This window comes from Falco peregrinus, chromosome 6, assembly GCF_023634155.1.
Source record: "Falco peregrinus isolate bFalPer1 chromosome 6, bFalPer1.pri, whole genome shotgun sequence".
NCBI classification, from domain to species: domain Eukaryota; kingdom Metazoa; phylum Chordata; class Aves; order Falconiformes; family Falconidae; genus Falco; species Falco peregrinus.
The window spans coordinates 59,142,718-59,384,305 of record NC_073726.1 but is presented as its reverse complement, the minus strand read 5'-3'; the positions used below and the strand labels follow the sequence as shown (position 1 = coordinate 59,384,305).

The window sequence follows — 241,588 nt, the reverse complement described above, 5'->3', positions numbered from 1 at the left end:
AAGGAACCACCAAAACCGGATACCTCCCCCCACCCTCACCCCCAAACCCCAGAAAGCAATCTACCCGTCACATCTTCGTTTTACACAGAAAGATGCAGGAGCTGAATGGATGCAGACTGAAATCTATCGCTGCTTAAGTTCCCTGTGTCAGACACAACCTGATAGTACCGGGAACATATACAAAATTGTGCAATACTGACATCTAAGTATGTCATAATACTCTCTCTCTTCCTCAGCAGTATCATTACACCAGGTTAATTACATTAGTCACCTCCCGGTTCTATACATGTAGCTGCTCATTAATGCAACAACCATAAAGAAAAGAAATAATCTAATTCTTGATGCTAGTGATTTTGTTTCTCTCTGATCACATTCATTGTTTGGTGAAAAAGAGACCAGAAGAGCTGCTTGAGGTTCACTGCTGCTCTGTGCGGGGGAGCAGGGAGCAGGGTGGAGGGAAGGGGGTGCTGGCAAGTTGAACCACTTGGAAGGCTTCAGCCACGTTGCAATTTTGTAACTATTTCTCTCTCCTCCCTCTCAGGGAGCACACCGGGACTGCCCTTTCAGGACAAGCTGCCCCAGGACTGTTGAACATGAAGGGCTCTATAGTAAGCGGCAGGGGGGCCACTGGCTGCCCTACAGACCACCAATCATTTCCCCCATTTGTAGGGCACAGACCAGGCTTCCCTCACAGCTGAGACCAAGGCAGAGGTGTTTACCAGCAAGCGCTCATGGTGCCTGGCAAAAACCATATGCATGCAGATCACCACTAGCAGACGGGAAAGGCCCTAGGGGAGGCAGGAGAAGGGATGAAGGGAGGGGTGGTAGGAGACAGTGCAGGCTGGGACAACTGACACATTTCTGGGGGACAAACACAGTCCCTAGCCTCCCCTGGGGGAATCCTGGCCCTGCCCTCTGCCACAGGATCTGGCGGTCTCTTTCTGCACTTGTGGAGCTGCCAAACGGCTGAGGATGGGCAAGGGGGGAGGTGGCCCCAATACACCTTTAGCGCTCTGAGTACAGCCTGATGCAAGAGTGTGGAGGATGGTAGCTCTGGACAGGCTCTCTGAACTGTTGTACTGAATTCAAAGGAATCTGAGAGACAGAGATTTAGAGAAGACCCCTAAGCTGGCAGGAGATTATGGCTCTATAGGGATGGCCTGTGTTGAGAAGGAGGCTCTGTGAGGCTTTTAGTTGGGGAAGCTAAAGAAGATCACCTGAGGACCTCTCCTCTCCTTCTGAGATGTTTCCACCAAAGGAAGGAAGGAGCATTGATGAGGGAAGGCGTAAGGGAGTAGTAATTGTTGGGACTCCAAGCCATTTTCTTTTTGTGTTGGTGGCCGTTCCTCCTCAACCCCAAACCTGTGTTCATGTCTTCTCATTCTTCAAAGGAGGGTAGAAAAGCTGGGTCAGGAGTCTGAAAGACTCTGAAGAGGAAAAAACTTCAGCTGGTTACTCTGACACTCAGATCCATCAGGCACCATCACATGTGTGGATGGGAAAGGCACTCTGGAAATTCATGGAGCTCATAGCTCCAAGGAAGGTGGGATCCTCAGTTACTCTGTACTCCCAAAAGAGTGTAGCACAGCTCTTGTAGCAATGCCACACAAGCAACCTGGCTGGAGTGAGTGGAAGCAAAAAGGGCTTAGACCCTCTGAAAGCTCACCCATCCTTACATGCCAGGGTAATTCAAAGAGCAGAGGGAGAGAAGGGCTGATACTGTGTGTTTTCTCTTAGGGCTCACCTGTATCACCCATGTGATTGTGTGTTTATTTTACTGTTACAAATGGTAGTGCTGCTTTGGGTTCAGCATAAGCTGGGCTGCACAGACAGGGGGTTGGCTCTGGGCTGAGGAGCTTGCTTCTGTTTGTATCTGTGCCTAGTGAGACTAGGAGTGTGAGCAAGCAGTCATTGCGGTGGTTGTGGATTTGGGCTTGCAGAGGACCCCAACACTGTGAGGAATCACAGCTTTCATCTATAACAAGAAACATAGGATTACATATCTTTATATTTAACGAATCCGGTGAGATCCAGAGGATGATGCAGCAGCTGGGCCAAAACAGAGACCCACAAACCGATCCAGAACTGTTGACTTTATCATGTATTTCTACAGCTTTGACAAGTTTGGTTTCAAGTGCCATGGCAACAGGAGAAGGGCACATTCTCCCCAAAGAAACTGCTAGTGTAAGAAGGGCAGTTTTGCAGGGTGGTGAGCTTTTTCATCTCTGGCTAAGAGTGCAGCCTGTGAGGGCTCATGTCATCTCAGGATCAGGACTAAACACGGCTTCCTGCCTCACACTTCCCAATTTCCAGAAATAATTCTCTTCCTGCTACCCTACTTATATACTCTTAGACTATTCACAATAATCCCTCTACAGTTCTAAATGCCACAGAGGAAGAATGGAACAAAGGCAATGCAAATGCCAGAATGTCCTGTGTGACTGCTTGTGCTGTGCCTAGATGCTGTGCTGAGATTTCATCTTTCCTACAAAGAATCATTAAAAATGGTAATACAAAACAAGCATACAGAATAAAACCACTGTGGCAGGTTTTTACAACAGGCGCATCTTACTGAACAGCGCAACACAGAATGACATCTACAGAAGAGTAAGGAGAGAGAAATTAATAGTCTGGAGGAAATAGAGAGATTTTAAATTACATTTTAAATTACTTGAAATGAGAAGCTGATGAGACAGGGAGCTGCAGGAAGTCTGCTTCCAATGGCAAACCAAGAGTGCTGCTATTTGTGGAGAGAAGGGGCAGTGCTGTAGGAAAAGAAGGGGTACAAGAAAGATGCAGGAAGGGAGATGAAGGGCACAAAGTCGGAAGCAACTCCATGGGATGGTAATGGAACTGAATAGAGTGTTTGTGGTTTGAGTGCTGCAGTGGAGCTTTTCGGTCCATAGGAGAAAATCAGACCACGATAGTGTACGAAAACTGGTATCTGGGAATCTTCATCCAGGGGAGACCACCTCAGAAGGAGCTGCTGTAATGAGATGTAAAAGAGATGGAGTTCGTGCAGCTGTATTCACAGGCAGAGCAGAGGTGTTAATAGGCAGATGCACCAGCAGAGGAGATGTTAGGAAAAATAAATTGAGGTTAGGGTGATGATTATAGAACTGGAAGACAACGGGGCAGAGAAGATAGAAGTGAGATATGATGCAGAAAGAGAAATCAAAGTTAAGAGATTTCACTGGAGAAAGTTGGAAAAGTCGCATAACTATGGTTAGACAATGAGAGGGTGTGATCAGAGCAGTAATCACTGGCATCCAAAGCTGAGGGTCCCAAAGCACTTTAGAAACATTATTCACATAATATCTGCATGCTGCTGGTTTTCTAAGATCAACTTACAAACTAAACTAGAAAATTAAGGAAAGAAGATTTCTGGTTTTGCCAGAGAACTTCAGGTGGAGATGATAGAGATGGAGATGAGATAGAGATAGGGAGATAAATACAGATGGAAAAAGCCTCAATGGTCCTCTCTTCTTATCTTCAGGTTCATATAACTTAAAGATCAACATAAAAGACAGTTTAAGCATTGAATATTCAAATATTACAGAAGAGTCATCTCTAATATAACACTGTGACCAAAAATGAAGAAAGAAGAAGGGAGATACAGGTAACAGAGGTCTAACAATTAAAATTAGTAGGTTTCCATGCAAAAGTGGTGCTGGTGCTGCCCTGAATGCATAAAAAAATCCTGTGTCAGGCAGGAGTGGAACTCTGGCAGGGACCAAATATGAGGTTATAAGGCTCCAACAGTTAACTCCCTCAGTTTCTGACCTATATCCTCTTCCAAGCTAAATGTTGTGCAAACAATTCATTTAGCCTCATAACACTCTTATAAAGTAACACGGTCATTAGTTTGCAAAGGCAATAAGGCACTGAAAAATTCAGAACATGATCACAAAGCCCCCCGAAGTGAAAGTTTTTGCACTGATTTTAGTGGGATCTGGGTGCTGTTATAAATGAGTTGGTTACTCATGGATACCAAAGAAATCTGTTCCAGATCAAGTCTTGAAGCTAGAACTCCTGTGCTCTCCATGCAAGACTCCTTTTTTCTTATGCAACCTTTTCTTCCATTGAATGGTAACCTTTGAAATGTTTGTTACTTGAAGACGGTTGGGAAAAAAAAGTGTCATCTCATGAGCCTTACGGGTTGTTTACTTCAAAAAGGGAAAGGCTTCCTTCTTTACCTGAAAGAGATAGTGGGAGAAGACTGGGATTCCCAGGATGAATTTTCCACCATGATGAATTTCTGGGATGTGAACTGTTTTGCCTCCCTTTCTCTTTCCATGCTGTGCTGAGGTTTGTATGTACAGCAGCCTCCTAATCAATAGGAATAGAAAAAAAAAAAATCAATGCCTGAAACCCATTAGCTCTAACGGAGGGCAGGCTGCTAACAAGCCACTCTAGCTGGAATTCCAGTATTTGGTAAAATATCCTCAGTGAGAATATATGCATACATATACATGCAAACTTACTGAATAAGACTAGCAGAGAAAATAAGTTGTAAGAACACGCTCCTCCCACCAGCATGTCTATCCCCACATATTTGCCTAGCTATGGTAAAGACACTATGCCCACCCACACACCCCCAGATACCATCCTTCATACTTCCCCACTCCTGAACACACATTTTTCTGCACTTGATCTATAACCTCAGGCTACCTTCATGCTGGATCATCTTCAGTATAAATAAATACTTGCCTCTACACACCCTTACCCCTACACAAACTATACACCTTAGAAATTCAATTTGAGACCCACTTACTCACAAGCATACAGCCATTCCTTCTCCTTTGCTATATCCCCACATCCTTCATGGAAATCATCTTTTTAGTTCCCATTCATATCCAAAACCCGGCACAGATAGTTCCCACTGATACCCACATGCTCCCAACCCTGGAAGCGTAATCCAGGAAACAAAAAGTTGGTGAAAAGATTATGGCACAGGTTTTGCAATCAGAATCTGCTCTAAGGTCAAGGCATGGGGAAAGGGTCTCCAGAATGGATCAAGGAAGCAATGGGTCTCACTGCCCATTGTGTATGAAACACGAGCACAACTAACTGTCTTGCTCCCAATAAAGCCTTTGTCCATCCATCCACTGACTGTAACTAGAATAGATTCTCACTCCTGATCTGCCTCTCATGGAATGGATGGTCTCTCCTGGTCAACTTCAGGATCCATGAGTTAAAAAAGCCAGAATTTCTTGACAAACTGGTGTATGAAACTCCTGTGAGGAAATGTGCATTGGCTGTGGTTTGGTTCTTAAAGAAGAAAAAAGCCTATTTTCATGTAAACATAGCAGTAATCAGAGAACTGGAAAGAATAAAGCAAGAAAGAGGAAAGCCTTGGTTTTTTTCTGAACTAGAAGGTTTTCAGAATCTTCCGGAAGCATTGGTACAATGATAAATGCTGAAGGAAAGGTGAGGCCTACAGTGAGGATGGATTATGTTGACACCGATTGATATTCCATGATATCAGGCTTTCTTCCAGTGTAAAGGGCACAGATGGGGACAGAGAAGAAGATCCTGTGCAGCCTTATCTATTCAGTATCATCATCTAAAGCCAAAATCCAGCCCAAACATGAGCTTTTGCCATCTGGCCCTCAGCAGCCACAGAAGCATCACTGGGGCTTCGTGTCTGGGGCAGAATTACTCTCCTAGGTCTGGTGGTACTGACACAGGTAACCCTTCGGAAAGCCAGCTAGCCATACACACTTTTGTCTTCTTTAAGACATCCCTAGCTCTTCTCTCAGACTGTTTAGGGTATCAGGGGAGAAATATTGCACTTCTAATTTCTCTGATGCTTGGTAACAAATCAGGGTTAAAAGAGACTTTTGAAGGAACATCCTGAGAAAAACAAGAGAAAGGGCTACTCTCTGGGATAGGTTATTTAGTCCTACTGACTTTGCAGAGGGACAAATGAAGAAAAGAACGTATCCCAACACCTATTCAGGAGTTCAGTGAGTGGGAAATCTTAGAAAATTCAAAATCACCAAGTCCCACTGATGTCAGTAACAGACTACCAATTTTAATGTGAGAAGGGTTTGTTTCTGTAGTCTCACATAATCAGGGAGGCATCCCATGAGATGTACATGTACTTTAGACACTGTTTCAGAGAAAGCCAGCTGGTATATTGTGTCCACAGAGCTATTATATTAATTCCTAGGATTTGGTTTTACATTACCATTGTAATGGTTTAGGATCCCCAATGTGAATTCTTATAGAGGAAGTAGGTTAAACACCTCAGATTAAGGCAGTCATATGCTAGACTGGAGCATTATGGTGATGCACAGAAGAGTATACCATCGATAGAAATTGTAGAGAGGTGATATTCTCTGCCTTGGTAATAGAGGCCTATTTTAACAAGAAAGCAAAACACATATGTCTATTTAGGCTTCTAACTCCATATTTAGACATCGAAGAACTGCCCTGGTTTTCAGTTGTGCTGAGCAGTCAGCATCTCACATTGATTTTGCAGAAGTGTAGAGGCTCCAAATACCTCTGAAAATCTGAATGTCTGTTTTGATATCTTAATGTCAATTTAGCAGATTAACTATGACCTCATATAACAACAAAATTTTTAGTAGAAACAAAATCAAAAGTCCCAAGGCCAAATGCTGGGCTCATCAGGATTTGCCACTTCCAGTCATTCGCTGCAGCTACTGACCACTTGTGAAAATTTCTGGGAACAGTCTGAAAGCAGAATTTACTCATACAGTGGCAAATCGTGGGCAGTGAGGAGTCTACTGCAGAGCAAAGCAATTCCCAGCAGTACTTGGCTCGTGCAGCTCCACCAGTCCAAGCTCAGGGCCTTGATGATGCCTCTCTGCTGGCCACGTGGGTCTCCTTGGCAGCACCGACCTCAGCAGAGGCTGGCCAACACTCCAGGCCATCCTCCAAGGGTGTGGGGTTATGGCTTTCCTTTGTGGTTCTCTAATTTTTTGCTCTGTTGTTGTCTGCTCTGACACAGTGAGCAAGTCTGGCAGGGGGCATGGGCAAGCGTATCTCAGCCATGCTCCCCACTACATGTCAGGGGCACAGGAACATGCACGGGAGAAGACAGCTCAGAGCAGGAAAAGGGAATCTCAGGCTGGTTATTCCCTGGGTTAGGGGGTGGCTGGGAGATGAGCAGTCCCCTGTGCAGAACTGGTCCTCCTCCCACGCTCACTACTACTGCACTCTTTGACAGGACACATTTCCAGGTTGCTTGTGTCTGTTAGATAAAACTATTCCATTGCCATCTTCCCAGTAGCCAGTCTGAAGCGACAAAGCACTTCTCTATTTCACAGACCATTGGGACTCTTCTCTGCAACTGACCTATATTAGTTATAAGCTTCATTCGTTCTGGCCTGCACTCCTCTCTCTTCTCCCACATGGAGCACATGCACTGCTCCTCCCCCTCAAACAAACACCTTTACACATCCAAGGACATTGTAAAAATAAAATGATCACAACCTGGCCCTCCGGGAACCTCGGTTTTACAGTTTGTCCCGCTCTGATGCCAACAGAATTCACAACCCAGTTCAAGAGAGACAGACAGTGAGTGAGAGAAAGCAGGCAGACGGGCACAGACAGAAGGAGACAGAGGAATCAGGGAGAGATAAAAAGGAGCAGAAGAAAGGGAACCGGACAACTGGAAGGAATAAGCTGCAACAACAAGGGAAGGCGTGTAAACTGGGAGTCTAGAACACAACAGAGAAAGGGGGCTGGGGTTACAGGAAAGGCTAACAATTTAAAATGATAGAAAGTTGAAGGAAGAGAGAAAGGAGGAGATGACAAAAAGGCAGAGGAAAGAACGGAAGAGAAAAATGTTCAGAGGGGAGGGGGGGATGTTGAGTCAGGCAGCAAAGCAAGGTGGTGTCTATGACACAAGGCAGAAGAATTAAGAAGGTGCCTGTGAATTTGGGCACTTCTGTTTCATGTCTCCTTTTCCACTGAGGATACGCTGTGAAGAAAAGGGCAAGAGGAGGGGGGAGAAAAGGATAAATAAATGCCTGAGCTGCCATCTTAAACAGCTCCTAGCAGTCAAGCAGGTACCCTGGAAACAGGCGGTCCACAGGTTGCAAATGCTCAGGTACACATCGCAGTTCAGCAGGCAGGAAACAGTCTGCGTTAGCATGGTGGCATTTACACTCCCAGGTCTGCTGGGTTTCTCCGGGCACTGGCAATGAGCCCTGCATACATAAAAATGCTTCTGTCTAGTATGGGGAAATCGTGCTCTGATCTCTGCCCTGCGCCCTCTCTCCGGTCCCCATAAGAAAACCTCAGCCCCAGACACATGGGCGCTGTTAGTCTCCCTTCTCCTCATACGAATCCCCTGCCAGCCCCCTGCCTGATCCCAGTTCTTGTCTGCACTCCAGGGGCTGCCTTCCCTTCCCGTGCCTCTCTTTTCACCATGGTTCATCTCCAGCCTTGCTATTTTGTTCCTCTGCTTTATCTCTCTCCTCTTTCCCTTTGGCTCTTCTTCCTCGCTGTCATTCGTTCACCTCCCCCTTACATACCCCCCTACATACACCCCTCCCCCTGCCCCATTTACCTATCTGTAGTTATCCACTTACCTATTACTGTAGTACCTAGCTGACACACATCTCTCTCCCACAATCCATCCATTTCCACATCACACACCTGCCAAATCTGCCTCTTTCCTTCCTTTTCAGCCCTTCTCTCACTGTCCCACACCCAGTCCATTTCTTTGTCTCCCCCCACCCCAGTTCTTCTGTCTGTCTTTCCCTCTCCACAGTCCATTCCTCTTTCCTTCTCCCCCACTCTGCCCATCTGTCTGCCTGTTCCTCCTTCCCACAGTTGTCTCCAGCTGATACAAATGTACCCCAGTTGCTCCTTCTCTCCTTCTCCCCCCCCTCCACACATTTCATCTCTTTGTGTCTCCTCCACACCCAGGTCCACACTTGTTCTCTCTCCCATACTGAGAGGAGGCGGAGGCAAAGAATTTGCTGCTGACCGCTGCATTGCTAGGAGGCAAACACATGGCCGGCCTTGTGCAGGCCAGTTTCTGCCTGAGTGCCCCAAGTCACATATCCCCAGCATCATCTCCGGCACTGGGAAAACAGATGGTATAATAAATGAGTGCAGTCTGATAAAAGGAGGAAAGAGTGCCTGCCTTGGATGCCCCTCACCCGTGCAGAGACACACATCCAACATGGGCACAGCTCTCTCACTCCTGTACCCACCCAGTTTTGGTGCCAGAAGTAGCCAGCCAAACAAGGCACAAGCTCTGGGAGAGGAGAGGGGTAGGAGAGGGTGGTAGTGCATAGAAAGACCAATGGGGTTTTTCTGACAGCAGTTTATAGTCCCAGCAAGAAAAGTACATGGGGGGATCTTAAGGTAATGAGGAGGGCTGTTAGCATGGAGAGGTGTAGCAGAATTGTGGGGACGTATAGTTACAAGATGTCCCTGTGCAGAGACAGTTAGGAAGAAAAAGGCAAGAGGTGTGGACAGTGTAAAGGAACCAGATATCAAAATGGTTGGGGACTGAGATGGCATCCAGTGATCACTTCTGCCTTGGTGAAGAGGGAAAGCCACCCTCCTGGCAGTCTTAGCTGGGAGGGCCATCAAGGGCAACTGACTTACTCCACATGAGGGAAATATCCCCAGGTCTCAATAGGTGCAGAAACTAGAGGATAGGGTCTGCATTACTCTGCTTTTGCTCTTACCAGAACTGTCCTCCTGCCTTTACCCAGTTTCATGACATTGCCCAAGAATACTCATTTACCTCCTCCACCACCTCTCCAGACATCTGCATCCAGAGACTTGCAGAATCCTTTCCTCTGCATTTACCTCAGTTACAAGAAACCCACACTTGTTACCCATTTCCAAACGCACCAGCATTCCTTCCCCAACTAACATTTTCACATTCACTGCAGCCTGATCTCTCTCTGCTGACAGCAGCACTGAAACACATTATCTTAACCCTATAAGACGTCTTTCCTGGATACTCTGTTCTGCTGTCCTTACAAGCTGATTTTATGCCTGATGCTTCAACTGCAGCCTGAATTTCAGAACTTCCAGTTTCACAGTCCCCAGACTGAAACCACCCAACCTCACAAAACCACAGTCCTAGAAATAGCACACACTGGCCACGCACAACTCTTAGACTGAGAGAAAGTGATGCTCCACAAAAATCAAAATAAATTAGCACAAGCAGAGAAGGGAAACCAACACATAAAAGAGATTCCTCCCATGCACAGCGAAAAGCATTTTTTATTGTAGGTAATTTTATTCATGAACAGAGTGATTTCTATCTGTTTTACAATGACCTCACACAATAGTGTTTTTCTGTTTTTTGAGGTTAAATACTGATACCCTGAGGAGACCTTCTGCTGTATGAACTGATTGTGAAGTTTTTGTTGTGAGATGTTAATGCTCAAATTGTAGAGGGCACTTCTGCTTGGTCAGGTGAGGTGCAGGTTCTGTGTCCATTCCCTGCATAGATGAACATAATATACTCGGGATGCTGCAGCACAATTAGGCATAAATTTATGCATTGCCCCCTCCCCTCACCAAAGGAAAAAAAAAAAAAAAGAGTTTTAAGCAAATAGATCACCCCACTTTCTGGCAAAAGAAAACAGAGATAGTGCTGGAACTAATTTGTGTTTTAAATGATACAAATACATGTGGGTAACAACTGTAGGCGTCTATTTCCCTCCACTCAGAAATCCCCTCGGACGAACTGTACTTGATCTGAATTTCCAACACCTCTTCACACTCTTCCACTGGTAGTGTCCTTAGCTTACCTACTCCATCTTTTTCTGGTCTCACCTGCTCCAGCCACTGCTCCTCACAGCATCACAGCTTGCTGTTATTATCTCTCCACACTACTCCTAGGCTTATCATTCTGGATTCTCGTAGTTGCCCTATCAAATCCCAGTGTCAACCCTGTCATGCAGACTTCAATTCATTCTGCCTTGTTCTAATGCAAGCCCTATGTCTTGAACCTAACCCAATGGCTACCACTGACCTTACTCATCATGGCTCTGAACTCCCCAAACCGACCTTGGCCCGACATCTTGGCCCTGAAGATCTCGGTTCAGTTATTTATTCTTACCACCTGCCCTCCCACCTGCAGTGTCATCCAGCTCTACCCTATCCTCATTTTCCCTCAATGGCTCATGCAAAAATTACTCGTCCTCCCACTTTATTTCCATACATCATTCTACAAGCCAGGAAAAGCCTTAGGTCTTCCCACCCCTAATTCCCACCCTCCCACTCTGCCTCAGCAAATCCTTTGGGCTCTTCCTGAAGAGGTGTAGACCCCACTCTTTTCCTACATATTCCTATTCCCCTACTGCTCCTGCGTGTCCCATTTGGGACACAGCAGCCAACCATTTCTGCCTTTGTACCTTTCTGCTCACTGTCCCTAACATGAAGCCCTCATATCGCATATTTTTCCAGTACTTGTGCAGAAAGATTACAGGCTCCACATTTCTCCAATTGATGCATATCTGGCTGGAGGGAAACTCATCAAACTGACCCCAGCCCTGACCCCAGCCTGACATGTAGGGTCTGTCACATTTCCCTTTTAAACATTGCCAGATTTGGATTTGATCTCAGAGACCAAGAAAGAGAACAATTCCAGGCTTCTCTTGACAAACAGCTCCAGGGGAGGAAATATGTGAAGCTGTGACAGAAGAATGAGAGAAAGACCCCCAAGGAGTAAAACAAAACAAAACAAAAAATAACAACTCCAAGTCAGAATAAGAACAGCCAGTGTCTGTGAAAGTTACACTGCGGCAAGCTCTGAGGAGCCAAGACGAGGCTGCCAGGTCTCAGCGGGGGGTCTCCTGCCAGGAAATTGTGCTCTAGACTGAGCAACATCCCCGTCTCTCAGGTGGCTTCGACAGGGAGTCACAACAGCTAAAGAGCCCTGAAAAGACTTGAGATTGTGTAGCGCTCTTCTTTCTCCCTCCCCCAAGCATTGCTGTTCCGGGTCAACAAAGCGAAGGGCAACTGGCACAGAAGACATTGTTCTCAAGGCAAGATGACAGCAGGAGGAGGAAATAGGATGCGAGAAGCAGAGAGATGATGTGCCCTTAGGCAAAGAGAGACATTGCAGGGCCCAATGTGGCCCTTGAAGAGATCCTGTTCAGACTCCACCTCTGCTGCAGAAGGTCCTAGAAGTCCCTTAGCCACAGCTTCCATGGAGTACCGTCTGCAAGATGGAAAAATTACTTGCTTAGAACAAGCAGAGGTGGATATTCTCCATCAAGAAGTGGATATGAGATAGGAAAAGAAGGACTGAGAAGGCATGGGGAGAGAGGAGTCCCATCATGCAGGTGTCAAGAACAGGAACGTCCTGCTACTAGCAGATAATCTGCCATCACACTGCTGGCTTTATACAGGCAGATGAGACAACAACCGCAAGCAGCTGCCACCTGAACATCATAGATACAGTAGTTATTACAAGCAGAGCACAGTGTCGACCAGGGTATGGACCCCCGTGGATCTGTGTAAGCACCAGTAGAAAGCAGTTGCTGCCTCCAGAACAGAAATGCAGTGTTTTCCCTGCTGTCAGCACCTGCGTCAGGCTCCTGGTTTCTCTTGAGATACAGCTCTTAATTGGGATAGATTGTACGTTTTCTGCTGTAGCCCAGCCCAGCTCCCAGTTTAATTGCTAGTTTATGACTTAGCCTGTTTTGTGCTTTCCACGCTACTTCTTTCCCCACTTAATCTAATAGAATTATAGAAAGTATTGCTGGGAGGACCTCAGGATGCCACACAGTTTATCCTTCTGCCCCAGGGCAGTATTTCATTTTCAACAACATCATGTGTCTTTTGCTATCAGGTCAGATTGGTCCAAGATGTATAGTGGGTAAAGAAATGAAGCTTACCCAGGGGAGCCAGTTGGCATAGAAGACTAAATCCGGCCCTTTAAGTCACTGAAATTATATTAGAAATAACCCTGGTCCAAATGGTGTCATGTATCAGATCAGTTTTCTGAAAGATGTCCTTTCTTAAGTTTTAATTCTCTAAAATGAACAAATCTCCAGAAGAAACTGTTCTGACAGCCCCATTTCAGTATATTTAATGCTTTATTATGAACAGCAGTGACCACTCCATTATTAAGACTTATCATTGTTAGCAGATCTTATCACAGTATGATCACCTTTGAAACTATTAACTCCCACAATAAAACCTGATCTTTCTGGAATTTTACATTCTGCATTTCACTCTGCAGTAGAATATGTCTGGCAAGACAAAACAAAACCATTAAAGCATCTTTAATATGACAACTTTACACAAACAAATTTCCAGTAAAATTTGTGAATGTCAGAAACTGTTCTTAAGGTTCTTTCTTCCAAGACAATTTGACTAAAAATTCCACTTTTGTTTTCTTTCATCTATTAATCTCTCTAAGAAGAAATGTCTTGCAGCCTTGGGAATAGATAATGCAGAAATTAGAAGGATAAAAAAAATCAGCTGGTGATGTATCAAGCTAAGTAAAGCAGGGCACAAGTATAACAGGGATTCTGTGCAGTAGAACCATGAGGACCAAAGGAAAGGTAAGAAGGAGGGACTCCCAAGGAGGAAAGAATGTTTTTGTCTCATCAAACAAGCAAACAGGAAAAAGAAGGACCATGTATATTTTAAAAACAGTTAAAGGCCCGTTTGTTTCCTCCCCCTTCTTTTGAAATTTCAGTTCTGGTTGAGCTGGGTCTCTTCTGGGTTGTAAACACCCATGCTGAGCACCTGCAGCACTGCACAGCTGGACAAAGTAAGGGAGCTGTCAGAAGACAACAAGCTTCCCGGTCAGCAGACAGGCTTTCTGCCTTCCTCCCACTGTTCTCCACAGTGTCTGTAATTCAGAGTAATGCTAAGGCTGTAAGCAGCAAACATGCATCCTCACCCTACAGCTGTGACCACAACAGTTACTGAACACAGTAAGAGAAACAATAATGGCTTCAGATTCTTACTCATCCTGCTTGTCCAGCTCACCTACTCACCACCCTAAACTCATTCACACATACACAAAACTATTTTCCACAACCTTCCCTTATCTGGCTCCCATGTTCTCTATCTACTCTTCACTACTAGCCTCTACCACCAAGGTCACAAATAAGCTAGGAAAATGGCAACAAGCATCACCTGCCTCATTCTGGTACTATATAGCACATTAGCCAGTAAGGACAATACAGTGTGCTTTTAAAACACATTCAGAAGGACTGAGATGGTTATTGTCAAACATACCATTTTGAAGGACATTAAATTGTGTCTACATTAGTGCTTGAAATAGTCCTCTAAAAAGCAAATTGGACAACATGCTTTAGACACAACCTCTTTTCTAATTCTAGTCATGGCCTGTGGAAAGAGGGAAAGGGGCAGTGGGTGAATCCCTACTGCTAGCTAATTAGATCATACATTTCCTCTCTCAGGCAATATATCTTTCCCTGCATGGGATGCATTTTTCTTCACTAACCTCTCAAAAGCAGCTTCCCCATAAATCACAGATCACCACTGCAAGCATTCCCTTAATGAGATCCTCCAGCTTTTGCATTCATTTAATAAAAAAGTGTTCACCAGTCTTCATCTTACTGGTGCATTTAAACTGTTTATTTGAAGGTGAGGTCCTTCTGGTGCAGAGATTGAACTCCCTGGTTAAAGATTGCACAGAATTCATTTTATTGCCCATTCCCGAGGCGTACATCCCCTCTATATACATCACAGGTGGCATACACACCTGGCATGCTATTTTCAATATGAAAAAATATCTGTCTTGTGTTGGAATCACATCATGAATAGAACTATGGGGAAATGAGCTACCAAATCAAAACAAACCTTCTTTAGTTCTTTAACTAGATCAGCACAGCATCCAAAATAACTTTTATTCTTCATAGTCAGAGGTACTAGCACCTGCAGGCAAGAACTCTACCCAGCCCCTGTGAATCAATAGACACTTGCCAGGATTAACAAGACAACCCTTGTAAAGACACAAATGCCAGTAATGCTAATCCAGTTCAAAAGAGTGAGTTTTCTAGTTACCCTAAGCCCACAGAGGAGTCCTTCCTTCTCTGGAGGAAGCAAGAGCCTTCCCAGTTCTTCTGTCATTTTTTTGAGGTGGCTTCTAGCAAAAGAACCTATTGCTTTGCTTTTCTTGTGGGCTGAGCTCCTACTTAACCTCTTTAGCTTCTGTTCATGCTCCCTGGCTAATTCCCTATCAACACACTGTTGCCAGTGAAATGAGCCCAGCTGCTTCTCCAGATTCTTGAAGTGCTTCATAAAATCTGCTACAACATCTGCAGCCATATTTCTTACGTTCAATCCGATGCACTTTTCCTAGCATTGGGCATAAAAATGGTTATAAAACACACATATAAAAGTCTTGAAACACAGATTCTTGAAAAGCCTGCCTGAAAAATCACTCAGTGCTTACACTCCAAAAAATTCAGCTTTCCCTGCCCAAAGGAGGTTAACAAAATCTGGGAGAAGAGAAAGGTTACAGTTTTGAACTTCTTGGTGTTGCACTCAGTAACAAGGCAGTACCTTACCGTGGATGCTTTCACATAATGCATTAGCAGATAGACTCTTACACATGCAGCATCAGTACTCCACACAAAAGAGCAGTTCTCTCTAGGCTTTTACCCTTTCTGATATGAAACTTCTAGCCAGACACAGCTGAGTCAGAGTAACTTAGCCAAGCTGTCTTTTATTTCCTTAGTCCTGTTTCCACTAGCAACATCAGAATTGTGGTCTTCAATATGAAATGCAAGGACAAACAGGGAAAGTTTAACAAGAAGGAGGACTCTGATTCTAGTAAGGGACTGAGAATTGAACCTAATGAGAACATAGTATTGCCAAGTTCAGCTGACAAAAAGAAAATTGACATAAAACCACCTAAGATGACAAAGACACGAAGAAGGAAAGATAATTTGTTTTAAAATTTGGACTCATGTTTAGAATAAGAGAGGTATCTTACTATCTGACCCCATTTTGCAGATAAGCCAATTTGGATGTGCCTGTAGGAAGTCCTGCTTGCTTCAAGAGGTAGCTTCTTGAGAAATCTTGTGACCTGGGACCAGCAGAGGGCACTGCATTACCAAGTGACAACAGTACAGTCGCCAGACAGTTCCCACCGGGCAGTGAAAGTGAGCCACATTGAAGAAAAGAACCAGATTCTAGAAGTCAGAAACATGTATTAGTCATCAGCATATCAGTCCTACAACTGATAAGGGTAACACTGTTAAAAAAGGTCTAAAACTCTGGACACTCCTAGAAACACACCTAAATCCAGCTTGGTCCTTGCACAACTGAGTCTCCACACGTTGATTTTTGGGCACAGGCCTCCTACAGAAAATGCTTTTCTAGCAGCAAGGCCAAATCGGTCCTGCCCTGCAACATATGTATCAAGGTTGGGTTGCTTAAGTTGAAAAACATTCTGTCAGCTTCCTCTCACCTTCTCCAAACCTCTAAGTACTTGCTTGTAGCAGCAGGAAGTCTGCTCAGACAAGAGACAAGACAATATCAAAGCAAAAAGCTGGCAGTTTCCATTCTGCCCACCCCTTTTACTCCCTGCCTCCTCCAACCTAGCAGACTTCCAGTGAGCAGAGAACCAAGTTAGAGGACATGAAAGGAATGCTGAGGTAGCAACTTCAGAAGAGTCTTTCCACTTGCTTATTTCTAGTTAATTTTGAATTATCAGAAGATGACCATGAAGAAGTAAATAGCTCATCTTTTTTCTTCTCACTGTATTCCATCCTGCAGGATTCTGGGCACCTGAAGAAGCTTAGAAGATAAATAACTCATGCCAGTCACAGCCCTCAAGCTAGTGAGTGAAAAGTTTCCACTTTCTCTTTGTACAGTTGCTGGAATGACTTTGCCAGGATGTGGAAAGGGGCCTCAAAATTTTTCATCTCCTTCTGTAAAGAAACAAGAAAGTTGTGAATGACAGATGGAATAAGTATTTGACTATTTCTGCTCTAACTGCTTCACAAAAGACAGATTACAACTGAGGGCGAGTTAGATGACAGACAAGTGGAAGGGAGCCCCCAGTTATCTTTCTCTACCTGAAAGAGAAGATAACTTCACAAACACCCACTTCCACAGATGGTGAAAGGAGCAGACACTCACCACTGACATCTCACAGTATTCCAGGCCATGTTTCTCAGCCCACTCCTGTGCTTGTTTCTGCTCCACAACTCGACGACCAACTAGGTCTGTTTTATTCCCCACTAAGACACCTACAGAAAAAAACATAGGAAACAAATGGAAAACAAAAACGTTTTGATTTTCCTTGATTGAAACAAAGGAAAAACAACAACCCAGAAATGCTGACTTGTTAGCAATAAATGCTGGAACATTTGTAAAAGTAGCTGAAAAAGTTGGAGGCATGGAGAACAGTCTACAACTACCTAGAAAAGGTTCCACAAAGGAAACATACTCATGCCTTATCTGCTTTGTGATAAAAGCAAATGAGTTGGAAGAAGCCATGCCTGCCCCTGGCTTAAAAGAAATGCTCTATGCCACATCTTAAGGGGAACAACTGCTGTCATACAAGAGAAGAGCAGATAACAAGAATCTCACCTATTTCTTACCTGGGATGTGCATTCCAACTGCGTGAGCCCTCAGCTTGTCCAACCACTTGGCACAGTTGTTGAAAGATTGCTCATTAGTGACATCATACACAAGGCACAGGACGTTGGGTTGCTCCCACTGCACAGCAAGAAAGGAACATTGTCAGCTCTAATGAAACTGATGTGGTCAACAGCCAGTCTGTAAACAAGGCATACACAGATGCTAAGACAAAAATAAAAAGCCTAACACACAGGAATCCTGTGCCCTGGCTGAGGTCTCACATTTCAGTTGAGCTGACTAAACGGGTAGCTGGCACTGTGAGAGGTGGTCTTGTTCTCTTTCCCCATTCCTGTCTGTACAGTCCTGCTCCTTTACTTGCACTGGCTCTGGCAATCATCTGATCCCTGGGGAAGCTGATTCTTCATGCTGAATCAGCACAAAATTAATCCTAGAGAAAAAAGTAGGAAGATTTTCTTCCAGTTTGAGCCAGTTTCTAGAGGGGCCCCTTGCAAATCAGACCTAGTGCAAGGACAGAAGTGGTATTGCCTCTTGTGGAGCAGTGAACCATTAGGTTGACTTAGCCATCTGTGGTGGGTTGACCTTGGCTGGACACCAGGTGCCCACTAAGCTGCTCTATCACTCCCCTCCTCAGCAGAACAGGAAGGGAGGGAAAAAATAAGATGAAAAAATATAACTTGTGGGTCAAGATAAAGGCAGTTTAATGAAGCAACAGCAAAGGTTGTGGGCACGGAAGAAAAGGAAAACAAAATACATTAATTCTCTACTTCCCATCAGCAGGTGATGTTTGGCCACTTCCCAGGAAGCAGGGCTTCAGTACACGCAGCAGTTGCTCCGAAAGACAAATGTTGTAAATAACGAATGCCCCCAGTTCCTCCTCCTTTCTCTTAGCTTTTATATCTGAGCAGATGTCATATGGTATGGAATATCCCTTTGGTCAGTTTAGGTCAGCTGTCCTGGCTATGTTCCCTTCCAGGATCTTGCCCACCCCCAGCCTACTGGTGAGGGGAGTGGGAATGTTGGAGAGACAGCCCTGATGCTGTGTAAGCACTGCTCAGCAGTGGCCAAAATGCCACCTTTCTAGCTACCAATACAAAGCACAGCACTATAAGGGATGCTGTGGGGCTCAGCCAGACCCAATACACCATCTTAAAAAATTTCATGTCAATTAATTGATTCTACCTCTCAAAATGAGATAACACAATGGAGAATTGTACAGGCAAGGACACAAATGTGTGAAGGAAAAAAACAAGGGCAGTATTATGCTCAAGGACAAGAACGAATCCTGTTGGATCAAACACATCACTATAACACAAAAAAAACCCACTGTTGGAGTAGCAGCAAAATAGCTGTTTTTCTAAGGAATAAAAATAACTTTAACCGACAGTAGACAGCAATTCTCAGTTAAACATCACCATTTCTACTGTAAGAAAACTGAATGACTATCTGCTTTTCTTCCTCTAGAAAGTAGTTCTAGTACTTGTACAAGTTTTAGAAAGATAGAACAGGATGCATTGGCAACTGAGGTAATTGCTCCCATTTACACTAAAGACAAAGTATGCTACATCTGCCAGACTGGGGAGTTCAGATCTTCAAAGCAAAAGCACTTATTTGGAGGAAGAGGACTGTTACATAAGACTTACCAGTTTCTCTAGCATTTCAGAAAATAGATCTTTTCCTGCAGAGTCAAAAATGAAGAATTCCTGAAAGTGGAAGCAGAAAGAATGCTCTTGCCGTAAAAATGCAGTGTAGGGCAAGATTTTGTAAGTAAATACTGGAACTTGTAACTCCTATATTTTGTTCAGTACAGCAGTGTTGCATCACTAAGGGGCAAGCTCCCTGCACTGAGAATACTCCAATTCAGATCGTATGAGAAAAGAAATAGGTATTTTCATGTATACCCAATAAAAGGGTTACCTCCAAAGCCCCAGGTTTGGTTTCCATCCCTGCTGGAAACAGAATACGTGGAGCAGGACAGTAACCTGCACTATCTATACAACATTATACATATGGTCTACATTCCACTACTGAGAGTATAGGGCATTAAGGAAAAATAGCATGTAAGTTCCAGCTTCTGTAGTTCTAAGAAACATGAACTAAACCTGAGTGCCCTAAAGGACAAAACAGAATCTGAAAAGCTGGCAACAGCTTTTGTTTAAGACATCGTGTTGGATACAAGTATGTAAAACTTATATTTTTAAAATTAAACTAACCCTGGAGTATCAGTGATTGTACATGATCAGCCTCATTTCCTTCATGCAACTTAATGGCCTGATGAACATGCACAGCAATCTTCCACCAGAATGAGACTAAAATGAGGTTTGAGCTCTGGATATCTCTTTCTGACCCAGTTTATGTCACAGAAAAACTCACCACACTATCACTTGTCTCTGGAACCGATACAGCCTTCACCAACAGTTCTATGCCCGTTGTCTGTCAAGAGGAATCAGGAAAACAAGGATCAGAAGAGTTTTTAAGAGCCTGTCTGACTGCATACCAACTGTGCATTGGATTGAGGCAATTCTTGTGAATCATTACAATCCCATCAAACATAAGACTGCTGGGAACTCTGCAGTCCTCCTCATAGTTCTGGTAACATACTCCCACCTACATGTCAAAGCCACGTAGATTTGCTCAGAGCAGGGAAAAAGACAGAAAAGAACCAATGTCCATCGGTTTGCTTATATACAGCTAATACTCTTAGCTGATATCTGCAGGGCTATGTTCACTATCACGCTGCTCTAAAGTACGCCTTAGAATGTTTAGCACCAGCCATGTGATCAACTAACATATGGGGCTGAAGTTATTTGTGCCTCTTCCACCTTTTATCTCATTCTGCTTTGTAGCTTGTTTGTTTGTTCTATTTCTATCCTTAACTTCTGGTTTCCATCTTTATTTCAATGAATAAACATATTTTAGGGTTTTTTTCTCCACACTCATATTTTCCTTTTTTTACTTTACTTATATTTACTTTTATTTTTATCCTGCTTCTGATTAGTCATCACCATTGATTCTCACACTGAAAGACTGCAAACTGTATCCTCTTCATCTGGGAACAGTTTCTGTAGATTATAATTATCTTGGGGCTCTGCAGCACATCTTCGTGTTTGCATAGTGATAAGCGCACTGTCCACACGCACATTTAATAGTTGGAATTAAAAGCTTTCTCCTTCAGCAATGCTTTTTCACAGAGCACTCCCTAAAGGAGGAAGCTCTCTAACACCACAAAACCTTGTGAAAACATTGGTTCAGCAGGAAAACTACAAAATTAACTAAATTACTCTGCATTAAATTTCAAAACCAGCACCCACATAATATAAAGACTTACAGAATGTTAAATGGCTTCTATTCAGAATCTAGGGTGTAAGAGAAAGAAAACCCTGTAAGACTCCACCTTGAATGCCTCAACTTAAAATCGTAGTATTTATTTTGTTCTAGACTTTCTTAGTTTTCTCATGCACACTAGAAAAATGTTGGATACCAGTTTGAGGCTGTTGTATGCTTACCAGTGTGTAGTTCTTCTGAAAATGAGCCCCATCATTGCGGAACATCTGGGCTAGAGCACTCTTCCCCACAGCTGGATCTCCTGCAAAACCAAGAACATAAAAGATTTTTGTTTCATCTTAGAGAATCTTATTTTCCCTCAGTTCTTTTACTTCATGCCATAAGAGCTCGAATGCTCGAACTCTGAATACAGGCAAGATAACTGTCACAAGAAGCACAAAACAATCTAAAATCCATGTGAGGAAATTAATACTGCCATTATGACATCAGATTTCTGCTCTGTGAACAACAGTGAAGGCCTCCCAGATCAGAGTGGAACTGCTGTTAGCTCTAAAATCTATCTCTACTCTATAGCCTTTAACTAAAAATTAAAAAATCCCAGATATGTTATCATGTAGAGAAAAACGCAATGTGATAGGGAGACTGGGCTACATAGGAAGCTATTTCCTCTCAGATTACTCGTTTCCCCAGATTTAAATCCTTGTTACATACTGAGTTTAGGGAAGAGACAGGTAATTTATTTACTACAAAGCTGCTTAAGTTGGTAACATTCCTCGATGAACTCTTCTTGCTGACCCTGCTAAGAGAGTAACTCTTGCTGACTCAGAGCTGCTGGTGGCTCATTAGTTGCATCCTAGGCAAAACAGAAGCAAATGTCATTTAGCTGGAGAAAAAGAGCCTGCTGATTCATCCCTATATGGAAGGAGAACCAAGGGGCTTTACTTTTTGCTCTTCTACAGCCAAGGCTTTCTGGTACGGCTTGCACAACACTTTGGGCAAACCTGGCAGCTGCCTGGTTTGGCCTACTGTTACAAAACTCCATCACATCCAAAGCAATGGCAGAGAACTGCAGAACTCACATATGCCCACATTACTCCAAGGAATAACATCATAATTCTTGCAAAACAAAGACTTAATGTTCTCCAAGGGCTTACTCTCTCTTCACATACTGTCTCACTACCCTGGATAGTTCAAAGGACAGGAACCAGGAATTAAATACTGCAGCGGTTCTAGCTTTACCCTTAAAGGAACACTGCTGGCAGCTAAGCTTGGAATACAAGTCTTTTACATTATGTTGTTAATAAATAAACCCAGAGAGAAGTACATTGACCCTATTACAGCTTTCTAGATGTTGTTTTGAAGGAAATTGGTGAAGCTATCTGCTCACATAATATTATAGAGGAGGAAGGGTGTTTTGGATAGTGACAATTGCTTCTAGATGCATTAACCAAATGTAGCTCTTGTTTAAACATTTTCAGCATGCTTGCTTACTTTGAGCTGAGCTGGGCTCATAATATTTAGACAGGAAAATCTGGTAAGCCAGCTTGTTTGTTCCCTGATCAGTTCAACTTGTGCTGAAGACAACAGTCTGTTCTGAGTGGAAGCTATTCTGTACTTCAATAGACAATTAGATCTGTCTTTGTAAAATGAGACAGAGAAGCATACATGCTCTAAACTGTGAACGCATCATCCAGTGCAAATTCTTAACTAATGTGTTGCCGTTCTTCAATTTGACAGCCCCAGTTGTTCTTGCCTTCTTATTATTCTTTGCCATCCTCTTAGCCCATTAGATCACTACACTTTCTCAAAATAAGTTTCCTTGCCCTTTTCATTTAGCTTGGTCTCATCTGCCAGTACTCCCACAGTATTTACTCCATCCATATTTCTGTTATCCTGCCAGAATCTGTAGTGTGTCTAAAATGCCTGCTACTGCCAACTGTCTTTCTACACCAAAAACCTTTTCATAGTGTCTCCATAGTAAGTTCAAACAACAATATCTTCTGTGTGTCTGTAAATTACCCTTGAGATAACACAGCAATCGCTTTCTATTGTCAAGTTAATAGTCTCTCTTTTGCTAATAAAAGCCCTTTTCCCCTGTTGTTCTCTTTGACCTTTGTGTAGCTCCTGTGAGCCACTCTGTTCTTCATAACCGTTTCCTTAGGTACACAAGAATTCCCTATTCTATTTCTGATGTTTTTCTCCTACCTATGTAATTGCATTTTCTTGTTCCCTTTAGGTTGTTGTGGTTACTCATCCCTTATGTCTCTTTCACAATATTGGTCTCTTCTGCAAGAAAGAAGGTATTTTGCGTGGTCTGCTTCATTGATTTATTATTTTTAATAATACATGGATATTATTGTAGCACTTAGGAGAACTACATATGGGACAGGACCTTCTTGTTGGTTGTGTTGCAAACAGAACTGAAAAGGCAGCTCCAGACCCAATTAGGATTAAGCACATAACTAGGTCACCCAGAGAAAATCTATGTGAATTTAGAACAGTCATGGAATTGGCCTTCCCTAACACTAAACTGCAAAACTGGAAAGATCTAAGCAAAGCCTGTGTATTGGGACCTGAAAACGTTGAAACTGGAAACCATGTGTAAGTTTCAGATCTGGAGGACAGGCAAGATACTCATGCTGTCCACGATAGCTGTCAACAGAGGCACGAGGGAGATTCATTCTGGCGCATTTGCCAAAGACCACACTGGCTTTGTGCAAGTTATCTGCTTCTGAGGTTAAAAAAAAAAAAAAGGCAAACATTTTATTCTGGATGAAAGAAAAGAGGATTGCAACAGAGTTAAACCTGGGAGTTGTCTGCCCAGAAAGGTTTTATGGATTTGTGCTTCTAGCTGAGGCTGCACAGAGCTTCAATATAGACAGAGGGAGGAAAAAAAGAAAAGTTTTCTTCCCCTAGTGTTAACAGTCAGCTGTACTTATGCTCAGCACCTCCATAATTCATCCTGACTAAACAGCCTGTGTCTTCACCTCACTTTTTTTTTCCAGGTTAACCTTCAGTTTGCTTGGGGAAAAAGATGCCTCTGTGAAGTGCACACGCTTCACCCTTCTATTCTTTGCTAAAGCTCTACCTTTCCATCACACTCTCAGAATCACCCCAGCCTCTGACGTGATTTTTTCTTCTAGCACAAAGGGAGCCTCCTGTCTGAGGCAGGCCTCGGCTGTCCATCCTGCTGTCTTCACACTTCTCCCATGTTATGCCCACCTTTCCACACTGGAGAAACACTCTTTCCTTTCTTTCTGCCTTCCTTTCAGATCCTGTCCTTGCATTTCAGCCGGTCCAGCCCCACTTCATGCCCTCCCTCCACGCAGCTCGTGATTCTCCACATGTGGTGGGAGGGGAACGACACAGGGTAGCTAACAACAAGCACTATGTCCACCGTTCCCGAGGGAGCCGAGGTCCCCACCTCTCTCCTGTCGCCTCTTCCCCCACCTCTTCTCCGTCGGGGCGACTCCTCGACGCGGGGCCGAGCGCAGCCAGGCCGCCTCCCGGCCGCCACCACCCGCCGCTCCCCCCGTCGCTGACGGGGCCCCCAGCGCCGCCCCGCTGCCGGCCTCGTCTCACCCCACGGAGCCCGCTCAGGGCCCCCGCGGCCAGCGGGGCCGATGGCACCGCCCGGGCCGCACTCACCTGCCAGGAGGCACTTGGCAGCCAGCTTCACCATCGCCCCGGCCCGGGGAAGGCGCCAGCGCGACAGGAGGGCAGCGGCTGCCGTCGCCGCGCTCTGCCGCGGCCTTAGCAACAGCGCGGCCCTAGCAACCGAGCGCCCCGCCTCCTTGGGGAGGCGACCGCCCGCCCAGCTCGGTTGGCTGTTAGCTCTGCTCATCAATGCTACCCGGAGTTGTTATTGGGTCACTTGACTTTTCCCGCCCACCAAACGTGCTGTCATTCAAACCCGACCCCCCGGCCCTTCGGGTAGCCGAGGTGGGCAGCGCGCTCAGCGGGTGGGGCCGTGGTGTTACGGGGACAACGGTGTCGTTTCCGCGCAGCAACTAAGTACGCTGTCAGGGGCCGGCTTGTCATTGGGCAGAACGCAGGGGACCGTGCCACGGGGCGCATTAACCCACCGGGGACAGGGCAGAAAATAGTAAAGTTACGGGCAAAGAGCTACGTGATAGGGGTGCGGCAGCACCAAGGCGGGAAAAGACAAGTGAGCGCGAGGGAGAGCAGCCGCCATTTCCCGCCTGTGCCCCCGCGGAGTCCGACCTTCCGTTCGCAGCGCCCCTCCGCCGGCACGGCTGGGCGCCTTCCTGCGCATGCGCGCGATGCCACGTTCAGCTGTGTCGTCCCCCTCCCCCCACCCCCGGCCGGCGGGGACGCGCGGATCGGCGCGTGCGCCGGCCGTTAACGGCGGGGGAGTTGCGCGTGCTTCGGCCCGTTGCCGGCGGGTGGGTGTCGGTCACGCAGCGGCGGGGGCGCCCGCAAAGGGGGAAGGTGCCGGCCGAGGCCTGTCACCGTCTGCAGCGCCGCGCGTTTGGGGTCGCTTTTCCCTCAGGGCTCAGGCGGGAACGGCGCCCCGCTTTGTGCTTCGCTGCGGCTGCTTCTGAGCCAGCCCCGCAATCCCCGTGTGCTTGTAACTCGGGCACCGACCCCGTGTCGGTCGGGTCCGCTCGGTTAAAGCAGCCGGCTGAGGAGGCCTGCGTGTCCAGTGTGGACGCTGAGCAACGTTTCCTCTCGGCCTGAGCCAACGCTTGCTCTGTTGACCTTTCTCCCAGTTCGTACTTTGTCTTGCTTTTGACTATGTTACTGATCTCCTGGGGAGAGGGTTCCTTGCTCACCTGTGTCTTAGTTGCTTTCTTAGTATCTCAGAATTTTATTCCTCCTTTCCCACTGTTATTTTTGTAGTCTTTCACACAGCAGTAGGTTGGTTCCTTCAATTATTTGTCTTCTTTTTTTTCAAATACTTTTCCTGATATCTGCCTTGACTTCTCTTAAACTATTTCTATGCCCTGTTCTTAATCTTCATACTGATCTTCTGTCTTCCTTAAGCAGTTCGAGGCAAACTTAATGCGTTTGGGTTAGAGCTGAAAAAGCTGACTGCAACTTCCTGGGTCTTCCCCTCCTTCCAATCTCTTCGAAAGATCTTATGCTGTTAGAAAGTATGCCGTTAATAATAAACAATACTTTTTCAGGGTATAAACTTTGCTTGGCTACACCTTAGTTTGTTTACTGTGGAGCACAGAATCTGCTTACTGTGAAAGGCAGTAAGTAAGCTTGGGAAGAAGAGAATAATCAATTATGCATCAATGTTTGGGTTATACGATTGGATGTTGCGAGAGTACAGTACATTGAAAATAATGTTTTCTAAGTTTTATTTTAATCTCAAGGTAGTCCCTGCTGCTTTTTTTTTTTGCTTTTTTTTTTTTTTTTTTCCTAGTATGAGTGACCCATTTCACATGTTTGGGACTACATGTCGTATCTGCCAGACATCTGACCAGGCAAGCAAATAACATAAAAATAATAAGTACCTATAGCAAAATCAAAGGAGTCTTTTATATGCAGATAAAAGCATTGTTTCTGTGATTAAAAAAAATGAAAGGGACTTCTGTAGCCTGAGTGGGCAGTGGCTTTAATTGTAGATGATGACTGTAGTGAAATAGAGTGGTGGAGACACTACTAGGGGTACCATTAAAAAGGAAAAGAAAAATTAATCCCATGTCTCATTATTGCTTTTACTGTTTTCTCTTCCATTCCTGAATCCTCTATCACCTAAAACAGGTGTGCGGTTATTGATGTTCTCCATCACTTACATCTAAATAGCTTACCTCCTTTTTCATCTTTTCTGCCTTCCACTCCACTCCATCCTCCAAGAAATTCACCTGTCTCTGTGTTGTTCCATTTTTGCAATCTTTGCATTATCCTTTGTTGTCTATTTGTAATATTGTCCCAGTTTACTGACAGGTCTATATAGGAAGGCTTTGAGGTTCCATTATGATGTACTTGAGATTTATTGATCATAGCTGTAATGTGGTAGTATCCATCAGCATTTTCTGAGGTTGCAGTTCTCTACCATTTTACACTGGGATCAGTGTAATAGAAGGAATAGATTATGTTGGAAGTGAGATTTTCATTGCTATTGAAAAATTCTGCTTGGAATTTGGCTATCTCCTTTGTTACATTCCTATTAGCACCCTGGTCCTTCATTCCCTCATCTGCATGCACTTGCACATAGAGCTCTTAATGGAGCTCTTGTGTCCTCTCTTATTTCAGCTGTCCTTTTGCTCCATGCTTTCCCCACCCCCAGTCTCAGTCTTTTCCTCTTCCTGACTTCTCATAGGTAAAAGTTGTTCCCTTACTGGCATTGGCAGTGATAGATTAAGGATGGAATTACTTATCTACACCTTGTAATCCAAGCAGAATTGCAGTCTGCTCTTAGCAGTCCACAGGGGTTGCTGCTGAATAAATTGGAATACTGGTAGCTGTGCTCACTGACGCTTGTCTCATCTTGAATACGTGGGAAAGCAAGGGGAAGAGAAACCCTGTGGATTTAAACAAAAAAAAACAACAGAGGATGTTGTCCTTACCCTAGAGAAGTGTTTATGAGCTTAAATCCTGTGTTTACCAGCTAAGGAGAAATAGAGTATTCTTTTTATTCACTCATTTCATTTCGTCCTCCAATGAAGCAAGATTCCTATGAGTGGGAAGCACCCCTTCTCTTATGTGAGCAGGGTAAATTGCCCCAACAGCCACAAGATCCTGAAATTTCAAGTCATGTTCCTCTAGCAGTGGTCACAAACAGCAGATAAACTGCACGTGTCTGTGTGCGGCTTGCATTTCATCGGGCTACAGGAGGCAGCGATGGTGGAACTGCAGCCCCAGTAGGAGTGGCAATGAATTTCAGGAGCAAGGTAAGGCTTTACAATAAGGGTTAAACTGAGCTCATACAGTCTTTTAGATTGATGTATGGCTTGTGCTTCAGATTCTGTTGGGCACTGTGCAGATCATTTAGTTCTCTCCTTCACAACATATACCTGTTAAAAAGTGATTTTTGTGAGGCAGAATTCACTAATATTCCTAGGACTTGTTTTTATAGTTACTTGTGTATAGATGCAAATGTTCTGGATATGTTCAGAGTTGAGCAGGTTACAACCTGTAACTTGAACATGCTGCTAATAAAAGCTACTTTCTCTGTAATAAGAGCTACTTTCTCTGGAGTAAGCAGTGCTTCGCAGGAGAGCATTAACGTTGAGGAAAGGAAACAGATCTTTCTGTAAAAAAAAATCTCTTAAATACAAAGTGTTTCATCAGTTCTTTTTTAAATCTTACATTACTAAAAGGAAACAGTGACAACATCAGAAGTATCTTGCAAATGGATGAATATTCAAAGTTCATGCCACTTTTAAATCTGTATAGATTCTTACAGAATTGACTGAGTGTTTACTGATATGTCTGGAGAGCTTTGAAAACTGCAAGAACGGATGTGTAAATTTTATTGTAGATTTCCGTTCCTTATGCTTTCGCCAAGCAGTAGAATAAATAGAGACTTCATATATTTTGAGGGCTACTTCACTTGGCATCCCCCAAAATAGCCTTTTGTTTCTCTTCAGAGTGGGGCTATTAGCACAGAAGTATGAATTTGGATGCTTTCTATATCACTGTTGATAATGGCATTATAGTTCCAGGTCTTCAGATTTTGCTCTTTTGTGGTAGGCACTGAGACACAGATATGAAGGCTTTTTGGCTGAGACTTGGTGCACTGAAATGTAAGATGATTATGAAATGGTTGAATCAGCCAAAGGATTTGTTGGCAGTTACAACAGCACTTCTGACTGATCTGGCATATCTGTCGACTATGGCATTGGGAAAGTAGAAGTTAGAAATGAATGATGGTTGTGGGATCAATGAAAAGTGATAAATTATTAGATGTAGGGTAGGTACCTCTACAAGGCTGTAAACTTTGAGTATGCTAATTGTAACTGTAATTGTCCTCTCTTCCGATGAGTATGATATGAGGGGCAGGTTTCTCAAGGATGCATTCGAATCCGCAAGGATAAAGATAAAGAGAATTTCGGGGGAAAAATTATTCTGCACATGTCTGAAAAAATTCCAGCTTGAATCTTTATTTGTTTGTTCCTGTACGTGTAAGCTAGGAAGAGCACCGGGAACAAAACCTAAATCTTTATTTAGTTTTTAATAATATATCCCAAAGCATTAGACATGGAGAGTTGATCAGGGATCTGGAACTTCGTACAGAAGGTCTTTCTGTTGTATAGATCTTTCCATGAGGGAATATCTATGACAGACTGAGGACTTGCTGTGGCCTTGTGTGTGGCCTGAAGCTTTCTTAGCTGTGAGTATGCTATTATTGGAGCACTCATTGTCACGCTGTTTTGCACAGTCCCGTGCATAGGGAGATTAGATGCTGGTAAGTGAGCGTTGAGTATGCTTCTGCATCATGGGGAAGGGGTTAATCTGTTGAATATAGAATGTACAAATCCATGACATCTTTAAATAAGCTACCCATAATTCCAGCATGTCAGTCATTATGTGGTGATGATGACTATGATAGCAGCTGGGAATCTTTTTTTGGATCTCTAGCTGCTGTCTGCTTAGAAAGCAGCTGCTAGGTTTAAGCTAATGCTGTATCTTATGTTAAGAACTGTAAGACTGACTACATTCAAATCATGAGGCTTACTACAAAATAAAAGACTATGTTTTGGTTTATATTCTGTTTATGGTTTTAGTGTTTGAATGTTCAAGGTTTTCTCTGCAGGCAGGACAGCTAGATTTTTTTTCCCCTTGCTGAAAACTGAGTCAGGCATGTGACTCCAGGACCTGGAGGTTTAATGGAGGAAGGAGAGGAGAAATATTTCAGGCTTCTAATTAAATTTTTGAGAGTTTACAACACTCTGGTTTCTATCATGCTTACTTGTCTAACGTTAATTTTTAGGCATAAACTTTTCCACATTATTAATGTCCTTTCTTTTCAAGGTCAATTTATTATAATGTATTTATATTATAATAAACCCTCCTCTGCTCTAGCTTTTCAAATCCTACCTCTAATCATTTCCCATTCTTCCTGCTCTGGCTTTCCTTTTCCCCAAGTCCCAGACCCTAGATTTCTGTGTTGTTCACCCTCTGGCCTCTGTCTCAGAGCTCGCTGTCTGTGTATTGCTGTTCTCTCCTACTTCAAAAGCAAGACTCCCTTTCCTGTGCTCCCAGTAGCTGTTACACCAGTTAATTCCCTCCCATTTACTGCTGAGCCTTGTTGGTCAGAGGCTTTGTGGCTTTGTTCCTGTAGACATAGGGCCTTGGTTCCTGCTTCTGATGAAGTCTTAAACATCTGGCCTACATACTGAACTTATAAAAATTCTGAATGAGAAGGATCCTGAGCTTGTAAAAAGAGGATACACCCAGGAAAAAAATTACATGGGAATTCCTCATTGTTATGTGTTCTGTGTTTTGTATTCAATAGACTAGATTAAATTTCAGGTTAATTTTGACCTATCAGGCTGCCTTTGGTGAGAAATAATTTCAGTTCTATTGTATCAGTTATCTTCCTTTGAAGCACTGAAAACAAAGATACATTTGAACATGCTAGGATCCTAAACAGGCCAAACAAGAATGTAGACTTATTAAATATATGGGCAAGTATCTCTTAAGACTCCTTTGCTTTGCTAAGAAGGCTGTCACGTGTGAACAAGAAAGTTAATACATGCAAGGAGGAACAGAAAAACACTGGCTCTGGTAATGGAGATTGTTACAGAACATAATTGAACACTGACTGCAGCAAAGCTAAAAGGAGACTTGCATTACAATGACAAAAAATCTTTATTTTTTCCCCTAACCTCTGATTTCAGCTGTCTGACTAAGAGCAGGTGCTGGGCAATAGCTCAATTTCAACAACCCATTGCAGCTGAAAGTAGATGCAATTGTGCTGTATCCAGCAAAACTGAAAATTACTTTAAGGGGGGAGAGGGGGAATGCAAATGTTTTAAGACTGAAAATCTTCATTCATCTGCAGAAGGAAGCATAAAATTAGCACAGCCACATAGTTCTTATTCCTCTTTATATTAAAGCACTAATAAATGCTTGATAATTTGCTATTACCTGTATGTTTTAGTATCTTTCTAGTGCTACATTTTTTTTAAACTGCATTGCATTGTGGAAATACAGGAAGTGGAGTTTGTTAACAATTAAAATGTTAGAATTAAAAAATCCTTCCAAGCAATGTTTCCAAAACCTGAAAATATCTCTGAGCCATTTGGCTTTTCCATAACCCATTGACCTTCCCTCCAGTAATCAATGGTTGAGCATTTGACTTCTGGTCCTGTGCTTCTTATGACCTGTCTAGAAGCTCTAGTGGCAAAGTTGGGATTAATAGTTACGTGTTCTTACCACCTGAAGGCCTGAGTATCCATTTGGTAATGCCAGTGTCACGCCACTGTAACATGAGTGAAACCAACTGTATTTTTTGTACATAAACATTAATTGCTCAGATAAGCATCTCCTAGAATTAAAAACTCTAGTTGCAATAAGAGTTGGACATTCTGATTCAGGCACTTAAAAGATTCTTTTACTTAGATTTTCTGAGGTGGAAGACCAAATGAGTTTATGAAAAAAATGACTTTTCTAATTGCATGTTCCATAGGCTTATTAAATATCTTCCAGTATTTTTATTTGGATCTTCTAATCCATTTATTGTTGTAGCTCATGCAGTGCCTTCTGTTTCTCTGGTGGGTGGAGGAAAGTATTTGTATTTATATTAACTTCTATCTTTAAAACTGTATCAACCTTTGTTAAACTTTGTTACTTTATTGACCAGAGGAGCACTAACCAGAAACATACTTCCTCCACCGTGAAGTCCAGAAACATACTTCCTCCACTGTGAAGTAACTATCCTGCATTAGGAGATCCTACAGTCTGGGCAAGTTTTGATGGTTGATCTCACATGCACAGCTAACCCGCTGTAGACACATTTGGCTTCACACTCTCTTGTTTAGGAGAAAAGTTGTTTTAAATGTTGGAGCTCTAGAGAGTGTTGGGATTTGTGTCTCTTTGGAAAAGAAAATTGTCAAAAATACTGGCTCAGAATGAAGGTGCAGCAGTTCAGGTTCAAGCAGAGATTAGCAATGAGAGAGTCCAGGACCTAGAGGAGGTGTTTTAATTACTGGCATGTGCTAGAGCCTGTGCTCTTGTGTCTGTTACCAGTGATTCCTGGGTGGTGTTAGAAGAACATCAGCATGGACTCTAATCACAGCTGAATTTTGGGGTGTTAATGCATGCCATATAATTTCTCTTTAATTTGCAATTGATTTATAAATAAAAGAATATGTTCTCTGTCCACTGACCACTTAAATCTCAATCTGTGATTTTAGAGTCAAATGAAGTTCTTCTGTGCTCTATGCTCATTAATAAAAATGTTGTGGGCCAATTTGTGTCTTCACTTAACTTTGTATAAATTCATAATCTTTAATGTTATCTTGTTGAGGCAGAACTTGTTGCAAAAACTGTGCCATGCTGCAGTTTTTAATTCCATAACAATATTAACTCTCCTTTGGACAGAATATTGTTAATGTTTAGATACTACAGCACAGAGGCTTTGATAAAACTTTGTGTGTGTTGCTGGAAGGGAGAACATGAACTGGATTTCCAGCCTTTGAAAGTACTTAGAAACTAGGGAAAAGTGTCCTTACTTCCCCCACAAAGATGCCAAGTCAGAAAAGGCAAAAGAAGCAAACAAGCAAGCTTTGCTTTGATGAAGTGAATAAAGTGTGGAAGCAATCATATGACATTAGGCAGTGTTGAACTCAGGACTGGTGGATAGACTGTAAATATAAATCCTAGCTCAGCTTCTGCAAAGTGAACAGGTGTTATGGCCTCCAGTCCATTGATTCCCAAAATAAGACATGTGGAAAATTGTTGATCCATGAAACTCCATTAAAAGCTTGGCAGGTCCCTTAAAGCATAAACAATTATGAATTTGTTGGTTAAGGATTTGGTAATGGTAAATGGTAATAGGAGAAATTTTAGGAGTTGGTGATGATCTGGTGGTACAAACCCATTTTGTTAAATGCTAATGTAATTTGTCAGGAAATGATGGTTTGTCTAGAACTTGAAGATCTGGCTCTTCCTTTTCAGTTGTAGCTGAGAGTGAACTGTGTTTCTTTCCTAGCAATATATAACACCAATGTGAACAAGTCTTTTTTTGTATTTGTGAACATAATTTACGTATCTTGAATCATCCAGTTGTGTCTTGTTACAAACTGTTGACTGTATGGATCTAAGGAAAGGATGTGTACTGATGATTTAAAATTTTGTCTTCAACATGATGGCTGGAGTTGTTTGGTTTTTTTTTTTTTTTCATAACTATTTCTGTGTTATGACGGGAGAAAATTATGGAACACTTACTGTTCAGGACAAAGATGATGTAAGATGCCAATTAAAAAATGTAAGATAAATGTTTCATGGAGAAATTTAATTTTCCTCATTTTCTTATGCATGTGAAAATTAAAACATCTTTCTTCATGAAATAGTATATTGCAGGGTAATATGAATTTTTTGGTTTTGTCAACCGTACTATAATCCACACTCAGCTGAAATCCTGACTAAATTTTGTTGCAAATTCTGCTTTCTTCAGTCTTTACAGTAGTTTCTGTGACAGTCTTAAAGATGTTAAAATGAGTGTGGTATGAAAAAGAACGTGTATGAAAAAAAATGGAGTGAAAGATATAAAACCTTGCAGGTTCAACAAATAGAGAAGGACTATAAATGGCTTTGTTTATGTAGGGTTTTTATGTCGATTCTCTGATTCCTCGATTCTTCATTCATAATACTTCAATAGCTGAGTTCCTAATGTTTTTTCTGAGGGCCTGTATACTCTTGTAATTACACTTCGTTGTCACTTGAGGTCAGCAGCTCCCGAGAAAAAGAGGAAAATAAACTGGCTTCATTGCAATCTGTTTTAATTTACTTTATTTATAATACTTAAAAATCAATACATTCTTCAGATCCGTATATACATTGTGCAAAATCAAAGCATTTCTTTTGAACACGCAGCAGGCTCAGCAAAAAGTCCTCCTTGTAAGTTACTGCAGAGTGAAAATCTAGAATGGCTTTAGGGAGTGTTTATTGGCTTCCTGAGCAGCATTGAGTAACCGCTGTGACAGAGAACGGTATTCTGTATAATGTGATGCTGACAGGGTTTCAGCCTTATCTTTTTGTTTATACTAAATCAGCGATAATAAATCTGAATGGAATAAGGTGTTCTTGCTGCAGGGAATAGTTTGGAATCTAGAAAGGGCAAATATCCTTCCTTTTTATTGCAGTAGTAATCACTGCTCTGTCAAGATGGGGGGAAGATATTGCCTAAAAGGATGCCCCCGTCCCCCCTTTAATCTTTGCTTTAAAAAAAAAACCACCAACAAAAAAAACCCCAAAAAAACCCCAAACATAAGAAGCATGAGCTTGGTGCCAAAGTTACCAAACAGGATTTGGGAAACAAGTGTTTAGCTCTTGGCTCTGTCATAGGCTTACTGTTGGCTAATATTTCCTTAGCTTGAGTCTCAGCTTCCTGTATGTAACTCAAGAAGAGACACTCACTTCTCCAGTAAAATTTTAGAAGAAATGGTTTTTGATGTGATTTTTTAATATACCGTTTTAACAGTGGGAGTGTCAACAGCAGCATCACACCTGAATCTTGGTGTCCCCTTTCCTGAAATTCATACTGTTGTTTCTTGTGAGTATTCCATTCTTCCAGTCCCAGATAGTTGTGTAACATTGCTAGTAAAAATATCCTGTATTTCAGAAGTGACTGCTTTTTAATATTTACAAAGTTATCCCCATGCATGATTGGCACCAACTGATATTCCTGTCAAACCTTTTATCCAAAAATCCCCCTGCACAAGGCAAATTTAACGAATGATACAGACAAGGATCAATTTACTGATCACCAAAATGCAGCAAGGGAGATGTAGGCTAAATATTAGGAAATACTTTTTAGCTATAACACTGATTAAGTCAAAAGAGCAAACTGCCAAATGAAGTTGGGTAATTGCCATCACTAGAGTTTTGCCATCACTAGAGATTTTTCAGGCTATGAGTATGCATCCATTTAGCAGGGATGGCTTAAAAATAATGTAGTTGGTTTTGCTGCAGTTCAGAACTGGGACTGAATGACTCATTATAGACATGTTTTATCCCAAATAATATTTTTAATTTCTTCCCACTTTACCCAAGCTAGGGATAAAGCAGCAGGGATGTCAGCAAAAGAGAGTAACATTTTCTCTCAGCGTGTGCCAAGCCTACATGAAATAAAAACAAGCTATAGTGAGAGAGAATAAAGCCCAGATTGATGTGACCTTTATTATTTTAACAGTGTCTTTCAGCACAATTACAGAGTTGCAGGATTGCAGAGAACAGAGCTGGAGTATAAAATAACATAAATAAATAGACAGGAGCCAAAGCAGTCAGCAGGAGGTGGTTGGAATTGGGCAGTGAAGGATGGGTGAAGGGTTTGCATTGGTCAAAGCCTTTATGATTCAGCCACCATAGTTGCAAATTCTGGAGAAGGGAAAAATTTTTTTAAAATATTAAGAAAAGAAATGGAAAGAAGGAGGAAGCATATTACAATGATTACAGACTCACTGGTGTAGCAGAAACATCATAATAACAGAAGAACAAAGAAATCAGAATTAATTAAAGGGAAAGTATGGCTTGGGAAATCTTCCAGTGAAATGAAAGTATTTTTTGAGGGTAAGGGAGAAATGCTATACATGCCAGAATGCCAAGACTGTCCACTGCTATTCATCTGAAGAACTTGATTAATTCCCTGTTATTCCTTTGTAAATCTCAGTGGGATGAAGGCAAGAACTAGAAATTTAATTTTTCAGTGAGATAAATTTCCTTTACTTGGAGGCAAAGTTTGGCGAAGACTCATTAATGAGTCTATCAGAGTATTTGTGTCCCTGTATTATAAATATATTACATTTAAACTCTATTTTGTAATGGCAAGTTGACTGAAAATGACAGATCACAAAAACAGAAGGCTGACACCAACCTGTGTAGCAACCTTGACCACACTGGTGATAACAAGAAAAATTTCTGTGATCTCAGAAGGCCAGGATTTTACCATTTGGCTTTTATTAGTGTTACATCTGTAATATTTACATACATGTATCTATCTGCAGTTTGGGGTCATTTTATGCTTTGGTGTATATATAATCCCTTTCAGCAGGGTGATAAAGCATGGGAAAGGCACGCTTGTATCCTGGTGAATAGCTGCCTGGCATACTGCACTCTGAATACTGTACTACCTGAGGAGGTTATAATTCCTAGCTCCATCTAACCTTGGAACAGTTACATATAAGAATACCTTGCACAGTTGTGTGTGCCTCAGAGCATTAAAAATGACAGACTGGAGGGAATCCCAAGAAGGGCAACAAAGATGATAAAGGGATTAGAGGGTATACAGAGAGAGTGGTTTATAGGTTTAACATAATCAGTTGAGAGGAAAATGGCAAATAGGGGAGGCAGTCATCTGTAAAGGCTCAAGAGGAAATTATTGAAGTCTGACATAATGAAGAGTAATGTCTTGCAACAAGAAAAAGATAGAAGATGAAAATTAGGCATTTTAAAGAACATTCTGATGTTCAGTTGAAAAACGCTAAACTCTAAACTGGGAGATCTTCACTGACTGGTGTGTGCAAACAGGACTTTTGATGATGTGTCCAAAAAACATATCGCCAAATGTTGACAAATCAAACTGAGAAATAAAAGTGTCAGAGAGTTTAAATTAAATCCAAATTTATCCATCATTTTGAAAGATGTAAATCCAAATTAGGATTAGTGATGCTGATTACTTAACACAAAACATATATAAATCCAATACATGGTGGGTACATAGTTTGAAAGTGTTGCAAACTGAATTTAAGAGATAACATAAAGTGCTTGTGATAGAAACTCAGACTATTCTGGGCATAAAGGGGAAAAGGCTATGATTATTAAATCACTGTGTGAATAAATTCTGCAAAGAGAAACATGAACTGCAATGAATTAAACCCTTCCAAAAGGGAAAACTAACTATGCATATTCTAACAGAACAAGTTATCATACTTGCTACTGCTAAATTAATTTTTTTATATAATTACATGTATCTACGGAATATATTTGGGAAAGGTTATTCAGACTTGCAGCCGAATATTGTCTATAATACGTTGTGATATTATCACTGAAGGGCAATATATTTCATGGATACGCTTTCCCAGGGTTTTCAATATACTTCAAAGGCATTTCAGTTGAATAATCTTGTAAACTAGTTCACTATTTCTTTTTGTATCAAGATTAGCCCAACCACAGCTGGCTTGTGGAGGCACTGTTGCAAAGTGTATTCATACATGCAAAACTGTGTATTAGCCCGTCTGTTGGTCGTTCTGACTGGCCTGTTAGTGAGAGAATCCTTGTGATTAACTACATCCTCTTTTCCAGTTGTAATTCTCTTCCCAGACAAAATTACATTATATCTTTCTTTGCACAAATAATAGTTTTAAATTACAGGGATTTAGACTATTTCGTCATGTGAAATAATTTACTAGCTGTCTTGAATCAAAGCTCTGACTTAAAAGGAGGGGGTGGTTTCACTGTGCTCAGTATAGTTTAGCAGTATACACCAGCCTAATGCATACCCTGTAGTATTTTACAGAAATGACAGATAAAATTACAGAGAACCTCTTGTAGGCTAATGATTTCTCTCATCAGACCATGTTTTTTTACATTGTCTGTACAACAGCAAATCTTAGAAAACTTCGTAAGTAATGACTTACACTAGTTTCTTTTAGAAGATGCAAGAGAACAAAGAGGGATAAGAAAAGAAGGACTTCCAAAAGATTTTTCTTTTTTTTCATGACTTTTACCTGTGGCAAGGTCATGACTTATCAGTTGTAATTTTGAATGCTTGATGTCTTGTGTTTACAACACTTGAAGAAAATAATTGAAACATTTTAAAATACTTGCAGAAGCTGAGCTGTATCAAGGAAAAGATTTTGATTTACTTGGTTAAAAATTTTGGGTTTGTCCTGTCTACAGTGCATTATCTTTGAAAATTCTCTGTGTACTTTCTCAAGTCTATTAGTATCAAGAAACTTAAAAGCATGATGTTCATGTCCAATGCTAATACACAAAACAGAGAGCAGAAATCTTCATTTTCTTTTCTCCTCTTTCTTATAAATGTTCTCCTGAAGCTGACAGAGCTGCTTCACCATCACTTCCCAATCCAATATGGAAGCTAATGCTTGTAGTTTTATTAGGTAACCTGGCCTTGACCTGCGATTTTTTCAGATTCATCATCTTCTGTTCAGATCCGTGGAAGATGGAGGGGGCCTGACATCACACAGAAGATGATCATGTCTTGTATGAATAGGCTGCGAGTTTTCAACTATTTGAAACTGGCAGATCAGCCACAAATTACAAATCTTGATTGGACAAGAGGCAAGCTGGTGAAACTGTTTCTGAGCTGAATGGTCTTGCGGGGATGATAAAAGGTTTAAAGCAGGAGACCTAAGATAAGATTTGTGGTGTGAGACCCTAACTGGAAGAAGACTGATTAGGATTAACATTTGTGATGATACATCTGGGAAAGATGGCTCTGTGGTGTTAAAAAATCACTGAAGATCAGCTGTATGGGCTCCACAGGGACAGCATTCAAGGGCTTTCTAGTAAATTAACATTAACCCTTGTGAAAGGCTGTATGTTTGTGATCATTTAGTGACATATGAAGCTGATGTTTGAAACAAAGGCTAAAAGTGATGCCTGACAATTCAGTTACAGAGAAACAAACAAGTGGTATGCAACAGAAATACAGCATTGCAGTACTGAATATGAATGTGATGTACATTTGTGACCGTATATTTTATTTACATAGACAGTTATAATCTGGAAGTGGATTTATGAACCAAAGGAAAAGCTGGAAAGTATTGTCATCCTCATCTTTTGGCCACAGTCCCAGCTGCTAACTTTGCATGTATTTCTAGCCTTTCCAGTGTAACAATTTGCTGTTGGAGTCAAATTTAAGAAATGGAAAAGGAACAGATAACGTTTTACAGTAGGGATATGGCCAGAAGAAGCAAAAGAAAAAAGCCCTTCATCTCTTCTCATTATCAAATATAAATTCAGAGTAATTCCAGTTCAAAGTTAAGGAAGGGTAAAAGTTGCAGAAGAAAGAGATAAGGAGAAGAGGTCTTTCATATTGCTTAATTACAACGTACTGGCTTTCAGGCATTTTCAACTTTTTTTTAAAAAAAAGTTATGGGTAATCTTAAATAAAAAAAAAGTTAATGCTGTATTCTCATGTTTAAGCCAAAAATCATTCTGCAATGTGATTCTTTTACTCCAATTGCTACTGCTTTTGTTTTGCAGCCTTACAGGAATAACTGAAAATTTATCTGATGTGAGGTTGGTGGATCAACTGTGCTTACTTACCTGAATTAAGTTTTCTTCTGAAAATCTTGCCCACTGATTTTAGTACCACTGCCACTAATTTTGATGGGAATAAGGAGGACCCATATAATAAGGCATATGAAATTTAAAATAATTCCACACACTCATCAGGTTCAGTAGCACTGCTGAAGTTTAGCAGGAACTTCCCCTAGATGCTTCACAATTGCTCCTCTGCAACCGTAATATAATCATGATCTGAGAAGTTAAAAGGCCTGAGTCTAGAAACAGGGTCACAGTCACTGATATTCCGGTGTGCTATGAACAGGCAGTTTAGCTGTTCATATAACCTGGGTAATATGTCAGTGGCTGATTTTGTATGTGACTTTTTCCAGCTTCCTAATTAGGAAACTATGTTAGTTAACTGTATTTTACTTTTTTTTCCTTTTTAAATTGCTTTTTATTTTTGGAGACAACATTTTTACAGATCCCAGAGATCAGGTAATACAGAAAGAGTTGAAGGGTTTTTTTTTTAATTTTTTTTTGGATTTCAACCTATCATATGGCTTATCAATATGGTGAAAACTTAGCAATTGCCTGCTGCCTAGGTGATTTACTACTCTGGCCACAAACTTCCACTACTGTCTCCTACAATGAGGAAAGATTTAATTCAGCAATGTATCTCTTCATGTCTCTTCCAGTCTGTCTCAGGGATACAGAAAAAGGAAAAAGGAGAAGTTTTGTATGTGGGCTAATTTATTTCATCCCGAGGGGAACAGAAAACGGCAGTATTTTTTTAAGCAATGCTGTGAAGTAGTTGTTCTTTTCTTGTAGTTCTCATGTTTAGCAAAAAGGAGTGACGGGCTTTCTTAGCTGCAAAGATCCACATAAACACTAGCAAAACCTGAATAGGCAGTTATTGTATAGAAATTCTGTAGCAACCTGGCTGTACTTGGAATTTTAAGAGCCTTGCTTTGCTAAGTCATGCATTACTTTCCTGTTTACTACACATCAAGCAGAAATGCTGGTACTCAGCTTTTTTTTCCTTTCTCTTTTCTAAGTTTTATAGTCAAGCCTGAGTCTTTGAACTCTCAGTGTCCTGATTCTCACTCCACTGAAATCAATAACTTTTCTGTTGAGGTAGACGTGGGCTGGGTACTTAGTGCTGTGCTGTAGTGTGCCTTAACTACGTCTCCGTTTCAGTCAGCTCTTGCCCCCTCTAGTGTTGGAACTCAGCCCCTGTTTCCCCTGAAGCCTGCAAGCAAGGTATGGCAAATGTAGCAGGACTTTGCATTTCATTAAATCCGACTCGTGCCCTTCAGAAGGTCACAGCCCCCAGCGATTCCTAGACTTCCTCAGTTCTTGTAAGAGTAATACTCGACTGTTACTGTCAAAGTTTACTCCTCTAATCACATACCATCAGCTCCAATTTTACCATCACCGTCCTTATCACCAGCAGCCAGAAGAGCCTTTGTTTCCTTGTCTGAGAGGTCTCTTCCATCAGGGGTAAAGCCCTTCAGTACAAACCTAAAGAAGAGGCATGGAAAAAAGGAAAGTTGTTTTTTTTCTCCCCAGAACAGTTTCACTTCATATTTATTTGAGATGTGATATGAGTTGGAATGCAAGGTTGTATCATCTGTTGTTGACATTCTTTAACATTCAGGAGCACTTTATTCTGAAACTGCACTTGACTGAAGAGGTATCTGCAAGGTATTGGTCATTCATGTGTTTCGGGGATTCTGCAATAAAAGTTACAACTAGCTGCCTCCAACACACTTTAGATCATATAATCAGCAAACAACTGATTATTGCACACCAAATACTAGCCAAGAGATTGAATTGTATGCTATTATTTAGTCTTGTAAAAAAAGAAAACAAGAAGGCAGACTCTTAAGGCAAGGTTATTTGAGAAAGGATGTATCTTTACTTACTTTAATTCTTCCTCTTCGATGAAGCCACTTCGATCTTTATCAAGAATATGGAAAACCTTCTTCACATCTTCCGGGCTTTTCTTCTTCAACCCTACCATCTCGAAAAACTTCTTGTAGTTAAAAGATTCTGCCGCTACAGGGGATGAAAAGCCAGGATTAGAAAAATCGTTGCAACATATACCACACCACACACCCACCCCCATCCCCCATGGTTTTCTTCCATCCTGCTGCGTGATCTACCCTGGGAGGCACAGTCGAGTCCAGCTGTGGTAGGAGCTGATGTACGTGCTGTAATTGTCCACGCTTCACAGGCGTTAATTGGAATAAACACAAGGGGAAAGGGACAGTGTCTCCGTTTTGCAGATGAGGAGCTGAGCTACAGAGGGACGGAGACTTGCCCAAGGTCACACAGGAAGTCAGTGACAGAGTTGGGAGCTGAAGTCTAACCTGCCTGGTCTTTTTCAGTGCCTTTGCCTTAAACCCTTTTTTTGCTAAGTTTTCCACTAAAACAGTCATCTGAGAGCGGACTCTTGACTATTAGATCGCTGTCACTTCCTCACATTTCCACCCCTGGGAAAAAAACCCAAGAACCCGCTCTTGCTCAACCACGGAGCCTAGCACTGCCGAGAAATGTTTTGGAGCACATGGCTGTTCCAGTTCCGTTTCGGTTTTCCCGAAGGCTTCCTAGAAATCAGCGGTGCATTTCGACCGCTGAAGGTACGTGCAGTGGTGGTTTGTAAGCTCAGAGACTGCGAGGGAGTGCTGTGCTGTGCTGCCTGCAGGACCTTGTGAGGCACGATCGCCGGGGGGGAAACCCACAGCCTGGAGCCCCTGAGATCGGAGCCGAGGCAGTTTACCTGCTCCACCTCTCCCGTCCTTTAACCTCACCCGCTGTTGTCACACCCATGCAGCCTAACGGCTGTCGTGTGGGCTGGTAATCCGATAGTGACCTCCAAGACGTGCTGGGACCTTTTTTTTTTTTTTTGGTTGTTTCCCCGCGCATCCTTATTCCCGCCGCAGCTTTTCCTATGACATAAAATTAAGGAGGCTCAGTCTTTCGAGATCTGCTTGACAGATCTACCATTAGTTGCTGCTAATTGCATCTGCGCCGGGACTTGGAGGTGGCCCTAGAACAATAGATGCTAATGAGAAAAAGCAGCTGCTGGATCGAGCTGAGCAGTTTGTCGGTCTCGTCGACCCTCCGGCCGCTGGGTTTAGCCGAGTTCGGCAGGTTTCGCGCTCCCGCCCGTTCGCGAAGGTCACGGCACAGCCGGGGGCAGCGAGGGGCTGCTCCCTGGGAGGTAATGGGCAAGGGGCGAGATAACGTGCACCCCGGAACACGGTTTCTGGCGTTTCTTTGAGAGCAACATTAAACACCTGAGCCTCGGTAAACGCGCAGCGGGGGTTGCTGTCAGTTTAGGGATCGCGATGAATTAGAGGGGTAGGGAGCGTCTGAAAGCCGGAGGAGTCTGAGAGGGAAGCAGGGACCGCTGCAGTCCTGCAGAAAGCTGCTGCAGTGGAGCCGCGCACCTGCTTGCTCTACTGTTGCCTTCTGCTCCGTCCCGAAAAGCAAAGCCCACCCGGGGATTCCGCATAGGAAGTAAGGAAAGAGCCGTTTCCTATCTCCTAGGAACGAGCAACAGCAGCTCTGTAATACCTGAAACCGAATTTCCGGGGTGAGTGGGAAGCCGCCGACACCCGCGGCTGACTTCCCTATCCCACATCAAGATCCAATCCAGTCTGGTCTCCGAGGGGTTTGTTCCCTTTGACAGTATGTATCCTCTCAGTAGAAGCAAAGTCTGTCCGCAGTTCCTGCTTGCTTTCCTTTAGAATAAATATTTCACCTCTGTAATATGCAGGGCAACTTTGCTGAGGATGCAGCCCCGTACTTAATAAACCTGTCAGGCTTCCACTACACTTCAGAAAACACATCCTCATTTGATATTTTGTTTAGCCGGGTCCTCTAATCTTCCCCGAGCTTAAATAAATGCACTGCTACTCTAAGATGAAAGGACGAAAGGGGATGAAAAGAGGGGAAAGGAGAAAAAAAACCCCAAACCGCTCACCTGAAAAGGCTCCCACAGCCTTCTTGATATCCTCAGCGCTGAGCACGTCAGTCATAGCCATCCTGCAACTGTTTGAACAGGGAAGCAAGTGCGAAAAGATTAAAAAGTGCTTTTCTCATCATTTCTGCTCATATGACCAAAGCTGCAGTGCTGTGTGGGGATGGCACACCGGGAGAGGCTGGACCCATGCCAGCTCTCTAGCTCTGCGTGGAGAAGTGTCGTGGGCTGCTGCTCTCCAGTTTGCAGAGCAGCAAGCAGTCGGTCCACAGACGCGAAGGTTCGGCTAAAGAGAGGGCACGAGGGTGCCTTTGCGGGGACGGCGTGGGGGAGGGCGTGAGTGGGGGGTCCCTCCCTTGGGAAGTTGGAGCCTAAGCCTTACTGGCACAGTGCCAGAGTCTGTCGTGATACCGGCTGGAGAAAGAGTTGTGCCAAGGTCAAGTTCTGGGGTGCGGTGGAAGAGCTAGTGATGCAGGGACGAGCCTTGTCCTCTAGTAAGTCAGGAGGAGCTTTACCAGTTATATTCGGTGATGAGGAAGGAGCTGCAGCATATGCCACGCTTCAGGCGGCTCTTGAGGTCGGGAAGCAAATATAATGTAGCTTTGGAACATTTGCCTTACCGTTCAAACACTTTAAATGTCTTCCCCTTCTCCCTCCGCACTCCCCCCCACACCCCCCCTCCCCGTTCACACACATACTCCTTTTAGACCTCGTTTCTTTCGGGCCAATCCATATTAAGCATCATCATCGCTGAATTAATTATCACATCCCTGCGAATCCCACAGATTCCGTTTGTAATGCACAATATGCTGCAGAATCTTCTGCGATATGATATGGTGAAACGGGATGCGAGGTGACAACGTGCTCGTGTGGAGCTCCTGTGCAGTGGTGGGCTTCCCAGGCGGGACCGGGCACTTCCCGACATCGTAAAAAAAAAAAAAAAAAAAAAAAAAAAGATTTAGGAATAGTAGTGTAATTTGTAATTTTTAGGTTCTTGGTTGTTTGGGGTTTTTTTCTCTCCAAGAAACTGTGCCCATTTTTCACATGAAATATGGCAAGCAATCCAACGTGTTGGCAGGCTGGGCGGGAGCCAGGCTGGGTAGCCAAGGTTGGAGCCCAGTAGTAGGGCAGATCTCCGCAGGAGTGTTGGCACCTCTGCCAGGAGCGGTGGCCGGGGGACGCAGGGGCTGCGGTCGGGTACGGCCCGATCCCGCGGGCGCGGTGCGGCCCTGGAGGGGAGGCGGCTGCTGCGGGCACGGGGGGCTCCCTCAGCCGTGCCTCGGCGGTCCCAAAAGTACGGGCTCCCTCGGCGGCCCGAGTTCAGCTGTAACGGGTGAGTCATTAGCATGCCACAGCGCAGAAGGATGGAGGAGGAGGTGACACTGGGGTCCCCTTTTCCTTTTCTTTTTTAAACAGCGACTCGTCGTTGGAGGAGGGACTGTCGTTTTTCCCTCGTCGTTACTCCCCCACCCCCATCCCCCCAGTTTCCGCGTATTTCCTGAGATACAAGAGAGCCTCAGTTTTCTCCAAGGACAAGTAAGAAGGCGGGTGGGGGAGCCGAGTCCCTCTCCCCAGGCTGAGCGTACCTTCCCCAGACCCGCAGGGCGAGCGGGGCTGGGCGCCGGCCGCTGGCCCGAGGCAGCCCCGCGGGGGGCTCCGCGCACCCCCCGTGGGCGGCTCCGGCCCGGCTGCCCCCGTTCGGAGCTGGGAGCGGGGGGCGCCGTGGGGCCAGTGCTGCGGTTACTCGGGCTGTAGCGGAGTTCAGCTTGCAGAAGGGAGTTGAAAAAAGCCTTGTGTAGCATCGGTGAAAACCCGATCGTTAGGTCTGTTTTACGCTTGGGTTGAATGTGGACCCATCGATAGACAGCTGTTTACAAAAGAAATCGATGTGCCTGATCTTATGCAAGTGGCGCCCCGTTACTTTTCCCCAATGGCAGAGGAGAGCCCCTCCGTGTTGCCAGCGCAGGCGCCTCCGGCCTGGCGGGGTGCGCCCGTCCGCTTCCCTGCTCGGCTAAATTCAGCATCGGTGCAGTCCGCAAAGGAGCTGGGCCTTAGTCCCCACAGTTCCTTTCATTTCTCACGAACTTTTTGCAAACCCGTTGTGGTGGTATCCTCGTTCTTGGAGCCACAGGGCCTCCTTTTAGGTCCCTACAAACAGCAACGCTCCTGACAGTCCGCCAGCGAGGATGCTCTCGTTGCGGGTGACTCGTGTTTCGGTGTCAGCCCCTCTCTGCTGACGAGGCAGAGCACATTTGGAAGGCTGCCCTCGGAGGTAACTCAAGCCGGTGGCTGGCAGGGGCGATGCGGCCGCCGGGCGGGTTAACGGGCCTCCCGCCGCCCGCCCGGGCGCGGTCCGTGCCGTGCGCCCGGGCGGCAGCGCGGCGGCTCCCCCGCATCCCCGGCGGTGCGCGGACCGCCCCTCTCCCCGCCGTCATCGGATCTCGTCCTGCTGCGAAGGCGAAACGTGAGAGGTGCCAGAAAAATGAGGCTTCGGGTCAGGTGGGGCCGTTGGTACAGCGCAAACAACATTTCCCCTCGCTTCCCGTGCCCTGCGGAGCCGAGGGGCCGTACCTGCCGTGGCCAGGAAAGTGACAGCAGCGACATGCAGGCTGACGAAGCGGACAGTTTGAGACCTAACGTGGAGGGGTGGCGGAGGCCCGTCTTTGATCTCATCAGTGCATCCGTTTTAAGGACAGCTAGCAAACTCCTAGAAGCTTTTAGCCACGAAGCTTTAGTCAACACTGTTATGTTATTCTCATATAAAAGGCGTTTCACGAGCTGGCAGTTTCACGCTCGACCCCTTCACCTTTTTCTCATCAGCCCTGCGAGTTGAATGACGCGTTTTTCTTTATGTCTGAGATTTTGCCAGTTTTCCTGCCCGAACTATTTGCAAAATCCACACCGTGGATTTCCGAGTTGTCTGCACAGAAGCTTTTGTATAGATCAACTCCCCCTTCCACCAGCTCCAGAATGGTGATATTCTTGCTAAGTAAACTATTTACGTTAAATAGAAACCAACCCGCCCCTGTCAAAAGCAAACAACTCAGGGAGAATTGAGTGATCAGCAAGAAGCCCCCACACCAAAAGCTGAAGCAGAAAGCTGGGGGTCCTTTGCAAAAAGGCTCACACATTTCCTTTATCTTCCTAATGACCACACCAAAGAGAGCAACTTCATCCCCTCGCTTACGGTCGTCTGTGCATAAAGAGAGCTGTCATTTCTGCCGGGTCTTTTGGAGGGGTTTTTCGCCTTCGGTTCACGACTGAGCTTTTCAGTAAATTCTGTTCACTGAGCCCTTGCTCACGTTCTCGTGCACTCCCACCCCTCCCTTTTTTGTTATTTCCATTTTCTCACTTTCTCTTCTCCTTTTCTCCTCATCTCCCCTCAATGACTTCACCTATTTTTGCCTTTTAATGGCCCTTTCTTCTCGTTTGGAGTCTTCTCTGCGGGAAGCCATTCCTCAGGATTTGGGAAATTTGCATCTCTGTCTCTGGGCTTTTGTTTGTGGCGGGGGGCCGGGGTCAGAGCGATGGGAGAGACCCTTATCTGCTTTCCTTCGGGCGAGGTCCCAGGGTTCCCGCCGGGAACGGGTGAAGCCATGTTTGCTGTGGAAGTTTGAACATTTTCTTGCTACTTACCTTTCGGATCTCTCCTAAGCACGCTTGGAAGGGGTGTTAGATATGGAGGTGGTCAAAAAGAGATGGAACCCGGGGTAGGAACCCCACTTATATAATCTCTCCTGCTCTTTCTATTTTTGGCAGGTGATACCCACTCCTCACTGGTATCAGATATTCAGGGATTTTGGTGGCGGTGTCACATTTATCTTTCCCTTAACTAATCAAGGAACACTATTAATAATCCTTGGCGCTCACCTTCCCTTGGCTGTGAAAACCCATTACCTCGGCAAACCGACGGTCCGCTTGAGACTTCATTGTCAAGGGGGGGCAGGCGGTGTGCGTGAGCTGCCTGGGGGCAAGTGGGCTTCCCTTTCATCTGGCCCGGGCGGCCCCGGGGAGGTGAAGATGAATCAGGAGGTTCAGTTCGAGAGGTGGTACTCTGCTCAGAAGGAAGGGAATAGGGAGATGCAACCTCCTTAGAGTGAGGGGAAGCAAAGACATACTCAGGAGCTTGTCCTTTCCTCTCTTCAGCCGTGGCAGGTACTAAGAGAGAACAGCCCTAAACTGCCCCCTGCACCCAAAGCTGCCACATTCAGCTTTACCTCTGGGCCTTGAAGAAGGGCAGAAATGATTTTCCCTGAAGGCAATAGCAAATGCAATTCTGTAGTTCTGGTTGCTTATACTTAAAGGAGCATCCAAAATCTCCATTCTGGGCCCCACTGGGCAAGGTGCTGTAGTAGTCTGAAAAATTTACAACCTGAGCTTTTTTAGCAGAGGCAGGGCTTTGTAAATGAAGAGATACTACATATACAGTCATAATACCCTGACTGTAACTTTTTCAGCATATAAATTCTTTTTGTGCTGAGTTGCTCATTCTGGGGAGAGACACCCTTGAAGACACCTCTATTTTTACACCGTCAAGCAATAACAACAACAATAAATATGCCATTGAGACCCATTTGCCATTTGGTAATCCATCTGGGGACACTTTTCCTGGTATTTAATGTTTCTCTGGCAAGGGGAAACATTTTATAAAGAACTAGGAATCACATTTATCTGGAGTATATTTGTGAGTAAAAGAAAAATCTTTTATGTTTCAGGACTCAATCCCAACAGTTCTCAGGTTAAAAAGCAACCAAGGCTGTTGTGATACAACTGAAATTATCTTTTGGGAAAGGCAGGTGCTGCATACATGAGATTTGATTTTTCTAGCTTGATTAATTGATCCTAGAAGGGAGGAAAGAGAATCGAAGTATGTATGAAATAAGAATATTTTAAAATATTTCACTATCATTTTGATGCTGAGTTTTGTGACAAATTGGAAATTCTCCAGCAGCTTTAGACAATTTCTAAAGCAGAAGCTTTATTGAATCAAACATGAGAAAGGTTAATTAAATCATTTTAATCTTCTCTTATTTATTACACTTTCTGTAGTGGTTTTTGAATTTTCAGTGTGCTACAGTAGTAGGGGAAGTAATCTTACTTTTCAGGTAGCCTCCTTTATTTCTCACAAACACTGTGTCTGTGCCTTAGCTCAGAGCAGGTGAGACTTTGTATTTAATTACATGTGAGATAGCTGACTCTTGTGGGTCCAGATGTTTCAACCAACTGGTGTGCTGCCTTTGCAACAGTACGATTTGTGGGCTGCTGTTTGCTGAATTGAGTGATGTGGCGTTTCCATTACACTTTCACATATTATATACCCTTGATGTAGTACCAAGATTAGATTTTGGTTTAGAGATACCAGTATCTCATGGTTGTTAGCAGGATGCTCTATTTCCATTTGGTAGGTGACAGAACAACGTTTCTCTTTTACCTTCTTTTGGCAGTTTAGAGAGGATAAGGAGTGAAGGACTCTTTTTGGTTGCTGGAGTGTGACTTCCATTTCTGTCTGCTCCATTGGAATGAGTGCATTTGTCCACTGGTGAAAGGAGAGCAAGTGCAGGGCTAGTCATTGTGGTTACTCTGTGTAATTCAGCCATGCAAAAGCAATCCTGATCAGTGGAAATCCTTTCTTATCCTTTTAGTTAGTTCCTACTAAGGCTTGTTTACAAAGAGAGAAGCAGATCTGTAACCTCATTGGGCATATCGTGAAGTCTTTGTAACATGTCAGGTATGTGTTGGGAATTTTTTTTGTGGTAAGAAGAATGCAATCAATTCTAGGTTTTTCATAGGAATCTGCCTGAAGCTGAAAGACATGAAGTACTGTGGCAACAGGATCACTGAGAGTTCACCTATGTGAAATGGTAGAATTTAGGGAGGAAGTTTGTGTTAACTGCACTCATCAGTTTCAGTAACGTGGTTACATATTTACTATCATCTCAATCGAGTTCATTCAGGAAAAGATTAGAACTAGGCTTCCCCTTTAGGATACATGTACACTGCAGAGTTAATGCATGTCATCCATTATAATTTCTTTTTCTCTTTCCCACCAGACATAAATAACTGTGATCTGAATAATAAGGGACTCCAGGTCCATATCAGCCAATGTATCCAAAGTTTTTGATGTAATCATCACAGTGCTAGCATAGCACTTTAAAAGGGAAGCTTGTTCTGTTGCTATCTCCCATGTCTAGTACATGTGTTGTGAGAAGCAACTTCAGTCTGCAGGGATACCAGTCAGCCACATTTCACTCACCCTGCATTTCTTTTCCTACTTATTTGCTACAGAAGCCATATGACTTCCTTCATTTGAAAGTATTCTAAAATGTAGAGGTTTAAAAACCAAGAAATGTTTCTTGGTTGCCAGTTAGAATTTCTCTTACATGTTTTTATCTCATCAATATCTCATATAAGTCTCTGGATCAGCCTTCTTCCTCGCTGTCTTCTTGGTGCTTATGCCTTTCATTTGATTTTACAAAGCTGTAATATCCTTCAGTCCTTGGGTTAACCAAGCTATACAGAACTATTTATTTTATGTATTTTCTCACAAATCAGCCTCTTTAGACCTGCAATCATTTTTTCTTTGTTTTGGTATTCCTCTGGTTTTGTTGGCATCTTCCTGGTGTTGTGGTGCTCAGAATAACATGGAGTTACTTTGCTGTCTGAGCTTGTAAAATATTCTAAAGTATCTGATATTGTCTCCAACCTGTTACGTAAGACAAGAACGATAAAACAGGTTGAGTTTACTGAGTCCTAGACAGGTATACAATCTAGCACCCACCCACATTGCATTTAAATTTGGAAAGAAATCACAAAACAATTTAAAATCTTTAAAAAAATATTTTGTATGCCTGCAGCGTATTTTGGTTTAAAACTTCTTGAAGCATTTTATAGCCAATATTCATTATATAGAAACTCCTTCATTTTCTTCTAAGGCAAAGCTCAGTGCTGGTCTCACCTATGTTTAGATGCAGGATAGGAATCCTTACAATGGCAGTATTTTCTTTGGTATTTTCCCTGTAAGTTATAATGTAAGCGTACATGTCTTCCTCCTGCTCTTGCTATCAAACCTGCCCCTTCACACAAGGTCCTAGGTGTATTGTCCTCTTTCATCTTACTTCTAAAAAAGCAAGAAATATCATATTGCTATCTTTTGCTGAAATGAGATGCCTGAGGTGCTCCATGTAACCATAAACCTTACAATACTGTGGTTCAGGATATCAAAAGTCTTTTGGAGAAGTAGGAGTAAATATGAGTTTTAATTAATACAACACATCTGGGAATTATTAGGAAGATGAAATGTCAATACCCACAGTAGAAGTTGTCCAGAATTTTAGGACAAACCTCTCCTGGCAAAAGAATGACTAAACCTTTCATGCTGGTGAGTACAGCTTGCAGCTTTTCCAAAATATACATTTACTTAGTAAAGAATGTAGCACCTATTAAAATTAGTCTGCCAAGGATAATGTGATGTTGAGAGCTTTTATTTGTTGGAGAGGAGAATGGACAAATTCATGGTCGAGAAATCCATTGAAAGTTACCAAAATCATACAGGCCACATCCAGCCTGAGAAGTTCCTGAGCTAAAGCGTTTGGGACTTGGAATAGGATTAGGGGAAAGTGTCATAATGTGATTGCCTTGTGCTTACATTCTTCCAAAGGCTTCTGTCTATGTCCGCTGTTGGGGACAGGATACTGTGTTAGAAGACTAGAGGAAACTTGATTTGATCCAGTATGGTGGTTCATAACTTACTTTCCTCAGCGTAGTTTATAAGTGGAAGGATCAGGTGGACGGAATGTATATGAAAAATTAATCAGTTAAAAGAGTGACTCACAGTAGCCAATTAATTTTTTTAATTATTATTTTTTGCTAATATAAAACAGGAAACTTCATGTTTACTGGGACACTTTGCTTATATGCTGCTCTTGAGTTCCTATATGCCCTCTTTAGGCTGCATATGAGCATATTTGTTCAGAGAGAGATATATATATATATTACACTACTACCCTGTGGCTGAAAACGTCAGTTGTTTTGTGTATACTAATTGTCATTTCCCTCTGCCAGATGGAGTATATCAGACTGGTTCAGGCCTTTTAGGTTCCATTACTTCTTCACAATCCATGCAATGGACAATTCTTTGGCTCGCCTGAAAGAAGTCTTTATTCCTAGGATCAAAGCTTAGTGGTTCCATTTTTATGTACAGCTCCTCTGATAATTGGCTCAATAGCTGGAAATAGCGAATGGCTACAAGAGATACCCCAGAGACTAGAAGTAGGTCACTAATAGTCCATGCTACTAGTGGGCTTTGGGGACTCTCCAGCTTGTGTTGCAAATGGTGTGGAAAAGAAAGTGAAGTGTCTTGAGCAGTATCACCCAAAGGAATTAATATAAATGAAAACTAGCAATAGGTGTTTCTGTGCAAACCCCTGATGAGAGTTAGGCTTAGATGACCAAACAAGAAAAAAACTAGTGCTGAAAGAGTAGGTCTGTATATCATAACACCTCCTAGCAACTCTCAAATGGATATTTACAGCAGGAAAAAAAGCTGTTAGTCCCAGTGGGAAGCCTGACCCCAAGGTTAAGAGAATGGAAACAGCTGGTTTTCTTTACAACAGACACTTGTACCCACATAATTGACACTCTGGTGTTGTTCACACTGGGATGGATAAACCCATGTAATTATTACCACAGGGGTTATATTCCAGAAAAACTAGCACAGCAGAAACATGACTTCATTACTTATTCCCATTTATACTAGGCTGCTGGTAGGACAGCAGTCAAAGCATTTAGATCAGAGTAAACAGCTTTTGGGGAAATTTGACTTCAGTTTTAGCAGTTGGAATCCTGTGGTAACACAAATTTTGATAGTTATTCTTTAATGAATCTGTTGGGTTTTTTTTTTTCTTATGCTCTTAGAATTTGTTTCAGAGCTGTTAGTGCACAGTGAGATGGGTTTAAAAGTCAGAGGTTTGTAAAGGAGTGATGTATTTCTGGGTAAACAGTGAGTGGGAAGAATTTTATAGCAGTGATGCTCAAATGGCAAGTTAGGTCTTTTCCTGCCAACCTCCCAAATGGAAATTTCTGGCTGAGAAAGTCCATAACTAGTAGCAGAAAAGGAGCAGGGTTGTGTCAGCTGTTTATTGTCAATATTTCATTAGAAAACAATTATTCCATTTACATGATTGGTAAATGAGATATCTTCTGAGGTTTAGGTCATGATCTGAATCCAGCCAAGGAGAATATCTGTAAATAAAAGTCATTATTCTGTAGTACTGTTTTCCCACTGATGAAATGAGTTTAACAGCCCAAGTCCAGTTGTTAATAAACAGATATACACAAAACGAATTTATTGGCACTAAAATGAATATTTCCATGTAGCTCGTGGCCTGAATCAGACCCAAATACTGAATTCTCCTGTACTTTCTCTTTCTCTCTTTAGTTGCCTGAAGGGAGGACTGCAGGAAGGAAACCTCTACTCTTGTTACCTATGCTAAACTTCTTAAGAGAATGGATGTTTTAGCTTGTCCAGAAGCATTCACTTCTGCTGTGTCTGGGCTTCTCTTAGGTAAATGTCAGATTGAAAATTTGAGTTTATCTTTTGTAATATCATCTTTTGTATCCTCTGTCTTCTGGAGAGATTTTTTACTAAAGAAAGACTCACTGGCATATTCCTAAGGGAAGTGATTTTCCCTGCCATTACCAGTGTACCACAACTTCTTACAATTCTCTTTTAGATATTCCTTCTTATGACCTTGTTCATAATCTTACGTATGGTAATGTGAAAAAGTTTATTCCTATAATTTAAAACATTATTTGCAAAAAAAATAGTTTTATTGGACTAACCCATGTTATAGAAACTTACATTATTTTTTTTAATATTCTGCACATCTGAATTTATGTTCATCATGAGCATATATTTTTTCCTTGGATGTTTGTACTGTTTCTCCTTCCTGAAAAGGTTCATGATGGTGCTCTCTTACATAAATCACCTTCTTGCAGGGCCTTCTTTCTCTCCTTTTAAAACTTTGTGAACATTCTCTGTGTCCATAGAAGAGATGTAATCTGGAAGTGGTTGTAATCTAGAAGTGGAGCATCAATGCATCATGTGGTACAGATGTGTGCAACAGCATTTTTAGCTCATGCTATGGTATTTTGACAGTTATTTATAAGAGGTAGTAGCTTCCAGGCCCTTTGAGTTTTGATCTTAGTGGGACACAGAAGCTGCTGTCTTGAAGATGAATGAGATATTTCAGTAAGCTGATCATTAATATCTTGCTTTTGGATGAAGCAGAGACTCACAAGATACAAGTGATGTGCTGATTCGCAGCATTTTACCTCTTTGAAATGGGTCATCTTTGCTATTTTTCTGCACTTATGTTGACATTTCTACCTTCTCATCTGGGAAAGAAAAAACAAGAAGCAGGGAATACTAAAAACCTCATTGATCTCTGAGGTAGCGTACCTCCATGTTGTCCATTAGTATCATCTGACTGTCTTGGGATTTATTTTTCCCACCACACTTTCTCCCATTAAAGGGCGTGTTGGGGTCTGCAGTGGGTCTGCAGATGAGTTAGTTGACTTTAAAGACTTAGTTGTGTACCTTTAAGACAGCCATAAATTGTCAGGTATGTAAACAGTATGTGAAGAACCAGAACTTAGAACTGCAGCATACGGGCACCTACAGCAACAGCAAATAGCAAACAAGAAGAATACAGAAAGCCTATCAGGGTCTGACACATGTACTATCTAAGATATATAAGCAATTTGTATAAACAATAAAGGCCATTTTGCCATTTTGTCAGAACCCAGCCACATAGACATAGTGTTTTTCAGTCCGCCTCGACTTGCATCACCACAAGGGTGGATAACTGAATCACCAACAAAGACTGCGCAGTAGTGGCACAAGAAATTGCATGCTATGTCCTCTCCTGGGATATTATCTTCCAAAATGGACCATCGTTTTCTGTTTTGTTGCTCCGTATCTTGACTGTGAGAAGTATAGCTTGTGATAGCAGTTTTACTTGGGTGAAGCAAAGGGATCATCCCTTTCACAGAGAGGATCTGTTTGTTGCTTGACCTCTTCTTTGCTACTGGGTTCACCCTGTGGATTGCACAGAATGTTTGCTTTTCAGCCGGCCTTCTCTTACCTTTTCTTAATAGAGGTAGATTTTTTCTGATTATCAGTATTATTCATATTACTTTGAGGGTGACAGAGCACTGGAACAGGCTGCCCAGAGAGTCTGTGCAGTCTCCTTCCCTGGAGACATTCAAAACTTGCCTGGATGCAATCCTGTGCAACCTGCTGTAGGTGAACCTGCTTTAACAGAGGGGTTGGACTACTTGATCTCCAGAGGTCCCTTCCAACCCCAACCATTCTGTAACTTTGTGATAAGCATGTGTATTATAATAATGTTTAAAGCTGTAATCACAAGAGGTAGGTGAAGGAGAGTGGCTGTTCCTTCTCCCAGGAGAGGGAAGGTTTGCTGTTGCCCTGTGAGGGAGTGACAGATGATTTCTCTCTCAGGTTACACATTCTTTAAATCTTCTTCACCATTTCTTTCTAGCAATGAGGAGACAGATGCTACTGTAACAGCACAGGACTTGTGCGAAACCCTTACAAGGACCCTTTATTACTGCTAGGAGTGAAAACAAGTGACTTGCTTAGGCTTTCATCCTATTTTTAGAGAGGTTTACCTTTCTGAAGGACATATTTGATTCCCTTACATGACTTTGGCTAGTTTTCTGTTGACTTTTTTTCCCCTTTGTTTTAGTGTGATATGGGAGGATGAAGGTGGGAGAAAGCAAGCGTCTGTTTGTCTGAGCTGTTGTGTTGGAATTTGTTAACCTGACATTTTGTGTGCTGTGCTGTGCCCAATTCCCTTTCTAGCTGTTTCTAGTAGCCATGGGGATACAGACAGCAGAAATCACACTTCTCACACACAATTTCTCTCCTGGAAGAAAAAAAGAAAAGCTGGTGAAAATGACAGACAAATTATTTTGGAAACAGATCTTTGATGTGTCCTCAGAGTAAATGGTATGAAGTCTTTAGAGACAAAGTTTGTTTTTATTTCACCAGTTTACTGTAACCTGGTTTGCAAGAATTGCTTTTACATCCAGAGAGCTGTAGTCTTAACTTGGTTGTCTTTTTAGGACCTCAGCCATCTTCCACAGTTGTCACCGGGACTCTCTGGTGTTTTTAATGGAGATTTCACTAGGCCCCTCTTTTAGAACTTTTTACAGAAACAGCAGAGAGATAGGAATCAATTAGTGCCACTGAATAATTACTTTGTAGGGAGAAGGCCAATCTGTTAGGAATTTGACTGACACCATCAATCTGTGTGGGTACTGCTCTCATTAGATGTGACTTCTCAAAACTACTGATGTTTTAGATTGCAATTACTGGCTTTCAGGTAAAAAATCTGTATCTTATGCCATTTGCTCTTAAGCATCCGTATTTTTTCTATCTTCTTTTTTCTTTTTAAGGAAGAGTACATACTGGACTGTCTCTTTTTATGTTTCAACTTGTGTGGGGTTTTTTGTTGGTTTTGTGGGGTTTTTTTGTGTGTGTGTAAGAATACCTAATTTTATCTCCTCTGACATAGAAGTACCATAGAAATTCACAGTTCTGGAATAGTAAGGAATTATCATACTTCGACATCAAAACTAACCAACTATTGATATTGACATGCAAATTATTTAAGACACTGTGTATTTTACTACTCACTAAGAGCAGGAGTGAGAGCAAGAGGGATATCTGTTCTGATAATTACTTATGAGTGATTAAGAGAAGCAAACAAGGGAATGATTCATTATGTGAGGACAAAGACTGGGGAGCAGACACATACATACATACACACACATACATGTGTGTGTATGTGAGAAAGAGATATATGTAGATAAATACCTTTTCATCAGGTATGTCAGTTGGAACAGATGTCTCAAGCATGCATGCAGCCTTAACCTAAGTGTGTGTGTACACACACTTTCTCCATATATAATATACACATTTGTAGAGGAAGTATGTACCTGCATGCAAATTTATGCATGTGTATGCATGCACACACCTGGTATGGAGTTAAATGACAGATTGTTTCAATAGTTGAGTTCTTGGTCTTATCGAATCAGGGAAATTGTGGTGATCTTGAAAAATGTGTGGAAGCTTTGAGAAACCTTCAGAGAAAAGCATGGTTTTCCTACCTCTTTGTAAATGGAACATTTGGAGCTTTCTGCTCCACATCTCCTACCAGAAGTGCATCTGATACACTGTACGGGGATTTCAAAGTTTAATTTAGCTTAACTCTTGGCTGCAATCAACTGCTGATAAATTTAGTTGGGGTATTAGGGAACCTTAAAGACTAATAGCTCCTTAAAAGGAGCCTGAAGATGAGACAGCAAAACAGAAACATCTGCTAAAGTCTCCCTTAGAATGGTAGCACACCATGCAGTCATAGTTTAGAGAAACAGGTTGTTTTTGGGCAAGAAAGGATTTTTGTTGATAAAGACACTTGGAGAAAGAAAACCAAATGTGTAAGTATTTAAGGGAGTTATTCCCTTTACAAAGTGAAGGAAAGGATATCCTGATTGGAATCAATAGCATGTAGCAAACACTTTTCTCCTGTAGTTCTAGATAGTTTGCTAGCCCATAAAAAAACTATTGTTAACTCCTTTTCCCCATTACATCTTTTTTATAGACTGTCATGTTTAGATAAAGTCTTTGCACTTCTGTGGCAGAATTAATTCAAGTGTGAATTCTTAGAGCATGGCTACCACATCTTCTTAACACTGTGGATAGTAAAGCTGATGTGTTGTGCAGTACTTCATGTGTGCAGTCAGAAATGGAGACTCAAACCAAATCAATACAAGAAAACTCAGTCAGATATTTGGAGAATAGACTTACTAAAAATTACTAGAAGTTTCTTTTCCTAGACGGTTCTTTCTCACTTGTTTTTATACTGCATCACATTTTGTAGATCCAACTGTAACTATGGCCTTTCATAAGTATCGTACTTACATGTCTCCTAGTGAGAAACAATTACTGTGCCAAAGGCACTGTGATCTTGCACAGCCTTTTGCTTTAGGCTTTACTTTTAAACGATGAATAGTCCCTCTGAAGCCAAATTTGGAGCCTAAATCAGAATCCAGTAACTATATCATGCCTTTCTTTTTCTTTCCTTCTTCTGCTATCTCACAGTTACAGTTTTAGTTTTTCTGTTGCCTAAGGGCCCAAGAAAGGACTTGGGTGAGAAAAGGTTAAAAAGAAAAAAGTATTTGAATAATTAGTATTCAAACTAAGATGGAGTAATCATTTGATAAAATTTAAATCTGCTTAAAAAGAAATGTCCTTTCACACAGTGTTTAATTGTCTCGTGGGATTAGCAGCTGGATAGCTATTATTTCAGCAAAGAGTTTATTGAGATTTGAAGAAGGGTTATATGTAAAAGTAGAGTAACTGCTGTTAGTCTGGCTAAATCTGATAGACTTTGAAAGCATAAGACAATCATCAGTGGGAGTAAGTATGTGAACTATTTTGCCAAGGCAAGTGTATTTCGTATTGAAATTTTTTTTTCTGCAACATGGAAAGCACTGTTAGAAAGTATTCAAAGTAGGAATACATGTTTTCTCATAGTGAAAATATGGATTCAAGATTGAGAAAAACTAACCATTTTTCTAGTATGAAAATCTATGGTGGTCATAAACTCTTTGTATAGTTACATCATGGCATGGGTGGACTGGTAAGCATTATGTCTGGCATCCAAACATATGTCAACAGTGACTTTTCTGTAACTGAGAGCAAAATTACACTGAATTTTAAAATTATGTCTCAAAACTACCAATTGGACTTACATAGTTATGTGGTGAAAGTGTTATCTTCTGTGATTCTTGTTTTCTGAACCAGACGTTTGTAAAACTGCAGCCTTTCTGACTGGTCACTAGTAAACAGTCTTAAGAGTCCAATTTCAAGTTGTGTGATTTTTTCTTCATCCTTTTTTTCCCCCACTGTGTCAGATATATAGTCAGACATCCTAAGTTTCTATAACCATTTTATTTCTTACAGTAAGAATTCTGGTGTCTAAAGGCCACAGCGCTAACAACAATAAAGAGTCTGAGGGTAACAGGAGCCAAGCTACTAAGGCAAAAGAAAATCTGAAGAACTATATTTATTGCCAATAAAATCAATGCAGGCATAGTGCTTCTGTGGTGCATAAGTTTAGTCTCTTTCCTAATTTTCATGGTAGCCATATTCCCCTCCTCCCCCATTTCAAGCACTGAATATTTGATGTGTCAGGCAACATTACATGAAGGCTGCTCTAAGCTACTTTAGGCATCAAACTCTCCTGTTTATTCTACAAGAATCATTAATGCAGACCAGGCTTTCCCTGGGATTACCTGGCCAGCTTATGGGTTTCTTCATCATTCCAAAGCTTCCCCACACGCTCAGTAGATGTGTTGACAAGAGACAGCTGACAAAGCAGGAGCAGGCCAAAAGCCAAATAGTTGCTCTTTAGGGGAGGTGCTATGAAGAATTACTTTTCAACTCGAGATTTAGGACTAGAAGAATAAAGGGTGAGATAAGGATCAAAAAAAGACAAAAAAAGGTGGTGTGGAGAGGAAAGCAGGCTGAGGGGGAAGATGGGCTTGCAGAGGGATGAGTGCCACAAGGAGAAAGTGGTGAGGAGGGAGAAGTTGGTGTTCAAAGAGAAAAGAACTTGCAGGTGCAGGAGGTAGGTAGTATAAGCAAGGCACAGAGATCAGTTGATTGTTTCTTACTGGCAATCCAATCTGAGAATATCCACTGATATGATTTGCTATAAAGTTATTGAAGATAATGTTTAGATGTCTTGGTTTTAGGAGAACTTGTATTTCATAGGATCATAGAATCATAGAGTAGTTTGGGTTGGAAGAGACCTTAAAGATCATCTAGTTCCAACCCCCCTGCCATGGACGGGGACATCTTCCAGTAGACCACGTTGTTCAAAGCCCCATCCAACCTGGCCTTGAATACTTCCAGGGATGGGGCATCCACGACTTCTCTGGGCAACCTGTTCCAGTGTCTCACTACCCTCATTGTCAAGAATTTCTTCCTTATATCTAATCTAAATCTACCCTCTTTTAGTTTAAAACCATTACTTTTTTGTCCTATCGCTACAGACCCTACTAAAATGTCTGTCCTCATCTTTCTTATAAGCCCCCTTTAAATATTGAGAGACCATTATAAGATCTCCCTGGAGCCTTTTCCAGACTGAACAACCCCAGCTCTCTTAGCCTGTCTTCATGGGATGGGTGCTCCAGCCCTCTGATCATCTTTGTGGCCCTCCTCTGTACTCAATCCAACAGGTCCATGTCCTTCTTATGCTGGGGGACCCAGAGCTGAATGCAGTACTCCAGGTGGGGTCTCACAAGAGTGGAGTAGAGGGGAAGAATCACCTCCCTCAACCTGGTGGCCACGCTTCTGATGCAGCCCAGGATTCAGTTGGCTTTGTGGGCTGCAAGTGCACTTTACCACACCATGGTGAGCTTCTCATCTAGCAACAGCCCCAAGTCTTTCTCCTCAGAGCTGCTCTCTATCCATTCTCTGCCCAGCCTGTATTTGTGCTTGGGGTTGCCCTGATCCACATGCAGGACCTTGCACTTGGTCTTGTTGAACTTCATGAAGTTTGCACAGGACCACCTTTCAGGCCTGTCCAGGTCCCTCTGGATTGCATCCCTTCCCTCCAGCACACTGACCACACCACACAAATTAGTGTCATTGGCAAACTTGCTGAGGGTGCATTCGATCCCACTGTCCATGTCACTGACACAGATGTTGAACAGTGCTGGTCCCAGTAACCAGCTCCTGAGGAACGCCACTTGTCACTGGTGTCTACTTGGACATCAAGCTGAGCAACTTCTTGAATGTGACCATCCAGCTAATTCCTTATCCACTGGGTAGTCCATCTGTTTCCTCCCATTCCTGGTTTTTTTTCCCTTTTTATGCAGGAACTTTTGTTTTATGTACCAGTGTACCATGAACTGCCTGAAACGCTCACAGTTGCCAAATACATGCAAGATTTTAATTTAGGTCAAGCAGATTGTCTTGCATAAGGTGACCAGTAACTCCGATGGAGACTTTGGTTAGCTGAGGACAGCATCTGGTATCTGAATATAGAACAAGGTTGGAAGGGGCCACTGGATGTCATCTATGCAATGTCTTGCTGAAAGCTGGGCTAATATAACAAATCAAGCTTGTCTAATCACAGTGTGCAAATCTCCCCAGGTGGAGATCCCATAGCCTTTCTGGTCCCTTGCTCCAGTGTCATATTGTAATATTTTTTCTTATGTCCAAGGAGATTTTTCCCTTGTTGCAACTTGTGATTTTTGTCTCCTGTACTTGCATTGTCCACCTAGGAGAAGAGTCTAGCTACGTCTCCTCTTTAATCCCACTTTGTTCAGTTCAATTAGCAATTTGATCGCCCTTCCAGTCTTCTCTAAGCTAAACAAACCCATTTATTTCAGCCTTTCATCATATATCTTATGCTCCAGCCTTATTTGTCCTCTGTTGAACTCTATCCAGGTTGTCAATATTTCTCTTGCTTTAAGAGTACTGATAGTATTCCAGTTACAGCCTTATAAGCATTTAATTAAGAAGAAAAATAATTTGTCTTGACTTTCTGGCTACTGTTTTGCTAATGAAAAAAAAAAGAAAAAAGAAAAGGAGTGCATATATATATAAATAAAGGAGATAAACAATGAAGGTATTTGAAAAAAAGAGGAAAAAGCAAGGATTTGAGCAAAGCTCGGTCAGCAAAATTGCAAGTATCATGGATCTGAAAGTGTAGTTGTGCTAGGCAATTGTGTTGTCAGGCAGTGGAAACAAGGTTCTGATCTATTAGCTTTTATAATGGAGGTGTCTTGGCAAGGAACATTGCCACCTCAGGACACCTGCAGATTTTTAGGTGCCAACAGAGTAGTATATCCCAGGCAGTGCCCTGGAGGGCAAGGGCAAGATTCTTGTTTTTTCAATCACTCCTAATTGTTGTGGTTTAACTCCAGCTGACACTGTACCACTCAGCAGCTTGCTCACATACCCCCCCACCTCTCTGTGGGATGGGAACGAGAATCAGAAAAACAGTAGAACCTGTGGATTGAGGAGGTTGAGGTAAGAACAGCTTATTAATTGAAATAAAATACAATAATAGTAATAGTAGTAGTAATGACAAGGGAGACAACAAAAAGAAAGAGAGAAATAAACCACAAGAAAGACAAGTGATGCACAATACAATTGCTCACCACCCGCTGATCGATGCCCAGCCAGTCCCTGAGCAGCACATGGTGACTCCTGGCCAACTGTCCCCAGTTTATATACTCAGCTTGGCATTCTGTAGTATGGAATATCCCTTTGGCTAGCTCAGGTCTGCTGTCCTGGCTCTACTCCCTCCCAGTTTCTTGTGCACCTCCTCACTGTCAGAGCATGGGGAAGTGAAAAGTCCTTGTCTTAGGGTAAGCCCTGCTTAGTAACAACTAAACCATCAGCTTGTTATTGACATTATTCTCATACTAAATCCAAAACACAGCGCTGTACCAGCTACTAGGAAGAACATTAACTCTATCCCAGATGGAACCAGGACACTAATGTAAATCATCTTGGCTTATCTAAGACAGATAATTTATGGCCAGCCTGCTGGCTGGTCAGCTTCACGTCTGTCATAAATTAGATAGCTAGACACATGTGGGTCAAGTTTGGAAATGCGATGCATGTCTTTAGAGGAAGGATGGGTTCTTCCCAATCCTTTTTTTACATTTGATTGTTTCCACACAACCCTATTATTTCCTTTTATATTCCTCTTCTTGTCAGCTGTCCATTGTCCCTATTTTTCCTCTCATTCTCTTCTTTTTCTCCAGTGGAGCATGTTGATGGCTGTACCAGATCAGTATATGAACTTACCTGACTTTTATGCTTAATCTTTTTTCTACCCCACACCCCAGATAAGGAATAAAGGACTATGTTCCTCTTCCCAGTCTTTCCTTCCTTGTTCTCTCTGTGTAGGCACTTACTTCATGATGAAAGGAACTGCAAAGAAAGTTCTCTGGATGTCAAAGCTTGTGATGCTGTTGCAGCTGAACAACAGCAGAAGTCCCAGCTCTTCTCAAATTCTCAAGAAAGATTTTATTTGTTCTTAGATAAGTCTGTGGGCTATAATAGCACTTGCTGTACAGCAAGGCCTGGGATCCATTTTTTTTAAGACCAGGTCTTTACTTAATACCGCTGGTCAACATAATTATAAGAGAAAAAGCATTAGTGAGGTGGATGCTGTACCAACCAAAGAAGTCTTTAGGCAGTGCAATTTATTTTCTTCTGGCATGAGGTGTTTGCAGTAGGAGACGTTATTGATATAATTCTGTTATCAAAGTTCTTTTTTTTTTTAATTTTTAACCTGTAGTTCCCTCACTGTCTATTGGTTCATACATTCAAGAGAAAGAAAAGTTGGCACTGAGAGAGGAGAGTGGTATAGAGTGTACCCCTTTTGGCATTATCAGCACCAGGGCAGAAGTCAGTAGTATCAAAAATGGGTCTGATTCCATACTTTTTTTACTGTGGAGAGTGATGATTCCTCTAAAAGGCTTCAGCAAAAATCGGTCGTTAGCTGGAAGCAAAGAGGTGTGTCTGACACAAAGGCTTTTCTAGTGAGTTAATGGGGATACATACATGTGGTTCAATCCCCTTTTGAGTATGATCAGGCCAGGTTTTGAAGGTTACTTGTCCATTCTCATTTTAGTAAACTGTCTCTGTAAGATGCAGAGATGTTAACCAAGGTGGGAAAAAAGTCACCAGTTTCTCTTTTAAATCCTTGATTATAACCTTGCAAAAATCACTTTTTATTCTGTCTCAGGGTAGTATTAAAAGAGCTTTTTGGCCAACAGCCTAATGTAGTATTAGAGCAGCCAGATAGAACCTAATATGGGAAAAAAAGGTGAAACCTTAAAGTGACTGAGCCCTTGTAATTGCTGGCAAATCCACTGGGCTGGTTTGTTGACAAACAGGATGGGGAGGGCTGGAGACAGATCCCTGGTAGACCTGAGAGCCAGAAATCAGCCAAACATCTTGGACAAGTTTGGAAGCTGTTTCTTGTTTCTTGTTTGGCTCATTTCCTTCTCCCTTCCCCCATTTCTCTGCGGCAGAAGCAGTGTTGAAGGGTGCGTACTCTGTCTGGCAGGCTGTTGGAGGAGTCTCTGGCCTCAAATTACACAGCATGAGAACTCTGTGCATAAAATTAGCAGCAGAGTTCTGTGTATTAGGTGCCAGGGAAAAATGTCACATTCAGCAGAACTCAGAGGCGAGAGGTGGAACAGAAAGAACTGGAACGGGACATCAGTCCCTCTACCTTTTGCTGTTTTGCAGTAGACACATCTGAGTGTCATAGCCAGCTGGCTTGGAGCAAAGATTATTTGGGTAATATATAGATTTTTTAACATGTCTTAGTAACAGATATGTTTGATTTTTCTTCCCCTCGCCCCCCCCCCCCCCCCCCGCCCCGCCTTCACTTGCTCTTTTTCCTTTATTCTGAAGATTTCTTACTTTTTATATTTTCACAAGGAAATCACTTTTAACTCCTGAAGAAGTGCTATAGACATACAGTTTTCTGCCCTTCTTTCCACCTTCCTGGGGCCTGATTGCTGGTGAGAAACCCACTGTAATGGCACTACATTCAGGTTGTGCAACAGTTTATACAAGTTGTTTGTAGTGAAATCTGGAAAACAAAATAAACTGCTGGCAGACAGGTCAAAGGCATTAAAGCAGCTATTCAAGGACTGGATTCTTCAGATACTATCTCAGTAGCAGCTATCTCATTCAGAAAAACTGTTGCAGAAAAGGTCATGGTTTGAGGGTGTGTTATCACTTCTTCCTTACACCATAAAAGCAGTAAAGTCCTTGCCACACCAGTGTTAGATCACTCTAAAGCATACACATGAGAGAGGCTGCATTAGCATCTGTATGCTGAGATGGAGTGCCAAAAGACATAAATGTACAGTTGCCTGAATTGTTTGGGTGTGTACATGGTACACATATACATTCAGTGTGTTGTCAGAATGTTCTTGTAAGACAAAGTTATCGAGCAGCAACACTGGTTTAATTTATTCTTCCCCATTTGTTCTCCATATTGATGCCTGTGCTGTGAGCTGGGCTGGGAAATTGATCCGTGGCTTAACAAAGTGTTTCTACAGCTGGGTTAGGGAGCGCACATATTTTGCAGCACAGCTTTGGATGTGCCATCCTGTGGGGCAGGAAAAGGCAAGAGCAGGTGAGGACAGGGAATTTCCTGAGCTGATACCATTGCCGTACACTCATTTCTTGAAACCACAACTTCAGAGCCTGCCATTACCTTGGCCTGGCTCAGATTACTGAAGCGATGTGCAAGCAGGACGGTGTATTCCTGGATTAGAGAGCCCCAGTTTCATTTCCTTGTTACGGTCCGTAGTAGGGCTGGCCCACTGGCTATTGCTGTTTAACATATGTGATAGTTTAGCAACTACATTCTTTTCTAAGGGTTTGGGAATCAGTTCTAAGGCCTGGCATCAGAGCATTACCAGCACATTTTTATATTGTTTTCAACTTGCACTGTAGGTGATTGTGAGTGCAGGTGGGTTGCTGAGGATAATGGTTGTGGTTCCTCACTTGTCACCTGTTTCCCAAAGAATTACACCTCTGTTGAGCACTTTTACTCCTCATTCTCCCCCCATGAGAAAAGTATTACTGCCAACCCCATTTTACAGATGGCAAAGGCATAAATAATCACAATGCGAGCCACTGGCTGAGCTGAATGCAGTTAATTGAGAGGTCTCTTATTTAGACCCGGCTTTGTGTAACGAGGCAGCCTCGGTCTACGGAGGTATGGGAGACACAAACTCCAGCCTTCTGCACTTGACATGGACAGATTGGCAGCTGTCTTGGGATCAGGTGGCTTATTGATACGGTAATTGGTGGGCTTATTCCACAAGTTTATCTTCCAAGGAATAAAGGCTTAAGTGACAAACAGCCAGTAGGTGAGGCAGCAGGTGAGACAGGCTGTAAGTATACACCGTGAGGAATACTGACAAAACAGAACTTTGAAAATTACGGGATCTTGATACTTACTGACTTTATATTTGCCACTTGCCTGCCTATTGTAATCTCTAGCCCCCTTGCCACTCAGTTTTACTAAGGAACATTGTCCCAATTTATGAACCATTAGAAAATGAGCCATAAACACTCTATAATGAGCAGACTGGATGTGTCTGCACCAGAAAATTGTGCTTTTTTGATGATACCAGTGTAGCTTAAGTAGTACATCTCCCCTAGGGTAAAGACAATTATACCAGCGTAAAAGTGCATTTCCAAATATAACTGAGTCCCGAATGCGAAGGTATCTTTATGCCAGTAATAACTAGGTCCACAGTAAGGCACAGATTTGTTTCCTTAACTTTAGGAACCTGAGGTGACAAAATTGGGAATATAGTTACTTGATAATTCATGTATATTCCAAGGAGACAGAGAAAACCTTCAGAGGGGGAGTTGGCCCAATTGAGGTCCGATTTATTGGCCAGTGGTGCCTGTCTCTTTTCACTGTCTGTTCAGACAACTTCCATCTATCTAAAGATGCCTGTCTAAAGTTTCTAAATGAAGTAAAAGGAATTTGGTCACAGAATTTCATCAAATGGATGGGGAAATTAAACTGTTAGGGGCAGCGCAGGATGGTTTGAATGCAGCACTGCACAAATTTTAGCAAATCCCAACCCTATTTTGAGATTTGGGAAAATTCAGTGAAAATTTGATTTTGAGTAATTTTGACAGGTCTTTTCAACTTGTTAACCGGATGAAGCAGATTTTTCTTTGTCTTGAGTAGCAATAACTCTGACAGATTTTTGATTCTCAAGATGATGAGGAGACTAAAACACTCTCCTGCCACAAAGGCTCACTGCTGTCATGCACTTAAAACTAGATTTTAAGCTTCTGGAGGAATGGTTGTAGCCATAGGTCTCTCAGGAATTCTTGGATGGAGCTATCCTACTTTGTCTACAATGGCCAGTTACCAGATTTTGACACTGGTGTTGACTGGAGCATACAGGTCCACCTCCAGCCCACATCTGTCATACATAGTAGCAGTGGCAAGCACTGCCCTACTTCTTCCTTATTTGCCTCTTTTATTCTGGAAGTGATATGCTATCTGGATGAAGAAAGGTTCTCTTGCTGTTTCCGAGTTTCCATTTTTCTCGCTGAGCCTACTCTTGGGCATCAATACCCATCTAACCTCTGCAAGAACAAAAAGCCCTATTGCTCATCAAGGGGAAGTTACTACTGTTCTGGTAAGAATTCTTCCAACTCTTCCAATCTTAAGTGATCCTACCATATCAGAGAGAAATCCTGTTGTCTTGTTAAAAGATTTTAAAGGCAGAAGTTTTATGATAAAGGAAGAATTGTTTTCCACAGAGAGGGACATCATAATACTGCTTCTGGTATTGCTCTGCATAAGAAAAGCTGGTAAGATCTGGCTATGGCAACATGAGCTAACAAAACCTAGAACGATACTGTTGAATGCATCTTTCCAAAACAGCTGAAAATGACTAAAGAAAAAGCTCACTTTGGGGGGAATTTTTTCCTGCAATACTTATTTCTTGTTTTGCTCAAGCAATTGAGGTGCAAAAGCCAAGGTTCGGTTATGGGATTTTAGTTTAGGCTGATGTTTCTTTAATATTTGGCTCAGTAATGCCCTGTCATGTTGAGTGGTAATTTATTCTAGCAATGACACCATCAAATTCATTGTCAGGAACAGTGGTAGATGCTGACCTTTAAATTTCTTCAGTTGATGATGGATTGTTTAGTTGTGTTTATATCAGCAGGGCATGATCATAGTCTTTTTCTGCAAATGCCTACTACTTTCACCCTAAGAAAGCAGTCATGGAAACTGTGTCCAGATTTAAATCAAAGCAAATTTCCAAAGGTATATTTGTTCATACTCCTGCGCCTTTTTTTCCTCCCAACACAATGTGTGACAGGAGAATATCCATGCACTCAGCCAATATGAATAGAGCCATTATCTAATGAAGAATACAAACCCAATCAGCTCAACTTACCTCCTCTTTGTTTTTTTTCCAAGAAATTCAGAAAGATAGGACAACTTCAACAACTTTTTTTTTTTTTTTTGAGGGCTTTGTTTTCATTTTCAGTTGTCCTGAAGCACATATTGAGGGTCTCATCATTTACCATTGGACCAACTGCCTTCTAAGGATTTTGTAGCACTACCTGCAAAAGAGCACTGAAAGTTACAAGGCAGATGTGAGTAGTTTATCTTACGTAATTTCTGTCAAAAAATTTTGCAAAGCTGTAATTCATTATTCATGTGCTATTGTAATAATGATAAGGAGTTTAGACATTAATGTATTTGAAAATAAATATTATAAAAGTGTATTAAAGCAGTCTGTAAAGCTGATAGTAACCGTAAAAACAAAATCTGTATAAGTATGTAATATGAATGTAAAATGGAATATAGCCCCAAATCACTTTTCCAAAATCAGTGTTACTACTTGCAGCTCAGTCTCAAGCAGTCAGAGGAGAAAAGGCACTCAACTGGAATGATGTGTATGCTACAGAAACAAGTATTCCATGTATTCTTTGCAAACAATAGGTTGAATGAAGCTATCTTGCAAGCCAGATCTGCTGTATGTTTTTCTATTGGATATTTAGTTTCTTTGCAGTGATTGTTAAAATGTTATTTCCTTTACAGATTAATGTGTGATGAGACAAGACATCTTTTAAGAATATTATTCTTCACTTTATTCTGTCACTTAAATTTATTCTATGGTTGGTGATTGAACATAACTATGCAGCACTTTCCAACATCAAGTCCATCAGAGAGAAGCTGTTATTCTAGAGCATACAGACATGCACAGCCAAAATGATCCAGTAGCAGCTGCCACCATAGTAGACATGACAGTAGGTAGACACTACACATATGTAGGAGTGTCATCAGAATTGACTTAACTGAGTATTTTTGCTCTGTTCCTTTGATTTAACTTTTGTTAGTGGTTCATGTTTCTTTAGTGATTTGGGATTACATTCCCATTTTTCATTGAATTTTCATGCTTGCTCTGGCTGTTTGGTTATAGCTGATACTCTCAGATTTCCAAGGTGCTATGTATCCTTATACAAGTATTTTCTAACAAGATGTGCATTAAACAGAAGGCCACAATTTCACAGCTCACAGGCGTACATGGCCAAAATAATACAGTAGATGGTGAACTCGAAAAGGTATGTAATGGTGTCAGCTCATGGTCATGATTCAGTCATCTGAGGATTTTCTTAGCAGTCTCCTTGAATTGATTTATTAGTATTTCTTGCACATGAACAAAAGTCAGTGCATAGCACCTTAATGACCGTGTGGCCCATGGCATATGGGTGAGTTTTCTCAAAACTGAGAGCTGACCATGTCAGCTGATGAAATTGCATACTTTCCTAGTACAGACATATCTCTTGACATGGGTATGTCATTATGGTATCAGTTTTGCAATGGGCATTTAATTCATTCATCAATAATAAAGCAATCTTTTGAGCAGAGAGAGAATGTGGGTTTGACTAGATTCAGTCCATTTCCTCAGCCCAAATATTAGCAATTGCTATTTTTACTGTTATAGTACAGTAGGAGAAGTTGAGAGAAAACACCTGGTAGTTGAGGCGCTGATTTGGCACAGAAGAACATGGCAAAGCAGTGTTTCAAATCTTAGTATCTCACAACCTGGGTGAGCCCTCTGACCAATCAGCTATCCACTCCTCTGAGGCAGGAATATGCCTATCCATCAGAAAAGAAGGTCTTGATTTTGGTTTAGTTCAGAACAAGAAACTATTGCAGAATCAGAAACTTTCTTAGCAGGTTTAGCATTATTCCATCAGATTGGTATTATTACTGGCTATAATCTCTTGTAGAGAGTAGTGGAGTTGAGGAGCTGCTCTCACCTTGTTTTACTCATCTTACAGCAAAGCAGTTGCATAGAGAATTTGTCTGTGATGTTGCCTGTCGACTTGTTCTTGTAAACGCCATGTCTCCAGGTAAACAATGAACAAGTATTTTAGCATTGTATCATATCCTCTGACTCTTAAAAGATGTACCTACATTGTATCTAGTTTATCTTCCAAGAGACCTGAAAAGATTAGAATATTATTTTTATGAATTTCTTGTTAAAACTATTATATGCATCAAATATAAGCAGTTAGCTTAAAAGCACCCCTCCAGCCTTTCTGTTTCGCTTCCGTTAAAAGTTTGCACAGTTCTTGTGCTTTCCACAATCTTTTTGCACGTGTCAGGAAGGGTCCTCTGAATTTTCATGAGTTCATGTACATTGATATTGTGATTAAGAGTTCTAGTCAAGGTGATTTGTTTCTACTTCCTTCTGAATGTCAGGAGAAAGCAAAAGGATTGCAGTTAGAAAACTTGATAATTGTCTCTCACTCAAGGCAAAGGGAAGAGAATAATGAGCCTGATTTCAGGTTACATGAGGACTGTACACTTAGCAGGACTAATCAAGAAAATGGAATACACAGCAGAATGTGAAGGTCTGGGGAAATACTTACATCCGACATTGCCACTTAAAAATACTCTTCTAAATCTTCACGGGCAGCACAGTGTAGCAGATCACTCAGAAGATACAGTTCAGAATTTTGTAGCTTCTCCTGTCCCTTTTGAGCAAGAGACACTGTATCCCCTCTCCTATAGTGGTGCCTTCAATTATCCCCAGGAAATAGATGGGTGAAAAATTTGCTTCATTAATATGCAGTAAAATGCAGTTTACTCTCAAGGCTGATGATTACAGTTGTAAACAGAGTTTTATTTTGAAGGATGCTGGTCGACTTTTGCTCTATTTGGTTAAGAAATGTTACGCTTGACAGCAGGAGGAGAAGGAACCAAATATATACTGAAGATGAAAATGAAAGAGTCAAAGACTGAAACAGGGAGGCAAAAATACTACACATAACAGCTTTTAACGAAGGCAGAGAAGCTATGCTGCAACTTATCTGCAGTGTTAGGAAATGACAGTTTCCTTGTGACTTTCTTAATTTTATTTTCTTCTTGAAAGATTGTCAACTGATGTTACACAAACACTATGTCACCCTCCTTTGTGTACAAGGCAGGACAGACAGGATTATCTTTGGGTGAGCCATTACCTTGTCTTTGTAGGTGACAAATGTGGATTTTTTTTGAGCACATAAAGCTGAAAAGATCTCTGCTCTTTCAAGGACTCATGTCTTACTTGCATTGATCCATCCTTCAAAGCTCATTTCCTAATCTCCTGTGCCTGATACCCTGGCACCTCTATGTTTCACAAGGTTGAATATCCTGACAATATTTTCTGCTTCCACTTGAAAATTTATTCTTTAGCTCCACCTCCTGGCTCTTGGTCCATGGCAAGGAGGATTCTCAGGAATCGCAGAGCCTCAAGAAGGGATCAGCAGTATTCACCCTAGTTTACAAATGTTAGCGTAGAGGTGTATATGGGGACATTCTAGCTGGGGCGAAACAGAATTTTTTGAGACCACTCATACTGGCTTCCCATAGAGGCAGATTTTTTGTGAAGAGGTGGACAAATGGAATATGTGGTTTATAGTTTCGGCTTTTTGTTCGGCTTTTGGTTTCTCAACTGTGGCAGTTTCGATACATGACAGACAACACAGAACAGTCTTTATGACTGTTTTTTCTCTAGCACTTCCTCAATCTCATGGGGGTGGGGAGGTACAGAAGAAATTGTCGGACACTGAAACATTAAAAAAAAGATCTTTGAGGCCTTGCAAAGGAGTCTTGGTTCACACACGGAGAATTGCTTTGACTGTATTCATCATATTCAACCAGGAACTGCACAAGAAGTGGAGGAATAGAGCTCAGCCATCTGGATTTAAGAGGCTGAAAACCATGTCTCTTCCCCGACAGCTGCGAGAAAAGAGGTAATGTGTCTGTCCCTCCCCCTGCCTCCCCACAAGCCTCCATGTAACTGCAACGACCCGTTATTTTGCTTTGGATGCAAGCTTCTTTGAAGATTCTAAAAGGCTTCTTGTTATCAGAGCTATTAGGTTGCTCAGTGTGGAGCAGAGCATTTCTTAAATTGGAGTGGACTTTCTTTTTGTGGGGAATATTCAGCACTTAGGACAATAGTGGGTCATTGTCCTCTTTACAGCTGTAAACAGTTTCCTTTTTACTGGGATTTGTGATATGAATGTTTGTGATGTGAATAATGATATCTTTTGATCTCCATAACCACATCCCTCTTCACTGTAAGTGGTAGTATTGACAGTGTTGTGGGTGATGCTGATTCATGTCATTCTCCTCATACAGGAAGCTATTGCAAGTCTTTGCATCATTACTTCAGCTTTCCAGATGGGCTACGCATTGTGGAGGTCCCTGCTTGGGATATTCTCCTAGCTGAATAAACTGAGCCAACTGCCATATTTTTTGTATTGTCAGAATATTTAACATTACATCAGCTTGGCATTTCTTAGATGATCCTTTTTTAAGTTTTTCTCTACCTCATTTGTTATCCTTTTTTCCTCACTATTGATCTTTTTTTTGCTTAAGTGTTAGTATGAATACCACTCTAACAACACCGAGTTCTAAGATTGACGTAAAGGTGAATTTGCCTTCTGTTTGTCAAAGATGTTATACCAAGGAGAAGGTCCCAGAAGAAAAAGCACCTGCCAATTCATGCTGTTTTGTTGTGTGGACAATATAGACAAGAAACATGAGAGTGTGGTCATATGGATGCTCTTTAGGTGTTCCACAGGGGTCCTTCCTTCTCTCTTTCTTCCAATCTGATACTTTCTAGGATCTGCAAAGCTTATTCTAACCTTGACCACTATTGTGTGTTCCTTCACACATTTTTGACATTTTCAAACAAGTACCTTTGTGCTTGCTTCAGGTTATCTGACTGGGAGGTCTCTCTGTAAATATTTGCTAGGCTACTCATTCTTTTTTCAAAGCCTCTTTAAAAGTCTGCTTTACTATGATGTTTACAAAAAAGTGGTGGCACCACTAGTCATGATATAGAACAATACTATGTCTTTGTTTCTTTCCTTTTTTTCTGTTTGTGCTTATTCTTCTGTTGGTTTATCTTAATGTAAAGGACTTAGTATGCATCTTACACATACAGTGTAAGGTTTTTAGGAATTAACTTTGTGCTGTCAGTTTCTACAGCACCTAGCACAAGCTCTTTTCTTAGAACTGTTTCTTATTCTCTACAGTAATACAGTAATAATAATAGCAGCATAAATCATGATATATAATGATCTCCTTTGAATAAGAGATGCTGCTATAGAGTTATTATTGTAAGTCTACCAGATGCTTTAGGAAGGATTAAGAATGCACCCAGAGTTGATCACATTTCTCAGGGAAAGCTTACTAGCTCAATTGTTTCTTTTGTAGTCCTGCCACTCTCACAAGCCTGGGAATGATAGGGATGTTTTTCAGGCTTGCTGAATCTTCACAAAGGTCACTGACTTGTGCTGAACTTCTAGAAACTTGACATCTCAAGATCAGACATCTGGAGGAAAAGAACGACATCACAAGTTTCTAACTTTTTAGTTTTGACAGTAAATGATGTGATTTGCCTAACTGTCTTTGTTCTGTATGGCATAGAGACCTCCAAAGGCTAATGCTGGTATGAGTAACCTAAACCTTTTGTTCTTGCTTCACAGTGATTTTGACCAGCTTCCAGATGATGTACCTGTTTCAGCAAACATTGCAGATATTGAAGAGAAGAAAGGCTTTACTAATTATTATGTAAGAAGCGAGATCTATCCTGTCTCTATATGCCCTTATCTTTGATTAGTTTGGTTTTGGGAAACAAAATGCAGTTAATCTTGGGTAGCTGCTTTTTGGCATGAAGAATTCTGCGTGGAGAACTTTCCAGTGCTTCCTTTTTCTGGAATGGTGGTTAGTCTATCACAGATTTAGTCTAAAAATGTACTGTCTGGGTGAAATGTGACAGAGGTATCCTCTAACATTGCTTGTTTTCTAAATTCTTAGCTGATTTCTGATCTATTTCCTGTTAAGTGCTGTACCTTTGGTGAAGATAGTGGGAAAGGAATGCAAAGAAGGTAGAAGGGCAGGGTCTTGTCTTCCTTATTCCATGGTACTGGCAAGTTAGCATCTCCATCTCCACAGAAGGTAGCATATTAATAAGTCATGAAAGAGCACACAGGAATAGAAGAGTAGGGAAAAGCAGTATGAGGTTTTCTGAAGAGTGGTTTTGGATACGACCAGCTCAGTCTGACTCAGTATGCTGCTTTTGCTGGAGACATTGCTTATAAAACCTTCCCACTGCAGTATGCAGGTTTTACTCTGTTGTGGTTTGACACCAACCAGCAACGAAGTACCACACAGCAGCTTGCTCACGTACTCCCCCCTGCCGCCCTGTAGGATGGGAAGAAGAATCAGAGAAAGGTAAAACTTGTAGGTTGAGATAAGAACAGTTTAGTAATTGAAATAGAGTAACATATACCACTATTACTACCACTGCTACTAATAATAGTAATGAAACGGGAGGTAACAGAGAGAGAGAGGAATAAAACTCAAGTGATGCACAATACAATTGCTCACCACCCACTGATCGATGCCCAGCCAGTCCCTGAGCAGCACATGGTGACTCCTGGCCAACTGTCCCCAGTTTATATACTCAGCTTGGCATTCTGTGGTATGGAATATCCCTTTGGCTAGCTCAGGTCTGCTGTCCTGGCTCTACTCCCTCCCAGTTTCTTGTGCACCTCCTCACTGTCAGAGCATGGGGAAGTGAAAAGTCCTTGTCTTAGGGTAAGCCCTGCTTAGTAACAACTAAACCATCAGCTTGTTATTGACATTATTCTCATACTAAATCCAAAACACAGCGCTGTACCAGCTACTAGGAAGAACATTAACTCTATCCCAGATGAAGCTGGGATACTCTGGAGTATAGTGATGTTTGGTTGCTCTGTCTTTATGTTTGCTGAAAGATCTGGCTGCAATGTGACTCAGAGGTCAGTGCATGGAAATTGTGGGCTCCTTTAGAGCAAAGCAATTTTGGGAAGAAACAAGAAATAAGATAGTGGTTGGAAGAGGTCAGGCCGTAATTTCTGAAAGTCTGTACTTTAAAGTCAAAAAGAAGTATGAATGCCTTCAACTCTGAAAAGCAATTCATTTAGGTGTCTGTCTATAGATTTAGATGTCCAAAGCATCCTACTGTGAAATATTTGCATTTACCTCGCTAGTATGGTGGTTGTTTTTTTTTTCACTGAGGGATGTTGTGTAAGCATAAAGTAGCATCTAGTCATTTCAGGTTTCCTTTTAAGATTATGAAATATAAAGCAGCCACAGGACATGATGCATGGGAAGGCTGGACCGACACTGTCTTGTGCTAACTTGTTTTCTAGTACCCGAGTCTGCAGATGCTTAACTGAAGGCCTTCTTTCCACTCTGCCCCTAAGACAATATTCCCACTACCAGAGCACTGATCTTATGTTCCTATTGTATGTGTCACTTTCATTTGGTAGGTGTTTATAAGTATGAACATCAGCCTGAATCCCCCTTCTCTGTTTCAGATGTTTGTCATTGAAGTAAAGGTTAAAGGTGGTGGCAGATACCTGATTTTCCGACGCTATCGTCAGTTCTATGCCCTGCATGCCAAACTAGAGGAGAGATATGGGGCAGAGAGCAAAAATAGCCCTTTTACCTGCACACTCCCCATATTGCCAGGTAAGCTGTCAGTACCAAATCTGTGCATGGTTAGCAGTTTTCTCAGCCTCAGGCTGTCCTAAGGCGTGCATCATAGGGATGCAGTTGTGACAAGGAACTAGTTCCCAGCTGTGGATGCTGGAGAAGTCAAGTTCCATTGGCAATCCCTCCACTTGTGGTAATGTTCATTTAGAAACCTAAAATCCTTTAGGAAATATGTATTTTCTTGGAGATCTTACTTTTTCCGGACTGCTTGATTTCTCTGACAGCCTTTTTTTTTTTTTTTTCTTCAGTAACTGTCACAATTTTTATATTTTCCAGGAAAAGTTTATGTTGGGGCCAAAAAGGAAATTGCTGAGAACAGGATTCCTATCCTAAATGTCTACATGAAGGTAAAAGTTAATTTTAAGGTAGAGATTGCACTGAGCACTGCAGATACTTACCCCTTGAAATCAGCTAAGAGAGACCGTACTGTTGAAGTCTTAGGTATCGGCTTCTCTCTGTATTCTTTTTCTGAAAGACGCAGTTTCCACACTGTGGGACAACCTGCAGTCCAGATCGTTCAGACTGTAGGATCTGCTGGAGTACACAGTTCATAAAGGCTTACTCTTTGCCTTCATATATAGATAGATATCTTTAAAAAAACACCAACCCAAGATGCATGAGGAAATGGTGAATCTCCAGGTGTTGTGTGAATGTGGAGTTGGTACTTGCACTTAAGGGACTAGGAGAGTGGGGTGGGCTTCTGGGTATACTTGCTCTGCAGTGAAGACACAGCCAGTAACATCAAGGAGAGAAATTCTTTGTGTGCAGGTTAACCGAAGACCTAACTTTAAATCAGTAAAACTCTGAAGCACTGGCCAAGACTTCCAATACTTAAGCTTGTCTTTTTTCTACAGTCATTCATGTTCTGAAGTGAAACAAAAAGAACAATTTACTCATTCTGCAGTAAATCAGGCCCAAAAAGAGTGAAGCAATACATTGGCCAGTTCCAGGAGTAAACAAGAGAACTGTTCAGCTGTGTCCTGCTGAGTGAGAAGGGAGAGGAGGGAGATTTCTGGCAGTGATGAATATCTTTCATGATCCTGTAGGTCAGAGATGCATATTGGTTACATGTAAATAAATAGAGAATTGGTCTCTCCCACTGTTCTGCTCTGCTTCCTGCTTGCTTTCGGCACAGAACCTGCTCTGCCTACCCATTTGGGTGTTGATGGATGAAGAGGTACGGCTGTTCTTCTACCACTCAACCTTTGACAGTGAACAGGTACCTCACAGACTGAGACGTCTTCGCCCACGGACACGCCGAGTGTGAGTGATTGACATGTTTTTTCAGCATTGCTGGATGTAAGAGATGCTGTCCAGATTTGGGGGGAGAGAGAGATGAGGATCACCGCTGTGTTTCCCAAGTGAATCCATGAAGTCCTAATATGAGGATCTTTGTCACAGAGTGAACAGAGGGTATTTCTTCAGTAATCACAAATTTTTAAAGTGAATGTGATACTCACAGTAAAGGAAAATTCCAAAATAAGAGTATAGCTTGCTTTTAGAAAAATGCTGCTCAGATGTATCTGTTGATAATTCTTTAATGGTAGTATCTGTTATCATGCGCAGAATATACAGGCCAAGCTTAAGGACATAGGCTTGCACCACTGAGATCAATGTGAGTTCTGGCACTGAATTCAGTGAGAACTGGTTCAGACACTAAATGAAACTGAATACTTCATTTGTTCCTGTTCTTTGTCTAAACAGGGACCTGTCCTACACAGTAGCATTGACACCCCTTTGGAAAACTACTAAATAGACACCATACTTCATTACCCTTCAGACAAATTAATTCTCCTTTCAACAGAGCAAAGATGGACCTGCCTCCTTTTCACTTACCTCAAACAGTGCAAAAGCTGCATGTGTGTGTGCATTCCTGGATGTGTGTATGATGGCAGAGTTTGAACTGAACGCCATAAATGCTAGAAACAGGGATGCCCAGAAGGCAGAGTGGGGGAGCTGAGCAGTGCTGTGGAAGAGAGGTCCAGAATACTGTCTGTATTGAAAATTCCATCTGTTCTCAGCAGCAGACATCATCAGGTGGCTGCTGCTCTGCACTGAAACTGAGAGGACTAGGGCAATGTTGTAACATCCATATTTATTTACTTCAGGGTTGAACACAGATTCTCATGCAGTTTCTTCAGTGATCTATGGCTTGCCTGCCTCTTAAGTAATGAAAATGCAGACATTGTACTACTGATCATGTAGTATTTTTGATGACTAGAAGGACATATCGTCCTCCCTGTTGTCTCCTTTCTTTGCAGTAAAAGCATTTCACCTCAAGTGCCTATTTTTGACCGCACAGCAACTCCACGGGCAGAGGTGAGTACTCTGCACAAGCTGTCATAGGACAGGAGATTAAAGACTGTTTTACTTTGGTATCTCATTGATCAGGTCATCTTTTCCAGTTAGAGCTTGGGGAAAGGAGGAAAAGCAAAACTGGCATGGGAAAGCAGTTGATTTTCACAACAGGGAATGAAACAAAGGATGGAAAGAAGTGTTCTGTTCCTCCTTTCTTGAGTAATAAGAAGGTCCATTGTGAACTCAGAATGGAAGTAGGTTCAAAACTGAGAGACATGTGCAGCTTACTGCCAAATGGTCCACATTTACATAGTGATACCCATAGATTAAATTTAAAACAAGTACAAGCTTCAATGTCATTGACTTCAGAATATGTTTTAAAGCTTTGCAGGTAAGGCATCTTACTATTTTCTGTAACGTAAACGTTCTACTGAAAAGTGCCTATACTCTTGTCTTTTGCTGTGCATTGTTTTGGTATTAAGCACATGGAACTGCTTGTCTGAGCATGGTCTTGCTTCCTGGAACATGTGACTTTGCCATGTAAGCTTAAAAAATAAAGCAAGTTTTGAGGTTTTTTTGTTTCTATTTTTTACACTAAGTATGGCAGGTCTTAGATCAGTCATATCTCTTGGGTTTTATCTATTAATTTATTAATATTGAATATAATTATGAAAACTTCAATAGATGAAAAAAGGCCTTTGAAAAAACTGTTAAGTAGACATATGAACTACTAGCACATCAGTAGTCATTGTCTTTATGTTTTATTAGGAGAACTTGGCATTAACAAGACCAGAAGAACCATCGCAACACAGAATAAAGAACACCTTTTCATTTGTGGTCCTCTGAGAGCATTTAAATGGCTACCGTGTTCTCTAAGGACAATGAGGGAGTTGTACATTTTTGATAACTAGGCCACTTCAGTTATTCAAGAGCAGCTTGTTAGGGTGGTAGCATGTGCTTACCTCCTTTTTTGTTCACCTGAAGGGGGCATCTAGGTCGCATTTTAACTACAAATCAATTTCCCAGACTTCCCCAAATCTCTCAGTTCAGCATACAGGCCTGAAAGCTAGATGTGAAAGTGACAGTTACCCTCAAATTAGGACACACTACTTCTGCAGTTTTTAGAGGCTGTGATACTTTGCAGCAAATCTGAAAGCTGTAAAGCTACAATCAGAAATAATACATATTTTTTCAGTTCTCAGGATTTCAAGTTTTCAAGCTGTCAAGTGTCTTCTGCTCTGTTGACTTACTTGCTCTTAAGTGTTTTCAACTTCTTTATTTCGCTGGTGCTCAGTGTACCGTCACTTAAGAATCCTAGCATGTATCTTTCTGAAAGCCAAGTTTATCCCAGTGCTTTCAGTACTTCTTCAAAGCATTTTAGTGTGTGCTGAGTAGAAGAAATTGTGAGAGCTGCAGACTACAGTCATATATATGACCTTTCTCCAGAAATACATCTGTGATGACAAAGTGCATACTATTGTGCTGATATATGCTCTCACCTCAAGAACAGAACAGAAGGAAAGATCCACTTTCATAATTCTGTGAATTAATAATTTCAGTGTTATTACTTTCCGTAGGCACTGTTTGATTTTTCTGGAACCAATAAACTGGAACTCAGCTTCAAGAAGGGAGACTTGATCTATCTACTCAGCAGGGTAAACAAAGACTGGTTGGAGGTAAGACTGCAATAGCAGTACTGAATTATTAGCATACCCTGAAATGCATTAGCATAAAGGGTTTTCCTAGTCCTTGGGACCTGTCTCCTCCTTTCAAGGAGAAACTGTATCATAATCAGGTCTTACTGTTGAGAATAAATCCTTGACTCCAAGTTTGAAATTGTTTCTTTCCTTGATGGTTTTTAGCTTACAAATTTTATGCCCTCTAGACTTCAGTTTTCATTTGCAATTGCTTCTGCTGAAATGTTTTAAAATTCTTTGGAAGTGATTAGAACACAAAAAGACCACAGAATGGAGATGGAAACTCCATTTCAGCATTTAATTGGTTTCTTGCCTCAGGGTGAGTTGCTTCATACCACAACACAGGTCAGCCTGATTAAAGAGAATTCAGGCAATGCAGCAAGGATATTTCTGAAAAAGGATGAGGAGAACATACTGTGTATTTGCTGATACGATATCTCTGCTTGCTCAAACACCACAGCCTTCCTTGGTAACCATCTGACTGTATTTTTTACACACAGTTTCACTCCCCCAACTTGTATCTGACTACGCAATTGTACAATCTTTTTGTAGGGATGCCATCAGGTCGCTTCCATAGCCTTTCTTTTCTTGATCATAGTAGAAAAATTCTTACTGTTGATTCCATGGAAATTAATTGAATTCCAGAACTTACCGTATGTGGCCAAAAAGGCATGATATCCTTCATTCTAACACTTCCTGTCATTCCAGGGAACAGCTGATGATGCCACTGGGATTTTCCCATGTGCTTTTGTGAAGATCATAAAAGATTTACCACAGCAGGAAGACACAGTTAATAAAGTTCGCTGTTATTACCATGATGAGACTGTGACCACTATCAGGTAATAATACAGTCTTCCAGTTTACTACTGAAGAAATGCTGACAATTCTCTTTTCATGATATGTAATGGTAAGATTTGTTCTTGTTACAGGGATATCTCAGTGGAAGAGGATCTAAGCAGCATTCCACCATTCAAAGATCTCATGGAATTGATGAGGTACAATGCAAGTAGTTAGTTGTAGGTTTTATATCATTTAAAGATTTGTCAAGTTCCTTTCAGTCCTAGATTTTCCACATTCTACTTGGGAAATACTTTTCAAGTGTCCTGAAGAAGTTGTACTTTGACTTGTCACAGGGCCATCTGTGCAGATACTAGTTTGTCTTGGGGTTGTCAGTAAGTATGGAATGCCACACACTTTGATTATGCTGGGTAAAAGTTTCCATTTCTTGTTCTAAGTTCAGAGCCATACTCCCATACAAGGATCTTTTGTCTAATATACTTCTTCAGGATGCAGGACATTGCCTTCTAATACCTGTTAAAGCAGTCTTAAACGAGATTAATCTAGTGTTGAACACCAAAACATTAGAATATCAAATATTAGTAACAGAACACCTGTGCTAATATTCTTCCATTCCTTAACCTGTCCTCCCCTCAAAATAGCAGCCATAAACAGCCAAAAGTGGGTAGTAACAACTGTCAGCTCCTCTGTATGGGAATTTTATCAAACTCACAGATTAACTGTGCCATGCATGTGATGTCACTGGAAGTGGTTCTTGGTTCTGACAGATTTCTTAGCTTAGACACAACAAAGCATGAATGAGGCTGTATGATTTCTAGTACTAGTGGTATCAAGAATGCCAGGACAGCCAAGGCTTTGTGTGGCTTTTAGCAGAGTGAATTATATTGCCAGTATATTGTTCAGAATGCAGAACATCCTAGGCATTCCTTGATTTCTGGGGATCAATCAATTTCTTTTCTAACAGGCGTGAGTTTGACCAAGATGACATTGTTTTGAATTACCGGGACCTTGACGGTGATCTGATCCGGTTGCTCTCTGATCAGGATGTTGAACTGATGGTGTCTCAGAGCAGGAGAAGGCCCTCTGAGCAGCGTTTCTTCCCTTGGAAGTTGCACATCACTCACAAAGATGACTTGGGTGTCTACAGCACTAGTCCAGCAATAGGTGCTACGCAAACAGTAGGAGCAACATAAGTGCTGTATAGAGATGTTCCCATAGGTAGCTATACAGTCCTTCCGTAATCCCTCTCTGCAGACAGTTTCCTTGAACAAGCCTTTGAAGTAAGCTTGAAAAGAGTAATTTTTAGTAATATATTACCTTTCAATGTAAAATCTGTACTTAGTTAGCTTCTTCAGCATTTTGGCATTGCTCTGTAATAGAAATGTACACAGAGACCAGAGAAAGTGAAGAACAGAGAAATAAAATTACTGTCCATATTCACAAAGTAAGTCAGTGTTAGCCTGCAGTAGAGGTTTAGTGCCCTGAGCCCCAAGACCTGCTCTAATCTCTATTCTTACTCCCAGAGCTAATTATTTGTCTTCATAAGCTTTTGTCCTAGACTGCCATAATTTTCTTGTCACTTGCTGATATGAAGGCTTGTGTGCCAGTGCTTATGAATGCGTAATTATTTCTGTCACATTTGCATCTGGCTGGGCATTCAGAGTTTGTTCTGGAAGCACCAAGAAAACTTTTTCATGTTTCCATGAAGAAATTGCAGGCCACCTTTGCTTTCTTCTTTTCACTGACCAATATTTTGAATTCTGTGAATTGAACCTAGTACACCTATGGTGTTCCTCATAGATATTTTTGTAGTTGTACAGACTACTTATTTCTGCATTCTAGGAAAATGTGTATGATGCCTATTCAAACAGCAATTTCTTCTCTATCTTCTGCTTTCTGATACCTCATTGCAAGATAGAACTAATAAAAAATTACTGTATCATATTCTTCAAGAAATAAAGTTGCAAATGAGTTTATTTTATCAGTTTCTATTCAAAAGGTTTTTCAGGGGGGAGAGAATGAAATAATTCTGTGCTTTCTTTTTTTTTTTGTGAAAGTGAGATAATTTTGAAGAAGAGTTTGAATATTACCTATTCAGCTTTCCTTAAGGCGGAATTCATTATTGAAGAAAAGCATGTCTTGCAATAGTTTATTTAATGATCATGCAATTAAAATATTTTCTTCTTGAACAAATTTACTGCAGCTTGTAGAAATTACCAGTTATGTATATTTTACATAAATTGTTTGATATCTAAAATACTGTATTTTAAAACCACCATGTGGTTATGGTGTTAAAAAGATGCCACCAAGTATAAATGTAACCAGAAAAAAAAAAAATTAAAAGAGTTTTCAGACATCATGCTTTGGATTCAGCTGTTAGTCTCTGTGGCATTAAACTACAATTCCTCATTCAAAAAAATCTTTGTCCTTGACCTGCTGCTAAAATTTGTACAGGCAAAAGGGAAGATTAGCAAGCATCTGAAGGTACTAATAAACAGTTAACTAACAAGAATAACTAACCTGCCCCTCCCAAAACTGGCAAAATAATGTTTTCTCTTTTTCCTAGATGTTACCTATAATGCTGTCAGGTAACAAGATCTTCAACAGCAACAAAAGTTTTTAAGGTGACTTACCCTTTAAACTTTTTTTTCTTCCTGCTATGTATACATAAACTTATTTATATAGATAAGCTATAATATTCTATTATTTGTAGCCCTGCATTTATGCATAGAAGTATATTGGAAATAAAGGAAAGGGTTTATATTTAGAGATAAGCATATAGTTTGCTATATTGGGATGCATAAATCATTTCTTCCTTGACACTTCAAGTGCATAGTTCTAGCAGTATACCAGTCCTGTGCAGACTTGTATGAAAAAATGCACTCTCCAAAGAGTTGTAAGATGTGCTACAGGCCATATCTGCTGTCCAGGTACCTGAAGAATCCATGCATATTACATTGCAGAGGTAGATAACATTTATTCAGAAGAGACACACTTTATGTGTTCCTTTTTCCCAACTATGGAAGGTTTTAGTTGATGTCGTTTTACTAAAATGTTACAAAATGTAACTTCCCACTTCTAAGTCATTGTAGCAATGCAGTTTGGGAAGGAGATGAAGCAATATGCAATGATAATGTTGGTATTCTGACCTCTTGTCCTATGTTAGAGAGTGCATTGTAAATTTGAAACCTAAAAGTGGCATGCACGGCCTGCAAAGCTTCTGGTGTGCAGGATCCTGGTGTGCAGGATTACTCATTACCTGTTCCTGGAGTTCAGCTGAGCAAATAACATCTGAAGATTTTTGCTGACTGCCAGATCCCATGAGGTATGTAACCAGCAGCTCAGCCAGTCTGAAGATGGAGGAGCTGTTTGCGTGAGCAAGGGAGGGAAAATGTCTGCTGGGAAACAAGAAACCTCTTTTCTAAGGGTAGGGGGAGAAGATACATAAACTTACTGCCCTCTGGAAATCAAAGCAGGAGAATTCTTTTCTGCCCATATACTTTAATGCAAAGTAAATTCTGACCATCCAGCAAAGCTGCATATTGCCCTCATCTGCAGGCTTGATATGCACACCTCCTGATAGTCCCAATGATTTGTCCCACACAATTTCTTCAGATACTTTCATATTCTCCTGCTTGCTCTCCACATTTCCCTTATTCATAAGCTACATTTTGTTCCTTGTATATTGATGCGGTTCTTGTAAGAGCCCAACTGTGCTACCTGTGGTTTAGGTCAGTACTATAGGGATTTAGAGAAGGTGTAGTAGCAGTGTAGGACAGACAGACTCTGGCAGTTACATTCTGTATCTGGGGACTCATCTTAGTCCCCTGTAGTTTACTCCTGAGACTGCAGACCTTGAATTTGTCTCTCCCTTATGGCTACTTAACTTTCCTATAGATCTTACTAATGATGGCTACTGTGTTAAGCTTTAAAGCTGGATTTAAAACAGTGACCTGCCTTGGATGTAGGATAATTTCAGATCAACTCTTCCCACCAGTTTTCTTTTTTTCCCCCTCTATGTACTATAATACTCATAACGTATTATTAATTGTTGTTGAATAGATAAAACTTACTTTTTAGAATACCACTGAAAGGATTACACAGGTAAAGGTAGTTCTCCCGCTGTCTGTCCCCCATCCCCTGTGTCTGTCCCCGCCCCCCATATATGTGCAAATAAACATAAAGTACAAAATGATCCCTGCCTTGAAGATTGCCTAGCCTAGAGTAAATCGAGAAACATCACTGGAGTAAAAAACAGAAGTCTGTCTTAGTCTTTCTCACTTCTGCTGCAGTCAGTCCTCTTTTTTCTGAAAATACATTAGTCGCATGATCTGGTAATTGTTAACACTGCAGACTGGCAATGACAAACTTCTTTCCTGTCTTCCCAGTTAACCAGTCCCATCTAAGTGGGTGCTTTGGAGGCTAATATAGGAAGTACAGACTTCCTATTTCACAGGCAATTACACAGACTTTCCTTGAAAGGGCGCGGTTATCATCTTTGAAAGTGCCATTTGGGGTGCATAAAAGATATAGCAGTTATTCTGAAGACTTACTCGCCAAGAAAATCCTGTGTTTGTTTTATATCTTCTGTCTCCAGCTCTAGGGAAGTGTGGTTTTGCTGGGTTTTGTATCAGTGGTTTCTGATGCTGTGGGGGGAGGCTGGACAGGGAGGGTCACCCATCAAGTTGAAGTCATTTGCCTCACAGACAGCTCTGGATCCAGGTAAGGAAACTTCTTTCTCTTTGGGGAAAACAAAATGGCACAGTCTGCCTTCATACAAAGGTTTGTGAGTCATTAAGGTGTTCCTTAACTGAAATGTTTATTCAGGGGCTCAGCCAGCTCTTTCTGGTATAAGGAAGTGTTCAGAAATCTGAAAGTCAGTAGGAATTGAAAAGTTTTTTCCATGCTCCCCTAAAGTAGAAAAGAGTCTCAGCTCTGTAACATACTTGAGTAGGTGAATTTATTATACTTTTGAGAGGGCAATGAGAGATGGTCAAAAGGACTTGAATACCAGTATTGAACAATGTGGTCCATGGTCTTTGAACCACTCAATCTACTCTCATTTTCAGCAATCACACACACACAAAAAGAAATAGTTTCTCTAGTATTATTTCTACAATTTGCAACTTGTTTGGGGAGCATCTGGTGAAGCAGCACATTGAAGAGAAATCTGAAAGTGAATGAATATAGAAATTCAACCCCTGTAGCTCCCAGGAGCTGCTGGGTTGGAGATCATAGTTTTAAGGAAAGGTGAAAACAGAACACTATTGCCATTCATTAGGAAGGCTTTGAGCATGAAGAGCAGAAGGTTGAAAGAATTTGAAGGCTGAGTTATCTTCACAGATTAGGATTGTTTCTTGTTGCTACTCAGCTGGAAGAATCCCTGCACTCCCTTGGAAATGTGCGTTTACTTCTTCATTCTTTGCTCATATCGCAAGCTCACACAATAAGAAGACATGGATTTTGTCCTACAATAAATATTTGGTAGATGTTCTTTCTGAATAGCAGGCCAACACAAAGCCTAAAGAAGTTCCCTAATTCAGTTTTACTTCTTTTTATAGGAAATGAAAACAAGAAGCTCCACCTAAGCAGAGCAAGAGAGTAGCCAGTGGGCAATGAAAACAATTGTTGTCTGAATTAGAATCAAGCTTGCGTGCAAAGAACTGTATGAACATGAAAGAGATTTTAACCCTTCTGCTGAATCTGTATTTGGTCTTCAGTGTCAAAGCCATTCGAGGTGAGTTTCAAATCTATGTTCTCTTTTATCCTTCCGTTATTGCCTTTCTTTTTGTGTCTGTCATCTTCTTTCAGCTAATGCTCTTCCTCATTTTCTGCTTGCTTTTCTGCTTCCTTCTGCCACCATCTTCTATGCTGTAGGAGAACAGACATCTTGATCACAATCAGTGTGTAGCAGAAGCATGTGCAGACGAATCAGTTGTATGTTGGTGGTATGGACAAGTGAAATACTGGACAAATGGATGAGGAGAACAAGCTGACTGGTTAATGAGTGAATAGGAAGGAGGAATAGGGCGTGATAGTTAGTAGAAACAGGAAAATGACAGGCTGCATGATGCAGACGGTAGTGGACAGGAGCAGAGACAAGTGGACAGACACAAGGAGGGGGGGGCTACCAACAACAGCTTCCAAATGCCCTGATTTTCCTCTTGTGGAATTGCTGACAGATAAAAAAGACCCTCTGCCATATCCATTGCTTGTGTTTCTGAGTTTAACCTCTTTCCTCTTCTGATGCAATGACAGCTCCTTTTCTTTCTTCCCTTCCCTTCCCTTCCCTTCCCTTCCCTTCCCTTCCCTTCCCTTCCCTTCCCTTCCCTTCCCTTCCCTTCCCTTCCCTTCCCTTCCCTTCCCTTCCCTTCCCTTCCCTTCCCTTCCCTTCCCTTCCCTTCCCTTCCCTTCCCTTCCCTTCCCTTCCCTTCCCTTCCCTTCCCTTCCCTTCCCTTCCCTTCCCTTCCCTTCCCTTCCCTTCCCTTCCCTTCCCTTCCTCCCCTCCCCTTCCCTTCCTCCCCTCCCCTTCCCCTCCCCTCCCCTCCCCTCCCCTCCCCTCCCCTCCCCTCCCCTCCCCTCCCCTCCCCTCCCCTCCCCTCCCCTCCCCTCCCCTCCCCTCCCCTCCCCTCCCCTCCCCCTAATTTGATTTATCAGAGCTGGGAATGGGAAGTATCTCCTTGGATCACCCAGTGCAGCATGTCTGCATCAAGACATGATGCAGATGGTAGTGGACAGGAGCAGAGACAAGTAGCTCCTGTAGCCATCCTAAACATACCACAGTAAGAGAGCTGTCAGAAGGTGTGCCTCACGGACATCTACCTTTTCCAAGACAGATGCCAATGCCTGATGTCTGTGGTAGCTGGGGCAGTTATGCTGCCTGGCCCAGTGTCAGCTGCAGGACATCTTGCTTTGAGATCTCTGCAGGAAAATGTATTACAGTGTAGGTCGGACTGATCTCTTCACATTTTGAGCCTTAGCTTACCTTCAGACCATCCCTTTCTATGCAGGATGCTCTATTTTCTGGTTATGCAAGGAACTCTGTAGAACTGACTTTGCGCTGATTTTCCAGTAGAAGATCAAAGTAAGGTCCCTGTTATATTTGCTAGCTAAGGCACCATGATAATTTTCTGGTGTTTTTTACCTGTGAAAAGCCCCCTCAAACAAGCTGATAGTAGTGCTCATCAAGAAAAATTAGAGAGAGCACACTCATGTTTGCACAGTCATCTCTGTCGTCTGAAGGTCATATCCCAATCCTGCAGCACAGATATTACCTTCAGAGAAAATGAAAAAAGAGAAGGAAGCAACTTGCTTTGTAGTGTATGTACCAGGATCAGCATGTATTTTCCCACGTCACAGTTGTGAGGTTAAAAAAAAAAAAAAGTTGTCCCTGATGAGAGGTCTGGCCATTTCTGGGTCATAAATCTAATTCCAACAAATTAGTTCGGGCATTCTTCTGAGTCATAACAAGATTCTTCCCAGAGCATCTCACTCCTAAATATACCTTTCCACTGTCATAACCTTTACTAGGAGGTTAGTGGCAAAGAAGTCCCATACAGCAGCACACAAAGGTGAGATGATCACCATATGCCTGCTGACCAAGGTATCTACTAATCCCTGGAAACTATCAGTGCTTGAGAATTGATACCTTGGCTAGAATTATGTGCCTTGCAGGCACAAAAGTCTCACTTCATTGTTGTAGCTTGGTTTGGGCACTTGTGTATCGTGGAAATGCACAGGAGGGCCATAACTACATATTTTCAAGAAAAGTAATTTTCTGGTGCCATGAGGAGAACATTGTTAACAGTGCCTTCCCTGTTCTGCTGGCAGAATCACTGTACCTCCTGATATATCTCACTATTTCTAATCACTATGTGGTTTTTTGCTTGAATTCCTTTCTCAGAGAGTATCCCTATGAAAAGCTTGAGCTGCTACAATGACTACAACTCACAGGTGACCTGCACATGGATGGAGCATTCAGAGGCTCATGCGCTCGTTGGTATGACTCTTTATCAAAGGGATGACATTATGATGTAAGTACCTGATATGTGCTGTGCTGGATAAAAGTCCAAAGGGAAATTGGCCACAACTTGGAATCCCAGGGACCAGCAGTCAGGTGTTCAGAAAGCACGGCCACCTCATTCTGCCACTGGGTTAAAGTAAAAGTTGTGCCTGCTTCTGAGGTCTCTTGTAGGACGGGAAGAATTAATAGAGTGTGCTAGTGGAGTTATTTTTATCACATTTACATTTATTTTCCTATTATTTTGTTGTGGAATCATAGATATGAAATAAAATGGGGCATATAGGTTGCTGCTAATGGGATGGAGAAAGTGTTGTCAGAACAAGTGTGAGCCTGACTGTTGTTTATAATCTCAAAGGGATGATACATTCCCCCCGTTATTTTGCCCATTAAGGAGCACCACTGACAGTATCGTTTTTATCACTCCTGAGAAACATGTGTAGACTGTGTGTTTGTGAGATAGAGAAGACTGGTAAGTTCATCTGTGCTACCACTTTTCCTCCCAGAGATACTGGTCTGTTTATAACAGTATCTCTCTGTTACATCTGTTTCCTTATGAAAAGGGAACTGAATCACCAGACTGGATTGATTGTGAGGATAAGAAAGGACAGAGAAGGAGGAATAGTCATGGAAGAGAGGAAGACAAAGATGGAAAGCTGAGAAAAAAATTAATTAGTCCGGGGATACAGGAAAGAAAAGAAAGAGAAAGAACTCCTCATTTTATTGTAAAGAAGGGAGAATTAATAGACGTAAAAGCAGCCAAAATCAGTGAAAGGTCTTTGAAACAGGACCTTGGAGCTAATACTTCTGGGAAAAGATGATCTAAAACTACTTGGATCTTTGGAGGGTTCTCTGGCACATTGTTACATGATGGAGTGTGTGGATCACCCAGGAAACATGGCTGAAAGGAACTAATTAGACAAGCAGGTATTAAGTGTGGACAGTTACACTGCTGAAATCAAAATGGCCAGTGACTAAACAAGGCCAGCTCACAGATGAATAGTTGACTACATCCCAAACGGTACCCAAAAGGTAATGCTGGTGAGTGGACAGCAATATCTTCAGGACTTCACAGCTCCTGAGCTGACTTTTGATATATGGTCAGACCCACCCACACTTCAGGAATATGCCCGACTTCGTTACTAACACCCAATTTTTAAAAATAGCAATAATACTGGATAATGCTTGCTGGCATGTAGTTGGCCAGGGGACTCCACCCTATCCTGGAAGACAATATTTGGCCTTAGGTATTCACAACTTGATATTTCTCATCTGAATTGGAACAATAAAATATATTGGGCATGAAGCCATAAGCACAAACAAAATACAGAAAGAAGCAACACATCTCTCTAGCAGCCCAGGATGCTACTGCAAGCACACAAAGCTTATCTTCTCCTGTCTAGTTTAAAATATAGTTTCTAATTTTCATGATGCTCCTTGGCTTGGAGAAAGGCTATCTAAAAGGATGATTAACGTTCTGGATGAAATCTTTAATGAATACGTAAGGTCCCTTGGCAGAAAAGAACTACTAAGGATACAGAAGTACATTTTAGATGGATATATATTTTTTTAAGTGTCTTTCTGGGACTGCAAAATTAATGTCTTGAAGAAGCTAAGAATCATCAGAAACTTTACTGCCTTTTGCTCTGAGTAAAAAGTGCATTTCCATGACATTATTTTTCATCATAATAATCGATAATAAAAAATATGCAATTACATAGAGTTAGGCTAAAAACTAACAAAAATAGACTAATACCAAAATATAACACTCTGCTGCACAACTTTGAAATGGGAAGATATTTGACAAAAATCCTGGTCTTAGAAATGTTTGTCATATTAACTGATGCAAAGCAGGACTAGTAGGTACAGTGAGAAGAGGATACAAGTCCCTGAGTAAATTATAACAACAGAATGGGATAGAAAAGTTTTCAGGAGTTTAAATTTGCATTAACTGTAGGTCTCCAAATCAGATCTTTACAGATCCGTTTCTCTATACACAGGGAAAACCAGGAAATGTTTTGCAAACTCCAGGCAGAAAATGATGTACATGAAGCTCCAGACTCCTATGTGCACTGGGTTTGTCGCAACACCACACAAATTTTGGCAATAGGGGTAAAGAATATTTACAGCTTCAAACCTAACAAGATGCTACAAGCAGAACTAAATGTTGATCTTTTCCAAAATGGTAAGGATTACATACCAGATTCTCCTTTTCCAATTAATATTAGGCATCTCTGAGAATGTGTTTGTTGTTCAGTCAGGAAGTGAATTCCACTTCCACTGTGAAAACTGTCACCGAGAGGATGGGACAGGGAGGGGAGAGGGCAAGTCTCTGGCAGTAGCTGGACCTGGAAGGGGTACTCAAGCAGGAGCGACTTGGTGTGGCAAGGATAAAATACTCTGGAAATTGGGAAGCTTACCTAGTTGTTTTCTTCCCCTCTTCACGTCCCTGTCCTCACTATCTCATCTACTGGGTTGTGCCTTCACCTTTCAGTTCAGACCCTCCCACCTCAAAACCTCTCAGTCAGCTTGACGAGATCAGGAGGCTTCTTGTTGACCTGGAGAGCAGCTGATGGAATCCAAGGGCTGGGAAAGGCACTGGACTATGAAGTCACTTACAAGCGGGAGTGGGAGTCCTGGGAGGTAAGAGCAGAGGGGCTGAGCTGCCCTGGATTGGTTGTGCAAATGAATGTGTAAAGCCTGTGGTAAAGGTTGTGCAAATGAACGGCCTTTCCCTTCTCGGGTGCTATGAGGAGGTGCAACAAATGTTGTTTTGGGTGAGGCAGAAGTGGGTCTCTTTCTGTTTGCAAGTGACTTGCCCAGTGAAATACCATTTGTGCGAAATGGAATGCAAAGATTTATTCTTCAATGAACAGAAAGCGCTGCGCTTGGGTTTTGAGTTGGAATTGATTTTGCCCTGAATCCCTCCCAAATGAATCACGTTCTCACGGGAGCCTGTGGGAAAAGGGCAAAATAGATTTGAAGCTGCTTCCCCTTCCAGGAGGATACACTTATTTTGAAATAAAATGTTTAAGTGTGCATATTCCAAACTCCCCAGTTTCCTCCCTCCCTGCTCTCCCTCCTTTCCTCCAACAACAGAAGGCTGCCTCGCTCTTGCTCTCCACCACCACACGTTGCCATCTCAGCCGTGAGGACCTTGTCCCAGGAAGCAGCTATGTTGCCCGTGTGCGAGCCAGACCGGGGCGAGGCAGTGGCTTCTCTGGGCAGTTCAGCGAGTGGAGCACGGAGGTGTCATGGGAGACCCCTGAAGGTAGCGTGGGGTGCAGTGAGGCTGTGCAAGGGTGGAAGCACTGGCTGAGAAGCAAGACCTTTCCTGATGCTCAGCTTGCTCTCATCTTCTCCGAAGGTGGCATTCAGCCCAGGAACCTTTTCTGCCTCTTCAACGGTGCAGATCGTCTGACGTGCAGCTGGGAAGTGAAGAAAGTGATGACCACTTCTGTCCTCTTTGGCTTGTTCTTCAGGGCCACTCCGGCATCAGTGTATGTGCTCTGCCCATGGCAGCGTGCCTGCACCTCTCCTGTGGAGTTTCTTCTCTGTTCCATTCCTCTGATCTCAGCTCAACCACTTTTTCCCCCCTCAGAGAAGAGGAGTGCTCTCCTGTGGATGAGAAGGCTTTGCCCCACGTCCCCTATGTGGTACAGAGCTGTGAGATCCCTGTTAGCAACTCCAGTGGTCTGAGCCAGTACTATGTGTCTGTTCGGGCCAAGACGGAGGAGAAATTGATTGAAAGCTACAAGAACAGTGAGTTGCTGTGTTGTTTCTTGCTTCTCCTGGTCACTTCTCAGTGAGATGCCTGTTTGGGCAAGTGGGGCTGAGGACAGCGGTGGTGAGGAAAAGTGAGTGGGAAGGGGGAGAGACTGGGACTGATGAAGAAAGGAACTGGATGCTGTGTCAGGTCAGAGCTCTGGGAGCAGTGGCTCATAGGTGTGGAGCTCCTTGGTGGCTCTCGTTACTGCGGGGAAGGTGGCATCGGTGGAAACGGCTGTGCAGAAATGTGGGCTGTGACCCAGAGCTTCTTGCTGAGCAATGGTCACACTGCTGTCTTCTCTGTGATTGACCTTCATGGGTGTCCCTGCTGACAGGGAGGAGTGGTGAGAGGTGTTTGTGGTGCGTGTGCCACTACGTGATTTCTCAAGAAGCCAGTGAAGCTTTTGTTTGTGCAGCGGCCCTTGGAGCACCGGCTGAGGTAGGACTCTTCTGCTGAGTGAGGTGCTCCAGGTGAAACATCTCCATCTGTGTGTATCTGGAGGTACTGGTGCTGCTTTGCCCAAAGCACAGCTGGGAGAACGCCTGCAGTGGGTGAAAACATCAGGTGGTAGCTCCAAGAGAGCTGAAAATCTCTGGAAATGTGTTGGAGCGGTAGAGATGTTTCAAATATTGCTGTAGTGCTTGTCTGTACACAGGGAGTGCCGTCAATATTAATGGATATGGATTTTCTGTTACTTAATGGTCTAGTGGTTTATTGTATTTGACTAGAAAATGAAGATGCAGAGAATTAAAAAGTGTTAAAAAGCTGAGACTTCTTACATTGCATAAAACAATGTTGTTTTCATTCCCTGGAAGCTATCCACGGTGGTGGAAGGGAGTGCTGGGCCAGTGTGTTGATAAGTGCTCTGAGACATTCCGTGTGTTCCAGTCAAGGTGCTGCCGCCTACAAATGTGTCAGTAACAGTGACGGAGAACGGGGAGTACGAACTGAGGTGGATAAAACACAAGTTGCGATATGGCTTCATAAAACAGAGATACGAAGTTGAGTACTGGAAAAGCAACCAATATGACAAGGTGACTCTAAGAAAGTGCAGCAGTCCTGGATTTCTCTTTGCTGGGCAAATGGGAGAGATGGTTCCTCTCACCTTCATCGTTTGTGCTTCTTTCTTCTCCCCAGGCTCCCCAGAAGTTAATTATCAGCAATGATGAACCTCCCTTCATCCTCACCCTGCAGATGCTGGCATCATCTACAGCATATAGGGGGAAAATGCGTGCAAGGGTGAATACGCCTCTGGATTACAAGGGGCCTTGGAGTGAATGGAGTGAGGAGTTCACCTGGGAGACTGAGAATGGTACTTTTCATGCAGGCTCCTTCTGTAGGGTTTTGCAGACTGTTAATGGCTGAAATGCCTCTGTAGAAAGATACATTCTCTAGCTGGGTTGAAGTTAGGTCCAGCCATGAGCTAGCTGGGGTCACCTAACAAGGTAGCTGTCCCACCTGCACCCTTGCAGCACAGCAGCAATGCTCGTGAAGGGAGTGAGCAGAAATGACCTTTTAAGCTTCTTTCCTACTTCCTTTCACAAGGTGAGTACAACCAGCCATGAAGTTTTCCACATGGATAATCAAGCAAAGATCCTGCCCAGAAGATCATTCTTGTTTCCTGATTCTAGTATTCCATTCTTCTATTAGTGACAGAAGAGCCTGAGACTGCAAGAAGGCAGAATATAAGCCATCAGACTTTTATATTTGATGAGTGGCTATATGGTTGCTTTAAAGATACAGCTGTTTCTGGCCTTTAGGGGCAGAAAGTCTGCTATCATATGGTCTTGTGCCCAAAGTGATATGATCTTACATGATTTGTCCTCAGGAAGCTTCTAGTGGTAAGACAGTAAGTAAATTTTGATGAGTGTCTCAGGAAGAAATTGGTATGTTGTTGATGATCCATTATGGCTATTAGCAGAGGAAATCTCTTCGAAGAATCTCTGAGACCCTGTCTCTTGCGGACTGTACAAAGTAGGGCAGACCTAAGATGCCTGAACACGTGCCTCTTCTACATGGTGGAGCATGGTACCTAGCTGTCTTTCTAGTAGCATAAACTGCTTGCTCTGATGTCAGTAAAAAATAAAAAAAGGATCAGTAAAGGAGATGAGGAGCTCCTTCTGACAGTAAGCTGTTCATGCCATGTTTGATCTGTCCTATTTTGGAGGGTATCCCAACAGTTTGAAAGCCTCATGGTCCTATCCGTTGACACGCCACCTACATTTTCCTGATCTGCTTGCATGAAGAGTGACCAGAATGAAAAACCTCTTCTCTGTTTCAGTTCTTCCACCGGTGGTTCTCCCAGTGATGCTCCCAGCTCTCATCATCACTTTGCTAATAGTTGCTTATTGCAGCTATAAGTATTTCCTCAGGTAGGCTTGTCTTGTGACTAGATTTAGCAGCATGTTGGCCCTGTGGGTGGCAAAAAGGCTGAGGCACTTCTTGTCCCCCATCTTCCCTGGGTGGAGATAACCCTTGGTGTGCAACGGGCAGCCTTGTGCGTGTCTGTGCAAGGGTGGGAACTGGGTGGTGACATGTCAGGGCCTTCGTGGTGCCTCACTGTGCAGGGCAGCACAGTGTGCAGGGTGCAGTCTTTTGTGGTTGCGGCCACGCTGAGAAACAAATCTTGAAAACTCCGTGGTGTTGTTGCAGGAAGAAGAAAATGTGGGAGGAAAAGATTCCAAACCCCAGCAAGAGTCTCCTGATCCAGAGCTACCTGGGGGTAAGAGGGAGCTGTACCTTGATGTGTTCATTATTTCTCTCTCTTTTTCAGGACTTCAAATGATCTTAAGAGCTCTTCTTGTTTCCTAGTCCACAATGAACAAATACCTTTATTTGTCTATGCCTTATTTTTAGTAGTAGTTCTGGTCATATTCAACATAACTGCGTTCTTATATTTATACTAGAGACTTCTTTAGTGTTGTGTTTGTCAGCATTGCTGTGCTATAAAATCAAGGTAGAAAATTTTCAGTACTTTAACATTTTAAGTGACTGAAATAATTAGCGTCATTAACTGACTGAAATCATTAGCTAGTGTCATTAGCAAACTTCATCAGCTGGTGCTTTCATTCATCTCCAAATAGTAATCAACACTAATTCAGAGCTTTTTAGAATGGGGTGGTAGCTGTATTAAAGAAAATTTTATTTTAAGGAGCCTGATTTTCTGGTATAAATGTTTCCACATGCCTGTATGTTACCAGGACAAGCATTCCTTATTGGAAATCAAGGAACATGCTAAGGCAGCATTTGGTTAAAGCGGTGTAGGTAGAACCTCCCTCCCTTCTTCCTCCCTTCCAAAAACCCCCAGCATCTGGAAAGGTAGTAGAGGCATCTCTAGATTTTTGTGGTAAAATATATTTATATCTATATATCTTGCAAGAATATCTAATTCAATAATTCGCCCACTGCAATAAACACATACACACAGATAGACATATTTTTGTATAATAGTTGATTCTGTTCTATGTTCATAAAGGATGGGTTACAGTAATTATAGATACATGGAAAGCCAATGAGTATAATTTACAACATGGCCTTTGTGTGAGGTGAGTGCGCAGTTACAGTATCTACATTTGTGTGTGAGTGAAGGAGTTAACACGTTTGTTAACCACTGCACATTTGTTACATTGCTGTAAAATGGACCTTCATTGTAATGACCTGGTTTAATACATAATTTTCAAATAGATAGCAAAGGCATGGGTTCTGTTGTGCCAGAAGACAAACTGGTTTATTCTTATAGTAAAGTCTCAAGTTAGTTTATTTTGCCTGATCTCTACAGTCAAAACTGGAAATTTTTTCCCACTCTAAGAAGCACTTTAATAGCTTTATGTCCTATTCCTTAGCTGTTTCTCCATCCACAAGCACTCTGCCTTAGTTTCATGGTTTTGAAAGTTTCAGTCCCTGCACTGAATTACCTTACTCCAAGTTTTGTAGACATCTCAGTAATTCTGTTTCCCTGGTGCAGAAGGACTTCCCTTTGTGAACCCATGTTGACTGTGCCTGATGATTGTGTTGCTCTTTAAATGCCTTTTGATAGCAGCCAGTAGGATCTTCTTCATAAGTTTCCCATGAACTGAGGTCAGACTAATAGGTCTGTATTTTCTTGAGCCTTCCCTCATGCCCTTCTTGTAAACTGGAATAACATTGTCTAGCTTCCAGGCAGCAGGGACCTCCCCAGCCTCCCAAGAATTTTGGTAGGTGATCAAGAGGGGTCCTGCTGTAACACCCACCAGCTCCTTCAGTACTCTGGGATGAATCCCATCAGGCCCCATGGACTCATGAACATTTAGCTGATACAGCTGTTCCCTTACAACTTCAGTGTCCACAAACAGAAAATCATTGTTCTCTCACTCATGGTCCTCCAACTCAGAGGCCTGGGCAGCCCAAGGTCTTATCAGTATTATTAAAGACTGAGGTAAAAACCACACTGAATGCCTCTGCTTTTTATTCATCCCTATTCATCAGGTTCCCATCATCAGCAAGTATTGGTCTAATGTTTTCTTTAGACCTCCTCTTGCTATTAATGTACTTAAAAAAGCCCTTCTTGTTGTCTGATACAACACTGGACAGCTTCAACTCTAATTGAGCTTTGGCCTTTTTTGTCTTCTCCCTGCACATATGAACCCCAGTTCTGCAGTCTTCATATAGAGCCTGACCTTGCTTCCAGAATCATACAATTTCTTTTTGCTCTTGAGCAAGTTTGGCTTCTTTTTGCCCTTCTTCATTCCCTATTCAGCCAGGCTGGTCATCTGCCACACTTAATTGACTTACAATACACTGGAATTGCCTGCTCCTGTGCTTTTAAAAGGTGGTTCTTAAAAACTGACCAGCATTTGTGGACTCCCAAGCCCTCTAGACCGAATTCCCAGGGGACACTCTTAAGTAGCTCCCTGAAAGTTTGCTCTTTCAAAACCCAGGGTAGCAACTCTACTGCCCTTTTTTCTCATTACCCTGAAAATTTTAAATTCAGTCATGTCATGATCACTGTGGCCAAGACAGCCCCTACCATCGCATCTCCCATGAGTCCTTCCCTATTCACAAATAACAAGTCTAGGAGGGCATGTTTGCTAGTTGGCTCACTGAGTACTTGTACTTACGTCAGTGGTAAGGCAACATGGGACTGAAGTAACCATCTTCTGCAGAACAGAACACACCTTCTAGTCATGTTAAGGAAATTGTATTCCTATTGCCAGATGCTGTAGTCTCTCCTATTTTCTTTTCTTTGTCCACGAGGAATGTATGGTTCTTGATTCCACTGCCAGCAAGACACTGCTCTTTTGTCATGTCTGCTTTTTAATTTTCAGAAAGTACATTTAGGAAACTGGCCAACAAGCAGCCAGCTGGATTTCAACAAATACAGCTTTTCAGACAAGATGGATCAGGCTAGCTTCCTTCAAGTTGTGGACAGGTGAGCGAACAGCACATTATAGTAGCACTGTCAATGATAATTTCAAAGAGCTCCCTAAGTCACGGCAGGTTATAATCAAATGTTCTGTCACTAAAAAGCCTATACAAGTTGCTTTTGAGGAAAGGATAATTTTTTTGTCTATCTAGGTTAGCCTGCTTTACTAAGAAAGTGTTTTTCTATTTGTAGTTTCAACTAAGCTTGTTTTATATTTAATGTTTGCCACAATAACATTTCTCATGAGCAGCTTTTAACTTTCCTGCATTCAGGCAGATGAAGACTTTGGAAGAGTCCCCTGAAGGGCAGCCTAAAAAGACAGATGTTTCTCCTGTCACACTGGACCTACAGAACTCATACCATGCTCTAAATGAGCCAGAGCATGCCCCAGTTGTCTGCCCAAGACAGATTGCTGGTCATTCCTTTCCTGTTTCAAGGAGAAACAGTGCTGATGCAAGTATTGCTTCCCAGACAGCAATCCCTTGCTTTGCTTTCAATGGTCCATACTTGTATAGCCCAATGATGTCCTCCCAGCCCAATATGCATCAGATCCTGGAAGCGGACCCAGCGGGAGACTGTAAGAAATCAGTTTCCCTTCAGTATGTGACCCTCCCAAAGGAAGACTGTCCCCAGGCTCCACAAAGGCAAAAGCAGCCAGGAGAAGGTGCTCCACAGCACTTCCTGCTCCCACAACAGAAGGAAAAGAAGCTGCACCTTGAGGATGAGAATGAAGCCTCACTGGCCCCACCAGCCTGTGGGGATAGCATGAACATGCGAACAGAAGAGCAGAAATCTCCAAAGGCTCTTAGCTGTATCGTGTCTCCTCAGCAGTGTCCCTTGGAGTACATCACCACAGAGAGCCTGTCACCACCATCAGCCAGCGACTCCAGCCATCTGCCACTTGTCACTGCTGGGGAGCTACCTTGTGACTTGCAGGAGCCCCAGCCCTCCAGTGACCACTCTGGCTGTGAGCTTTTTCCTGGGCAAACTGGTGTTGTGGTCCCAGATTCAGGTCAAGCACCCATCCCTTCTCCTGAATTGCCCCTGGATACATTTGGAGACTATCTTACTGTCCCTTTAGGTCTCCATGGACATTCAAAACCCACAAAGGTTATTTTGCCTGTCTTAGAGAAGGGAAACGATCTTCCTAGGAAGCAGTTTTTGCCAGAGGGTAATTTGGTGGTGTTAAACCCTGACAGCACTGAGCCAGTTTTCCTTTGTCAGGTTGGTGACTATTGTTTCCAGAGCCTAAAATCCGATGTGAAGATGGATGTTAGCCAGGACGACCACCAAGTCAAGAAACTTTCTGAAGGCAAGACAACACCTGGGAAGCCTGTATCTGATGATAAATCCATCAATGGCAAGGAGAAGGATGTATCAAAAATGCAGGCTATTCAGCTATTCAAAAACCTGAAATCAGATGATTACTTTTCCTGGCAGCAATCTTTGAGGATCACAGAAATCTGTTAAATGGGCAAATATTAATGAATGCCACAGCTACAGGTAACTGGAAGAAGTTGCAACTATCTGATGAAAATGAACCCTCTAACCTAGGAACAAATAAGTGCCATATAAAGCAACTAAAATTCCTTTTCCCAGCTTCCAATCCAACATGTTGAAAGACTTGAGTTAGCTCAATATCCTTCTTAATGGCCTTCACAGATTTGGCATGAAAGACAATCCAAATATTCCCTCTTGGTGTTTTTCAAACTTTTGGCTTATCCACAATGAACAGTTTATCTTCCTCATGATCCTGTGACAGACCACAGTCATCTTTCAGTAATACCAGCTTGCCTGCGGTAAAACTCGTGGCAGGAAATGCAGACTTAACAGCATGAATCGCTATCAGAAATAGACAGGCTTGGAAGCCTTGGAAAGAGAACTTGCATTCTTAAGAGCAATTTTGTTGAACTTTTGTGTGTGTTTAAAATAGATCTGAGAGTCACCAATGACCTTTCATATCTCTACCTTTCTCCTACTGGCATGAAATAGATATCTAAGGTGGAAAAAACCCACCCAGACAGTAATAGGAGGGTAAATAAAAAATGAGAAAAAATTGCTGAAGTCCAGGAAACCTTTCTTAGTGTCAAGGTGCAGTGTATTGCAGTTCATTCTAAGGGTAAGAAGGAGACCCGCAAGGAGGGATTATACATCACTGAAAGAAAACCCAAGGACTCTTAAGGTGCAGTGAGAGGGAGGGAGTGGGGCAGGTAACAGAAAATGATGGGCAAGAAATGTTGTGAGGGTGCATAAGCCTGTATGTGATGGAGTTTTTCTGTTTCTAAGTGTTAAAGTACTACATGATTTTCTTTTAAGTTCATTGGCTGTTTATGCATGATATAATTACTCTTAACTATATAATTAATTCTTTTTTTTTTCCTGAGTAATAAGCTGTGTTGAGAAAGAGGAGCCATTTTTTTTCCCAGTTCTGCTGAAGAAAGTGGTGTAATGTAAGAGCATTTGTTCAGAGCTGCCGCTTTAAGATCAGTAAAAGGCTTTGGTGTCAGACCTGAAGGTGGGCTTCTATTCCAAACCAACACGTTTCTTTTTTCAAATATAAAATTTGTACTAATAAAAAAATATTTCTTCCTGTAAACCTTTCCTTTTATATGTTAAGAGCATTGTGATTACAATAACTTTACTATTAGTTCATATGATCAGGTCTCAAAAAATTCTGTAGGTTCTGCTATGTCACCTGTGAGGTGGGATGTTTTCTCCTGACTTTGCAATATTATTTAATAGCGATAATAAGAAGGAGTTTTCTGGTTGTGCCAGCTGTTTCCTCCTGCTGGGTTAATGGGACAGCGCTGATTTAGAAATTGTAGTGAAATGCATTGGGTTTTTTTCAGAATTTAAATCATTATAAACCCTGTTTTAAATCTGAAAGGTGTGCAAATGGTGTTTGGTGTTCTTGACAGTGAAAGGCAGGCAGTTGTAGCCTCTGAAAAAGAATATTGATGAACATTCTAAGGGATTTTCAATTTAGTCCTTTCCTAATCAATGGGGTTTTTTGTTAGTCACTTCTTTGGCCATTTATGCATAGTACAAACAATTCCATGTATGATCGTGCTCTATCTAGGCATGTTCTAAAATGAGATGTCCAAATTCATGACCAAATTCAGTATCTGGATTCATATCTTAGATATGCATCACTTTGCTGGGCCTTGCATTGCTGTGGTTTTAATAATCAAGAAGAACAGTGAGTGGGGGAACTTTTATTCAGCTCAGTGGCTTTTGGATGAAGCCCATTTGCATTGTGATTGGTACTTTAACAACTACCTGTTCCTCCTGTCCTTCTGCACTTCATGGGGCATTGGAAGAGCCTGCTTTAGAGATGGGGTTTATAAATAAAAGAACATTTGATATGACCCCACAGAGCAGATACTATGATCTGAAGATCACTTCAGGAGCCTGGAACTTGCAGAGTAACATGCCATTGTCAGGCTAGGGGAGCTGGGCAGTGGTTTTCTTCTGCAATGATAATGACTGTTTTAGGGCAGAATGAGTTTCTGCTCTAGGTACTTGTTCAATATCCACATAAGCATCATTAAATAAAATAATGTAGTGAACACTGGAAGCAAGGGTCACAACATACAGCTCCGCTTCACCAGAGGAATCCACTTCTTACAGGGTTACAGAATCAAAACTTCCATAAACTTCATCTGTTGCTGATCCTGTGAATCTTCCATTCTCTTCCGCATGAGGTCCAGCTGCAGTAGGGGTGGTAAAAATCATTTTACAATCCTGTAGCCTGGTGATTCAAGGAGCTGTTGTGAGTCACAGGTCTTCAATTTCCTGATCATTAGCTTGACCCACAAAGATACTGTGCGAAAGGAGGGTGCTGCTACCTTCCCCAGTGCTAGGTACTCATATACCGGAGAGGAATCATCATTCTGATGATTTGGGAGCCAACTATGACATGCCCCTTTCTGTAGTGCTTCTCACTAAGTAGTTCCAGCCCCTCAGGCTGTATTTTTGAGTAATGATTCACCGTTGTTCCATATATGGTCAAAAAAGGAGAGGTACACATCTCAATTAATGCTGTAAATCACATTTTACAGCTTTCAATTTACATTGAATATACAGTTATGAAATCATTGCAACCCATTCCTTACTGTATGCTCAAACGTCAAAGATTCTGCCTATGTTTTAACAGCAGGCATTTTTCTCTTCGTTGCTCTGAGGTAATCAGTTCGTTATTCTCTTATCATAATCTTCCTCAACCAGAAACATATTACCTGAATTTGCATGAGATTAGGGTAGTAAGTATATTGTGACCTCAATAATTCTAATTAAGATCTATGCTGAACTGTCTGTGTTAGCCTGGGGGTTGTCTTTTATGTAAAGAAGGAAAACAAAGCCGAATGATTTTGCTAGAAAAGGACGCCTGCATTGGAAAGACCCCTGAGACCTCGGGGAACAGTAGCTGGAGAATTTCTGAGAATCCTGAATCTCTGCAGGGTAATGGAAAACAAACCCAACCCATCCTGCCAGTCCCTGTGTAGTTTTGTGTTGATTCAGTCAAACACATTTGTACACACAGTCTTGTTCCCTTACAACTCCCATGAAGGATCTCTGTCTCTTCTCATGCCCTACGTGCCCCCTCTGCTCTTGCTACAGAGCTGAAATTTTCATGAAAAGAAACCTCGCATGTCATGTTCTGTACGTGGAGAATAAATAGTGCAATGACTTCATGCCTGTTTTGTCCCTTTTTAAATCCTTCCAAGTGGCTGCCAGGTTTCCATATGCCCCAGCCTTGATCCTAATAACTCCTTATATTACATGATGGATATTTCACCGTGGCATTCGGTGGGTGGACCCAGGCTCCCCTGCAAACTTGCTCAACATGGGTCGGCTTTAGATTAAAGGCTTTGTAGTGGATTCATTGTGTCCTTCCCAGTTTGTTGTTAGAGGAGCATATGGTCCTCATTGTTTGTCTGTCATCCAGCTTTGGGGTCCTCAGTACAAGACATGGACCTGTTAGACTGGGTCCAGAGGAGGTCCATAAAAACAGTCAGAGGGCTGGAACACCTCTACTGTGAAGACAGGCTGAGAGAGTTGTGGTTGTTCAGCTCGGAGAAGAGAAGGCTGCAGGGAGACCTTATAGCAGGTTTTCAATATATAAAGGGGGCTTACAAGAAAGACAGAGAATGACTTTTTACCAAAGCCTGTAGTAACAGGACAAGGGACAATGGTTTTAAACTGAAAGAGGATAGATTTAGATTGAATATAACGAATAAATTTTTAACAGTGAGTCTGGTGAGACATGGAAACTGGTTGCCCAGAGAAGTTGTGGATGACCTATCGTTGGGAGTGTTCAAAGTCAGGTTGGAGAGGGCTTTGGGCAAGCTGAACTGGTGAAAGGTGTCTTGCCCATGGCAGGGGTTTGGACCCTTCCAACCCGAACCATTCTATGCATCAATGATTCTAATTTCATACCCCATTTATATCTAATAACTTAGTGTTTTCTCCATCATCCCTAGACTGAAGTACCCAAGATAAAATTTTGTCTTTCTCAGTCACCCAGCCCTCTCATCACTCAGTCTTCCAGATCATTTATTACTGTGTTGAAGATTATAAATTCCTGGGTGAACTCAAAGCTTTCCTCCAATATGAAAATTAACCATTAATTTATTTCTTTGTTTTCTGTCTTAAACTGACTATAATCTACATGAGAACCTTTCTTTTATCTATTAGTTTATTGGAATGGCATTTTTGAGGTACTTCATCAATCTTTTTAGACATCTAGGTGTAATAGGTTGAATGGATAACCTTGTATCTGTTTGCTTCTGGAGTTCTTCCAAGAAATCTACTAGTTTTACGAGGCACGACGACTATCTACAAAAGTTGTGTTAACTCTTCCCCAGAACATTTCTCTCTACTATTTCTGTTTTTCATTATAGTTTGTACCAACTATGCTGTACAAAAGCCAGCCTGATTGGTCACTAGTTCCCTGGATTCTTCTCCTGAGTACTCCTCAAAAACTTGCATTTGGTATTTCTTTTTCTCTGATACTGAGAGCCTTTGATTATTTATTACTGTACCGGTTTTGGCTGGAATAGGGTTAATTTTCTTCATAGTAGCTAGTATGGGGCTATGTTTTGGATTTGTACTGGGAACAGCATTGATACACAGGGATGTTCTTGTTACTGCTGAGCTGGGCTCACACAGAGCCAAGGCCTTTTCTGCCCCTCACCCCACCCCACCAGCCAGCAGGCTGGGGGGGCACAGAAAGTTGGGAGGGAACATGGCTCAGGGCAGGTGACCCCAACTGACCAAAGGGATATTCCGTGCCATATGACATCATGCTCAGCGTATAAAGCTGGGGGGAGAAGAAAGAAGCAGGGTGCATTCAGAGTTACGGCATTTGTCTTCCCAGGTAACCATGATGCATGATGGAGCCCTGCTCACCTCCCTGCCGATGCAAAGTAGTGAATGAATTCCTTGTTTTGACTTGCTTGTGTGAGCAGCTTTTGCTTTACTTACTAAACTGCCTTTAGCTCAGCTCATGAGTTTTCTCACTTTTACCCTTCCAATTCTTTCCCCCACCCCACTTCAGGGGGAGCAAGCAAGCGGCTGTGTGCGACTGGTTGCCAGCCGGGGTTAAACCACGACAACCACAATTACTTGTTCATCAACTGAATTTTTAAGTTCCTTTACAGATTTTATATACAAGAAAGCAATGGAGTAAGAAGGTAGGTTAGGCAAGGTTTGTAAAGAAAGATTTAGTTGGAAAAGATCATTATAAGTCAGGGGTCCTCAAACTACGGCCTGTGGGCTGGATATGGCCCCCCAGGGTCCTCAATCCACCCCCCGGTATTTACAGACACCCCCCGCCGCCCCCCCCCGCCCCCGCCAGGGGCTGGGGGGGGAAACCAAGCAGCCGCAGATGACTGCCTGCCACTTCATCTGTGTGCCAGCCCCCTGTTTAAAAAGTTTGAGGACCCCTGTTATAAGTTATCATTTTTCTCTATATGTCTTCCCTCATTTACTTTTTCAGAATGTTCAGGCTGCAGTAACCCTACCTTTATAGTGTGGATAGACTTACAAAGGGCCTAAGTTCACTTCTGAGTTTTTAAATGATTCTTTAAACAGCCCCTTTGGCACTGCAAACATTTGACCCTTTTAACAGCTTCTTGGGCTTATTTTTGCCAGTCTTGTTATTTTTATGTATGCCCTTAAAACATTATTGCAGTAAACTTGTGCCTCTTGCTGTTTCCACTTGTTCTGGGTCTTGTATATTATTCAGGATAAATCAGTTTGTTTCTTTTCTTGTAAATGCTCTCACAAATAGCTCCAAGACGCAATCATTTATAGTGGCTAAAAAGTAGAATCTGTGACTAGATCTGGAAATAAACCAAACCAAGGTCCACTTCTGGCTGTAAAAGCAACTGACATCATGCAGCCGTGAAAGATTCATGTATCCAAGCAATTTCTCTGACAGCAGAAGGTGGCCTTTTCCACACTGCATATTGGAAAGTGTCCCCAGCTGGGTCACTGACACAGACAAAACCCACACCAAAGCATTCGCTAACATTTGAGTGGAGTCTATGATCTCATTCCAGAGCTCAGACCTTTGCCTTGTCCTGGTTCAGTCTGCCAGTGCAGACACAGCCTCACCGTGGGTCAGTGTGATGTTTGCCTAGGCTAGCGTGACTGGGCTGTCCCACTGTTACTGTTCGTCTGCCCTTCAGGATCTCTGGTCATCTCCAGCATCTCACTCCCTTCCTTTTGGTCGGGTGATTGGTAGCACAGCCCTAACAGCATACCATTACCTTTAGCGTGGAATGAAATTCTGCAGCCATTGAAATTCTATAGCGCAACACAACTGTTGACACATATTCACACTACACTTTCTTTAGCATTAATGTATAAATGCAAATTATTCTTCTTTAAAAAAATGTGTATTTAGGTGTTGGTGTTTCACTGAATATCTTCTTTTCACCAAATTTCCATAATGCCTATTGCATTTGTTGGTTTTTTGGGGTTTTTGTTTTGTTTTGTTTTTAAAAGACATTTGCCAATGAGTCTGGCATTAAAACCATATTTTAAAAGGGAAGTATTTGTATAGACATATTTGAGCATTGGTCTTGATTTGGTTGAATATTTTTACATATCCTGCTTACCTGCGTTATTGTTTTTCTTTGGTTTTTTTCTTACCTTCTATTCTATCTATTTTTTAAATATGGATATAGGCTTTCTGTGATTTCAGACCACACAGATCAATCTGAACAATTTACTTTCCATATCTGGCATGAATTCCTTTGGTTTTCATTTTAAAATTGCCTCATAGCATTTTTAATCTTAAATGTCAGCAACAGTGATTCTGTTTTGATTAGGTGGAACCCATCTTATATAAACTTAATCTGCCTCAAAAATTTACCTGATACCGACAAATATAATCCCCTTTCCCCTACACCATTTAATCAATCATGCACTGAGCCTCTGTTATCTGACACAGTGTATAAATCCAGGACCACTGAAGAATGCTACTATGTAGGGCTGCATTTATAGCCTCCTGGTTCAAACTTGCTTTCAGGACCTCTCGCCTGCTGTTTCGTTATTGGCAGTGTGCATATGGGCCATAACCACTGTGTCTTTCTTAGCACTTACTAAAAGAATATCTAGATTCCTCGTGGTATGTGACATCTTTTCAACTGCACGCATCTTTTCTCATAAAATGTCCATGGTTTTATTTACTTGGTCATGATCTTATTTTTTTTTAGAAATGAAGGAGATATTCTCCTTTTTCTGCTCCTGAAGGGAGTCCATCCTACTTATTCTCCTTTTTTCTGCTCCTGAAGGAAGCCCGTCCTACTTAAGACATCTATTAGTCTTTGGTGCGCATGGTACCTGTTGAATAACTCATGGCACAGTGTTGACTAGCATCCCTGTCACCAAGGATCACTTTCTGGGAGTTGACCTCCTCCTGGTGGTGAAGACCAGGTCCAGCAGATGAGGTCCACCCGGTCCACCCAGGGATATTTGGCTATTGTGATATCAATCTGTGACATCACATGCCAGACAGAACTTCCACTGAGTGCAAGAGAGGCTATGGGTGGCCTGTACAGATATGACAATACCCACAGTGTCCAAAGGATGATTTGGCTTCATCCTCATGTACTGTTTTGGACCTGAAAGTCTTGACTTGTCCATCCATTCAGTCAAGTTATATCTCACTTTGGGGTAAAAGATTTCCACTAACAAATGGCCTTTTGATGTCTTGTCAATTCATGATTCTGTGTTTTCTGAAAGGATTAATTAAAGCCTTTCTGGCCAAAGAGCCCATCCCAGAAGTCCTGAAGAGATTACCACAAATTTATGGCAATCTACTCATGACTTTTTATATATACCCACGAAAACTTCTTTCACCACAGCTCAGCAGGAGAAATCCAGGGATTTAGACTCACCCCTCCTATGTGGTTGTTGTGTCAGAAAAGTTCTTGAATCTCTACCCTAGGTTGCTGCTAAAGGTTGTTACTGGATTTCACTTGAGATAGGGATTTAATGTGCCGGTTAACTCCCTTTGTGAGGTCTTTAAAAAGAAAGGCAATCACTTCATAACCTGATGATATGAAGGAAGTTGCCTTTCAGCTTTTCGAAGCTAAAGCTCTTCAGGCCTTCATAGCACAGTGATTTCTGTGCAACCTAACAAGGTAACTGATGGTGTCAGACTCTGCTATGAGACTAGCATAGTGAATTTGCTGTCGCTGATCAAGTCACACCCCACGCAAGCTCAAGCTACTGTAGCAGCTTTGCTGAAGAGGCATGCCCCAGTTCCATCCAAGGGAACTTTAATCTCACCTTCACCAAGCATTGCCCTGTTGAAGAAGCACTCCTGACTGATAGGTAGTTTCTTTTTGTCTAGGGATGCCAAAACCTAATTGGAGTAAATTAAGTGAGAGGAGAAACAGAGTATTGCTTGGAATCACACAGAGTGTGAGTGTGCTTAACAAGCACGAAAAGAAGAAAAAGCAATTACTTATGAATGACTGAAGTTTGAAGAGACATAGTGCATGGGTATTCACTACCAATCCTCATTTTTCTCCACTGAGGTCTCTGCAAGTAAGTAGGATAATTCTTATGCCTGTTGAGAAGAAACTGAAAAGATAAGGTTACACCTCCTTCTTATCTGTGAAAGAAGCATGGAGAGTGCATGTGTGCCCTTTGGGGACTGTGAAGACACAAAGACTCCATCATCAAACTCATGTCCATGTGAGTATGCAAAGTTCACTTCTACATCATGTCCTGAAATCATTGCCAAGTAGTTTTCACTTCTTCTTCCTCTCTTTGGTTTACTTTGCTTTTCTGTCAGCTTTTAATTTTTTTTTTTTTCTAATGCACTTCCAGCTGCCACTGATTTATAAGAAATTGTGTGTGCTGTGGAGGATGTAATCCAAAGTTGCCTGAACTCTGGGACTCTCAACTGATAAAGGTACTGCCCAAAACTAGAGTAATCTCTTCACAGAGATGGCAGTCTACATTAGAAAAAGCAGTAAGAAACTTTGCCACCTCTCACTTCTTCAGATGCCACCACTCCCGTTCCTTTTTCTCCTAACATTAAAAACAAGATCTAAATATATGTTAATTACACTGTCTCCATTTGAGTGTATTTTCCTCACTTCTACTGATGCAGAGTCATATTATCACTTTAAACTACAATATGTAATCAGAGTGTGGCTTGAATTTTAATCCCTTAACTGTGGATTTGGTTTAAGCAGAATCCACAATTCTAGTGCTACTATTGGGATGGAGATGGTTTTATACAGGTAAGGCTTAGCAACAGCAATGTGTCTTTAAGACAACATCCACAATGTAAACTAATGTTTTATCTAATGACCGTTTATGGCAATTAATTTCCCTTTCAGAAAACATTGCAGACAAGGAGGACGATGACTTAAAGGACAGGTTTTGAGTGCAGATCAACAGAAAAAAGAGCAAACAGCAAAGCTCAGCCTCTGTTAAGAGATCATCACATCTTGCAGAAAAACTAGTCACATTTCTTGGAAACTGTTTAACAAAATATAATAATGACAAGTACTTCCTTCCCTCTTCTCCTTAATTGTATGACATTTGATGTCATACATAGCTGTTGGACCTATGCTGTAAATGGGAAGGTCAGAGAGAACAAATTAAACATGCCTGTGGTGCTGATGACTACCACAGCACCACTGAGGGGGAAACAGAGCACAGGCTCATTTGAAGGGGTAGGGCTGTGGGTGTCCCGCTGGCAGTTGCATTTGCACAGACTCCATGTGAGTGATCAATGAGAAAGTCAAATAACCGCCTGCTGTGAAGCACCTGGAAGACCACTCGGTGTTCAGGTGAGGCTAAAGTGTTGTGACTGTGGGGAAGGAATTGGCAAAGGAGCCCTCTCTCCTCAAACAAACAAGGACTTAAAAGCCCTGTGAATCGGGTCTTAAAGTGAAGAAATAGGAGGATTGGATCTCCCAATCCACCAGAAGTACATTTTTGTGAGTAGGAGTGATAAGAAATGGAAGGAGATGTTTCTTTTTGGAGCAGTTCATGATTCACTGGAACAGCGAGTGTACTTTGTATGGATCAGATGGGTGATCAACACAAATAACTAATTCCTTCTCATAACTTAGGGGCTATTCTTACTCTCATTGTGAAGGAAGGAAGTGGAAAATCCTATCATTAGTTCTAAACAGCAAGCTTTGTCCTTGTCCTCTGGTGAAGAGGCAGAACGTTTTCCCATTAACAAATTACCTTCATATGAAGCTACTCTGAGAGATCATGTCAGTGTTGATGAAAAGGCAGTTTGGGGCTAACAGAAGGCCCAAGACTTTTCCAGCTAACCACATGAGTTTTGATTTCAGCTACAACTGGTGACAAAGAAGGAAAAATAGTGGCTGTCAAACCATATTTAACAATATGGTGATAGGCGCTTTATATCTACATATAACTATCTACATATATGCATTTGAGGAAGAACAGCCAGTGGTGCAGGGAGTTGTTGCCTGACATAAGATCATGCTTGTTGCAAAGGTTTGAAGATGAGAGAGCTCATCAGTCTTCTTCTGACTCCATGCTTGGTTTTGGGAGTTGGAACTATTCAAGGTGAGTTTCAGACTATTTGCCTCTCTTTTTTTCCTCCTTTCTTTTCTGTTATTGTACCTTTTCTTTTAGCCTGATATTTCTCCATCCTCCCTTTATTTTATTCTTTCATCTTGGTGACAGAAAGAGGAGACTGTGAGGGTACACACACGTAGTTACCAGAGCTATGCCAAACAGGCACTGCCAAACAGGGCTTCCCTTCTTCCCCCAGTTTTATACACTGAGCATGATGCCATATAGTATGGAATATCCCTTTGGTCAGTTGGTCACCTACAATGACTGAAACAACCTTGTCTTTGCATCATATTTCACTTTATGGACCTGAAAGTGACTTGGCTTGGGCACAGGTGTTTCTTGCAGAATTAGGCATCAGCTGCCTTAGGGTTTCTAAGAATGGCAAAATGATTCCTCACCATCTCTTGACTGCTGTTTCTGAAAAGAAGAACTATCAACCAAGCTGATCCTACATCAGTAGTTCTCATCATAGCAGAGACAACTCCAGCCCATGTTCTTGGAGTTTGAAATCTCAGGGAAGGGTGGCAGGTTAACAATGACCCTTCCTCAACACAGAGACTGCTCCTCCTTGCACAGAGCTTTTTCACAAAAGAAAAAGGAAAACCAGGTTCTCTGCAAATCCACCTATGAGGTATGTTTGTTAACTGACAGAGGGACACAAATTTTTCAGCTGCTAGATTTCTGAAACAAGTTATCCTTGTCTGGAAGCTTTCTCCTTTCTGTGTCTTTAATGTCACCATAGCTAAGCAGAGTAGTGGGTGCCCCTCACTTTTGCATGTGACTTCCTAGGGGCTTGACTCTTGCTAAGGCAAGTGGACTTGTTCAGTGGGCACGTGAATGTATTCACCACCACAACAACCCACAAAGGCAAAACTAAATGTCCTGCTTAATGAGGCATCTGGTTTTTTCCTTGAAACTATAAATCATTCATATCTTGCACTTACTGCCTTTCTACTGAGACATCTCTTGACTGCTAGAAGAGCAGTGAATTGGTGAAAGCATTTGTTTGGCTTTTTAAAAATCTATAATTATGTTCTTAGAAGTTGTTTTTCTACATGTCTCCCAGAATCTTTCTGTTGTTAAGGAGTACAAAAGTCAGCACTACACTGCCTAGGTCCTGGGGTCCTCCCGTTCAGCTTGGACCCTTGTTTATTGCAAAACTTTGCAGAGATTTACCAGGACTCAGAATTATGCTGATCCTAGGACTCTGATGCTGATGTGAGTGGTCAGCTAAATAAATGCCTATTCAGCACTGCCTAGCTGGTCTTGGTACTCTCATTTCCCACTACTGGGAATATCAAAAGGTCATTCATAGGAGACAGGTTTCTCACTGGGGACAGCTGCTCCTTTAGGCTTTCTGTGTTGTACTCACACTTGCTTTACCAGCTTTCCATCTGTTTCAGAGTTTCATGGACCATCAGGCCTCTGCAGTTCAGGAAGAGAAACAGAGGGACAATAACAAGTTTTAGATCATAGTTCACTGTATCAGAATGGCTGTGATTCCTGTCTGGGGATGAGTGAGGAACAGAGAGGAGAAGATGTATTTGAGGTTTAAGCCAATGTGATGAGGCCCTTTTGCTTCAAAGGCATGAAGTCCAATGAGGCTTAAAATCACCAAGCTTAACTCTTTTTTTGAATCAGAATATTTCTTCAAAGTTAATTTTACCTATTACAAAACAATTCCAGCTTTTCTTCACAGGCCGTAGGCCAGAATCTCCCTTTCCTTGCATGTCATTTTGACGTGCAAACAAGCAGAGTGATAAAGTTGAGGCTTTCTCAGTCCTAAGACTCATGATAAAATTCTGATAAATGGCAAAATAATGATGACCCAGCCTACACTAAGAGCAGCAGCTGCTGTTGGAGACTTCTTGCTTTCAGGCTCTCCTATGAAGAGCCAAATTTTATTTGTGAAATCCACATAGTACGAGCTGAACTACACCAGGGATATTCCCAGCAGATCTCATCACCCAGCTTCTCACTTCTCTGTCTTCTCCAATACAGTAGCAGAGCTTGTGTTCATTTTACTATTTCCCACTATCTCCTTCATCCACATCCATCTTCTGATTATTTCCTCTTTTCAGAGAGCATCCGAATGCAGACCCTACAGTGTTATAATGACTATGTATCTCCTACAACTTGCACATAGATGAAATATTCAAAGGCTCAGAAATTTATTAACGTGACTCTAACAACTACTGTGAAAACTAAAAGCCTGGCTGGTGTTCTGTGAAGGGTCTAAAGGGGTTTGGCTGCTGAACATAAGAGATGGAGCCAAGCAACAGGACAGCAGACTGGGCTTGCAGCCAGCATAGAGTACAGCTTGCAAACACCAGTGTTATGTCCAGACTAAGCAGAAAGTTGGATCTGTACAGGATGAGGAAGAACAGGACGCAGGGCATGCTTGTTTTCATTATCTTTTCAATCACTTTCCCCTGCTTTTGCTGTGAAAGCACACACACACAAAAATGTGCCAGGACATGTTAATTGTTGGACCAGAGTGGAGAAGGATGTGTTGCACTAGCTGCAGCAGTGATAGCTACTAATCAGAATGGCAAAGACAACTGCTTCTTCTTCATGCTGGTAAAAGCATAGCTATGGTGAAATAATTTCTGCAAAACAAACTGAGAAAACAGAAGTTGGTGGGTTTCCTCTCAGAGATACTAGGCTACATCTTGCACTATCTTTTTGTTGCTTCTGCTTCCTTTCAGAAGAAAACAGAACAGTCAAACTGCAGAGTATGAAGGAGAGGAAGGGACAGAGAAGGAGGAAGAGAGAGGGGAAGGAGAAAAAGAATAATAGAAGCAGGAAATGAAGTGGGAAACAGCAAAGAGATTGGAGGGAGAGAAAAAAACCACATGAAAATAGGAAGAAGTTATCTTGGTTTTATTTTTCAGAAAGAGCTGTAGGATTCATTCATGAGTTAACCTGACAGCTGTTGAAATCAAAGGAGAAGGTGATCCTTACAATCCCTATAGTACTGAATCACATACCAAATGTTAGCAGTTTGTCGCAGCTAGAGTCCAGATCAGTTTTCCTCACACAGGGCACCAATTGTTACAGCACAAGCAAAACTAGCAAGCTGCAACAAGGCTTTACTGCAGGTCACATTCTATTGTCCAGGCTGTTTCTCCATCCTCCAGAGGCCAGACCACACTGCTTCTTGTCTCTGCTAAGTCCAGACCCCTCCTCCATCCAACCCTCTCTCCCACGCCCCTCAGAGCTATTTAACCATGTAGCAGGAACGAACTACAGCTGCACATCATCCATGTCAACCAACCCACTGCCTTCGTAGCTAGGCCACAGCTGCATATTATCAATGTTAATCAACACACTGCCTTCATTCCTCTACAGCAGTTTGCTGTGGATTGAAGTCTACAAACCACAGAAGTGTTCCTGTGACACAAAGGACTGCACAGCATCTGCATGGATTTTTTTTTTTTTTGTAAGAGGACTGCAGTTCCACAGTCCTCACAAAACTTCTGTCCCAACTCTTAGTTGTTTCTTTGGTTTGCCTTCTTTGACTTCTCTAGTGTAAGCGCAGCATAACAGACATATGTACACATGTACACTGCCAACCCTACTGTTATGGAAGTGACAAACTTTGCTTGCTGAGGGAAGGTGAGCTAGAAGCTGAGGGTGACAGCAAGGCATTGACCTCATTGGCAATGGTGTAATCCCACAGTAACAAGAAAAGCAGAACAGTGAGAGTGACCAGGATCAGGACCCATCCAGATCACCAAGGAAGTCCCTGTTCACTTGGCAGATTTAAGGTCAAGCTAGGAAGTCAGTTCCATGGATCACAATCAGCAACGTGTATCACCAGGCACAGACACGGCAGCATCATAGCACAGGCAAGGACCAAAGGCAAGAGCCTAAAATTAAAAGCAGCTTCTGAGCGAAGGTGGGGAGGCCCCAAGTCAGGCTGATTCTGGCTTAGACAGCCTTGAGCATGGGTAACCAAACCCCTTGCAGGGGGTGTGTGAGAGAGGTTGTGCTCAGGGCCCAGATACCTACCAATCAAAGACAGTTACGGTGAGTGCATCTTCCTTTGAGAAAAGGAACAGAAAATAAAGCAGATGTGCTTGGTATTAGAGAACTTATTCATGTCATTTAATGAAATACAGGAGTATACTGACATAACGCAGTGGTAAACTGCTTTAGAAACAGAATAAAATAGCATGTAGGGAGGGTTTCACAAACCATTCTTTGGGCCATCTAGCAACACCCTATTCAGATAGTCATGCTTTTTTTCTGTGTAACCAGGAACAAAGAAATGACCTGCAGGTCCCACAAAGCTGGAAACCACGCTCACTGCCAGAACTTCATGATGCACTGGATGTGTCACATCCATGCACATGATCAAGAAAACTACAACTTCAGATTTGACTTCACACTGCAGGTAAAGCTAAATCTCTACTTGTTTCAGAATGGTGGAGACAAACCACTAAGTCTTGTCTCTATTTTTGAGTATTTGTTTCTTAGATTAGTGTATTGAATATCTAGGGTCAGCCCCGAAACCTGAAGCATAAGTAAGAATGAAGTTAAATGGCTTTAAGGACATACTACCACATTCAAAACCTGCATTGAGTCCACCTTCAGTGACTACAATAGAAAAAAATGGGGTAGACCTGCCAGCTAACTAGTGTCTTAATTGGGATTGGGTGAAGACATCAAAAAACCCTTCTGTTTCAGCAACATGCTCTGCATGCATTACAGCATATTCTTTCACAAAGCTGCTATAAAGCTGCACAACATCACCACTTTCTCTACTTTCACCTTCTGTTCATCCTAGGCCTTGTAGAGTTTGCACTTTGTGGTCAAAAACCCCATGGGTTATTTGTAACAAGTCAGGAAAATTGTTAAATATCCAGATTCTTTCAGTCAGAGAACATCAGCTAGGAATTTTCTTCCCCTCTTCACGTCCCTGTCCTCACTATCTCATCTACTGGGTTGTGCCTTCACCTTTCAGTTCAGACCCTCCCACCTCAAAACCTCTCAGTCAGCTTGACGAGATCAGGAGGCTTCTTGTTGACCTGGAGAGCAGCTGATGGAATCCAAGGGCTGGGAAAGGCACTGGACTATGAAGTCACTTACAAGCGGGAGTGGGAGTCCTGGGAGGTAAGAGCAGAGGGGCTGAGCTGCCCTGGATTGGTTGTGCAAATGAATGTGTAAAGCCTGTGGTAAAGGTTGTGCAAATGAACGGCCTTTCCCTTCTCGGGTGCTATGAGGAGGTGCAACAAATGTTGTTTTGGGTGAGGCAGAAGTGGGTCTCTTTCTGTTTGCAAGTGACTTGCCCAGTGAAATACCATTTGTGCGAAATGGAATGCAAAGATTTATTCTTCAATGAACAGAAAGCGCTGCGCTTGGGTTTTGAGTTGGAATTGATTTTGCCCTGAATCCCTCCCAAATGAATCACGTTCTCACGGGAGCCTGTGGGAAAAGGGCAAAATAGATTTGAAGCTGCTTCCCCTTCCAGGAGGATACACTTATTTTGAAATAAAATGTTTAAGTGTGCATATTCCAAACTCCCCAGTTTCCTCCCTCCCTGCTCTCCCTCCTTTCCTCCAACAACAGAAGGCTGCCTCGCTCTTGCTCTCCACCACCAAGCGTTGCCATCAACACCAGTGGAGCACATGTGGGTTTGTGCAGCGGCCCTTGGAGCACCGGCTGAGGTAGGACTCTTCTGCTGAGTGAGGTGCTCCAGGTGAAACATCTCCATCTGTGTGTATCTGGAGGTACTGGTGCTGCTTTGCCCAAAGCACAGCTGGGAGAACTCCTGCAGTGGGTGAAAATATCAGGTGGTAGCTCCAAGAGAGCTGAAAATCTCTGGAAATGTGTTGGAGCGGTAGAGATGTTTCAAATATTGCTGTAGTGCTTGTCTGTACACAGGGAGTGCCGTCAATATTAATGGATATGGATTTTCTGTTACTTAATGGTCTAGTGGTTTATTGTATTTGACTAGAAAATGAAGATGCAGAGAATTAAAAAGTGTTAAAAAGCTGAGACTTCTTACATTGCATAAAACAATGTTGTTTTCATTCCCTGGAAGCTATCCACGGTGGTGGAAGGGAGTGCTGGGCCAGTGTGTTGATAAGTGCTCTGAGACATTCCGTGTGTTCCAGTCAAGGTGCTGCCGCCTACAAATGTGTCAGTAACAGTGACGGAGAACAGGGAGTATGAACTGAGGTGGATAAAACACAAGTTGCGATATGGCTTCATAAAACAGAGATACGAAGTTGAGTACTGGAAAAGCAACCAATATGACAAGGTGACTCTAAGAAAGTGCAGCAGTCCTGGATTTCTCTTTGCTGGGCAAATGGGAGAGATGGTTCCTCTCACCTTCATCGTTTGTGCTTCTTTCTTCTCCCCAGGCTCCCCAGATGAAACTCCCTTCATCCTCACCCTGCAGATGCTGGCATCATCTACAGCATATAGGGGGAAAATGCGTGCAAGGGTGAATACGCCTCTGGATTATAAGGGGCCTTGGAGTGAATGGAGTGAGGAGTTCACCTGGGAGACTGAGAATGGTACTTTTCATGCAGGCTCCTTCTGTAGGGTTTTGCGGACTGTTAATGGCTGAAATGCCTCTGTAGAAAGATACGTTCTCTAGCTGGGTTGAAGTTAGGTCCAGCCACGAGCTAGCTGGGGTCACCTAACAAGGTAGCTGTCCCACCTGCACCCTTGCAGCACAGCAGCAATGCTCGTGAAGATCAAAAAGGATCTCAACTTGTTCTGACTAGAGAATGTGAAGTATTGAAATGTGAAGAGGAGCAAGGACAAAGGAGAGAAAAGATGATTGAAAATGTTAGAGTAAACCAAAGGTATGAAGCTGCCAGGAATACTTGAAGATTGGCAGTTTTTTAACCTGCATCAATCTATTAAACATTGCCTGTAGCAATGTTTCTACTGTGTCTATGTAGGGAAACAGCATGGCCCTAAAAATAAGAACAGCAAGGTTATTTGGATAAAAGTTATTTAGAAAAGATTACTTCTAAAATACAGGTTGATAAAGTGGTAAAACTAATTATTCAATGGAATGTCTGGAAGCTCATTCTTGTCCTAAGCATCTATCACAAAATGTGCTACTAGTGTTCTTGTGCCCATGGCTCCTGGTTCTTCCTGGCTTTAACGTGATCTCCCTTTTCTCAGAAGTGTTACAATCTCTATTCTCTCTCTTCAGGAAGCTGTCAGACCGTGGCTGGGCAGCCAGGTAGGCTTCACTGGGCAGAACACTTCTGAGGAGGTGGAGCAGTTAGCTGCTTTCATGTGCTGGATGGGTCAGCAAGCAGCCCACTCCCTACTCTTCTCTGGAAAGATTCCTTACTAACCACAGGGTAAGAGCAGGCTGTGAATGGATATCACCCATTGCGATGGGGAGGAACAAAGCATTTTCACCTGTGTATCTCCTAAATCTGTGTATACCTTCCAAGCATCTATGGAAATCGTAATTAATCGCTGCAGCTGCAGATCTTGACTTTACCGGCTGGAAATCTGAGGATAGAAACCTGCTTCCTTTCTTCCTCTGTATTTCCTTTGGAAAAAGGCATTGGCCTAACCGGGTGGAAATCTTGTTGGCTGAATTCCTCCCAGCCCACCTGAACACAATCTCCTTCTCATGAACATACACATACTCCCTTACCTCTTCATCCACTGGAAGTTACATACTCCTGCTCCTTGAAGCAAAGTCCGACTTTGAAAACAGAATGAGAACAAAGAAGAGCTGCAGTGGTCCTGGCCAGAGTGCAGCTGATCAGAAATAGCTCCAAACTGTCCATACAACCTCAAATTTGTGTCAGGTCTTCAGAGTGAGCAGGTGACCATAGTGTTCTGTTAGGAAACTATCCTAGGTTGCAGACCAGATGAGAAGGCTGACACAAATTAAATTGACTCTTGGGTTTCATGATAATTACCTGCCTCTTAGAGAGAGGATCAGCTCTAATATACACTTTTGTAAGACATGTGAAGGAAAGATGTTTGTTACTTCTTTGAAATCTTTGTTTTCTCCCTTTGTCTAGCTTCACATTCAGTGCTTATAAGAGACAGGCGCTCTTTGAAGACCTAACTGCAAAATATCACTGAAAGCTCAAGAGCTGCACAAATGCTGATGCTAGCAGTCACGTTGCCTGAGTCTATACTGCTAAATAAATTAGGGCCAAGCTGTAGTAGCAAGCACTGCCTTGTAACTGCTTGCACTGCTTTGTTGTCCGCACTGTCCCTTCCATGGTTTGGCCTGTGCCAACTAGTGCTCTCCAAAATAACAACCTGGCACAGTTTGGGAGATAGCACAGGGTAGCAACCATTCCCGGTGGGCAGCATGGACATGACTGTACCAGATTAGGCTGTGTCCAGGATGGGGAGTGATATAGCAGCTTGGTGGGCACCTGGCAGCGAGACAAGCTCAACCCCCCCCCCCCAAGTAAATAAGTTTTGGAGATCCATTAAAATGATCAGATAGTCTGCACATGATGATGGACCCATCGGTGGCAAGCAAGACAATGCACAGAACATTGAGGTCATTCAGATCTTCGGACTACTAAAGAAAGCTGTTGTGGAAAGGAAAGAAGCCGGCTTTGAGATTCAGAAAAGCCTGCTGTAGTTGTAGGGGTCTTAGATAACCAAGACAAAAATTTGAAAAATGACACCCTTATAATCCCATTTTCTTTCTGCAAAGGCTACCTCTCCTCTCCAGCCTCTAGTCCAACATGGCAAAAGACCTCAAGCAACCCTTCCCCTTTCTTAGTTACATTAATGTATTTGGTAAAAGGGACAGGCCATAATTCCCATGTACCTGCATTTAGATAGATTTGCTTCGCATTCCCCTGATAGGTATGATTGGCAGAGTAAGAAGCCAGATTTAGCTAGGGCTCCTTTCTAAAAATAGGTAATCAATTTCAGTTCAAGCCTCTGAGGTTATAGGAAAAGAGAATTATTTTTTCTTGGGCACTTAATGAGCTTGGATAATCAGTTTTTCTGCTCAAGAGCAATGAATCCAATGGTTTAAAAGAAAAGGAATTTTATTAAAAGGGATAAAATGGCAACTCAGATAAACACTGGTAGGTCTGTTGACTAAAATCGGCCATAGAACTTGAAAGCTTCTTGGTAATGGAGCCCATGCCAGTTTTGCCCAGAGCTGAGAGAGGCCATTGCCCATCTGTAAGGAGATGTTGCTCTGAAACCTCTCCTGCTGTTTCCAAGTGCATGATCCCAGCTCTGATACGGGGTCGCTGCTCTTGGCAGCTCCAGCCCACGAAGCCTTGGTGCTGTTGGAGGGGAGTCTGTGACAAACACAACCCAAAGGGAACCCTGGGGAACATGTCATTTGGGTTTTGTTTTGGTTTTTAGGTTTTTTACTTTCTTGCTCCAGGGCTCTTTTGCTCTATCGCTGTCAAGGGGAACACACCACAGGTAATTCCTACCCCTCAGAACACTATTCTCTCTTGATGGATAAGGGTTTTAAATACCTTTAAACTTAAGACACAATTGTATTTCAACCCTAGTGCCCAAGAGTGAAATCCCCTGGTCAGTTCACTTGTTCCCTCTTTGTTGTGATCTCTAGCTACTCCAAGCAGGCTGGAATTCTCTTTTATCCCATTACAGGCAGGATACTTACTGCTGCAAGTACTCCATTATTTTAGGAGTACTGGGCTTACTTCAGGATAAATGTAGCTCTCAATTTAAGTTTTATTTCAGTGTAAGCTTTACAGCATAAAGGATTGAATTTAACAGCAGGCTGAAGACTCTGGAAAAGGTTTTTGCAGTGACTACCTCCTGTTCTTGCAGTTGTTACTATTTCTATTTCTTTAATGAACCATTCAAAATCATTTGTAGTGGTGATACCAAAGGTTGGAATCATTCAGGACAGCATGAGATGACAGGCAGAAGTCAGAGGGTTAAATGAAAAGAAAAAAAAAAAAGAAAAGATTGGCTAGAGAACAGGAAATCTTTAGTAAAACTGATACCCTGCAAAATGATCTGTGCCTCAACTGCAGGGATGTGTAAGCCTCAGCTGGGAAATACCCATTACTGCAAGGATAACCAGAAGGTATGAGGAGAGTGCTGCAGAAGCTTGGATGTAATTGGTCTCTTTTATTTCAAAATGCTAATGATTATCTTTATTTCAAGTGCATTGACTGTTTATAGATGACTGAAACAGTCCTTACACAGCTATTTCGGTGAACGGTTTAGCTAAACCAGAGAAGAACCCATTTTTTTTCCAAGTTCTGTCCTGTCAGATAAAAACATTGGCTCAGAGCTGCCACCCAATGACCAGACCTTGTAAAATCACTTAAATACAGGCTACCTATGTTGCTGAGTTCTGTGAGACAATACAGCGGAGGCCAACTGATTTCTCACTGCGTGAAAAAGGCAGTGAAAGGCCATTTCCCCCTCCACTCCCTTTCCACTCCTCTTCCTCAACATCTGCATACCCCATCATTCATTGCCTTGCCTGCAACAAGATCGCTTGCTTAGAAAATTTAATTTGTTAACCTGTTAAACTTTGCTTTTCTGTATTGATTTTTCTGCTGGTTTTTCAAGTTGAGTCAGTTCAGAGTTGGGCAGGGAAGTGTCAGCACCAGCACAAAACAAGCAAGAAGGAATGAACTGCTGAGACCAGAGGAATGGGTAGAAGGGAGGTTTCAGCTGCAGCAAGTGTTTCTTTCAGCCCTGTTCTTGTCTAACTGCATCTGACATGCTACGAAGATTCCAAAGCTGGCTTTAAATACGCATGTTTGGATACCCAAAGCACTGTAGCCAACAGAGGGCCACGCAGGGTAATGCTCCTTGCCAAGGTGCTGGCTAGCCCGTTCAGCACGCAGAGAGTTCAGGTATTGATTCTTCCCAGGAGCTTCACTGCCTCACTGAAAGCTATCACCTCAGTGATCTCCGCAGCTTTCTGTGTGTCACCTATCAGAAAGTCTTTGCCCCTGGCTGAGCTGTAACATTTGGCAAAGCAAAGAAGATGAAGGGGGATTGCCACATGTATGTTCATTTAGCATCAAACAGCTGTCACCCACTTGAGTGCATTAGACAATGCCAACTGTTTTGTACCACTGAAGTGCTTATGAAAATATTTTGATTTGTAAAAAGTGTACAAAGTGACTCTGCTCCAGTGCAGGAGGCAAACAACACAGTTTGTGGCAAAGTGTAGTGATGCACCAACAAGCCCTTTCAGTCTGTTTCCCTTCTGATGTAGCCTCTTAATAAGCCTTTCGTGGATAGCAAAGGGCATTTGCTGCAAGCTGTACCATAATCTTGCAGCCTGCCTGCCCTAATGTCTATTAGAAATAGACCTGTAAATCTATGTGCTGATTCAGCCCACATTATGTTTTGTGTATTAGCTAACTGTGCCCTGAACTGCTCGCTTTCAGAATGCCAAACAATGTCAGTAGATTTCTGTTCAGTTCTATGTTTTCTGGACTAGGAGCTGCTGCAGTCTCTGAAGACAGCATTTATTATGTACTTGGAGTCATGCTGGTCATCACTGCTGGATGCAACACTGGGAACAGGGTGTTCCTACAGAGCTGTGCTGTTCAGCTGAAGCTAGAGTGATGTGTGGTCAGGCAGGAGCCACTTGGTGCTGATGTACAAGGAAAACCCACAGGGAAGATTCTACAAGCTGCCATTTGGCCGGTCTCATTAATCTGAATGACTTGGACATGTGCCCAGAAACATCTGAATTCCAAACAGTTAATTATTGGTGGTGGAAAATGATTATCATTAGTTACATTTTAACTTCCTTCACTATTTTATGAAGTCAGCATATTGTTATCTAATCCCCAGCTGATGAAGAGTGAAGTAACAACCCCAATTCTGCCCCAAAACAGTTCATATGAGGGAGCAGGCAACAATCTTTTAAAATACTGAAAGCTTGGGACCAGACAGGAAAGATCAGGGCACCACCATTCCCAGACATGTACTTTGTGATTGCTGCTCCAAACTGCTGTGCTTTGGAGATGGAAGGCAGGATCCTGCAATAAGGCCCATTAAATACTGTAAGAAAAACACATCAGGAAGCCCTGAAGACCCTACGTGTCTTGCATCATTCAAGCCCTTGGGCGGTCCTTGCTTACTGTCCAGGTACAGTCCCTGAACTTCAGATTGTGCAGACTGTGTGCTGGAAGCACATGCTTCTCTCTGAAAGACATTTATTTACCTTTGACCAAGGGAAAGGGCTTATGAGAGCTTTGGTAAGGGTCCATTCACATTGTGGGGCGATTTGCAAATTGGAGAAGTCCTGGGGCTTCTTGTAGCTTTCCTGTTCCCTTTAGGTGGGATAAGCTGTGTTTTTTTGCATTGGCTTGACCTACAAATAGTGCGGGCTTTAGTGAATACCCTGATGCCTCCTCAGGTGAGGTTCCATTTGGTTTTGCCCATTTGTGCTGCTCCCTGCCAGGGTAAGAGCTTTCCCTGAAATCCTCCATGTGGCAGATAAAACAACAAAACTAGAGTGGTGGGCAGAGAACCTTCCTTTCCTACCCCATGTGGACATCTGGTACCAATCATACAGAGTTGTGCCCAGGTTATTGCGTGGATGCTGGTTTGTGCCTTTCTGGCAAGAGTCCATGAATTCACCTTGGAAACACCAATAGGGAGCTGGTCCTGTGCTTGGTGTGTCTAGCTGCTATCCATATACAGCCCTGAAGCTTCCATGTGTGGGAGTTTCACAGCCTTCAGTGTGGGGAGAGAGAGGCAGCATTCAGGTCCTTGGGCAAGCCTGGTTCATTCCCAGTGCATCCTCTGTACTTCTCTCTGGACTGCTGGGGCAGCTGTCAAAGTACTGTGAACCTTCTGGCAAACATGAGTTTGCACATACACACGCACCCGCACACCTCCTTCCACCTCCCGCCATCACCCTTTTACACTGCTCACAGGTCCTGCTCCACCTTACGTGCTTAGCAGATGAATTTCTATACGGCCTCCTTTCACCAGCACATCCCTCTGTGAGGGTGTGTGCCTCACACACTGATCAGCCCCGCCTTACAGTGACCAAGAAAGGGATTTGTTTTGCATTCACATTCAGATTTATCTTGCATTACTCTCCCCAAAGACACCCTAACTGAGAGGGGAAGAGAGCAATGGCAACACAGACAACTAGCAAGCAATGGGTTCGTGCTTTAGGTGGAGGTTTATTAGATGGCTGAGGAAAAAGATCTCTTGCTGAATGCACTCCAATCCTCAACCTCCATCTTCTTAGGCTTGCCTTTTTTTCTTCCCGTATTTGTCCTCCAATGTTTTCTGCATGTTGAGATTTAGGGCATTTTTCTGATGCCATTTTCCTGTAAAGGCAAATCGTAGTACAGTTACAGCCTCTGTTCTAATGCTATCATCCGTCAAGGATTCTTCTAGCTGTAGAGCTCCTCTCTTGTGAAACTGGCATTTTCTAGTCCCCCTGCACCTTTGTCCAAACCCATCCATTGTCCTTGGCAGAAGCAGCACCCATCTCAGGAAGTCAGCGATCTATTTTTCCTGGCAGAAGCCATACCTAGCTCATCAGTCCTCCTTCCGTGCCAATTCTTGGGATCCCTGATTGCCTTCTGAATTATATCAGGGGTGTAGGAATCTTTCATCAAGCTTCGGCTCTCCAGTGGGCCACCTACAAGGAACAGCAAATAAGGAACTGTACACAGAAACCACCCTACTGCAGTCCTTGAACTGAGCAGGGGAGCAACACCAGCAGTTCCAAGGGCTCAAGAAAAGGCATGTGTTGACTGCAATACCTCTGATCAGGTGTGTGGCTAGGTGCTAGCTTCAGAATGTCCCGGGGGGAGTTTGTGTTTGTCAATTTACCAGCTTTTCATCCTCAAGTATGGGACACAACACAGAGGGTGCCACAAGGTATCATTTTTATCCGTATCCCAGTGCCCTTTCTTTAGTCAAGTGCCACTTACCTCCTGTTGAACCCACTCATTCATTCGAGTAACTTCCTATTCAGCAGCACAGCTCCATGAAAAGCACCATCTTACCACTCCAGGCCTTCCTGAGCTTTTTTTCTGCCATAATATGTAACAAATAGCTCCCAACTGTGACTTCTTTTATCCCCTCTTGACTTTTAGCCATTTGAGGGGGCTTTATTTTAATCTCTTATCCTTTCCTCATCATCTTCCTTTTTATTGTACTCTTTCTTTGATAATAATGATTTTGAGCTCCCTGGGGAAAGATGTTCTTCCTTTCTGTGTGACTGCACAAACCCAGGACAATGCAGTTTTCAATATCCCACAAGGTCTCGTAATGGAATGTACTGTATAAGGGAAGTGAATGTCTCATGCTGGTACATGAGAAACTGGAATCGGAGACAATTATTCTGGAGTATCTTGGACATGATGGTAACAAGAATGAGATGAATGCTTAATTCCCAATATGTGTTTAGTTGGAGGGATGCCTGGGGACCTTGGAAACAGAGCTTTGGTGAAGACATCTCAGAGCCCCACATCTCTAAAGGTCTTGAAATAATGTCAGTATTGGAATCAGAGGTAACTTGGGACTGGAGATGACAGGGGACATTGAATGGCAAATAGTGCCCATTTGGACATCTCTGAACATGGAGAACAGTGGTCATGATCCACCTTCATTTTTCACACCTTGAAAAAAAAAAGGGTGAAAGATGAGAGAAGAGAGGGCTAGAATATATAGAAAGGGAGGCTCTAGCTTTCATTTCCTCAAGCACTGCAGCCTGGAAAAGCAGTGACTAAGGACAGAAGGGATAAGAGGAGAAAGTAAGGGTCACCAACAGTCAGATCCCTACCCAAAGTAGTGTGGCTGACCTGAGCCCTGGCAAAGTGTAGACAGAAACAGCTTTGAAGGTCAGGCATATCTAAGCGTGTCCCCTCACCTTGGAAAATATTTGACCTCAGGTTAAAACCCAGCTGGTTGTAATCAGCAGAAGATGTAGAGTTCAAGGAGTTTTTTAGCATTTCAGTACGCTCACTGATTCTCTTCTGTCCCACGATCAATGCTGCCTTGCACAGAGCTCCCTGTTCCTGAAAACAGGAAGAACAAGGAGCCACTGTCAGTCTACACTCCTTAAGTGCAGCAAACTCCTGGCATCTCCACCCCTGCATACCCGGGTCTGTCCTCGAGTCTCCCTCAGTGGCTTCTGTAGGCACTGAAACTGCATGGGACAAGTAGGACTGGTAAAAAGCAGGGGAATTAGAAAGGCATGGTGGTGTTGGGCCCTGGACTGGGTCCTGGTACCACACTGTTTTGCCTTGCTGGGTTGGGACTCTGTATGGCTGCAGCAACCTTATAAATGAAAGGGGGATGGAAAAACAAAATTAAAAAAGACATGAGACAGGCTGTCTGCAGAATGTGTCGCTACCCTGTAGTGTGAAGCCCAAACCCATCCCTTTACATGTCTTCTAGAAAACTGCTTTAACATACTGCTAATACCCCACCTGCTCAGCACCCTGCTACACCATAAAACCAGCCTTCAACCTGCCACAAAGGATACATGAAATGGCTTCCTCCAATACCTCGTCATTGCTGGTAAGTTCAGCTGCACTGGCAAATTTATATTTGTTATTAGCACGGATTAAACTGCTTCTGTTCTCCAGGAGCTTCCATTCTGCTTTCATATCTGGCTTTAATGATGCTAAGGACTCTTTGGCACTTAATCTGCTGCAGATCTTCTTGGCTGTGATGGTCTTCTGGGAAGATCCAGGCCCTCTAGACCTCAGTGTTTGCTGCTGGCCTGCTACTGGTTCTTTGGCATTTGAGACAGATTTGGTGTCTTTTGCTTCCCGCTGCCTGGACGTTGCAGACAGGTGGTAAGTGCTGCTCCTCTCTCTTGGCTTATGCCCCACTATTAGGTCTTCAGTGGCAGAACTATCTTCTCTTTTGTCTTCAAGGCTTCTTGAATGAGCACTCTGTGTGGGGGGAGTTTTGGCCTGCAGACTCTGTTTGCTCCCTTTTTCAGTCTGAATGCACTTTGCAAAAGGAGATGCCTAGGATTTAACAGATGTGGAATTCCATGCTGTTCCCTGAGCCACTGGGCCCTTGGAGATCTTCCAGGAGGCTCTGCTGGAGCTCCTTTGGGACATTCTCTCTCTGCTGGGACCTAAACTTTCTGGAAGATGCTCCTTTTTCCCTTTCTCAGGTTCCACTTAAAGACAAAAACATTAACTCAGTGAATTTGATATTGTTTTAATGACAGATGGTGCCATAAATGGAGCTCGAAACAACTGGACATGTCATGGTGTCATTGTCAGACAAAACCAGAAACATTAAAGATCCCAAACAGGGAGAGAAAAGAGAAAAAACCCAACAACCTAGCAGCATTATACCAATCTTCCTGCTGAACCAGGTGAAGGCTCCTGAGGAGTCTTAAATGCTCTTGAGAGATGAACATTCACAGAATTGTGGAAGTAAAAATCTTGTGGTCAAACATGCACACAAAGGTCTGTGTTTTTTTATGTGTAAAGGCCGCTCCAAGACATGATCACTCTCATGAACACGAACACGCTCTTACAGTCTCTGTGGCTCATCGGTATTTGCTGATGAGTTTACAGTACATCAGTGGCTTACTATCCTTGTGCAACAAGACAGTGAGACAAATCCACCAGTGAAGGAAGACACACTTGGGGCAAGTGGATTTTAACCCATCAGCCTGGATCAACAGGATCCCTGTTTGAGTAGTTTTCACCCACAGAGGTACATGTAAATCTGAATGGCATGAAGAGAGGGAGGGAATGAAACACAGCCTCACAAGCTGTACTGCAAAGCAAGCTCTGAAGGAGGGAGAGCTTCTCTGCCATCCTGCTTACCTAAACTACTGTTGGCCAGCAAAAAGTCACTTTCTGCCACATCAGGTGTAGGGGAAGTTGGAACTTCTAGCACACCCTTGGAACAGAAACAAAGGCTGTGTCAGGCTCAGAGACAGGAAGGAAAGGGACAGTCGTCCTGCTTATCTTTAGATGACCTAGGTTATTCTCACACAAATGTATTATACACCATCCTAGATCAAGATAGAGCTGTCCCTGCCTGCACGGTTGTTCCTACAACCCACAATCCTCTCAGGTTAAACAAGCACAGAAGTCCTGCAGGATTTCACATTAACAACTCATGGGACAGCCTGCCTAGGACACGGCCAACCAGTGCTTCTGGGGAATACTGAGCTGCTAAAGTTTTCGCATGCAGTCGTGCAGATAGAAGCCAAAATGGAAATAAACTCAGTGAAAATGTGATATTTTTTTTATTCTATAGCACCCAGAGTTGTCAGATCTGTCATGTACTGTACAATTACAACAGTTCCTTCTCTTAGTGTATCAAAGGCCACAAAAAATGGGGAGAGGAGGTGATAAATATAAAATGCCTGTGCAATGCTGTCTATGCAAAGGAAGAGAGACAGGCTGGAGACAGGGTTTCTTCCCTGATTCTGGCACAGACCATCCCGTTTGTTTGCTAGTCCTGCTGATGTGATTGATCCAACTCCCAGCCTTTGCAAACTGCCTCCTGCAATAGGAGGAAGCTCATGCCTTTCCTGCAGAGGGAATGTCTGTGAACCCCTCAGTCATGTCCTGCTGATGGTCTGTTTCTCATCTCAGCAGGATCCTAGAGGCTTAGCCCATGTGCAACCTGTGACAGGTTACAACTGAAGCCATGGCCCACAGTGGTGAATATGGTAATTGTGAGCCTGCTGGCACTAGCATCAGTACAAATGGGATCTGGATCAGGTAGGGATATATGGCTGCATTTGTCAAATTAGCTCATGACATGACATATATGCTTACCTTCTGCTCCTGAGCTAGTTATTGGAATGAAGACACCACGTGTAGGAAGCCTACCAGTTCAAAGTCAACTCACCAGGGCTGACTTGAACCAGCAGCTTCTGTTTTATACTATGCCAGTACTTTGCAGCAGCACGTCTAGTACAACATTGGGATCTTGAAGCTGAAGTTACTGTATCAATCAGACCCCAGGAATCAGTGCTGTGCACTCTGCAAATGTATTGAGACAGAACCTCTCCCACAAAAAGAACAGGGCGGCCACAAGAGATGACGAGAGGAAGCTAGTCCTGGCTCACAGGGCACAAGCTGCTTCTTTTCTGTATCGCTTTTCATTCTTTTTAAAGAAGAGCCAAACATTTACACATGATCAAACTGCAGGAATCTGTGTTGCTAAATAAACTCCTGTGTTACCTCCCACCTCCTACTTAAAACAAAACCATGTCTGTTTGTTATTATTACTATATTCAGCGGAAAGAACTTTCCAGTCTGTTGTGTAAAAGCTCCTCCTCTCCTATTTCTTCCAAAGAAACAGAATTTCTGTGTAATGAGGCAATGTGCTCATTTCCCAAATCCCATTCATTGATAACTTTCATTTCCCCAGTTCCTCCTGGACAAAATGACACCGAAGCCTATTACACTGAAGCCAACTATTACTATTCTAGTTTGTAACTGTATATGATGTTATTGTTATTCCTTATTTTCATTTTACTTCTAAGCCTGAAGGTCCAAAGTCAAAGCACCACTCTGAGACTCTTACACCTTGATGCCAAGAAAGACTTTAAGCCCTTCTACCATCCTCCTGGATAACAGAAGACACAGACCTATGCCTACTTATTCCTCTGCTAGGCCAATTCTGTGAGGGACAACAGATGACATACCAGAGAAGACATATTTTGATCAAAGAGCTAAAAATGATTAAACTTGATCTTTCTTTCTGAATTAAAAAAGTCCCAAAAATGTACATTTAGCATAGCCTAACACTCTGGCTTTCCTGACTGTCCAGCTGTCGAGGAAAGATGGAACTGTCTTTCCCAGGCAGAATATTAACCTCCTCAGGCAGGTGTAGGAATTGGTACACCATTCTCACCAGCCACCAGATGTGGTCAAGAATGGTCTCATATGCCTGCCTCCAAAATACAGCCAGGCCTCCAAAATACAAGATTTTGGTGACCTTCCAGACCTGAGAAACCCCACAGGCATTAAACTGACATTGGATCTTTTTTGGTTTTGGTGCGTTTTTTTGGTTTGGTTTTTTTTTTTTTTTTGTCTTTTTGTTTTAAAAAAAAGATCCAGAATTTAACAAGAGGCAAAGCCTCTTCTATAACTACCTCTCTCACCTGGTCCATGATCCCTGACATGGTGCTACAGTGGTTAGTACAAAGCAGGCAGGTCCGGCTGAAGTCCAGCTATGGAGGTGGAATGAAGGCTGAAGAGCAGATATGGTTGCTAGGGAACATCCCTCCCTTTATGAGCTGTGGTCTCCATGGGAACCAGAAGAAACATGGCCGAGATCAGGGTCATCCTTACTGATTGAAAAAACAAATAAGGAGGAGAGTAAAAGGCTCGTATCTCATCAATCACCTGTGCCCAGAAGTTCTCATCACATACACAGGATTTCTTGGAGACTCATTAACACAGTTGTGATAATCAACAAGACCGTATTGCAGCAGAACTGGATCTCCTGTCACCCCTGAATGTTTCACATGAACTCACTGACCCCCATCAGAGAGGAGGGGGAAGATGCCCCCATTTTCCACGCTGGAAAAGGGGAGATGGTGGGCAGGCAAAAGGTCTTACGTTGAGTCAATGACAGAACCACAGCTTGGCCCTCCTCTGTTCAGCACCCAGTGCTGTAATTTAGCCCCAGGGTTTTCATCCATTCTGCTCTGCCAGGGACCTGAGCTCTCACCAGGCCACTGGAATTTCTGCAAGTCTCGAGGGAAGACCACAACTCTCCTTCATGTTGCAAAGCTGTTTTTCCCACCCAGCACAAGCAGGTCACAGGCAACAGAGAAGAATTAGAAATATTCACAGATAAATCGTCTTAGAAGTAGATTTTATTCATTGTGAGAAACTGAAAGATCAATAGGAATCTGCTGATCATTCTTAGAAAAACTGGCAAAATATAAATCAGCACGCTCTTGCTTTATTTTCACCTGCTCCCTTTCCCTGTATCCTGGACTGGAGACAGCTGCTAGATCTCATTGCCCAAGAGAAACTCTCCTAGGCCTTGTTGCGCTTCAACTCAGAGACCTTGTAGCGAGGTGGGGCACGGTGGAACCACTCTGACCAGGAACCATCATAAACAGCCACATCACGCTTGCCACACAGGTAGGCTGCCAAGGCAATGTGACATGCTGTGACACCTTTGCGGCACGTGGCTGTCAGCGGCTTTGAGAGATCCACTTTCTTCTCCCGGAATATTTGTTGTATCTCCTCAATACTCTTCTCATGGCCAGTTTCTGTTAGGAATGAGCGGAAGGGTATGTTCACGGCACCAGGGATGTGACCAGATTCCAGCCCTGCAAGAGTGAACAACAGAAAGAAACTTGAGCAAGGAGACATTAACCTAGGTGATGAAAGACACCTGCAAAAGAGACATTAAAGAGACATCACTGCAAATACTCCCACTGTCTCCAAGATACTAATTTGTTTCAGATGATAATGAAGATGCAAAGCAGTATGAGGCTAAAAAGAGGAGGACAAAGATTATTCAACTTTGCTGGTCAAAAATTCCTGAATTTTTAGCAAACTCTTTCCCCTCCTGAAAGCAGTAAGAGATAGAAATCTGAAGAAGCCCTAGACATGACAATAATCAACTACCACAGAAAAGATTGTAACAAAGACATTAAGGGGATCTGTGTAAAGAGGAATGCAGCAGTGCATTTCTGACCTCCCCCAAGTATGCCAGCAGTGTGCAATGACACAGCTTTCAGAAGCAGAAGTGTGACTTGTATGTGGAATTTGTGAAAAGTTATGTTCACAGTTTATTCTTCTGTCACCTTGAAATCATATTTCAGGAAAGTAAAGCAACCTTAAAGTCAGCCACATTACTGTTGAGGTAGCTATCCTGAGACAATGGGGTCAGAGAAGTAAGAATTTAGATTTTGTATCACTTTTTATCTGCTCCATGGATGAAATCAGCATGGGTTCTGTTTTTTTTACTGGTATAAACAACCACTTCAGGGAAGTTGAAAGTTGCATCTCAAGTACAAGGTCTTTAGAGAGTTTTCATTGCGCTCTTGAAATTCAAACTCTGTCACTATAGGCTTAGCAAAGTCCATTACACTCCGTGGAAGCTTTTCCACTGACTTCAAGAGGCTTTTGATTGAGCCTTATTGGAGCAGGAAACATTACATAGTTATCAGGGTAACTGATCTCAGGAGATGGGATAGATTGGGGTGGGGAACCTCTGTTACAGTCAAATGATTAAATTATATCTAGTCAGAGACTGACATCACACATTATAATGACACTGCAGTTTCATCACTCATGCAGAGTGATGTCATGACATATGTCATAAGGGGAAAACAGGGTTTTGGTGAGGTACTGAGGAGGGGATTTTTTCTCTGCTGGGCAAAGACTGAGAGCCTAAAGACAACCAAAATTGCTGAGCCAGCTTCACAAGATCTCTCCCTGTTCCAGATGGACCCTCTTTGTCAGCACCCCCAGAGTGCCTTAGTAATCTGGCACTGTTGTCTACCAATCACCTCATGAATCCTTCAGAAGTGTTTAGCATTACAGGGAGAAGTCAGGAGAATAACTGCTGACTTCTGGAGGAACCAATATTTAAAAAAAAACCCAAAAAAACAAACAACAAAACCAACCAAACAAAAAAAGACAGTATTTTGGACTGTTGCTTTCACCACATTTTTTCCAGTTCCAGAAAACAACCGTTCATCGCTTCAGTACAGAGAACTGCAAACCCCATGCTCATTAATATAGTGTCTGTATGACAGAGAGGAAATAAAACCAATACAAAAAATGAGTGTGAGAAAACCTTGCTTGTAGTTCTCAGACTGCAGAGCTTCTTACTGGAGAGTTACACGCCTGGGTTAGGCTGCTGCTTTTCCACAGAGTGAATGGTCCTGACCCTGTCCTTTGGCAAGCGATTTCTGCAAGGCTCTGCTGCAGTACTGGTGATCACCAGGCAAGTCTGTGAGCTGCAGAACAGTGCTGTCACACCATCCTAGGGCACTGGGAAGTGTACTGAGATCAAGAAGTCCTGGGAGCTGAACTAGAAGGGCCAGGTCTTGCTCAAAAAAGCTTGCTGGGCCACTGATTCAATTCTTATTGATCACTTTTCTAGACTGTTCACACATCTTAAAATAGGTAGAGGTTTGTACCCCAGTCTTATGGAGACTGGCATGACATACACTCACCACCCTTAAATAACTCTTCAGTTAGGAGCTGAGCAGGTCTGAAGAGAACAGTCTCATTTTAGAGCATTTTTTACTTTGATCTGTCGGGAGACTTTCTTGATCCAGAGATTCAAGAGTCTGTTGGAGTCGGAGACCAGTGCTTGCACTCTGTGAGTAAAAGATGGGGAAATCTGTAAAAACTGCATTTACTGATGCATGTGGGTGTTCAGCTGAAAGAAAGAGCTGACATTGCACAACCACAATCCCTTGGACTGCCTAAGAAGCGCTCTTGAGTGACTGAGGATGTTTTATCATGTCTCTGTCTGCTAGGACAAGAGCAGAGAAACACAGGACTGGAAGGCGAGGCTGGACACAGCTGGGATCTGAGATGGGGAGAGGATACATCTGCTCCTGCCTCGTATGACACTGAGCATACTCCAGGCCAGATTCATGCAGTCACCCTTAGAAAGTCCAGGAAGGAACCCTAGGATTACAAAGCCTAGCTGCCAGCTACTACAGAGATTTCTTTATAGGGTCTCTCTCATAAAAGCATCCATCTCAGAACCAGTTTGGATTCCTGCCACAAAACTTCCTGCTGAAACACCTCCTTGCTCATGGAGGAATTTCATTTCCAATGTTAAGCTTGTCACAGTCAGTCCATACAGCATTTATCCCTGAGCTAACATTGCCCTGCGGCTGAAATAGTTTTTCTCCTTTTCTGCTATTGCTCCGACATACTGAGGGTGAGCATTCAGCATTCCTAACAGCCTCATGGCCTTAGCCTAAACCTAGTAAGAGCTCTTTAGATACACTTTTCACTGTCTTGGCCATCTAGGAACAGTTCTAAGTGACCACCAGGCTTCTAGGTAAGGAAGTGGCATTTCCTAGCATCTCGACTGGTACACAGGAGGTTAATAATTGCTGTTTTCAAGGCTAAACTGCATCTGAGGCTCTTGCACCCAACTAATTCACTCAAGTCTTACACTCTTCTATTGCTTCCAAATGTGTGTCTTCAGCTTGTAAGAGAAACTACAAGCAATTAAGTGTTTTGGGCTACTAAGCATCCAACCCCGCTCTCTCTAGCCTTATACCTCCTGTCACTCTATCACTGCAGGCGGTACCTCACATAATACTCCCTACACGATCATTTAAACCTTCCCAAGACTGTGCCAGCAACACATTTCAGTAAAAACTACCTATTTTCAGTGGCTCAATAATTCAGAAAAATATTAAATAGAACATAGAAGCATAACGATGGGACCGTGCTGGCAGCTTCCAGCCCCACAGATCTGCTTTCAGCACAAGCTACTGTTATTTTCCTTATCTCCCTTTCAGTCATTTTTTTTAGGAATCTAACAGTACTTGTGCTATTTGCCCCCTTCTCGTGATGAACTAATGATTGCCCTTCTAATATTATGTCCAAAGTATTAATGAAGTCCAAATGGAACAAGTCTACCTCATAGGTGCTTCCAGTGATGGAAGAACAGATCAGACATAACTTCCAGGCATGCAGGTTCCCATTTCCCTTATCTGGCAAATCAATTCTGTTGGCAAGGAAATAGAGCCTTTAGCTGCAGTGCAAATTTGCCAAGGTATTTTATGTAATTTTGCCTTCATTTCAGATAATTTTTCTTGAAGAGTTTTTTGAAAGCCTTCCCAGTCTATCCATGTTATAATGGATCAACAGTTGTTGTATTGTGCTGTACCTCCCATGCTAAATACAAACTTTGCTAGTGTTTCTGTCCCATGGAACTATGCTCTGATTAAATTTATTAAATTCTTGCCTCATGGAGTTGCAATGTCACATGACTGATTTTCAACACGTATTTGGGGTGAAGATCGCCTGCTTCACACATCTCTTTTGGTTATACTCCCTCTCTAGAAATGTTCGTTTTCCACTTCTTTCCCCTTCTTCTTGCTACCCCTCCCCCTACTCTGCAGACTTAGCCTCAGGGGGGAGGAAAAAACACACACAGCAGCACAGACTCAGTATAATTCTGAGGCTGTACACAAATAATCTTTCATTTGGAACCCCTGCTAACTGCATAGCAACCCTATTTACTCTTTCGCTCCTTGTTCTCTTTTTATTCACTTTGCTCCAGCAGTTTTTGTTATTTGTTTTAATTCCTTTTGCCAGGTCTCACTCAGCTTGGCATCTGGCAATTCTCCCTCACAATTTGTAACCTGTGGTATGTTAACTTCTTCACTGCTTAATCCTCTTTTCCACATCTGTTAAGATTCTCTGCTTAAATATGTATATATTTTGTCGGCTATTTACCTAGCCCCTTCTCTCTAACCTTTCCCTTTGCGATGAAACCTCCAGATGGAATTTCTTAAAGTCAAAAAGATAAAAGATGTGCCTTGCCCACATTTAACTCCCCCGGTCTTGGAGTTGGCTGGCTGCAGATAGCTTTTCCTTTCCAAATGCCTCCTCTGTTGCCTCCTTTTTTATCTCTCTCTTCCATTCAAATTGTATGCCTTGGAAGGGACCATTAGTGATCTCACCTAATGTACCACGAACTCACTGGAAGGAACACTTTCAAGATTGGTCCTGGCCACCTCCCTGCGAGTCCTCGCAGTCAGATCAATAGGTCTTTCCCACCAATGTCAAAATACTGCGTGTGTGTCAGCCAGAAGAGTCAATTCTAAGAATCAGAAGGGCCGCAGCCCTAATTCTGGCAGCTGATATTTGTCAGCTTTGTCACAGGAATGGACAGCTTTGGACTGTAGGTTCCTGTGGGCTGAAATGATAACACTCTCACTATGTTGTACCTTGAATATGACTTCCTGGTCAAAATAGAGCCAGCCTACTCCCAGCTGCAGACTCCACTTGGACAAGAGAGAGAAGCAGCAGCTTCTTTTCATTCTCACTTTCATTGCCACTGAACATTCAAGTCGAACAAAAGCTTTATGTTTGGGGCAGGGAGGACTGAAAGCTGGGAAAACAGGCAAAACCTGAAGAGTTGTTAATGCACAAGGGAGACAAGGACTACCCAAGGGCTGAGAAGAAGAAAAATAACTGGAAGTTCAAGAAATTACTTTGGATTTGCTTTATTTTTTAGATGATGGGTTTGTTGTCTGGCAACTTTCCCCTCTTTTCTCAGGTGTCTGCAAAATAATTCAGCAATTGCAACTTTTCTGTATGCATTTGTTCAGCTGTAATTCTTGTTCCTCAGTTTTCAGTGCCCAGTACTCGTCAGCACTGATAACCATCATGCAATTATTTTTATCATCTGCCCCTGGATTGCCTGGGATTGTCTCAGTTCAGGCTGGTTGCATAGACCTGCACCCTACAGCACCTGAGTAAGCAGGCCCATTCAGAACCTAGCTGGGCCATTGCTGAATCACAGCTAGTCAGCAGGCCTGAGGTACTAGCTCCTCCAGAAACACAGCACTGTGCAGGGACACCTTTAAACACTCGGTGCATAGTTCAGAGCTGCACATCTGACAGGCTTATGCTGCACATCACACATGAACATCCAATCTTGTTCATCCAAAGCAATACCTGCATTTAAGACCTACGAGACCTGGCTTATAGAAACACCATCCTTTTTTCTCCGCCCTGGCAACCTGGGTAAACCTCTCCCAGCAACTAAAAATTAACCACATATTATGGCTTATCTTAAACACTTCACAGGTCTAAATCCCAGCAAGGTAGCTGCTGCATTAAAATAAAACAGGGACAGCTAATTCTTACCACAAGGAACTGAAAAACTAAAGAGGCAAAAGAGGGAGCTGAAATTAGCTTCTTCTAGAGATGGAGTTCATGGAACTGGAGAGATTAATTGACTTAATTAGGAAGTCAAGAGCTGAGGCAATAATTAAACTGAAATCACCTGAGAATGCAGCAAGTTCCTTAACCTCAAGATCATTCTTCTTCTCTAAATTGCAGGCAACATTTCTCCTCCCTGATTGGATCACCTCTGTAATTAATCAGCATTGATTTCAAATTGCTCTTTTAGGTGTAAGTGTTGCCTTTTACCCACTGCTGGGTACAGCTACTGGCTAGCCTGGTTCAGAAGGCTGTCAAGCTCCTGCGGAACAAACAGCTGCAGCTGGAGTGCTTACCCTGCTGGATCTGCTGTGGGAAGCAAAACTGGACCACCACAAATAAACTGTTCCATGCTGACTCATTTCAAAAGAAAAAATCTGGTTTTAAAACACTGTCAGGGGTTGTGGCATTTGTCACCTGGTAACAACTCCCACTTTGGGAAAGAGAACACAAAATCCACCAGCTCCCAGCAAGGAGTGTTTTATTCACATCTTGAGGTTAAAATTCAACTGTCAATGTCAAAGTGCAGTAGGGCTGCAGTAGGTGAAGGAACAGAAAAAGCGATAAGCCTAACTGCCCCTCTCTCTCTGCAACAGTCGCCTCTGTCGCTCCCGTTACCTCTCTCGCCTTCTGCATTGTCTTGCACAGGTCAAGTGTGTTTGATGGGGGGTGCCCACTGCAGACACTTAGGCAAACCACGTGCTACAGCCAAACGCTACTGAGGTTTGGACGTGGTAATTTCTTTCAGGAGTCACACACAATGACCGTACAGCAGCATATGAAAACAGCCAGAACAGAATGACAACTGACCTGCAAAGCAGCAGCGCAGTACTTGCCTCAGGACCACAGAGGCTGGCTGCACACCCGCTCCTGCAGTGTGGAGCTCAACTCAGACCCAAAAACTGTTGCTGAGCTTTTGTTTGCTTTGTTTTTGAAACTCTGCAATTCTTTCTAAATCACTTCTGTGATTCCCTTTCAGAGAAGAGGTTTGCTTTGTTTTTGAAACTCTGCAATTCTTTCTAAATCACTTCTGTGATTCCCTTTCAGAGAAGAGGTTATTCTGGGATACACCAAGGCTTAAATTACACAGTAAGGGCCACCTCTACCAACCACCTTAAATTTCATTCCAGGCACATTGCGCTACTAGCTGTCCCTACTGCACAGGACTTCTTCCACCCCTGCTGATTGCACGTCCAGTATTTGACTGAGGTAACAAAATTAATTTTTGTTCCTATTACTTGGGGCATCCAAAAGAGAGAAGCTGACAGCCAATACATTCACGAAGGGTTTGGGGCTTTTCTTACGAAGGACAAAGATCAGGTTAAGCAAGTTCTCTATTTGCTGGAAACCAGAGTGAGAAGGAAAATGTCTCTCGGGTTACTGTGCTGCCTAAAACCTGGGCTTTTGCTCGTGCATTCATTATGGTGAGGGTTGCCTGTATGAATACTGATAGCTTGTGCGTGTCTGCTAGTGTTAGATAGGACCGTGAGCAAACCACTGGGAGTTCTTACCTCCTGCGTTTGCATTCTGTCTGATTAACTTCTGCAGAGTGTGGGATGGGGGATCCTGGAACCAACTGACTGCAGACCTTTCCTGCTATTTCCTCCTGCAGCTTTACAACCAACTACAAAAAAATCATTCTGTGAGGTCACCGGGATCCAAATGCTCAACTGTGGATCCTTTAAGGTAAATTGCCGAGTTAGGCAGAGGCACGCCTGGGCGTAAGGAAAATGTTTGCTGGTGGGGAGGAGTTGTTTCGCCCAGAGCCATATCAACACTCATCCCGCTCTGGTGCAGGGGGGCAGGTGCCATTCCCACCTCCATTACCTTGGTCCAGCTCTGTGCCCTGGAACCGGCCCTCGGGGCGGGAATCCACCACCTGGAACCGCAGGGATACCACATTCTGGATCATCTCCTCGAAGGTCTTCAGCAGAGCCATGTTCAGCTTGGCCTTAAAGACAGCTGGGGCGGGCTGGCTGACCTCCGCCGTGACGGGGTGGCCCTCCTTCACCCAGTTCTTGAAGCCACCGTTCAGCACAGAGACCTCCTTGTGCCCGAAGGCCCGGAACATCCACCAGGCGCGGGGCGCGTAGAAGGTGCCCAGCTCGTCCCCGTCGTACACCACCACGTGGGTGTCGTTGCTGACCCCCAGGCGCCCCACATAGTCGGCGAAGTGGGACTCGCTGGGCAGCATGAAGTCGTAGGGGGAGGCCTGGTCCCGGCACTCCTCGATGTCGAAGAAGGACGCGCCGGGGATGTGCCTCTCCTTGAACTCCTGCCGGGCATTCCGCTCCTGTGGCGGGTACCAGGAGGCGTCCAGAACCCGCAGGCCCGGTCCCACCCGCCCGGCCCGCACGGCCTCCGAGAGCCATTTGGCGGTGACCAGCGGCCTGCTCAGCACCTGCCGCGCCATCCCGGAGGGCCGAGGCCGGGAGGGGGCGCCGCCGCCGCCGGGGACACGGACACACACACACAAAATGGCGGCGGCGGGCGGCCGCTGGCCGGGGGGCGGCCCGAGGGGGCGGCGCGGGGCCGGGTCGCACCGCCCGGGACCGGCCCCCTGGGAGGACCCCGGTTCCCGCCCCCCGGCGGCGGCCATGGCTGGCGGGGACCGAGGGCGGGTGCTGCTCGGCTGAGGCCCGGCACGGAGGTACGGGGCGTCGCGGCAGGACGGCCCCGCTCCTCCCCCCGCTGCTGCGCGGAGGGAGCCGCGGCCCCGCCGGGGCTGGGGGCGTCCGGGGCGGGAGGGGTCTCAGCGGGAGGCGGCGGGGGCTCAGGCTGCGTGAGGGGCGCCAGGGCCCCGGTGAGGCCTCGGCTGGAGACGTGTTCCGGGGCGGTGAGAGCGGTGGGGCAGAGCCCCCCTCGTCGCGGGGCCGTGCCTGGCCGCGGGCGCTCGGTCCCCGCAGCGCAGGGTCCCCGGGGCAGCCCCGCTGCCCGCCCGCTGCTGTCAGCGTGGCCGGTGGTCGCTGGAGGTGCGGAGACCGGGTGGCCTTCGGGAGTCTGGGCGCAGGGCAGGGCCGTGCCGTGGCTGTCCCGCCCGGGGCAGGGTTTGGGCTGAGCTCTCTGAAACCGTTTCCAGGGCTGGAGCATTTCAGCCCCCTCAGTGAAGGCTTAGCCAGCACCTCAGTGCAGACGCAGGTCTTTGGTCCTAAAATGCATCTTCATCCATTTGCTTTTTGTAAGCTGGTCTCGTATTTTGTGACTTTCTTCCTTTTGCAGTCAGGTGGATTCAGGCAGATCCCAGGAATCGGGTAATTTCATCCAGGACTCGGGAACAATGTCACAACAACTCCTCTACCGTGCTCTTGTGTCTGCCAAATGGCTTTCGGAAGCCATCAAGTCCCAGCAAGCTGGTCTCGCCTTGAGAATCGTGGATGCATCATGGTATTTGCCAAAGATGAAGCGTGACCCAAAGCGGGAATTTGAGGAGCGCCATATCCCTGGAGCAGTTTTCTTCGACATCGATCAGTGCAGTGATCGTACTTCACCTTACGATCACATGCTGCCCAAGGCTGATGACTTTGCTGAGTATGTGGGGAAGCTGGGTGTGGGGAATGATTCCCATGTTGTGGTGTATGATGGCAGCGACCAAGGTCTCTTCTCAGCACCCCGGGTGTGGTGGATGTTCCGGGCCTTCGGACATGAAGCCGTCTCCCTTCTGGATGGTGGCCTGAAGAACTGGCAGCGAGAAGGGAATGCAGTGAGCTCTGGGAAAAGCCAGGTATCTCCCTCAGAGTTCCACGCCTCCCTGGACAAGTCCCTGGTGAAAACATACGAAGATGTCTTAGATAACTTGGATTCCCACCGCTTCCAGCTAGTGGATGCGCGCGCTGCAGGACGGTTCCGGGGAGTAGAGCCAGAGCCCCGAGATGGTAATGTGCTTCATTTAAGGTGCCGATCAGTTTGACTTCAGTAGAGGTGTTGAAGGGAAATATGGTTGTCCTTTATGGGATGGGACCAGAGGCAGTGTATCCACCTGTCCTCCCCTCCTTTTGACTAGCAAGTGCTGCTCTTTGAAAATTCAGGAGTGGGGCAGCTGTGTATTTTTTGCTCTTGTGAGGAGCTGGGTTGAGAAGCATAGCTTTCATACACCTCAAAGATAGTCATTGGTCTCTTCGTGTACTGGTGCTACCCTCCTCCTCAGAAGGGCCTGTGGAGGTGCTTCAGTCAGTGCCTCATCAGAGAGGGTTGCTCACATATGGGCAACATGGAGGGAACTGGGAGGAAGAACAGAACTTGACAGCATGGTGTCCATGTGGTAACCTGAAGGTTAGAGCCATCATTCCTGAGTAATCAATAACCTAGTAAAGCAAAGTTTAACAAAAATAAATATATTTGTTTTTAAAAAATACACTAAACAATAAATATTCTTCCCAGTGAAACAGAGAACGGGTTTTGAAATAGATTTGTCCTAGACAGCAGAGGTTAATTCCTATCTGTATTGCTTTTCCTCCAGGAATCGAGCCTGGTCATGTCCCTGGGTCGATGAATATCCCCTTCTCCGATTTTCTCACAGAGGCTGGCTTAGAGAAGACCCCTGAACAGATCCGCAGTCTGTTCCAGGAGAAGAAGGTGGACCTCTTAAAGCCTGTGGTAGCCACATGTGGCTCTGGGGTCACTGCCTGCCACGTGGCTCTGGGGGCATACCTCTGTGGCAAACCAGATGTTGCTGTGTATGATGGGGCCTGGGTGGAATGGTACATGCGGGCACAGCCTGAAAATATTATTTCTGAGGGAAAGGGGAAGACAGTGTAATGAGCTGCTTCGTCTCCCATTGTGCAGATAATTTGCCTTGAAACAGGATTTGGAAAAGATGGGTTTAGCATTCCTGGTTAAGTGTCTTGAGGTCAAGGGGTTGGGTAACAAGTGTGGGCACGTGGTGCTTTGACACTTTTTCCTTACCCTACTGCTCCTGCTTAGGAGCATAAAGATGACCTGGGCAGCCAGCTCTAGGTGACCTTGCTTGAGCAAGTGGCGTGAACCAGATATCCTCCCAAGGTTGCTTCCAACCTCAGCCGTTCTATGATTCTGTGGCCTTTTTATGAAATCAGATGGGAGAGAGTGCTGGTGGCAGCATGGGGAAGTAGTTGAACCAAGCCAAGCTCATGACTTGAGACATTTCACCATGTTCACTCATAGGATGGTCGTACTTGTACAACTGTGCCTCATGATCCTGCTCTCTGCCTCTGTCCTACAAGCCATCCGTGCACTTTATGGACATTTTGAGTGTAAAACTTTGGGGAAAGACATAGCTGTTAAAGGAGCAAATATGGTTTCCAGGTTGGCACTTGGGTTAGAGACTTGGTTTGGATTTCTTCTTGCACTTGGACTCTTACCTGAAGTGTGTACTTAGCCAGTTTTGTACCCCCGTAGTCCAAAATTCCTCTTGAGAAAAAGAGAAGATTCTGGGATTAAAAAAGGGTAAATAAACATGTGTTTCAAGGTCTTTCTGCTGAATCAAACTTATATGAGTGTTGTGTGGGTAGTTCCTTTTCAGGAACTCTGTTTTTATGGGATCCCTTTGTCTTGATGATTCAAATGAGATGTTTCCTTTTCTCCATGAGTAGAACTATGTCTCTTACCCTCAACAAGCTATTTGGCCCAGGAAAGAAAATGGCATGCCTCTCTCTTGGGACTTTTCACAATCTTCCTCCTTTTGGTCCTTGTCCCTTTGCTTTTTGACCTAAAGCTCCATGTTGATCAGTCACAGCTCTGTCCATCAAAGACTGGATGTCAGCTCACATGGTGAAAATTGGACTGTATGGGTGTTTCCATTCTTTCCATGAGACTTACCGTGTAACCTTAAAAAACTTAGGGGAACCGAGGCCTACAGAGGAATAGCCCACAATGGTACACACTTTTCCCCAAGACTGTTGTCCTGTATCTGGAGGCTGAAATACCCCCTGGGTATCCATGGAAATGTTCAAGAATTTGTTCTCTAAGTTTTTCTCCTCTGGAAAAAAAAAAAAAAAAAAAAAAAAGGGCAGCGAGCCTGGACCTATTCTGGCTCGCGGTAACTTAGAAAGTTAATGAGGCAGTTTCTGCTCTTAGGCTTGCAGGTACCTGTGGACATCTGAGGGTCATCCTTTCTAGGGGATGCTATGGATGCTTATGGTTGCGGATTTGCAGGGTCCCCTCCTAGCCACGGAATGCAAGGGCTGGATCCTTTCCCGTTGGGGAGTGTTTATTCTTTGCATTTCCTTTGGCCTCTTTTGGCTGCAGCCCTGGCTCATTCCTGGGCTTGGCTTGCATGCACCCAAGCTCCATTTCTGTGCACCTCCCGTGGAGCTAGTTTCACTGTCCACATGATTTTTTTTCTCTGTCCTCCCGACTCACGCATACAGCATGACCCTTATTGTCACCCATGTCCAGTGACTGAAAGCACTCAATTTCTCTACTTAGATCCAGTCTAACACCCTAGTTCTTGAGGGACTTGGGGCTGGTGATACAGCAAGTGCTGAGTGTACAGAGTGTGCAGGGGTCTGAAATGATTGGTACTTTAGTATGCAGTGCAAGACACAGATCTGGATAAAAAATAAAAAATAAGCCTTTATATTTGCCAGTTTCTATTTAGTTCTTTGGGCTTAGACTTCCCAAAAGGGCTTCCTTTGCAGGTTACAGCATGCCCTGAAAATTTTTAAGACTTTCAGTTCTAGATCTAACTGGCAGTTCAATTAATTTTCTTTTTCCTGCTAGTGAAGTTTTTTTTTCTACTCCTGTGCTTTATGAATTTCCCCACCCAGGTAATCACTGTGCTTTTAGAGGCTGGTAGCAACACCTCGCTTTATCCTAAGCGACGTAGCTTTCTAGCAACTGCTTCCTGCAGGGGAAAGGGAAGAACTAGACAGCATGTCATGTAGGACATTTGATTGCAATTTTAAGTGAGAGCACTTTAAAACAAACTTTCTAAGCTGAAGTATGGTGGTGACCTGAAAACAAAAGGATAAGCACTGGCTCAGGTGACTGGCTAGGAACAGCAAGTGCTGCTAAACTCTCTGTGGAGGGGCTTCCCAATCTGAGCGACATGGTTGCTGCTTTTTAAGACACTTAAGGAAGATACTTGCATGAACAGTGTTGTGTAGTATGGGATCTTATAGCAGGATCTGGCTTGTGACATCTTTTCAGTTCAAGATTTCTAGCTTCTCCCAACATCAGCCAAGCTAAGAGGCTTTCACCTGATGGGTCATTAAGGTTTAGTGCTCTGGGTGTGTCTGGGAGGTGAGGCTGATTTTGTGAGCGTGTGGTGAGGCCCCTGTGTACAAACAGGAGTGCTGTGCCTGCTCTATTTCTCCAGGAAAATTTAGTTATTAGAGAAAATGGACATTTTCTTTCAGACTTTGTAAATAATTTTCAATGAATGCAGGGGGCTGGCTTTTGCTCTTGTTCTTCCACAACATTAGGCAATGCAGCTTAAAGTCCTGTGTTTCTTTTTTCCCACTGACCCCAGCAGTCCCTGGGGTCAGTGGGAATCTGCTTCCTCTTGAGACTAAGCTGCTTTTCTCTGACTTGCATGTCGCAGGGAGGTTCTGGTGCAGCCCAGCCATCCACCTGGAGATCGCAAACTACATGAAACTCTCCCCTTGCTCTACATTTTGACTATGTGGCCCGATGACACCTAGCAGGGCCCTTTCCTCCCTCCGGTATGTGTGCCAAGGTTGGCAGTACTCAACTGCCCTGCTCCTGGTCAGGTTTTAAACCACAAAATCTCAGTGGTTCTTCATTTTCCCAGCTTTTGGCAAATATTTTACCAGATGCTTAGCTTTGCCTTGATTTCTCTGCAGAGGAGAAACTGAGAACTTCCTCCCCATGACAAGATACTTTGTCTTTCTGGGGTATGCCCTGTTACATCACATATCAAAAATCTGTCCAAGAGTGTCTTCTGATATTCTTCCTCCTTTTAGTTGAGATCTGTTATTACACTGCAGGCAAAGCACTGGGAACATTGTGGAGACTGAGACAATGTTTTCAAAGCCTGGAGACTGCAAAGACCTATTTTGAGTCATAACAGATGCTGGACATATGGAACAACTGAGGAGACCTGCACAAGGTCTATAAATGTTCTGCAGATCTTTATGTCCCTGACACAGTGGGTGGGTTTTCTATGGGAACTGGAAACTGGGAAGGGGAGAAGTGGATATGAATGCAAATGTTCATGACTCCTGTGAAAAATTTGCCATAGGGAAAGGGGAATAACATATCTTTGGTGGGATAGGGCTCACGGTGGCCAAAAATTAGTCTAAAAACCAGCCCTGATGTAGGAAGAGGGTCACATTGACCTGTGGCTAACTTGAGACTGGAGCTTTTACAGCTCTCTATAAAAATTTGAGAATCTCAGGCCAGCATGTAAACTCTTTACTGGTATACTTCACCATCTACAATACTTGGGTCCTGAAACAGTTTTGGACTCCGTGAAAACGGTCTGGTCAGTGTTTCTCCAAAAGTAATGCCACAGTCCCTTGTTCCTCACATGTCTTCTTTGTCCCCTGCCTTCTTCTTCCTTCCCTACTGCTGCCTAGCAGTCAGGTTGCACTATCTCACACTTCCCAGCAAACTTTTTGTTCCCCTGCAAACTTTCCCAAATACTAAAGCAGCCTTTCTTCTGCCAGCACCGCTGCCCCTTTGCATTGATGACCACTGCATGAGCAATGGTAATTGCTGTTACCCACAGGGGCTTTTCTTGTGCCTCTCATCTGGCCTGGTTCCAGCTTACAACTGAATGCTACGTGACTGTTCTCTCTCCTCCCAGCATTCATCCAGCAGAGATCCTGAGTGATGCACGTACACACACAGACTTTACACACTATTGTGAATGCAAGTACATTGCCTATGGACCACATGAAGCACAAAGAGCTGGAGAGAGATTAGCTCACTTGCATGCCATGGGGCCTTTCTCTTACTACTCCAGTATGGCTGGCTCAGCTGGCAGTCAAGCTGGGGCCTCTGCTGGCTACAAGAGAACTGTCGTCTTCTCACCCCCAAGTCCAGCGCAAGGAGTTTCTTTGCCCGGTTCACTGTTGGATTAATGGCAAAACGTCAGAGCATTACTTGTCCTCCCCTCCCCACTTCCTATAGGGAAGGGAGAGGAGACGGTTTCTTCTGTGGTGCCTCTTGCCACATTGTGTTCATTAACTAAATGATTGCATAGGTTTAATCCCAGACATGTTCTCAGCCTGCCAGAGTGGTCGCACTGTCTGTGCCAACACATGGTGATTGCTGCTTCCACTGCCACTCCACAATGCAACGATTCCCTAAGAGCAGCTCTGCAATGTCAGTGGTGCATTGTATGTCACGTACCCAGCTGACTTGTCAGGCTGCAACATATGTACAGAGCACTGCAGCGTGTGTAGCTTTCTGCAGGTTTGCACTGCAAGCCTGCTGGCTGCTGAACTAAGAAACTCTCAGTTTACTTCCTGCTCTGTTTTCCTCAACTCTTGTTCAGTCCCATCACCTATCTACCCAGTGCCTATCCAGTTTTTCCTGCCTGTGCAATTGTCCCTGGGATTTAACTGGGTACTCAGCAGAGCTGTATGGCTTTGCACCATCACACTGCCTTGCGTAAAGCCCTTGCTTGCTCTTGTCTCTGTTTCTGTGCATGTGGTTTATATGTAGTTATCATCAAAGCAGGAGGAACAGCCATTGGATTATTTAAGTTTTTTTATCCTCTGTTCTATTGCTTGGTTTTAAGGGAGCTTATCAAGGGCATGCCAGTTGCATCTTAGAACTATGTCTGGTGATGGTGTGCAAATCAGGCCTGTATTTAGCCCACACCACTGAGTCGTCAGAGCATTTAAGTTGGTAACTCACCCTGGGCTGACTTCTTCCTAAAAAGGATTTTCATGTACTATGGGGAACGCCCTGGCTTGGGGAATTTCCAATAAATTTTGTGTGCTGTATGAAGCAGAAAAGAAGTCTCTGGGAGTGGTGTACTTTGACCTCTTCCCTTGCTCATAATCCACCTCTTTAGATTTACCAACTGACATTTCACACCACGGCCCTGGGGTGAGCAAGACTTTAAGTGCTGGCCATAGACAGAGGCTGGTGCTGATGGAAGGTGTGCTCTGAATACAGACCATCCCTGACCTGTAAGCATCATTGGCATGGGAGAGGTTGGGGAAGAAGGCATTGAGAACAAGAAACAGACCCAAAAAGGAGTAAGAGGTTGAGGGGCTGTGAGAAAAGGGAGACAGAGTGTGCACTTGATAGAAGAAAGAAGAAAACTAAGGCAGGGCAAATTTCTTGGAGAGGGAGATAAGGGACTATAGGCAGCCACCCAACTACTGTATTCGTATCAGAGAGCCACAGTCCTCACCCTAATGCTCTGCTGGAGCTGCAGCCAGCACAGACAGGGTCCTGCATCCCTTGCATACCGGAGTGCAGAGTACAGCTCTCAGATTTGCCATGGTTTGATTCAGAGCCAGAAGTAGGAGGGCAACAGTCCCACAGCCCAGAGTTGTGTTGCACTGTGATGCTTCAGCTTGGGTCACTTGGGCTGAGCATCTTCCGTGCACACCACTGTTTGGTGGAGACTGGCCCAAGGGCTGGGCATTTGGGCCAAAGTCTGCTTCATATAGGCAGGCAAAAATAATTTTTCATCCTCCCTGTTACTGGTCACTCTAGTGCTGGCTAGCTCGTGATATAACTTCAAGGAGATCCAGAGTTCCTTGAATTTACACCCTGCAGCAGCTGAATTGGTCCTGTGCTTATAAATTAGCTGGGGGTCAGCAATCTTGAAACCTTTCCATTACCCTGTCATCCCCTCCTTCCCTTTGCAGTCCTCCACGATGGAGCAAAGTACACACTTAGACAGTCTTTTTGAAGGAAGTCCTGGGTGATCTGGGGGAAGGGTGACACTGTCTTCACATCCTGTAATGATAAAAGGGAGAGATTTTAAGTAGAAGAAGAGGGAAGGATGAGAAGAAAAGGAATATGAGTAAAACATGTTTCTCTTTATTCACCCTCTTCTGCCAATAAACCCCTACCTCAAAAACCACAAGGATCTAGGTGCAAGCACAGTGAAGTGTCTGCAAGGTACCATGGTGGCTCTGCAGTGCTGCATTGCCCTGGCAAGGAAGAGCCAGAAAGTTGCTTAGGTGAAGGAAGGCTTTGGGCCACATTCAGGTGAAACATCAGCCTTTCCTTTCCATTCCTAATACGCTCGAGCTGTTGGCAAGCATGGCTGTGCTTAAGATGGGAGTGGGAAAAGCAGAGCTGCTGGAGGGAGAGCTCGTTCAGGTTGTGTCTGTGCCAAGGAGTGCATTTGAACAGAATCCCATGGGGCATGGATTGCTGAGCTCCAGGCTAGGCCTGGCAGGAGCAAGTGACAGAAGCAGGGTTAGATTCGGTGCAGCAGGATTGGCACATTGGCCTCGGCGGGTGGTATGTGCCTGGGGCAGAGGTAAAACTCCACACAGAGCTAAGTTAAAATCTTTGCTCTCAGTTGCCCAGGCACAAACAGGGATGGCAGGAGCACAGGGGGTCTCTCTGTCTGGCGTGCTTTGTGCTGGTAGGGCAGCACAGGGGGGAGTCTGCTGACTCAGCGACTCTTCCAAGCTATTCCTGCCCGCTGCCAGCACTTCATGCAGATCCAGGTTACAGTTCCCAGAAGTGTCCCTACATATGTTAGCAGGAATACAACTGTCCGCACGTTTTGCAGCGAGAACAGCACGGCAACTGATGCAGCACGGAGCTGTGACCCTGGAGTAATGGATTTCCTGAAGGGAAAGCTGTGGAGTACAGCGCTGACAGGCTTAATCTGCTGACTGCCAGGGAGCAGGTTGTTCTTCCTGACTCCGAGGGAGCTTGCAGGCGAGCTCCGGACTGGAAGCAGGCAAACTACCAGCCGCAGGGCTGGGGTCGTGTAGTACAGCGCAGTCCCCCCTCCATTACAGCATCCTCATTGCAGGGACTGCGGGCTGGGGAAACTACAGTTCCCAGCACCCTTTTGTGCATGTCCCTGCAAACTACAATTCCCAGAACCTTTTAACGAGCCAGAGAGTCTGTCTATGCAAAGAAATGCGGACGATTTTTGCATAACAGCCTGCACCACCGCCGAAGTGCTGGCTGGCCCTTGATTAGTGGAAACGGGAACAGGGGAAAAGCCAGAGAGCATCAGCACTGTGGAGCTGTGGTTTTGCCCACCCCTAATAGCCACAGCTATATCCTCCAGCACAGAGCATCTTTCGTCCTCTCCGGACTTGCTCGGCGGTCACAAGGAGGACTCCGCTGCTGCGGAGGGAGAGGCAGATAAACTACAGATCCCAGCATTCTCTGGCAGGCAGCACCTGCGGCAGTCCCTGGAGGGTGAAGATGAGGATGGAGGTCGGAGAGGAGAAGCAGGGTGCTGTAGGGCTAGACTGTACCTGGGACATTCCACCACCTACTGGCACCCAGGCCAAGTGGGTGAGGCTCAATGTGGGGGGCACCGTCTTCCTCACCACCAGGCAGACCCTGTGTCGGGAGCAGAAATCTTTCCTGTGTCGCTTGTGCCAGGGCGAGGAGCTGCAGTCGGACCGGGTAAGGCAGCTGGGTTGCCTCCCGCACTGTGCCCCACCGAGCATGGGGAGGGCTGGAGGGATGCAGGGGTAGAGCCAGACCCTGACAGCTGCAGGAGTAATTGAAAAATGTCTGCTCCTTCTCCCTATCCCAGGAAGGATCTTCCCTTGCCCGATCTCGCCTTGCTGTGCCATAGCCTGGCACCCGTCTTCCCAAGCTGGGAAAAAGAGAGACCCTCTCGCCTCCACCCCTGCTCTCTTGCCTCTCCATCACCCCACATCCCTTGGTTCTACCTCCCAGCTGTATCTGCCTGACTCAGCCTTGTCCCTGTAAGGGGGCTCTCTGCTCTCTCACACCAGGCCTGTGTGCACAGTTGCAGAAGGAGACAGGCCTATTTTTTTTTGCTTTCTCAGCTGGATTGGTCCATGCATGCTGAGCATACTAATGCACGAGTTAAAATCCAAGCTGGGCTGCCTTGGCTAGGGACTCTCAGAGGCCCATGGTTTCCAAGGAGTCTTAGAAATAGTGGACATTTTTGCTTAGGTTTGTATTTTCTTATAGTCTGGAGCATTTGAGGGTTGGTTCCATGGGGTTTTTCTCCTTGTGGTCTGTCTCTGTTGCTAGGATGAGACTGGTGCATACCTAATAGACCGGGACCCCACTTACTTTGGACCCATCCTGAATTTCCTCCGTCATGGGAAACTGGTCCTGGATAAAGATATGGCTGAAGAGGGTGAGTTTTGGAGCTCAGAAACTTCCCACTTGACATGGCTGCTGTAGCCCGGATGCCGTAGGACCTGTTGTCTACCTTGTTGTCTGGTTCTCCTGGAGGTTGATGTGAGGGGATTTGAGAGGGCTTTCTTTGCAGCTCTTGGAAAGCATACTGGTGTTTCCTTTACTAAAGAGGTTCAGAGTAGGTGAGGAAGGCATCCTACAGGTGTTGTGGCTTCACAACAGTTCATTTAGGAGAGATGTCACCAAGATGGAAGTAGGGATGATCTCTCAGCCTCAATAAACTGTTTTTTACTTGTTCCTGATCCACTTCTAACCAGGCTCTGTGACTGAGTTTTCTGTTAATGATTGAGTGCTTCTAATTAGGAATGAAAACCCAGAAGACCAAACAAAATCAAGCTCATCTCTTTTACTGACTGTAAAAAAGACCATCATTAATCATTGACATGCAGTGTGTGCTGCTAGTGATCTGATGGCTTGTGGACTGCAGCAATGCCAGTGGAGCAAGCCAGATGAACCAGTCCCTCATTTGAGGTTGACAGGGGGTCCAATAGCATAACTCAGTAACGTCACAGTGTTACCAGCCAGCAGTCCCAAATACCTCATTATTTTTTGGATGCTAGAGTCTAACAAGGAGCCAATTCCAAAGGCAGGCCGTTCTGTCCAGCCCTTGCCAAGCTCAGTTTCTGCATGTTCATTAGTCGTCTTGCTTCTCTATTACGTATTTTTACCTAACACAAGCAAAGTTTTCTTCAGAATGGTCTTATGAGTTAGAATTAAAAAAAATACATCTAAGCAGTGGTACAGAATTATAATGAAAACATTTCTGAGGTGTTTCCTACTTGACATTTCTTGTAATCCTGAGGTCAGATGGAGTTCATCTGCAGGTTTTAACATCAAATCTGAAGCATGAACAGGAGTCCCATTCATAGCTTAAAATTGCCTTTTGTTTCTGCTGGAGACACTCAGGCTGGCATAGAACCGGTACATTAGATGATTCATGGCTGACTGTGGGACCCAAAACAGGTCTGAGTGTGTCAGGCAGTGAAGGATCAAACTCCACACCTGCACTGTCTGTGTACCGTCCTGGGGACATGTGAGTGTTGGCTTCTAACTGCCTTTCCTTCCTTTCCCTCACCTGCCCTCTGGGAAACCACCTGCCTTTCCCTGAAGGCCTGTTAGCAAACAGGTGAGTCCTAGGAGAGGCAATGGATGCAGACACCACAGAGAAAAAAAAATAAAACACTTCTCTGTTTACCTGCTTTGAGGTGAAGCATGAGGGAGAGAGCCAGAGATCATGTGAACTCATATGGGGCTGCAAGGTGGGTGCAATTCCAACTGGCCCAGGAGGAAAGTTGGGATTTTCTAGGGTCTTTCGGTGATAAGGTCAGAAGAAATTGCGGTTCTCTGCCTTAAGAAGAGGACCTGAACAAAACAAGGTGATAACTAGTGGTTATTGAGAGAGGCTGGAGCCTGCGTTTATTCTCCCTGGCCAGTTATCTGGGAAAGGTATTAGCAGTGCTCGACACAAGCCTTCATTGGCAGTGCCTGTTTCTGTGGCGACATAAGGTGATTGGGGTGAGCATTAGAAACGCAATGCAGAGTGCCAGGGTTCAGTTCTCTGCAGTAAGAGTTTCAAGGAACAGAAACCTGTTAAAAAGTGAGGCTGCAGCATCATTTCTCCCTATGGACCTTGGGAAGCTCAGAATTGATCTTTTGCAAGTTAAAAAACAAAGATGAGCTGTTAACTTTCTGTCTTTGTTGTCCTCCTGTCTTTCTTTCTTAGGGGTCCTAGAAGAAGCTGAGTTCTATAACATTGGTCCTTTAATCCGAATAATCAAGGATCGACTGGAGGAGAAGGACTACACAGTAACTCAGGTATGGAGAGAAATGACTAGGAAAGATAGAGAGGGGTGGGTGAAGGAGGGAATGTGGAAAGGGAGAGGTGAATCTAGAGGGAGAGCAGACTTGGGAGAAGCAGCAAGGAATGGAAAGAAGCAACTAATTAGAGTTTATGTGCTGATGTCTACATAGCAACATCTTGCAAGGGACAGGCTACCACCATTTTAGTTACAATAAACAAGTTACAGACTGGTTTTGCATCCCCAGAAGTAATGCTGGATGTAGCCCCTGAAACCAAATCAGCTCCTCCAGCTTTTGGGGGAAGGCAGCTGGTTGCTGTGGGATATGGCAGTGTTTGTGAGGAGAGTGAAGGTCATGGGGAGGAGGGCTCTGCTGTGGGGAGTCCTGGGAGTGTAATCACAGTGAAGAGCATGGGGCTATCTATAGAGAAACCTGGAGGGAACAGGTGAAGAAAAGTCTGTGGAAGAGTTAAATGCGAGGCACAAGGAATCCATCCTGTGAAACAACCACACCTTGTCTTGCCCAATAACCTTTTAAAATCTGTCTTTGGGGAGTGTTGACTGATATCTCAGTTTTCATCATGTCTGCCTCAGGTTGTAAACCTCCAGCAACACAGTCACTTTGCGCTGGCAAAGTCCCATCAACATTTGTGGTATTTGCATAAATGACTTTGTAACAGCAAAAGCAAACTCCCCATCAAAAGAGCCCAGCATCATCTGGGGACAAGGTAGGAAGCACTCAGCTCAGTCCCTCCTCTTCAGGAGAGGTACCGTTGTTCTTGCTACCCACGACAGCATATAAGAAAGTTGGGTTGTGGTTGCCACTCCCCTTTAACCTAGGACATGGGGAAGCGGACAGGTCTGTCAAGGCAGGGTACTACTGCTTCATTCTGCAGGAGGGCAACAGCTTTTAGCATCTGACCATTGTCAACATGCTCTGCAATTTTGCTGTCAGGTGCCTCCTAAGCATGTCTACCGTGTGCTGCAGTGCCAGGAAGAGGAGCTCACTCAGATGGTTTCCACTATGTCAGATGGATGGTGCTTTGAGCAGGTATGGAGAAGGTAGAAGAAGGTGGGAAGGAGTTAGCTTTTGAGGAAAAAATCGTGGATACCATACAGTCTGCAGGCAAGGCACCTTCCCTGTCTGAGAATATTGGGCCAGTCATTGATGGTGCTATCACACTGGCTCTCTCTTACCCCTTCTCTAGAGGTTTAGACATCACTATGTGGGGTTAAGCTGTTTTGCATCCTGGCTGACTCCTCTCCTGGTTCTCTGTGCTGCCTCCTCAGCTTAGTTATGGGGCCTTTCTTTTGGGGGAATGGATTAGACTTCATGCTGCGTGGTGGGCTTTCTACCCTGCTCCCCAGGTGGAATGGATGTTTCCAGTAACTTGCTTGTGATTCTTGCTCTCGTCTTTTCTAGCTTGTGAACATTGGCTCATCCTATAACTATGGGAATGAGGATCAAACAGAGTTCCTGTGCGTGGTCTCCAAAGAGCTGTACAACTCCCCCAGTGGCCTGAGCTCTGAGCCCAGCCACAAAGCCAAGGTGAGTCCAGCTTTGCTACGGCCCTCCTCCCATTGCCTATGAGATCCTTTGCTCTTGTTCACTCCCTCTTTCTTTCCTCTCTCCATTGTGACTGTGGGTCACCTCAGTGGTGAAATGCAGGGACTTGTCCTGGTATTCAGCACCATGGCATTATACCCCTCGCCCAAAAGGAGGAGTGCGTGTGTTGAGTGGTGGTGTCTGGCTGTGAGTGGCAAATGGCTTTAGCAAGTGACCCCTGGCACTTCCCTTGCCACTCTAACATCCCCCTCATGCCTCCTCATGACCATGCTCTGTGTGGTGCTCTGCCTCTAAGGTGTGATTTCCCTGAAGGTTTTGCAGCATTCTCTTTCCTTTTGCTGAGTCCCAGCCTAAGGGGCAGGAGATAACCTGCTCCACTTTTGAAGGAAGGACAGAAATGGGTGGCAGTGCATGACATCCTGTAGGGTACAGGAAGGAGCACTAGCAACTGATGGCAGTTGTTGGGCAGTTGGGATCACAGCACTTTTAAGTTGGTTGGTTAGCCCTGACATGATGCTCCAGAGGAAGACAAGTCTCTTTGCTCCCTGACACAGAACTGCCTTGGCCATGGGGAGACGTCCCTTTTTATTGCAGAGTCGTGACCTTTGCTTTATTCCCTTGTGTGTCAGAAAGAACTGCCATGGCTCATCTTGCAAGTATCTCCACTCTTTCTTCCCTTTGTCCTGCATGCTGGGCCACAGAGCACAGAGGAGGACCTGGAGGAGGAAGAGCAGGATGTGGAGGAGGAGGCAGAGGCAGAAGCAGAAGCAGAGGAGAAAGGTGCAGCAACTCCTTGAGGAAAATGATAAAAATAACCCCCCAAGTATAGACCCATCCACCTTTCTGGTGAGAGCTCACAGCTAGCAGCAGGGTAGGACTAGGGCAGGTGTGGGGTGTGGGGACAGTCCTCTCCGGGGGCAGGAGTCTCTCTGGAGATAAAGCTGACAAGGGGAGAGCTGTTACTGTGGCTGCTGCTTTGCATTTTAAACTCTTTGGTTTATTTCTGGTTATATTTTTTATTTGAAGACTGTCCATCTATTTGGGATTGCACTAAACTCACCCTTCCTCTGGACCCTCTCTCCCGCTCCCTTCCATGTCCATCCCAGCCATGTCACCTACCTCCCACCCCGCCCCACTCTCCAGCATCCTTCCTTCTGCCTTCTTCGCCCCCCAGGGCTCAGAGTGGTCCCTGCCCAGGGACTCTGTCTCTCTCTGCTCCTCACTTTTCCTCCTCTGCAGGTATGTTACCTGTCTGCACTCTCAGCTCCCGCCAGCCTGAGCTCTGCATGAGTGACTCACTTCCCTCTTGTGGGTACGGCCCTGGTTTGTAGTGCTTGGGGAGGGGAAGGAGGGAGGGGAGGTTGACTCATCCCTAAGGTGGCTTTTCCGATTCTCATCCTGTGTGTGCCTTTACTTGCCAAGCAGCCCCTACGGCTCTGGACCAGAGGCTCTGGCAGCAGAAAGGAGAGCACAGCTGTGAGAAATGAAGAGGGGTGGAAATGAATGCAAAGGAGGCAGGGGTGGCACGGGGAGGGGGGGGGAAGTCTGCCACGTGTCTGCCTGACACACGTGCCAGATCGCTTCTCCAGACTGCCATCTGCAGCTCCTTTGCCTGCCAGCCCGAGAGCAGTTTGCAGAAGGCAGCCTGTTATTTTCCCCTCCCTGCTCTCGCTTCCCTGGGCTTTTCCCCCACCACCTCTGCCAGGGTGAGAGTGCAGTGGGAGAGGGTGGCGAAGGCAGAGCGGAAGCGGCCAGTCCCGGATCCAGATGTTCTCACAGCTGTATGTGAAATGAGCCTCTGTGCTCTGCCTCCTGCTCAGGAAGGCGTGCATGGGGCTGGGTACAGAAAGCTTTACGAGGAGGATTCCTCTCTGATACTGGAAGACTGTGGGACTTGTTAAACTGTAGGTGCTCAGTGCCACTCTCCATCCTGGTGGACAGCTGGCTGACATTTCTCACTCCCTCGCTTTGAAAGCCTCCTTGTCCATGGCTGTGGGACCTGAGTGTTATTCTCTTAAAAGGCAGTGCATGTTAATCACGTGGACTTTTCCTTTCTTTTTCTCTGTTCTCCCGCCCTCAATCCTCATCTCTTTCTTCTGTTCTCATTTCCCTTTTCCTGTTTCTCACTCTCCCTTCCGTACTCATTTTTTTTTCTTGCCGTTGATTTTTTTCTCTCTTTCTCCCTTCTTCTCTAGCTGTTACAAGCCAGAGGTCTGAGGATGTGATCCCAACACTCTACTCCAGCCTTTTTATTTCTTGTTCATATCTTTGCTTTTGTACTGCAGTGGATGATGGCCCCTTCCTCCCAGTGACACCCCCCAGCCCCCTTCACTCTTCCCATGCAGCAATTCTTTTCACAAACTCGCCTCAGAGGCCTGAGCCTCCTGCCCTAGAGGAGTAGGACAGATGCTTCACGGAGCCCCTGGGCTGCCGTAGGGCTGGAGCCCACGGCCCCCTCTCGTGCCTGGCAGGCTGGGTTTCCTTAATGTCATAGTGTCCCCTGCTGGGGACATCAGTGATCAGCCGCTGCAGGCTGCGGTCCCTTCCTGGATGCGACTGGCGCCCCGGCGGTGGTGGCACCTGCAGAAGGACCGGTGCTTGCCCTGTCACTGATCCAGGCAACTGGTCTGGGCTTGCGGCCAGAGGGAAAATGCAGAGCCACTGCCCTTTTCTGGGCCACCTGCACTGCTCGTGGGGTGCCCCTGTGCTGGGTCTCACGCTCCTTGGTGCCTCCCTCCCTGTCCCCCCTGTGTCGGCAGGGTGAGGAGGAGGCAGCCGTGCTGCCCAGGTACCGGGGGCATGCTGGCACCTGATGTCGTTCCAGCTAGCACCGGGATCTCCCTGTCTCAGGGAGTGAGGCATTTGCTTCACTGCTGTGTCTGAGGACACCACGTTGTAACTCCTGAATAAAATTCACAGTCTGTTCCTCCTTGCTGCCTCTCATTTCAAGTGGCATAAATTTGGTGCTGGAAGAAGGGGGTGGGAGCTGGAAGAGTTCAGATTCATCACCTGGAGCCACCAGAAGCTGCTTGTCCTGCACCTGTTTTCTGGGGGCTGGAAGTACTTCCCACTGCATCTTGCTGCATCCCCTCTGTAGGCAGGTGGACTACAGAGCAGGTTTGCTCACTGTATCTAAGTCATAACAGCAGGCAAGGACCACCTATCTGGCTAGCATATTGACCCCACTGTGCCTGGGGGACAGCTGAGCGGGAGGCAGGGGTGTGGAAACTTTTCCCATTGCCAGTTTCAGTATTGGAGTTTGGTCGAAAAGATACAAACCCCAAGATAATTTTTAACAGAGTAAGGCAAACTAGAGCCAAAAAAGGCTTCAAATTAATTTTATTTCTAATTCCAGAGAGTGGCCCATTTTATACACACACACACACACATACACACACATATATATCTATTTTTAGTAAAAAACCCAAACCCATAGCAGTCACTGTTTAAGCACTGTGCCCTGAAGCCTTCTCCTTCACCTCCTGGATTATCTGAGTTAGGAGATGGAAGCAGCTGAGACACCCTCATGTTAAAGGTATTTGGAAGGGCTGAGGGACGGGATGGGAGGCTGCTCCAGTGTTTTTACACTGAGGGCCAGGGCCAGTCCCTGAGGAAAGTGCAGCAGCGGAGGCTGGGTGCTGCGCCAGCAGGGAGGCAGGACACGCGCCTGGGGGGTGTGATGCTGGTCTCATGCCTGGGAGTCAGTGAGACGTGAAGAGTTGCCTGGCTGAGCTGAACAACCCTGAACAGCACATGCCAGCTAAGAAAAGAAGCAATTAGGGAGATGGAAGAGGAGGAGTGATGGGAGGGGAAGGGGGAAGAAGGATAAGCAGCAGGAAGGAAGAGGGAAGCAGATTGATTTCACGGTTACTGAAATCTAACTACATCAGTCACATTTTCTTTCAGCAAATGTTCCAGCATAAGAGTGTGGCTGAATCACATGGTTCATGGAAAGTTCAACTCCCCTTGTTCCTTTCCTCAGAAATGAGCAATATGGGACCATTGCCGTGTGTCATGTTACCCCTGCCCCCAGATGTTTTGGATGGATGGCCTAAAAACATCTCGGGATGCTCCCTGGGAAGCACTGACAGGGAAGAGGGTCTGCCTGCCTTTCTCTACAATCCCCACGGCAGGCTTTTTTTACCCTGCTCAGAAGACCATCCTGGGTCTGACAACATCCCACACAGAAACTCTCTTTCTCTGACAGGCAAGTAGGATTAGAAATAAGTGCCACGTGAATGTAGGTCTGATGGGGAGAAGGCAGAGATGCACTTTTCTCAGCTCATGGTTTGGTTCATCCAGCCCAGCACTTGAGTGATCCTGGTGTATACTCCATAGTGATTTGGACGTGCGCATCCCATTCCCCAGCTGACCAAACCAGCCAGAAACCACCTGCCACTGGGTTCCTTGCAGGCCAGTGGACCTCCAGAATCACCCTAGAGAAAAGGAAAGAACAATGGGGTGATGGTGATCAACCAGCTTCTCCTGCTGAACGATTATACCAGCTCTGAGTCCCTCTGTATGCAGGTTCCTGTATCCCCTCAACTCATGCCTGGGACATCTGCAACACTTCTTGTATCTTAAGCAGATGTCAAAACCAGTCTCTAGTGCAAACATCTGACCCATTGTTGCATTCCTTCATCATGCAAATTCCTCCCCTCTAGCCGGGTCCCAAGAAGCTGACTGCTCTATTTTTCTTTATGCTCTGTGTGGCATTTCTAAACGTGTGGAGTGCAAGGAAGCTGGTGGAATTTAAGTGGATACCCGGAAGGATGAGAGACAGAGGAATTCCTTGAGATTGATAGTAATGAAGGAACAGACAGGTTACTGCGTGTGACGGATGCTGAATAGGCTGATGGGGTAAGACGCTTATGTAGACATGTGACTTGAAAGTGGGAGGTAAAGAGTGGACAATGGGCTGAAATGAGAAGAGAAGCTTAAATGTTTTTGGATCCTTTCTAAGGCAAAGGTGCTGGGAAGAAGTGGTCCTGAGGGCTGTGGTTGGCCACTTAGATCAGAGGAAGTGTTGGGGGATTCAGGCATTTTAAAGTCTTTTCACACTCATTTTAATTTATGGAGACTAGGGACACACCCCACCTCTGGTAGTCAACCCTGATCCCACAACTCCTCAGTCACCTGGCAGGCATCTTTCTTGCCCTTGTGGTACCCAGCACACAGCATCCTGGGAGAAATCATGTAGTGATAGGCCTCACTGCAGATGTCCTGCTGGATGAGCTGCACGTCCACCTTCTGCAGAACATTGCTGATGTGCCCTGAGGGGTAGAGCACCAAAAGTAGTGCAGGTAAGCAATGGTGGAGCTTCCCACCGTTTACCATGATCCCCCAGCCCATGCCCATCTCACTGCATGCTGAAAGCTGCCATCTGAATTCTGTTCTGCTCTCCACTGGCCTCACAGTCTCTGACTTTGCTAGCAGAGCACTTCATCTGCATGGAACAAGTAACATTCCCCTTCAGTCCCTTTTCCTACAGGAACATAGTGTGAGCACTTCAGCTTTTTGGGACAAGGGGGATTCTGGTTTGGGGAAACCTCTGGGATGTCAGAATTTTGGGTTTGATTCTCATTGACATGGATGTTAAGTCCTTCCAGTTAAGTGTGCAACCCAGGAGTGTCCAGTTCTGGATAGATACATTTAGGAAGCAGCTGGAGCAAGTGTGTGAGTGAGTGAAGGCACCCAGCTGACCTGGGTGAACACATCTATATTCCTGTGCCATGCACTACTAGAAAATAGCTTGTTTTGCTGGTCCTGTGGGGAGGGAACATGAAGGTTCCATACCTATGCAGCTAAACTCTTCCTGACAAAACAGAAGGGATTCATCCATACCACACCATGGGAACAGGTCTTGGCCCATGCTGTCCCCTAGTAGTGTGTGGGTCCTATGTGGTCAAAATGGTCAAATGGTCCCAGGGCGCATACTAATAATTACACAGTGTGATCCTCAGGGGACCCTGCACTGCTCCCATTGAATATACTGGTGTTGCTGGGGGGACCCAGGTCCTAGAGTCTTTTACATTGGGAAAATGTTGCTGCAGGGGCCACAAATGGGTGTCCCCATGAGATCCAGTCCCAGTTTGATGAAGAGCAGTGTTTCTATCTCAGCTCTTTCCATTCGGGCACTGTCTCTGGGGAATGACCCAACAGGATCCCACATGTCTATGTAAGCATAGGGTTGAGCTTTGAGACTGAGGCTGCTCCATGCTGTGACCATGGTTCAACAACCACTAGACAGACCCCTAATTCCTGAAGGGCTATTCTAGTTTTTGGATGAAGGAACACATGCTGTCCTCATACAGATTACCAGACTTTCATGCCTGCCTCTCCAAATGAGGTTTCAAAGCACTCAACAGGTAACTTTGGCCAACCTGTGACCCAAAATCAAAGGGTGTGAAGGTGATAATAAAAAAAATTCAAAAAGCATAATAACGCTTTGAGGTGAACAGAAGCCTAGTCAGCCTACCCCACATCTGAACCTATGTTTCCACCTTGGCTCTGCTACAATAGGCCACCAGCAAAGACCTTGCACCTACCACCTTCCTTGAGGGCTCCCCAGCCAGTGATCCAGCAATGACGACCAGGCTCAAAGAGGTGAGAAGGAGCAGGCAAGCAGATGGGCTGGATTAAGGGTGAGATGATCACAGGATGGTCCAGCTGGAGCAGGGCCACATCATAATCATGGCTGTCCTCCTCGTAATAAGGGTGGAGGAAGAGGCGGATCACCTTGAAGGACACCTCTGTGTGACTGGTGGCATTTTGCAAATATTTGCCCAAGTAAACAGTCCAGATGGAGGCAGAGGCCAGTCTGGAGGACACAGCAGAGAAGATAACTCATCACACGAACGGAAAAGGATGGGTGGAACCTGACTGTTTCTGTTGCAGTCTTTTGAGGAGTCCGATATGGATGATCAACTCCTTCAGTGGGGTGTCTTTTTTTATTTGGCTACTGATTTCAACAGACTAGGTGGGACATCTCTTTGATGCCTTGAACACGTGTACAGTGGGACTAACTTTGGGCAGACACTCATACACCCAGGCAACTCGCTCATATTTGCTTCTTATCCTTAGCAAAGCAGGCTAAAAGGTGTATGAAGATGAGGCAAGCAAGTGGGGCTGGTCATGTGCAAGTGACTATGACAGGACAGAGAGCAAGAGCTGAGCTGGTGAAGCAAAGCTGCAAGGAGGAGACATGGAGGTGCAAGCTCTGAGAAATTTCTAAGAGGGAGTGAAGTGAGAAAAGCAGCTCAGAAGTGAAGGCATTAAAAGGCATGACAGCCCTTTACAGAAACAGGGGCTAAAGCTGGGGACGGCCTAACAAGGTGACACCTCTGAGAAGAGAACAGCTAAGAGCTAACAGCCAGGGGAGACCCTGTCCCCAGCAGGAGGTTGAGGAGCAGAGAGGAGCTCACCCTAGACCAGATCAGGAGGAAGCAGGAAGATGTCTGATTTTAGGCTCCGAGTCCTGCCTACCCTTTGCCTTACACATGCTGTTTTCTCCCACACTGCGCCTCTGGGTACAAAGAACTCCCTGGGCTGGTTTGACCATCTCTCTTGCTCCAAACTCCCCTTCAGGACCAACCTCTAGCCTATTGTGTGCACAGGCAGATGCCCATAGCACAGTCCACCCCAGGCTGCTGCTGTTCTTCTGCTCCTCTTTTCCCTTACTTCTTATCTCTCACACCACTTAGTTTCTCTCCCTGGCAGGTGCACACACATGCCATTTAACAGGGCTGTGCTGGCTCCATCCATCCTGCACTGGGACACTCCGGAATGGCCAAATCCAGCCCACATGGACCACTTGAAAGGCCTGCTTCCAGTACTGGGGGGCTTCCTTGCAGGGTTGTAGGACACAGGTAGGAGGAGCACGGCAGGAGCAAGGTGAGGTGAGAAGCGCAACTGCAAAGCAACCCCAGTCCTACCAAGGCTAGTGTCACCATACCGAGGATGACCAGCAGCTCCTCCTCCCCAAGCTCCATAGCATCAGGAGGGAAGGGCAGCTGGGGAAGTCCAGCAGTAGTAGCTTGGGAGGTGGGGGACCCCCACTGGCTCACTGGTAGAGAAAAAGTGGAGTTTGGAGGAGGTGGAGACTGGGTCTCAGGGTGCACATTCCTTCCCCGCCCAGCCCTGTCACCTAGCAGAGCTGTGGACCTTCCTCCCCCTCACTTCTTCCTAGTTTGAAAGAGTGAGTGAACCGCCGATTGGTATGTTACTGCTGCTGTTGTGGTATGTACACTGGTGGAAGGAACTAGGGGAGAGACTGTGCTTCCCCTGAAAGAGCACGCCCCAAGGGTGGGCAGCATGAGACCCAAACAGCATCCCCCATAGGTAATGTTATCCTGGCTCCATCCTAGCACATGCTGACACCTCCAAGGTTTTCACAGCATGGGGACAAGCCAGAGCCAAAGCAAAGGTGGAGGTGTGAAATGTCTTCCACTACCATTGCCCTCCCAAAGCTGCTCTGTGAATCTCAGCACTGCCCCTTTTTCCCTGCACGCACACCCAAATACTAGTGTGTGTATCCATACCCCTTTCTCCAGCTCCAAGCCACAGACAAGCATGGCACAGGTGCCAGATGAGAGGTGCAGCTGCCCCATGTCATCTTCACAAGCTGCATGATCCTCCCATCATGCATGACATGGAAAACAATGCAAATCCTCCTGTCAGGTACCCTCCCCTCTCCATTTACCTCTCATCCTGGAAGCAGTGCGCAGCTGAGATCACCCAGCGATCAGCAACGAGTGTTCCCCCACAAATGTGGCGTCCCCGAACTTGCAGGCTGGCCTGCCACGGCCATTCCCCTTCCACAGAATTCACACCACCCACAATCCTGCTGAGAGGGGCTTGCAGCCCACAGTCTGAGGAGAAGGAGACACAGCAGGTACTTCAGGGGAGGAAGGGAGCATAATATGCTGTGCCTGCCCTTCATTTCCTACTTAATTGACTGAAGAGTTTGACTTCTAATCCCTTGCCTAACCCAGCCAGCAGATGCTTCATTTACTGTCCAGGACAGGTCTAGTGAGCGCTCCCTCCCAGTGGTGCCCCCGCTGATGCCTGCACAGCCTCAGCCCACCTCCGGCTGCAGCCTGGGGATGCTTTGGAGCAGCACGCTGTCTGTGCTACCTGCTGTGCTGCTGGGGAACCCTTGCAGTCATTTCCTTTCACTCCCCACCAAGGGTCCAGAAAAAACAAGCAGGGAAATCAGAACACAAGCTCTCTCCCTGCCTGTGATCATGCAGTCATGGGTGATTTCACTGGAGCTTTGTAGGATAGCGTTACTTCACACACACCAGCATAGTGGTCCAACAGGCAGCCTGGGGTTAGGACCTGGCCTGTGAGACATGTCTACCTGGCCTGAAGGAGATGGGGAGCAGCTGTCCAAAGAGTAAGCGCCTGCTTACAGCTCAGCACAGAGCTGGCTCATTGCTGCTGCCACTGCTGCTGTGGGGCTGGGGTAGGGAGAAGGTGATGGAACGATGGAGGGTGGGTGCTTATGCTGGGGTGGTGGGGGGAAAAAGGGATGACTTGCAGCTACGTGGCATCCTGAACCTGCCTGGATGATGTGTGACTGAGTGTTCCTCACCACAACGCTTCTCATCGGAGAGGTCATTGCAGTCTGCAGTGGTGTCACACAGGGGGTTGGGTTTCTTCACACAGGTCCCATCTTCACAGCGATAGGTGAAAGGACCGCAGGGGACCCCTGCAAAGAGGAAGGGGAGCCAAGGCTGAGGGATGTAGAGGCTGAGGTTGTAGATGCAGCCTGAAGTCCTTTGAGTGGAGGGAAAAAGGCAACAGAGAGCTTGGGGGAGCTCCATAAATGATGACGGGGAATTTCCTGAGCATGCTTGGTTAGCTACAAACAGAGCAAATGTGGACAGGTTGGGCACATTGACCCCTAGCTGGTGCCCTTAGCTCACAAGAGGGAAGTATGCTACTGACAGCCCTGGCTCGAGTGTAGGGGAAGGTATTTGTCAGCCCAGCATTGTCCCCTCCCTACCTTCACTGCACTGCTCCTCATCGCTCCCGTTGGTGCAGTCCAGCTGCTGGTTGCACACCCTGCTGAACTCGATGCAAGTGCTGTCCTCGTGGCACTGGAACTTTGCAGGACACACTGTGTGGGAGGGAAGCGCCCAGGAATTGGGCACAAAAGACAAGACATCAGGTGTGAGATCAGGCTCCCAACTGCACCAGTAAGCTCTGCAACCTCTTCCCTGACCTCATGAGGTGTTCTTAAGGCCAGCTGCAGTCTAGTGAGCTGTGAGTCTTTGCCTGCACCCTGTCTTACACTTTGCTGATGCTGGCTTAACTTTCCTGGATTTCTTGGCTTGGCCTCAGACCTGCCTCATCACCATGGACTTGCCTTGATGTCACTGGACTCTTGGTTGACCCCAGATTGCCATCAGCAGACCTGATCTGCTTGCCTTGTTCAGGTTCTGTAGGACTGCATTCTCTCTGGTAAGGTCACTGTTCTTCCTGCCTTGACGTCACCTTCAGCTCATGGATCACCTTCCCTTACAGAGCAGCTGCTCTCCTTGCTCGTGGGTAGGTGAGTCCTGGACAATAATGGATTCTTCAGTGTCCATGAGCTCTGATAGCTGCTCAGGATGGAGATGGGCCTAAGGTGCCTACCCATCATGGAGTCTGACTTCTGATTATACATTTTCATAGCAGGAACTTGTTCTGTGTTTGTGTGTATCTATGTACAGTACCAAACATGATGGGCCAGTACCTCCCAGGCATTTTCTTACTGCAATGGCTGTAATTTTTTCAGTAATTAGCATGAGGCTTCCAGATAGCTAAAGGCACATGAAGGTCTGAGGCAATGTGAACACTGATTTTAAAGACAGGGACTGTTGCATACAGACACGGAGAAATAAGCAGAGATGCAACAGCGGCAAGAGTGCAAGAAAGGAAAGAAATCACAAAGTTTCTATTTTCTTTTTCAAAAATAAAGGGATGTTGGAAAACACTGAGGAACAAAAATGCATTTTGTTCACTGTGGTCTGTGTTAACTTGTGGAACTGAGTGATACACGATATCCCTGGGGTCAAGATGATAACAAGATTCAAGAAAGAATTAGTTATTCATAAGGATGCATATGTATCCGTGTCTACATGAGGGAAGCAAGCAAGCCCTGATGTCAGACAGCTGGATGATTGGACAGAGTGCACTGTCGGCAAGACTGCAGTCAATACAAAACCCAACACTGGCAATGCTGTGAGAGCTCTCACATTTCCAGAACTGAGTTAAAACTTCCTTGAGAAAGATTTCTCCTTCCTCCCTCCCTCCCTCCCTCCCTCCCTCCCTCCCTCCCTCCCTTCCTTCCTCCCTTCCTTCCTTCCTTCCTTCCTTCCTCCCTTCCTTCCTTCCTTCCTTCCTTCCTTCCTTCCTTCCTTCCTTCCTTCCTTCCTTCCTTCCTTCCTTCCTTCCTTCCTTCCTTCCTTCTGCTTTTCTATAACTGCCTTTAAATCTTTCAGAATTGGCCACTGTCTCCAGTGGTTCAGGGAACTTTCTGTCTGTGAAAAAACAGCTGTAGGGGACAACTAATGAAGAATTAGTGGTGGCAGCGATGTGATGAGCCCCCCACCCCCCACCAGAGATGGGAGAATAGATGAATTAGGTGTCATGCCTGAGCCTGAATAGCTGTTTCTATGAGAATGGGGCTTTGCAGGAGTCCTGGGATGCTGGGGATGGTGTCCGCATCAGCACTAACTGCTGTTGGCACGATGGCTGATCTAGGACTTGGATGCTCCCAAAATGGGTCGAAATATATGGGTAAGGCTCTCTACAGATCAAGTGTCACAAATGGCCTGGGGGGGAAAGGGAGAGAGCAGGGCAGCGGGTGGGTTTGGGGAGGTGTGGGCAGGGTGGGAGGGTTGGAGGAGGATGCTGAGAGGTATGACAGCAGAGGGGGCTGTGGCCCAGGGCTGAGCCGGATTGTCGTGCCTGGGTAGGGGCAAAGCAGGGCAAGATGGGGGACAGCCTGGGCAGGGGGCTTCTTGCAGGCTGCCTGGAGCCCTCGGTGCATGGGTACTAGGGTGTTGTCCCAGGAAGGCTGTGCTGTGCACAGGAGCAAGAAGTCTTGCTGTTCCTTCCCGAGTAGGCTTAAGCCATACAGCTGTGGGGATGAGGCTTTTAAGCTTCTAGAGGGAGGTACGAGGCTGTACCTAGGCTAACTGAATCTGTACCATCTCTGTCTTCCCTTGAAGGAGCAAGGGGCTGCGTGCTGCTGAGACCAGGGACCAGCAGGGAGAAGAAATCACTCACCACAATTTCTCTCATCCAGCCCGTTGGGGCAATCTTTGATCCCATCGCAGGCTGGGACGCACAAGCCGTTCACCAAACACAAGAACTCCCCAGGACAAGCTGTGAAACCACCAAAGAGTAGTTAGTCACCAGTGACTGGAAATGTTCTTGCACCAGAGCCCTGTGGTTTGAAAATGGAGTGTGGAGCTGCACACCTTCCTGACTGCATATGTGCTGCAGCAGTGTGCTGTGGCACTTGCTGTGCTCCCCAAAACCTGCCACGTCATCTGCTCTGAACAAGGGCAAATGGAGCCAGCCTATGCACCAGAGAAAGGAGGGCTTTTCCCCGCTTCCCATTGTACCAATGGGCAAGAGCCAGGACAACCACCGCCTGGTATGCTGTATGTCTGGTTTAACAGTGTTTCAGGACTCCTAATGCTGCAGGAAAGCTGAAACAGGTTCTTTGGAATTATTATTAAAACTTGGTTGGGGCCTTGAAAGGTTGGTGTTAGACACGTGTTGGCAGGTGCGTGTATTCAGGGGTTGGTGTGCGTTACAGGCGCCTTTAGGAGTGAGATGGAGAAACCTTGGAAAGACAGACTGTGGGTGTGCATTTGCATATGTGCATATGTGTATTTATGTATGTTTTCATTTGTCTCTCGCTTGCATGGATTCCAAGGTGAGCAGGAAACAGCTCTAAGAGCTCTTGTAATTGAAATAAAAGTCACTTCAAGCTGGAGGTGGTATCTCATTGAATTCTCAAGAGCAGTCCATGATGTGGGCATTGGGGTGGGACTGTAGACAACTCTCTGACCTGGTGTTTTGGTGCATGGATGCTCTGGCAACATGTGGCCACATGTGCAGAAGCAGCTTTACATGTAAATGCCTCTTCTTTTTGAGACATCAGTGGTGTGTGCATCACTGATTTGTGAACACGTGCCTGATAGGCAGATGGCACCTAGGGCTCACGGGACATGTCATGTGTTTCTTCTAATACAAGCCAAGTGCACAGGGGCTGTTACCCAGCTACTAAGGAGCAGGGAGGAGCCTGAACTTACAGTCAGATTGGTTGTACAGGCTGTAAGCTGCCTGTACGCCAGGGCCGGTTAAGGAGATCTGTGAGGTGAAGGTGATGGTAATGTCAACAGAGGACGTGACTGGGATCCGCTCAGCGTAGGCTTGCAGGGTCCGCAGGCCACACAATCTGAGGAGCAAACACAGGTGGGGTGTCTTGGGCAGGGAGGAAGGAGAAGACAACAAAGTGGGGCAAGGGGTCTCTGTGGGAAGGGGGACACACAGACTGGGTGTGGGGGGAAGCCAGGAAGGCAAAATACCTTCAACATGGCATGAGACCCAGAGTTCAGAGTGACCCTACTATCTTTGGACATTTCCCACTTTCTGGGCAAGGGCACAAAGCAATTCCATTCTCACGTTTATCTTCCATGTCGTAGAAACTGCGGTGCTGACAGTTTAAGAGAGGATGTCAGGGAGAGGAGAAGTGGAAATCCTAAGCAAGGGGAACAGAGCTTCTGGATCAGATACTCCAGAGGAAAAGAAGTTACCCCCCACAGGAGCAGTGGAGAGAAAGTTAATGAGATGGGCTGGGGGAAGTCTTGGATGGAAAGGGGCAATTTTGCAGTAAGTGGGAGAAAAACAAAAGCCATAGGTCTAACCATCTCAGAGCCTGCTTTGAGGAGGTGGGAGCCCAGCATCTCCCAGTCCTTTGTGCCTGGGGAGGGGTGGGCTGCAGCCCCAGCTGTGTATGGATGCTAATTTTGAGAAGTCTTGCAGGGGGAAGTGGCTGTAGTCAAAGCAGGAGGATATGGAGCTAGGCGGAAGATCTGTATGGAGGTGGATGCAAGGCAATGGCACACACAGATAATATTGCAGAGGTGGTGACAGGCAGATTTGCAAACACAGGAGACGTGGGAGGACACCAAGGTTACACAGACAAGAGAAAACTAGGAAGCCTGATGCAAACAGCAAGACAGAGAAGGCAGGCTGGTGGCTCAAAGCAAATTTGTAAGAAATGTGCTCATTGAGAAGCCTGTGAATAAGAGAAGTTAAAAAAGTAGAAAAACAAGAGGCACCAGCACAAACTGTGGCCACTGAGTGTGGTGATAGGCTCTCCTTCCTCAGACCCGGTGGCTGAAGTGAGCAGGGAACATACAGAGATTCAATCCCAGTTTAATCCCAAGTGTTTAGTAAGAGAAATCAGGACCCCAGCACACACCTTCTGTTCTGAATTATCCACTGGCCTTGGGTACAGGGCAGGTCGTGCGTCTGTCTGCTGAGTGCGTAGGCATCGAACCACAGGGTGACCCCATAGTCAAGAGATGGGACCTGCAGGCAAGGGGGTCCAGAGCAGACTGTAGATGGATCCTATGAATGCTGCAGCCCACTCATATGACAGAAATGAGCAGGGTAGGTGTGAAGGGGAGAGACGCTGATTCACACATTGCAAGCCAGAGCACTGGTTGTATTCCCTGCCTAATGCGGGGAGTGCCGCACGGGTTTCAGGGATGGGGTGGATGCTCTTGTGAGAGCTGGCTTACCGTCATGTGCCAAGTGCACTGCGTGTTGGGTGAGTAGTAACTGGGGTAGTGTGGGGTGCCAATCTTTCCCTGCAGCTCCAGGCCCTCCTGCAGAGTTATATTCACTTCGCAGGCTGTAAATACAGATGTTCAAAGCTCTGCTACCTGGCAGCCGAACCCATTGGACTCATGCCATTTACTCATCCCATTGCAAGAAGGCAGAAATGGGGCTTCAAGACCTGATGCTAAAGGTGACTAGGACATTCCACCATTCCCCTTCAAGGGGCCATTTCTACTTGGCAAGACTTTTAGCCTCCTCCTCTTGTCCAGAGAAGGGTAATGGTAACGTATATTGCTGTTTTAGATTCTTATGTTGAATTGACATTTATCTGCAAGTGCATCTGGACACGATGTCCAGGCCAAACCTGGTCTGTCCATGCATGAGAGCTTGGCCTTCTCTTAAAGTATCACAATCACTCATTCTGCTTGCCAGAGCCAGGGCTGTAAAGACTCGAGCCAGATGCTGATGTATGAGTCCAGGTGAGAGAGCAACATCTAACCTGCTTTTTACTGATCACCTCTACCCTTGCAATCTAGAGTGAATTCTGCCCCTAATGGGGATGGAGTACCTCTAGAAGTTGTGATGTTGTAGGAGATAACCTGTGTCCTTCCTGTATCTATGGCCACCCTCCTCTAGCCTTTCTCACCTTCGAGGGGCACTGCCTGCACTGAGAGGATAAAGGGGTCATAGTAGCTGTACATGGCTTTCTTCCACACAACGGACATGACAGGGCCAGATGAAAGGATTTCCACGACGGGCTCCTGCCGGCTGCAGCCATAGATCCTCAGAGGAAAAAGATAAAAAGATGGGAGTGAAGCAAGCAACAAACTAATGGAAGAGAAGAACGAGAAAGAGACAATGGAGGTCTGTGTTATCCTCAGCACATGCCTGCTGTGAGGCACTAACTCAATCAAATAAAAGACCAGCAGAGAGACAGCTCATGCTGCTGTAATCTCTCAGGCTGCATGGCTGGCTTTGTGATATCCCACATCAGTGACTTTAGATGATCAGCAAGAGGCAGGTTCTGCATCAAAGAGAATTTCCTCTGATGTAGTCTAACACCTTCCCCTGCTGTGGTGTGTTGTGCCATCCTGCACGGCTTCCCTGTGGTGCGTGCCCTGCTCAGGAGCTACCTACGAGGTGATGAGGTGTTTCTCTAGTGGCCCAGCTGCGTCATACATGGCCAGGCGGTCCCTGCAGTCTGGGAGAGTCCACTCCAGGCGTAGCTTGATCATATAGCCCTTGAGGCCGTGGAGGTGCCAGAGACAACTGGAGGCCAGGTAGTCAGGGCCCTCCAGCCTTAGAACATCATCCTCTTGGACGTAGCTGTACCTGTAGCAACCTGGATCCGAGGGAAAGATAGAGGGCTTTAAACCTCAGGGTGATGTGAATGGATGCAAAGGGGGACTTAGGGGTGGTTGTAAGGGAAATAGTGTGAGCCCTATTTCAGGGTAAGGCTGACTCATCCCAGTGATCTCAGTTTACTTTTACATATGTTGTGGTGGCACTGGTCCCCTCATACTGTTGCCCCAGTTTCTTTCTATAAGAAAGCCTCTTCCTTGGTTAAGCTAGTGTTACCTCAGGCTTTAAATATCAGCACAGCACAGTTATCTTCCTCTGGCTTTATTTTCTTTTTCACCTCTTTCTCCTCTCATCCTCATATTCTTCCCAGCTTTACATCCCCCTCATCTGATTTCCAGATTTCAGCAGGCTTCCAGACCAGGATTTTTGAGTAAAAGTCAGTTTAAAGGTAAGTTTCTAATAGCATATCTAATGCAAGCTGCCAGCCACAGCACTTACAACACTGCCTGAAATTACTAGAAGCATCTTCAAACAACACTAAGACAACAGAGTCCAAAATGATGGACAGCACATCCTGTGCAGAGCCATGTAGGAACCCACCCACCCCACTCAGCAGTTTCATGGGGCCTGGAAATAGCACTGTTGTACCAGTACACCAAGCTATTTGACAGGACTCATTAGGACAGGGACAAGACTAAGGTGGCTGCGCTGCCCCTGGGAGCTGGTGTCTCTGCACAGTGTTGTGCTACTGGGGCAGAGGTGTCAGAATGCTCGGAGCCATTCAACACATAGCTGCATCATGTAGTTTGGATCTGGCCAAGCAGCAGCACTGATGCTCCCTTGCTACTGTTCTCATCTCCCCTTCCCAGGACTTACAACTCCAGGAAGCCAACAAGCTTTCCGTCCCCTGTAAAAATCCCTCCCATAAAGTCACAAACTCAAAAAGAAAGGAAAAGATAGCCTACCCAGAGTGGATTTCAGCACTACTATGTCTTTCACACTGGATTCTGTTAGAAAGAAAATATATAAAGGAAGATAAACAAAAAGATAAACTGGTAGTGTCTGAATGCTAGCATGGCAGGTGAGGGCTCCCTCCCTTCATATGTAAGTGACTCACAATTTTGGCATGGGACATCCTCCAGGCACTTCTCTGTCTGCTCTCAGGGACTTGTTTCAGTCATGCCTTTCCCACCTCATCTCTCTGGGAAATCTCTCTAGCCTTTGCTCCGAATCCAACAGCCCCAATTCGTGCTTTCCAGCCCACCATGGGCTTCTCTGCCTTTTTTCTTTGCCTGTTTTCATGTGCCTCTTCCCCTTCCCAGGAGGGCTGGGCATTGCTTCAGGCAGCCATTCCCTTCCTCTGCCAGCCAATCCTACTTCCCAGTGCCTTCACCACCTGCTGACCCTTTCCCTGTTCTCCCAGTTTTATACATACACACACACACACACACACACACACACATATATAGATATAATCCTCACTCCCTCACTGCAAAGTTTGGGAGTTACTGAGGGTGGGGAAAGAGGTCTTTTGATGACCACTGTTTGATGAGCTACTCAGCATACTTAGAGTCCACCTCTGGAGAAGGGAGATATGGAGAAAACCACCAGCAAAGACCATAAATCTGTGGAAAAGAGAGTCACAGGGTGCACAACACTTTTAGGAGAGCTGGGCTTTGCTCCAGCCTCCCAGCTGAACTGGAACTGGTCAGAGATCAGGTGCTGCTGGGAGTAATTGCCAAAATAAAAGACACCATGAGGTCAGTTGGGTGTGAGAATTGTTATTGGGGGCTTGCCTAGGTCAAGGCTTTTGGTCTTCTGTAGGTCCTAAGCAGAGTTTGCAATTCTGTGGGGAGAGTGGAGCAGTTTTGTCATAGGAAAAACAGATGTTGTGGAAAGACAATCCTGTAGGCATAAGGCAGGCTCCTAGAGAAGCTCATGTGCTGTAGGGAAGGATGTGTGCTGAGCTGGTGTTAAGTACTCTTTTATCTGAAGGTAATAAAACTGACTTTCTGTGAGGAGGAGGAATCCCTGAAACTCGCTGGGGGAAAGGGGGAGCCAGTGTCCTGGGCTGAGTGTAGCAGTTAGTAAAAACAAAGCACTGGAGAGGCTGGAGAGGTTCCTGTGCTGGTCCATGGTTTGCAGCTCTGTGTCTTAAGGCAGGCTGCAGCCAGACTTAGTGTTTAGAGCTAAGCAGGTCAGCAAATGAGTCTGTCAGAAAGCAATGATGTGCTAATGACTTGCTATTAGCTATCTATTTTTTACCTCCAGTTTTACAGAGCAAATGAAGGCAGAGGTTAAGCCACTGGCTTGAGGTCACCCTGGCCGAGCAGTAGAAGAGGTTTCTGGCTCAGTTGCTAAACTGTGCTTCTGACCGGAGAGGGAGGCAGAAAGGACTAGGGAAATCAGAAGGAGCTGGAGAAACTACAGAGGGTGTGTTAATGCCAAAATAGAAGTGTGGTCTGCTGAAATGAATAAAACAGTAAAACAGATGTGAAGGGAATAAGAAGTAACTGGGAGCAGCCAAAAGAATAGCACCATCACTTGTGTTTATGAGTTACATTATGAAGTGAGTAAAGAAAGGGGAAATGCTAGATGGGCTGACTTGGAAGCATTCAGCATATTATCTTATGGTATCTTTCTTAAGTTTATTTAAACTGACTGAGCATAAGGTCTGGTCTGCTGGAAAAAAGTTGTAAGTAGAAGTGACTGATGGTAACTGGAGGAGGAGATGTCTTTATGAGATGCTAACGCAGCTTAGGAACAAGATCCTAACATGGTGGTCTAGATAAAGGAGAAAAAATAATTTTGAGGAAGTCAAATTTTCTTTCGGGACATCAAAATATGACACCCAAAACAAAACAATTAAGAAGTGGAGGGAAAAATTAAAATATGGATGGGATATATTAACGTAAGATTCACCTTAGAAAAATGCAAGACAACAAATCTGGGGAAAAAGGCTTGGGAATGTAACATTTTGTGGGAAGAAGAAACTTGGAAATGAGAGTCTCAAAGGGAGAGAAGAAACACAATGTATTTTAAAACCTCTGAGGTTTGGGGCTCTGTAAGAGGGATCAGCTCAGGCTAAGAAGTTAAGTCCCATTGCAAACACCAAACACAAATTCCATTGGACTTGGATGAATTTAATATAGTCAGGTCCCTAGTTCTTTATCTAACACCTATTTTAAAGAAGTCCTGTAGGGATGGCTTTTTAAACAGGCTGTGATCTTCACTGTGGGCAACAATAAATAAACCTTAAAATTATATGTCAAGAACCAAAGTGGCAACAGTGCTTTGTGTCAGAGAAAGATGAGTGGTGACTCAGCTACATTGCCTTTGGTCTTCTCTCAATCAAGTAGCCTGGAATAATCTCCCAAAGGAAAGTAGGCCTAATTGCTTGTTATTTTTGAGCTGAGCTGATCAAAGTCATGACCTGTGTAAGATCTTACTCCACAGAGGCCAAAACTGATGTGAGAAAAAAAAAATTACCTAGCTGGTCATGGTCAGCTGTATCTCCAATAATCTTTAATCCTTCAAAGGAAGGATGCTTTTTTTGTCAGATTTCAGTTGTCCTTTATCAGGAAGAAATACATGTATCTCCTGATCCTCACTTTCCCCCTATCCTCTTCAGGTTTCCTTTATCCTCTTCAGTAGTGACTTCTGGTTTTTTCTCCTAACCTCCTTTCAGCAACTTATAAATCTTGGAGCATTTCTGACTGCTCATGACACAGCTGAGCAGCTGGTACTTACCCAGCAGAACCAGTGAGTCTGGGTTGACCCTGTACTCCATCTGGTAGGACAGGCTGCCCGAGCTGTTGAAGCTGGTGGAGAGCTCTTGATGGAGCGTTGTGTTTACCCTTTCAGCAGTCACCTCCTTCTGCTGACTCTCAGGGATTTGGAGGGCAAACCAGAAGAAGAAGGTCAGAGCACCCTCCCTAACAGAGAAATAGCATGTTAAATATCCTCTCTCTTCTTCTCCAGAATCACTGGAGAGACAAAGCCCAGAGATTAACCTCCCCCTGTTTTTCCACAAATCAGACATATCTGTGCAGGCTTCCCAGCTTGCTGCTGTGACCCAGAAGAACCACTCTGAGTGGGGCAGGAGAGCTGCTATGTCCATGGTGCTGCTTAACGTTCTGTCCTTTGGGAGAGGAAGACATTTTACGCCATCTGTCTTTAGTAATGACCATAGGTGGTCAAATTACTGTGATAATTAATCAAGGCTGGTCTAATGAGTAGTCTCATTTCAGGTAGAAATGACCTTTGGTTACTACTGACCAGGGGTTAAAAAGAAACACTCAAGACTTCATTGTCTCACCTCCCAGTGGTGACAAGTGGATGATTTATGACTCAGTACCTTACCACAAGCCATTAATGCTGGGCAGGCTCAAGCTGCAGGAGGCTGTGACTGGGAAAGCTCTGTTCAACCAGCTGGCAGAGAAAATTGGCTGGGGGAGGGGGAAGAGATGTTGAAACAAACCTTTGTTCAGTAAAAGGCTAGAGGAAGAATTGCAAGTGAAACTTTTCTTTTCCCAGTTGAAAATCGAGTTACATCACAATTGGAATTTTGCTTAGTTGAAGGAAAAATTTAGAGGTGTAGTTTTCCATGGAAAAAAAATCAGAAGCAAATTTATATATCAGTTTGGAAGTTATTCCTGCTTTCCTGATCTACTGTGATGACCTGAAAAGCTGTAGTCCCACATCTTCCCATTTCACTGTTACCCTATTCCCAGGTGGACCATACTTCTTGGCTGGAATACCTTTTCTGGCCTCTCCCTTTTGGTGCCTAGGATCAGGTCATAAAATCACTTTATTGAATTAGACAAATTAATTTCCAGATGCTTAGTTTCTGCTGGGAATGCCAAGCCCAGGGGTGGGTTTTTTCAGATCTTCCTAGTGATTTTTTTTCTCTTGAACTTTTGCCTCTGAAAATTTCTCCGTTTTGGTTATTTATTATGACTTCAGATGAACATGAACATCAAAATAGCCCCAGCCCTGTCATGCTGGAACCATTCTGGATCTGGACTGCCCAGCCCAGCCTAGAACTCATGGTGGGGACTGCAGCAGTTTGTCATGGCCAGAATTCAGTGAAACCAGAGTACAATCGACTGGAAGCTTTCACACACAAACAAGCAAATGTGCTGTGGGTGCTACTCACCCAAAGGCATACACTGTGCTCGAGTTGTAATATCGACCCAGCTCTGTGGCACGAATCAGTTCCTTCAGCTGCAATGAGAATGTTGTCTGATAACTATTGTGCAATGTTACAGTGGCAAAGGAACTATGGCCAACTCTGTGTTTCACCCTTCTAGCTGTACAGACCCACCAAGACTGTCTCTTGGAGGAGGGTACCGGACCCCTTCCTCTTTCTACTCACTGAACTCCCTCAAGGCCAGCTCTGGTCATGAAATTGCCCTCACCATCTTCTGGAGCTTAGCTGACTCCAACCAAAAGGCTCTGGACTCCACCTGCCCAAGGTCCGGGGAGTATTGGCGGTTGAGAACCTGGAGGCTGCCACAGTAGAACTGCAGGATGGCCGGTTCCAGGTGCCATGGTCTGTAGTCTGCCAACAGAAGACACTACTGGATTACCTTGCTGATAAGGTAGAGATAGGGGTAGGAGAGAGGGGTTTACCCGTATATATGAGTCTGTAAAGATCACCCAGAGTCACTACTATGCTTTACGCTCAGCATTGCCTTGACTACACCCCACCCACCTCCTGCATGGGGACAAAACGTGTTGAATTTTTACCTAGGAAATACCAGGTTGCTGCAGCAGCTCCAGCCAGCAAAAGAAAGGCTATCCCAAGGGGCACATAGCGAAGGCAGTCACGTGAGTTAATCTCTGATTTGTCCTTTGAGAGGGAGCTGGCATCTTCCTCCTGTTCCTCAGTCTCCATCAGGTATATCTAGTGACACAGCACACCATGGTCAGGCTGGGTTTTCTGCTTCCCTTTACATCTGTCTCCGGGGGTGCTATGCCATGAGATCTATAGTCTCAACAGATCTGTGTGCTGACTATCAAAGACTTCGCTCAGTGTGAATGTGAGTAAAACTCCTAATTCGGTAGGAGGCAGGCCTCCAGGACAGTGTCCTGTCCGTGCCTCCTGGTAATCCCTTAATTTTCAAAGGTATTTGCTGGGTTTTGCTTCTGCCAAAACCACCAATGAGTACAATAACGAATTTCTCTGGAGACAAACGTGTGGTCCTCCCCCGCTGAGAATTATTTAAAACCTGGTATTTTATTGACCTAGAAATCAATGCAAAAGGAAATTCGTGCCCTCAAATGCACACAGAAGTTGCACAAACCAGTCACAGCCTGGAAGCCTGAAGCTGCACTTTGCTTGCTGTGCCATTTTGCTCTCAGTCCCTAAAAGTGAGCCAACCTTGCCATTCTCACCAGGCTGTCTCAGGGCTAAGCCCATGCTGACACTGACTCACCAGCTGAGCTAGCGAGGAAAGAGCACCTGAGTAACACCCAGCCCTCCACCACATTCTGCTTGTGCCAGGAGACACCTTCTGTCTTCCTTTGCCCCTCATCTCCCTCAGGCTGCTTCTTTTTCTTTCTCCCCTTCCGTCAGCCCCAGACTCTGAGGGTAAGAAATGCCATCGCCCAAGAGAACCATGTTAATCTTCATTATCTCACCTGCCTTCCTTCTCCTTTCCTCTGCTATCGCCCCCAAAGGCTTCCTGTGTTTCTGTGGCTGGCAAGGGATGTGAATGCATTCGTGTGGGAGGGCACAGAGGTCTTGGGGAATGCCAGTGCCCTGTCTACGTGTCTGTGAGTTGTCTTTGTGCCCCGTGGTGCGTATGAGCGTGGGGGCATGAGTGCATGGGAGGGACTTGCTGCAGATGTGAGAAGAGATGGTTGGCCTCATGCACATTTTAGCCTGCACGGATGCCATGGAATGTTCCCACGATAAGGATGAGTGGGCTTCTTCGTCTCCTTGCTTTCCCCTAGTTACTGAGTGCCAAGCCCTCTAGGCTGCCTTCCAACATGGGAACACACTTGTGGAACGTAAGCACCAAATAACTCACTTTAAACCCAGCTTGGTGAACATCAGCACTCGGACAATCAGCTGCACATCTGCTTCCTCTAATACACCCTTCCAGAGAGGTACATGGTACAAACAGGCCCAGCAAAGGCTGCCCTCCCTTGCTTCTCATGGGTCACCTTTCTGGGCAAGCCCTGGAGAGGATCTCCTCCTCAGCGAACCAAGCTGGGTGGAGCAGGAGAGCAAGGGCAATTCTCTGCTATCACAGTATCCCTTCAGAAACAGCGGGCACAAGCAAAGAACCACAGATGGAGGGGTGGGGGGGAGGAGGGCAGGAAGCAACAGCAGCAGAACCACTTTGTTAGATTTGGTGATAGGCACCGGGGTTTCCCCAGAGCTGCAGACCTACCTTTGAAGCCTGCTACTGCCTGTGAGGCCTGGCCCATACCCCTATGCAAGACAGCTTACACACACATGGAATGGGGGAGAAAGGAGGACATCTATTTACCCAAGCTCAAGGTCTCCTCAGCGATCAATAACCTGATGCCATGTCCCTTCAGCTCGGCCTTTGTCCTGCACCGTCCTGCCACGATGGGTCAGTGCACCCTGTACAATGTTTTTTTCTTTTCCAAAATGGAGTTTTTGGAGGCTTGCAGGGCAAGAAGATCTGCAGTCTGAGCAGGTCAAGCCTGAAAAATATCAGGGTAGAGCAGGAGCACCTCCAGCTGTGCAGAGACAAGCAACCCAGAAGGCTGGTGCGGATAGCTTATGTTGTCCTCCTTGGGGGACAGGGAGTTGCTGAGCAACTGCTGTATTTCTTAGCTATCCTCCTTGGTCCCATTGGAGGGAGAGGCAAAATGCAGGGTGTGTGCTTCCTAGCACAAAGATGAAGCAGATGCTGGCTGGCAGGTGTAGAACACTTGAAGGAGGGAAGACAGGAGTAGCCAGCGGGTCCAGTTATCACAGTGGTCTTGCAGATGAAAGCACAGCACGATGTCTCTCAATCCCCACCAACAAGACTGCCTCTGGTCTTCTTGCACTTCTTGCTGCCCAGTCTCCTGACACTGGGCTCCCTGCACGCTGTTGCACTGCTGCTCCCTCCTCCCTGCAACATCTGCTTTTCTTCTAGCCCCAGGTTCTCCTCACCTACCTTGCCTGCACTACCTTCTGCTTACAGCCCTGCAGCTCTGTACGTGCCCCTTTGTTTTTCATGAAAAACAACCGCAATCCAACTAGAGAAGAGTAAATAGAGTTATTCTGTCAACAAATGGGTGGAGGAGATGGGAACATGGACGACTCTTGACCTGGGGCTGAGCTCCAGCCAGTGGCATTGACCTGGGGCTGAGCTCATTTGGGCTCATTTTGGCAGCTGGGCAGGGATAGCTGTTTCCAGCTTTGCCACTGGTTCAGGTTTAGTCTGGGACTGCATAAAGAGCAAAAGCCATTGATGTAGTTGCCTCATGATGGATTTTAGTAGATAAACATTAAATGTGGATGAAAAGCTGCAGTGTTTGACTGGGAATGTGGCAGTGTGCTTATCTTAATTCATTGCTGTATGTATGGGAAACTGAGGCATGCAATGTAAGAAATGCTTCCAGAAAGGCTCAAGAGATTTAAGACACCAGATTTTGATTTTAGAAGTTACGTTGAGCCAAAATTTCCCCAGATAACTGAGGACTAGCTGCATCTTTAGGCATATCTGTATTCATACATAGCATTCCCAAGGTTACATATGAAGGCTTGCCACAGTGGGTCAGAAACCAGCTGAGGGTATTTCCCAGTATCAGAGACCTTACTTTTTTGTATCCAAATTTCCTGGAAAGAAGCATCTTCATTCTCTGGTGTTTTCAGCAGAACAAAAAATATAGAATCTCAATCTGATTGATCTAGGCAAGCATACCACATCTATCAGTGCAGACTTTTGAATCAAACAAGGACCAAAAACCTTGATCAGATCTGACTTCAGAGGAATTCCTTTACTGCAAGTACCCTTTACTTTCTGCTTCTCCACAGAAAAGAAACGAAGGGATGTGGGAGGGGGCTGAGAGTGATGCTGTCTATTTAAGAAGAAGGTATTTTGGAAAGAGGGAGATGAGAAATGTGACAGCTATCTTTGCTGTCTCGGGGCTTAAGATAAAGAGAGGACCTGTGGCTGTGGCTGTTAATATTTTCCACACAGTGCTGGCATTCAGCTTTGGTTTGCCTCTGGTACCGATGGACACCATCATAGCATCTTTTTGTCGTTTTGCGAACTACACACTGTGCGTTCATGTTAGCTTGAGAGGGGACCGCTCCACATGTGACATTTCCAAAGAGCTCTTTGGTCCCTTAGGGGGACCTAGTGGAGAAAGGGCCCCATATCTCTGAGAGTGTTATGCCTTTGGTAGTCACAACCTGAGTTACTCACATACAAGGCCACATGACCTTGTCTTCCTGGAAGAAAGGTCCGGTTATCGACAGATCTGATGTTGAGCACTTCCTGCCGCAGTGTGTCACACATTCACGCCCAGCATGGCTGAGTGCTAGCAGCTTGACAGCTTGAAAGCTGTCATCATTTTCACAAGGGAGTGGAAAAATACTGACCCACCAGGATGGTCCTCAGGGTCCTGCAGCAGGATCACCTCCAACTCGGCTTTCTGTTTTAGGTACCTGAGTCGTTTGGGGAAGGGAGTAGGAACAAGGGCCAAAGGTACATTGGTCCAAGCAAAACTTTCCCTAGGACCCTATTTAGAAAAGCTGTTAATCCCTTTCCCCCACTCCAAAGGACATAAAACCACCGTACATTCTTTAATATGTCTTTTATTTACAAAGAGGCAAAGTTTTTCTTTTGTATTCATGTTAGCAGCAAGGATAATTGAAAAGCTCATGAAGATCTACACTGGGACAGGATAACCATCAGTACAACAAGGATCCTTGGCCTGTGTAAGATAGCAAATTGCCCATCAGGGATTCGGTGTCTCTTTTTTAAGTCCATCTGGGAAGATTCTCAAAATATAATAAACAGCTGGGCAAGCCTTGTGCTTCCTTATCTGGGAAGCTGTAGGGTCTTCACCTGTGGACTCCTGGAGACAATGGAGCAGTCCACATCTTGATGCAGGTGGTGAAGAAGCTGATGAGAGGAGAGGTATAGCTCCCCCAGCCCTCTCAGCTGCAGGCAGGCTCAACTACTTTCAGCAGCTTTTTTGAGGTGAAATACAAGCCAGAGGGTGACCCCATAGCCGGGATTCATAATGGCATTCAGGCTGCGCAATGCAAGGTCAGGTAACAGTGTGGGACCAGGACAAAGGGGAAGTCTGACACTTGTACAGACAGCGGCAGGGAAGAATTAGTTCTGGGTGATACTCACAGGGATGACAGAAGTACCAACAAGGTCAACATCCTTGACCTTTTTGATATAAAAACCCTTAGAAGAAAAATCTTTAGCACAGGGCTGGTATTTTCCCACTTCTGAATAGTCCCGAAATATGGCAGGAAAGCAGACAGACAGTACAAATGTCAAATGCAGGGATGGATGTAACCAGAACAGCTTGTCTTCCTTTGCCTTGCCACTTTTCTTCTGAGATGTGCTGCTTTTTCTCAACCCAGATTGGCAAATGGAGGGGGGGGGGGGAGGGGAAGTAGTCTTTACTATCCCCATTCTTTGTGAGGGGATTGAGATTTTCTTTTCATCAAGAGTGCTGATTCGTGGGTTAGTTTTCTGGGCTCATTCACCACATCTTTGCTGCTAATTAGGCAATGGTTTCCCTTGAGCAATGGAAGGAATAGGCAGCACCGTTGCGATGTTTTCCACTAATACAGGATGTGGGATGAACTATTCTGCAATAGGTTACCATAGTCAAATAACTATTTTGCCAGTAGGGCAGACAGGTTTTCAATTTCATGAAAAATATTGCAGCAAGAATGGGAAATTGTGTGCGTTCTTTTTACTGCCATCATCAGACCTGGGGGAAAGAAGGGGGAGGGAGGGGATTTCCCCACTATTTTTAACCCAGTAATGGGGATTTCTTTTTACACTGCACTGCTTAGACAGCTGACAGTTGTAGCTCTGAGCTGACCTTACAGACTCGAGTCTGAAGCTGGACTGAGTAGCTCAGAATGTAATCTCTGATTAAAACCTGAAGTGGGGACATCACAGGAAAAAACACCCTTGGTCAATCAGGAGGAGATGTCTTCATCTATTTCATCACCAGCCGCAGCACTGACTGGCAGTGCTACTGTCCCCTGCACAAAATCTCATGTCTACCTCTTCAGGACTCTCTCCCATTAGAGGCTTTTAAGCTGGGATGAGGCAAACAGACCATCTCCCTGCTCGGCCTTAAAGCTGAGTGCTACTTTACACCAAGATGCAGAGCATGAAAGTGCTGGCACAGCATCCACTAGGAACTGGGAAGGAAAAAACAAGCTGGTGAGGTTTGGGATGGCACTTGAGCATTGTGGGAAGGGGTTTCTGTGCCATAGGATCCAGTAATAGCAGAGAAACAGGTTCAGTTATGAAGGTGAGTCCCTGTTGGCCTGTACAGCAAAGAATCAGGCTTCTACATCTCCATTAGCTGTGTGGCCACTGAACAGCTTTAATGTGTCTATCTGTGTTGCTTTACTGTCCACTAGCCCAATTCTCCATGCAAAATGCCCTCTCATTTCCAGTGATCTGTTTCACTAATGCCTTACCTTGGGAACTAGTGCTATCTGTGTAGCCATCCATGAATTTCCACCTTGTCTATCCTATCCCTTTTCTGGTTTTGCAGCTCTCTAGGGTAACTGTGGTCTCCAGCCTCATTAAAGAACAGTCCCAATGGGTTTGATGCTGAAGTCACATTCGTGTCCTGAACAGAAAAACGGTCCGTCTAGCCTTCCCTGCAGAGAAGACCTTTCCCACCTGTGGGTTTCCTCCAGGCAGATCCTAGACAGAGCAATGGCTGTACTGGCTTTGGAGGTCCCTCAGAGAAAGGTAGGCACCAGTGTTTGGGACTTGGTTGGAGAAAGCTGTTCTGCATGGATCCTCATCCTGGCTTTGCCTTAGAGGTGGAGGCTGAGAGAAAGAAGAGGTAGCGTGTGCTGCTGGCGTACAGGGGTCAGTTGGAGGGCCTGCCTTCCCACTCCCCTCTGTTACATCGGTAGTATTGCTGTCAAGCAGGTCCAGTGGGTCAGGAAATTCAGTCTCCAGCTGGCACAGAGCCTCAGCAGGTTGTAAAGCTACCTTGTCCATCATCTTCTCATCCTTTTTCAGAACCATTGGTGGTGAGGTGCCTTCACTTGACTGGAGTGCCCCAGAAATAGCCATGGCATGCTGAGCTTCACCTTCTGCCTCTCCCACAAAGGAGCTGTTTTGGAAGCCCCAAGCTTCCTTGATGCAGTGAAAGAAGTTGTGTGACAACATAGGCATGTTCTCTGCCAGTGTGCAGAGATCTGGGGAGGGGAGACCATGGTAAGACTCGCTGTCCTCTGTGCCACTGCCCTCTTGGGTGAAAGGCTCATAGGTGAAGTAGACCTGACAGGGTTCAATCTCAAAGGAGTTGGGAAGGTGGAAGAAGAAGTAGCCTTGGTTGGTGAAGCAGCTGGATACAGAGTGCCCACTGGTTTCTAAGGGAGGGTCAGGAGTCAGGGTGCCCTTGGAAAGTAGAGACTGGGAATCCTGGTCATTCTTCTGCATTACCTCAAGCATGGAGATGTCTGGGGTTATGCTGTTCACACAGTAGGAAGATGTGGAGAATGGGGAGGAGAGCCATTTCTGTTGAGGAAAAAAACACAGGAGAGAGACTGTTATGCCCATAGTATAACACTCAGTGAGGAACCAAAGCTTTCTTCTCCTGAGTGCCTGCAGCAATCAAGTGACCTTTTCACTGTCCAAGCAAGAGCAGCTGGAGATGGTGGGTAGGGAAATTCACATTCATGATGTCTCATCTGCAGGATTTTCAGGAAGAGTATACATTTCTGTCATTTGAAATCAAGAGTGGATCTTGGAAGCCTATGCTTTGAGATTTCTGGAGTGGGGAATGGAAGATGGAGGATTAAAGAGAAAGGAAGAAAAATAAAATACAAGACCATAAGATGATATGAAGGTGGAAATATGAAAAGCAATACTGAGATGTGTCTCATGCAATCTATTCCTAGGTGCTACCCAGTTTGTGATATCTACATGGCCCTATGCAGATTTCCTGTCTAAAGTGCTCTTCCAGGTCCTTTGTGCCTAGATTTCCACACTCACCATGAGTGACATCCTTCAGTGCATCATTATCCTTAAAAATTAACTTATTTTAATAACATCTAACTTCATTGCCTTTATGGCCAGTAAACCAGTTTTTCTAGTTCCTTCTGCACTGAGAAAGTGTCTTCAGTGCCTGCTGCACACCCCTCTCCTCCTGTAGTTTAAGCTTTCTAAGGTTTTTTACATTTAGGCTTTTTCGCAAGCTCTGCTGTCCTCTGGACCCTCTGCAGTTTGTTTCCATCCTTCTTGAAGCCGGATGCCCCTTGAGATCACCTCCCACGTCTTGCATCTGATGCTCCCTTTAATACTGCATTGAATGGTAATTGTCTTCTTGCAGCTGCCCATGCTCACAGAGAGATTAGGGGAAGGGAGAAAGTGGAGGTGGAGAAAGAAGGAAAAGAGACAACAAGAACAGAGAAAACAGCTAAGTGCCATCCAGCGTGATGGCAATTCACATTAGGAGCAGAGGAAAGGCTCGCAGCCAGGAGGAGGGGAACACAGCAAGAAATCAGGGGAAGAGCTGGGCAGACTAGGGCAGGTAGGATGGGACCAAAGTGGGGTGGAAGGGGATCTGAGAGGCCAAGATCCCTCCCATAGGTCCCTTGTTTTCTTTCAGGCTCCCCGTTAGGGGAGCAGGGTGCTGAGGTTTGTGTGGTTTGCTGTTTCTCGGTTCTGTAATTAGACATGCCTCAGTCGAATGTCAGGTTTTAGGTCAGAAAATAAAACTCAAGCGCAGAACCCAGCAGCTGGTGCTACAGGCACGTGTCATGTGTGCACATGTAGGTCTGACAACTGGCTATCTGTCCTGGGCATGTGCTGCTGCACCCTCCTTTCCCTCATTTCTCCCTCATAACCACATGGCTTCATCCCCAGTCCCATACCTGAATGTCACCTCCGTGAACTGAAACAAGTGGGGGAAAGAACTTCTCAGGGTCTGGGATGTGAATCTTCAGGACTTTCTTAAACCTTGACAAAAGAGAATGAGAAGAAGGAATGAAGCAGGGACTGATCCTGACCCATCTGGCACTGTGGTGGGGGTAGGAGAGAGCATTGTAGCTCACGGGTACAACACTGGTGTGGAGGACAGGTAGAATAAAAACAAGCCTGAGGGGTCTCCTTGCACTTGAGTGGCCTGAAATACAGTAGGTGAGGAATGAGACATACAGAGATGAGGTAGTTAAACCTGGCATTGGAAAACACACTGCCCTCAGCCTTTTCCCTGGGGAAGCCCAACCAAGAGTTCAATGGTTTCTTCCCTGCCTCGGCCAGTCATCTTAACTTCTCCACCTGCCCCTTAGCCCCTGTTATGCTGACAAGCTGGGCAGGTCTCCGCTGTTCCCTCTTGGGCTTCAGCTGCTGTGAGCTGCCCCCTCTTTGCTTTGCTGCCAACACAGTGACTCAGAGGACCACATGGCCTGAGCGGGACCATCGCTGGCAAAGCTGTGCCACAGCTCTGCCCTCTTAGCAGGATGCTGCATGGTATAGCTATGATACACTGGCTGTGCAAGCCATCTGAGTACACCTTGCATCAGCCTGGAGGCCTCTACTTCACTGGAATCAGTGTGTTGTCATCCTGAGGCACCCTGAAGTGATCTAATCTTCTCAGTCCCTCAGAGAGGTTGGCTGACCTTGTCGGCTCTTTGCTGAAGCTTTGCTGTAGAGTGCTCTGAGGAAAGACCCTCCTGACTTCTGGAGGCAATCAATGTACTCTCTAAAGCACCAGAATTTGCTAGTTCTTGCATATAAACTACCTTACATCACTGCAGATGCTATTTTTATTCATGCATGTCTAATCCTTCCTTGGATCTTACCTCAGCATTATCCTCCATCCAGTTCCCCCGGGTTAATTATACTCTGTGGAGAAAGCAGGCCTTTTTATCTCTCTCTGTGCTATATAGCTAGCACTTTCTCACCTTTGTGTTATGACTCAAGGTGAAACACAGTGACCAGTGACTTTCTCAGTATCCATCTTGCTTCAACATGCTTCTCCTTCTTTCCTTACAGAGCTGATCCAGTCTCTGCTGCCTCATCCCTAAGAATGAACATCTCCTTGCTCCCTGCCATGAACCCTGCTTCTTTACTCCTGTCCTGAGATGAGAGAACCTGTGGCCATTTCTAACCTCACTGTGCTGACAAGTCACTCTGTATTATTGCATGGGGTCACCTTGTGAGATGCTTTCAGTCCTGAATAAACGCAGTGTCTGGGTAGGAATGCTGGCAAAGAGATCTTTAAAGCATCATGTAGATGTTTACCAGCATGTGATAAGACACTTCGGGACTGCACAGACCAGGGAAAAGAAGAATTATACTCCTTACTCAGGAATTTTGCTCACAGACCAAATGTCACCACGTCCTGCCTGAGCTCTCACTGGAATGTTTAAATGAGAAGGCAGCAGTACCTGGGCTTGCTTGGTCCTCTCTGCTGATGGAGTGCTCAACCCAGTGGCCTGCTTTTTAAGAGGCAATTTTGGTGCATCTCTTCCAGGGAACACCACTGTAACCCTGAGCAACAGAAGCGCTGAGGTGGCTGCTTTTAATTCAGCCAGGGCATGGCACCAGGTCACAGAAGCACAGCACAATACTATGATAGTGGTGAAACCACATCATCTTGGGTGGTGATACATATACCCAGACAGATGTCAGCCTCAAAAGGTTGGGCTATAAACCATATTTTTAAGTCAGTCTCTATCCTACTAATGCCAAGTGAAAAATAACTCAGGTTTTGAGAAGACACACAAGATACAGGAGAGGAACAGAGAGGAAAACTTGATTCTCGTTTACCATTTCAGGGTCCGTAAGTTAATAAGGCAGGCAGTCCCAATGATCACGAAGATGCAAGTGCTCACTATAATTGCTGGCAGGAAAGGCTGGGATGTTTCTGCAAGATGAGAGAGAGCAAGGGAGTTGCAGTGAAAATTTAACCAGGATTCTGGAGGCAGGAGTTGCAGCCCTTCCATGGCTGTTCAAGATGATAAAAGTGGGCATTTATTATAATTTTAAACAATATTATACAATTATATACAATTATAATACACAAAGCCTTTATTATAATTTTCTAAATATTATAATATTATAGAAAATTATAATATACAGGTCAGGAAAATGAGTTCTGCTGTCTCATGTAGGATGCCTTTGAGCTGATAGGAGTTTCAGAGTCCGCTTGGCATTGCTTAATAGATAGCTTGTGCTGAACAGCTTGAAATCCCTGTGCATAATGGCACCACAGCTGGGGGTTGCCACAGATGAGGTGCCACAGCCTGCTGGTTGAAGTGTCCATCAATCTGTCTGTCTCATTGCAAAGGAAATCAGGGAGTCCTAAAAGCAGATTAAGTGGGTTTGGAGACTTGAAACAGCATTATGAGTCAGAGGGGGAGACAAAGTCATGGGGTTCATGGGTCTTTGAGAAGGCAGGAGGACCAAGGATGGAGAAGGTTAGGGGTCAAGGGGCGGGCTTCTTTCTCTGGAGAGGTGTAAGAAAGATTTAGGAAGCTAAGAAGGTTACAGCTTTCCACCATATTTTACTATTTGGTTTGTAGGATTAAGAGAAAGAGACTGAGTTCCCATATTGCCAGCGCTGCCAGCATTCATCAGTCTTGTCTGGCATCATCTCAAACTTTTCTTAATCTGTCTCTTTCACACACATCTCCCAGTGCACCTTAGCTTGGTCTTACTATTCTGGTGCCTGTCTCCTCTGCCTGCTGCCTCATCTCCCTCCACCCCTAATGTCCCTTAGTCTGGGCCTGCACAGCATCTCTGGAGTAGTCGTGAGGGAGCAGAGAAAAAATAAAAGGAGGAGGAGACATTTTTAGGACATACTTTCTTTGCCTGTCCTTGAGATGCTACTCAGATCACTTTGTCTCCTCTGCCTCTGGTACACTGGTTATCTTTGGGTCTTGGTTGCTATGACAACTGGTTGCGGCTGTATCCTATTCACTGACATCACACACTGTCAAAATTTGATCGCCACGGCAACACACTGCCCTTTCTAAACATAGCTCTTGTGTTTATACCAGCACCAGGCACAACAGGGAGGGGCTGAGCGGAGCCAGAGTGGGGGCGACATGAGAAGGAATAACCTCTAACTGCTTATTTTTTGGAAAAGAAATGACAGAGACCGCAGCCAATGACTCACCGAAGAGACTGGCTCAGGGCACTGTCTCTCAGTGCTGGAGGTGTCCTCCATGCTGTGGTTCATGGCAATGACTGATGTGAGTCTCAGTGGGCATTTTTGGAAGAGACTTCACATGTGTGTATGTCTCTTCCATTCTCCCCACGACTTTGCTTCCTAGGCTCAGGTGTTCAGGAGCTCAGCGCTCTCCTTCACTGTGTTTCACTGATCAATGGCTCCAATGAACTGGGCCATTTTATAAAGCCTGATTTATGTTCTCAGGCCACATTAGCACCTGGGAAATGCCAGTCCCAGCAGAAGGGAAACATGGGCACTGCTTCTGCAGGTCAGACATCTGGCCTTACTGCTCTGGGGAAGCAGTCCCTGATTTAAATCTTGTGGATTTTGCCTGGCTTCTGGAAGTCAGAGGGGTTCTGCTGGGGTGAGGGAGTCTTTGCTTTTAAGCCCTGTTGAGCCAGTGTGACCTAACAGATTAGGAGGGACAGATTGTTTCCAACCTTTCTATTGCTCTTCAGTCAACACAATCCTCCCTACTCATCTTCTTCCAGTTTCTCAGCCTGCTTTGGCCCTTCTCTTTGTTTCCCCTGAGTCCCTATTTTCCCCTCCAAGTCAGACTGCCTGACTCTGATCCTTACGGTCAGCATGTGTCCTCCACAGTATTGTCTTGCTCCAGTCGCTCCACACGCCTTTGTAGGTACTTGAAGCACTTGGCCTTGCACGCACAGCTGCCTCATATTTCAAGTTGGGTGAGAGGCTCTCAAACACCACCCACATCTGGTCCTGCACAATGGTGAAGTTCCTGGCCTCCTGGGAGTAGGGCAAAATTAGAACATCATCAACATCCTGTCTTACAGCCTTACATCCCCATCTCTTCCTCAGAGAGGACCTGTCTCAGGTCCCTACACCTCGTGTGCTGCTTGTTCAGCCTGGAGGAAAATTCTTCTCTGCTTTGCTTTTTTTTTCCCTTTCAGGTCTGTCCTGGAACTGTCTGGATTTCTTTTTGACATCACTAAGTAAAATAGGATTCCCATCTGCCTCCATGTCATCACCAAACACTGGCATCAGGTGACACAGATAAAAGGGTTCGGGGGTGTCATCTGCTCTCCAGCTTCACCAAAGCTGGTTTCATCCTGAGGGGAGGCTCAGGAGCAAATCCTGGGTGACATAAAGAAGACCAGGATTTGCACAGTGACAGCTCCCAGTACCCCCTCTGAACTCACCTCCCAGGACTGACTCGTGGTTCGATACCGCACTTGGTATTCCCGCTCCCCATCCAAATAGTGAGAGGAAATATCCAGGCTCCACGTTAAGTTGTACATGTTTTCAGTTTTGTTAACCAGCTGAAGATTTCCTGGAGGCCTCAGCTTTACTGGAAAGAAAGAAGGAGCAGGGCTGATACCTCCACACTATCTGTCCATAACAGGACTCTATGACAAACCCCACTGCAGCAGGGTTGGCGTCTTGGCTGGGCTTACAGATTCCAGCCAGTCACAGCCACGTGAAATGTGTAGTGAGCTCTGTTCCCCCTTCTTCCCCACTGTCAGATGGCAAAAGGTCTGTTGTCTCTGGGCTATGTTACAGTCAGCTCCTCCTGTGAGCCTGTGAGAGTGGCCCCTGCGGTCAGGGCAATCAATCCCACATGGCCATGCATCCTACCTTGTAGGGGTGACCCACAAGGCAACTGTGTGGGCAGGAATGGAGCACGGCTGGGCAGACAGCTGCTTCCCGCCTGCTCTTTCAGAGAGCTGCAGCCACAGGGGATGGAGTTAACACAGACTGTCTAGGCTGATCCTTCCCAATCCCTGACTCCAGCTATGCCTTGTTATGCCTTGCAGCAGCTCTATCAGATGTCTTCTTGAGCCAGGTAAACTCACACATCCAGCAAAAAAATTACTCAAGCAGATGTTTTTCTGCTGGATTAGTGATTGAACCCTTTCAGCAAAGACTGATGCATACCAAAGCTGGCTTAAAGGAGGGTGGAAGCACATATCTGGTAGGAGGGGCAGGGGAAAAGCAGCAAGACTTTCCCTCCTTGCAGCATGCATTTTTCAGGAGGTCAGATGAACTGTCATTGCCTGTTTGAAGACTCCTAGCAAAGTACTCTTATTTAACAGTGTCCCAGGTACAGGACAGGATGGGAATTGGTTGGCATGACACTGCATTTTAGAGGTGCAAGTGTCAGGAGTCAATATGGTTCATCAGTCTTAGTTGTAGAGGGGACAAGGAAAAGACACAAGTCTAAAATCAGCTGTGGGTGTTGCACAGGGGTGGATGAGGAAGAGAAATTAGCTATTATTTTGTGGGGAAGCTTCAGAGGCTGCAAGACAGAGGAGTACTCACTATTTGCAAGCGGATTGAAATCTTCTATTTGCGCAGGCATAGACCTATTCTCTCCAATCTGGCAATGGACAGACATGGTAAGACGATCTGCAGTGGTGAAGCACTGAGACTGCAAGGAAAATTTACCATTAGTGACACCGAAGTTCATCACTAAGCATTCATATTTCTAAGCATTGCCTATGTATAAGAGGTTTAGGAATACTTGACAATAAACATGGACAATATTTGTGGCTGAAAGGCATAATCCTCAGTGGTGACTGAGGAACCAAAGATTTATACTTCATGTGGTTGGATGTTTTTTTGTTCATTGGGGAGAAGGGCACAAAATACGATGATATGCTAGTTTGCTAGTATTGCTATATATGCTGACTAAGCAGGAAAAATTACTTTCTATGAGTGTTATTTATTAAGAAAATATATTTATACTAAAACATTTTGTGTTCATTGGTGAGACTGAGATGACATCAGTATTAAATATTACTCTTGAAATGCAATGATACCAGAGGGCCACATACATCATATAGTATTAAATAAGCAATAGGGAAATTAGCTTGATTAGAAAGAAAAGATTTTGGAGAAGTTTACGAACCCTTCAATTTGTCTTTGCACATGATAAGCAAAATGTAAGAAGGCTTGTCTGTTGTTAGAACTGTTAGAACTGGTTGTGACTTTATCAGTAAGGAGAATTAGCTCATATTTGGGTGGGGCTTTTTTTGAAAACACAAGGACTACAGTAACTCTGGGTATGACTGAAAGAAGTACATAATGAATCTAAGAAAGGAATGATTTAAATAAAGAATAATAGCTAGAGGGTTTGCATCACCATTTTCTCCAGTGATGTGTTGCTGTTGCACCTTGCATTTGACACATCTAACCAGACTTCACAGTAGTTAATGATCAGGAAAACAGTACTGACCTCTTAAAGGAAAATGAGGTCAAGAGGTGACCTCAGAGCTGATGGTGTCCATCCCTCCTCAGAGGAAGGGATTAGGGCCAAACCCAGGTAACTGAGACATGGGACAGTGCATGTGATCTGTGTGTCCTGCACCTCTTCTGCACATGTCAGAACAGCCTGGGCCAGCTCACAGTCACAGAATCATAGAATCATAGAAGCATAGAATCATAGAAGCATAGAATCATTTAGGTTGGAAAAGACCTTTAAGATCATCAACCCAGGACTGACAAGTTCACCAGTAAACCATGCCTCTAAGCACCATATCCATATGTTTTTTGAAAGCTTCCAGGGATAGTGATTCTACCACTTTCCTGGGCAGCATGTTCCAATGCTTGACCACCCTTCCAGTGAAGAATTTTTTCCTAATATCCCATCTAAACCTCCCCTGGTGCAACTTCAGGCTGTTTCCTTTTGTCCTATCGCTTGTTACATGGGAGAAGAGACCTACTGCCACCTGTCTAAAACCTCCTTTCAGATAGGTGTTAAGAGCAATAAGTTACCCTGAGTCTCCTTTTCTCCAGACTAAACAACGCCAGTTCCCTCAGCCACTCCTCATAAGACTTGTGCTCCAGACCCTTCATCAGCTTTGTTGCCCTTTTTTGGACATGCTCCAGCATCTCAATGTCTTCCTTTGTAGGGGCCCAAACCAGGGGGACCATTATTTCCCTAGTTCCAATGAAGCCAAACCCTCCCACAGAGGAACCCACAGGGGCAATGCCTATTGACAGCACACATCAAGTCCAACTCCAGAACTGGAGTCAGGGACTAGGTTTGGGCTTTTTACATTGCTTCTCGATGTCACACATTCATACACCCCAAATTCACATACAAATTCTTTCCTCCTGGTCATTAGTGCGGACGTTGCAGATTAATTACTCACATTACTGTTTTTGCCGAAGGTCTTGATGCATCTCCTCAGTCCTGTCATGTGTTCTGCCTTGGGCAATTCACAGTGCTCCTTGAATTTTTCAGGAAAGGGAAATAACCTGGGTTTTAAGCAGGAGAACTTCCGTGAGATGGAGATCCTGTTTTGTATTTAGTCAAACTATATGTAACACTAAAGGCCATTCAAAACATTTTGCATCCTACCATATTTGCTGCACAGGTTACAGCAATGATGTAATCCCACTTTCTCTCCCCACTGCATCACTCAGACAATTTTTACGTACTGGCACATAATGCATCAATGTCTCAATGCATCCCAGTTATTTCAAGCCAAAGATAACAGCAGGTTTCCAGTTTCCAAGTCTTCACAAAACTACCTCCTCTGCTTCCTGTTGATATCAGAGGGCATGCAAAGCCCAAACACACCTGCTGCCTGCAACTGTGCCAATGTAGCCCTAGAAGACAGGTGCCTGTTTCAGCCCCATTAGGGTTTACAGGTCTCCTTCTAGCCACTGTCAGTCCTGTAGGATCTCAAGTACTGAGTGAGATGTATCCTCTGAGCCAGATCACATCCCAGTCAGCCAGGACCATATGTCACATTTGGCAGCGCTACGCCATGACTTCTTTTCTCCTCTGACAAGTATGGCTAGACAGTCTAAGCTGAGCTATGGCACAGGGGGTGACAGGGTGGGAGAACATCCATGGGGTTGCAGCTTAAGGGGTATCAGACTGAGCTGCCTGCTCCATCTGTAAGGTCAGATCAAGCCTGGGACTTGCTGATGCTGGGGAGAGGTGGTGTCCTAGAGCCCTGGCCAAGAAATAGCACAGATCCAAACCCAGCCCAGATTCCAGCCCCAGTCTCTGTGATTCACATGCATGGAGCAACATAAACCTTTTGGGTTTCTAGATCCATGCACCAGGCCCCAGAATATATTTACCCATCTCACCGCATTGAAGGTGTCTCTGTGACAGTCAGGAGCAACCCACCCGCTGCCAGAATCACACCGAGCCTCTCCTTATGACAGGAACCCAGTAAGGCCCTGGGGTAGGCTGGAGATGTCATCCTGGGAGACCACAGAGACTCAGCCAGCCTCCACTGCAGTACTGGCCACACACCTACCCCTCTGCTGGGAGACATGTGGAGAGGAAAACATCATGAACTGGGAGAGATGAAAGGGCCAGGGGAGAAAAGTGGAACAATATTTTCCTCCGTTTCTTGCTACTCAGGGTGCAACATCCCAGTTCATCCTGGCAATGAGCAAATGGCCTCTGTATAACTTTAATTCCACCCTCCTCTTCCCCCATCTCTATACATCCTCCTTTTCCATTGAAGATGCCTTTCAGTCCAGAGGCTGGCTACCAAGGAAAAGGGACTTTTTGGAAAACAAAGCACAGGCAGAGCTATGGAGATGGAAGGTGGGCTGTGCTAGACAGTTGGTGACCACCAGATGACAAACACTGCATGGTGGCCAGCACCTGTGAGAAGCCCACATGGGGTTGGAGGCTAAGTTCAAGACAAAGCCCCTTGGTTCTGTGACTCCACTATACTTGGCCTGGGGATGGGGACCCTACGATTTTGTTAAGTGATAAACTTCCCGGGAGACTTTTCATTCAAAACATTGGCTTTCCTCAGCCACTCCAGTCACCCACCTGTCACAAAAAGCTAACTTTGATAAAATCTCCAGCTGGCATGGTGCTTCAACCAGGTCCCTGCCTGGGTTCCAGTCACAAAAGAGAGCTGCTCGTGAGTCATACCAGCAAGTTAGGCTGGAGGTGCCTGTCAGCAGAGAAGAGATGGACAGCAATGTGGCTGGATTAGTAATGATGTTTGGCATTAACCATCACCCCAGACAATTCTGTCCCATCCCAAACTACAGACTCCTCTGCTGGATAGCTGTCTCCAAGAAAGAAAAGCAGAGCCACTTGCTTCTCTATGTCATTGGAGGTTGATGTGCTCATAGGAGACCTGTAACTATTGCAGCCTCCTCTGGCTGTGTGTTACAACACTAGCATTGTGCAGCAACACATTGTGGCGCACCCCCCCTCTGGGTCACCCCTCTCCCTGCTTGCCCAGCTGGCTTGGGTGAAAGGAATCACTTCTCACCTTGTGCTGAGTCTGATGTCCATGAGGGAGGCATGAAGCTGAACAGCCAGAGGTAACACAGAAGCAGCAGAGAGGGCTTCATCTGTACTGGTGACACGCTGAAAGAGAGAAGACGCCCCCCAGCATAGCTCAGCAATGCAAATTAGGAAGAAGTCATCTCGTAGGAGGCATCCACTGTCCTAGGGCAGGGCTCAATGCCAGGGCCAATCTTCCAGAGCCAGAAGCTTACACTTCTGCCACTCTGGAGTCTGTGCTTTTTCCTCAGCACCTCATTGTTTTCCTGCCTTGGTTGCTTTGCTCAACACTGAAGCCATTTGCAGTGCAGCACAGGAGTAATGCCTTCTGGAAATGTGTGTGTGAGTGCACAGCAGTCCACATGTGTTGTTTCAGGCTGCTTGCTGACTCAGGTAGAGAGTGCTGCCTCGGTTGAATACAGCTTGTGCTTCGAAGAGCTTCTTTTTTTGGTAAGCCCTAGGTCTGAAATAACTAGGTGCTTGCTGAGTAAGAGAAGTCTCTAGCTGTAACTGACAAAAGTTAGGTGCAGAGCTCATGGCTTAGGAGGTACATTTTGAATGGCTTGTTTGGGAGAGGAGGGGAAATAGGGAGAAGAAGGAGTTTACCAGGTTCTGGAAAGTCAAGGCTTTACCGTATCACAAAGTATTACATAGTCATACACAAACCGTGCACCATCCTTGCCAAGTAGACCTTGCACTGCCTTGGAAGGAGCTGTGCTTTTAGGTGTAGCAGAAAAGTTGAGCTTTGCAATTAGGAAACTCTGCAGCATCTCTCATCCATCTGTGGTACCCAGGGAGACTCCTTGTCTAACAAAGCCTGTACAACCATGCTCCATATCAGACAGACTGAGCTTATGGGCTTCTCATCCAAGCCTCCCCCTCTCCCCACCCACCTGGACATCCATACCTCAAGGTCTGCCTCTTCCCAGAGGAGAAGGGATCATCCTCACCTCTCAGCAAGCCCACAGCCCCTGCAGAGCTGAGCAAACCAAGACAGAGTCCTGCTGGACTCTGCTGGGACTGCCAGGGGAGTGGGAAAAGAGGGTTTATAAAGATCTGGCATGAGGCATATTACTGATTCCCCTTGTGATAAAAGATTAGGTTCAGAGGAAAAAAAACATGATGACAACACATTAACAGACAAAGGGGAGAGAAAGAGAGAGAAAGAAAGCAGGCGGCATGGTTGTGAGATGTGGGGTATGATTTGAGAGGACTGTGGAGAGACAGATAAATACGTGCTCAGCCCTCCCCAATGGTGAGATTCAGTTTGTCAGACTGAAACTCCTTCCAAGACGCTTTTCAGATCAGCCACCCCCATGTAGGAGAGAGCTGGCATCGCCCCCTTTACCTTCCAGCTCCAGGCACCCGGCGATCCAGATGGAGTCCCCAAGGACCAGGTTGTGGGGTTGGATGGAAGCAGGTGCTGGACGCCAAACAGAGAGGGGAACAGGGAGGGGGAAAAGCAACAGGGAGGGAGGTGGATATCCTAGTTCAATGCATGTCCAGGTGTCAGCCAGTGCTGCTGGCATGAGAGGAGAGGTGCTTCCAGCCCAGCAGTTCTGCTGCAGAGCCGTTCCTCTCGTACGTGCGTGGTCTCTGTCTTCTCCCTCTCACCTTTGCACAGGAAGCTGCTGCTTGCTTGCCTTGTCAGACTGAGACGAGGCCCTGAAGTATCGAAAGGGCTAGTGAGGCCGAGAATAAAAAGCCCCAAACCACGTCCTACTTCCTGCTGGTAAAGCAATAGGTGCAGAAACAAGGGTGGAGGGATCAGGTGTTAGCTTACAGTGCTCAGATATACGGGGACCAGTTTGTAACTATTGCTGGGAAGCAAAAGAGAGAGAGAGAAGGACCTGTCCTCTTGGGGCACTGGCAAGAGACCCATCGCTTCCTCTTTCAATAACCCAAACAGAAAACTCATATCACTCTCAGGGTCTGCACACGTGCACAGATCACTTTGAAACCAGGGGTAGGAGTCAAACTGCAGTAGAAATACCGTGGACCACTTTGTGGAAAATAACTTGAGTCATTGACCTAAGCAACACCAGAATGAAACCAGCCTCCACATCACTGCCCCAGTTTCAGAGGATCCATCCTGGGTCAGAGCAGGAGCGGAACGAGGGCAGTGCTGAGTGTGAGCAAGCTTGAGGCACAGCCTTCACACTTGCAGATGGTGTGACACCACAAGAACACGTGTCCCACGGCCTCCCTACCCGGCTGAGCACCCCACTGGCTTCACAGAGGAAGAATCACCTGCTTCAACCAGAGCCTTGCAGCTAGTCTGGATAAGCAACACTGCCCTGCGGTAGCTGCAGTGCCTCTTTGGCATGACTTGTCCATTCAACAGGCCATACAGGGGTGTCCACTTTCTTCCAAAGCTTCATGTGCCATCACCTCCACAGATGGATAGCCCCTCACAGGCCCTGCAGGGCATGTTCAGTTTTAGAAGATCCTTTCACCACAAAGGTCTCCCCCAGAACACTTTGTCTTCACATCCCAAGACAAGACAGACACACAAATGCAAATCCACGGCCCAGTGGTTGCCTTGTTCACAGATAGCCATACATATGCATGTGGTCCCTGCTCACCTCTCTTTTCCCATGCACAAATACAATTCTCTGAAGTGCAGCACATTACGTTTCCTGTTTGGTGTGGACGGCGCAAAGATGGCCAGTGGTGTGGGGCCAGATGATGAGAATCTCCTTTTATACACACGGTGGTCATCATGCCCTGTGCTCCTTGCTTTTCTTCCCTAGAGCAACTCAAGGCCCAAGCTCAGGTCCAGCAAGCAGGTTTTGCTGACCAAATATTGTCAGAAGCTAATCTCAAGTCTGCAGGCAATTCCTTTATGAGAACTTTATTAAACCTGGAGGATAGGGCCTCCTTTAGCAACAAAGGGATCTTGGTTTCAGGTAATGGAAAAAGGGTGTGGGAGGAGGATCAGTTTTTAGTCACAGGCAGACCACCCCACAGTCTGGATCTCAGAAGATATTAGATCACAAAAAGAAATAGTGTTAGAGCAAAAGAGTGATTTGAAGGCATGGGCTGAACCATTTTGAAGGAAGTTGCAATAGTGGATCCACACAGCCATTTCTGGGAGACCATTGCAGTTAATCCAGCATCAGGCACTCAGCCAGCGGTCTGGGGTGCAACACCTCTTTCCTCAACATGCATGACATGGACCAGGAGTCTGAGAGTTGTCACTTGGATGCTCTTGCTAGTCATCTGAAGACTCTTGTTATGGCCACCCTTTGTGAGGGCAACAGGGGAATCTGACCAGCCAGTCTCACTGAAAGAGAAGCAGCAGAGGGGATGGGCTTGCATGTTCTTCTGCTCTGGTAATCATTGGCTGTGGTAGTTGCACCTTAGGGGCTCCCACCAGGGTGGAGCTGTAATAGCATTATCCTCAGGCCACAGCCCGCCTTTCCCAGGAACTCTTAAAATGAATGCAGCTTATTCTGGCACAGAAGTCCTTGACTGAAGCAGTGAAGTTCTCTGTGAGTAACTTCTTGGTCTAACTAACTTGGTAACTAGCACCAACTCTGCAGCTGCAATGGAGTACTCATGTTAACCATCATTTTTCCTGTTTGTCCTTCAGACTGAGAAATCTGTGCCCTCCTTCAGACCAGAGATCACTTTGGGAAAGCAAGAGCACAAAGCACCCATTTTTAAATGGTTCAGCTTATCAAAGGAAAAAAGAAACCCCACTGATTCTTTTTTTTTTCTTATTGTTTTTAATGTGTAAGAATCAGATGAGGTTGGCTGTACACTGTGGTATCTGAAATAGTGTAAGAAGAAAACTTAACATGTAGATTAGACCCTAGAGAAGGTAAGTAGCCGCTGCCATTGAAAACAAGGATTTATCTCATTAACCAGTTCATTGGAGACTGTTTTTTCTAGAGTTGGGTCTCTGTGACAGATTCTCGTGCAGAGTTTTTGATATCTAGTAAGGACTGATGTTACATCAAAGACTTTCCCAATGAGGGTCCTAACGGAGACCCAGCTCCCCTCTGTCCAGCCACCTTTGCTTACCAGTAGTACTTTGTCAAGTGTGACTGGCTTAGATTGACTTTCCTAAAATCATGGAGGGAGGGGGAATGATCTGATGGATCAGCTAACAGACAACCAAACACTGATGTGTAGAGACACAGACTCCTCAGCATGTTTAATTTCCATTGGAAACAGTTTAAAAATGTACTAAGCAACAACTGCATGGCATAAGTAAGAAAGGGTTTTCTGCGCAGGTGTGACACCATGATGGTGTCCAGATCCCATCTGCTACAGATAAATACACTTTCAGCATGGTTTTCAGACTTGATTGCCCAGGTTGTTGTGCTACTGAGAATGTGGCACTTTTTAACTTTTGTACTCTGACGTAGTTAGGAATGGTGCCATTTGTAATGTGACAAGCCAAACAAAACCACATTATCAGCAACACATGCGAGGTGTTCTTGCGATTACCTTCCTGTCCCCATAATGGTGACTGAGATGAGTGAACTCACTAGTCAGTGTTGTAGTTCAGTGTTAAAGCAGCAGGTAAGTGTGGTGTTGGAGGTTTGGTTAAAGGCCCTGTTTGGGCCAGGCTGGTGTTTCAGGAGTAATGTAAGTTTTAAAAATCGTCAAGGCTGTGGCAGGTGCTTATGCACAGGCTCATCTTTTCCTCCTTGCTCTGCTTTCATTAAAGAAGAGCAATGCTGCTGAAACTTTCCTTTTTCAGTTGCGTGTCCACTCCGCAGAGAGAGTCTCCACAGAATGGTGGAGGTGAACACGAGAACAAAGAGAGTGAAGAAGCGTAAAGTGCAAAAGTATTGCATGGTGTCAGATTATCCCACAATTCATCAATTCATCAGCTGTGGTTAGGCTAGGCACATCTCTTCCCTCTGCTGGCTCTCAACTGGGACTGGAGTCCCAGGCTTACTGGGATGCTTTGCCTGTGGTTTACAAACCACCCAGCTCACCAGGGGCGAGTTTAGTGGAGGGGTCCGTAGATCCATCCCCGTGTCCTGTCCCCATGGTGCTCTGGAGTGGAGCAACGATAAGGGTGCAGAGACAGCAGGACATGAGGGGATGAGAGCAGAGATGCCCTGATGGCCACCAAAGTTTGCTTTCTGACAGGATACGCTGTGAAGATCTCTAGATGCTCTGTAGGTTATATTTGGTACTTTCCAAATAATGTTGTTTTAACTATAACCTTTACATTGAACTTCCTGCCATTCATATAAGTGCACTTCTCAAAACTACAATGTTGTTCTACATCTGCCATTATTTTCCTCTTAAATTGTGGTTCTACTCCGAAAAAAGTCTGCAAAAACGGCCCCACGAGGAACACTGTTTAGTCTATTAGTGATCTCTTTATTGAATTTGTTCACATTACCAGTCTAAAAGAGGTTTTGCTTTGTATCAAAATGGCAACCTCGGGCAGATGTTAAAGAGGTGGGTTTTTTCCCCCTTCTCCAGCATCCCTAGGGATATTGCTGCTGTAGGCTAAACACTGCCCTCAGGCTAATCTCCATCACCGTGTTTAAGTGGAGAGCCTTTTAAGCAATGGAGTTTAAGTTCTGGGATCAGGAACCACAATGGAGTAGCCACGCTGTGCAGCATTAAGCCCACCTACACAGCAGGTGATATTCCTGTTTCTTCCCTTCCAACTTCTGTCCCACAGAGAGTGTCCTGATAGATCTGCCTGATAAAAGCAGGAGACTTCAAGTATACACATGAAAACACAAAATGTTCAAATTCAGGGATTCCCTACCCCTGCAGACTAAGGAAGAACATGGATAAAAGTGCTAGAAAGCTGAGGCATTTCCAGGCCCTCTTGCCTGTGGTATGTCTGGGGCCACAGGTGGGAGGGGATGGAGGAGATGTTCACTTTCACTCCCTGATGGTGATGGTCACAGGCCCAGAGAAGTGGGGAAACAAGGGTGGGAGGGAAAGCATACTACTTTTGATCAGTTTCACTCTCAGCCTGCCTGGCTGTGAACATACAGCTATGAGCTTGTGAGCACGAACACAGGACAGTCAGGAGATGCCATCAGTCAGGACCTGAGCCCCGGCTCATCATGATGTTTGGGTTGAACTAGACAGTGTCAGGACTTTGATCTGAAGGACTGGAGCCCATGCAGCAGACTCAAGGCTTAAGAGAGCTCCTAGGTGTGGGTGTCTGCCTCCCTGATGGGTGCTTGGGTTCCACAAGGGCTGCTCAGACCCAAAGTCCCTCCCTAGAGACACTCATGGAGACCTGGGCTGTCACCCTGGGCCTGGCACTCTGTGTCCCTCCTTGGGCTCAGCAACATGAAGGAAGGCCAGTACTTATGCCTTTGAGTGAGCCTGTGGATATAGCATGTGAGGCACAGCAGGTGTTTGAGCCACAGCAGACTGGCAAGTGATCTCCGTTGGCTGAATCATGACGTTTGTGTATGCAGATGGCCTTAGCCTGGCACATCTGTGATAGAAAACTCACCAGTGTGAACTGGAATGAAGGTGGTGTACCCGTGGGGCTATCGACGTATTTCTACAGCTCTCGCATCCTCTCTGCATCTCAATTTCCACAGCCGAGAAAGGGGCATAAAGGACATCTGTCTTCTTCAGGAACTGAGATTCACACACCAGGCACCAGATCCTGTATCGCATGCAAGTGTTCTCTGCCCGGGTGTATAGGGACATCACTGACTTCTAGTATGAAAATGTGCCAGTGCAAGTCCCTAAGGGTTCCCCTGGCATCGGATGCTGAAGATGCATGGACGGAGTGCCTACTGAACTTGCTCACAGACCTGTATTGAAGAGGGAGTGCCTGTGCAAGTTGTATGATCTACAAGAGGACAGCATTGGATTCAGACACCAGCCTTGCACCAGAACTGTGCCCGAGCAAGATAATGAGCTGAACACTGTCTGATTTGCTATTCAGCACCAGCGACTGCTCTTGTCCTTGAGGGAAATTATTACCTTGTCACCTGGTGGTCTTGGAAAGATAAAGCCCTGCTCTCTTTTGCAGTCTGCCAATGTGTTACAACTCTCTATTCAAAGTTAGAGGGGCTTGTGTGCAAATGTTTGACAAGCCTAATGTGAAGCAATGATGGCTTCCAGACCTAATAAAATGGGAAGAATTCAGAGATTTATTGTACATTCAAAACTGCTTGAAGACAAGACATGATACTGTAAGGAGATTCTTAAGAATAAACCCTCAGGTACTTTGATTAGCAAGGCTTGCTCCCAAATTAATCACATTTCCCTTTCTTCTCTAGAGGAAAAAAAATCATTACAACAACCACCCCCATTCTGCTCAGAGCTCTCCTTGCTCTTTCTCTGTTTTCTTCATCTCTTTGCCTGAGCAGTTTCTAGAAAGGGAGTTAATTAGATTGTTGATTTTCTTTTAAAATATGCTTGATGATGTCATTCTTATCCAAAGACCAACCCCCTCCTCCCCCTTTAAGCTCTTCTGGGGGTTACTGATTTGTGACTATGGCAATTATTACCTTTTATGTCGTTCAAATACCTAAACAGAAATTACTTGTTTGGAGGCAGCTGGCTGTCTCCCCACAGCTCAGTGCTCAGAAATTGTGCTCCTGTTTCTCCCCTGGGCTCAGTCGGGCGACCCATTTTTTCCCCTGTTTTGTGGTTTCTCAGGTTCAGCCCCACACTCCCCCCACCCCCACCACCGTTTGTCCCTCTAATGTGAGGGAGAACTTTACCTTTCCCACCTTGGGAGAATGAGAAAGGCAATGGCCACAACCAGTGTTCCTGGATGGAAGGTATGAAAGGGAAGGGTGAAGTCCAGGTCCACGACCTGACTCAAGGACTTGAGGGCACTTCACTCCCCCAGCTGATGACCTTGTGAAATAGGTCAACCCAAAGAGCTCCTCATCCCTTTTGAGAGCCCACCCCTGTCAGGGTTTCAGCTGTGGGCTTGCTCCTCTGAGCACTTTTCCTCCTTGGCAGTCCTACTCTGAGGTGAACTGCCTGTTTCAAAGTGGCTCTTCAGCTTGATGAGGCTTTTGGGTGCAGCTGCATGCACTTGAAGAGCCTGTTTTCTGGCTATGGGGGCTGGAGTAGGAAAGGCTGCTTGTTATTGGAGACTGCTAACCAGATCCTGGCGAACACTGCAAGACCTCCGCTTGGAGGAAAAACAAGCAGTGTGGAAATTACTGTTTTCCCCACTGTGGTGTCTGAAGACCTTGAAGGTGCTCCTTGAGAGATGCAACACAGAGCCCTTTGCATGTGACACGTTTCAGGTTCACAGCTGTAACACAAAGGTCAAGCCATATTTCACCACATCTACCCTGTTGACTGTGCCTGTACTTGGGAAACGGGACGTGGAGGTCTCAGGGGAAATGAGACTTGGTTCCTTGAGAGAAAGACAAGACTGGGGTGTCACTTTCCCCCTCTCCTGCTCCTGAGAGTGGCATACATGGACAGGAGGGTGGTGCCCTTTTGAGTATCACCATTCCCTGTTGGTCCAGTACCTCCCACATAAGAAGCAGGAAAGGGCATGGAGCACTGAAGCAATTCACGCCTTCATCCTTCTCCCTGCAGCTCAGCAGAGCAATTGCAGCCCTCGCAGCCAGCATGGGGCTAGGAGGGCTCTTTTAGGCAGAGTGCTGGTGCCCCACAGTTGGAAGCAGGCTGTGGAGATGTTCTGGGGGGCATGCCCTCTGCCTGCACCTGTGCACACATTCGTGCACCACAAACACACACACAAGCACGCACACACTGTTGCAGCCAGCTGGGGAAACACTGAGGGGATCAAGCTTTTGGCTCCACTCAAATGCTTACCCTGGCAACAGGCCGAGGACAATGCATGTCCACAGGCACCAGAGTCCCTTCCCTTAGCCACGGTCCACCCAGGTGAGACCTTAATTCCAAGGGGAAACTTGCATTGCTGCTCTTACATTTCAAGGATGAGAGTGTCAGTACCTTTCCCCAGTGCTGACCTCCCCTGAACCCCAAAAGAAAGGATTCTCCCTTTCTTCCTACTCTCCCCACCCACTTTGCAGGCAGCAGGTTCCTTCATCAGAGATGCTCAGTGTCCAGAGGGAGGGTGGCTGTTGAAAATGGCAGCTCAGGGGTTTTTTTCCTCTTTGGTCTTGGAAATGATGCTGGCAGCCTGGTGTAGTATCTCTCCCTCCTTGCCCCCTCCCCTGCCTCAGCCCCCATGAGGGGGGAGGAAAAGCGTGGGCAGTGGAAGGAGTTGTGGTTCCCAGATGTGTGAATTGTTGCCAAGTAGAAATAGTGCACCACGGACAAACAGCAGAGCAGCTCAGCTGAGAGCCATCGCTTTGGGCTTGCGTCACTGACCTTTTCCTCTCGCCCTTCTCAGTCCTCACCTGACCCCCCCTTCCCCCGCACCGCTTCCCCTGCACTTTGCACCGAGAGCTCTCTGCACAGTGCTTTGCAGTGGTGAGGGGGGCTGGCACAGTGATCTAAAGGAGTGGGGGACTGGAAAAAAAATATCCAAACAAAATCCTGCAGCAAAGAGAAGGCAATGAGCTGATCCTCTCTCCATTTCCCCAGAGCTCAGGTTGCCACCCTGCAGGACAAGAGAGTCATGGGCTGAGCTAACACACCACTGTCCCTGCCTGGTTTAGCCATTGCAATGAAGGCACAGCTCTTCTGCCTCCACAGCTGGCAGGACGGGGGATGACGGAGGAGAAGCAAGCCTGTCTTAGGGTCAGGGGAGTGCTTCAGACTCTGGCATATCATGAACAAATGGAATTTCAAAAAAACATTTCAAAGCCTTGCAGGACCAAGCTTGAAACACGGTACAGCTGTAAAAGCCTGCATAAATCTTCTGAAGAGTCAAACAATGCCACCAGCATACCACAAAGAGAGAAGCAGTAGTTGAAGTGAAGCAAGGGCTTGGGAGGTGTTCTGGACTATGTGTGGAATGGTAATTCTGTGGGCCCTTGACGCAAAAGATCTGCTGAATTGCTGCCCATGGCAGTGGCAGTGGACAGGGCTTCGTTGCCTGGGAAGTCCTTTCTAGTGATTTGCCCCATTCCACTACTTCACGTGAAGAGCTGAGGACATGGGTGTGTGTGTGAAGAAAACAGTGTCTGTAGGAGTGAATGGGAGAATGCCATGAGCCCAGAAAAGCATGTGTGGGGCAAACAGGAGACTGCAGTGAGTCTCAGGTACTCCATGGAAGATGCTTTGCCTGAGTCCTGCTGTAGGACATTGTTGTGTCAAACACCTGGAGGGTAGTCAAGACTTCAGAGCAGGGGACCAGAAGAGTGAAAATGATGCCTGCAGTGCATCAGTTAGACAAGGAAGCCTGTTGTCCTTCTTCCTCTCCCTGGGTATTTTCTTCCCCTGGCTGCTTTGAAGCACTGCAACTGTCCTCAGTAGCAACCAGTGAGGCTTGGACACATCTCCTGCCTCAGAGGTGCACTGCAGTTTGCACTGTCTGGGCTCCCTGGCAGTCGAGGCACCTCAGCAGCTGTAAGGTTGATGCAGGTCAGTGTCACTTCTCAAAGGCGTGGATACAATAGGTTAAAGTGAATCAAGAAACAACACAGCCCCCCACCTCTTACTCACCCTGACCTGGAATCCCAGCCTTCCCAGGTGGACGGGGAACCCCCTACTCCTTAGCTTCTCCGACCCAAGGGCTCTCCATCCTGCTCCCTCCCATTTTAGCTGTTGCAAGCAGGGTGGGAAAGGTGTGAGATTTTGCAATAATTCTCTGGCCATTTGTGAGTTAAGTAAGTGACACAAACTCAAGAGATGGGCCAGTCTGTGGGTTGAGAAACTCTCAGAAGCCTTTGATTTAAACCTTCTGCCATGGCACTCGTCATGGTATAACTGCAGGGAAAGAGATCACAGAGGGCTGGTGGGAGAAGGGGGAGGCATGTAATGAGGTGAGGTTGCTATGCTTGTACCAAAAAGGCCTGGAGCTTCAGCCCCACTCTACCCACCTCCTGATAGCATCTTCAGAGCGAGCCAGGTTTGCAAAGGGCCGTTTGCAAACAGTTTCCGTTGGCAGGAAGGTGAGATATGTCCATACTGGGCTGGTAAATGCATGTATACACGTGTGTGGGTGTCATAGCAAAGTGCACACCGAACTGACTTCTGAAGCCCAGCATGGCTCTGCAAATGCCCATGTTTCCACTGTGGTCAGAGGAGGGCCATACCATGTGAGGCAGTGGAATGATCACCCTTGGCAAAGCAGCTGTGCCCCACCATCCATGCAGCCATGGGCAGGGTCCACATCCAGCCCTTTGGGCCCAACAGCAGGTCCCAGCCAGCAAGGTGAGAAAAAGGAGATGTGCAGCAGGTTCAGCCCATCGCTGGCATCTGGCTGCAACGCACTGGATGGAGCAAGGCAGCAGCTCTGCTTGCAGCACTGGGCTGTACTGGCTGGGGCGTTGCAATACCTCCTCTCCCTCCCTGGACTCTGGGAAGTAAAACAAGGCTGAGGTGTGGCTGATGTGTGAGCGAAGCAGGTTGTCTGGGTGTTTGGGAGGGGAGGAGGGACAGCAAGCTGGAGCAGAGGGGAAACCTGCTGTGCTACACTGTGGCAGCCCCCTGAAGGTGCACAGATCCCTCATGTGGGGCAGAGGGTGCACCATGGCTGGCAGCTGGGGCGAGGCTTGAGGGGTTGCCAGAGACCTTTCCCATGACTGCCCCACCTGTGACATGGGATCAGAGGAACTTCAGAGACAGGTCCTGCTATGCTATGCCCCTGCTGTACCTGGTGCTTTGGGTGCAGGCATGTCCACCTGTGCCCATCTAGTGCCCCCAGTGGGGTCAAAGGTCTCCTTTTATATTTCTTTTCTTGCCCTGCTTTTCTTTTCCCCTTTCCCACAGCAATCACAGGGCAAGGAGCTATTGCAGGGCCTTGAGCTTCTCCTGAGCTGGGCCTGACACATGCTTTTTTCCCCAGAGACAGCACCATATCCTGCCCTTTACCTCCTCTCTCCCACTCTCCCCACCTTTCATGCCTGCAAAACCACAAACCTGCAGGAAGCCAGTTTAAAGAGCTTTCCCCTTGGCAGATACCTCGAACAAGCCTGAGACATGGCCACAAAGCCTTTTGTAGCAGAGTTTAGACCTGTCTTTCAGGGGAAAAGAGAAGCGTGGCTCCAGAGTAGTGCTGTAGCTGCCCACTCCAGGGCACGCTTCTTGTTTGCCCAGGAAAGAGGTACTGGCTGTCACCAACCCCAGGCTCACATGCCACGGTGCAGCCCCATTGCATGGAAAAGGACCCAGCCCTGGGGTGAATGAAGTGAATGGAAGTCTCATGGCCTTCAGGGCATGGCTGCACCCACTGGCAGGGCAGCTGGGCTGGGCTGACCCAGCCTGGCACGCATTCCTTCAACAGCATTGCAGGGTCTGTCTTGCCTGAGCTGAGTCTCACCTACAGCAGCTCCCCAGTCAGGCATCCATGGTGTGATGGGTGGCACCAGCTACAGATCCTGCCTGTCACTGTGCATCTTGGCCCCAAGGGATTTGGCTGAAGAGACTCTTCAGGTGACACTTTCCTCTCCAAGTGGGCAGGCTGAAGAATTGAATCATAGAAAAAAATCCTAGAAGGTCTGGCTACACATTTCCACTCCTCCCTCACTCCTCACCTTCTGTAAGTGTGACTAAGTCACCTCCAGTTTACCAGGATCTCACCTCAAGGGGCCAGGTTGCACAAGTACAGCCCCTGCATTTCCTGAGGACAAGTTTCTATCTGCTTCCTCAGAAGTAAATAAAAAATGTGAAGCAAGCCTGTAAGGATGTGTATGATAATGTTTTCCACCCCTTGCCAAACATAGCATCTGGTACATGTCAAACCACAGGAGAAGCTATGTGAAGATGATTTAAACTCAAAACAGATGATCCTATATGGGCATCTCCTCTTGTTTTGTTGTCCATTCCTCCACTTCAGCAGAAGTCCCCTCAGTCCAAACCCCAAAGATGTTAAATAACCCCCCCACTTACCTCTTTGACTTGCACTGAGACCTCTAAAAAGCATCTCCCTGTCCGTAGGCCTCTATCCCTCCTAGATCTTCCACTCAAGCCTCTGAGTCTCCACTCCCCCCTTGTGTCTCCCCCTTTTCCCCAATTTTATGGGCAATCACCTCTTGTCTTTCCACCTCTGACATGAACCTCAAGCCTTTCTCATCACACACAGGTCTTCCAAAAACGTGTGTGCAGCTTAACTCTGGAACTGCCACTCTCCCGACTGTTAGCAAGCACAAGTGTCTAGTCAACAATTTAATGTACCTCTTACATCTGTACCTCTGGCTTTCACCTCTTGGCAGAGAAAAGAGAAACACCACAGGGAAAACAGGAAACACACATGCTTACTAAGTACTTGATAGAAGGATCTGCTAAAAATTTCACCAGATAAAGGGTCTGATCCCCCTTAAAAGAACTCCAGCATTAGCCCAGCCTTCCTTAATATAATTAAGTACTTGAAGCTTAAGCCTACAAGCCATTGTATTGTCCTGGGTTTTTTTGATAATTTCCAAAGAATCCTTCCTTGAATTTGCTTAATGCTTTCCCAGAAGAGGAGAGGACTGTCACAATTATAAGTGTTCAAGTAATAAATATCTTTAGGGTAATGAATGGCTCTCCACAAAGGAAACAGACAGAAGATTGCCAAGGATTGCCCAGGGAAGTTTCTAGAGCCGAGTTAGACTTCGTACCTGACTTTAGGCCAGTGTCTTTTCCATCACACTATTTGGCGACAATCAGAGCTAGAAGGAATAGGTTGGGAGGGAAAAGCGGATCTAAGTGCAAAACAACCAAGGAAAAAAAGTTTAATACCACTGGAAAAAAAATAATATACATATATATATACAAAACTTGGAGTTTGTTTGGTTTTGTAACATAAAGCACCATTAATTCCACAGTACATTACAACTCGGCCTACTACACCTTCCAGAAAGCACCCAATACTCCTGAAATCTTAATTAGCACCAAGGGATTGCCATCTTGTTTAGCACCAAGAAGCCTGTTAAACACACCCTTTGGTCCCCCTGCCCTCCCCTCTCATACAGATCAGGCACTGTTTGACTGCTCATGGATAGGCGCATGAGACATATCACTGGCATTCAAACATCAAATAGAAAAGGAGGAAGAAGAAAGCTTGTTTCTGGAGGTATTAAGTGTTAGAGAGGCTTGATTTTCTTTAGGGAGACACAGGGGCACTATACACTGTAAATAGACAATATCTGGGTTTGCAGTCTATTGAGGAAGAGAGAAAAAGAATTCAGTCCTGAGCATCATCTCCAACATGCTGCTTCCTCTCTACTGTCTGAAATCCTGTCTCTGAGCAATTCCACACACTTGACCTGCTTAGGGAGGGGAAGAAACTCACAGTCTCCTTTAGTTCCCATGATCCCACCATTACATGCTTCCCTGGGAAAAACCCAGCTTTGCCTCAGTGAAACCTTGTTTTTATACCCATTGCCTCAGTGACAGTGGTGGGGAGGATCCAGGACAGAAAGTGCCTGAAACTCATTCCAGTCTGTACATCTTCCTTAGCAAAGCAGGGAGGGTAAGCAAACAGGACAAGAGAGAAAATGTCCTGCGATTTTCTGAGGTTCATTTTTAATATTTATCCTGGGTCCCTGTGCCCTTGCCATCCTGGGCTGAGTGTACCAGACCTAGTCCTGTATAAGGATGCATATCTCCTATGGCAGAGCTCTGGCAGTCCCAGGTGCTATAGGCAGAGACCACGGCTAATCATGAGAGCACAGAAGCTATGTAACTCGGAAGACTTCATTACCAGTGATGGGCAGAGGAGAAATAGTTTCTCCTCCTGCTTGTCCTGTCCTGAAACTCAAAAAAGAGACAACTCTTGGCACCGCTGTTTACAGGAGCATCACAACATGTGGAAGTAGGTTTCCCAAAGTGCTGAGTCAGCCTCACCTGCCCCCCACCAGGACCACAGCAATCCCGGAGGGACGTGAGTGAGAGCAGCGTGAGACCAGTACAAATGGTACTAGAAAACCCTGCTGCTGACATTCCTTTCCCACTGCAACATCTCCAACATGACAAGAAGAGCAAGGATTTGTTTTAGCCACATGCTTTTCTCAGTTGTTCTGATGAGATTGCCAGAAAAGGGCACGGAGCATGGGGCAGGGAAGCTTTTAACCCTGGGGTGAGCTGTTGTAGTCTCACCTCTCTCTCTTTTCCATCCCAGAGGCAAAGAGGAGCCAGCCTGCCCAGGTTTGGAACTGATGTAACTGCAATAGCTCTCACAGCCTCCAGCTATCTCAGGTCCTGAAACAGCGGTGCCTCAATACCAGTGTGGGAGAACCACCTTCAGGAGGACAATGTAATGGCACACAGTAACCAGGGCCTGACTCTCCCCTCACATCAGCAAGTGTTAAAAATACTGCTGATACCAATGGAAGGCCATGGGTGCACCTCTGCCAAAGAAGGGAGCAGATTCAGGTTCTCTGTCTGGACTAGCTTCCCACAGCTGGGGAACCGAGACCAAGTAGCACCCCAGGGAAGTTTGGGGAGGCAGGCTTGGTAGGGTGGTCTCTCTCTCTCTTGTTCTATGATCCTTACTGGGAATCGAGTGGTGGGCTCTACTGATTCAACAGCAGATAGTTCTGAAGAGTCCGGCCCTTCACCTGTTTGAAGGGCTAGAGCTAGCACAGCGGGGAACAGCCCCACCAGGCCTAGATTTTACAGCCAGCCTGGACTCTGTGACCCAGAAGAGCATCTAAGGAAAGCCAGTGACATACTTCAGAAGACCAACAGTCCCCTTTTTGGAAAACCAGTATTGTTTCTCACTGGTCTTACATCTGATACAGGAGGCCATCAGACCCCAGTCAGCTCTCCAGACTACAGGTGTGAGAGGTGACATTAAGACCACGTTTCAGGCTGCAAAACTAGTGTGTCTAGTTGTGATGGAGACGAGCCAGGGTGCACCTGGGCAGCGGGGACTTTTTAGCCCTTTATACAGGAGTCCTTTGTGTATGAAGCTGCAAGAGGGACACATCCCCAGGAGCAGCATTTTAGCTTTCCTCCTGCTCCAGGACCCTAAATGCCAGACACAGCTCACTGGCAGATTTAGAAGATGCTGATAACCTAAGTTGGGATCATGAGGTGAGGGGGCGAGAGATGGTAGTGTCTCGCTGTAAGTGGACAGCTACAGGCCTGGCTACAAGAGAGCGTGAGGTGGAAGCCAGTGTGGCAAGTTTCACACTCAGTGCCTGAGACTTCACAGGCCCATTTCCAAGTGATTTGCAGTGGCTGCGGGCAGGAGAGAGATTGAGAGAGAGAGAGAGAAAGAGAGAGAGGAAGAAGGAAAAGGCCGAAGAGGCCCCAAGGAGGAGGAGAGACAGTTAGTCAAGGCTGGGCTTGACCAGGTACCCATTGAAGGTGATGTACACATCAACATCATCACTGTAAATGGCATTTTCCCGCTCCCGCTTGTAGAGCCTCACCCAGATCTCATCATTTTCCTGAAGCTCCAGCATAAGGCTCTGGCTCTGCATGATGCTGCGGTCGCTGGGTTGGGCATACAAGATGACTGCCTCTTCTTCGTTGTGCATGATGTGCATGTAGGTCTCCTTGAAGTTCCAGGTGTGGACGTTGAGGCTGAAATAGTAAAGTCCCCCTACATAGCAGTAGAATTTGCCATTGAACATATCAAAGTGGCTGTAGAGGTTGACAAAGACGGTGTCAAAGATCAAGACCTGGAAGCCTTCGCTGCTGTGCAGTGCTTTCTTGCGACCAACAGAGAATGCAGCGTACTGATGCTTGCAGGGGTCTCCCGCTGTGCCCATCTGTCCTTTACTGCCTTTCTGGCCCTGGGCACCCCGCTCACCTCGTGGTCCTTCTTTACCCCATTTCCCTGGCATCCCAGGCTCTCCTCGGTCTCCTTTCTCTCCTACAAGAGGAAGCAGAGAACACACTCCTGTGTGATACCAGATGGAGAGGTGGAAGTGGCAGTGAGAATGCCTGATGAGGAGGCAGAGGATTGCTCAAGAATGGGGCAATGCCAGAAGAAGGAACACTCCTGAGGGTCAAAATATCATTGTGCTTCATGGGAAAGGAGCTAGCAGAGCTCTGGGTGCAACTGGGGTTTCTTCTTTTAAAAAACCTTATCACCACATGATATGACCTTGCTGGAGGCACTAGGGCCTGTCCTTAGGAGACTTCAGCCTGAAAGGGAGCCCAGCAGTGCAAAGTACCAGTGGGGCTCTTGACCTCTTCTTCTTCCTCCACACTTTACCTCCACCACAGCCCCTGCCTTCCTACACACCTCTCCTATGACCCAATTATCCATGTAGGGTGCACACTGTTCTTAGTGTAGGCTGGAGAAGGGAAGAAGAGGTAAAGCCTGTGGGTGAATATGACTGGAGAGGTACAATAGGGTGGGTAAGAGGGAAAAGGTTCAAGCTGGACTTGGTGGATGGTGCGGTGCAAGTTAAAGGGCTGGTACTTTGGACAATACCGGCATCCCCTGTGCATCCTGTATATTAGTATAAGTAATACTGCAGTTCTACCCTGGAGTTTGTGCATTGCCTGTCACACACTTGGGCAGGCATCAATACAGACAGTGAGCTGCACCAGAACGTACACTATGTACAGAGAGAAGAGATCGGAGTCAGCGCAGCCTCCAGCACAAGTGAGTGCCCCAGATTTGTGTCTTGTTCTTTTCTGCCCCTCCATCCCCTGCACAGTATTGTAGGTCCCCCTGCAACATCCCACTTTAGCCCAGGCCTCTATCTAACCCAGACACACTTCTGAGCTTTGATGGCTTGCAGCTATTTCCAGGATGGGCAGGGAAGGGGGAGCATCTGCCCAGCTAGCCTACAGGAACCACAGAACAACAATAAGCGAGTGGAGCAGGATCCAGCTGGGAACAGGCTTTTGCCCGCAGCAAAAGCTAAAAGGGGAGCCCTGAAGGGAGGAGCTGATCTAAAATAGGGAGCCTTTTCCCATTAGCCAAGCCAGCCACAGCAGGGTGGAATGAGCTGGGATTTACTGCCAGTTAGCCTGGAGGTGCTTGCAGATAGCTGCCGCCTCCCTTTGCCCTCCCCCCACTCCAAAATGCACGTGACCCACGGAGCTGGAGAATGTTTCCCCACAGCCTTCCTGGGTGCCAATGCTTACCCTCCAAACATCCTTATTTTGCAGCTGGATAGACTGCTCCTTCCCTCAGGCACTACAAGACTCAGCACAAAAAATCTAAACCCTGGGCACAGTGTGTGTGGGCACATACCATTCAGTATGGCATCTGACAGTCTGTTAGCATAACCAGCATGCCAGCAATCCAGCTGTCACCTCCCTCGAAATGCCACCAGTCCCTGAGCAGGCCTTGGCATCCCGGGGCCCAGACGGACACTTACCCTTCAGTATGGTGATGTTGATATAGGGACGGACCTCCGGCATTGGGTAAGGCAAGTGGTGGTGGCTGGGAGGGAGCGGTAAGGCATCTGTGGAAGAGTCTGGTGGGTCACAACAGCGCTTGCAAGCACCAGGGGCTTGTTCTGTGAGGTTGGGTTCATCGGTGGGTGCCCCAAGCACAAAAAGAGGGAGGAGAAGGAAGGCCAGGGATGCGCGCAGGTACATTGTGTCCATGGTGACCTGGGAAGATACAAGGAAGCACCAGAGTGAGGTATAAGAACGGGGGGACACATGGGATGGAGAAGAGATAACCACAAAGCATCTTCCTGTGGCTGGAGCCAGGGGTGGGAGGAAATGGCGCTGTCCTGCAGAGTGAGTTTACATGCTTGAAGTCCCTGAAGGTTCAAGGCTGCAATCTGAGTAGCAACCGCATGGCCCAAGAGGATGCCCACGCCCTTCTGCGCAGACCACTGGAGACTAGGTCCTAACCCTGGAAGAAGGCTTGACCCTCACTAGGCAAACCACTGGAGCCACTAGAAGATTCAGTCCCCAGGCTGGAATAGAGGAAGGAGACGTGGCAAACCACACAGCCCCTTTAGCAAAAGCATGCTCCTGTGGGCTACTGAACCTGGGAAGAGGGCTGTGAAAAACTTCTTCAGCCCACCAGTCACTAGATACCAACTTTTTAGGGGAGTCTAACCCAACCACCCCTCTGTCCCAGGCAGTCTGACCCACATCCTTTCTCCTCTGGGCTGGGAACCAGACTTCAGCCCCCTCCTTCCCCCCACCAAACCCCATCCCTCTCAGTGCCTCGGCCCCCTCCCACCAGTGCTCAGCTGTGCTCTCGGCCAGACCCCAGCACCTTCCCGAGGGGATGGCCGGCTCCTCCGAGGGCAGCCAGGCCGGGGGGAGCTGCTTCGCCGCGCAGGGTGAAGGAAGCAAAGCTCTGGGCAGGCAGCCTGCAGAGAAGTATGCTTACGGCAGACAGACACGCAAGCAAGCTGAGAAAGCCCCTCTCCCAGCCTCTGCCCCCCCTTCCCTCTGCCTGCCCCCCAGCGCAGCGTGGCAGCTCACCCCCGAGGCCGAGAGCTCCGCTCCGCGCTCCCCTCCGCGGGCTGCGCTCCCCCGGCAGAGCCGCCCCCCGGCCCATGGCTTTAAGCGAGCGGGCTCTTGGCACCGGCGCTGCTCTGCGCTGGCTGGGCGCGCAAGCTGGGCTTGGACCTGCTCCCTCCCCTCTCCCTCCCTTTCCCTCCCTGGCTTTGGGCGCTCTCCATTGCAAACCGGCTTGGGTTTCGGAGCCTTTTAACTCTTTCCTAGGTAGCGCCTTTTCCTCATATATGGTTTGGGGTTTTTTCACCACCATTTTGCTTCCGTGCAGCCTAGCCCTGGTCAGCAAAAGGCAGGCAGCACAGTTTGCACCCTGTGCAAGGGGTGGGTGGGCAGCAGGGCAGTGTCCCACCCTTGAGCATCTCAGGATGGGCAAGATGTGTGTCAGTGCAAGAGACAGGCTTTCCTTCAGGTGGGCCGGTGCAGGACTCTGCCCCCACTCCTCTGCATTAGTCCCTTGTCCTGGCCCTTCACTTGGCTGGCGATGCTCTCCCCAGCTGTGCGTGTCCCACTCACAGTCCCCAAACTTCATCTTTCATTCCCTCCTGCATTGTTTCTTCTGCACGCCACTGCGGCCTCTTGCCACAGGCGTGATGTTTCTAGACGGCTCATCTGCCAACTGGAAGAAACATCAGGTTTTTTCCTCTCTGATCACCCCCTCTCCCTGGGCACAGTCCCAAGCCTTGCACTCTGGCGTGTGTCATCTACCGGTCATGTCCCTGGGTTATGTCCTGGGCTGACCAGTTCGCACGGGAGGGGTGTGCCTGGCCTGAAGCACAGCCCTGCTGTAGGGAGCTGCCTGCCAGCAAAGCTGAGGATCTGGAGCAAACCTTGGCCATGATCTTTGCACCCAGCCTGGCGTCGAGCTGGTATGCTTGTGCTGTCAGGATGACTGCTATGTGGCTGCGCCAGGACCTGGGAATGAAGGGCATTTGGGGGGGGGGGAAGAGTGCCACGGGGGTGGGGTGGACAGGAGACTTTTCTTATACTGCAGAATCTCTTGGGAAGAGGATTTTGGGGATCCTATCCTGCAGAAAACCTGGATTCAGGAACTTACACCCTGTGGGGGATGCACATATCTGTGGGAGGTAGAAGGAAGAAGGATGGGCAGTAGCTCTCTTTTGCGGGGGCCAGAAGGGCCAAGTCAGCACTGTGCCTTCTGCAATTTCCAAGAGCAGCTGGAGAAGGCTCCAAGGTTTCTGAGGAGGAAAGGGTTTTGTGTGTGTCTACGTGTGCTTGGACTTTTTTTTTTTTTTTTTTCTTTCTGTTTTCCTTCTCCCATTTGCTTGGTTTGGGAATGGGAGGCCCCGCTTCCCAGAGAGTGGCTGGCGTTTGGCAGGACCCCAGCACCACTGCAGAAGCAAGCGGAAAACTCTGGGAAAATATGTGCTGCAAGCTGGGGGAAGGGAGGAAGGGGGGCTGGGAGGCCTGGAGATATTCTCAGGCTGCCTGTCAGCCTTGAGCTCAATGAACATGGAGTGAACATGCCTCCCAGCCAGGGCAGGAGGAGGACCAAGAAATTTGTGGCTGTACTCCTGAGTTCTTAGCCAGGCTCCAGCACCAATGTGTAATGAGACACACTGCAAGTCTCCCACATCTGCCTGTGCCTTGCTTTCCCATTTTGGAAAATAAAAGGGGGAAAGTTTAGGGCAACGCTTCTTCCTAATGGAGCCTTGCCAGCTGACAGAAGTAGGTTTCTGTGATCAGTTGTGTTGTCTACTTCTGCCTGCTGCTGGTGGGGATTTCGGCAGCTGACGGTAATATAGAAAGCCAATACATTTTCTGGGGTGCATGAAAACTCAGAGACTGACACTGAAGGAAAAGTTCCTCTCTGTCACATCAAAGCTATTGTGGCGTCTCACTCCCTCAGGTTTTCCTGCCTGGCATATTTCCAAAAATGCCATTACCCCCTTCTGCAGCTCTCAGCCTTGTCTGCTCTCCTCTACCTTTCCAAGAGGAACAGCTAGCAAGGGAAGCCATTGTCCTCATTTCTGTCCCACATTTCCATCTGCACTCCTCAGTTGCTCACAACCAAGCAAACATTCTTCATGGAGGACCTCATCAGCTGGGGCCTTTGCCTTTGTCTCATCTGACTGCAAGAACAGCTCACAGTGGGCAGCGAGCAGGACTTTGTATTTAACATCTCATCTGAGCTGAATAGGGACTTGCAGGCAGCCGGCAAAGACTTGCACTGGTGGCATGTCCAAATGGACAGCAGTTTATGCTAAGTAAAGACACTTTTGCTAGGGTAGTATCACCCTGCTCCATGAAAGGAACTTGCTGTAACCAGCAAAATTTTGCCAGGGCAGCTACATTTGCAGAAACTTTTGGTTTGTATGGCTGAGTGCTCCAAGATACATGTTCTGAGAATGCTATCCAATAACTCTGTGCCAGCCACACTTTTAAGTGTAACCCAAGCCTGAAGGCACCTTGTGTGCTCAAGAATCTTCCCTCTCCCTCATCACATACTCTGCCTTGGAGGCAGCCCAGGGAAGCTCTGGCCAGATTGGACTGCAACAATCCCTGCCCAAAAGCAGCTGCTTCCTCCTCCTGCATTTCCTCCCTTCTCCTGCAACCCCCCAACACGGGAAAAGTAGGGGGCTAAAGCCTGACTCTCCCCGATGACCGCCTCCATCTTATTAACCCTCTCTACCACAGGTACAGAAGGAAGAAAATAACTTTGATGTTTTCTTCCCTTTCTAGCCCTTGTGTACAGCTCAGCTCTCCTGCTCTGCTGTACATACAAACATACATCCACCCACAAAGACCCACACACTCACCCTGCACAGCTCCTCCCTCACCAAAACCTCCGGAGCAAAGGTATCATCCCCACCAAGAGGCAGAGAAGCAGCTCCTTCTCTTCCCCTTCCTGGCTGCTTCTTCTCCACCACAGCCACTTCCCCTTTCCCTTTTTCCCCAGCCCTCTTCCCCCACTCTCCAAGAGCATCGCAAGCTGGGAGAGAAAGCAGAGGACCTCTTACCTCCGCTCCCCTCCGGAGAGTCCTGCGTTGGGTTATCCGTATCCTCAGCTGCTCCTGGTTAGCAGCGCGGAGAGGGAGGGCTGGTGGGGCCCAGCTGACTCCAGCCAGATGCTCGCCAAGTGCTCTTATGTAATTACTGTCTTTTCCATCCTGCCTCCGAGGCCTTTGCAAGTGCCTCCCCTCTTGCTCTGGCCCATGTCAGGCTTGGCTTTCCCTCCCTCCCTCCTTCCACCCACTCTGCACAATATCCCAATTTGCTCAGCTCAACAGCTGATTCCTTCTGGAAGCAAAATTCAGGCTTTTGGCTACTGCCATTGCTACCCTTGGAAAGAGAGCTCACATGTTGCAAGAGCTGGGAAGCAATGAGCAGCACTGCTCTGTGCTCACCTCCTGCCCATCACTGCCCAACTGATGCCGGGTACCTTTGCCTTGCCCTTCCATAGTGCCTGCAAACAGGGAGGGGGACACCTGAGACACAGAGAGGTGGCAGTGTGTTTTTGTGCTTCTTTACTTCGGGGTTCCCTTGGGTTACCTTGTAATAGCAGCTGGCCTTTTGCCGTATCAGGATTGCTGATCATCTCTGGCCAGGCTCCAGAAGAGGCTGGGAAGACTGGATGACTTTTAAAGGTCCCTTCCAACCCAAACTATTCTACGAATTTATGATTCTATGATAACACAAATATTTTCCAGTTTGTGAACTCCATGACTGTGCACAAGGCTTGTATAACAGCCAGCCCTTGTTACCCAAGAGCACCAGCGCAGTGTGAAATTACTGGCTTAGAATATTTAGTATGTCTCTGAGGGTGGGCAGGCCGGCTGGACGTCAGATGCATGGCTACATTTCTCTTGTAACTTCTGCCGATGGGCCTGGACCAAGCAAGAATGACACGCTCCTTGGCTTTACACAGGCTGCTGCTGAATTTGAGGGCACTTCTGCCAGCAGAGATTTCTGCTGTGGGCTGCCCGGCAGCCTGGACTATCTCACATGGAGATCAAGGCCTGGCAAAGCCACTACATTTTTTTGCTGTGCATTGCTGAAACGCCACGTGGCTGAGGAGCAGCTGGAAGAGCTGTTCACCTGTACTCATCACTACAGCAAAGCTGTTGCTAGACCTGGCAGTCTCTGGCACTAAGCATGACAGTGTGAGCTTGTCTCCCACTTCCCACTGCCTCCGAGACACCGCACCTCTGCCAGACACAGCTGAACGGTGTATTAGACCGGCTGACAAGTTGTGTCAGTTGCAGATGCCTTGCAGCTAAGGGCGCATCACCCAGGCTGCCCCTCTCCCCACAGACAGCTTTTCCAGCTTGAGTGTCCTATCTCTTACCCCGCCTTGTGACCCTGCCCACGAGACCACTGAGACAAGAAACTGTGCCAGTATCCACCCCAAACTCTGGCATGTGGCTACAAGCACTAACCCTTCTGCAATCAGCAAGACTTTGCTGCCTTGTAAGCATCTAGACCCAACAGCCTGGCTGGGTGGGAGCTACCAGGTGACATTTGCAGCCTGTTTGAACCAGTCCTTAAAAATAACCTTCAGCCAAGCATGCTGCCTTCTGCCTCTACGCATCTGAACGCCTCCTCCTCCCATCCACTCCTGTGTAGACCCAGGAGTTTTTACCCCTGTGCTGTCCTTCCCTACACATGCTCCTAGCCCTGCCCCGAGCAGTTATCAATAGCAGATCACTACTGGGGGCACCTCAGCTCTCACAAGGAGTGTGGAGAAAGGTTTCTCACCAAGGAAACAAATACTTTGTGGCAAGAGGGGGGAAAGCCAGTGTTTAAGAGCTCACAGAAGCTCTTGGATCTGTGAGGGGTACTTCCCACTAAGGGAACCACCCTGACACAGGCTGGGGGTCTGAAACAGAGAGAGGTTCCACCACCACTTGGTAGCACTGTCCTGAGACTGGTCCTTACAACCAGTGAACAGGCAAGAGTCCTGCCCCATTCTCTAGCCGTTTGATCCAGCATGAGCATTTTCTTCATCACTCCATCTTCAAGGCACACAGCACAGGCGTAGTTTGATACCTGTGCAACAAACCTTGATGCTTTCAGAGCGACAGATCTCTGCTGCAACTGTATGATGCCTTGTGGTTGCCACAATGCATCGGACGGTGTGACAGAGGGCTCTGCATGGATTGCCAGGCCCACAACCTGCATGGCGAGTACGCGGGATTTCCAAGAACAGTGCTGTCAGAGAGGGGTCCCGACGAAAGTCCAGCCAATATCCCTCGTTCCCGCAGTCAGCACACCACGGAGTGTGCAGGGTGCTGGGACCAGCCACTCCTGCAGCAAACTTGCAGGGCGCAGCCCTGCCCCAAACCCCACACATTTCCACGTTAGAAAAGAGCAGGTTTCCAGTTAGAAAAGACAAGCGGGCACGGCTCGAAGGCAGCACGCCCGGCTCCCCCCAAGACTGCTTGCCCCCGCCCCGGCCCGCCCCCCGCAGCCCCCCGGCTCCCCCCCAGCCTGCCCCCCCCCCGCAGCCCCCCGGCTCCCCCACAGCCTGCCCGCCCCCCCGCAGCCCCCCGGCTCCCCCCCAGCCTGCCCCCCCCCCCGCAGCCCCCCGGCTCCCCCCCCAGCCTGCCCTCCCCCCGCAGCCCCCCGCCTCCCCCCCAGCCTGCCCGCCCCCCCGAGTCAGGCCGCCCCCCCGCCCCGCCCGCCCAGCTGCCCCCCAGCCTGCCTGCCCCTCCCCTCAGCCTGCCCGGCCCCCCCGCAGCCCCCGGCTCCCCCCCAGCCTGCCCTCCCCCGGCATCCCCCCGGCGCTCCCCCCCCAGCCTGCCCTCCCCCGGCATCCCCCCGGCTCCCCCCCAGCCTGCCCTCCCCCGGCAGCCCCCCGGCTCCCCCACAGCCTGCCCGGCCCCCCCCGCAGCCCCCCCGGCTCCCGCCCGCCCGGCGGCTGCCGAGCGCCCCCTGCCGACCGCGCAGCGCCCCGCCCCGTGCCGCACGGTGGCCGCGAAGGGCGGGCAGCCCGCGTGTCCTGCCGGCGGGGGACACCTGCGGCCGAGGGCAGGTCGCGACCGGGGCGGCTCATGGTGTCCTTCGTCCTCTTCGCAGGCTCCCGCCCGCAGCTCGGCAGCAGCTCAGGTTGAAGACCACCGAGAAGCGGTGCTGGCGCACGGCCCGAGCCATCAGTGTGAGGCGAGGCGTGCGCACCTCCTTCCCGCACGGCCCTGTTGGTCGCGTGTAGAAGGACATGCTGCAGCCCAGGCACGTGTCTCTAGCTGGCTGCATTGACCTGCCGGGTATATATGTGTGTGTGTGATTGTGCGGGACGTGCCAAGTGTGAGATCTGAGTGCGCCGGCTGCGTTGTGTGTGGCGTTTGCATATTTTATGCTTGGGAAGGCAAAGAACACCAAGTTTTTATGAGCAAATATTTGCATATTTTCCACTCGTTTGAGCAGATAAAGCATTTCAATTCTCTGTTGAATCCTCAGGAGAGCCAGGAACGTCCTTTCAAGGGTGTTTCCCTTTCTTGTATCTCCCAGTCTCCTTTATCCATTGGCTACCCCATTTCAACAACAGATTGACGGCTTGCTGCCCCCTCCCCACACCCCCTTCTTCCAAGGTCCTATACAATGACTGAAGCACAACGCGGCCTGAGCAGTTCTTTTGCCTGAGCTGAGCCGCAGCATTTCCCTGCTGATGACAAATGCGGCAGCTCCCTAACAACAGCTTCAAATGACATTAAATGTGGGCTGTGTTAGTAACAGCCTGGAAACGCACCCTGGCCTCTCCCCGCTGGAACACCACCACCCACCCACCCCCAATCGTCATTTGCTGCCCTTACCGTTTCTCTCCTGTGCAGAGCAAAAGGGTCACATTGAGTGGGTTCAAAGCTGCCCCAGGCCACTGTTGGGCTGGCAGAAATCTGCTTGGGTGTGCATGTATGGTGGGTCTGTGTGTGGGTCCCATTTTCAAGGTCCCATTGTCATCTCCCAGTTTTAGCCCATGCCTGCACTGTATATGGAGGTGTATGTGCTATGTTCTTCCGTTCATGCTTAGGCCAAGAGGTACGTGCATGTCTGGGTATGTGTGCATCTGTGTGGGTGGCCACATATGGTCTCATGCACACATAAATATACTTGAATCAAAGCACTCAGAGACGTGAATATGCATATATATTCATACACATTCACACAGTCACATGTACCCCCACACACACGCGTGCAACCACATCAATACTCATTTATATGCATGTATACACATCACATACATATGCCTCTATATCTGCCCTTGTGCACTCTTGTCATGTGCGTATAAACTCCCTGAGCGGCTGGCAGAACGGGCTCTCCGTGTCTCTAACACCCTGTCTATGATCAAACGTTTGCTGGGAAGAGGCACTGCACAATGCTGCTGAAATCACTGCGGCCCTAACTAGTCTTGCAGCTTCAACCTCTACGTGATGAGAATAAAACCTTTTGTGCAGCGCAGGGCTTGATGGAGCCCTTATCTCCACGTCTCTGCACCCAGAATAGAAAAATCCATTTCCATATCTGACTGGAACAAATCCCCCTGAACATGTCCAGAATTTCACTTAGCCACTGCGCACGGTCCTCATGGCCTCTGGGTTGCCCGGAGTCAACCACACCATCATTAGGAGAGGGATCATAAGGGTGGTCAGATTAACGCTGCTACCACAGACAAAGCTGAGGATTCACCAGGAGGGAGACAGAGCTGAGGAGAGGGGCAAGGGTCAGGAGGCAGCAAGGTACTGTCCGTCGTTCCAAACGTCTGTTCCTATAAAAAACAGCCTTTTAATCAGTGGTGACAGTTGGCAGGTTTTTGTAGCATTTGTTTTCTCCTCATGAATTTCAGACAAAAAATACCTTTTCTTTTCCCTCCCTCAGTCTCATTTTTAGTTTGTCTCCATTTCTTCCCCCGATTTGTCACTGAGAAATAGGATGCGGCATACAGGGGAGAAGAAAACACAAGACAGAAAAATATGATGCTTATGATCCTTTTCTTTTAAACTCCTGTTTAAACTAAAGACCCCCCATTATTTTGCAGGTCTCTCCAGAGCACATTTTGTTTTTCCCAGCAGGCTCCCCCGCAGAGCTGCCTTGCTAGTGGGCTCAGACTCCATGTATCAAAATGATGTCTCCTTGGCACGCTTGCTTGGTGCTGGCGTTGCAGTGCTTGGGCTTTTCAAAGATGCAGGTATTTTAAGAAGCCAACCAGTTGGTGGAGTTTCTTGAGTGGTGACTTGCAGCAGATGGAGCTGCAAAGGCTTGCAAAATGAAGTCTCAGCTCCATTCAATGGTGAAGGAGAGCATCTCTGTTAAGCTTGTTGGCAGCCAGGGAACTCCCCCATCTCCCCACAGCAGCTGGGCAGCCACTCTGCAGAGAAGGAAACCCTTCCTATATCTGCCTACCACCCATTTGAGCTGCCTTCTGCAAGGTCCTCATTCACTGTCTCATACCTTCTTCAGTGCCTGGTCATCAACCACAAAAAGTGTTCCATGCTCCTCACCTAATACCATTTCTCCCCTGCCCTACAGTGATTGCTATGCCAGTGGTGCCCAGCATTCACCTTGCCCTGCTCCTCACTGCAAGAGGAGCAACACAGACCCCCGTTTAAAGTGCTGTGTTGTCCATCTATCTCACCACTTGATAGCCACACCTTTTAAATTCCCTGCTGTTTGCTGCCCCTTGTACAGGCAGGAGCTTTGGCAGTTTGTCTTCATTCTGCTAGGATTTCTTGATTGTGCCTCATCCAGTAGATGCAGTGGGAGCTCCCCAAACCAAAAAAAAAAAAGGCTTTTTTAGTCCACAAGACTGTATAACCCGTGCTTATGAATAATTTGGCTGCTTTTCTCACTGGGGCCTAGAGTGTGGGCAGCTGATGCATGGGTGGAAGGAGGAGGAGATGTGAAGAGGTAGCAGAGGATAGAAACTGGCTACCAAGCACTTTCTTTTCCCCAAGAGTTGAGCCTGCACTCCTGGGTGTCTGCCCATGCTCAGGGCAGCAAGCACACTTTGTAAGAGGAGCTAAGCAATAGCTGTGTGGTATCACTGGTAGCTCAGCTCCAGAGGTTGAGCCTATAGGCATGGACAGCTTGGCACCAGCAATCCAGGTTCAAAGAGGAAACAAGAGGATGGAGCATTCGTAGGGACAATCTTTCTCTGTCAGCTGTACCAGTGGCTGAGAACACAGCTGAATGTCTTTTGCTTGGTCATGTTTGCAGTCCTTCCCACCCTTCCTCTGCTCTCTGGCCTGGCTGTGACATGTCTCCTTACCTGAAGCCCTGTGACACTCTTTTCCTGAACTTGGGTGCCCTACACTGCAGTTCTCCTGATGCCTGCTAGGCCTTCGCTTCTTCTTATGTCACCTTTGGGTGACCTTGTCTCCTGCTTCCTCATGAAGTGGTTCTGTTCCTGTCATCCTCAGCTGCTGCAGCTTGTTCTGCTTCCCAGTCCAGGGCTTTTGTCTTCTGTTCCAGCACAACTGATCCCATGCTATCCCTTCACATCTCATGTCTTCTCTCAAGTGACCTGTGAGGAATCTTTCCATCACCCAACCAGCTCTTGTCACTGACCCTCCACAGACTGCCACCTCCAACATCTCCTGACGTCAGGGAGGCATGTCTCCTCCTAGTGGGTCCCTCCTTCCCATTTCTCAAAATTATTTGTGGAGAAAAGTGCCCGAATACAACCAAGGGCTCTAGTATAAGAGTCATCTTTGTGGCTGTAGCTTAGCAACAGCATTCATGGAGAAGTTCAAGGTATAGGGACGGAGATTCAGCAGAGCCTGCAGGAACAAAGTCAAAGTGGAGAGACCTACTCACCCTTGTACATTTCTGCCCCTCTAGCCTGCACACTTGGATGGGCCCACCCACAACTTCCCTCCGACAGCCGATGCACAGAAACAAGCACTCATTCAGCACTCACAGCAGCACACATACTCTCACATTCTTACCCAAGCATTCACATGTGCACACGCACACATTTCCATACATACTTGCATGCCTACACAACCATATCTGCACTTAAACATCCCACAATTACATAACCACACTTCCTCATCTATGTTTGTATACACTTACACGCATGCTTACCCCTTCATGTACATTTGTACACATTTATATGCACCCCACAGCCACACACAGATTAGCATCAGTGCTCAGCCCATGCATGTCTTCCACTAGCCCTGGCTCCTTGATCTCTGATCCTGTTTGGCCATTCTCATACATGTGCAGTCCAGTGATCAAACTTGCCTACAACCACCTTTGTGTGCATGCAGACACACCATTTCTCTCCATCCTGGGCCAAATATTCTAACATTTCCCACAAGACAAATCAGTTCCTCCTATTGCCCAGACTCCTGCAAACACAGCTCTCACATGCTGGAGATCCCCCAACCTCCCTCTGCTCCCTGCCGCCATCTGCTACTGATACATGCCTCGATCTCCTGCACCAGCCAAACATTAATCTCTGCAGAGATCAACTCATTTCAGAGGCATTGTGTATTCTCAGGAGAGCCAAATCTATGGCACCCCTCTTCCCTAAACACACAGAACTGTTCTGCCCAGTTGGCCTTTTAAGTTCAAAGGCTGTTTGTTTATTTACAATAAGGCTTAGGGAGAGGAAAGGGGAAAGGGCATTTCAGCTTGTAGGAAACCCTGCCTCCAACCCATGCCCTGTTGTCTTCTCCTCTACCCTTGTTACACCTTCCACCAGGATGCAGAGGCACCAGGAAAACCCTGAAGAATTTGAGATGCAGAAAAGAAATGTCCCATTTGCTCTCCCAGGTAAGTCTCATCCCCCTACCCAGAGTCCATGAGAGCCCTGGAAAGAAAGAGGAGGCTTTGAGCAGTCAGAGTGGTCTCCAGCCACGATGAGCATGGGTAGGAAAGTTGTCCCCAAGGCTTACTGGAGAGCTAGAGAGGGGTCACCCGTGCATGTAACTGGCTCGTATGTCTTTGCTGCAGACATTGTTCCTTCCTGTTTTTCTTACAGGGTAAACTACTTCTCGTGTTTATAAGGAAGATAATCAAGGCACTGGGATGCCTATTTGTTGTATATGTCATTTAAGGACTTCCTTGAGGTGCCTCAGTCAGATGGCAGATGATGACCTTCACAGTTGGGTCATCTAAGGACAAATCATGCAGTCTAGTGCTGACATTGCTTTCTCTATACTGTCAGTGCCCATCATCTCTTCAGCTCTCCCTGGGTGCAGTCCTTCCTTTACCAAACCTCAGGTGTCCCTTCCAAAGCCAAGAACAATGCCTTGTGTCTTCCACAAGATTATGGAGCTCTCTTCATTTTTAAGCAGTCTTGGACTTTAATATTCCCTTGTATCAACACCTCCTATTGCCTTTGAGGTGGAAAAGCACGGAGGGTGAAGGGGGTCCCATGTCCCAGTGTGTCTGTCCCCTGCACCGTCCCTTTCATCATAAATAACTGACATGCAACTTGTTGCTCTTTTCACATCCCACAGGCTCTTCAGGGAGTGGTTTTTGCTCATTGCTTTCTCCTTCCCTACTGCTTAGAGGGTGCTCCTGCCTGTCATTACCATTCTGGGTGATCTTGCTGATCTCACCCTCTTCCCCTTCATCATCAGTCTTCTCTGGGGGGCACGCTGGCACCTCCTGGCTCTGGATCCGGCGGGATGGCCTGAGGATGGCCCTCCGGAAGCCCTGCTTGAAGCGGTAAGAGAGGAAGCCATAGATGATAGGATTGGCACAGCTGTTGGCATATGGCAGCACCACCACGAGGAAGTAAACGCCAAAGAGGGATGGCTCCTCTGGCAGTGGGCAGACGACATTGATTATGTTGAGAACATAGAAGGGAAGCCAGCAAAGGACAAAGACGGCCACAACAGCCACCACCATGCGGGTCACTCTGCGCTCTGAAAGCTTGTGCTTGGAAGACAGAGCCCTCACCCGCCTGCCAGAAGAACGAACCTTCACAACGATAAGAAGGTAGCAGAGACAAATCACCAGCAATGGCCCAAAGAAGCCCAGGGTGGCAGTGTAGACAATGAAGCCAGCTCTCCACACCGAGGCAGGCTCTGGCCACTGGATGTGGCATGTGCTCATTCCTAAAGGGACGTCCGAGAAGATGACCACGGGCAGCACCACTACAGAAGACAGCACCCACACAGTTGCACTAACGGCCTTGGCCACTCGTGCTGTCCGCCATTTGGAGGACTTCCCTGGGTGGACCACGGCCAGGTAGCGATCAACACTCATTACTGTCAGGCAGAAGATGCTGGTGAACTGGTTGATGGCATCCACAGCCATCACCAGGCGACACATGAAAGACCCAAATGGCCAGTAGGACAGGGCATTTTGTGCAGCCAGGAATGGCAGGCCCAGCATGAAGAGCTCATCAGCTAGGGCCAGGTTCAAAATGTAGACGTTGGTCACCGACTCACTCACAGAGTGCCGCAGGACCACGTAAATGACCAGAGAATTTCCAGCCAGCCCCACCACACAGACAATGAGGTAGACCAGAGGGATGAGGACACCGCTGACAACCACACCAGGGCTGGCGGTGGTGGAGCTGTTGGGGGTGGTGAAGCCTGCCCAGCTGCCAGAGGCATTCCCCTCCTCTGACACTGCCGGCGTGGGGAGGCTGAAAGCAGAAGTGTCCATAGCAGAGGCAGGGAAAAGGGCAGTGGGCAGTGTCCTTGCAGGATCAGTTAGCAATCTGCAGGTGAAAGGAGAAAAAAGCCATTGATACTGAGGACATGAGAGCTGAACAAAGCACAGATAAAATCACCACATGAACTGCATGTAAGTGTGGACAGGCATGGGAAGTCGAGAAGAGTTTGTGGATGCTGGCAGCTGCTGGAAGATGTAGGACAATGTCGACCTCATCTATTCCTGGAAGGCACAGTGGGCATGAAGGGACAAACAGGGCCATGGCTCAACATGGGCCAAGGGATCCTCTCCTTTGTGAAAGAACCACAGACTAGGATAGGGACAGGGATATTTCTAACTTTCTGCTATTGGCACCGATACTGAGGACATAGTCATGAGGGTCCTGGTTCTCATTTATGAGTGGCAGGTGCCTCATGAACAAAAGAGGGAAGAGCATCCAGTGACAAAGTGCCATTCCAGCTCTGGCTTCCCCGTTCACTGAGTGTCCTCCTGCTTGCTGAAGCTCTTTTTGGACTGGCCAGGTTATTGTGGGGTTGTTAGCCCCACCAGCAGAAATGAAAGCACTTCCACTCTCAGTCCAAGCCAGGAGGCTGAGCTCAGCACCTGAGCTGGAGGGTAACTGGTTTGTGTTATGTCAGTTTGAGAGTAAAGGAAAAGCCAGATTATTCCGGGTACCAAGAAGGATCAGTGCAGATCTCTCTTGTCTTTTTCTCGTTTTCTCTCTCTCTCCTTCTGCACCCTCTGACACACCGCTAATGGAAGAGGCTCTGCCTGCCCCAGCTGCTTGCAACACCAAAACAGTGTCCCAGCCTTCCTAATTTGAGGTGCCCGATTGCCCGTCACATCAGGGTTTGGCATGGAAACAGCACTCAGCTCACCTAGAGAGAGCCTTGAACAAACAAACTGTCTGTTCACCACCAGCTCTCTGCTGACACTGGGTGAGAAGCTGCAGGGAGAGAAGAGACAGATAAGGGAAGGACATGCTTTCTGTCTTTTGTCAGGGCTCCAGATATGTGAAATACAGAGCCCAGGACATACTCCAGACCAGAGACACCCTGACAAACCTTATGCAGGGGAGATCTGTGATGCTTTCAGGATCACTCCAGCTCTGGCAAAATTTTCTGGAGGTGTGGAGTGACAGGGTCATCCTTTTGATAAACTAGCTCCTTGGAAGGGAGGATGACTTCATGGAAGAGAACAAGGACCCTGAGGTTCACCTTTACCCATCCCAACAAATCTCTTAGGGCTCTGAAGCTCTTTTGTTATTGAAATGAAAACTGGGGGTCTCAGAGGCAAGTATATTAATGACTTTCAGGAGGCCAGAAACACTCTGGAGACTTTTCTCCCAGACAGGGTTCTCTGTACCATCACAACTTTCTTAATATTACAGATTTTCTTCTTTTTTTTTTTTTTTTTTTTTTTTTGTAGATGTCATTCCAGCTTCTGGAAACCTTAGGGGAGACTTGGAGACTTGAGCTTTAGATGGATTCCCTGGATATCAGATCGGCAAACCCAACAGAATCCACAAATGTATCACATCTCATGCTAAAAAAACTTTGTGTGATAGGCCCCATAAAAACACAGTTGGGCAACTACGTCTTAAGGCCATTTCTGTAGGGTATTGCATACATGTTTCCTGCTATACTTAAATGAGCTTTAAAGTACTAGAATTGTTTAGACTTCTTTTTATTTGCAGGTGCCTTGGGGGGTGACACACTGTCCGGATGGAAGCGCATTTCTTGGAGTCCTGCAGTACTGTGTTGTCCCACATCATGAGTGGCTTCAATGAACGGGCAGAGTAGGAAGTGGTTTGAAATTACATTTCTAAGCTCGAGGATCTTTACTCTGACATTTTTTTCCAGTGCTGTTCCAGTGACGCAAATCATTTGTTGGAGGAAAGGGGAGGGCAGTGGCTGCTCTGAGGGCAAAGATCCCTGCAAAGAGTGGCAGAGACCAGAACAGTATGTTCATAAAAAGATGATCTTCTAAAAGGTGGAGACATAGTTAGGAATCCTCTTGGATGTTCCTCCTGCATGCAAAAGAACTTCCCCCCCAAAAAAAGCATTTGAAGACAGAGCCCCATGAATATCAAATATGGATGGGGACACTCATGCTGGGGCTGAAGAGCATTTGGGGAAGTGTCTGAGGTCCAGACCTCAAAGCTGATTGCTCAGGCTGTGATTTAACAATACAGTAAATCCAGCTTCAGTGCTCCAAAAGCCCTCAAAATGCTAAGGCATGCAACACAAAGCACTGATTCACTATAAACTCATTCTCCTGCTCAGACAGCTGCAGTGGAGGAACTCTGTCTTTAAGCAGGCGTGGTCTTGTGCCATTCTAACTTTGTCGAGTACCATCTACCAGTTCAAATGCTGCTGCATCACACATTCTGGTTAATTTGACAGAAAAAACACCGGACACCAGTGCCTCAGCTGGGTTGGATCCACTCTGCTGGCTGCTTTGGCAGCACCTGCATAGGTAGGAATTGATGAGGATCCTTGGGCTCTGACTAATAATGTCTTGGCATCTGCTTGGGGTCTGTCCCTGATGCAGATAGCACCTGTTGCAAAAGGCTTGGGATCCCCTAACAGGTGCTGCCAGAATATACCTGGTCCATATATCTGGAGAGCAGGAGGAAGGCAGAGAGCTAGGAATAGGTAGTAAATTGGTGCTACTGCTTTCTTTAGGGGGAAAAAAAAATATTTCTGCATTGAATGCGAAGAGGAGGTGGATGCTAAAAGCTGAGCCTGGACCTGGTTACAAAACAGGAATAGAAGCTGGGAGGGACCACAGAGTCCAACAACCTGCAGTCCCTCTTGCCACCATCCCCTCCTGTCCACCTGGTTTCCCAGGGCCCTGTTCTAGCTCAGGACTCGTCCTGCCTCACCTCGGGGCTGAGCTCTCTGGGCTGGGCTGGCAGAGCTGGGGGGTCAGGGTGGGGTGGGGGGTCGGCAGGTTTCCTTCTCTGGGACTGCAGAGTTAACTTCTGCATGGAGTCGTGCCCGCGGGAGACATCTGGGAAAAGCGGGCAGAGCCGCCTGGTACTTACGTGTCGTTGGGAGGTACATTTTCCTCTGCTTCACCGGGAAAATCCGTGTCACGTTTTCCCCCTTCCCCTTTCTCAAAAGCAACTGAGCCAAGCGGTCCCTGGAGGGAGGGGGTCCCACCGAGCACTACCGGAGACTCGAGTCCTTCCTGGCCCTGCCCATCTCCCCCTCCGTGACTGGGGCGGCACTGGGGTGGCACCGAGGCCCACTGCCGCGCCCGCTGGCGGCGGCCGGCGCTGCGGGGTCCCTCACCCGGGCCGGCGGGTCTCCCCGCCGCGCTGCCCCGGCCACCCGCGGGAGGGGGCGCGTCCGCCGGGCGCGGGCAGAGGGAGCGGAGCGGCGGCTGCCGGGGGACGGGTACCGGCAGCCAATGGGCGCCGGGCACGGGAGCACCGGCAGCGGGAGAGGAAGGAGGGGATGGACGGAGCGGAGCGGGGGGAGAGACCAGGATGGAGAATAAAAGGGGGAGAGGCAGGTGCGGGAGAGGGGGAGTGCAGCGGAGGGGAGGATGGAGGAATGGCGAGTACGGGAAAAGAAGCTGGGGACAGTGGAAGGGAGAGGGAGAGGAGGAAGGGAGGGATGCAGAGAGCAGCTCTGTGGCGGGAGAGTGGCGTGGCGGGAGGGGGGGGACTCGGCTCGGCTCCCCTAGGAGGGGGGGAGGGCTGTGGCAGTACAAAGCGCCCTGTGAATGCCCACGGGCACACAGGAGAGGAGATCCCTGTTCCGTGGATCTTGCGGACAGCACCGGTGCTGCTCGGAGCTGCAGGGACACGGCAAAGCCTTCCGGCTGGCAAGATGCTCAGGAACCGAGGTGGATGCTAAGCACACAAACCCTTGTCCCTTCTGTTCTGCCCTACAAGCACCTCCAGGTGGATGGAGCTGAGGGCAGACGGGCAAATAGGGGAGCTATCTCTCAACTCTCCCCTGGCTCCATGCACAATCTTGTATCTTTTGCACCTCTTTGGGGAAAAATCTCCAGTTCAACAGCCTCAAACTCCTCTACAAGATTTAATTTCTGCTACAAGGAGTGGGTCCAGAAGAAATGGGGCAGGGCAAGAAATTAAGCTCCTTTGTGTAAGTAGCTCTCCGAGGAAGGAAATTAGCATTTTCCATCCCATTCCCTGCACAAAATACTTCCCTGTAGTCCTCACACTCTTCCCTGCCCTGCAGCCAACATCAGTGACTCCATGTGCTGCACAGTCACCCAGCTCTTGACATTTGTCACTGCTGTTATAAGCATTTGAGCTCCTAGGGCCAGTTCCAGCCTTAAAAGAAGTAGGGAGTATCTCTGCAAGCGGAACATAGGCAGAGTCTAAAACTTGGCCTTCCAGACTGGCTTGAGCAATTTTGGCTCCAGCCAGTGCTGCTCAAAGGTGAACAGATGAAGGCAGTACAGGGCTTCAAAGCTGTCAGGATGCCTTAGCTTAGATCTTGGCCACAATGCTGTCTGGAGACACAAAGAAGAGATGAGACCTCATTGGGGAAGGAATGGCATGGGCAGCACCCCGTGGCTATCTTTGTCAGGGCAAGCATCTGCAGCACCAGGGAGGGAGCCCCCAGGCTTGTGTCTTGGAAGAAACAGAGCCATGCAACAGCAAAGCTCTACCTCTCGTAGGACTTGTTAGGAAAAGCACAGTCATAGGATCACAACTTCCAGGTCTCCAGCTCACTTCCTCAATGCTCAGAGTCCTGCCCCGTTCCCTGCCTCAGCTCCAAAAGGGTTGTGCAAACTGCTTGTATCGTGTTGGAAGGAGAGCTCCACCCAGGCACCTCCACAGGTAGGCAGATACATGAATTTTGTTTCATGCACATGGTGAGTCCTCTCTGCATTGCTGTACATGATAGGGGACAAGGCAGACTGAGAAGATAAAACCCAAGGCTTGAAAAGTGAAAGGAAGTAATAACCCACTGGGAATTCATTGATTTGAATAACATATAGGATGTTTAAGGGAGGCTAGGTCCCATTCTCAAGGGCTTCATGTCCCTTGCCTTTCCACAGGTATATGCCCACACCAGAGACTTCATTTCTGCTCTTCTGGACTTCTGTTGACACAATTAACCTTACCTTTGGATGGGGCTTGGGAAATTTATCTGGCAGCCCATGTGCAATGCAGACATTTGTGGATAGCATGTACTCCAGGGTTGCTCTGGACATTATAAGTGGATAATGTTTTACATCACTGAATTAACTGCCTTAGTCAGATCCGACCATGAATTGAATTTGCAGAAATTTCCCTGGCAGCAGGGTACCTCAGGGGCTACACTGTGGTGGGCTGTTGCTGACATTACCCATGCACCTCCTCAGTGCAGGAAGCAGCCTTTGGAACTCAGAAGTGGTGCTGCATCGAGGAGTGGTAAGCTGGCTCAACTCCACAGTTTCTCTGTGCTCTCTTAGGACTGCAGGATATTGCAGTGCAAATCATTGCACCCTGAGCCTTCCTCTCTCCTGCAAGCAGTGGCGGCAGCAGCCACCCTGTAGCACTTATTACTTCCAGGCCCCTGCAATGCATCAGGAAGGCAGGTGCTCACAGCTGCCGGATCCATAGTACTGCTGGGACCACTCTCTTCAGTTTAATTTTAGTGGCTTGGAGGTAATTTGTCTGGACTGGTGATTCATACCTTGTTCTCCCCGCTCCCCTCACCCCCCCCGCCCCCCCACCCCCTTCCTGTTCTCACTCTGCCTGTGCCTGGCAGTGTGAGTCAGTGCTGGTACCGATATGACTGCCTGTGACATGAGCTTAGGAGCGTTATGGCAGGAATGTTTTGGTGAAAGGGTTTCCCCAGAAACCTCCAGGGACAGTCCCCACAGAAAGGAGTCTGGGCCTGGATGTCTTCTCCCAAAAGCCTGCATTTCATTCTCTGTTTTGGAGAGGAGACCACTTTTCCCTTGAACATATGGATGCTGAGAAGAAGAAGGACAAAAGCTGAGGTGTAATCGCCCCACTACTTTTGGCCAACACATGGTATTTGCACTTTACTGAGGAATCCAGGGAGCCTAGCTGAGAACTGAGCAACTCGGTGCATGATTTGGGCCTCATCCCTTCATCCGATAGTGGCTGGGGCTCACTGGTACCAAGCTCAGTGTGGCGCTGCCTGAGTTGTCACTGCTGCAGGAGGGACACAGCTGGCAGGTGCCTCTGCCCCATCCGCCCTGTTGCTCACTGCTTCAGGGCTGTGTCCCCCTGGGGTGTAACACATCACTGACATGGCAAGAAGGTACAGTCTGTTTATTGGGTCTTATTCACTATGTTGTAACCTCGGAGGTCAGTGAGGAAGGGCAGGGGCAGCTGGGGTGGGGTGAATATGGGGGAGATGTGCAAATGGACAAACCAGTGCTACAGAGCCACAACAGTCTTTCAAGCCAGCGGAAGTAAAAAGCGCAATGACTGCCACAAGGTACTGAGCTCCAGGATGCTGGAGCCATCGCTCTCCTGCGTGCTGGGCAGAGCCTGGCATCAGGACAGGGCCGGGATCTGTAGCCAAAAACATGACAGACTTCGTGAAACCAGCTTGGCTATTTTCCTGCTTTCCTTCCCGCTGCCCTGGTGGTAGTGGGAGAAAGAAGGGGCAGGATCCCAACTAGAAAGCTTTCACTCTTCTCTCCCCTCAGGTTTTTGCCTCTCACCCCGAAGCCTGTCTCCTGCCTCTGCCACTTTGAGTTGAAGGGGAAGGGCAGGTGGGGAGTGTGAGGAGTTGTCCTGGGGGAGAAGCTGCTGCCTGCCAATGAACAGCAAAACAAACCCCTCCTTGAGGTGAGCAGGGCCTGGTAAGAGGAAGGGCCATTGGGCAACTGCCATGAACAAGGAACAGCTTTTTCTTTTTTTTTGCCATAGGCAGAGGCTGTGACTTCATGGCTCTCACAGCAGGTCATTCCCAGGGTGGCCTGGATACAGTTCCCTCTGTGGCACAAGGTGACAGACAGATCTCTGTGAAGGCAGAGGTGGAAAATCCTGGGCCACCCTGTACCAGGAGATGGGACAAACCTGCCCATGGGCAAGCATCAAGGAAGTGGAAGCAGTTCAGGGGTCTGTGTGCTATATCATACTATGTCCTGTCCTTTCCCCAAGCAGGACAGCTGTCTCCCTCTCTCTCTCTCTGAGGGTACCCATGCCACCAGGCACAGTAGGTCATAGGAACCCAGTGGCCCTGGCCATCTGGGTTCAGGAGCAGGAAAGTGCCCCTGGTGTCACTCCCAGGGTTCCCTTTCAGACTTACTTGCTTAGAGGAGGCTGCATGCACGTTTCTTCGTCCGTGTGGGCTGTGGGCAGAGGACTGCTCGGATGGCCTCGTCAAACACTGTCTTGAGGCCACGCTGCGTCAAAGCTGAGCATTCGAGGTATTTCACAGAGTCTGTCAGGAGGAAAGCAGGTGCTGTGATGGGGAGGAAGGTGACGGGGGTAGGCGGGGGGGTACCCAGGAGTCTGTTGCCAAGGGTACTCAGAAGAGAAACATGCAGGATGAATACTATAGATCACATCAAGCAAAAAAAGATGCACATGCCTATATCACCAACACCTTTTGAGGCTCACATCACTTGACAGCCACAATACCCTCCTCCCTCAGTGCCCATTTTACATTGTCCTGAGGCACATACACATCACCTAAACACCCCGGGTCTTGTCTTGATATGAGGTCTCACATCTCCTCAGGCTTCAAGTATCATTCAGACTGCCTGGCTTCAAACACCTCTGGTGGCATCTCAAGTCACATGGCACCTCCCTTTTGGGACTTTGTATCCACAAATTCTCAGAGCCCTTGTGCAGGAAAGCAAGGCACCTGGCTCTTGCCTGCATTGAATAAACACAGCTCAGGTGATCAAAGCCATTAAAGATTGTCAGGACACACTGCACTCACTCAGGCAGTCTTGATTTCAGGGCAAAGCCTGCCAGCTGTACAAGACCAGGGTTTGCCTGTTCTCCACCCTTGTAGCCAGAGCAGAGCCATTGCATGAGGCTGTCTATGTTATCCTGGCCAGACACTCTCTCCTCCAAACTCCTTGTTGAAAACTCCCTCCAGCTGTGTTCCCCACACTCTCTCCTGCCTGTGCGTGCTGCATCTGAGAAGAGACGTTACCTGGAACACACATTTCTGCATGTCCTGGAATACAGGAGGAAGGTGATGCCCCTGAGATGTGTGGTGGGGAAGGATGCAGATACCTGGGGTTGCATGTATAAGCCCCAGCAGTCAGAGGCAGGGACAGGAAGCTGCAGTTGCAACTCTTCCTGCGAGATGTTAGAAAACTCACTCTTCCGCCTCTCTCCGGATGTGGAGGGGAGGCCCCAGCACAGCAGCTGCAGCTTTCACAGAAAAATATTGGCCCAGAGAGAAATAGCAGAGTAAAAAGGGAGGAAAATGTGCAAGTGTATGTTTGTGTGTGTAGGATGGCGGCCAGAGAGAGGCAGAAAACAGAGGGTTGAGGCTTCCTCAAGGAGCAGATCTTCTTCCTGAGTTTCCTGAAGTGCATTTTGTCCCATGACCCTTGATGTGTCTCCCTGTGTCCCTTGGAAATACCACTGTAAGATACTTCTAGAAAAGCCTCACTAGGTTGAAGGGAAGCCCTTATCTTCTGCCTCTCTCCTTTCAGTATGTCCAAGATGTTGCCCCAAGCACATACCGATTTCCTTGGCTAGAGCAAGGCCCTGAGGATATGTAATTGGGGATAGCTTCTTCTCCTTCAGCTTCTCGATGGTGTCTTTGTCATCACGAAGGTCCAGCTTTGTGCCCACAAGGATGATGGGAGTGCTAGGGCAGTGGTGCCGCACTTCAGGGAACCACTATCAAGGGAGAAAAGATGTGAGAAGTCATGTATATGGGCATGCACAAAAGAAACAAAGAGGAACCCCTGAAAAGATGTCAGCAAGATAGCTAACAGCCTGTTCTTTCTCACAGTCTTTCAATCCAGTGTTGGGCACTACAGCCTAGCCCAGACCAGCCCTCATTGCTCAGTACTCAGGCAAAAACCCTGACATGGAGCTCAGATTCTGTTAAGCAAAAGCACAAGCTGTTCTCCACCCTTCATGGCTCCCTGAAACCCAGGGAGGAATTTGGAAGTGGTAGGAAGTTGTTCTCTTCTTTAATCTCTCCCTTCTTCCCTCACTTCCCATCCAAAGGCTGTGGGTACCCGCTTCTCATGTCCTATGGAACGGTCCTGCATCTGTGCTGTGACAGTCTTGGCTGAAAGATGCAATCAGAATATAAGCCTGTTGTCTCACAGCTCAATAACCTAGCAAGATGAGTACTAGCCCATTAATAGGGTTGGCCACCTTCTTTGAGATGACCTAGAAGACCTCTGAAGGAGGCCGATATTGTAGTTTCTTCTGACTGACACAAAAAAAGTTACTACCTCCCTGAATCTAGCTGTCCTATTAGCAATCTCCACCCACAGGCACTCTGCTTGCAAGATCACCACCAATCTCACCCTCCTCAAACCCTGATGGACCAGAATATTGTGTCTCACCTTAGCACGGACATTTTCATAAGATGCTGGGCTGACAAGGGAGAAGCAGATCAGGAAGACATCCTGTAGGCATACAACCATGGTGCAGAGTTAGGAAGAGAACATGGGGCTGCATGACAGGAGTCGGGGAGGGGAGAGAAGAGCTGGGTGTGCAGCATCCCCCCTCTGCAGCAAAGGGTCATGCGAGGGAAAGCTGTATCACAATGTAACACAGTCCTGACTGCTGCTAATTGCCTCTAGAGGAGAGAAGGATATTTGCTCCCCTGACTCGTGGTAACCATAGCCACCACTATCAGAGGAGCCAAATGTTGAACTATGAGGATGGGGTTTTTGCGGTAGGCACACTCATCCTCATGGGAAATGGCCTGACAGCATCCTGCTCATTTCTCACAGAACACCAGAGATCTTTCAGGCCAGAACAATTTTGCGTGCTGTTGAGGCAGAGTTAGGCTCAGCCCAAAAAGTGCACATGCAGGACTCAGATGAGGTGGAGTTTTGGTTACCCATGTAAGTGCTTCCCCTGGGCATGGCAGAATTTAGACTTCCATTCAAAACCAAGCCAAACCAAGCCAAGCCAAGCCAAACCAAGCCAAGCCAAACCAAACCAAACCAAACCAAACCAAACCAAAACAAAACAAAACAAAACAAAACAAAACAAAACCAGCTCTTCAGGGTTATATTTATTTTATCTAACTTCAGCTAGCTAGAACAAGGGTGTAAGGCCCAGCCTATCCATTTCTATACTTCTGCAACCATTAGAGGCAAAACCTTGGAGAACAATTCCCCCATCTATCCTTGGGATGTGTCTGGGGGCAGGTGCAAGCATGTTGTTGAGAAATGTGCCTGCTTGCACTGACTGCAGAGGGAGTAAACATCTTATACCAGGCATCCAACTTTTAGGTGGCTGAACCTAGCTGAAACAAATAGTGCCCTCAATTCCTAGCCCTTTCAGTTGCAACAGCAACATTCAGACCAACACCTGAGGCAGCAGGGTCTTTCTGAGCTTTTCAAGACGCTGCTTGGAACAACATCCTCCAGTGAAGGTGATCTTTAAACCCTGAAATCACTCTGTCAACATGGTGAAAAGCTGGTGAACACAGTAACTAAGGCATCCATTTGTTCTGCTAGTCTTGGGCTTAGCTGAGGCATCAGCAGATCATATACATTTGTCCACACACTAGATCACTTTTAAAAGGCAGAAGCCAAAATAGTGGAGTTCAAAAAAATCTGAGAAGCTTCTGCCTCAGCTCCTAATTCCCTGAGCCCCTTTAACTTCACAAAAGGAGGGTTTTTTACCAGGGCTGTGTAAGGCATCTGCCCCACACTGAAATCTATGTGATCTGGGCTTCTAAGTATCTTTGAAGATCTGAATTTTCTTTCTAAGTTACACCAGTAATGAAGTTTAGAGAAAGGCTTCAAAATACCCTCAGATGTCTTTTACCTTTAGGGTTTCAAGGCACTTGTATACTAACAGAGGGATTCTCAGAAAAGAGCAGAGAGAGTCAAGAATAGTCCTATCACTGTTTTATGGCAAATGTTGATTTTTGCAGCAGGGGGTGGAGGCATATCTGAGGGAGGAACAAGGGAGGAGGGGTGTGGAGTGTGACCCACCGTCTGCGGGTAAGAGAGTGGCCTCAGCCTGTCATAATCCTCTTGTCCAGCAGTATCCCATAGCCCCAGATTTACAGGCTTGCTGTCAACCATCACGTTGGCGGAATAGTTATCAAACCTGAAATTCACAGACATAGGCCATAGCTCAAACAGGAGAAAGAGCCCTTCCAGTAGTGTAGGTGGGATTCAGTAGGTGCACCCAGGAGCAAAGGGTTATGATTTCTCTTCTCAGCTCACTTGGGTGATGCTGGTTCCTTGTGAACCTTACAGACTTCCCACTCAACTTCAACCTCTTCCCCACCACCTAGCCGTCCTGGACAGGTGTCTGGCTCCAGCTCCACCTTTGCCACCTTGCATGCAGATCCACAAACCCTTCAGTTTCCCACTTTTTTCCCCAGTATCCTTCCTGCAACTGTGTCTGTTGTAGCCAACTCCCTGTCTACCTTCTGTGCTCTAAACCCCAGCTTTCTTCTTAAAAGTGAAGAAATGTCTTATGTAAAAAGCTACCCATGTCCCTGAAGCTCCCCCAGGGCCCTGCACTCCCCAACTCCCCTGCTGGATCTGAGGCCAATAAGCCAAGTTGTGTCACCTCAACTCTTTGACAACCCAGCATGAAATATTTGAGAACAGCTGTCAGGACTGTACGCTTGAGGGCAAAGGCTTAATGGAAAAAAAAGGATATTAAATCAATAGAGATCTTCCTCCCCTTGTCCTAGAAAACTTTATTTCCTGTTCCTTTTGGTATACTTTTTTCAGGCTAAGGTGAGGGAAACCAGTGTTAGGAAGGGACCAACACAAAGACATTGTGAAGTGCTTATGGCATACACTGCCGTCGTAAGATAAGCCATGCAGTCCAAGAGAATAAAATGGCCTCCCTTTCACATCTCCAGACACAAGCCTCACACAGCAGGAGAAACAGTGTGTGAGAATGTGTGCACAATGCATAGTCATTTCATGGCTACATGCTAGGAAGGGATGGTGCCCTTCCACGAACCAGCTTCCGAGAAAAGGTGGGTTCTTGCTGCCACAGCCATTTTTTTTGCAATAGCCATTGCAAATTGGTCTGGAGAAAAAAGTGAGGCTCTGAGTTTTCCTGCACCTGTCCTTCCCAAGGAATCTGAACCTGAGCTGGCAGTCTGACATGCTGTGCCTAGCTCCTTTTTCCACCTCCGGGAGCATGTAGTCATACTCCATATCCCAGTGGTGTGGTAGAAACACATGTGGTATGCATCCCCAAACATATCCCCATGCACTGTGGGGAAACAAATGCATCTGACTGCTCAAATTAAAGAATTCCTAAGCTTGCTCCTTATTCCAACAGTCTGCAGGTCTATTCCAGCCTTGCACATACATTCATTTGATTGCATAGGGCAATTCTACTCTGGCACTGAGCTGAATCGTGCACTTCTACCATCAGGGTTATCAGTGCCTACTCCCATGACAGCAGGTGCCTTGGACAAGGAAGGAAGTGAAGACCCTTGTCCATCCAACTGCCTTCTTTTGGGTCTGGCCCAATATTTGTGTCTTGGTGCCTCATTGTTTTGCCTAGCAGGACCCCATCTACTACTTCTAAACTCAGTTGGCAGATAGGCCTTTGGATTGATTTGTGTGGGCCAAATATCCCATTGGTACCAGGGGTTTATAAGGCCACTTGTGCTTCTGCTGAAAGGTGACAGATCTGAAGTGCAGAGGCACCTTCACTGGCTTGGCAGCCCTTCCTCTGCTGACATGGAAATTGCAACCCTGCCTTCAAAGTGCACAACAAGGGGGTTCTGCACCCCCTTTGCATCCTGCTTTCCATGCCTCCCACCCACCCCAGGACCTCTTTATGCATTACTCACACAGTGGGGATGTATTCTCCTGGGAAAGCATTAGTAGTGTAGCTGATAAGGAGACAGGTTTTCCCCACAGCTCTGCAAAAGAAAAAAAATAGCAGCAAGTCATGGTAGTGCAGGCAGTCTTGCTAGGGTGAGATGGGGATGTGGTAATCCTTCCACACCTCTAAGCTAACCCTGTCAGGAGACCCCTGAAAGCAGAAACACCTTCACAGGACCACACTGTGCATAACAATAGGTTAGACAATCGGCAGGGAAAAAGACAGGATGTCACCCAGAAGTGTTTGTTGTCTTCAAGCACGAAAGTGTTTTTTTACTGTCTGGTACAGGGATCACTCAGCTAAAACCCATCCACCCTGAGCTGGTGGTGAGAACCTGTTTTCCAGTGCATGCACAGTGCTGTACGCTCAGAGCCAGACAGGTGTACTGGGAGTACCATGACAGGGCTGCCCGGCCAGCTACAGCCCCTGAACGCAGTAACTCCTGCCTGCTTCAGCAGGTGCAGTGGCCAGGGGCTGATAGCACCTCTTCTTGACAGCCACAATGCCCAGTCTTGCCTGTCTATGGTAAGCTACGGTAATCTGCAGCATCACTCGCAGAGCGAGCTGTAAGCAGCCACCAAGGTGCCTCTCCCTGTGGCTGACGGGGGCTGCTGGTGGTGTTTCTGAGCTAGAAGCTGGTGCTTCCTCTCTTCTCAGCCTCCCCCACAGCCATGTTGCAGCAGGGTGGGGTGCAGATAAGCTGGGGTAGTAGCAGGGTCCAGAATGGGTGGGAGCATCGGCGTGAGGGTAATGGGTGAGGGGACAGTGAGACTATCAAGGGGAGGAGAAGGTGTGGTGTGCAAGGTGAAGCCTGTGGTGAGGGAAAGAAGTGGAAAGAAGCCGGAGCAAGATAAAGCAGCCAGGACAGGTGTGGGAAGGAGAGTCCTCCTCCCCCTGGGTTGCTTTCCTCCAGTCTGTGTGGCCTTGAAAACTCTGGCCATCTTGCAGTTGAAGCATGTGTGAAATGGAGGTGGTGAAAGTAACTTGCCGCCTCAGCCTACGAGCACAACCACAGGATGAGGGAGATGTCTTTCCTAAGGGAAAGGCTGGAATCCTGCCGCTGGGGATACTCCAGCCATCTCAGCTATACCTGCAAAGTCCTCTGATGCAGACAGAGCTGCAGCCCTGCCTTTTGTGTGCCCTTGATAAGCACAGCTGACATCTTCACCCTCGTCACAAGGCACCTGCCTTGGTCACTGTCCTGTGGGGCAGCTGAGGAGGAAACTGAGCTCTTCGGCACACTCTGACACTTGTTTCTTCCTTCTGACACCTCCCTTTCTTAGGTCCTCCTCTCTCAGTCCCTTCTTTCCCCCCCATCTCTCCTACTTCCTTCTTATCATAAAGATATTGAGGGAGGGCGTGGAGGCTTCCTGAAGGTAATAGCTCAGGAGATCGATGGCACCGTGAGTGGGTCAGTCATGGAAGCAGGGAACAGTTCTGAATTAGTGTGGTTGAATAAGAGAGGAACCCAAAGGGTCACTGAGGGGGTGAAGATTGCAACAAAGCTACCAAGAAAAGAGGTGAGGTTAGTGGCACCTGCTGGTTCCTAGAACTGAACTCAGGCACTGTTATGAGGTTGGTGATGTGTGATGTAGGGGGCTGTGGGGCCAGAACATCTATGGAGCAATGTGAGGGGCTTAGCTGAGTGACAGCAGAAGGTCCTGTGGTGGGTAAGGTTGAGCCAAGGCAGGGTGACATGGCTGGTATGGCTGGAAGGGAGGTGAAAGATGGTGAACCAAGAGCTCAGGGCAATGCAGGAAAGATGGACTGCTGTGTTGTAAAATGGTGAGAGGTAAGGTGCACAGAGAAGCAAAATGACAGGACGGAAGATACTTAAGATGAGTTGCATTGGAGGGGTTGAGAGCAGGACATGTTGTGGGGTTAGCCATGATATGAGGGGAATGCTGCCTTGAGGAGTCGCTACAGAATTAGTGCAATGTGTGAGGGGGAAACTGGGGGGTTAACAGGGCAACAGATAAGTGCCCAGTAGACTTGTTCATCCAGTTTTAGCTTGCAGCCTTCAGGGCACTTTTCTTAGAGGTAACGGTTTTTATTTGGGGCTCTGTCCTACCTTGTTCCTTCTTCCCGCTGCCTTGCCCCAGCCCCTAACATGTACTGTTACGTTTGCAGATGCCTTCTTCCCCAGGCAAGTTTTGAAGGAGGAAGTGACTGTGGGGAGCGGGGCTGCTGCAAATGTCTCTTCATCTGCTACCTGATAGCTGCCCCAGATAACAGTCTGGCCAGCTCCTAGCTGGGAAACGAATTAACCTACTCCATGCCAAACATGGATTTTCCTCCCCTCCCTCCCCTGCATCTACTCATCCTACAGCACGAGAAGAGGCCCTGTCCACCCCACCTCTCCCACCCCTAGCACTACTGACTGCTTCGGTTACTGATGGCTTAGATCATGCTAATTCCAGGGATCACAGGACATGGGCAGTGATGTCATCATGCTGTGAAGGCAAGGTTGTGTTACCTCCCACTTGCAAAGTGGCACATGCTTGTGCCTGTCCCAGTGAAAAGTGCTCCTCCTCCTTGCGCCCACATAAACACTTTGCCAAACAGTCTCCCCCTCACCTTGATACAGAGATAACGTGCCGAAAAAAGCTGAATGCAGAGATACTGGCAGACGTCTCATCAGGACCATAGTGCCATGCCCTCTCCCAGTCAGTCCCAGTGAGCAGATGGCTTTCAAGGAGCCATTCACCTGCAGGACAACACTTAAACCTCTCAGGTTTTAAATCTGACTCCTGCCTACAGGTTGAATCTGGCAGCAACGCCACCGCCTCCCCTGTGTGGGACAGACCTGCTCCACTTTCCATGCTCCTTCTGCAGATGCCCTTCAACATGCCCTCTTCCACACCCTCTCCAGAGGAAGGTCCCTTGCCCTGGGGAGTGAAGACCAAGTGGGAGAGGGAATGCAGTCTGCAGGAGGTCATAAGCAAAGCTAGGGAAGTGTCACCAAGCAGCCACCTTCTTTCTTGCCCCTTGTCACCACCCCTCCTTCCCTGCATTCACAGCAAATCAGCAGAGTACCTACCCGTCTCCCACCACGACACACTTGATGGCTTGCATGTCTCTGGACCCGTGGCAAAGGACAGCACCTGGGGCAAAGGAAAGTCAAGCTGAGGCAAACAGTGGGGAGACACGGGCAAATCTGGGTGTCAGTCCTTGTGCTGCAGTGAGCGGCAGGTTGCAGGGAGGAGGAAGTGGAAGAGGGAACTTTACTTGACAGTCACCCTCCGGTCTCTCCTCCCCTCCTACCACAGCAGCAGTTCTGCGGCCAAAGCCGTTAGCTGAAGGCGGGGCGTGTATGACTTCATGGTTGGGATGATGACTGCTGTATTTTATTTTTTTCTCCCTGCATGTCTCACCCACTCCCTTCCCACTCCATCCTAGTGGATGGCTGGGGGAACCAAAAACTGCTTTTACAGGGGAACTGGACAAGGGTTAGAAGCAAGGTGAGAAATGGAGGGGCAGATTTCTTCCTTCTTTATCATCCGAACTTTGGAGGAGGTGTAAGCAGGGAAGGCAATCTGAAGTGGGAGTAGTAGGGTGATGTGGGGCAATGAAGATTTTTCAGGTCTTCCCAGTGCCCGAGTGTCAATGGTGAAACATCACAAGCAACTATGCTTTCTGTGAAGGCTGCACAAGGAAGTTAAGCAGCCTCTAGGAAGCAGCAGCTTCCAAGGCTGCTCTACGCCCCCTCTCCTGTGGTGCTGCACTTGCCCACCTTCCCAGATTACTAGTGCAAAGAAATACTGTGTGAACCTGTGTGTTCACTATGAAGTGGAGCAAATGTATCAAGGGATGCAATTTCTCTCGCCTGCCAGTACTGTGAAAGCCAAGACTGGTGGACGAGAGGAGCTCCAGCACACCAGCTTCTCCCTATCTATCCTCTTCCCTACTTCTGTGCAAAAGCAGCCAGTGGGAGCTGCTGCCAGATCTCTTCCATCTTGTCATAGAACCATAAAATCACAGAATGGTTTGAGTTGGAATTGACCTTTAAAGGTCACCTAGTCCAAACCCTGTGCAATGAGCAGGGATGTCTTCAACTAGATGGTTGCTCAGAGCCCCATCCAACCTGACCTTGAATGTTTCCAGGGATGAGGCATCTACCACCTCTCTGGGTAATCTCTTCCAGTGTTTCACCACCCTCATTGTAAAAAATTTCTTCCTCATATCTAGTCTGAATCTACCTTTTTAGTTTAAAACCATAACCCATTGTCCTGTTGCTACAGGCCCTATTAAAAAAATCTCTCCTCATCTTTCTTGTAAGCCCCCTTTATGTATTGAAAGGCCACAACAAGGCATCCCCAGATCCTTCTCTTCTCTAGGCTGAACAACCCCAGCTCTCTCAGCCTGTACTCATTGTGCTCAGAAGATAAAAGAATTATAGAGCTAAGCAGCAAGGACAAGAAGAAAGCAATCACCCTAAGAAAGAAGAGACAAGGATCAGAAAGATCTCAGGAGATTCTGCTCCTTCCTTTTTCTTCTTGAAATGAGGGTCTGCCTCCTCTTCCTTCCTTCTCCTCCCATGCAACACTAAGCCTGAAAAAGTGCATTATGTGTGCACAACTGTGTGCTCCAGCCTGAACTGATGAGTGGATGAGCAGGAGATGCATTTTATAGAAGGAGGGATGTGGTGATGCAGAATTAATTAGAATTTCCAGGCTTTGTCAGAAGGCCAGTTAGACCAAGAACAGTGGGGTTTCAGCTGGGTTGTTCCTGAAGGAGGGAAGTCTGAGGGAAAGCATTTCTCCAAAGGTTGGTGACTGTTGTGCTGCTGCAGCCATGGGAGGCTGCTGCAACTGACCTGCTTGGGAGAAGAGCTCTCCCATCCATCATTCAGTGCTGGCCGTGACCCAGAAACCCTCAACTGTGGAACGTTTCCAAGTCCTGAGGCTATGTCAAAAGCACTAAGCGACCAGCTGTACTAGGTGTTCCCTCTGTGGGTGGTAGGGAAGCGGGAGAAAGGAAACCCACTGACTCCTCTGCAGGCAAGAGCAGGAACAGGCCATAGGAGTACAGGTCAGAGGAGGACAGAAGAGAGAGTCACAAAGGCTGTTACAGGGAGGAGCTGGAAAGGGCAGGCAGGTGCAGAATATGGTGTGCCAGGAGACAGGGATTCAGTCAGAAGAGAAGGCAGGTATATCTGGCTCTAGAGAGTGCTACTGGTGGATGGAGAAAAAACACTGCAGCTTCCTGGGCAATCAGACACATTGAGAGGACTCTGTGGGAGACATCTGGGTGAAAGTGAGGGCCCAGGGAGCTGGTGCTGGTG

General features: G+C 45.9%; 13 protein-coding genes and 3 long non-coding RNA genes across 47 annotated transcripts; 5 read left to right on the top strand and 11 right to left on the bottom strand.

Moving 5' to 3' along the window:
* Positions 1 to 10,207: 10,207 nt before the first annotated feature.
* Positions 10,208 to 25,945, bottom strand: IFT27 (intraflagellar transport 27). 3 transcript variants are annotated; one of them, XR_008747765.1, is made up of 8 exons: positions 24,484 to 24,640; positions 21,057 to 21,136; positions 19,924 to 19,983; positions 19,194 to 19,253; positions 17,553 to 17,670; positions 17,089 to 17,198; positions 16,243 to 16,877; positions 10,208 to 16,136 (listed from the first exon to the last, which is right to left on the bottom strand). XR_008747765.1 is itself a non-coding variant. In XM_055807995.1 (7 exons), the coding sequence occupies exons 2-7, from the start codon at positions 21,099 to 21,101 to the stop codon at positions 16,779 to 16,781; spliced, it is 492 nt and encodes a 163-aa protein (XP_055663970.1). In that variant the 5' UTR covers positions 21,102 to 21,136; positions 25,632 to 25,945; the 3' UTR covers positions 10,208 to 16,778. The 3 variants fall into 3 exon arrangements, 2 of the variants coding, with proteins under 2 accessions (XP_055663970.1, XP_055663969.1); XM_055807995.1 differs by lacking the exon at positions 24,484 to 24,640 and adding an exon at positions 25,632 to 25,945 and having other exon boundaries at positions 10,208 to 16,877; XM_055807994.1 differs by having other exon boundaries at positions 10,208 to 16,877.
* Positions 25,946 to 33,751: 7,806 nt separating this feature from the next.
* Positions 33,752 to 46,903, bottom strand: PVALB (parvalbumin). 3 transcript variants are annotated; one of them, XM_013305668.3, is made up of 5 exons: positions 46,853 to 46,903; positions 43,220 to 43,287; positions 41,154 to 41,286; positions 40,640 to 40,749; positions 33,752 to 35,355 (listed from the first exon to the last, which is right to left on the bottom strand). In XM_013305668.3, the coding sequence occupies exons 2-5, from the start codon at positions 43,278 to 43,280 to the stop codon at positions 35,327 to 35,329; spliced, it is 333 nt and encodes a 110-aa protein (XP_013161122.1). In that variant the 5' UTR covers positions 43,281 to 43,287; positions 46,853 to 46,903; the 3' UTR covers positions 33,752 to 35,326. The 3 variants fall into 3 exon arrangements, with proteins under 3 accessions (XP_013161122.1, XP_027633603.1, XP_055663971.1); XM_027777802.2 differs by lacking the exon at positions 46,853 to 46,903 and adding an exon at positions 43,628 to 43,646; XM_055807996.1 differs by lacking the exon at positions 46,853 to 46,903 and adding an exon at positions 42,811 to 42,977 and having other exon boundaries at positions 43,220 to 43,282.
* A 4,362-nt stretch (positions 46,904 to 51,265) lies between these two features.
* LOC129784814 (uncharacterized) lies at positions 51,266 to 70,433 on the bottom strand. Its single transcript, XR_008747916.1, has 4 exons — positions 69,792 to 70,433; positions 69,177 to 69,361; positions 67,301 to 67,482; positions 51,266 to 55,164 (listed from the first exon to the last, which is right to left on the bottom strand). It is a non-coding gene; the product is annotated as an uncharacterized LOC129784814 (long non-coding RNA).
* Positions 70,434 to 70,898: 465 nt separating this feature from the next.
* NCF4 (neutrophil cytosolic factor 4) lies at positions 70,899 to 81,729 on the top strand. The gene is made up of 10 exons (XM_005231073.4): positions 70,899 to 71,156; positions 72,900 to 72,984; positions 74,778 to 74,931; positions 75,232 to 75,302; positions 76,091 to 76,218; positions 77,217 to 77,274; positions 78,831 to 78,929; positions 79,659 to 79,789; positions 79,880 to 79,945; positions 80,713 to 81,729. Exons 1-10 carry the CDS (start codon positions 70,900 to 70,902, stop codon positions 80,939 to 80,941), a joined length of 1,278 nt encoding a protein of 425 aa, XP_005231130.2. The 5' UTR covers position 70,899; the 3' UTR covers positions 80,942 to 81,729.
* Positions 81,730 to 81,880: 151 nt separating this feature from the next.
* On the top strand, positions 81,881 to 101,632 carry CSF2RB (colony stimulating factor 2 receptor subunit beta). 3 transcript variants are annotated; one of them, XM_055807585.1, is made up of 15 exons: positions 81,881 to 83,073; positions 84,346 to 84,470; positions 85,324 to 85,485; positions 87,652 to 87,781; positions 89,769 to 89,953; positions 90,263 to 90,411; positions 90,868 to 91,039; positions 91,136 to 91,268; positions 91,370 to 91,530; positions 92,426 to 92,571; positions 92,675 to 92,849; positions 93,819 to 93,909; positions 94,190 to 94,259; positions 96,841 to 96,944; positions 97,211 to 101,632. In XM_055807585.1, the coding sequence occupies exons 3-15, from the start codon at positions 85,416 to 85,418 to the stop codon at positions 98,406 to 98,408; spliced, it is 2,784 nt and encodes a 927-aa protein (XP_055663560.1). In that variant the 5' UTR covers positions 81,881 to 83,073; positions 84,346 to 84,470; positions 85,324 to 85,415; the 3' UTR covers positions 98,409 to 101,632. The 3 variants fall into 3 exon arrangements, with proteins under 3 accessions (XP_055663560.1, XP_055663561.1, XP_055663562.1); XM_055807586.1 differs by lacking the exon at positions 81,881 to 83,073 and having other exon boundaries at positions 83,116 to 84,470; positions 85,327 to 85,485; XM_055807587.1 differs by lacking the exons at positions 81,881 to 83,073; positions 84,346 to 84,470; positions 85,324 to 85,485; positions 87,652 to 87,781 and adding an exon at positions 87,788 to 88,695.
* A 6,492-nt stretch (positions 101,633 to 108,124) lies between these two features.
* Positions 108,125 to 115,405, top strand: LOC129784829 (uncharacterized). Of its 3 annotated transcripts, XR_008747954.1 has the most exons (4): positions 108,125 to 108,262; positions 113,295 to 113,430; positions 114,001 to 114,149; positions 114,606 to 115,405. It is a non-coding gene; the product is annotated as an uncharacterized LOC129784829 (long non-coding RNA). The 3 variants fall into 3 exon arrangements; XR_008747953.1 differs by lacking the exon at positions 108,125 to 108,262 and having other exon boundaries at positions 113,158 to 113,430; XR_008747955.1 differs by lacking the exons at positions 108,125 to 108,262; positions 113,295 to 113,430 and having other exon boundaries at positions 113,906 to 114,149; positions 114,606 to 114,703; positions 115,154 to 115,405.
* Positions 115,406 to 120,521: 5,116 nt separating this feature from the next.
* On the bottom strand, positions 120,522 to 128,112 carry CIMIP4 (ciliary microtubule inner protein 4). The gene is given in 7 exon segments (XM_027780327.2): positions 120,522 to 122,308; positions 122,515 to 122,625; positions 123,862 to 124,009; positions 124,502 to 125,130; positions 125,792 to 125,867; positions 127,842 to 127,934; positions 128,092 to 128,112. Coding segments are annotated over 7 exon segments (1,164 nt in total). The 3' UTR covers positions 120,522 to 122,222.
* A 681-nt stretch (positions 128,113 to 128,793) lies between these two features.
* LOC101914916 (thiosulfate sulfurtransferase) lies at positions 128,794 to 137,380 on the bottom strand. Its single transcript, XM_005232868.4, has 2 exons — positions 136,715 to 137,380; positions 128,794 to 129,276 (listed from the first exon to the last, which is right to left on the bottom strand). Exons 1-2 carry the CDS (start codon positions 137,298 to 137,300, stop codon positions 128,978 to 128,980), a joined length of 885 nt encoding a protein of 294 aa, XP_005232925.2. The 5' UTR covers positions 137,301 to 137,380; the 3' UTR covers positions 128,794 to 128,977.
* A 16-nt stretch (positions 137,381 to 137,396) lies between these two features.
* MPST (mercaptopyruvate sulfurtransferase) lies at positions 137,397 to 140,333 on the top strand. Its single transcript, XM_055807968.1, has 3 exons — positions 137,397 to 137,537; positions 138,107 to 138,759; positions 139,344 to 140,333. The coding sequence occupies exons 2-3, from the start codon at positions 138,165 to 138,167 to the stop codon at positions 139,640 to 139,642; spliced, it is 894 nt and encodes a 297-aa protein (XP_055663943.1). The 5' UTR covers positions 137,397 to 137,537; positions 138,107 to 138,164; the 3' UTR covers positions 139,643 to 140,333.
* A 152-nt stretch (positions 140,334 to 140,485) lies between these two features.
* On the top strand, positions 140,486 to 154,469 carry KCTD17 (potassium channel tetramerization domain containing 17). 11 transcript variants are annotated; one of them, XR_008747754.1, is made up of 8 exons: positions 140,486 to 147,400; positions 148,004 to 148,112; positions 149,898 to 149,989; positions 150,929 to 151,024; positions 151,397 to 151,522; positions 152,170 to 152,386; positions 152,647 to 152,852; positions 153,736 to 153,786. XR_008747754.1 is itself a non-coding variant. In XM_055807964.1 (8 exons), exons 1-8 carry the CDS (start codon positions 147,194 to 147,196, stop codon positions 153,755 to 153,757), a joined length of 804 nt encoding a protein of 267 aa, XP_055663939.1. In that variant the 5' UTR covers positions 140,486 to 147,193; the 3' UTR covers positions 153,758 to 153,900. The 11 variants fall into 11 exon arrangements, 10 of the variants coding, with proteins under 10 accessions (XP_055663939.1, XP_055663938.1, XP_055663937.1 ...); XM_055807964.1 differs by having other exon boundaries at positions 152,242 to 152,320; positions 152,780 to 152,852; positions 153,736 to 153,900; XM_055807963.1 differs by having other exon boundaries at positions 152,170 to 152,320; positions 152,780 to 152,852; positions 153,736 to 153,900.
* A 393-nt stretch (positions 154,470 to 154,862) lies between these two features.
* TMPRSS6 (transmembrane serine protease 6) lies at positions 154,863 to 175,912 on the bottom strand. Of its 8 annotated transcripts, none has more exons than XM_055808513.1 (18): positions 175,198 to 175,911; positions 173,447 to 173,603; positions 173,116 to 173,258; positions 172,854 to 172,921; positions 171,446 to 171,630; positions 168,661 to 168,702; positions 167,531 to 167,735; positions 167,040 to 167,176; positions 166,354 to 166,466; positions 166,032 to 166,141; positions 164,857 to 165,002; positions 163,820 to 163,918; positions 161,550 to 161,663; positions 161,106 to 161,252; positions 160,242 to 160,410; positions 158,089 to 158,360; positions 156,677 to 156,813; positions 154,863 to 155,976 (listed from the first exon to the last, which is right to left on the bottom strand). In XM_055808513.1, the coding sequence occupies exons 2-18, from the start codon at positions 173,592 to 173,594 to the stop codon at positions 155,818 to 155,820; spliced, it is 2,394 nt and encodes a 797-aa protein (XP_055664488.1). In that variant the 5' UTR covers positions 173,595 to 173,603; positions 175,198 to 175,911; the 3' UTR covers positions 154,863 to 155,817. The 8 variants fall into 8 exon arrangements, with proteins under 8 accessions (XP_055664488.1, XP_055664491.1, XP_055664490.1 ...); XM_055808516.1 differs by having other exon boundaries at positions 161,136 to 161,252; positions 175,198 to 175,910; XM_055808515.1 differs by lacking the exon at positions 175,198 to 175,911 and adding an exon at positions 175,099 to 175,168.
* LOC129784757 (uncharacterized) lies at positions 165,218 to 166,024 on the bottom strand. The gene is made up of 2 exons (XR_008747826.1): positions 165,361 to 166,024; positions 165,218 to 165,327 (listed from the first exon to the last, which is right to left on the bottom strand). It is a non-coding gene; the product is annotated as an uncharacterized LOC129784757 (long non-coding RNA).
* Positions 175,913 to 177,472: 1,560 nt separating the features above from the next.
* IL2RB (interleukin 2 receptor subunit beta) lies at positions 177,473 to 193,069 on the bottom strand. 2 transcript variants are annotated; one of them, XM_005232870.3, is made up of 10 exons: positions 192,670 to 193,069; positions 191,308 to 191,405; positions 190,854 to 190,980; positions 189,199 to 189,304; positions 187,364 to 187,472; positions 186,244 to 186,392; positions 185,659 to 185,830; positions 183,676 to 183,772; positions 181,776 to 181,860; positions 177,473 to 180,417 (listed from the first exon to the last, which is right to left on the bottom strand). In XM_005232870.3, exons 2-10 carry the CDS (start codon positions 191,387 to 191,389, stop codon positions 179,590 to 179,592), a joined length of 1,755 nt encoding a protein of 584 aa, XP_005232927.3. In that variant the 5' UTR covers positions 191,390 to 191,405; positions 192,670 to 193,069; the 3' UTR covers positions 177,473 to 179,589. The 2 variants fall into 2 exon arrangements, with proteins under 2 accessions (XP_005232927.3, XP_055663580.1); XM_055807605.1 differs by having other exon boundaries at positions 192,936 to 192,987.
* Positions 177,907 to 239,551, bottom strand: RAC2 (Rac family small GTPase 2). 4 transcript variants are annotated; one of them, XM_055807607.1, is made up of 7 exons: positions 239,345 to 239,547; positions 236,270 to 236,341; positions 234,429 to 234,546; positions 232,818 to 232,880; positions 231,975 to 232,134; positions 230,578 to 230,710; positions 177,907 to 177,916 (listed from the first exon to the last, which is right to left on the bottom strand). In XM_055807607.1, the coding sequence occupies exons 1-6, from the start codon at positions 239,377 to 239,379 to the stop codon at positions 230,580 to 230,582; spliced, it is 579 nt and encodes a 192-aa protein (XP_055663582.1). In that variant the 5' UTR covers positions 239,380 to 239,547; the 3' UTR covers positions 177,907 to 177,916; positions 230,578 to 230,579. The 4 variants fall into 4 exon arrangements, with proteins under 4 accessions (XP_055663582.1, XP_005232931.1, XP_027636160.1 ...); XM_005232874.4 differs by lacking the exon at positions 177,907 to 177,916 and adding an exon at positions 229,573 to 229,833 and having other exon boundaries at positions 230,576 to 230,710; positions 239,345 to 239,551; XM_027780359.2 differs by lacking the exon at positions 177,907 to 177,916 and adding an exon at positions 229,573 to 229,833 and having other exon boundaries at positions 230,580 to 230,710.
* Positions 205,044 to 214,174, bottom strand: C1QTNF6 (C1q and TNF related 6). Of its 3 annotated transcripts, none has more exons than XM_055807606.1 (3): positions 214,091 to 214,174; positions 209,618 to 209,855; positions 205,044 to 208,152 (listed from the first exon to the last, which is right to left on the bottom strand). In XM_055807606.1, exons 1-3 carry the CDS (start codon positions 214,142 to 214,144, stop codon positions 207,605 to 207,607), a joined length of 840 nt encoding a protein of 279 aa, XP_055663581.1. In that variant the 5' UTR covers positions 214,145 to 214,174; the 3' UTR covers positions 205,044 to 207,604. The 3 variants fall into 3 exon arrangements, with proteins under 3 accessions (XP_055663581.1, XP_005232928.1, XP_027636171.1); XM_005232871.3 differs by lacking the exon at positions 214,091 to 214,174 and adding an exon at positions 213,704 to 213,930; XM_027780370.2 differs by lacking the exon at positions 214,091 to 214,174 and adding an exon at positions 210,690 to 210,810.
* On the bottom strand, positions 217,503 to 227,158 carry SSTR3 (somatostatin receptor 3). The gene is made up of 2 exons (XM_005232872.3): positions 226,363 to 227,158; positions 217,503 to 223,359 (listed from the first exon to the last, which is right to left on the bottom strand). Exon 2 carries the CDS (start codon positions 223,302 to 223,304, stop codon positions 222,099 to 222,101), a length of 1,206 nt encoding a protein of 401 aa, XP_005232929.1. The 5' UTR covers positions 223,305 to 223,359; positions 226,363 to 227,158; the 3' UTR covers positions 217,503 to 222,098.
* Positions 239,552 to 241,588: the final 2,037 nt, after the last annotated feature.

Coding starts and splice junctions, on each gene's coding strand:
- IFT27 (XM_055807994.1), bottom strand. CDS start 24,517: ATGGTGAAGCTGGCTGCCAAGTGCCTCCTGGCAG. Junction 21,137..24,483: donor TGCCAAGTGCCTCCTGGCAG/GTGAGTGCGGCC, acceptor TTGGTTTTGCAG/GAGATCCAGCTGTGGGGAAG. Junction 19,984..21,056: donor TTCAGAAGAACTACACACTG/GTAAGCATACAA, acceptor TCCTCTTGACAG/ACAACGGGCATAGAACTGTT.
- PVALB (XM_055807996.1), bottom strand. CDS start 42,877: ATGTGGGATAGGGAAGTCAGCCGCGGGTGTCGGCGGCTTCCCACTCAC. Junction 41,287..42,810: donor CCCCGGAAATTCGGTTTCAG/GTATTACAGAGC, acceptor CATCCCCTGTAG/CGGCAGAATCTTTTAACTAC. Junction 40,750..41,153: donor ATCGAAGAGGAAGAATTAAA/GTAAGTAAAGAT, acceptor CCTCTTCTTTAG/GTTTGTACTGAAGGGCTTTA.
- NCF4 (XM_005231073.4), top strand. CDS start 70,900: ATGACTGTTTTTTCTCTAGCACTTCCTCAATCTCATGGGGGTGGGGAG. Junction 74,932..75,231: donor CACACTCCCCATATTGCCAG/GTAAGCTGTCAG, acceptor TATATTTTCCAG/GAAAAGTTTATGTTGGGGCC. Junction 76,219..77,216: donor CGCCCACGGACACGCCGAGT/GTGAGTGATTGA, acceptor CTTTCTTTGCAG/TAAAAGCATTTCACCTCAAG.
- CSF2RB (XM_055807585.1), top strand. CDS start 85,416: ATGAACATGAAAGAGATTTTAACCCTTCTGCTGAATCTGTATTTGGTC. Junction 91,040..91,135: donor GTCATGGGAGACCCCTGAAG/GTAGCGTGGGGT, acceptor TCTTCTCCGAAG/GTGGCATTCAGCCCAGGAAC. Junction 92,572..92,674: donor AAAGCAACCAATATGACAAG/GTGACTCTAAGA, acceptor TCTTCTCCCCAG/GCTCCCCAGAAGTTAATTAT.
- LOC101914916 (XM_005232868.4), bottom strand. CDS start 137,300: ATGGCGCGGCAGGTGCTGAGCAGGCCGCTGGTCACCGCCAAATGGCTC. Junction 129,277..136,714: donor GGGCACAGAGCTGGACCAAG/GTAATGGAGGTG, acceptor TCACTCTTGCAG/GGCTGGAATCTGGTCACATC.
- MPST (XM_055807968.1), top strand. CDS start 138,165: ATGTCACAACAACTCCTCTACCGTGCTCTTGTGTCTGCCAAATGGCTT. Junction 138,760..139,343: donor AGAGCCAGAGCCCCGAGATG/GTAATGTGCTTC, acceptor CTTTTCCTCCAG/GAATCGAGCCTGGTCATGTC.
- KCTD17 (XM_055807961.1), top strand. CDS start 147,194: ATGAGGATGGAGGTCGGAGAGGAGAAGCAGGGTGCTGTAGGGCTAGAC. Junction 149,990..150,928: donor AGGACTACACAGTAACTCAG/GTATGGAGAGAA, acceptor TTTTGCTGTCAG/GTGCCTCCTAAGCATGTCTA. Junction 151,523..152,169: donor AGCCCAGCCACAAAGCCAAG/GTGAGTCCAGCT, acceptor CTTGTGTGTCAG/AAAGAACTGCCATGGCTCAT.
- TMPRSS6 (XM_055808513.1), bottom strand. CDS start 173,594: ATGGAGACTGAGGAACAGGAGGAAGATGCCAGCTCCCTCTCAAAGGAC. Junction 173,259..173,446: donor AGCAACCTGGTATTTCCTAG/GTAAAAATTCAA, acceptor TTCTGTTGGCAG/ACTACAGACCATGGCACCTG. Junction 158,361..160,241: donor CACTGCTTCCAGGATGAGAG/GTAAATGGAGAG, acceptor TGTGTCCTCCAG/ACTGGCCTCTGCCTCCATCT.
- IL2RB (XM_005232870.3), bottom strand. CDS start 191,389: ATGAAGCCCTCTCTGCTGCTTCTGTGTTACCTCTGGCTGTTCAGCTTC. Junction 189,305..190,853: donor AAGTTAGCTTTTTGTGACAG/GTGGGTGACTGG, acceptor CTTAAAACCCAG/GTTATTTCCCTTTCCTGAAA. Junction 180,418..181,775: donor TTCACGGAGGTGACATTCAG/GTATGGGACTGG, acceptor TTTCCTCAACAG/AAATGGCTCTCCTCCCCATT.
- C1QTNF6 (XM_055807606.1), bottom strand. CDS start 214,144: ATGGAAGGGCAAGGCAAAGGTACCCGGCATCAGTTGGGCAGTGATGGG. Junction 209,856..214,090: donor TGGGCAGTGATGGGCAGGAG/GTGAGCACAGAG, acceptor GTATCTTCCCAG/GTCACCATGGACACAATGTA. Junction 208,153..209,617: donor CAACATCACCATACTGAAGG/GTAAGTGTCCGT, acceptor TTCCTCTTGTAG/GAGAGAAAGGAGACCGAGGA.
- SSTR3 (XM_005232872.3), bottom strand. CDS start 223,304: ATGGACACTTCTGCTTTCAGCCTCCCCACGCCGGCAGTGTCAGAGGAG.
- RAC2 (XM_005232874.4), bottom strand. CDS start 239,379: ATGCAAGCCATCAAGTGTGTCGTGGTGGGAGACGG. Junction 232,881..234,428: donor CACTCTCTTACCCGCAGACG/GTGGGTCACACT, acceptor GTATGCCTACAG/GATGTCTTCCTGATCTGCTT. Junction 230,711..231,974: donor TGCTCTAGCCAAGGAAATCG/GTATGTGCTTGG, acceptor TCCTCCTGACAG/ACTCTGTGAAATACCTCGAA.